The sequence below is a fragment of the Meriones unguiculatus genome, chromosome 4, assembly GCF_030254825.1.
Source record: "Meriones unguiculatus strain TT.TT164.6M chromosome 4, Bangor_MerUng_6.1, whole genome shotgun sequence".
Classification (NCBI taxonomy): Eukaryota; Metazoa; Chordata; class Mammalia; order Rodentia; family Muridae; genus Meriones; species Meriones unguiculatus.
In genome coordinates, this window is record NC_083352.1 from 106,774,423 (window position 1) to 107,059,729 (window position 285,307).

The window sequence follows — 285,307 nt, forward strand, 5'->3', positions numbered from 1 at the left end:
GCCAAGATTCCTGCTGTTCAGGGGAGTGTAATAGCCTGGTTGCTGCTGCTGCACGTCCCGTCAGCCCACCATCAGAAGAGGCATGCCAAACACAGAGGCTCACCTCCTGCGACAATTTCTACCTTGTGTTGTGCAGACACACACTTTAAGTGAATAATCCCACCTCATCCTTGCAATGGTCCTTTAGGGTCTTCGTTATTGCTGTCACAGCTTCATTATCTCATCACGGCTGTGAGATGGAAACCGGATTATAGTTTAAACATTCCTCACCACAGAGGCAGTGGGTTAGGGTAACCTCAAAGCCCGGATGACTCAAGAGGCCAGGCTGTATTGCCTCTTCCCCACACCTAAACACCACAGAGAACACAATCATCTACGTACTCTGTATGGGTAAAAAGTCACATAAAAATCGAAACACTTAAAGTTTGGCTGTGACTATCACCCACCTTGGTGAAGTCTCAGAGAAAACTTAGGATGCGTTCCTATTTATAGTCCTCTTTTGGGGGGCTGGATGTGCTTATGATTTTTGTTTCAGCTAATTTTTCAGCTTTAATTTTGACATTTTTATTGGAAAGTTCCCATAGGCTGCTTTAAGGTTTGAAAGCAGTTTGGTAGCCAAGCGTGGACTCTTGGCAGTGGGGGCGCCCAGAGAAGATTAGCTCATGAGGCCTCAGAAGTATGTACCAGAGGACGTGGCTCCCCTGTCTTCTTTTTGTGAGTTCCACACTTCCCCATCTAGTCCTTTGAGAAGAAATAATTTTAAGGAAATTCCCATTCAAGAGTGGAAGGTTTTGAGTGCCCAGCAAGCTTTGGCCAGCAGAGGGCAGCCCTGTCTTGTCTTAGGGAGCTGTGAATGCCGGGTGTGCCTCTCCAGACAGTCCACTTGGTGACACAAGGCAGGGTTACCCCACACTACCTTCTGGAGACACCCCAGTGTCAGTGTTGATGTACACATGTGCCACAGTTCTCAGAGCACCTGTTCTTCTAGCAGCACCTGACAGATGCCTGTCTCATGCTGACAGCCAGGAGGCCTAAACGAAGATGTGAGGGACAGCCAAGAGGACTTGCCCTATTTTTTGTAAAATCTGCACTGCTTGTCCCCCCTTACCCTCATGAAATCATGACTTCTGAAATCATTTAGCATCACCAATCATGACAGTTCAATTTCCCAGAAAATGGGATGTTGCATGAAGCTTATTTTTTTTTTTTTTTTTTTTTTTAATGAGGGTCATTATGAGCCCTTAAGGAAAAACAAAGAGTCTCTGAACATCTTTTGTGGTACTCATTCCTCCTCACCCTAACTATAAACAGATTCTAGTCCTCTGTTCTCCCGCATGGGTCCAGGGTACCTTGAGGGCATGTCTGTTGCCAGCTGCCATTTGAAAGAGCTGTTGTGCAGTAATCCTTTCAGAAAGCAAGTCTTGTGAGTTAAAGTCCTAGATGGTTCCCAAAACGTTCACACCAGTTTCTCATCTGCATCCAATAAAGGTGGGCAGCAAAGCCAATTTTAGTGTGGCTGATCTTCCATTTTCATTTTCCAAATAATGGGAAATTATTTTAAGAAAATTTCCAGTCACAAACTCTAGATAATTTAATTAGATGAACTGAACAAATCTGTAAGCCATTTTAAAGTTTATTGTCAAATTTTCATGACTACTGTAAACTTGTGTTTTTCTCCCATTTTTGACACTATAGCCTAACTCAGATGTTCTTTGGGTTAAATATATTTCCAACTTGATATTTTCTTTTGTACCTTGTCAAAATTCAATGACATTATTTCATGTTGGTACTGTGTATAAATTTAAAGAAAAAAATTTAATTTACAAAAAGTTTAAACTTTTTTATGTCTCACAAGGAAGTCAAATAAACAGCATATAAAAATGTTCTAAAAAAAAAACCCAAAAAAAACCAAAAAAAAACCCAAACCTGGTGGTGGTGCATGTTTTTAATCCCAGTACTTGAGGAGGCAGAGGCAGGTGGATGTCTGTGAGTTCAAGGCCAGCCTGGTCTACAAAGTGAGTCTAGGAAAGCCAAGGCAACCCAGAGAAACATTGTCTAAAAAAGTAAGTTCTCAAAGCAAAATTTTCAGTGTCCCATGCATGCAGGCGCCATCCTAACACATCAGGGGCCTTGATTTAGCACATGGCTGAGAGCTTCCCTTGGCAGTGTACATGCAGGCCACATGGGAAGCACATTCTATGTCCCCTGTGCAACAGTCTCCAGAGCCTCAGGGTGAGGTCTAGGCTCCAGTGCTTATTGGTTTGTGGACATGGGAAAGTTAGTTATTAAACCTCCCTGTACCTCCATTCCCTCATCCACAAAGTGGGGTGCTGAGGAAGGTACTTAACTTACAGGATGAGATGTGTTAGCATTTGTGAAGCCCCTAGAAAAATACCTACCACGTGATACGTATTGGGTCTCTTCTTTGATTGTCATGTTGCCTTATTTAATTTTTACTACATGCTCTTGGGCAGGACCAGTGTCATGGCTATGTGACCTGTGTGCAGTCACATAGGAGCCAGCTCGGTTGAATTCTCTGCTGCTGGTGTCTTGGAATCCTTAACTCTGAACAAGGGCTGCCTTCTCTTTTTCTCTGTGGCCCCTGCATATTCTGTCATTTGTCCACCAAAGTAGGTGGCATTATTGTCTCCTCTGCTATCATGGCTTTGGGCAAGCAACACCGTCAAAGCTCTCCCCTGTAAACTACAGAGTCTTTATGGGGAGGATGAGAAGAGATCATGTGTCCACAGTGGCCGCACACACAGGCTTGCAGAATTGGTCCTATGATACCAGCTGCTGCTGAGCCTTAAAGACTAAGCAACATTCCCATCCTTGCTGACAGTTGAAGCTTCTGCCCCCTTAGGGATGCACCAAGACCATAAAGGTTACCTCCAATAAAATCACGGTAGAGCTAGAGGAGGCGAGAGCACAGCCTGCTGTAGGAGAGGGCCTCATGCAGTAAATCTGAGCACTCAGAGAACAAAGAGGAATCCAGATGCCTACTGTGGTTCTGGCACAGTGTTTGGGTAAAGAAGCACACTGGAAATGCATAGAACAAGACATGGAACACATACCAACTCAAATACTTGTTCATAATAAACTTTACTAGTTTCACAGGTACATTAACAGGGCAAAGGCTCTATGCCATGAGGCAAAAGAAAGTACTAGAAAACACCTTGCAATTCCTTTGCAACCTCTCAAGTTTCGATTCCTGAGTTTGTTGCTAGTGAAATGTCTACACTAGCTGTGTTGCAGGAAGTAAATACTTTGATAGACTTTTATGATGTGCAACAGTTTTTCTAATAAAAATTTAAAATTTAACAAACTATTTTCTAATCACTCTAGAACATAGATTAAGAATCTGTCTTTACAGAAGATCAAACCTTCTAAAGAGCACTATGAAGTTTGCTTTGACAAAATATATTAATGTAAAATTATTTTTTACCATTGCAGAATTAAGACTAGGTACTTCTTTACCCAGTGTTTGCAGTTCAAACAAGCTGTTGGAATTCTCTTGGTGGTACATGTACTCAGCTGTGATTTTATATCCATCCTCCAAACCTCAGCTTGTTGGGTAGGTACACTCTGGAAAGATAGTCTGAGGACAGGCAGGCCAAGGCTTGGATCTCTGCCTTCATCTTAGAGTCTGCCATCATTTCCATCTGCCACAAGGAACCACAGTGTTACCAGCATGTCTCAGGAACTGCAGGCTAGGCATCTTCAGACCCACTAGAGCACCTAGAGTGGCTACTGGTCAAGATGGTAAGGTGTGGGCCTCATGACTACAGTGCTTTTGTTCTGTGACTTTTATGAGTTTTTTTTTTCTGTTCTTTCTTTCTTTCCGATAAAGTCAGCGACTTTATTGTGTGGCTTTTTATTTTATTTTAATTAATTTATTTAATATATATGAGTGCCCTATCTGCATGTACACCTGCATGCCAGAAGAGAGCATCAGATCACATTATAGATGGTTGTGAGCCAGCATATGGTTGATGGGAATTGGACTCAGGACCTCTGAAAGAGCACGCAGTGCTCTTAACCTCTGAACCATCTCTTCAGCCCTTTGTTTCTTTTCTTACCCATAAACTGTTACAACATTACTCCATCACTGATAAAGTGACATAACTGTGAAGGAGGAAAGACAGACATCTTATCTGCTGATCTCCTTCTTTAGAGCTATTCATGTAATGTAATTTCAACAAACTATTATTGTCAAACTACACTGGTACCAGTTTGTTGGTTACATAGAATTTCAAGAAAATGAGTCAGATTCAGAAGGGCAAATAGTGCACATTTCCTTTCATGTACAGAGTCTAGAGTTAAATATATGCATGTAGGACTTCAATACAGAAGAAGTGATATGTTGGGGAGGCTTTAACAGGGGAACAAAAGCAGGTGATGGAAGAGGGAAAGGTAAAGGCTGTAAGTGTCTTCTTACACATGGACTCTAGGCTTAACATGTAGGTATGTGTGAAAGCAGAAGGGGGACCATGTTGGGAGAAAAATAGGACCTGTCTTCAGGGATGACCTGCAGAGGTGTGGGGGGGGGAAGATGAGCTGAGTACCATGATGTATATGCATGAAATGTCATAATAAAACCAATAATCTTGTACACTAACTGAGAATATTAAGTAAAATTCAGTAACAGTGATAAAAAAATAAAACAAAGGTTCAAGGATGTGCTAAAAGTATCATGTGAACGGCTACCACTACAGTGAAAAGAGAAAAAGGACACGACATTTGCATTTTATAAAACACACCACCTACCTCTTTTCTCCAGAAGGGCTGGTGGGTAATGTAAGGCCTCCTCAGGACACTATCCAGTTTCACCTGGTCACACTTTGTCAGTGGGAGCAAACTCTTCTTAGGTATATTTAACCTAGAAAAATGGATTGGAGTGATCAGTGAAAAAAGGATGTTCCTGTAACACATCTGCTTTACCTGCATTTATGATGTTATATCAACAAACTAAGGAAAACAATCAATCCACTGCTCCCTCTTAAGCCCAGCATCTGGGGGCTTTGTGATGTAAACCAGGGAGTTTTCCAAGTTCAACCTAGAGTTTGTGTGTCAGAGAAACAGATTCATTCCTTTCTCCCTCTCTCACCTTTGTGAGATGACAACAGATAGGCAGACACCAGCTATTGAACAAAAGCACTGACGTCAGATACACTGAGCCAAGCCTGTCGGCTTGGATGAGCCAGACTTTTCTGTTCCTGTAGGCCTGAGCTCTGGCAGGAGTGGCTAGTGGCTGACACTCAGAAGTCAGGAAGTGGCAGCCCACTGAGCACTAGAATCTCGGCATGGAGGACACATGTCTATTTTCTTCTTATGCAGGAAGCCCACTTACCTGTTTTGGAGTCTGAAAACAGTAGAGCAATCAGGATTTACAGCATAATCTGCTTTTGAAGCTCTGAGCCTGAGGTTTCCAGGTAGGCTCTAATTTCAGCCTTCCTCAGTTTCCCCACAATTAGGAGCCCTTGCCAGTGGCAGTTCCTGTCTGGCTGATGGAAGGGAGCCTAATGCTGCTCCTTGCGGCCTCTTTCCTTTGATCACGTATCTAACTGGAGTGGTTCTAAGGGCATTGGAGGTTTATAAGCTGCCGCTGGACTTCCTCCAAGACCTCTGCCTTAAAAGTCACTGTGTCCCATGTCCCAAATCTGTGTTTGAAATGGCCTTCATGCAAATTGGTCACTCCAAGGGATGGTGACCATGATAAGTACACTGCACTGGTTGGAACTCTGTTTCTTCCTTTGATGGAAACATTCAGCACTCCAAGAGGAATGTTTCCTTCATGCTCTGTAGCTTTATGGTCTCCATGTTCAGGAAATAAGCACCTACAAAGACAGCCCACTCCCTCAAGAAATACCACATATACTCAGGGTCCTCTCACTGGGAAAGAAGAACAGCAAGAGGGTGCTTAAGGACTGGTGGGATGGGATGGCTCGGTGATTAAGAGTGTATGCTATTTCGCAAAGGACTCAAGTTTGACTATAGCATCTGTGTTGAGTAGCTCATAACTGCCTGTAACTCTAACTTTGGGGGTTCCAAGGCTTTAGGCCTCTATGAGTACCTGCATTCACATACACACCCCCAGTACCTGCACATAATTAAATACATATTTTTAAAGTATTTGGAAAGCAGTGTATGTCCATGGTGAGGGCCAGGTGGCCCACTCTCCAGTGAGAATAAATCAATGAACCTCTTGAAGGCAGAGGAAGCCTCAAAACTGCACACACACTTTGACCTGCCAAGTTTCTGGGAATCCTCAGAGACTACATGAAGATTCAGGTAAAGGTTTAATTTCCAGAGGACCAATAGTCTTGGCAGAGCAGCTGTGAGGGATAGCCTAAACAAATGCTAACCCGGGAAGAGCTGAAATTCAGAAGTAAGAGCTGTTTCCATGAGGAAATGTACTTACTGGTTAAAAAATAATAATAATTATAATTGATCACACTGTGTTGTACACAAAAACCAGGGGACAAAGAAACAGTTGAAGACCTGGTGGCAGAAAATCACCAGCCACCAGGACTGTCGTTCCTCGGATGACCCTCAACTCTAAGTGGCGGAAGTTCCCAAACTCTGACACTAAGACGTGATCACTGTACGCGAAGTTGGAATGCTCGAGATCAGGACTGTGATTTAATTCCATTCCAAGCCTCACACTTGATATCTGTGTTTGTGAGACAGGGTCTCACTCTGGAGCTCAGGCTGGCCCCCAACTCAGTCCCCTGAGCACAGGATTACAAGTATGTTATCATGCCTCTTTATACATTAGTCTTAAAAAAAAAAAAAGAGTGTACAAGGTTTTTACCATAGTTGTAAAAATAATTGTTAACTGGCTGAAAGTCAAATTAACTAAATTCATTAAGTTTTGTTTTGTTTTTTGAGACAGGGCCTTTTTTAGTAGCTCTGGCTGTTCTCGAATTCACTATGCAGACAAGGCTGGCCTTGAACTCATAGAGACTTGCCTGCCTTTGTCTCCCAAGTGCTGGGATTAAAGGCATGTACCACCATGCCTGGCCTTCATTAACTGTTTAAATAACAGAAACCCCAAGAAATTGAATTCATAACTGTAGACAGCCAGTGCTTTTTCTAGCGACATCAGGCATATCATACACACTGCAATGAATCATCTTACCTTTTAATATCAGAAGGAAGGAGACCAAGCCATCTGATTGTTGGGACAGTGAGATTGTGGGCTTCGAAAGACATGGACTGAAATAGAGCAGAGCTGTGTCAGGTGAGCTGACGAGGGCACTGGCTTTCTGTTCTGGCATAGGATGGGGTGCTCTGGACCATTTCTTTCTTAATTTCTCTGGCCTGCACTCACTTCCTCCCTCCCTGCTCTGCCACACCTCTGCTATGAAGTTGGCTGGGCTACAGGCTCATTTGAAGATGCAGGCTCAGCAGATTTGCAGGGAACCAGGATTTGTAGCTCTACATGTTTTCAAGAGGTGGTGAATTTGGTCACTGTGGGCTCCAGTGTGGGCTTGATGATATCTTCCCTTTTCTCACTGTAGCGTCCACAGTGGAGAAGTCAAAACTAGAACCTGCCCATGACATTTATGGTCCATCTGATGCTCTTTGGGAGCAGAATTGGCAGATGGTTATTCGTCTTGCACATAACTTGTCCCTCTGTTACCTGTTGGTAAGCTGTTTGATGCTGTGAGCTGGGCTCACACCACTGAAGCTCAGGTTGGCTCTTGAAGAGATCACCATTTCCCCTAGGATATCTGGAGAGCCTTGGCTTACTAGGAGGTAAACCACCCCAATGAATGTAAGTATGTTTGGTGTGCAGAAGGGCAGATGTGCTTTCTATACTCACCATGGATCCGTACTTATAGATGCACATTATCTCGATGCCTGTTGAGAGCGAGCTTTAAGATTAGACTCAGATCACAGCTATGGAATCTGCACTCTCAAAATGCTAAAAACATCTAAAATTTTTATTTCTGTGGACCTTACCAATGAAAAAATATGTGCTCAATTTCATACGGTAAACATTGCCTCAAATGATTACAGCCTTTAACCCAACTGTATTACTAGTCCCTTAAATTTATTTACTTACTGATTACCACACTGGAGATTGAACCTAGGATTGAACCTAGATTGAACTTGCATGCTAGGCAAGTATGCTACCATCGAACTATCCCCTTGGCCCGTACAATATAGTACGCAAATGTTCTAAGAGCAGCAATACAATCACAAGCATGACTTAGTCACCACTGTTGTCCCAAGTAACCCAGGAGAGATTACCATGTGGATCAGCATCTACCAGTGTGAAAATAGGAATATGAAATGTGTCCCATAGCTTCTTCACCAAGAGCCTTGTGTTCAGATCTGGAACACCCTTTCCCTGAAAGCAGACAGAATCGGGCATTGTGATCTCAGAAGAGGAACTGGGTACATTCTGTCCATATTTCATCAATACTGACAAGTAAGACCCCAGCTTGACTTCCAGGTGGGGTGTCTAGTGATGAGAGTGAGGAAAATGTGCAGTGTGCAACAGGGAGAAGGGGCCACATGCTCCCACTTTTGCTTTGGGTATGCCTGTTTAAGGACCCCATCCCAAGGAAACATTTCATTAGGAACAGAAATAATAAAGGCCCTACATACCTAAAGGTGCTCACTGTAGTGTTATTTAAAATGGCAAAGGGAGGGCCAGTGAGATGGCTCAGCAGGTAAAGCCTGATGACCTGAGTTCAAACACTGGAACCCAAATGATTCAAGGAAAGATCAACCAGATACTTGGCAATTGTCCACATTCTCTATTGCTTCTTGGCTCTTTCACCTAAGCAGATATCACTAGGATTTCTTTTTGTCACCCCAAGTGTCCATGCCAAAACCACACTTGGAACTTCTCCCATAAAGACTGAGTGCTTGTGTCTGTCCTGTGGCATGACAGCAAGGTGCCAAAGATCAGAGCCATGTAGACTCTCTCCTCACAAGCTGCAGTCACCCAGTCCTTCTGAAATGTCCTCCATTCAGTCCTCCCCCTCAGTCACCCTCTTGCATCCTCATACTGAGATAAGCCTGAACCTCCCAAGAAGCTGCCTGACTCTTCGTGGCTGCCATCTGACCCACAGGTGGCCACATAGCCCGGAGCGTGCAAAGCCTTCTGTGAGACTATCTTTTTGCTCCGAGTCAGGATGCTAGGGGACCGGCCAGGCCTTGCAAGGCTCCAGTAGCTGCCTGATACCTCCTCGTAGACTGTCCTTGCTCTGCTGAGGCTGCACTTCTGGTCAACCTAACAAACTAGAGCACTGTAAACAGCTCTCTTCTCCAAGGAGCAGGTTTTCTACAGCTATGTAAAGGCAGGCTGGGAAGAGATCTAACTGCCCACAATGGACTAATACTTCTGTCCCTCCTAAACTCATGTCAGACCCCTACCCTTCAATGTGATGACTCAGGAGATACGGGGGTGGGCTAGAGAACAGAAGGGTGGGATCCCCTGAATGGGTGGAAGCTCTTATGTAAGGGACCCCAGAAAGGCTTTCTCCCTGTCTGTGTCTCTTACATTGTCTAGCCATGTGAACACTCAATGAGAGGACAGCTTCTTAGAGACCAGGAAGTGGGCCCTTAGCAGACAGAATCTGCTAACACATTGACTATGGCCCCAGGCTGGAGAACCTTGAGAAGCAGACATGCTGTTTCAGTCATGCTGCCTGCTGCATGTCTGGGCTAGCTCTGTCACTGGCTGAGACACTGCCTTTTGCTGAGCCACCCTGTCTTTCTGCTGGAGTCTTCACTATTCTTGCACATGTATGTTTGGAAAGAGCAAGCTCCTTTAGACTGAACCAATGAATCACCTGGGATACAGGCGTGAGTGAAGGAGAGCAGGCAGAGATCCTGTCAGCTCCCCACAGCCCTGGAGAAAGCCACCGCAGCAGGAACCATGTGAGGGAGACACAGGAGCATGAAAACAGAGCCTGTTTTGGAAAACTGCCGGTGTTTAAGAATAAAGACTGTAGTCTGAACCTGAGTTGGGTTTGAGGACATTGAAATAAGTGCCTTGGACACCTCTGTTCTGTGATGCTAGGTGATGCATTGTGTTGGACAGGGACATGATGTTGGACCCTTTTTCCAGGCACCACGGTGGTGATATCCTACCGTGACCATGATGCACGGGGACATCCTGCTGCAGAAGTTGTCATCCAGGAGTCGTTGAAATGTTGCATCCTTCTCTACTATTAGCAGAAACTTCGCATCTGTGATCAGATCTGTGGCGCTAAGGCTGGGAAACCATCGGCACCGCACCCGAGCTTAGACCCCACTACATCACAACACTGCACACCCCGGCTCAAGGGCCACAGCAGGGAAAAGGTTTTCTTTTTGCCCTCTGGGATCTATATTCACCCAGGTGTGCAGACACCTGCCCTTATTCTACAGTGAGCTCTTGGGAGCGCTGGCAAGGGGTCTTCAGCTGTTTGTCTCCGTAGCCTAAATTGTTACCCAGCAGGAAGGCAGAGCTCACTGAAGAAACATGCCGGTTTAAACAGTTTTACCACTAAAGGATACTCTGCATTCCTTCGATGTTAGATGGCACAGCAGTAGCCTAGGTTAAAAAAAAAAAAAAAAAAAAAACAGTTTGTAAGTCAAAAAACAAAAAAGGTAGGAGTAGCTATACTTAAAATTCATGCCAACTGGCAGAGTACAGGGAATCATAAGAAAGAAGGGGAGTTAGTCTGATGGGGAAAGGATAGGAGCTCCACAAGGACCAAATATATCTGGGCACAGGGTCTTTTCTGAGACTGACATTCAACCAAGGACCATGTATGGATATAACCTAGAACCTCCACTCAGATGTAGCCTGTGGTAGCTCAGTAACCAATTGGTTTCCCAAAGTGAGGGGAACAGGGACTATTTCTAACAGGAACTCAATGACTGGCTCTTTGGTCTCCCCACCCCCGAAGGGAGGAGCAGTCCTGTTAGGCCACAGAGGAGGGCTTTGCAGCCAGTCCTGAAGATACCTGATAAAACAGGATCAGATGAATGGGGAGGAGGTCCCCCCTATCAGTGGACTTGGAAAGGGGCACGGTGGAGATGAGGGAGGGAGGGAGGGACTGGGAGGGAATGAGGGATCTGGACACGGCTGGGATACAGAGTTAATAAAATGTAACTGATAAAAAAAAAAAAAATTCATGCCAACAATCCCATGCTTTCGGTCTTCTTTGGTGGGTAGTCTAGAGACTGTTACTCGGGGAGAACCAGACCAGCCCTCATAAGAGCAGGCACTTGGTTCTGGCGTCTCAGTCTGGGATGGTTGCGGAAGCTTTGCATTTCTCCCTGGGCACCATCTTTCTCCATGTATCTCGAGTTGTCTGGTTTAAGCAGACAAGCCAGAGGAGAGGGTCATGATTCAGGCCTCGGCAGCATTGCTCTACCCTGTCCTGTTGGAGCGACCGAGATCCACACTGCTGCTTTAGTACAATGTATCGGCAAGGGCTCAGGGAGGAAATGTGCTCACTTCAGAATCACACAGATTCTGTAAATAGCCACGCCAAAAAGGCCGTGCCACAGGCTACTTGAAAATAGTGGCATATTTCAAAAGAGAAAGTGGGTCTATTTATTTCAATATGACAATCAGCATAAGAAAACTCTGTGCTTAATGCAGAACTCCCATAAAGCACACACCTGTTCATTGATCGGTTTTATTTTAATGTCTCTGGGGCAAGCAAGATGGCTCAGTGGTACTTGCCTGATGACCCGAGTTGAATCCCAGGAACCATAGTGGAAGGAGAGAACAATTTTTGAAAGGGGTCCTCTGACCTCCGCACTTGTGCTGTGGCACACATGCATCCATGAGCACACACATGCACATATCATGTTTATATTCACATGTTAATAATTTTTTTACCTTAGCTAGAAATTACACAATAAAATGAGGATGAGAGCCAGTTCAACATGGAAGGGTTGAGCAGCACTGAGCAGCTGAGATGAAAGAATGCTCACCGTGGTAGTGCAGGTGCACTGCACTGGGGTACCATCTTCCTCCGTGTATCTCAAGTTGCCAGCCATCAGTCCCTTGGATGTAGATAGCTGGAAAAAAAAAAAACATCTGAAACCATCCCCACTAATATATTTGTTGCAAGAAGCTTCTCCTCATGCTTACCCGTTACAATGTTTGTATTTATTTAGTTATCTATTTTTATTTATTGTTTTTTTTTTTCAGACAGAATTTCTCTAGGTAGCCTTGGCTGTCCTGGACTCACTTTGTAAACCAGGCTGGCCTTGAACTCACAGAGATGCACCTGCCTCTGCCCCATGAGTGCTGAAATTACAGGTGTTGCACCACCCACCACTCCTGGTTTCAAGATATTTGTATTTTAGCTTAGATGAGAATCTAGGTAGAAATGAAGGAGAAAACATTTATGTATTTAGAAAATAAAAATATTTAATAAGGCCCCAGTGTTGGTCTATTCGACTAAAGGAGCATACTGGAAACAGATTAAGGTTGTGGTGAGAAAATGTAGTATTAAGTGACATGTAAAAAGAGCAGAGACACTTCTTCCCCCAGACAAGATTTCACTGTGCGGCTCTGGCTGGCCTGCCTGCCTCTGCAAGACTCTGTCTGGGACAAAGGGTAGCTACCATTTTGTTTTGTGGCAGTGCTTTGTACTCAGAGTCCTCACCACATGCAGGCTCCTCCTGGGCACTTTCAGCATACAGGAAATGTCATCTATAATGTTGTCCACGGTAGCCTGGTTCCCAAAGAGCTGGCTGTCAGTGTAGTATATGTCTCTAGGAAAATGCAAGGTCGACATTGTGAAGAAGCCATATGTAGAGCACTATGTGGAGAGCTTTTACTGCAAGACACACAGCCTGCAAGGAGAGCTACTTACTCCCTGGGGTCCAGGCTTCGTGGCTTTTTACAGCATATTTGAAAAGTTAGTGGGGGCTGGCTGGATGGCTCAGTGGTTAAGAGCATTGGCTGCTTTCCCAGAGAACCTGGGTTCAATCCCCAGCTCCTGCATGGTGGCTCACAAGGGAACTAACACCATTTTCTGGCTTCTGCAGACACCAGGAATGCATGTGGTACACAGACAGACATGCAGGAAAAACACCCATACACAGTAAATTTAAAACTAGAAAAGTTAATTTCACTAAATCTCACGCTGCATTTTTTTGAAGATGAATTTGCCAGAACAATATATTTACCTCTTGGTTGCATAAGTGTTGCTCTGTATTAATTTATAAATCATGGACAATATTTTCAGAATTAGAGCTGGAAAATAAGACATAAAAAACAATTTACTCCTCTCTGTGTCTTTACTAACTTGAAAGGTACTGTTACCAAAAAATTTTTTTAACTGTCTCCATTGTGTTTAATGCTTTACAAATTATCTTTCTAAAAGAAAAGGGTTAGGTGAAGATTAATTGTCCAATGAATCAGGTAAAATCAAGCGCTTTCTGGGTAGCAGACCAGACTCATGTCCTCCTGAGCATGGGCCTAGAACGTCAGGCTTACTTTGAGTGGCAGCATGCCCACATGTTACTAACAATGACAGGCTCTAGAAATTTATTTTCAGGTCAGGTTGCTCAAAGCCGTTCAATTAGGAACAGCTAAATTTTAGAAATAACTCATTTATTCTTGATTACTCAATCCCATGAAAGATTAATCAAATATTTTTTATTTTATTTTATTTATTTATTTTGGTTTTTCAAGAGAGGATTTCTCTGTGGAACAAGCCCTGGCTGTCCTAGACTCACTTTGTAGACCAGGCTGGCCTTGAACTCACAGAGATCTGCCCACCTCTGCCTCCTGAGTGCTACGATTAAAGGCATGCGCCACCATGCCGGGCTACTTACCAAATTTTTTAACTGATTTTAGTGAATCACTTTTAACTTTTTTTGTGGTACACTGAGGGATCATCTGAAGGCCAACAGAATCTTCAAACCTGTAGTTTTATTCAAATCAAAGGAACAAAATGAGAAGGGCTTAATTCCTGCGTGTCGGAACACATACTCGGTGTGACCTGCATATCATGTGTATGTGTGCAGGGGCCAGAGGCCGACCCTGACGATTGCTCTGCAGGCACCACCCATCTTGTTTTATGAGACAATCTCTGTCTCCTTGTCCTGAAGCTCACCAGTTGCCACAGACTGCGTGGTCGCTGAGCCCCAGAAGCCACCTGTCTCCACCTCCCCAGCCCTGGGATTACAGGCATATGCCAGAGTTTGCTTTTATAGGGGCGCTCGGTAGCCTAACAAAGCTGCTCCCGCTTGTACAGACAGCAAGCACTTCAACCACCTGGCCATCTCCCACATCTCCTCCCTGTGTAGGCGTTGGAGCTCAGGAACACCCTCGGGTTTAAGTGGTTGCAGGTAGTTACTAGACTAGCTAAAGTTTAAGCACACTAAACATCTTTCAGTACGGAGTGTGTGTGTGTAGTTGTTTGTTGGGGAGACAGTGTGTTAAGTACTTACACATACTTTACCATTATGTATTTTACTCATTTTGCCGTTATTCATCCTCAGTTCATAATTTGGCTAAATTTAATAATGTTTTAGAAATATTTTATTTCAATTTACCCACAGTGACATCATGTGAACTGCTGACATCAATTTACTAAACTGAACCTCCCAGGCTCTCCTAAAGGTGGCAGAAGGCACCAGGCAAACATTCCCACGGCAGCTGCTTTGAAGCTACGTAAAATCCATCTTTCAATAAACATTGTCCAAGTGTATGGTTAATGCTAATTATACTGATCTTAAAAGAATATTTACCAAGGGTCTCCCTACCCCATTCCTCTATTTCTGTAACTTTTACAAAGCCTGAGAGGCATTTGTCATTTGGTAGAGAAGGCTATAGAGGCTAGAGAAGACAAACCTAGGCTGGAGAATTTGGATAAAACTCCCGGACCAAGCAGTGGTAGGCAGGGAGTCCAGAGTTCAGGATGCTCACACTGTCACGTGTCAGCACTGGCTGCAGCTGCCTGAGTAACGACTTGCTTTTGCAGAGCAGAAGACAAGCTCACCCCAGGTGGCTTCCCCAGTGTGGCTGTTTCCATCAAGGGCAAACAGACTTTGAACAGTGCAGTTCTAGTCACCAGCCTGCTTGTCCTTGCCTTATCTTTCACACTGACTTCTAGTTTATACAGCCCTCCTGTGGGGCATGGATTTTGTAAACTTGCTAATGTTTATGGAGGTAAGCAAAGAAGATAAAAAGAATGTAAAAAAAAAAAAAAAGAATAACATGCGACTGTAACACTAATTCAAACAAACTGAAATAACAACATAGGTACTTCATCTTAAAATAAAACTGCAGGGGCCAGGCATGGTGGCACACGCCTTTAATTCCAGAACTAGGGAAGCGGAGGCAAGCGGATTTTTGTGAATTTAAGGCCAACCTGGTCTATATTGTGAGTTCTAGGCAAGCTGGGTATTATAGTGAGCCCTCTCTCAAATAAAGCTTCAGGGGCTGGAGAGCTGGCTGGGCAATTAACAAGTGCTTGCCGTTCTTACAGAGGACTGAAGTTCAGTTCCTAGCACCTACACCACGTGGCTTCCCAAATGCCTGTAATTCCAGCTCCAGGGGATCTGACACCCTTTCTCTTTCCAGTGGCACCCACATGCCCATGCACTTTCAGGTACACACACGCATGCACGCACGTTCGCACGCACACACAAAACCTTTTTAAAATGTAGAAATAAAATTACAAAATGCCCACATTATATTTTCCCAGCTTGATCTGTTGTCTATGGTGAAGGCAGGCACTTCATTTCTTGCCAAGCTTTTGATTATGTCTTGGATAATATTTTCTATAGCTGTAAGGACCTTAGAACTGAAACAATAAACACACCATGATTCAATTTAATAGCATGTAATATTCCCAGATCAAAACAAAGACAACTCCCACCACCACCACCACCACCACCACCACCACCACCTACAATAACAGGGTTTCTCTGCGTAGCCCTGGCCATCCTAGAACTCACTCTGTAGACCAGGCTGGTCTTGAGCTCAGAGATCTGCCTGTCCCTGCCTCCTGAGTGCTAGGATTAAATTGCATGTGCCACCACCACCAGGCACAACTTCTTTATTTCATTAGACTTTTGTTGTTTTTGTTTCCTCTTGTTTTTGGAGGCAAGGTCTCACAAGGTAGCCGAGGCTAGCCTGGAACTCACCATAAAGTTCAGGATGGCCTCAAACCCACAATCCTGCTTTTGTCTCTGTGTTGGCACTACAACTCCCTTCTGTTTGTGTTTTTTAAGCCTTGGAAACACATGTCAGTAACCATCTCTCCTACTACATTCTGACCTCAGCATGCTCTCAAACAACGGCCCACAGTAAGTACTTACAAAGACATTAAATTTACCTGGAAAATTGTCTTTCAAATCAACCCTTTTCCATTAATGACAAGGTAATATAACTTACAAATGCATTTTTTATTTGCTCACATTAACTTACTTCGATGTCGCTGAACTTGAATACAGACTTGGCTTAAAATATTACTGTTAAATGTTTTAACTGAGGATGATGTAAGACTAGCTTTGAACTTCCTTCTCAAGAATGCACTGTATAAGCCTTAACATACATACACACACACACACACACACACACAGGCACACATCTTCTTGTAACATATTGCCCTAACTGATCTCATGCCTTAAAAATTAAACATTTTTAAATTTTAGTGATTAAAAAGGAAAAAATTTAATCCCTACCAGGAAATAGTTTTGTACTAAATGGTTGACTTGGCCACTTAAAATCATGCCACATTACCACAAAATATCAAGACTAAACCCAGTTTTCTGTCAGCTGGCTGTTAATATCACAAACCATCAGCTTCAAAAAAAATGTCATTTTAAGTGACATTAGCATACTGTCTAGGGAGGGAAACCAAGTTAAACGTGGGAGATCGGCAAAATGCTGAGTTTTAACATCCACACAATTTTCGATGTTTCCACTGGGGGAAAAATAGATTTTTAAACATTTAGTATTTTCTAATACAGTAAAGACTAATGACTAAATTTTTTTTTTCAATGCTTGAACAGTTTGGGAAAAATACTAAAAACATATAATCACATTAAACCACTTTTTGGTTGTCCTCACAGAATTCTTGCCATCTCCTTTCTCTCTTCTAAATTCTCCCACAAACTAAATCCTTTTGTAAAATTTGTTTGCCCAGCTGGGTACAGTGGTGGCACATTCCCAGCACTTGGGGAGGCAGAGGCAGGTGGATTTCCACGAGTTTGAGGCCAGCCTGGTCGACAAAGTGAGTTGAGGACAGCTAAGGCTGAACACAGAAAAACCCTGTCTCGAAAAAAAAAAAAAAATGCCTTCGGGGTTTTGGGTAGCTGGTGTGGGTTTAAAATAAAAGTAATGTGTTTAAGATGCAAATTAGTAATAAATGAGAAAGACAAGGAAGGAAAGCTGTGCATCACAGAAATGCTTGTTCTAGAATCATTGGTGGTAGGAGAGTGTCTGTAGTTGACTTTAAATAAGCCACTTAAAAATATGTTCATCTGCTCCTTACAGAAGAGTGTCTTATAAATCACTTAAAATGCGTTAATGTCCTTGTTATTTCTGAGAAACCAGCAGTAGTTCAGAGTGCAAACCCTTTTCACTTTCTCTCTTCTCATCCCTCACCCCAAATCCCCAAACATATATTATATATATAATATATATAATATATATATATTAATTTTTAACACTGGGTTTCTCTGTCTAACAGTCCTGGTGTCCTGGAACAACTTTAAAAACCAGGCTGACCTCAAAACTCACAGAGATCTCTGCCTCCTGAGTGCTGGGATTCAAGGCATGTGCCACCATGACCGGTTTTCATAAAAACTTTTTTTTTTTTTTGCCGAGTTCGGGACCAGCCTGGTCTATAAACCGAGTCCTGGGCAGCCTAGGCTACACAGAGAAACCCTGTATCGAAAACCAAAAGCAACAAAATTTTTAAAGATGAAACAAGGCTAAATCACGTCTCAAACTCCCTGACTACACAGGATGCTGAGAAACTGAGGAACTAGGCTAGAGGGATGTGCCTGGAACATTCTAGAAAACACCTGGTGGGTTCGGGAAGTGGTCACCAGGGTTTTTGAGTTCAGAACTCAGATTAAAGGCAGGGAGTCCTAGGGAGGGCCGATTTCGGGCCTCAGCGGTGGCCTCCAACATGCTCCTCACGGCCACCTCGGCGCCATGAGGAACCGTCCGGGGCTTCCCATGGCCCTGAGGAGCTGCTGTACCTAGAGGCCCCTTGGGTGGCCTCGGCAGGGGTCTCCCCTGCGCCACTCTTCACCATGGCCAACAGGGAAGCCCTGTGACGATCCAGGGCGTCGAAGAACGAGGTCTCAGGCCCCATAGGCGCAAACGCCATGATGGCCGACACCCGCAAGCCGTTCTCAAGCCTCCTGGCTCGGAGACCCTTCCGGTGTTCTGGCCATGCGCATGCGCGCTGCGCCACGGCCCTCTGGGCAGAGTGCGCAGGCGCAGGGCCTCTGAGGAGCCCGGCGCTGTCCAGGGACATCGTGGAGCTCTCAGATGCAGATCTAGCCAGTGCGGAGGACCAGTGGGGTCGAGGTTACCCTGGCCTGATAACTCGGTGGAAATAATATTTGCAAACCCCTTTTGTGAGGTCATTTGGGGGAAATAATGTTTACAACTTTTTGCTAGGACGGTCATGGTGAGTGGAAGCACTCATCTGGTTTCATGGAAGCTTTGCTTCCCACTACCGTACCACGTTCTTCCACCTGCCTCCGCCTCCTGAGTGCTGGGATTAAAGGCTTTTCTAATAATGTTTGGGACTTGCTTTTGTTTAGGAAGTTGTTGGGGCTGGAGAAAAAGCTCAGGGCTAAGAGCCTTAATGCACTTGCGGAGAGCCTAGCTTCAGTTGTTAGAACCCACATTGGGCGACTCAAAACTGCCTGTAACTCCGGTGCCATGGGACCTCATGCCCCAAGCCTTTGTGGGTTCCTGCACGCATGCGGTACACACACACACACACACACACACACACACACACACAAATATTTTTAAAAAAGAAATTAATTTTTTAATATAAAAAAGGGTTCATTTGAAAATGGGATTTCTTTTCCCTAAGCTTTAAGTGAATATCACTTCTTCTCGCAGACTTCTCTATTCTCTCTGAGGCTTCTAGAGCAGAAGGCAGGATTTCCTAAGTCCTGGGAAGGACCCTTGACTCTCAGGACCTTGACAAAGACTAGAGACTGGGCTGAAATGAAACACTGGAGCAAGGTGGCTTGAATTAAGGTGCATGAATGGAATGCTGGGATTGATCCCAGAAGAGCCACCTGACCATAGGCCCCACTGGATACTTTTTTTTTTTTTTAATACAAACTAGTTTCTGAGTGGAAATAACAGTTTGTTTTTGTCTACACTGACAGTTGCCTCTCTCTCTCTCTCTCTCTCTCTCTCTCTCTCTCTCTCTCTCTCTCTGTGTGTGTGTGTGTGTGTGTGTCTGTGTCTGTGTGCAAGACCTGTGTCTTCATTATCACAGTGCTTCCTGTTCCTCTCCTAGGCTAAGCATCCTGGTTACTGGGGGATGCGGAAGCCAGGGCGCTGTCCTCAGGAAGCTCACAGTCCACGGAGAGGCAGGGACTGGGCATACACATGTGAACCCTCAGTTAAGTTGACCAGGAGATGGGTACACTTAAAATGAGTCAACAACCCTAACAGGAAAACTCATTGTTTTCTGGATGGAGAGACTGGGGCTCAGAAAGGCTGAGTGGTGCAAGCAGAGAGGGGCTGCCAGTTTTTGAAACCAGGAGGGAGACTTTGAAGCCAGGTTTCATGTCAAATCTTTAGGAACTGAATTGCGTTCATGGGTCTGGCTCAGGGTGGATCATCATTTTTATAGGGTTCTTCCTGGCAGAATTAGCCCTTTGGCCTGGGTGGTGTTTTTGTTGTTTTGTTTTAGTTTTCCTTCCAGAGGAGAGCCCCACAGGCAGGCAAGTTTCCATCTATTGCCCCCAGAGAGGAGCCAGCTAGCAGCAGAAGGGCCTTGAAGAAAGAGGGCAAGGCAGCATCATGGAAATACCTCTCTTGCTCGGTTCCCTTTTTTGTCCATTGGAGACAGATCTGTATCACAGCTGGCTGCAGACTCCACAGGGAGCTGACAGCCAGCAGATGAACACCTAAACCCGCTGTTCCTGTGGGAGAGACTCAAGGTTCAGGTGCCTGGCAGGGGCTGCCACCTAGATGACAGAGGTGAGGGGGAGGGAGTGCTCCGCCAGCAGCTGCGCTCTGCTCTGCCTCTGCCCTGCAGGCATCCTGCCTGGCCCTGAGAGGGGTGGCCAAGCAGCACTTCGAGCCTGCTGCAGCTGCTTACAGCACCTGCACTTCAAAGGCAGCTTCCCAGCAAAACACATTCTGCTCCAAGCAAGCTGTGGCCAGCCTCTCTGGCAAAGGCTAGCTGTCTCTGCTTTTCATGGGCTGAGTCCTTTTCATCCCCGGTTCTCTGAGCATTTCCCCAGACTCCAGACTCCATTAGGAAGACGTCTTAGTTTCTCTCGCTCTGCTGCCACAATAAAATACCTCCACAAGAGCAGTTTAAGGGAGAAAGGGCTTATTTTACCTGGCAGTCCAAGATACAGTCAGTCACGGAGAGGAAGTTAAGGCAGCAGGAGCTTTAAGAAGCTGGTCCCATGGTACCCACAATCAGGAAGCAGGGACGAATGTGTGTGGGAGGGGGGACTCAGCTTGATTAACTTGTTTTATTCTACAGTCTAGGATCCCCCTGGCCAGAGAATAGTCCTACCCAATTAAAATGGACCTTCCCTCGTCAACTAACTTAATCAAAATTATTGTCCACTGGAGTTGGAGATGTGTGCTCTTCCGAGGAGTGGGTTTGATTCCCAGCATCCATGTGGCAGTTGACAACTATCTGTAACTTTAGTTCCAGGGGATTCAGTGCCCTCTTCTGGCCCCTGTGGGCACCAGGTACCCAACTAGTACACAGACATACATATAGTCACATCACTCATGTAGGCACTGGTTTTTCCAAACACTACTTCATTTGGGGCCTTCCTTAAAGCCCATACCTCCCTTCCAACTGGGTAGGTTCCATCCGATTATTTTTGGGGCAATACCAATCCCAGTGATTAGGCTATCCTGAAGTCCAGGTAACACAGCAAGCCGTCCTCAGTCTGCCTCCTCCAGGCCACTGTACCTTCCTTCTCCCACTGGGCTATCATATTTATACCGCTCAAAATCCTCAGAATTCAACTAACTCCAACTGGCAAAGACCATGCCCTGCATGAGGCAATTATCAGCTGTGCCCAAACTAAAATCTCACATGTAGGATTATAACAAAAACATGTTTACATAACATAACCAAGTTTTAAAAAACACCAAAACTTCCTTTATACACTCATGCATATGTAATAAAAAATAACTAAATAACTTTAAATAACTAAGTAGGCTTTGAAGATAATTTGCCACAGGTGTGGCCAGAGGTGTGCCTCCCAGATGATCCTAGATCTTGTCAAATTGATACAGGGGTACTTTTTACAACCTCATTCTAAACCGCAGGCTGTGAGCAGAGTATTGGGAATATATAGGAACCCCAAATTCCAGGCACTCAAACTGACTGTCACTTTCATAAAATCCAGGATCATGATGGCATCTGAAGGTCACTTTTGACCCAAAAGGACAGATTTATTGATCAAATTGATGGGAGTGGACATAGGAAAAAATGTAAACAGAGTCCACATCAGGCTCATTTAATGCTGTCCTGGAATGCTCAGTCTTGGCCCTGGCTTGACCCATATTGCCCATTCTTGGGGGCAACTTCTCTTGTGAGTCCCCCTTCTTCTTCCGCCCTCCCTGGCTCTCCCTGCCTCTCAGACCCGCAGCTCCTGATGCATTGGCTCTGCTGTGTGGCAACACATGGAACCTTCTGCATATGACTGATGTTCCTTCCCTTTCCTGGGAGCAAACTGTCAGGTCATAGGACCTCCAAGATCTTTCCACTCCAGTGTGCTCTAGGGAGACATCTAAGAAAATACTAACCGGAATTTCACACAGAGACTCCCAAGGCCTCATGGATGTTCAAGGACACCAAAAGAGGTGGAAATGGATGTCACACAAGGCACATGAGCCAGTGTTACCAACATGAGGACATGCCCAAGGTAAGTAACTGGCGTCTGATTGCTTAACAGTAAATAGTTTTAGATTTTGCTTTCGGGGCTTGGCTTTATTTTATCTTGAAGCAGAGTCTTACTGTGTGGTCCAGGCTAATCTGAAACTTGCTTTGAAGACCAGGGTAGCTCAAACTGAAAAATCAAGTGCCAGCCTCCCAGGTTGTGGGATTACAGGTGTGTGTTACCGCAGCAAGTAGAGATTGTGTTCCAGACGGAAGCTGGCAGATCAGTTCTACAAGTCTTTGGCAAGACAACTTACTAAGGACATCCTAGCTGGCATGGGAGAACATGTTGGGAAGCCTTCTGTCTAGATGGCAAGAGGGCATTCACCACCCACTAGTTACCAAGAGGGTAATGAGACACCATCACAGAGACATGGACAGATGAAAAGAGGAAATTTGCCCCTGGTGATCTTGAAGATGAGAGCAAAAGGGCCATCCAAAACACAGTGTGGGGATAACTATTTTGATAAAGATAACCGCACCGAGGGCTGTTAAGATGGCTCAGTAGGTGAAGGAGTTTGCTGCCAAATCTGACCACCTGAGTTTGATCCCTGGCATCCACTTGGCAGAAGGAGAGAACTGACTCCCGGAAGTTGCCCTGTGAGTTGCACACGTGCATGGTGGTATGTCTGTACCCATGCACACACACAAAAATAATATAAAATTTAAATTATATTTTATATTATGTACAGATTCTAGCACCCTTCCCCTCCTCCCCTTTGGTTTTTTGAGGCTCTGTTACAGAGCCCTGGCTGTCCTAGACTCAATTTGTAGACCAGGCTGGCCTCAAACTCACAGGGATCCTCTTGTCTCTCCCTCCCAAGTGTTGTGGTTAAAGGTGTGTGCCAACATGCCAGGTGTAATCCTAGTGCTCATAAGGCAGAGACAAGATGACCAGGAGTTCCAGGTCAGCCTGGGATAAATAAGACTTTGTCTAAAAAGTCAAAACAAACAAAACTTACATTCCTATTACGGATCAGACTCAAAACCTAATGCTAGCTGTACTAAAGAACTATGTAAAGCAAACTACAAGAAAAAAAATTCAACCAAACCAACGAACAAAACCACAAACATCAAGAGGAAAACAATGGGGCTACGACCTGTGGGTTCTTTTTCTTTTCTTTTTCCTAAGTTGGAGTCCACCCTGCCTGGCAAACACTGATTTTGATTTTTACTTTTTAAAGGACATGATTAAGTTCATTGAGCATCATGCCTTTTTAAACTTCATTTTTAAATGTTTATTATTTATTTACATGTATGTATAAGTGCCTGTGTATGTTGTCCAATTAGGGGTGTTGGTTTCCTGAATCCGGAGTTCCGGGCAATTGTGAGCTACCTGGTGTGGGTTCTGGGGATCAAACTCATGTCCTCTATAAGAACAATATGTGCTCTTAACCACTGAGCCATTTCTCCAGCTCCAATGGGTGATTTCTTAAGTGGTCCTTCTCCCTCCCTTCTCCTCCTTCTGTTAATGACTTTTTGTTTTTAATTTTTGTTTGAGACAGTATGTAGCCTTGGCTGGCTGGAACTCAATAAACCAGATTGCCCTCAACTCCCATGCCTGAGGAGTGCTGGGGTTAAAGAGGTGAGCCACCATGCTTGACCTCTTAGAATGTTTTCATTAGCATATGTTACATGTGTTCAATTATGACATTTTCATACACATGCATAATGTATTTAGAGCATAGCCATACTCCATGCCCACCAACAAACTACTCCCAACTTCCTCCCTTCCTTCCTTCTCCCAGCTAGACTCCATTCTACTTTTACGTCTTATCTTCGTGTGACTCACTGAGTTTCATAAGAATTGTTTAAAAGAGGATGACTGCCTTACCTACCACAGGCTGCACCGCAAAAGAAAACATCTTTCTCCCCTCTATGCAATCAAGCATTAGCTGCGCATAATCCTCAAGGATGGCTGGGGTTCCATGAGCCCTGACCAGGTGCCACCCACCATGGGGGAAGTCTTTCCTCCTCAGACCTTTCCGGAAGTGTCCTCATAGACACACCCAGAGATTGGTTTCCTAGGTGATTGTTGATTCTGTCAAGCTGACAATCAAGATTCCACGTGACCAAGGGCAGGTATATATCTCATAAGACTCAAGGAGGCACGGAAGGCCTAGAGAGGCATCTGTGCAACCCAACTGCAGGGACAACATCTCTCCATGACCAAGAGGATCGCTAGGCTACATGATGGTGCAGGAAAAGCCTGCGGACTGCACAGTCTAGCCTTAGCTGGACAGTCCACACCAAGGTCCCTTCCAGGAGAAGATGGCATGCGCGCATCCTTCAGTGTACCTGTTCCTGGCTGACCTATGAGCACCCTGCTGCTACCTGCATCCTGACGGAAGCAATGAGGAGAATCCTGTGTTGTGGGTTTGTTACGAGACTTCAAGGTCATAGTGTTTGCAGTCTTCTGTGGGTCCATGTGCCTATGGACATTGATGGATGCTAGCCAGGGACACAGATGCTCTACAGCATGGTGACTGCTGCTCCCAAATTGTGCTCACCTGGAGTCCCTCCCAAGACACTTTGTCAACCTTGTCAACCTTGAAAGGGTGTCTGAGATCAGTCTATCATTACCTTCATTTCATCCACTGGGAATCTGAGGCTTAGAGAATTTAAGGAGCATTTACAAGAGTCTGTAGCAGAAAAGGAGGGGAGCCAAGATTCCAACCTATCTTTAGAACTTCATCTCCAGAACTTTAATGCTTTTCTGTCATCCTCTAGGGATACACACACAGACACAGACACACACACAGAGACACAGAGACACAGACACACACACAGACACACACACACACACACGTAGGAGCCCCACCGGCAACTTTTACCTGGGAACAAGATTTTCTGTTGAAACTGCAGACCCCAGCCCAGGGTGGAGTGGCTTTTGGGCATTTACAGGTCCTTGATGTTGTGTTCAGAGCAGTGATGCTGCCAGGGAGGCAGGAAGAGCCACGCCCTGGCTCAGTGGCCTCACTAATAGAATTAGGATGTTCCTTCTGGTTGGGAAGGATTGCTTTTGAAGCAGGCCAAAAAAGCCACGTACCCAGCTGCTGGAGGCAAGAGAGAGTCAGGCTTAGCTTTGGTGACTGAGGTGTCTTGGGTTTCGGAACTTGGTAAATGGAGAGGGGTATGTGAGAGGCATGTAAGATCATTGTCATGGGAAGAGTTTACATCAACTCCTTGAACTTCTTATGTTGCTGACCTGTCCTTTCTGCTTTGGAGCCATGCTCAGTGGCAGCTGGCTCATAAAACCTCAGTTCTGAGATGGGCCCCCATCCTCTTTTAGGAGTCTTTTCATCTGATCAGCCATTGAAGGGGTGGGACCCAACTCTGAGGAGGACCCTGGTAGTCTTCTCTGGCCTCATCACATCACCTGCTTAGATATACCTCTAGCTCTGTTTGCTTTTTGGTTTCTCCTCCAGCTCTTACCAAATGTCCTTGGCTAGCTTCAACTTGGCCGACGCACAGTGGACTCCCTCTGGAGCAAAGAGCTAGATGCTAATGAAGTCACCACCAGGCTCCCTGGAGGCTTCTGGAGGCAGCAGTCAAGACTGGCAGTATGGTCCAGCTGCCTGCAGTCACAACCTCCGGAGGGCTCCTGAGTCTTGTGACTCAGGGTGAGAGATGACTCCACCCAGATTCATTTTCTTCCTCTTCTTATCTATGAATCTGCAACTCTACACCCTCCTGAATCATGTGCAATCAGTGTGCATGGTGCCTGTTGAGTTGAGCCTCCTGCTCGGTGTCCAGACAAGGGTCCCATCGGCACCTGCATCCTGATCCATGGAAAGTCCATCCCAGGCTACAGGTTCTCACACTCTGGTCACAGGCAAGTGGTGCCACGTCTTAGGCCATGCTGATCTTTTTGACTCTGGCTCAATGTTATACAAAATCCAAATGTGGTCCCTCCCCAGGCTGCTATGAGAGGCATGTTGCCATTGTCTGCTGGGTCCCTGTCCATAGCCTGGGCTGCCTTGAAAGGAGTCTCCTCCCAAGCTGGGGTCCCTAAAGCAGCCATCTCTTTCCAGTGCTGGTTCCAAATTCTTACCTTCACTGCAGTATAGCAGCAACAAAGTATGACAAGGTCACAAATGTATTATGTTTGAGGCTTTCTTCATTGCCTCTCCAACTCAAGAAAAGAATATATGCATACCCTAGAATGCATACCCTTTCAGCTCTTGACCTATATCTCTCCCTTCCCTTTGATTGCTCTGTCTATCATCCGTCTGTCTATTTATCTACCCACCTACCTGTCATCTATTGATTATCTATTTCTATCATCTATCTACCATCAATCTATCATCTATTTGTCATTTGTCTATCCCCAGTCAACCTGCCTATCTAGCACCTGCCTATCATTTATCTTTTGTTGATCATCTATTTCTGTCACCTCTCTGCCTATCTATGTGTATCAGTCATCTATTGATCATAATTTCTATGTATCATCTATCTATTTATCTCTCATTTATTGATGGTCTACTTCTAATATCTATCATCTATGTAACATCTACTATAATCTATCTAATATCTGTCTTCTATCATCTGTATCACCAGTTCACAATTTTCTATTTCATCTACTCTATCTACCTACCTACCTATCATCTATCTCTCACCTATCTACCTACCTATCATCTATCACCTGTCTACCTAGCTAGCCATGTATCTATGGTTAGGATCTTGCCATGCAGCTCAGGCTAGCTTAAATTTTGTAATCTTCCTTCCTTGGCTTCCTGAGTGTGACCACGAAGCCCATCTTGGTTCATGTTAGTTTTCTTCCACCCACATGTGGCATGGCTTGTATCAGGCATGGGTCTCAGCCACTGCAGTGGGAGCATTGGGAAGACAGAGCTGTGATTCTTTTGTGCTGCTTCATGGCCATCATCTAGAAGCAAGAGCGCCCCGTGTGCTGTGGGAGCGCAGACAGTGGTTGGTAGAAACGGTACAGTCTGTCTACTGAATGTTAATAGCTGGGCATGGTGTGATGGTTGTGTGCTATGGAGGACACCAACAATGGTCAAGTGATAGTGGCTTAAGGCAGCTGGGGCAGACATCTTGCTTTGTCTTCTTCTTTCTTTGTGACGGTTGAACCTGGCAGGAGTGGGTCTAGGAAGAGCCCCGCATCCCCACTGCCAGAGCCAGTCATTGCCGCCCCCCCTCCCACTCAAATTCCCCAGGCTCCTCTGTGTCAGTTCCCATGACTGTAAAATAAGACAAGCGAAAGCATCCAGCTATTGGGGATGTGGCTCAGACTCAGAGAGCGAATGCAGCAGAGCAATGAAGCACCCCATGGGGACACGGCTCCACAGCAGGCTGCAGTCTAACCATGCAGGAGTTACCAGGACCCCCCACAGGCAGATTAGGAGCCTCCAGGAGCTTACCAAGCACTCGGGGCCAGGGACATCCAGGATTTGAGCTGTACCTTCTCTCCTGGCACCTGCTCTCCCAGATTGTAGTTTAATGTGAGAGAGGAGTGCACCTCATGGGCAGCTAAGCTGTGAAGCACAAATGCCAGCTGCTGGTGATGCTGAACTGACTCCATGTCATAGCTGGGCATCCCAAGCAGGTGGGCTGGATTGGCACCTCAGTGTCTTGTGCTATGGAAAATTTTATACAAATAGTAGGATGTTTAGAGAGAGCCTATTAATAGGAAAGTTCTAGCAACTCGGATCCCAGTGCAGTATCAAGCCAGTGATGGGCTGGGTGCACATGCTCTTTTCATTCATAACTGAGTGCAGTGTGGGCCTTAGTAATGGCCTTTAGTCCCAAGTGTCTTAGATTCCAGGTCATGGCCTCATCTAGGGGATTCCTGTAACTAAACAGTGTGAGAAATTTGGTGCCAGTTAAAGATTTTGAATGCACAACAACAACAACAAAAACATGAATTAGGAGATGTGGTTGGTTAACTTTCATGTGTGTTTTTTTTTTTTATTTAAAAGTTTAAAAATGATTTTAGATTTATTTGTTTTATGTGTGTGAGTGTTTTGCCTGTGTGTGTGCATGTGCATGTGGTTGTCTTGTGTTCTTAGAGGTCAGAAGGTGGCATCAGATCCACTGGAACTGGGGTTACAGATGGCTGTGAGCCGCCATGTGGGTCCTGGAAATCAAACTGGGGTCCTCTGCATCACCAACAGGTACCCTTAACTGCTGAGCCATCTCTCCAGCGCCTCTTTGCAATTTTTTAAAACAATAAAGTTAAAAAAAAGTTGAAATTGCTCTTTAAGTTGCCAACTTGAGTTTAATTTCTTATAAAGACTTATTCATTTATGTATTTTGTACATGAGTGCTCTGTCTTTATGCATATCAGAAGATGAAATCAGATCCCATTACAGATAGTTGGGAGCCACCGTATGGTTTCTGGGAATTGAACTCAAGTCCTCTGAAGGAGTTTAATTTTAAAAAGAAACAAGACATGAGTTTGACTTGGGATTCCCATGGAATTTCCAACAATTTCTGAGTGGCCTGGAAAAGCCTCTGTTACTTTATACTACATGTGTATTTATTTTTATTAGAAATAAAAATTCTGGCCAGCTTTGAGAAATCTTGAAGATGCTCTGTATCCTTCACTGTTAAATATTCAGCTCAGGTAAAAATTTAATTCCTCAGGTAAAAATAAATAATGTCATCAATATGCAAATTGCTTTTGTCTTTAATGAATAGCAAAATTGTATAGAATTGTATAGCAATTTTGTATAGCAAAATTGTATAGAATTTGTTAAAAATATGAAGTAATTTTTTAAAAATTATATTTGTTATTTTTAATTATGTGTGTGTTCAAGAAGGCCAGAGGCATTGGATCCTTAGAGCTTGGTTGACAGGAGGTTGTTAACCACCTGACAGAGATGCTAGGGACTGAACACAGGTCCTGAGCCATCTCTGAAGTCCCCAAGTGAATTTATTTATCACAAACATTTGATTAGTGTACATATTTTATATACCTGAGGCGATGTAAAAAAAAAATTGTGGGTAAAAACGGGGTGGTGAGTGGAAAGTTTAAGAAGCCTTAAAAACCCATGCTGGGTGGTGGTTGCACATGCCTTTAATCCCAGCACTCGAGAGGCAGAGGCAGGCAGATCTCTGTGAGTTTGAGGGCAGCCTTGTCTACAAAGAGAGTCCAGGCCAGCCAGTGCTACACAGAGAAACCCTGTTTCAAAAAACTAAAAAAATAAGTAAATAAAATAAAATAAAAGCCTTGCCCCAGTCAAGTTCTTGCATAGGAGTAGGCATCATTTCTCTTTCAAGACTTTCTTGTCCCCAGTGCTGGGACTTGAACCTGGGACCTCCTGCATGCTAGGCAATCATCCTATCATCCTAGTGCCTTGTTTTGTTTAAAAGCAAGGAGTCCAGGGATCCAGAAGCCAACCAATACAGTCTCACATGCTACTTAGTCCCAAAGCCAAAATGGACTGTACCTTGTAGGCCAGGCTGTTTGCGACAGCTCATCCCACTCCCCACAGAGGCGCCCCCGTCTCTTCACAGCAAGCTGAAAACTTCTGGACACAGGGGAATCATTACTGGGCCTGCCTTTTAACCTCCCAGATAGTGCTGTTACAGTCCCAGAGGTGGGCCGAGCAGGCACTGGGGTGGGCCTCCTGGAGGAGCCACGCCATCATGTAAGAGATTGCAGGCAATTTCCCAGAGGGGATGGCCTGGGCTGGTGACACCGTTAGTCCTCCAAGTCACCATGAGAGTGTGGGCAGTGGACATGGGCTAAGTCTCGGAGCGAGAAGGCTCTGTTTAATACAAGGACTAAGTTTTCACGGGCAGGGTATGTGTGTGCAATAGTTAGTAGGGATCAAAATCCCTGTGTGATGAAAAGGACACATAGCTGCGATGCCAGTGCTTAGGGTCTCCATGGGCTGGGAGGCCTGACTCCAAATTCCACACTCTAAGCCTGAGCTAGCTAGTCCAGGATTCTCCCTTTCAGAAAACCAGGAGATAATATTCAACACAGAGAAAGAAAAGATGAACACAGAGAAGGATCCAGGGGCAAGAGCTGGATATATGTCAGGAAGTGGGCTGAGGTGGCCTCCACAGTTTGCTAAGGCCTTCCCTGGGACCCTGGGCTATCAGGAAGGATGCTTGGACAACTGTATTTCAATACCAATACCAAGAGTAGAGCGCGGGGGGGAGCATGGGCGAGCCGAGTCATATAGCATCATACAGGCGTGTTCCTCCGTGACAGGACGGTGATCTTCAGCAGCTTCGCTGTGTAAGAGGCTGTGCCAGGTGTGTTCAGTACCTCATTTGATACCCACACAAGGAAGTCACCTGAGGATGCGTTTCTCAGAATGTGCCTCTCACTAAGTCTGACAGTGACTATCATATGTTTTGCCTTTGGTTCCCAGGAAGTTATAAATGGCAGACAACCCAGGGAAACAGCTCAACAGGAAAAGCAAATATCGGTGCATGTAACCTAAGTCCCAGGTGTCAGCTGCAGGTAGGCCTGTCTCCGTTCAACCAGCCTTTCCTATCTCAGGGGCCACTCCACAAGAAAGATGGCCATTGGACATGCTTATGCCCAGCACTCAGCAACTCCACTGGGAAGAAGAGTCTCCAGAAGATGAGAAACCCCAGGACAGTGTGTTATGCTGACTCCCTAATCCAACTCTCCACTCCCCACCCCCACCTCAGGACAGTGCAGGTGTCTGTGTCTGATTCAATCACTTTGGCAGCGCAGAGGCTCAGAGGGTGAGACCTACTGCCTCCAACTGGGCCTCCCCTTCCCGCTTCCACCACTACCCAATGGAGCTCTCAAATCACAAATCTGCCAATAATGAATTCATTACTGAGCTCAGAGTCCTCCTGCCCCGAACGCTTCCCAACAAATAGCTCGTCAGCTGGCAACTGTGCTATGTTAGTCAATATAGACCCTGGATTTGGTAGGATCTTGACTGTGCTAGAAAAAAGCTTCTGGGCACGCTTCTAAAGGATTGTCTAGATTAGCTAAGTGAGGGGGTAAGACCCATCCTGAATGCACATGTCATCATTCCGTCATTCCGTCACCGGGGCCCTGCACTGCATAAAAAGGAGACAGTGAACTAAGTACCAGCGTTCATCTCTCTCTGCTTCCTGACTGTGGTTGCCAAATGACTAGCTGCTTCATGCTCCTGTTGCCATGGTTTCTCTACCACAATAGGCTGCATGCTCAAACTGCGAGCCAAACCAAACTCTTCCTCCAGTTGCTTTTCTCAAGTATTTGTTTATAGCAACAAGAAAAATAACATATCTACATAGCTTTATGCTGCCCAGCCCTGTCCTCTATTTCTCCCAGCCACAGAGAGACACCTTGACCCTAGCATTCTGGCTGGCTTGGGGTCAACTTGACAGGCTAGACTCATCGCGGAGGAAGAAGCTTCAGATGTGAAAACGCCTCCATGAGATCCAGTTATAAGGCACTTTCTCAGTTAGTGATCAACGGAGGAGCATCCAGCCCATGGTGGGTGGTGCCATCCCTGTGTTAGTAGTCTTGGGTCCTATAATAAAGCAGGCTGAGCAAGCTTTGAGGAGCAAGACAATAAACACTCCCACGTGGCCTCTGCATCAGCTCCTGCCTCCAGGATCCTGCTCTGTTTTAGTTCCTGCCCTGACTTCCTTCAATAATGAACAGCAATCTGGAAATGTAAGCCAAATAAACGCTTTTCTCCCTGCCTTACTTTGGGTTTTATTGTTGCGAGGAAACACGATGACTAAAGAGCAAGTTGGGGAGGAATGGTTTTATTCATCTATACTTCCAGATCATAGTCCATTATTGGAAGAAGTCAGGACAGGAACTGAAACAGAGCTAGAACCTGGAGGCAGGAGCTGAAGCATAGGCCATGGAGGGGTGCTGCTTACTGGCTTGGACTAGCTGGATATTATGGAGGCATTTCCTCAACTGAGGCTCCTTTCTCTCTGATGACTCTAACTTGTGTCAAGTTAACACACAAAATCAGCCAGTATGCTCCCAAACTTGCTTTTTGGTCATAGTGTTTTATCATAGCAATAGAAATTCTAAACAAGACACCTGGTCTCTGAGTCTTCTAGGCACATTTCCTGTTTCCCCTCCAACACTGTGCAGTAGAAGTTCTGGTTTCTTTAAAAGCTCAGTTATGCTTTGTAAATGTGTTTTTGTTTTAATCCCAAGTGTGGGATATGGGAATGCTTTTAGTTGATAGTAGCGGATTACAGTCTTGAGAGAGGGCATGTGAACTTTGTCAGCTGGAAAGTGCCTCATGTGGTGGGGGCGTGGTTTCTGCCAGCTGGGAAACATCATTGTGCAGACTCTGGGAGGGTATAAAAAGGATCCCAGAGAGAAACAGAGAGATAAAGAGACGGAGACAGAAAGAGACAAAGAGAGGACGCTTCAAGATGTTCCTAGAGAGAAATGCTCTGGAGAACGCTTTGAGGATGCTACTCCTGATTCTTTCGCCTGCTGCTGGTTGCTATTTGCTGTTTGGCTGGACTGCTGGAATCGTCCCAAGGAACTAAGTCCAAAGAGGTCTACATTCCCTGGCCCTATCAACCTTCTTTTTCTTCTGCCTAGGGTCAGGGGTTTGAAGGGAGATAGAGGCATTTAGGAACCCCAAATAAAGTAGGTTTAAAAAAGTAAGGCCTGCAACCCTGCTTTTCATGCTTTGGCTCCTAATGAACATTTATGGAGAGCATGGGGCTTGGTGCTAGGGACAGCAAGGACAGGTCTGCTCTGAAGGTTCCTGTCTCACTTGGTGGGCAGGTTACACAGAGCAACATGGCAGAGTTGCATCACTGCAATCCAAAGTGTGGTCCCTCCAGAGAGTTCCTCTAGGAAGTCAGGAAAGACTTTGAGAAGGAAGTGACATCAGAGCTGGTGTGTCTGATGAGAAGTCACCTGGAGATGGAGATAGGACTCCAGGCAAAACCTGCCAGTCAAAAGCAGGATTGTGGTCTCCATTTCCTACGCTCCTTAGCGTTTGAGCTAGTGAACAGATAGTTGTTGGCATGTGCTGGGGAGTGACCACACGTTGAGATTGGCTCCACAAGCAACCCCAGAATTTTTTTTTTTTGATCATGAGAAGTTTCCAAGATATAAGGAGATGTGTGCTGCAAACACCCCTATCCAATCCCATTACCGAGGCGTGCTATGACATTTTACTGCATTTACTTTATTTGATTGCTCCTGTGTAATCTGTCCCTCCCTCGTCACCTGTCACTCACTTTATTTTCAAGAGCTCCTTCAGCTTCTTTTCTTTCTTTCTTTCTTTCTTTCTTTTTTGTTTTGTTTGCTTGTTTGTTTTGTGAGACAGGGCTTCTCTGTGTAGCCTTGGCTGTCCTGGACTGGTTTTGTAAACCAGGCTGGCCTCGAATTCACAGCACTCTGCCTGCTTCTGCCTTCTTAGAGTGCTGGGATTATAAGCATGCACCACCATGCCCGGCTTCCCTCAGTTTCCAAAGTTTTCGAAAGTTTCAGATGACCCTGAAACCCAGCCAACTGGGGCTTTGCAGTCTTGGATGGAGGTAGATTATTCCAGTGTTAATAGTATATATATATATATATATATATATATATATATATTAAGTATTTTGTCGTCATCTCTAAGGACCCTTTTTCTTACCTCAGCAAAAGAACATACTTCCTAGGTTTCTACCTCAGAAGTGTAGGGTAGATTCCCAGCATTGAAAGCACGTGTGCAGGGCTAGGTAGATAGCTCAGTTGGCAAAGCGCTTGCCTTTCAAACACGAGGTCCCATTCCCAGGACTCAAGCAGAAATAAGCATGGTGGTGTACATTTGTTATCCCACGAAAGAAGGGACACGGTGAACCCCAGGGGCTCACTGCTCAGTGAGGCTAGCCTAGTCAGTGGCCTCCAGGCTAAAGAGGGATCGGATCTCAAAGGCAAGGTACGTGGCCCAAGGAACTGTTCTCAGGCTTCCCCATACATGAATGCACACTTACTCATACATGAACACTCACACATGCATACACATGTTCTCTCTCTCTCTCTCTCTCTCACACACACACACACACACACACAAAGTATATGTACAAGGCAGGATTAATGGTGCATCCTGGTAATTGCAGCACCTGGAGCACTGAGGCAGGACAGAGAATTAAGGGGAAGCCTGGGCTACATAGTGAGTTCCAGGCCAGCCTCAGCTACACCGTGAGATGTGGCCTCAAGGGGGCGGGCATATGTACAAAGTTCTCATTCTCATCCATCTGTTCATCCACCCACTCACTCTGAAAATATGGATCCAAATCTGAACTCCAGGATAGGTGTTGCCTGGAGGTCTCAAAGCCTCTTGAGACCTAGACAGTGGAGCAGGACGTGGTGTGTAGAAGCCACCCAGTAAAAATGTGTTGTGTGTGGTACAATAGAATGAATCTCTGCGTTAGTTCCCTTTCTGTTGCTGTGATAAAACATCATTATCAAAAGCAACTTTAAGAAGGGAGAGATATTTTGGTTTATGGTTTGGGAGGGTTATAGTCCATTAGTGGGAGGGAAGACAGGCCATGACAGCAGAAACACATGGAGCAAAGAGAGAGGTAGGGGAGAGGGAGGAGAGACAGAAACAGAGAGAGGGAGAGACAGAGACAGAAACAGAGAGAGATGGAGAGAGACAGAGATCAAGCAGGAAGTGAGGTGAAGCTATGGAAGCTTCAGGAGATTTCATTTTGAAATCACCACAGCCTGTGATCGGCTTCCTCGGCAAAGACATTCTTGTGTAGTGGTCACTTTATAGATTGCTTGGTTTTGTGATTATTTGAATCAAATGTGTAAATTCTACCATCTCTGACATGTGTGATTTGGATTAAATTGTTTAAATCTCTTTAATAGGTTTTCTCTACAGAAGAAATAAGCCAATTCAAGACAAATTAGAAACATTAAAGGCAGGTTTTTGGGGAACAGCTCTTTGGCAGGTTCACTGGTCCCAAGAAACTGGGCCAGGGAAATCGCTAACAAGCAGGGAGGAGGGTGATGGCAGAGAAAGGCAGAGAGATGGGGGAGAGAAGAAGAGAGAAAGAGAGAGAGAAAGAACTCACAAAATGTCTGTATTATATAGGGAAGAGTCTCTGCGGGAGGAGAAGCCATCCTCTGGGCTGGAAGGTTCAGGACAGAGGGCCGGGTAGGCCAGCTGCATCCCATAACAGGTAGGGACTGAGGGATGCTGGGAGAACCTGGAGGCCAGGTCCACTTTGATAGGTTAAATAGACATAACAGCCACTTGTCCCGAGTCTGAAAGCCAGCACTCTTTAAGTTCTTTATTTTATTTTATTTTTACACAGATAGTAACTAAGCTGAGGCAGGTTTCATTCATACTAGTGCCCCAGAAAATTTGGGCTCCTGTGCCCCAAGTTTTAGGAAATCTCTCTTCATTTATTTAGGTCAGCGGATTTTTTTTTTTAATTTTAATTTTTTTCGTCACAATTTATTCATTATATATCCCGATTGAAGCCCCCTCCCTCAACTCCCCCAGTCCCACCCTCCCTCCCAGAATTTTTTTTTTTTAATTAGTCAGTATGATGTGTATCCCTGGAGCTCTGTTATGGTTGTTAGGGGTGCTGGGGACAGAACCCAGAGCATGATTAGACAAGGGCTCTACCACTCAGCCATACTCCAGACCCAGGCATAGTTTTCCTTTTTTCCTCCCTCCTTCCCTCCCTCCCTCCATCCCTCCATTCATCTCTCTCTCTCCTCTTTTCTTTTGACACAAGATCTAAATATGGAGCCTGGCCTGGAAGTTCCGATTTTCCTGCCTTCACCTGTAGACTCTGAGATTGCAGCACCACACGGGCTGCTGGGCTGTTAGCTGCAGGAAGGGAGCAACGACGCATCCCAGGTTATGCCATCTCTCAGTGTGTGAATGAGCAAAGCAGCTCAGTTACCTCATAGACCCTGAAGCCTGGGGAGGAGACTCTGGGGGGGGGAAACTGGGCAGCTCTGGAGGACTGGGCCACCTTGGCCTCCCATCCTTCTTGTCTTTCACCTTCGATGCAGCCTCGTTTGAGTCTCTGGCCCCGGAAGTCTGTGGTCTCTGGTGGCTAAGGAGGGCTGACACAGCAGCCAAGGCCCCCCTTGCTTACTGCCTATACCTCTGACTCAGAAGGCATGCCCCAACCCCGCCCTCAGGTCACCCCCAGAAAGCCACATTAGATGCTCTGAGATTCCTTCTGGAAACTATGCAACAGCTCCTTCCAGGTCACTGCAGTGGAATGTGACCTCTGAGCCCCACAGTCAGAATCCCACAGTTCATCCCTACCCCCCCCTCAGAGCACAGTGCTGGCTTCTTTCCCACAGGCCAGTTCTGCTTATATTATTTCTAGATCGTGATGGTCATATAAATACTAAGACATAAATAAATAAATGTTGAAACATGAATGGAAGAAGTAAGCTCCTTTCTCAAAAACACGAGCAATTTCGGAATGTTCCTTAGCATTCCCTTGTCTTCCCTGATGGTGTGTGTGTGTGTGTGTGTGTGTGTGCACATGTGCACACATGTCCTCTGGAGGCCAGAGTCATTCTTAGGTGCTATTCCTCAGATACCAAACACAGAGACTCTCACTAGGACCTAAGCTCACCAATTCGACCAGGCAGGCTGGCCAGTGGAGCCCAGGGATCTTTTCTATACCTTCCCAGTGCTACATTACAGGCAGGCACCTCCGGGCCAAGATTTGTTTTTATTTGAGTTCTGGGGTTTGAACTCATGTCATCTCACCCGTGTAACAAGCATTTTACCAGCTGAGCCATCTCCCCAGCCCTCTCCTCCCCCAGAGACTCTTCCCTATATAATACAGACAATAGCTTTTAAAGAAGAACAAAACAGAACACACACACTGTTTAGTCACCTCCCTTCTGTGGGAAACTCCCAACTTCCCGGACATCATTGCAACCACCAGACATCACGCTAAAGATCTTCCTTGGTACCAGCTGCAGAAAGTCTGTGGTGAGGCCCCTCTCAGTAGTTGCACGCCAGACAAGCCCTGCAAGGACACCTGGTCCAACTTCCAAATGTGCTCCCTTCAGCAGAGCCTGCCTTCCTGGGTCAGTATGGCAGGCACAGTTAGCCAGAGCTCCTTAAATGCTCTAAGGCAACAAGATCCGGCCATTAAGAAAGGGCCATCATCACCCCACTTTAAGAGAGATTCACTCGAACACAGAAATTAGCATCTTAAGCTTATGCAGGGATTTGGACATAACAAAGTAATATGTGCTCGTCATGGGATTTCACTGTGTTTTCTACGATGACTTGATAAGATTATTTTTTTGGCTCCTGGTTTACTTGACCTGTTTTTATGACTGTTTGATCATCACCTGCTTCTGATTATTCTGGAGGTCCTGTATAATTTTATCCCACTGAATGACTCTATTCTAACATGTAAGTATTTTTAAAAGCATGATAATTTTAATTAAACACAAAACATGAAAAGTTCTAAAAATGACCCACAGCAAAGAGACAACTATCATTAATAGGAATCTCCTTGGAAACTGAGAATGTCTTAGATATGAATGATATTTGAATCAATATTTTTCTCACAAAAGTAGACTATCTTACATTTTTGTATTATACTGATTACTTAGAATGTGCTACGATTCCACGTGTTCTCAAAATGTAACTGTTGTATTATTTTTCCACTTCAACAGTGTTGATATTGAATCTTTGGAAGACCTATGGTACAGCTTTCATGAATGTCTAAATTAATTCATGACCTGATTGGTTAATTAGTTATAGGTTATTGTTAGAGTTTCCTGGTTATTAAAGCAAATCCTGACTGGCACATTTGTTGTTCTACCACGTGATACATTCTACTACTGAGCAATTCGGGAAAACAAGCCCTCACCATACTCATGTTTTGTGATTTAAACTTTCTTCCCTTATTTATTATAGGATATAATGTTCACGTATAAATTAGGTTATCTCATATAGTAAAAATAAAAATTTCAGAAATATTTATAGAATATACTGAGAAACATGTGTTACTATGATTACAAAAATTCTGAGATTAACCTATTCAGGAATAATGATGTATGTAAAAATATATATATTTATATTTAAAAATAAAAAGATTATGCAGACCTTGGGGAGTGTGGCTCCTGCCTAACTTCCAAACTGAATGTGATCTGTGTGCAAGTAATTTTAAGAAGTTCCTGGCCAGGTTGGGAGAGATGGCTCAGTGGTGATGTGCTCTTCCAAAGGGGATCTAGCATCCTCACACGGGCAGGCAAAACACCAATGCACACAGAAAATTAATAAAATAAAATTTTGTTAAGAAGCTCCTGACCAGCCAGGGATTTCCTGAGCCACACTGGTGGCCCCTCCCCCAGCCATTCCTGGTGTCACCAAGGATTTGCTGTCATCATGGTGGTAGTGGTGATGCTCGTGAGGTTTGTGAAGACAGTTGGGTGATGGGGTCATCGTATCTCCTGAGATAAAAGGCTCCCATGGAAGGCAAAGCTCTCCTGCCTCATGGCAGGGAGGCTGGACAAGAATCCTACTGGGTCCCTGAGTGGAGGAGTCTATCAGGGCCTCCGTGTCCAAGCCTCGCATACGGTCTGGCTGTGCCCATTTGCCTCTGTTTGTGGCCTGCAATCTCCACTTTCAGAAACAGCACCCGTCTGTCACCTCCCCTCTGCAACAGCTGTTTTGCCAGGCTAACAGGATCAGCTCAACAGTCCTGTCTCACAGCTCCTCACTCAGAGCCTGCAGGTCTTGTGGGGTCCACCCCAGGACTTAGCAGGATGGAGACAGACACATTACTCACAGGCAGGTGGGGGTAACCAGCTGATACTGTAGGGACAGAGCTCCCCCAAAAAGCCGATTGGGATCTGTAAGACCTCATGCCAAGGAGGAGATCCGATGGAGACAGCACATCACTGGAGTCCACCGGGGGGTGGACAGAAATTCGTGTTGGTTTTTGCTTCCTCTGACCACATGGAGGATGACTTCGCCTGGCACAGGGGTTGAAGAAGCTGTCACTGCTGTTTGGAGCCAAGGGACTGAGCCAGCAGAGACAGTTGTCCCTCTCACGTCCCATATATGGGAACATCATATGGGACAGCGTTGAAACCCACCTGGATCTGAGAAGCTGTAAATACTATCAAAGTCTTTCCATGCTATTTCTTTACACACACACACACACACACACACACATTCACACGTATGTATGTATGTATGTATGTGTGTGTGTGAATCTATCTATCTATCTATCTATCTATCTACAATAGAATTTCACCTTTTTAATGTGAGGAAGAGATTTGGTTTTGATTTTTGAGAAAAGGTCTCACTATGTAGCTTAGATTAGCCTTAATCTCAAGGAGTTCCTCTTGCCTCAGCCTCCCAAGCACTGGGATTGCAAGCATGTGACAGCACAGCCAGCTTAAGGGAAGCACTTCACAGATGCTTCCCAGCACAGCCAGAACGGCAGGTGTCACTGCTTGGAGCTTCTCAGCCCTTGGGAAGTAAAATGTAGAGTTCTTGATCATGCCTAAGCCTCCCTAGCAGCTGGGACAGGCCTGGTTCCCCCCAGCCTGTGTGTGTGTGTGCATGACCACGTGTGGGACTAGAGGTTGACATCCAGTGTTGTCAACTTCTCTGTCTTATTCTTTTATTTTTTGAGACAGGTTCTCTCACTGAAGCTGGCATAGGAGAACTCAGCTATCCTCACTGGTTTCTGCTCAGTGAACTCCAGGAATCTGCTTGCACCCACCTTCCCAGTACTCACACTATAGGTGTGAGCCACCGATGGTACGGGGCCTTTTCTTTTCTTAAGCCTTTGTGTCATAGGTACTGGGAATAGGACTCATGTCCTCATGCTTCCTCGGTCAGCACTTCGCCAACTGAGCTTAGTTCCTCGTACCCTTAATTTCTGTTTTCCTGTTTTTAAACACAGATGACATTTGAACACCCTACTACTCCGTTAATTCCCTTGGCAGCCCCACCATCAGCTGGGATTTTCCAGCCAGGAGGACAGAGTTTAAAGAGAGTTAAGAGTCTCCCTGAAGTTTACATGGCGGGCCAGTGGTGTGTGTCCAACAGGAACCCTAATCTGTCTGAATCTTGGCCTTCAGTGTTTACACATGTGTCTTGCCAGCTGGGAGAGGCAGGAAACCCACAGAAGGTTCTCAGGGAATCAAGACCAAAATCCTCCTGCCCTTTATCTTGCTGATCATCCCCTCAGAGAATCGGGACAGGGATTTTTTGTCTGGCCTTTTAGCTGCTTGCTCTTGGCATGTCAGTCCTTGAGGCCAGAGTGGATGTGCGGGTGGGGTTCGGAGGCAGGGCCCTCTGAGTTCTGTGCTGCTGTGAGGCAGTCTGTGCTTTAGCTTCTCTGGCATCACCTTCTTCCCGGGCAGGTTCTTGACCTTCTTGACACTTCAGTACAGTGCCTCGTGTTTTTATTGCGTTCCAATTATTTTTCATTGCTACTCCATAACTGCAATTTTGCTACTGTTGTAAATAGCCATGTTTTCTGACGGTCTTGAGGGCCTCTCACCTAGAAGGCTCCCCCCGAAGGAAACTGGCCACAACGTCTAACCCGTATCTTCATGTCTCTGTTTTATGTGAAGAGAGAGCTTAGATTTATCTTTTCTACGATAGATGTGGCTGTGAGGAAGAGGAGGAAAGGGATAGGGAGGAAGTAGAGGGAAGAGGAGAAGAGAAGGAAGAAAAGGAAGGGTGCTGAGAGCACTTGGTGTTCTTACAGAGTGCTGGGGTTTGTTTCCCAGCACCCACATGGAAGCTTAGAACTGTCTGTAACACCAGTTCCAGGGGGTCTGGCACCCTCTTTTGGCCTCTGTGGGCACTGCACATACATACAGGCAGACAAACACTCATACACATAAAACTGAATAATTTTTTTTTTAAAGAGGGAGGGAAATAGATAAATAAATAAAGTCTGCATACAACCCTCAAACCTTTGAAACTCTGGCCATTCAGAGCTGTGTCACTCTAGCTAGGCATGGTGATACACACCTTTGATCCCAGGGCTAGGGAGGCAGAGGCAGGAGGATCTCTGTGAGTTCAAGGCCAGCTTGCTCTACAGAGTGGGTTACAGGGCAGCCAGGGCTAAACAGAGAAACCCTGTCTCAAAAAACAAATAGAAAGAAAGAACAAAAGAAAGAAAGAGAGAGAGAAAGAGAAAGAGAGAGAGAGAAAGAGAGAGAGAAAGAAAGAAAGAAAGAAAGAAAGAAAGAAAGAAAGAAAGAAAGGAAGGAAGGAAGGAAGGAAGGAAGGAAGGAAGGAAGGAAGAGAAAGTGAGCCATGTCATTCAATGTCAACTATGAGGAGAACATACTATGAGAACTATGAGGTGACCCTGAACAAAAGCCCTTACCAGGAAGAGGGAAAATATGAAAAATATGAGAAATATTTGGCGGAAGCTTCATTTGCCTAAGAGCCACTTGAGTGGCTTAAACAGTCATGCCATGCGTGGCCATGGGAGGCAGGCAGGGCGCATCAATTCAGGTTTCCAGGAGACTGTACCCCATATGGCCACTGGAAAGGAATCCCATTCTTGTTTAATTAAAAATGAAGGGAAGAAAGGAGAAGGAAGACAAAGGGAGGCAGGCAGAAGGTTGGAAGGAAGCAGAGAGGGAGGAACTGGAAAGGAGGAGTGGAGGAAGAAAAGCCACCACTGAGGGCCAGCCTTAGGCTGCCTGGGGACATCTCTTCTCACTGCTGAAGACATTGCTGACCTGCTGGGTTGGGAAGTGTCCCTCCCTTCCTGAACCTTGGGACAGTGTCCTTTACCAGTCCTCTGTGCCCCAGAATGATGGGGACAACTCTATCTAAAGACTCCAAGTGATTTCAGGAGAGCTCAGAGCAGGAGCTGTCTGAGATGTGGCTGGCCTTAGCCTCTCACTTATGCAGCCTTCTGACTCATCTTGGGCACTTGACTTATTCATCTGCAAGACAAGAGAGTCACACTTGTGTCCAACTCCTGTGTAGACTGTGCCCTACACAGCCACACCTACAGTCAGAGGATAGAATGCCAGCAATGCCGTAGGTTCCCCTGGACAGGTCAGGATAAACTGCTCGTGTGCACATCCCACACATGGCTGCTGAGCTCTGGTACCTGGCTGAGCTGGCCCACATCAGGGCCGCCAATGAATCCTAGCTTAAGACACAAAGGGCCAGTTCCTGGATCAGGCAGCAGAGGCTATGTAGCTCAAGCTTTTGTTTCAGGGTATGCGACTAGGAGCATCCGGGATTTCATTATGGAAGGTGTTTCACAGCCTGGGCCCTTGACTGTTAGTGAAGAAGTCAGTCCTCAATTATTAAACCGGTATTTGCACTTGTTCGTCTGTTTCCTCTCTGCTTGAGCCCACAAGGTGCAGTAGCCTCCAGATAAAAAGCAGGGGTTCTCTGAACTCTGGCTTCCTTGGTGTCTTTGGAATGTTGAGCTTAGCCACTGCACCCGGCACCATTAGAAGAGTCACTACTGAGCTCCGGGAAACCCGTGTCTCCTCCTGGAAGACATCCTTCACGGAACGGCACACACACAGATGCTAGTGCTTGTGCCGTATGCCTGTGCCTGTGAGAGCGCTCCTGACACTTTGAAGGCACCAATTACGGGAATTGTGGGTCAGTCCCTCCTGCCTGACATCCTCCCCCTTTCCCATCTTAGACAGCAAACAAAAGAGCCAGCCTCCCTTGCGGCCAGACCACCAAGGCGGAGCAAAGGCCCCAGCCCTCCCCAGCGCCTTGGCTCTGCTGGACTGGGCACTTCCAGGGTGGTTCAATGGCTGCCTTGTTGAGACTTCCACAGGGCTGGCCTGGAAGGAACCATTAAAAAACAGTTTAGTCAGAACAAAAGCTCGTCTGTTCTTATTGTCTCCCTGGCTGCAGTTTGGTCTCTGTAGCTGAAAGTGGATCCGACAGGGCCCCAGTTGTGGGTCGCCCATCTCTGACTTCAATGTCTGATCCCAAGCAGAAAATTTATAGCCTAAACTGAACCAGGTAGAGACCTTGGTAGGGTGCTAATGGTCTCAGAATCCCCTGGAGCTCCTTGGAAGGTGGGGTGCTTGCTGCTCTCACGCTGGCTCCCCAGGGTCTTTTGGAGCACACAGGCCCTGGTGTGTATGCAGCCCCCGTGACTCTAGTCTAGCTGTTCAGAACCCAGGTTGGATATACAGCCTGGAGAACTCTTCTCTGGCTGTCTCCCCAACCCATATCCTAAAAGTGCCCAACAAGGAAGCATTTTAGAACCCCAAAATGGGGCTGTACTGTCTTGTGTTGTGGAGGAAGGGGGCCTCTGTTTTATGGTTTAATTTTTTGTTCTATTTTATGTATATTAATGTCTTGCCTATGTACGAGCACATGTAACACATGTGCAGTGTCCTTAGAGACCAGAAGAGGGTGCTGGATCCCCTGGAACTGGAGTTAAGGATGGTTGTGAGCTAGCGTGTGAGTGCTGGGACTAGAGCCCAGGGCCTCTGCTAGAGCAGTAAGTGATCTTAACTATTGAACTGTCATTCCAGCCCCTAGTTTTTCATTTTATTTATTTTTCAGTATTAGCGATAATGTTTGGGGATGGCTTGGGTCTGGGTTCACTTTGATGACCTTGGGATTTCTTGTTTATATTGCTTGAGTGTTTGTCCCCAGAGATGCTTGTCATGGTCACAGAAGAGGACCTCTGACAGCTCAGAGCTGCTTCCATGTTGCTTAATGGGAATAAGGAGGGTTGTCAAAAACCACTCTGCGCTGTCTGTGATGAACAGAGTGCCCATATAGGCTGAGGAGGCCTTTAGTGTACAACCCTGAAAACTGCAGAGAGCCCAAAAGAAGCAGCTGTCCCCACCACTTCTGGGTGGTGTGCATTCAGCCCCCAGAGAGAAAGGAAGGTCAGTGTGACTCCTAGAAGCAGAACCCCACAGGGAGGGAGTCAGGGTTAGGGTAGACCCCACAGACCTGGAGGAGGGGTAGTTGACTCCCAGTGGTGAGACCCCACAGGGAAATTTGTCCCCAGTGCTACTTCTAGTTTGTATTTTGAGACAGTCTTATTGAATTGTCTAGGCTAGCCTAGAACTCACTCAGCAGCCCAGGGTAGCCCTAGTCCTGTGGTTGTCCTGCCTCAGCCTGCTATGCAGCATGCATAATGAACCTGGCTCTTCCCACTGGAGGATTCAGAAGCCCCTTCCTTAGAACATGTAGCTTGTGAGGCTATAATGGAAGCCCACCCTAGCTATGATATGATGTTCCCATGTCACCGTCATCAGTCTCCATGAATTATCTTGGGGTAAACCTGCACATTCTACAGTGAGTGAGGCAAAACAGGATGGTCTGATAAAGCCACTTGGGTCACATGGCAAGTCTCTGTTGCTGGCACACACTCCAAGCAGCAGGAAATTGGCATGGGTGAGCAATGTCTCTCCAAAGGGTCAGGCTGTTCATGAGTTTAGATTCTATGGACCATAGGGTTCTTTATCCTCCACTGCTTCCATAGAAAATCAGCTAGCCACAGATAACATGTAAGCACTGACTATCACTGTATCTCAAACAACATGTCTTACTTAAACTAAAGTGGGCTCTCAGACCACAGCTTGTGGGGCCCAGGTCTAGTGACATACTCTCACTCTACCTCCTGAGGATGTTGGAGGATGTGTTGGTTTAAGCCTGGGATGTGTGGATGCTTTCCTTTCTACTAGACTCTCTTGCAGCTATGTGGATCCTGTGCTAGCTGAGGAAATTCAAGGATAAGATATGATGACATCAGGCAAAGCTATTACTCCTAAAAATTCAGGACAGACTCAGCTAGCAGGAGCTTTCTGCCCTTCCTTCTTCCATTAAATTCTCCCTGGAAAGGCAATGTGATGCCTGGAACTGGAGTAGCTATACTTCAAACCACAGGCCGGGGACAGCAGAGTAGGAAGCTTGGAAAGAGGAGGCATTTGCTATTATTGTTTGAGAACCTGCATTAATTAATTTCTTCCTATAGAGTTTCTGCATCCTGGGTGGGGGGTGAACTAAACCAAACCCAAATTCAAACTATTGTGTTCTTGTTTGGCCAGTTACTATGGGGAGGTCTCTGCTGTAGCCAAATGCAATCTTGATTCAAATGCTGAGCCCAGTGATGGAGTAAGAGTCAGCCAGAGCCTATCATTCAAGATTATTAATGTCAGTGGAGACATCTTTTACTCATTCTGGGTGATAAGGTGCTTTGTTTGGCATGAAATTTGTTTCATTTTATTACTTACCGTGTGTGTGTGTGTATGTGTGTTCATCTGTATGAATGCTGTTACTTCATTTGAGGCAGGGCTTCTCGTTCACTGCTTTATTGTGTTGGGGGACAGCTGGATTGTCCTGTCTCCAAGATATTGCTAGAACACTCCCGTCGCTGCAGGAGTTCTGGAATTTAGATTCTATGCTAGTGCATACACTATTGCATTTACTTTCACATGGGCTCTGGGATTCAAATGTAGGTCTTCCTGCTTGCTTGCATGGTAAGTGCTTTCCCCATCCAGCCATCTCTTAAGGCCTGGGATAGATTTTATCACCCAATTTTTTTCCTCCTTTGATCAGACAAGGAGCTGGAAATGGCCGTCTGAGTCTCTTTGTGTATTGGCTTTTTTTTTTTTTTGGGGGGGGGGGAGCTTGACACTAGCTAGAGTCATTTGGGAGGCGAGAGTCTCAATTGGTACAACGCATCTGTAGGATCGGCCTCTAGGCAAGTCCGCGCAGTGTCATTTTGGTTAGTGATCAATGGGGGATGGCCCAGTTCACTGTGGGTGGTGCCATGCCCTGGACAGATGATCCTGGCTGGTATGAGAAAGCAGGCTGTGAGGAGCAAGCCAGTAAGCAGCACCCTTCCATGGCCTCTGCTTCAGCTCCTGCCTCCAGGTTCCTGCCCTGTGTGAGTTTTTGATGAACAATATGGAAGTGTAAGCCGAATAAACTCTTTCCTCCTGGTCATGGTGGTTTTTGGTTTTTTGTTTGTTTGTGCTTATCACAAGCAATAGAAACCTTAACTAAAATGCAGTGTGCTTTTGCATTCTTTCCCGGGTGTCAGAACTGTGGCTGTTTCTTTCTCTCTGTGCACATGTTACCTGCCACTAGCTCGTGTGTGTGTGTGTGTGTGTGTGTGTGTGTGTGTGTGTGTGTGTGGTGGGGGTGGGAGGATTAGAACAGAACTTTCTGTGCTGGTTGAGTGGGCTTCTCAAGTCATCCACTGAACTACTCGTGAAGCTTCGCCCATCCCCACCCCCAACCCCTTGCAGCTAGAGATGGCCATGTGGGAAGGCAAAAGGAGGTCCCTAGCGCATCTGAGAGAGAATTCATTCCAAGCAAGAGAGATGCTCCAGTCCCTCTCCTTCTCCTCAGTTCTCAGGGTTGGTCACCTCCTCTTCCTATCCTAAGGTGATGAGTGTGACAAGGGAAGCTATGCCGAGGGTATGCTGCGCAGGTGGCATCAACGGATTCCTGTGGCTTCCAGGGAACTCCTAAGGCCTGGTGCTATAGCCTCTCTCCTCACGGCTCTCTGATGTCGCCTGGGGCTGGTGCTGAAGCCACTGCTACCTGGGGCCCGTCGCCAAACACCTCACCCAATGACACCCTCTGGACCTGGTGAATTAAGACACTTTTCTTGTTGTTTTGAGATTCGTTCTCACTCCAAATCCCAGGCTGCCTTGGAATGTAGCGTGTAGCTAACTAGAAGGCCACCCTCCCACCCAGGCCTCCCAAAGTGCTGGGGTTACAGACTTGAGCCACCACAGCCAGCTTGGGTGAGCTCGGCTCTTGATGATGTCCCTGCCCACTGCCAGGCCTTCCATCTCCCGAGGCCCCTACTTTAGTGAATGGTGCTGCCCTCCACCCACCCCACAGCTCAGGCTGCTAACTGTTTTACAAGTCCCTGTCTTCCTCCCTCGGCATGGGATTACTCTGAGAATCACTGAGCTGTACCTTCAAGAATACAGACCTTAGCCAGGGGCAGGGGTCATCGGCATAGCCATGAGGTGGGCTGACCTCTTCAGAGCAGAAGAAAGTTACAACACAGTGAAATCACAGAAATGCTACCAGGCCATTGGTGAGGGGTGAGTCACAACTCCCATCCATACTCAGGCTGGTCTCAGGAGGTCTCAGGCTGGAATGCTGGGAAGGGGGACTGGTCAGGACCTGCCTTAGAGTCTGGGAACTCCATAGCCTACATCTTCTCTATGGGGTACCCTTGAAGTCAGGCTCTTAGTTCCCCATCTTGGTGCCCAGTTCATGGGAACCTGATGATTGCTATTAAACACACACACCTGTCCTGCCCCAGGACCTTTGAACATGCCATCTCCTTGACTTAGTCCACAATTCTGCCCAATGGTGTGATTTTCCCCACCGCCTTCAGGGTCTCTGCTCAGCTCTCTCTCCTCAAGCAGCCTTTTCTGGCTGCTGCTGTTGAAGCTGCCCTGTCCCTCTGAACCTCTGCTCTGTGTCACTGGATAACAGTTCTCCATGTCAGGAAATTATTTTTCCCTGTTATACCCTCCTAGACTCTTGGAAAGGGCCTGTCACACAATGGTGCTCAATAAATGTTAGTCCTATGAGGATGGAACGGACTCTAGGAAAGTAAACTCAAGCCCACAGAGAGGACTGGAGAGATGGCTCAGTGGTTAAGAGCATGTGCTGATCTTTCAGAGGACCAGAGTTCCATTCCTAGCACCTGTGTCAGGCAGCGCACAACTGCCTTAACTCCAGCAGAGGGAGAAGAAACCAGTTCAAGACGTAAGGGAGGTAAAAAGACAACCAACCAAGCTGAACCGCTCAGGAATGTCACTGTCGCCCTCAGTGCTGCTGAGCCCTGCTGTGTGGGGCCTGCTGCAGGAGTGATTCGGGAGTTCTTCTGAGAGAAGAAGTGAGCAGGTCCTCATCAGAGAAGTGCAAATGTCTGCTGTGGGAAATGAATAGGGGCTTTGGCTTTCGACTATATATTGAGTACCAAGTGTATGCAGAAGGCCCAGATGGTGATGCCAGCATGGGCCTGGAGGCCTGCAGATCATGCATGACTCAGTATTCAGAGTTGCCAACCCACTGAAGGCCAGATAGCAGGCTCTCAGGGGTAGAGGGTCCTGGAACTGATCACCAGGTCTTGGCACTGCTCTCCAGGAATCTGCTGCCCATGGACTTCCCTGAGCCAATCTGGCTTCATTCTCACCACCTGTGTCCCTTCTCCCTTTTCAGTGACAGCAATGGAAAGGTGGATTAAGAGAGATGGAGGCAAACGGGGCTGAGGAGAGCATGACAGGAAGGCCTCCCTGTGAGGGACATCACCCTGCCCCCTGCCACTGAGAGCAGACGCATGGATCAGTGGTGGGTACCTGCCTAGAGAACCCCCCAGAGAGGGTGGGTGCTTAGTAGAAGTACACTTTTCCAGCCTGTTTGAAGCCGTGGTTCTGGTCCTGCACCTCAAAATTCCCGAAACCAGTTCAGCAACACAACCCCCCATCTTTCCATAATCAAAGACAGAGACTCTTCAAGCCCTCTGACCTTTCTGGACACCATCACTTTTTTAACCTTACTGGTAGAAAGTTCTTTCCTCGTGGTGATGGACAGACTCATCATGATGAAGGTGGAGCTATGTGGCATGAAACTCATCAAGAAGACTGAGACAGGAGGATTGTCATGAGTTCAGGATGAGTTAGGCTTCACAGTGAGACCATGCTTCAAGCAAACAAAGGAAGAACCAGAACCCAGAAGCTGCAGAGGCGTCCAGGTGGTGGCCCGGAAGGCAGAGAATTCTTCTGAATTCTTAGACCTTCCCTTGCTGTGTGCAGCTGTGCTGGGGAGCAGGGATTTGGTGCCCACACGGGGCCCCTTTCACAGCATGTCTTCCTAGTCCTGTCATGTTGTTTTTATCTATAAAAACCCTGCCTGGGAGCCAGGCCCGCTCCTCCACCACAGGCCAGTTTTATCTGCTTAGCTTGTTTACAGCCTCATTCCAAGACAAGGGTGTCTGAGGCCCAGATGCCTCAAATGTGCACTGAGCCTGGGGCGCGGGACGGCAGGCCTCTGTTGATCTCCTGCCTTCTTCAAAGATGAAAATAAAAGAACCAAATGTCTGGAAATTAAATTTTCTGGTTATAACGAGGCTTTTGAAGCCCCGAAAATCAGTCTTTTGTTTCTCTGCCCCCCCAGCCCCCACCCTGCTCTCCCCAGAAAATTCCCACATGGCATTTGGGAATCAAAGGATTTTACCCCATCAAAACAGAATCAAGGCCACAGTGCCAGAGACTTGGAGGGATACGGGGAGCCACCGGGTGGGGAGGCTGGTAACTCCTGTCCTTCCTTGCGGTGTGACAGCTCAGTGTTGATGTCCAGCACCATGCCAGCTGCTGGCTCAGGGTGCTTGTGGATGGACAGACAGACAACCCCCTCCCCCGAGCAGGCAAGGGAGGGGTCTTGCTTCCTCCGCCAGGAGTAGTAGGTAAGAATCCAATAGTGTACTATGTGGACTCTGTTCCCGGGGAGGGAGCAGGCAGGGGTCTGTCTGAGTTCTTTGGGCAGCAGGAATTTTGTCCTGACTGACTCTGGCCGCCCTAGTGAGCACAGCAGGAGAACGCAGACAGATGAAGGGGCTGACGCAGGCCTGGGGGTCCACTCGGTTAGAACATGAGTCTGGGTCAATTGGCCCATTTGCTCTGGATGCTCACTTTGCACCCGCTGTTCCCCGTGCCAACAACACCCTTCCCCCTTTTATCTGGATCCAAGCTTCTCAGTTGTCCTTTCTCTGAGAGTCCTCCTCCCCCTGCTTTGTTCTCAAGTCCTTGTTTGGCTCTTACCTATTACTCACCCTTCTTCACAGGGAAGGGTTGAGACAGGGTCTCTCTGCAAAGCCCTGGCTGTCCTGAACTCGATATGCAGACCGAGCTGGCCTTGAACCCACAGAGATCTGCCGGCCTCTACCTCCGAGTGCTGGGATTAAAGGAGTGTACAACCATGCTGGGTTTTGTTACTCACTCTCATTCCTCCTTCCTCTCCCCCACCTAACACAAAGGTCATTGAATGTCTCTCCATAGCTGCTAAGTGAATCGGTGAATGAATAAGAGTGCCAAGACTGTTGCGGAGAGTAAGTATGGAGGTTGTCATTCTCAGAGACAACTGAGATGTACAAGAGTGTGGTGTGTTGGGACCTCATCCCCTCACGTGTAGCCCTGAGTCCTTGTGTGTCACCAGCTGGCTCCTAACTGACCATGCTATCCCTGCTTTCTCTGTCTTCCCTGACCAGGATACCCTAGTCTCATCCCCCTGCCCCCCAACAGAAAGAGTAAATCTGAGAAGTGTGCATAATTTCAGGCTCAGAGCTGCATCATTTGCTACTCTGGCAAGCTTGGATGGTGGCTTGCATGTGACAAGCTCTGGCTGGAGAGGGCGTTGGTGGGGGTTATAGCCCACCTAGCCCCCCGAACACGAAGTCATTTCACACATGCACAGTAGGTGGCGCTATAACAAAAAACAGACGCTATGAACCACCTGGGGCTTCAGGTGGGCTGGCTGGGTTCACTAAGGCTCTCTGCTTTCTGTGTGACTGGCCCTGAGCCGACTGACTGCTTAGTTTCCTAGAGCCTCAGTTTCCTCATCTGTAGAGTTTACAAATGGTATCTGTTTGGAAAAACGAGGAGGAGAAGGAGTTCAGAGGTGATGAGGGCCATGCAGTCATCACCAACAGCTGCTGCTTCTGCTGTGTTCCCAGGGTCTGCTTGTGTGGCAAGACCTGTCTACAGAGATGCCCTGGGGCCAGGAAAGCCCAGGGCTGTGTCCCTGGGCTCATCTGTGGGACTTGAGCTGGCAGGAAGAATTGAGGGAGCCAAGGTTGTCAAGTGAGGGCTCCATCTAGAATCTCTTGTCACCTGGTAGTCCTTTGATAAGGACTTGTCTGCTGAGCACCGCTGAAGGAGGGGTACCAGAGGCATGCCTGTTATCACGTGGCAGGCGACGGAGTATATCATAGTTGGCTCCAGATTCTGAGTCAGGTGCCATTCCAGCCATTCCATAGTTCACTCTGAAAGCTTGCTCATTCATCCATCCATCCATTTATTCATCCCTGGGGACCACGGGCATTTTAGACACCATTCTGGCTCTCGGGGATGTGAACAGGTCAGGATAGAATTGATACCCACATTTTAACGTGTATTATATTTTATTCTTAAATGTGTGTGTGTGTGGATATGCCTATGTGCAGATCTGTACTCCAGTGCATTGCCCTTGGGTTAGGAGAGGGAGTCAGATTTCCTGGAGCTGGAATTAATGGCAGTTACGGTCCACTCCATATGGGTGCTGGGAGCCAAACCTGAGTCCTTCAAAAGAGCAACCCTCCTTCATGCCCACAGCTTAACAGGGGGAAGAAGACAATAAACAAGAAACTACATATTTTTCATGGTGGAAATTGTGAATTGAGAAAAAAAAAAAAATCCCATCTTCAGAAGCCTGCAGTGGAAGTTTTGGTTTCTTTCATGTGCTTTTTTGTTTTGGTCCCAAATATGGGATGTGGAAATGTTTTTAGTTCATCATCAGTTGAAAACAAACTCATGAGAGGGCACATGATCTTGATCAGCTGAAAAGGGACAGTGAGAGGGCGTATTATGTTTTGCTGGAAGCTGTCTCGTGCAAGGGGCATAATTTATTAAACAGCCTTATATGGACTCTGAGAAGGGATAAATGGAAGACCACAGACAGGGAGACAACACTTTTGGATCACTATGGTTTGAAACTGTCCACATCGCTTCACTGGTCTTCATTTTTCTACGCGTCACTTCTTGGAGAGAAACGGTCCGGAGAACTTCTCCTGGCACTCCGGCTGAGTCTTTCGGCTTTTGCGGACCTGTTCCGATTCACAGGAGCCTTGCTGTTTCTGCTGAATCATGCCACGGCTGTTGATTCATGTTGCTGTTTGGTGTTTGCTATTTGACTGGATTGCTTGTATCCAGACACCAAAGAATGGGCTCGCCCCAAGAAACTACGTCTAAAAAGGTCCACAATGCCCTTTAACCTTCTTTCTCCCCTAGCTCCGGTCAGTGGGTTGGAAGGGAGGAAGAGTGTTTAAGAACTCTAAATAAAGTAGGTTTTTGAAAAATTTAAGCCTGCAGAAGCCTATGTCTTGATTTTTAATTTGCCAAATCTGGCAGTTGTAAGCAACAGTTAGTGTCATGGGTGTAATGTTTCACCTTGTACCTACTGAAACCAAACTTTTAGTGTCAGGTACTCCTGGACGTGAACACTCACTGCTCACGCCTGACTTCAGTCTCATTTGTGGGACAGAAAAGCCAATGACCCCAGGAAAGGTTAAGAGTTCGCTGCTTTGACCCGGGAGCTGTGGCAGTAACCTAGTTCTTAGGAGGCTTTGCAACCCATTTAAGACACCAGCCCCAACTGTTAATCTCCCCATATTGGTTTTCTCCCATGAGTCAGGACTGAGCCAGTTAAAGGAGGCTTTAGGGAGGATAACAAAAACCGCAGAGAGAGAAGACAGCACACTATTTGTGTGTGTGTTCGTGTGTGCGTGCTTGTGTGTGTGTGTGTGTGTGTGTGTGTGTGTGTGCGCGCATGCTTGTGATGTGCTATGTGTGGGATGCTGGCTGTCCTCTATCATTTTTCATTGTTTACCTTTCAGACAGGGTCTCTCACTGGCCCTGGATCTAGGTCCCCCAGCCAGCCAGCACCAGCAACCCTCCTGTCTGCAGTCCTCCCCAGGGCTGGGCGCTGGGATTTGAACTATGCTTCTCTTGCTTGTGCGGACCCACTGAGGCATCTCCCCGAGAGGGTCCCGTGTCTGGCCATGGCTGCACAACCTGAGAGCAGATTCTAACATCAGCTTGGCACCAACCTCTGAATTAGAGCCAAACAGCATCTCTGTGTAAGAGGAAGCCGTTGGCGCCTGGATTTCCAGTGCTTTTTCTTCTGACCAAGAATGCAGCGCACAATGGCTTAAGCTGGGAAATTCTGGCCCAAGCCCAGGGATCACTTGCTGTCAGATCTCATGACCCGAGTGCGATCCTTGTAACCCTCCTGGTAGAAGAAGAGAATTTATTGACTCCTGCAGATTGTCCTCCGACCTCTTTATGCATGCAGGACACATGTGCACATACACACACAGAGAAACTAAAATAGATGTAATAAAAGCATTTAAGAAAACAATGTGATTATCAGCAAATAAACATGAGAATTGTCAAATGTGAATCGGTTTCCCTTAGAGATGAGAGCTGGGGGTCAAATTCTGGGATGGAACTGTGGTCCCCAATTCATGCCAGCCCCGCCCCTTCTTAACGTATAAAGGCATTTGCCTGGCACCTGCACTCACATGAGCTTTCTTCACGAGCATTCCTTAGGCTGGTGTGGGGCTTGTGCTGGTCCCTTGGTGCTTGCTGTGGCAGTGAGGCACATTACTTCTGCCTTGAAGGAGGCATAGAAGACAGGCTTCAAGATGCTGTGTCAATCTTGAGGGGCACTCCTATGGGCAAGGCTCCTGCCAGTCAGTCATGGGAGATACATGGGGTATGTCCCTGTTTGGGTTGTCCCAGTGTTCAAGGACTAGACAGACTGCATGAGAGCTCCGATTGGCAGCCTTCAGCTGGGTCCTAGCAGCTGAGCTCTTTTGGTGTGTAAACTGAGGGCAATAATGGTGAACACGGTACAGGTGACTGAAAGAGGTAGACGCTTAATTTAGAAAGTACTCTGGTGCAGCTCGGCAGTGGTAGTACACACCTTTATTTCCAGAGCTTGAGAGGCAGAGGCAGTCAGACATCTGTGAGTTCGAGGCCAGCCTGATCTACAGAGTGAATTCTAGGACAGTCAGGGATACACAGAGAAAACGTGTTTTGAAAAAAACAAAAACAGACAAAAGACCCAAAACAAAACACAAAAAGAAGGTATCTGGTCCTAACGGGCAGGCATTGGATTTTCAGTCTGAAGCCTTGACACCTGACTTGTAGCGAGGAGAGCGTTTGGTCTTCCGTGGGGAGTCCGCAGTCAGTAGCAGCAACCAACCCTGGGAGTGGCGTGGTCCAGCTGCCTCTGGCCTATATGTGAGATCCGCATTCAACCTGCGCACCAGCAAGCAGGGGCAACTCGGGCTGCCCACAGCGAGACTCCGCTCCCGTTCCACCGCTGACGGCGTGGACCTTGGGCCAGTCTTTCCCTGCCTGTCTGTCTTCTTGTTGCCTCATGTGGGGATGGCAGTGTGAGGCAGTGTGGTCCTAGCAGGCGCTACCCACACAGCAAATGTGTCCTGTGGGTCAGAAGCGCCCTGTCACATCCCGGAAGGAGAGGAAAGGGCTCCCTCCAATGTGGAACCAAGAACAGCTAATGGCCATCGCAAGCCAGTCTTTCTCCAGAGGAAGGAAGAACACCCATGGTGGTCAAAACAGAGCAACCCCCTACCCTGCTCCACTTCTCTGCTCTCCTCCTTTCGTTCTTTTTTCCTTCTTTCCTGTCCTTTCCTTTCGTGGTGTGTGTGTGTGTGTGTGTGTGTGTGTATAATTACATTTGAGTGTAAGGCTAAAGGTCAACCTCACGTGTGTCCCTTAGGAGCTGTCCGCTTTGCTTCTGAGTCAGGATTTCCAAGGGAAGCTGGGGCTAACGATTGGGCTAGGTTGTCAGGCCCACCAGTGAGCAACGAACATCTCCCTGGCTCTGCTCCAGCGCGTGGGTTATAGATAGCCAGTGCGAGGCACGGCTTTTCCAAGGGGGTGCTGGGGCTCGAGCTCAGCTCTTTGCACTCGAAAGGGGAAACACTTTACCAACTGAGTTATCTTCCTGACCCACAATAGCCTCTGTGTAGCCCAGCCTGGCTTCGATCTTACAAACCTCCTGCCTCATCATCCCTAAAACTTTGGGGTCTCTTGGCCATCAAGTGCAGCGCCACGCTAGCCTGATGAGTATAGTTTCTTGTTCCTGCTTAAGCCTCCCGGCATACAAGAGCTGCTGCTGCTGTGGCTGCTGCAGGGAAAAGTTTGACAGGAAGAAAGGCATGGCAGGTTTGCAGAAATAAGTTCCCTCCTGGGGTGGTGCTCTAGGCATACAGGAGTGTGTGTGTATGTGTGTGTGTGTGTGTGTGTGTGTGTGTGTGTGTGTAAGAGTTAGAGAGAGAGAGAGAGAGAGAGAGAGAGAGAGAGAAGCCAGTTGGCTCTTGGACCCCAGGTTTGATGGGGTGGAAGGGAGGGGACAGCTTGCTCTTGAAGCTGGGTCTGACATCTAGGTTGTCCGGCCTTGACTAAGTTGGGGAAGGGCAGAGGGAACTGCCTGTTACCCCCTGGCCTTGCAGGGCACCCCGGCTCAGCTCCCTCTCCCCAGCTAGATGGAGTCAGACTTTGCAGTTAAAGATGAAGTCCCACCTTGCTCTGAGATGTGTATGTCAGCAAAATTCTTTTCTTTTTTATTGCCTTGGAGACATATGCTGCTGGGGTCAAAATCGCCTCTGCAGGCTGTGAGGTGATGTACCAGATGAAAACTCCTTGCCCAGCCCTGAGAGGCCAGCGGGAGAGAGCAGCCTCCAGACACAATGACACCCCTCCATTCCAGGCCCAGGTGGCCCAGGTGTGGAGCAGCCTGGGGAGATCACATTACATTCTGGAGCCTGTGCTGGGTGCCCTGGTGGGGTGGGGGTGGGGAACCATGCGGAGGGTGGGGCTGGTGTGGGTCCGGGCCTAGCTGCTCAGGAGGCCCAGGCCGGCCTGGGGTGGGGGCTGGGGGACAATGAGAAGCTGGCCGGCAACTGAGGAATTCATGAGCCTTAACATTGGCTGGGCCCTCCCTTCCCCTCACTCCACTGCTGTCTCTTCAGGGCTTGCTTGCTCCTCTGTGCAGGCCACTGTGGAAAAGTTCTGGTCGTTTTAACTGCTAGAAGCTTCTTCTTGGTGGGTTTTCCATCTTAATCAGATGGCAACTAACATTTACCAAGGATGTCCTCTGTATCCCAGGCACCTGGCAGATAACCTTTCCAAGTGGGGGAGCACATAGATCCTCTCAAGCAACCTTGGGAGCCACAAGCTCCTAGTCCTCCCATTTTATAGAACAGGAAACTAAGGCAGGAGCCAGCCAATGTCACTCTCCCTGTGCACGGCTGAAAGTGTGGAGTGTGGAGCCCTGGGCTTAGGCTCTCACTTCCTCCCTACAACATCCTCAAAGCCTTCTCTGGGCGGCCTGGGTGCTCCAGTGGTGCATCTATCCTGCTCATTTGCTCCATCACCCAGGAAGCTAGCTGGGGTCTGGTGAGGTCTTGGGGACTCTGGGAGAGGAAGTGCAGAAAAGTCCTCCCTCTCCCTGGGTTTGAGTAAGAGATAACGCTAACTGGGGGTAGTGGGAGTTCAGAGAGACTCTTATCTCTGGAGTTTTAGGAATGAGGAAAGGTGGCTTCTGGGAGGTGGGGACCTGGGTGAGAGGCCTGGGAGGAAAGGGGCAGCCTTTCATGGTCCACTCCTTCTGGGTTAGGTTTGGTTGATTACCATTCACCCAACTGGTATTTGGTGAGTGGACATCTGCTGTGTGTGTGTGTGTGTGTGTGTGTGTGTGTGTGTTGGGGGTGGTGGTGCAGAGGGTCCCTAGAGAGAGACCAGTAGGAAACACTCAAGGATCCCGCTTCTAGGCCTTTTCTAGTAGAGGGGTTGAGAGGAATCCCCGACCAAGGGAGGGTTTTTCATATGCAAATTGGCATCGCCCAAACCTGCTCCGTAGTCTGCCAGTCCCTGCCTTGCTTGCTAAGGAAATGCCCCTAAAGACAGAGGGTGCATTTGAACGAGGAGGCTTCTATGAGCAGCACACCTTAACTTGATGTTATTCTTGACTTTGGAAGGAAGCTGGCACTGGGGTCAAAATAGTGCCTGTCGGTGCCTTGGCTGAGGCCACAGGCAGGGCTGGGGCATCTGCTGCCTGGGCTTCTTTTCTTAATACCTTTTCCAGGAAAATGTCTCCTTCCGAAGTCCTCTGTCTCACTTGTCACCTCACTGCGTGGCCCACTCTCTCTGTGGGGACTGGAGTGACCTCGGGTCTTGCTTTGCACGCTGTTCTATGGACAGTGGTGCACTGGCTCTCCCATGGCCCTTTGCAGCCCATGGGTCAGAGGTCCTCCTCTACCCAAAGCCTAGCCAGGTGTCTCCTCTTTACCCGCTCGGGTGCCTCCTCCACATGGCTCTGGTGCTTCCCAGGGAGGAGAAAACGGGAAGGACTGGCACCTTCCTGTCCCAGACCTTGCTGAGGGCCCCTGTTGTTTCCAAGGCCCCTGAGAAGCAGCTTGCCACGGGGTCACCATGCTGGCTCACTCTCTGTTTTGTCTTCCTGCCTGGTCCCTATGTGTGGCACCCAGGCTGCCCACAGGGCTCTGAAGTGAAAGTAGGGCCCCTTTGTTTATTCAATATGAAGAACTGTAACATGGTGACCGGAGGTCATGTCACCAGCTCACACCCTGAATGGCCTCAGTCCACAAGCTGTAGCAGGTCCAGGGAGAGGCTTCTCAGGGCTGCACTGGCCAGGGACTCAGCGTTATTGGCACCCACAGCCTGAGTTAAGACCTGCAGGTTTCTTTGGGGGCCACTCCAGTGGCCCCTCAGGTAGCCAGCATGGTCTAAGCTTCTCAGAGTCCCTGAGAGTCCCATGGTAGCCACCTCTGTTTCAGGGAGCCCAAAAGACCAGGCTGTCCCTTCTCCTCCTAGGAGTTCAAGAGGGGCCTCTGCCTGGCACCCTTCTCCAAGTTCTAACCGTCACTCTTTACTTCAGACTTCCTGAATCCTCTTGAAGCCCACCTTCTGCAGAGCAGAGAGGCCTGTTCTACCCCCCCTCACTCCCCCACACCTGCTGCCACTCTGGGTGAAGGCTGCTTTGCTCCCATTTTTCAGATCAGGAAATGGAGGCCCCAAAGAGCAGCAATCCACCGAGAGCCCCAGCATGGAGTGTCTTGGGCCTTTGTGTGAGGAGAGGGTGGCTGTTCTACTGGGAGAAGAAAGTGCATCTGAGAGGTCTCCTGAATTTGACAAGCTGCCAGAGAGCTGGAGGGCTGGAGGGGGGTGGTGTTAGACAGGGAGGGACCAAAGGGCTGTGTCAGGATAAGGGGTAGGTGGAGCCCCCCCAATAAAGAAGAGGAGAGGGGGGAGCCCTCTCTAGCCCCAGATTTCTTATGCACTCAACAGAGCTGCAACATCAGGGGTTTCCCAGGCTCTGCCTTCAAAACATGAGGCAGAAAAAACTTAGAAGCACCTGGATCCCCTGAGCGCTGGACTTGAGGGGAAGGGAGACAACAGGCTGTGTAAATCGAGATTCTCTCTGAGTGTGGGAGGGTGTGAAGTGTAGAAAAGAAAAAGGAACGTCTGTGGGGGGAAATAACCTTATCTCCAAATTATCTCTGCCCCTCCAGGAAGGTTCCCAGAGGAAGTGGCACCCGAGGTGGGAGGGGCCGGGAGAGAACTTCTGAGGAGGAATGGCCAGGGCAGCAGCAGCAGGCTGGTGGGAGTGTGGAGGGGGTCTGTGTGACTAGAGCAAATGGAATGCTCGAAAGGGACGAGAAAGAGCCATGTCCAAGGGTGGCCACCTCCAAGGAGTCTTCTCTGGTTCCTGCGCTCCCTCCCCGATGCTTTCTCACCGCAGGCCAACAGCGTCGCGGGTCTCACATTGGCCACCTCCAGTGCTAGTCCCGAGAGGGCAGAGCCACCGCGGATTCTTCTCTCCGAACCCCTGCGGCGTCCGTCCCTGTACCGGACACCCGGTGGGCACTCAGTAAATATTTGTAGAGCGCCCTGGGAGGAATGAATGAAGCCATTGGGCCAGGCTTGGGGAGGGCGGGGCCGGGCGCAGGTGGGAGGCCGCGGGCGCGGGAGGGGCGTGGAGGTCGGTCCTCCCGCTCCTCCTCCCCCTCCTCCTCCTACCGGGCCCCTGCGCGCACAACTCCGGGGCTCCCGAGGCGGCTGGCGGGAGGCCGGGGCGCGCAGGGCTGGAGCAGTGACCCGGGACCCCTGTTCTGGGCACTGGAGGTCAGAAGAGGGTTTGTCGCCGGTCCCTGCCCGCCCGAGCGCGACAAGAGCGGGAGGAGGGAGAGAGGGCTCGCCCGGCGCCCAGCCGCCTCCCCGGCACTAGCTCTCGGGACTTGTAGGTCTGCAAGCTGCTGCTCCTCCCACCCCGGCCCGCCTCCTGGCTCTCTCGCTTGCTCTCTGGAGCTGCCGTACTAGCCGTGCCGTGTGTCCCGGCGAGTGAGGGCCGAGGGGCCCCGGGCCAAAGCTGAGCAGAGGACAGGGGTGTCCTGGGCAGAGCGCAGCCGGCTGGGGAGTGGCCATGTGTGGCGAGGCCTCGGCGAAGCTTGTCTGCACCAAGTGACCTCGGATCGTGGACCGCTGCCCTGCCCCCTCCGCTGCCACCTGGGGCGGTGCGGGCCCGGTGCCCCGGATCGCGCGTAGAGCCGGCGCGATGCACGTGCGCTCGCTGCGCGCTGCGGCGCCACACAGCTTCGTGGCGCTCTGGGCGCCTCTGTTCTTGCTGCGCTCCGCCCTGGCCGACTTCAGCCTGGACAACGAGGTGCACTCCAGCTTCATCCACCGGCGCCTCCGCAGCCAGGAGCGGCGGGAGATGCAGCGGGAGATTCTGTCCATCTTGGGCTTGCCCCATCGCCCGCGCCCGCACCTCCAGGGGAAGCATAACTCGGCGCCCATGTTCATGTTGGACCTGTACAACGCCATGGCGGTGGAGGAGAGCGGGCCGGACGGCCAGGGCTTTTCCTACCCCTACAAGGCCGTCTTCAGTACTCAGGGTCCCCCTTTGGCCAGCCTGCAGGACAGCCACTTCCTCACCGACGCCGACATGGTCATGAGCTTCGTCAACCTAGGTAGGTGGTGGTGGGAGGGGTATATCTCAGACGGAAGCCACTTTGGGATAGGGAGAGGGTCGCTGCCACCTTGGTCCACCTGACCATTTGCAAAGTATCAGTGCCCGCCAGGGACTCTCGCACCCGGGTCTTAGCGAACCCTAAGCTCTGTGCGTCCCAGGTAAGTCTTGTCGTCTCGGGAGGATTTGTAGGGGCTAACAGGAGGGAAGGACCGGCCCCCGAGTCTCTTTGCCTGCTTCGCGGCGGGTTCATCTCACTCCGGGGCGGGAGGTGCCGGCCGGCCGCGGCTCATTTCAAAGCGCCGGCTGAGTCATGTGAGCTGAACCGGCCACAGCGGCCCGCGCTACCTGGATTTAAAGGGCCCTTGCGGGCAAACTGCTTTCCCGCCCTTCCTCCGCTCCTTTGAGCCCAGTTTGTCTCTGGCATCCCGCTCGTCCCCTTCCCTTCCCCGCTCTGAGCAGCCCTACCTGTCCCTTTGCGGTGCGCTCCGCGCGCGCTCGGAGTGCCGCGGGACTCCTCTCCCAGCCTCCTGTCGCCCACCTTTGGGCTCTCGGCTGGAGCCGGGGAAAGAGCGTTGCCATTGCGAGCTTTCTATTTTAAATATTTAATGATAGGTCCCGGGAGGGCAGAATCCATTTTCAGCGTTTATCACGTGTGGCGCGCAAACCACGGGTTTTGGCGATTGGGTAGCTGGGGACCTCGGAACAGAGGCCACCACGGAGTGGCTGGGGAACCCGCTTCCCTACTGGAGTCCCAGCCAACCCAGTGATGTGAAGCTGGGTTGCGGCTGGTCAAGGCGGCACCCACCGCATTTGTGCGCGCACAAGTATCTTAACTTGCTCAAACTAACCCCTGGCTGTGTGCGCTGTGGGGCTTGATCATCAAATATTTGGCTTTGGTGATAAACACGCCCTGATAGTGCCGTTTCCTGAGTCGCTTTTAATCTGCTTGTGGAAGCTGCTGAGAAAACTCCAAGTCAAGACACCACAATGAAGCTTGAGGGCCACCCCTCCCTCACTGGTCACCTGGGGTGCAGAAGGGGTCTCTGGGAAGACAGGGTCCACAGTTAATCCTTTCAGCTCCAGATAAAGGCCCTGCAGTCCCTGGGAAGCCTTCGTTGTCTGTCTTCATTAAAGGTCAAAAATATCAAATAATGAATTAAGGATCGGGTGTAAAGGTGGGTGATGGAGATCCCCAAACAATATAGATCACATTTAAATTCTCCTTGAACAATTGCTAAGAAGGGGCCCTGCTTTGGAACAGACTTCAGGCAGTGGAGAGAGGAAAAGCCAGGTGCTGATCAACCTGAGACACCAGGAATTGCAGATTTTCCTGGTGGGTAGGGCTTAGGGTACTGGTAGATGGAGGCCATCTTTCACCATGACAATTAAAAAAGAAATGTGGATTTATTACCAAAAACTAAAGAAGACTTCTCAACAGATGCTTAGCAGTATGTGGTCAGCATGGATGTGTGAAGCCAATGGGAAGCCAGGATTAACAGGGTCCTTTCCCTGGGGTGAGGGTGGGGGCTTATGGCATCTTCTGTTCTCTCCTGTGATCTCCAGGAAGCCAGTGGATCCTAGTCGATGGTTCAGAGCCTTGCTGGGCTCATCAAGCGGCGATATATAATCCCTGACTTTGCTGACAGTCTCTGGGCTTCAGGTCAGGCAGTGTGGCCCCAGCTGGCCTCCTGCATCCCAGAGAGCCAGGTGGCTCCCAGGGCGGCTCCCAGGCCCTTCTGGGAACTTGGCGGGGTGGTTGCGCCCCCCCTGGCCTTGGGTACAAGCTGGGACATGCTGGGGAGGCCACAGCTGGCTGGCTTCCTCTGGCTGCACACACACCTTTCAGTCCATTCTTTCATGTTGAAAGGACAAAGACTGGCTTGTCTGGGCCTCTTAATCAGTGGGGCTGGCTTTGGGCTTTTGTGGGACCGTCCTGACTTTCTCAGGCCTGGCTTTCTGGACCATCACCCTCAATTAGATAGCAGAGTGGCTTTTAACAGAACTCATGGTCCAGGGTCTTGTTTTCTTTCTCTTTTCTGTCCCTAAACTAGAGGTAATTAGGGGAAGCCCCAGACTGCAGCTGCTAAGAACTTGCGGTAGGTGCATCTTTAATCTCTGCTGGGCCACAGCACAGACAGGAACCTCCTGTCCCTGCCCATGTTGGTTTTGACTTGGGGGTGGCAGCTGGGTGAGTTGGAGAAGGGCGGTGTAACTGGAAACTTGTCCAGACCCTGAGTTTGCTGAGAAGACTTAGTCGGACTGTCAGTCACGTGGGTCAGAAATAGACAAAGTTTTGGAGAGCCAAGTTTACCTTTTCTCCTGAGTGAGAAAGTCACTGAGTCCTGTCAAACCACCCCTTGCCACCCTTACAGCAGTTGGTGTTGGTGGCAGAGAGTGACTCCCCAGGCCTGCCAGCTCAGGGACCCCTGCCTCAATCCTGAAGGCTTTTGCAGTCAACTGCCATTATCTTGTCTGCAGCCAAACTGGTTTTTATTCTTGTAAGTTGTTCTCCCTGGAATTTGAGCAGTTTGCCAGGCCGAGTGGGATCTCTACTGGAGGAAAATTTACAACAAAACCAGGTGCTGCATGTGAGGACTTGACCATCCCAGAAGATAAAGACCACCCCACACCATAAAGCCCCTAGAAAAGCCAGCAAGCTGCTTGCCTAGGACACCCATCTTCCCCGCTCCGGCCCTTGAGTTCAATGGCAGGATCTGTAAACTGGTTTGGATTAACAAGCCCCCTACTCCTCTGGGTAGACTTCATTTGGAATTCAAAACAGGCCACATCTCTCAAAACAGTCCCCAGGCGAAGTTGATCCTGCAGGGACTGAGTCTAGCCATTAACCCGGACCACTCTTTCTTTGGAAACCCCAGCAGCCGTGTTCAGAATCTTCTAGAAAGCCAACTGGCTTGGAGAGGGTGTATGGGACTCCTGTTTATCTCTGGGCCAGGTTAGGAAGGAATGAAATTTGTTTAATCTTCGAAGCTAAGTTAGAAAAAGGAGACGGTTAGAACCCTGTCATTATTGTAGCCAGCACATAAAAGTGGCTTTTGTTAACTTGTTCTGGGAAGCAGAGGCGAGGCCTAGCAGTTTGATTTTCACTTTACCCCATCTGGCTGTCCTTTCTGTAGACAAGTGTTTGGCGTTAAGATCTCTCCTTTACCCCTCGGAACAGGCCCTACCACTGGGGAGTAGTAGGGAAAGGTTCTGTTACAATTTAAACACGTCCTTTGGGGAGTACTCCACAGAGCATGGCTGCAGGCGCCTGCAGCTGTAAGCTGGCCCGCCTTAGAATTTGGAAGGGGCTCCTTCGCATTCCAGCCCTTTCTGGTTAGCAGGGGAAGGTTAATAGAGATGTCACATGGCTTCCCCCTTTGCCTTTCTCTCTCTCTCTCTCTCTCTCTCTCTCTCTCTCTCTCTCTCTCCCTCCCTCTCTCTCCTCTCTCTTCTCTCTCCAGATCGACTTCACCATAGGGGTGCACCAACAGCTGTGTTTTCAGTAACCCTTTCAAAATCACTTTAAACCTCATTTTCCTGGGTCTATAAATCAAAGATTTCCCCCCCTCCCCTTTTCCCAAGGATATTATGTGACCCAGATTTGAACTATTTTGGATCTTTTGTGTATTTCCCTTCTGCAATCAAGGCAGGCTCAGGCTGGGCCCTGGATGGCAGCTCAGACGGCTGGTTTGGGTTTTTATCCCAGCGCAGTCATTTGGGTCTGAGGTTCCCTCAGAAGGTGGGAGGCGGTGCGGAGAAAGAGTGGTTGATTGTTTTCCTGCGTGGAGAAAAGAAAGTGAGACCCTCTGAGACCCAGCTCTGGAGAACTTGGTTGGGGCCTTACCTCAGCAATGATGGTGGCAGCCTGGGAGCCTTTGCCTAGATAAACACAGAGGGTGGACGATCCCCTGACCACTGGCGTGCCTGTGATGTGAGCACATGTCAGATGCTGAACTGGGAGACAAGAGGTGATTTCATCGCAGGCAGAGTCCCTTGGATGTTGATTGGTCGCCCCGATCACTTTCATATCTCGCCCACCCCGTCTGCTAAGGTCATATTTGGCCCTCATTGAGCCTCACAGTGTCCTCCAGCTGCCTTCTCCACCCTTCCCGCCCTGCCCCTTCGTGTTGCTGTGGAATGGAGACGCCTTCCCACCCAGCAGCAATCTGGTGCTGTGCAGCCGTGGTGGGGCCCATGGACACGCAGGGGATGTGGCTGGCCGTTGAACAGCTTGCCTTCACGGGCCCTGCTGTGTCTCTGGGGTCAGGGCGCAGGCAGGGATGTATAGGATCTGTCTTGTTATTGTCAGGAGGAATGTACTCGGGGATTAGCGGGAGAGCGTGGTGGTGGGAGGGAGCCGCAGCTGTGTACACTTATTATAAAAGATTTAAGTCCCACTGGTAAAATCAATATATTGAATTGCACAGCTCTCTGCTTTTAATTAGTTTAAATCAAACGTGCCCATGCTGTTTTGCCTTCCCTTGCCTCTATGGGGTGAGGAAACACCAATATTTACATAGAAACTGATAACACGTTCAGCTTCGCGCACTCCAATGGCCCATGCTTGATGGATCCCAGATCAATGTGACCTTGGGAGGGATGATGTCAGCGGGATGAGGGACATCGGTGATGCCTGGGTCTCGGATCCCTGATGTTGGGACGGGCACAGTAGGTGTGTGTTCAGGGGCAGTGTTGGTGAGCTTGAACTTCCGACAAAGTAGCTTACTTTCTGTATAGGTAGTCAGAAAAGCTGAGATTCACCAATTGGCTCCCTAGAACATTCTTGCAAAACCGTTCGGGGGCTCCGCCAGCATGTGGGGTTCTTTGTGCCGGGGCAGCTCAGGGCACATGCTTTATTTATTCCAGAACTCAACTTCCTAGTCCCTGCAACTGTTCGTAGAGGCAGGAGGGCTTGCTTTGTAAGCAATAGCGTGCACCGCCATGGCTTTTGTGTGAGCCAGTGGGTATTAGCTGTGTGCTCAGCTGGGATTGAATTCCCGGGATTTTGCAGCAAATGGCATTTGACAAATACTATTTGACAAAAAATGTGACTTGGTATTTCTTAATGTGGAACAGATATTTCACGGTTAACCTCCCCCGGGTTAAAAAAAAAAAATCGCTCGACCCCCAAGTGCAATGGCAGTGCAGATGAATGCCAGGACTGGGCTGGGTACTTCCTCTCTCCAGGATGGACTGTTTATGATTTGGAGGATGTCAGGAGTGCACGGAGCCTGACACGCCCCGTTGTGAAGCTCAGAGTAGCATGTGCCAGGCTGTCCTTTCAACATTTGTGTCGGAAGGCATCTCGGGGAGCGGCGCAAAGCCTCCGCTGATCCCCGAGGAGTGGATCGAATTAATGAGGCCTCAGCGAGCACCAGGGTTTGGGTAACTGCTTTATTGTTTGGGAACCAGAGTGCTTATAATCTGGTTCCTGTACCAACATGTTTAACGTGTGTTAATGCATTTCCAAACTGGAGCCTCTCAGCACAGCCCTGCTTTTCATTAATTGATGTCAGTAGCATGGTACAGTATTTCAAAGGGCCGGCCAAGCATAAACTGTGTTTCCAATTTCCTTCCTTTCCTGTGTTTGGGATGCCATTGTTAATTTGTTCCCATGCAGGAGCTGGGGCTGCCAACCGGCTTTCTATAAAGGGCTTCACAGTGACGGCTTCCAGCCCTCGCTTATGCTCTGGCCGCCTGGCCAAGTTTCCTGACACTTTGCAGTTAATTCTGGATGATCTATGGGGTGGGGGGTTGGGGGCTTCCCTGCCGTGGAACGGAAGTTCTTGGTGACAGCGGTGGGTGTGGCTTGGCAAGGGATCCCTGAGGAACATCCACAGTAATTCTCTTTAGACACGGCTTAAACCCGTGTGCCTGTTTCCACCGTGGTAGAAGAGTGGCTGTGTGACCTTGGGCAAGCTACTCTAATGTCTCTGAGTCTGTCCCCTCATTGTCAAGAAAACACAAGTCCCGCCAACCCAGAAATAGTAGGTGTACTTCTTGTTGGGGTGGGCAAAGCCGTATTCCTTTTGTTATGTTAGTCTAAATTTCAGTTAAAATTTTTTATTATATTTATCAGGCAGGAGGAGCACCTGGCGCAGGGAGGTTAGAAGGCAACCTGTGGAAGCCAGTTCTCGGCTTCTGCCGTGATGGTTTTGGAGATCAAGCTCATTTGGTCAGGCTTGGCAGCAAGCGTCTCTACCTGCTGAGCCATCTTGCCCGCCTTTACGTTTAAGTTTTTTTTTTTTTTAAGAGATTATTTTGTTTTTCCTATGTGTGTGTGTCTGTGTGTGAGTAGATGAATGTATGCATGCATACTCACACATACTCACCCAGGCCAGAAGAGGATGCGTGATCTCTCAGAGTTGGAGTTACAGGCATTTGTGAACCTCCCTATGTGGGTGCTGGGGTCACAACTCTGAGATTCATGACTGAGCACTAAGCACCCTTCAGCCGAGGTGTCTCAGTAGTCTTGACTGTAGTGCTGCTCTGTCCCCTTGGTTGGCAGAGCTCTTGTCTAGCACACAGGAGGTCCTGGGTGTGATCCCCAGTGCCACAACAAGTCAGGCGTGTAATGCCAGCACTTGGGAGGTAGAGGGAAGAAGATCAGGAATGCAAGGATAGCCTTGGCTATGGGACATGTTCAAGGCCAGCTTGGGCTACACAAGGATCTTCTATCTTTCAAAAAAAAAAAAAAAAAGGTGTATAGTTACTGAGATCAAGTATTTGAAATGTAAGGAAATGGCCCCAGGTGAGTTTCCCTGTTTTTTTTGTTTGTTTGTTTGTTTTTTGTTTTGTTTTGTTTTTGTTTTTTCAGAGACTTAGAAACTGACTTTCTCCATCATTCCACTTGGATCAGCAAAGCCATGCCCCATGATGCCATCGGGCACAAATGGGAGCAGAGCACCAAACTCACCCATGGTAAACAGAGTAAATGCTGATTCTTTTTCTGGATTTTAACATCTGTGGTTATTTAAAAAACAAAACAAAACGAATCACTACCTGGGAGAGCAAAATGGAGTAAGGGGTCTGCATAGAAACTTCAAATAAAAACTTATTCCAACATGAAAAAGTTTAAGTAAAAAAGAAATCTCATTACTCAAGTATTTCTTCCCACCCCTTTCTGGAAGCTGGTCAAAGTACAAACAGTCTTTCCCTTCGGGGGAGTGACAAGGCCGGAGCATTCATTAACTGAGCCTGCAGCTTCCCACTTGTGATTGGAGCAGGTGCAAGGCACCCCTGCCTCCCGCAGCTGGGTCTGTGCAGACAACATCAATAAAGCCTGGTGTGGATTCCGCAGAGGCCAGAGGAGCAGAGATCACGTCCAAGGCCTGAGGCAGATGTGGGGCTCCTCCCGGGGCCCCACAGATTTCCTTCAGCTCTCTTGGAGAGTCCAACGCGGTGCATAGATTTCTCAGCATCCCTGAGACCACAGGTTCGGTCCTGTCTTTATCTCCCCAAAGCCCTTAGGCTTCCACCTCTGTAGTCATGCTTGATTAAATTTGTCTGTGAGTCGGAACTTGTGCTCTTTCTGAGGGCTTGCGTGTTCTGAGGCCTGAGCGTTCTTACTGTCTCCGCGCACTGTTGCTTTCATGTGGCTCTAAATGCTACACCCCGTGTCTGACGGACCAGGTGCTCACCTGCCAGTGACTTGACACGGTCATGCCCGTTCGAGCACACACGCACGAATGTACATGCAGATACAGGCGTAAACACATTCGTGCATGCACTCGCAAAAACACGTTCACATACGTGTGCATATCCACACATGTGCACAGGTATCTACAGACAGCCTAGGGTGGGTGTCTGGTTGCTTTGGCTGTTGATGAAGGACTCCCTCCTCGATTGTTTTCTCAGCCCTCCTCGCTGCCTTGCCCAGGTCCCAGGGTGCACCAGGTTGTTCACATGTTGGTCATCTGCGTCTGTGTACACGGGAGGGGTGATGACATTCCAGTCAGAGTCCTGCAACTGTGACTGATCTCGTGGCCCCTCCCTGGTACATTTTGAGGACACAGCCTATGTAGACACAAAGTGTGTAAGCAAAGTGTGTAATGAGCAGCACGTTGGGAGATGTTTGCTTTTGAAAGGCATAGATGACAATAGCGCTGCAAGCAGGAGCCCCGGAGAGGAAAACAACACCAAATCGGCGTGTTTATCGTCGGGAATTGAATGTGAACTGTCCCCCGCCAGCTCGTGTGTTTGAACACCTGGTGCCCAGCTGGTGGGGGAGTTTCAGGAGGTTGTGGAGCTGTTTGGGGACGACTTAGGGTTTATGGGTGAGAGCCAGGTGATGAGGACGCCGCTGGTGCTGTTTCCCCAGAAGGTACCAGCTGTCCCTGGTCCCCAGGTCTGGGTCTGAGTGGAGAACTCCCTCTTCACAGGCCTTACGGTTTCTCACACCCCACAGAACTTGTGTGGCTGAACCTAGACACCAACCCCCCTCTGAAAAGGGTCAGGATGAGCCTGCAAATTTAGAGCTAGCTCTCTGAGTAGCCCTTTAATTCGGCTTCCCCCTGCCTCAGCCCTGCCCCTTTTACCTTCTTTCGGTTTTCTGCAGGATTAATGCCATGGGGCAACCTTACCTGGTAAGTGTGGGTTGTGCCTGTGAGTGAGCACAAGCCACTTTGGGCTGGGAGGGGCCATGGAGTACCATGATACAGTCTATCTGGAAATAGATGGAAATAGACACTAGGCCTTGACTCTGACTTTGTGGTCTCAGGGTGAGAAAAAGAGAAGCAGGCACACCTCGCTCCCTGTGGCTCTCCATTCTGAGTGTAATAAGACCTCTCTGTGTCATTATGGCTAGAAAAGGATTGTCAGGGAGAAGGGCCTGTGTGCCCGTAAGTGGGGCCTACATGCGTCCTGCTACCTCTGAGGAAACCCTAGGGCAGCTACAGCAGTGTCTTTTAGTAGCCAGACCTGATAGTGTGGGAAAGTCTGTGGAAACAGCCTCACCATGTGCCCAGAGCTTCCAGGGACAGTTGTGTTGTGATCAGGATGCCCTCCAACACAGAGCTGAGTTCCTTTCTTTGTGTGTGTATGCACCCATGCATGTGGTATGCATGTATTTTGAGGAGTGCTCCAGATGTCTCTGGGAACAAATGCAGCTGTGCAGCTCAAATGCAAAGACTACTCTCTGTCTTACATCCAGGATGACTTAGAACATGTCAAGAGAGAAGGTGAGGAGCAGAGGGTGTTTAGAGTATGGTCATTTGTAGGCTCAGCACACAGGTTCGCTGCATACTGGGGGTGACTGCGGACTCTAGGCTTCCGTGTACTGTGGTGAGGCCCTTTCCTGAGCGTGGGAAAGGACTCATGACCTTCAGGGTGACAGCTGCTGGTCTAGGTGACAGCAAGGGGGAAAGACCAGGAACACACATTTTGGTTGAACTCCTTTCTTTGTGTGTGTGTGTGTGTGTGTGCATGTGACATATGCATTTGCACACTCGTGTTTGTGTGTGTGCCTATGTGGAGGTGTGTCTGTACTTGTGTGTGGAAGAACATGAGGTATCTTTCTCAATAACTCTCTACCTTCCTTCCCACCCTGAACTGGAACTGGACATTGGAAGGCTGACAGATCAGTGAGCTCCGGGGATCCATTTGTCTTCCCCTTCCCATTGCTGGGGTAATAGGTGTGTGCCTTGTATAGCTTTGTTTGTGTGGATGATCCTAAGTCTGGTCCTCAAGCTTGCATGGCAGCCCCTTTACTGACTGAGGCAACTCCTCAGCCTTCAAGTTTTCCTTCCTTTATCAGTAAGAAGGCAGAGGGAAACCAGCATGAGGTCCTTGGGTAGGATCTTGGCCAGGACAGCAGTGAAGCCAAAGCCAGCACTTGCAAAGCTCCTAGCATTCAGGTTGGGCAGCACACCAGCTCTGAGATCCCCTTGTAAGTCTCATTATTCCAAAATTATTTATTTTATATTTTAAAGAATGTCACCTCTTGTGGGCACATGGATTCCTGGCATGTGTGTCGCTACAGTTTGCTATGTGCTTTAGCGTGTCCCAACCCTGGGCACAGCAAACCAGATCCTACTGGAGATGCCCGTGAGGTAGAGTCGGCATCAAGTCTCAAGGTTCTCTGTGGCAAGGCGGCCCCTCCCGGCTGCTCAGGGTGGTACTGTGGTATCATGCCTCAAGGGTCAATAACCAATCAGTCCTCAGACCCATTAGCACAAAGAGGGGGAGCAAGCAACTGGAGCCTCAGTGGGGCAGTGCCCGGAGACATTTAAAGCTCCCCTGCCTGTTTTGAAAGTGCTTAGAATAAAGCAGACATTTGTTCACGGGGCAGGGGCTGTCTGCCGTCTTTCCATTTACTTCTCAGTCTTGAACTTTGTAAAACACAGCCCCACTCCTTCCCCGTCTCAAGTTCCACTTTCTGACTGACTTGACCTTAACATTTGTTGAGAGACAAGCCCTTAAAAATGGCAGTGGGCCTGGAACCTTCCAGGGCCAGTAAATGTTTATGGGATGGAGGCACTGGTTGGTCATTCCCCTCAGGAGGAAACAATAAATGAAGTGAACCCGCTCTGGGTTGTCTTAATGTATCGGTGGGGGCTGGGTCGGTGGAGAGGAGCGTGGGGAAGGGGGTCTGGGAGGAATATTGGGGCCAGTGTGGCTCAGCGTCCTGGAAACATGGAGGTACCCTTTGTAGGCAGTACAGGGTTGCTGTGCATGTCATCTGTGGGGTCGCCATGCTCAACCATTTCCTAGACCTCCACACAAGATGCAAGGAACGCCTCTGTCCCAAGTCTTGACACCCAGTTGTATCCCCAGTCCTGACTAAGTATCCTCTGGGTGAGGGGAAGACGCTCCTCCCAGTTCAAAACCACTGACTCTCAGGTGGTTTTTCACAAGTTTAGAGAGTTAGCTGCAGTTTTGCAGCAGCCAAGCAATGAGTGGGGATAGCATATTCTTGGGGGCAGGTTGCTTTCTATCTGTAAGGAAGGAAGGCTACACTGAGAATGGAGCCACTTCTGGATCCTGCTGCCTTCCTGAGAGACACCCCAGAGGCCAAGGTAGAGGGAGACACCCTGAGAACCCTCGACCAGCTATTCTCTCTCTGGAGCCCAAAGAGATGGATGGTCCTGTTCCTGGACCTGTAGGTTGCCTGGACCCATTCCGGGTCCACCCATGAGTTCTCTTCCAGCTTCTGCAGGAGGAGGCTGGGTGTCCTAGCCAGGTGATTTTTTGGGGGATGGACAAGATGGATAAGCCAGCTTCCTCCGGGCTTCAAAGACCGCCTTAGACCTCAGCTGGTGTCAGCTCCTAGCCCGAGGCTCAGCCTCGACACTCACTTGTTTCCCTACACCCTGTGACCTCAGAACAGTTTGTTCATCTAAAACACGAGGTAAATAATCAGAAGTAACGGTCACCCATAACCCAAGTGTCAGGGGTGCTGAATAAATGTTTTGCAGGCATACTGACTGGGTGTGTTCTCCGGGGCCATTTTCAGTCTACAGTGGTCTGCCAGTGTGGCTTTGTCAGAATTTGTGGTGACCGAATCCTGAGTGTCTCCTGCCTGGCCTGCCACAGGCATTTGTGGGTCCCTGTATCCTCTGTTGCTGTTCCTGTCTCGGCACATCATCTTTCTGCGGGGGCTTTCTCCCCCTTCTCAGAGCACCTCCTTTCTGGCTTCGTTGGACCTATATCTCATGTGAGTCCCCCAACTCCCACCCCAGGGCAGTACTGCACCCCACCTGGCCTTCCCCCGAAGTGCTCAGGTCTCTGTGTTCTATACCTGTAGACTTTTCGAATAATTTTTCATAAGCAGCCCAGTTCTGAGGCCTTCTCCTAAACCGTGGGAGATCCTCCTTTTTTTTTTCTTCTTCTTCTTCTTTCTTTTGAGCTTAAGGACTTGGTCCATCTAGAGTTGACCCTGCTGCCTGACCCTGGGGGCTGGGTTGATAGGAGGAGAGACTGGTGTGTGCCCACTGCAGCTGGGAGACCTCCATGTGTCACTAACTCATCTGGCTCTGAGTGCAAGCTATGAATGGGGCCAGGGTCCTCAGCATGGCGCCTCAGCCCTGCATCTGGGGCACTGGAGGGAGGTGGCATGCCTGCGCAGAGAGACACTGGCTCAGACAGAAGCTTGCCTGTGTTGACAGGGCACGAGGCAAAACAGGAAGTTGGTGTTATCACACTGGGCTGATCCTGTTACACTAGAAAGTTATCTCTTGGCTGATTAAGATCTGCCATTGGTCAGGGTTTTTAAAGAAACAGCGCTGGGGACCAGCTGGAGGAGTGCCCCAAATAGGGTTTCCCTAGAAGATGTAGCCTTCCTTGACTCTCAAGTCACACTGGGTCATAAGGAAACATCTTGCTGCAAGCAAGGGCAGAAAGGCGCATCTGGCCTCTAGCCAGCTATGCTCGTGGAAGACAGAGAGAGGTTAAGCTGGCTGTCGGGAGCCATGTTCAGTGGATTAAATGTCATCTCCCTCTTGGCTTTTCCTACATTGCATACTTATATTTAGGAAGGTACGCATGTGTGATTTTGCTGTATGTGTGGGTAAGTAGAGCCCAAGCTAGCTTCCAAAGGCTGTGACACAGCAGTGTGCCACTGTGAATGTACAAAGAAGACTGGCTGCATTTGATGGTTCTTTTGTGTTTATCAGTACTGGAGACAGAACCGGGGCCTTGAACCTGCTGGCTTAATGCTCCACCTCTGAGCGATGCCCTTAGCACATTGCTATTAACCAGACCCAACTCTCTGCACTCCCCAGACTGACAGCGCTTCCTCCTGAACCCCAGATCCAAAGGCCTTGAAGACCCAGCAGAAGTTCAGCATTTGCTGCTAACATGACCCGCAGTGTCCAGTGTCCTTCCACAGGGCAGAAGCTCTCCACAGTGACCAAAGGTGGCCAAAGCCCTGTCCCCCAGGCAGAAGTACAGCTGGATGGGTTTCTGTCTGAGTCCTGCTCAGGGACCATTGACAGCTGTCTCCCTGGTCAGAGTATTCACAAGGGCAAGTTGCCTTGAGTATCATCAAGAGTCACATTTGAGCCATGTGGAAAAGGCTTCTGCCTGAGAGCCTCTGGAGGGGTCCTGAACCCTTCATCGGCGGGTGGGGTCTAGCCCCAACTCCTCTGCTCCTTGTTCCCCTGGGGAATTCTGGGACAGGGCCCGTGTGTCTGTTTCTTCTGATGGATGGTGGGGAAGGAAGAGGAAGGGAGGGAGGAGCTATTCATAGGATGCTTTCTGGCCTGAGTGTGTCTGCTGGGAACAGAAGCTCATTTGTCAGAATTCTCTCGTTATGGACATCTCAGCTCAATAATGAGTGCTTATTTGGTGATGGTTGGGGGGCAGGGGGTATCAGCACATTTCCAAAAGTTAAGAAAGGACACACCAGGCCAACACCTATGGAGTTCCGGAGAGCATGCAGGATCTGTTGAACAGAGGCTTCCAACACTGTCACTGACTTATGGTAGACAGACCATAAGTCCTTTCTGCCTCTCTGCTACCTGGCCTACTGGAGCAAACAGCAACTCGTGACATCCCCTCCCCCACCCCTTTGCTTGCTCAGCTTCCCTTGCAGCTTGAAACGGCCTTGGGATGTTATTCTAATTAGCAGACACAACAGGAAACCCGCTGGTTGGACAACAGGCTAGGAGGTGGTTCAGAAAAAAAAATATTTTGCTTCCCACTGAGTGGCTGCCAAGCAAACAAAACTTTGTCTTCTTCTCCCTTTCCTTGCCACTTGTGTGGTTGGTCCCGGGACAGCTCTTTTGTGACTAAACAGTGGCAAAGTGAAAAAAAAAAAAAAAATAGAGAAAAGAAACAAGTTACTGTTGATGTGGCCCAGCTTCCGAATTTAACATGACTTTTTGGAATGAGACTTGAGGCTATCATGATCACATGCTCTCCCATGACTCAGTTGGTTTAGAAGGTAGATCTTACCACACAGATGGGTGGCAGGGAGTCGGCCTCTGGTCCCCTGTGGGCTCGCTGGGGATAAGGGAGTGTTGTGCCTCTTCTCCAACTGCAGCTGGCTTAGTCATGATAACAACGAGCAGTTTACTTGTACCCGGTCTCCTCTTGGTTACCGGCTTGGCTTATAATGTCTTATTTTTTGTAACGGACACGCATGAACACTTGGATCAAGGGATGAGATATGGGGGTGCCCTCCACCCTGGAACCCCGTGTTCTCATGCCCAGTGGGCACCACTCTCTGCCTCTAAGCATCATGTAAATCACGTGAAGGATTTGCCAATCCTTTTTTAATGGCAGATTCTCCAGGAGCCCTGCATGGGAAGGGGCCCTGCTTGTAGCAAAACGAGCCTGTCTGTGGCTTGGCATGCATCTGTAGTCGGAAGGGCCTCTTCCTTCGTTCCAGAGTGGGTCAGGGCCTCCATGCAGCCTGGCTGGCCTGAACTCAACAGAGATCCCTCTGCCCTGCCTGTCTCTGTCTTGAATGCTAGGATTAAAGGCATGTGTGAGCAGCTAGGCTTGACTCCACAGTTTTTTGTAGCTCAGACCAGGAGTTGGAGAGTCATTTTTAGAAATGTGAGCTTGAGGAAGCGAGGGCCTTGAAGATTTCCAGTTTCCACCAAATCATCTCCAGCCGCTCTGGTGTGGTCTCTACACACCTCTGCACCAGCCCTTTTCCAGGGATGACAGCAGTTCTCAGTTGTCCATGGTTGGTTTGGAGGCCTGAGGTCAGTGCTACAGAAGACTCTTATTTTGAAGGGGAGGTGGAGCCTGCCTCTCTGTGAGGCACCTGCATCTCTGGGGCTAATGAGTTTAGGTTGATGGAACCCAGACCCCAGGAAGGATTATAAATTCTCATGTGATCTGACTTGCTGCTGAGTACCTGAAAGCAGCTGTGCCTGCCCAGCTGACCTGCAGCCCCAGCTGCCTGGGGCGGTCCAGGTCTCCCCATGCCCAGTGGGGAAGGAGGAGGCAACAGCCCCACTCCCACCTGGCCCCTGCCGGGCTGGCCATGTAGCGGGGACCTTGTTCTGCTGCATTGCATGCTGGCTTCTGTTGTATCCAGTTTTACTACAGTCCATAAGTAAGAGCCTCTGTGTGGTGTTGTGTCGCAGGGAGAAGCTGGGCCCTCTAGAGATGGGCTAACTTGTCCTGGGTGAGTTCCTGTCAGTGGTCGGGCAGAGGCTGTGTCCCATTGGACCACCAGGCCCCCGGGAACACACGCAGCTTTTTTTCCTGAGTGGAATGGGGCCAGAAGTGGAATTCTGGGCACTGTGGCACCTCTGCCACCTTCCCAGGGAAGCTGCTGACCACCTGGCTGATGAGTGGCAGGCAGAGAGGAGGTGAACGGAGGCGTGGAGGCAGCCATCTTTGAATGGACTGGAGGTTCCCCCGATGTCATGTATCCCAGTGGTTGTCAAAGCACAGTCCCCAGGCAGCACTGTCACTCTTGAGAATAGGCCATGTCCAACCTCAGACCCTGTTTGGCCATGTTGCAAGTGAGGTTCAGCCAAAAGCATGGTAACAGCCTGCTTCTGGCGGGAGCAGTCTTGACCCTCCGATGGCCTAGGTCACCGGGTCCAGAGCCAGAGCCACATGCCCTGATTCGGAGCCAGCACGCACCCTACCTCTGACTCACAGTAGAAACTGGTGTTAGTTTCCTGCGGGGCAGCAGATGAGCAGCCGAGTGCTAGACGGGAAAGGATGGAGGCTACGAGAGGATAGTGATGAGCTGTGCATGCCAGGCTGATTTCTGCCCAGCTGGGAAGGGACCAGAGGCCAAGGGCCAGGTAGGCCTGGAGCAGCGCCCTGCATGTGTCACCTGAGCAGGGGTCTCCTTGCTTGCTGTGCAGGTAGAACCAGGAACATCAGTCTCCACCCCACACTCTCAAGTGGAGGTGTGTGTGTGTGTGTGTGTGTGTGTGTGTGTGTGTGCATGTGGAGGCCAGAGGTTAATATTGGGTGCAGATTCTATTTCCTTCTTTTTGTGGGGGAGGGCAGGGTCTCTCACGGAACTGAGAGCTCATCAGTTCAGCTAGACCAGCTGGTCAGTGAGCCTCAGGGATCCTGGTCTCTTCCCAGCGCTGGCCTTCAGATGCATGCTGCTGTGCCCGGCGCTTCCGTCAGAGGCACTTTATCCACTAAGCCATCCCCACAGCCCTTCGGTGGAATTGTGACATCCACAGACCTTCTCACCTTTAAAGCCTCCTCTCTCTGAAGACGGCCATCTTGTGTGTGCCACACACGTGTGCCCCCTTCCCCTTTGCATCAACTCTACAGAAGTTGGCTGATTTGGAGCACGGGGCATCCGATGCTGCAGAGCAGAGCTGAGCCGCAGAACTTTCCGCCGTGCTGTGGACTTTAGTCGGGCAGGGACTCCACAGGCCACACGTGGCTGCTTAAGTTTAAATTAGCTGCAACAACAAAAAGCAAAGCACCCAGCCACAGTGGCCACATGTGGTCCGTGGCTACTGCCATGGACAGCATGCACGGGTAGAGGGCTATCCTGAGCCACATGTGGGTCAGGTTGGTGGGGCTGGCAGGTTTGTCTGACATGACCCCACTGGAAGAGAAAGAGGACTTTGCGAGTGATGAAAGGCGTTGGGGTCCCACCCAGCTGGCTGATGGCCCAGATGGGAATCCAGGCCAGCATCCTTGACCTCTTGAGGTCTGGTTAGCTCAGTGCCTCTCAACACTGAACGATAACATCTGGGAGGCATTGTGGAACACGCCTGCAGCACCAGCGCTGCAGAGGTGGAGATGGGAGGACCAGAGGTTCAGGGCTTTCCTTGGCTGCATAGCAAGTTCAAAGCTAGCCTGAGCCACAAGAAATAGCATCTTAAAAAACAAACAAACAAACAAACAAAAACCCCAAAAAACAAAAAACAGAAACGGGCTTAGGGATGTAGCTGAGTGGTAGAGGGCTTGTGAGGGGTGTGTCTAAGGTTCTGGACTTAATCCTGTTTTTATAATTGATTGATAAACAAAGAGGAAAGTAAAGGAAGAAGAAATTAGAGTGGGTCTCACCGTTTTGCTGGGCTGTCCTTGGACTGGAAGGCTCAAGTGACTTCCTTTCCCCAACCCCTTTTATTTGTTCTTGTTTTAGAAGACAGGGTTTCTCTGTGTAGCCCTGGTTGTCCCCGTACTTACTCTGTAGACTAGGCTGCCCTCAAACTCACAGAGATCGCCTGCCTCTGACCCCCAAACACTGGGAGTGGAGTACAGGTAGCCAGGATCCCAGACATGAGCCACCATCAATCCGCCTATGCCATTCCGCATTCTGCATTTCGGGGCTACGTATTGCAGTGTGGGGTGTGGCAACATTATGACCTCAGCCTACGAGATTCTAGTAACCTCGTGCACCTGTGCGATACCCACAGACAGAGCGGCAGTGTGCAGAAGGGGTCGGGGGCAAAGCCTCCCCGACTGGCTTAGTGGAACGTCGCCGTGACTTCTGTTGTTTTCCTGTGTTGTTCTGTTAGTGGAGGATGGGACTGGAACCAGATAGCCCTGGGTATCTGGATCCTCCGTGGTGGGAACATGAATGGCAACCAAGTCAAAGCTGATCAATAACTTAGGAACCCACAGTCTCCACTGGTTTCCAGTGTGGACTTGCCTTGTGGAGGGAGGAAGGCCCTAGACCTACGGACCATCTTTGCTCTTGGCTCTTTTTCACTCTGGGTCTTTTTAGCAAACAACTGGCCCAACCCTGGAGAGATAATTAGACCCATCTTTCCCCCTCTCCACCCCAGCCCAAACCCTCAGCTTCACCCAGTTTACAATGATGACATTGTTCAAGCTGTGCCTCACACATGTGGACACGGAAGTGCTTAATCTTGCAGCGGAGGCCTTATTTCTCAGCCTTGCCTCTGTCCCGACATCTCTGTAGGCTCTGGCCTAGGACAGCCCCAGTGCCAAAGCAGAAAGACAGCCCTGATGCCATAGCAAAAAGACACTTCTATGCCAAGGTGGAAAGACAGCCCTGCCCCCCGCCCCATGTCAAAGTAGCCCTGTGCTTAGAAGGAGGCTGTGTCTCCTACGGCCCAGTCAGAGAGCTGGTGTGGGGACTCTGGAGAGCTGCCGGTCACTACAAATCCTCAGTGAAGTTCCAGAGCTGATGTGGCCGTGAGATGAATGTGAACCTGTGGGGAACCTGAGGGCTCTGTGCACAGGTAGCTCCCTGCTCCAGTACAAGGTTGTCTGTGGGTCAGGGTGGTGGGGGCTTGGTGCCGGCCTGTGGGCCCCCAGCTCTCTGTGGCCGTAGCCAGTGACTTAATACTGAGCCTCAGCTGTGAAACTCACAAAAGGCACCTACTTTGGAGCAGGAGTCTTCTGAGGATTGAGGATGGGATGTGTGGGATGGAGATGGGGCATCCAGGCCAGTGAGAGAGAGAGCGTGAGAGAGTGTCTCACACCTAAGCGTCAGCAGTTTAAGCAAGGTTGGCTGGCCAGTGAACCCTACAGACGACCTGTCTCCAACCACCCAGTGCTGTGGTCTCGGGCTCATGCCACTATGTCTTTTTTCGCATTGGTCCCGGACATCAAGCTCATACCTTTTGCATCACCATCTTTCCCAGCCGAGAGGGCTCTTCAGACGGCGGCTGCCACCTCACACCTGTCAGCTGCAGTGACCCTTTGCTAACAGAATGGAAGCAGCCGTCTCTTGATGACATGTGGGGAAATCGAGGCACAGGGCACTGTTGCTGGGATGGGCACCTGTCCTGGCTGATGGTGGTGTGGTTGCAATCCCCCTTGATAACAAACAGAATTGGAATGTGATTCAGCCATTCCCCTTGCTCTCTACCCAAAAGAATGCTCAGCCAGGTCTCCAAGGACTGTCTGTGCATCTGTCACAGCAGCTGCAGCAGAAGCTGTTCAAATTTTTCTGCAGGATGAAGGTAACAGGGTGTGGTCTAGCCACACAATGGAATACTATTCAGCCCTGAAAAGGGGTATTCTGACGCATGTTAAACCTTGGCCAAACTTGAGGACATTGCGGAGAGGAATGAGCCAGTCACAGGACAGATTCTGATAGGAGGTCCTTGGAGGGATGCAGATCACAAGGACAGGAAGTTCCACAATGGCCTCTAAGGCTGGGGAAGTAGAGAATTAATTGTGGACAGAGTTTCATTGGTTCCAGATGGTCTAGATACAGCAGAGCATGAGCGTGTCTCATGCAACTGAATGGCACGTGTACAGGTGGCAAGTGTTTTGTCACCACGTCTTCCCATGTGAACATTAAAGTTCAGCGTTGCTGAGGACTACAGAGATGGCTCAGCAGTTAAGTTACATAAACCACCTGTAACTCCAGCTCCAGAGGATCCCTCTTCTTGCCTCCACAGGCATGCATACATATGGCATACATACACACACAAACACACACACACCTAAAAATAGTAAACACATCTGAAAAACCATCAAGTATGGGGGCTTTTGTGTTACTTGCCTGGCTTAGAGGCCACACTGGAAAAGACACTGCAGATGCTATGGGCTCCAAGCACTTCTCTGTGATACTGACCAACCAGGGTCTCGAATCCAGGCCCAGGCCTCCGTGAGCGCTGTGTTGCCTGATGAGGTGGGTATGGAAGCTGTTTCTTTGCAAACATGTCCCTTGCCTCCCTCAGGATCGATGTGGGCATCCTGGCACTGCCCAGTTAGTGGGGACACATTTTCCTTTAGAGTCCCAGAGTTTCTCGATCACTCAGTTCACATGTACTCCAGCGGCCTCGTCAAACCCTTTTATCTTGCCATTCCTCTCTCTCTCTCTCTCTGCTTTTTGTTTGTAGCTTAAGAAGTGAGCTCCCAGCTTCCAGCTCCAGCCACCATGCCTTGCTGCTGCCATTCGTCCTCACCATCATGGTGATGGACTCCAGTCCCCTGGGACTAGAAGCTCAGCTAAACTTTTCCTTCTAATATGGCCTTGGTCCTGAGCGCTATACCACAGCAACAGAAGAGTTACTGACGTGGTCCCCTTTTGTTTATTATTTATTTATTTATTTTACCTCATGACTCCTTGTTTTTCTTTTGTGTGTGACCCTGTCCTGGCGTTGTGATGTAAACACCCACAGGTACATCCTGTTGTCTGCACTAATGGCTGTTCTCCTGCCTCATCATTTAGAGGCCCCATGACAGTGGCAGACACCCTTTGCCATTACTGTTTAAGAGCCACCCTCTGTGGCTGCCAGGGCCATGGCTGCTATCTGAGGACACAGGCATATATGGAGCACAGGTCACATGATCCAGGCCACACACTCAGTGGCACAACAGAGACCAAACTTGGACCCCAGGCCTCAGAGAGCAGAGGTCAGAGTGTAGGGCTACAAGTTCCACAGTCACCCATTTTTCACAGTGGGTAAGCTGACTGGCCTCCCTGAACCCCAGTTTCCCCATCTGCAAAGCAGGGATTCCCTCCAGCCTCACAGGTCCCCTCCCCCTCCCAGGCAATGGCCAGAGCTGTTCATTGTGGGGCATCTCTGAGCACTAGCGGCGAATGTGCCTTCTGCATCCCTGGGCTCTCCAGCCGTCCTTGACTATGAGAGAGGTCCCACTCCACTGTCCACGTTTCTGGCCGCTCTTTTTATTTGCCAGTGGAACTGTTCTGAGGCCTGGAGGCCCGGGACTAAAACTTGTGGGGACTGACCGCACTCCAGCTGGGAGCCCACGGTACTCCTAAGCAGACACACAGGGCAGCCCTCTCTCCAGAGCATGGAAGCATTACTGGCCCAGGGAAACATGGCCCACTCCAGGAGGGGAGGGGAGGGCTCTTCCTGGCCTCTTCTGTAGGAGGAGGGGATGAAGGCTATTTGGTCAAGGTAAGAGTGTTTGAATGCTTTTCGGACTTGTCATTGGTCTGTGAGGTCTACAACTGGCAGTATCAGGAGAGGACTGGATGCATGAGCAGGAGGCTCAGAGGAGACTGCCGGGTACCAGAGAAGGCCATATGATCATTTATATGCAGAGAGTTGTCTCCATGTTGGAGCCATTAGCATGTAGGTGGTGATCTGTAGGTGGGGTCATTCATTTGCTGGGAGCCATCTGCCTGTGGGCTGTAACCTCCTCTTGGGAGGATGGGCTCTCCCTGGGGAGGCTGCAGAGTGTGAGGAAGCCAAGCCTGCATCTAGGGAATACTTGCAAAGTGGGCGTAAGAGGGCCAAGAAGAGCTGGTTGGCCCCTAACAGTTCCCAGTGAAGGAGAAAGGGAAGGCAGGAGTCACATGTCAAATGCTACCTCCTGGAGGCCAGCAAGACTATGGATGGCCTTTTGTGTCCCAGCTGCTTACAGGATGGTCTTTTGTGACCTTGCTTGGGTAGAGGTAGTGGGGTGTGTCCTGGGGTGAGCAGATGGGGTGGTGTGGGTCTAGGAACTGGCCACTCACAGAAATGCTCTTGGTTCTTGTGTCTCCCTCCTGAGCCTCAGGCCCCCTGTGGCTTCATCCTTTCCTGTCCCCTTCATAGGACTGTCCTCCTGTATCTCGTGTCCCATGTACCTCCTCACAAACCTCCCTGGCCCTTTGGGAAAACAGTATTATCTTAGTTCAGGTTTCTATTGCTGTGCTGAAACACCATGACCATATTAACTTGGGGAGGAAAGGATTTATTCGGCTTACACTTCCACAGCACTGTCCATCGTTGAAGAAAATGAAGACAAGAGTTCAAACAGGGAAGGAATCTGGAGGCAGGAGCTGAGGTAGAGGCCATGGAGGGATGCTGCTTACCAGCTGACTTCCCAGGAGCCACTAGCCCAGGGATGGGCCCACCCACAATGGGCTGGGCTCTCCCACATCAATCACTAATTAAGAAAATGCCCCATAGGTCTGCCTACAGCCTGATCTTATAGAGACATTTACTTAATTGAAATTCCCTCCTCTCAAATGACTTTAGCGTGTGCCAAGTTGACATAAAACTATGCAGCACACCAAAACATCCTCACTGTCAAAGCAGTGCTGACCTGAGCCCTTCCCAGGAACTGTAGAATGGGAAGTTCTGGTGCAATCAAACCATGGAGTCTTAGGCACCCACGAACATTCACAGTAACAGGGATCCGTTATAAACATGGTAAGGAAGTCAGATCTGGCGGAACCTACACCATACTGTCACTCCTAGCAGAGTGTTAGAAACAGCAAAAACAGTCCCCAGCAGGAGGATCTGGGCTGGGAAGGACAGGCATGCTCTGGTGTGCTGCTCCAGACGGGTTCCCACCAGGAGCACTTGCGTGAGAGTCTGCTGTTACACATGTGGTTCATGAACACAGCACACACATGTAACAGTAGAATGTGAAGTCCGTTAAACAAACAGAGAACTCATGCCGACAAACTGCTCTCATGGTTGCTGAAGACATTTGTGGTGGCGAAGGCCTCGGGTTTGGTAGGTCTCAGTTTGAATTTCAGCGTGGTGACTCCAGGCAGGCTGTTAGACACTGTGGGGTCTCAGGTGCATGCGTGGCCACTGCTGTGTTAGGCTCCCCTCCTAAGGTATGCCGGTTAATTTTAACTGTCAGCTGACACCACCTAGAATCACCCGGGAAGTCAGGGATTGTCTAGATCAGGCTGGCCTGTGAGCTTCTCTCTGGAGGACTGCCTTGATTGCTAATTGTTGTAGAAAGACCAAGTCCTCTATGGGATAGAGTATTCCATAGGCAGGGATGCCCTGACTACATGAAAACGAAGAAATCTAGCAAGCCAGCGGGCACCGTGGGTACATTCGTTTCTCTCTGCTCTTGTGTGTGACCAAACTCTTGCCTCTGACTTCCCTGCCATGACAGATTGTAACCTGGGATGGTAAGCCAAATGAGCCCCTTCTTCTCAAGTTACTCTGTGTCAGAGTGTTCTATCAGCAACAGAAATGAGGCTAGAAGGGGCTAGCAGATGACAGGGACTGTCCTGGGCTTCCTGCCTTGCCTCCTTATCCTGGGGCCACCTCCCTAGGCTCTCAACATCCAGGAGACTGCTTTCTCAGCAGCTGCTGCAAAGGAGCTCTTCTTTCCCTGTACTGTCGATAAACCTGAGGGCCTGGTGGCTTTTCTGACCCCTCTTCCTCCCATAAGTCGGCTTTTCCCATGTGTTGCTGTCAAAGGAGTGAGCTCCTTCTGGGACAAAGAGTGGGGCAGGGGGAGAGCTGACACCAAGGGACACATGGGGAGGGGGGTTCTGGAGAGTTCTCTCTGGCCAGCTCTTGATCCCTTTTGGTTCAGGGTGGGGTATGAGCAATGTGGTGCGGCAGCTCATGGTATGCTTCTGAGGTCAGCGCATTTGTGTTGGCAGTTGAACTCTCTCATGGCGGTAGCATTTACACCATAGGAATTGGCAAGGCCACCATGACCAGACATCTTTAATTGTTATAAGCATCCACAGTCATTCTGTGCAGCCAGGGCTGAGGACCACTGTCCCAGGACAGGTCTAACAAGGCGCACATTCACCAGTGACGGTTACCTAGCCATAACATTATCAGCCACGTATGTGAATTTTGTCCCTCATCCATCACAGCCTCATTTTCCATGTGGTGAAACTGAGTTTCAGATGGGGTGCCATGAATCTTTCTACTGCCATAGAACTACGTAGTGGCCAAGCCTGGATTCAAACCTAACCCTGAGCTGCTAAGACTCCAGTCTAGTGTGGCTGTTGCTGTGGTCATTGCTTCACCTTCCCTAGCAGGCTAGACACAGCCATGGTCTTTTTGTTCAAGATGGCCTGGGTCTGAGCCTGTGACTGTCGAATCCACAGTGTGCCATAGGCAGTGTCCACCCAGCTCTGGTCAGTTGCATGGACGGAAAGGAACCAGACACTAAATGGTCTTGGTGCTGGTGTGTTTTCTTCCCCTCCAGTGGAACACGACAAAGAATTCTTCCACCCTCGCTACCACCATCGGGAGTTCCGATTTGATCTTTCCAAGATCCCTGAGGGGGAGGCGGTGACTGCAGCTGAATTCAGGATCTATAAGGACTACATCCGGGAGCGATTTGACAATGAGACCTTCCAGATCAGAGTCTACCAGGTGCTCCAGGAGCACTCAGGCAGGTAGGTTCTGCCTCTGTGTGGGAGTGGGGTGCTGAGTTTCCTGTAGCTACAGAAGAAGGGGTGGGTGACGGGCTGAGGGTGGGGCAGGGGAAGAATCCTGTAGCCCTCGATATCAGGCGCTAGTGATGACGGTCTTAAAGGTGTATGATGTGTAGAGGAATGTTAATTCAGAACATGGCTGCTCTGGCAAGAGGTCACATCCAAAGACCTTCTAGCTCTGTGTGATCCGGCTGGAATATAAACATGCCTTTAATCCCAGGAGACAGAGGTAAGCAGATCTCTGAGCTCAAGGCCAGCCTGGTATAGAGCAAATTTCAGGTAAAGGAAAGCTTAGACCCAGGCATCATGGTACAGGCTTTTAATCCAAACAATGAAGGTAAAGTTAACTTGTAGAAGGAAGCACCAATGTTTGAAAGTGATGTCTAACTGAGTAGCAGAAACAGTTGAATCAGAGAAAGATTTGACAGAATAGGATACACTCAACTCTCATGAGAAGAGAGAGGAAAGGGAAGCTACTTAAGGGGAAATGCAGAGAGGAGAGGAGACAGTTTTACCAGGACACTAATAGAGAGACAGGTTAAAGAAAGAGAAGGAGCCAGAGAACGAAAAGGATACAGAAGATTAGAGCAGGTTTCTGGAGTTATTTTGAGGCCAGGCAGAGCAATCCGGAGGCCGAGAGAAAAGCCCGGTTCAATAAATAAGCTGGGAGAGGAGTTTGAGCCAAAACACCTGAGATGGACCAGCCAGCCCAGAGCTCAGTAAGAACTAAAAAGAGTGATTTTATTCAGCAGTAAGTCTCAAACAAGCTGAAAACATTCTGGGCCTAGGTTAGATTGTATGGAGGCTAAAAGCTTTCAGGACTAGGCCCAGGTTAGCAGAAGGAGGCAGTAAGGCAGAGATGACAATTGAAATAGGCCAATCAAAGTTCCTTTTATAGTGATGTGTGAATGTTCCTTCAAACTATGACCTTAGGCAAACTTGAGCAGGGATATTGGGAGGCTGGGAAGCCTGGGGCTGGGCCTCCTTGAACAGGGATGGTTGGTGGTGTGTTCAGAGAGGGGGAGGGACAGGTGGTGTTGATGGTTCTTCCATTCCCTGCTCAAAGCCCTCGGTGATGTGAGACAGCCAATGACAGTGGACACTTATAGTCCAATGCCAACGGGAGAGAAAAACAAACAAACAAACCAAAAGCAAACAGCTGGAGAACTCTTGGAGTTTGTTCTGAAAGACTCATTTCAGGAGATGCTCTCATTTCGGAGCCTTGAGAAAGGTTAAGCGCTCAGAGCCGAAGGCAAGCAGCCCCTCAAATACGTTCCAGAGTCCAAGGCGGAGCAGCGAAGGTCACCATTCTTTGTGGCTTTTGTGTTCTGAAGCGGTGGGGCTTTTGCTGCCCCCCACAGATGCAGTGGCATGGGTCACACACATGTGTCCACATGCACACCCACAGCCCCAACACATGGCCTTTGCAGATGTCACCAGGCTTCCTTCACCAACCAGGGAGGAAAAGGCTGGTCCCCACGCACTCAGAAAGGCCTCTTACCAAGATGCTTTGATCTTTGTCACTCTGATGGGTGACAGATGGCATCCTGGTGTGGCTTAGTTTATATTTACAGCCCCCACCTCCCTGCACCTAGCTCTACCCTGCATGGCTTTCTATTGGAGAGGTGGGCAGTGCACACAAAAGAGTTGGGTGGCTGGGAGCAGGAAGGCAGCCATATGGACCAACTCTGAGTATGGGCACTCAGGTTTCCTGTGGATCTTAACTTGGTCCTCAGGCCCAAGCTCATGAAGAGGACATGGTCCATCTTCTGGAGTTCCAGCATTTGCCCTGCCCTTGGGAACATTCTCACCCTAGGACTCTTGTCTGTTTGCAATGCCTGGAATTCAGTCCAGGCCTCACATAAGCTGGGCAAGTAAACACTCCACCACTGAGCCAAGCATCCCAGGCCACCAAGCCTCCTAGCCAGACCATGTATTTGATCCTTCTTGAAGACCGATGGTGTAAGGTAAGGCGCATAGCCAGAGGTTGCTTGCTGTCAAGTGGAGCGTCCACCTGTGCCAGGGCTCTTGGCTGGCCTCCAAACCTGCCTCTCAGAATGCCTCATCGAGAGGTCCAGCTTCTGGAATATTGTGACATCCAGTGAGTCTTGCCCAGCCTACCTGGGACAGCTGACTGGCCACGTACACACGCTTCTCCCATCTCTCCCTGCAGGAACATGTACTCTCCTGGTGCCTGAGGGGCTTTGGGTCTGGAGGTCACCTCTCACCCCAAGCCCCTCTTACTCGGAACCCCAAGGCGGGCCAGGTAGTTTTCATGGAAGTCAAGGCCATGACATTCATGAGACAATGGGCTCTGTGGTTTATTTATTAGCCACTTTTATGTTTGCACATGCCGGTTGTTGTTCTCAGAGGTCAGGCAGTGGGAATGAACCAGGGAGGGCAGTGAGGGCACAAATACTAGGTAAAGTTTGGGTTGTGGTGCATCTGAGTTTCTCAGGATGCCGCCATGATGAAGTTCCACACACAAGCCAGCCGAGAGCATTAGGACTGGAGTCCCTGGAGGCTGTAACTTCAGAATTAGTCAGTGGGGCCTGTCCCCTCTGAAACCTGTGTGTGTATGTGTGTGATAGTGTGTATGACGTGTATGTGTGTGTATGTGTGTGTGAATATGCGTGTATCTGAGTGTGCTCATTTTGAAGGGTCTTGACATGGCTGTTAGCTGTGGGTGCTTTTAGGCTCAGGGTCCTCTCGTCATGACCCCAACTATTTTCGCCAGGGCTCCCTCTCCGTGTCTCCTATGGCATGAGGGATTCTACTCCGCTGTGCAGACATTTAACTCATGTCTGCGGAGACACTGTTTCTGAGTGAGGATGATTCCATTGATGGGTCTGGGGTTAGGACTGTAATCTCCTTTTGGGGGTACAGTTCTACTGATAACAGGGTAATGAGGGGATGTGAATTCAGGAGCAAGTGAAGAGGGAAGTGGATGGCTTGGAGCTGTAGGAGAAGATGGTGGCCTGACAGGTATCTGTTAGGTGGTCACCAGCGTCCTTGTTGAGCTGAGGGTGTTTGAGTTACAGAAACTCTTGCCAATAGAGAACAGAGGAAGTGTCTGTGGGGGAGCCTATGGTCCTGTGGTCCTGTGGTCACATGAGGCAGGATGGAGAGACCTGCCGCTGCTGTGATGGGGTAGACCACTTGGCCTTGTGCATCTTCCTTCCTCTGCTCCTGAGACCCAGTGATGGATCCTGCCATCTCTGGGAGGTGAGGAGGTATGAATTCTCTGACAAAGGGGCATGTGATATAGAAGTCTTCAGCTTCCTGTGTGCTGGTGTCACGGCTGGCTTACTAAGGGCCTGCCTCTCAGGGCTCCTTGCTGAGAAGAGGAGGGGGATACAGAGCAGCTGGAAATGTATAGCCTGGAGAGAGCAGAGCTGATTGACAGTAGGAAGGTGGGCAATAGTGGGCCACTGGGTATCTTTCCTGAGCTCCACAAGCAGAAGCGATGAGACCCTTTTCCAGGAGTTTAAGAGCTTTAGCTTTAGCTTTGTCTGGTTTGTTTTCTGTGTTCCTTTGGAACCTAGGTGCTTCTCCAGGGGGATGGGGTAGGATAAGGTGGGCCCACCCAGCTTTAAGAACATGGATTCAAATCCTGCTAGAGTGGTAACAGAAGTCATAGCCTTGGAGTCTCAGTTTCCCTCTCTGCGAAGGAAAGATTGTGCAGTCTCCCTCCCAGGGTTATGGGGAAGGTTTTAGAGAATGCTCCCCCGACCAGTAAGCACTCACTAAGTGCCAGTAATGATCTCTGTTTTTCTCCTCACTGAGAGAGAGAGTCCTTAGCAGAGTGGAGTCCTTAGCAGAGGGCCTCAGCACTGCCCTCTTCTCTAGGCATACGGCTGGGGACACAGTCCTGAGCTAGATAGAGATGTATGGCTTTTTGCACACCCCAGCTGTGTACCGTCCATTACAACTCTCCTGCTTGCCCGGTCCTCTAAGAAGCCCCGTGCCTGCTCCTCCCCCCCAATGCCTGCCACCATCCTGGACTCTGTGCTTAGAGAATGTAGTTCTGCTGCCCCCAGCCACCCAGCTGTTCAGTGCCTGGACATCTGGCTCCCTGGCAGGCTCCAGGGACACTCCAGGGGTGCTGGGATTAGCCAGCTGTGGGCTGGCCTCAGCATTTCTTCCCTGTGGGAGTCACTTTCCACAAAGTCCTCTTGATCTCTTGGAGTTGGAGGCCTTCCATGGTCTGTCTCTGCCTCAGGCCAAGCCCCAGATAGCTGGAAAGGCGGGAGAGGTATGCCAGAGCCACCCTTGGCCCCCTGTGGGCGAGCTCAGAGGTGGGCCTAGGGACAGTGACTTGATTCTGGAGGCTTTTCTAGGGTTGATGTGGGAGGATCAGGAGTTTAGCCTTACTTCCTGAACCCTGGGCCTCAGGCTGAATCAGCCAGCTTCTAGAACACAGGCTTTCTTCTGCCCTTGTTGGTTCCCTCTGCAGGCTTGGGGGAGGGGGTCACACTAGACACTCCGTCCCAACCTGTGCTCTTCCTGGGAGCTTCCATTCTTGCTCCTTCTGCACTGGAGGGCTGTGCTTGCACCAGGAGTCTCAGGAGGCCAGGCCCTGTCACCACCAAGGTTGAGATGTTGTCTGCAGCTGGATGAAAAATGTCCCCTGCTCCATCACAGGGTCTTTGGCTGCCAGGAGGGTGACTTCAGCTTTTCCAATCGGCTCAACCTCAGCCCGAGTCACCGTGAGGGAGAGGGGTCTGTTTCTGCTTGTCCTTCCAGAGAGAGATTCAGGGCACAGGAAGCCAAAAGGGTAGCTTACTGGCTCCCTCTTCCACCACTCCAGCTCTTCTTTTCTTGTTCCCCAGTACCCCTGGCTAGGGACAGCAGCACCCCCAGGACATCTGGCTCTTGCTCCCCACTTAGAGGAGATGTCCCATCCAGAGTGTCCCTACAGCAAGAACAGGTAACATACCTGCCCACAGCAATTCCCTACCGCTGCAGCCAACTTCTGAGGCATCTCAGCATGGATTCCTGTCCACACAGAACAGGCCGTGCCTCTATACCTCAGGGCACAAATGGAGGACCACAGAACACACACAGAGGACCGCAGGACACACACAGAGCACCTCAGGGCACACACGGAGGACCACAGGACACATATGGAGGACCACAGGGCATTGCTGCAGAGGTTTTCTGGGGCTGAGGGCAAGAGAAAGGGCACCCAGTCTTCATACCCCACAGTGGTCTCAAGGTGGCCCCTGGGATGGCACCTCGCTTCACCATGTCACTGAGAGGACTTTCAGGTGGCTACCACTTTGGTTGTAGGCTCAGGAAGGCTTTTATACAGCTGTGTTCAGGCTGAGGTCATAGGCACAGAGCAGAGACGTCACCAGCACAAGGATTTTGGTGTTTGCTATTTGCAGTAGTGAGGTGGCTGTTCCACCTCCACAATGGGCCTTTTCAGTGTTACTCCTCCTTCCACAGACTGGGTGGCTCAGCTGAGGTCACACAGTCAGGAAGTGGCAAAGTGGGGACTTGAACCCAGGTCTCTGAGACCACCCTCCTCCCCAGCTCCAACACTTTGCCTTCTGAGGTGCAGTGAGATTCTCAACCGTGGCTATGCTTTATTATAATTTCCGTTGATCAAGATTCATTAAAGCTGCCAGTGTGGGTGCACTGAGCTGGGTGTTGACATTTCTTGAGATAGCCCATGTGTTCCAGGTGCCAGGCTCTGAGCAGGTGGTTGCCATCCCTATGTCCGGTCTTGGTTGACTAGCCTGTCAGATAAGAACATTGGTCATTCTTGCTTCAGCCCTAACTGCCAGTAGCTTGTTCTTTTGTAGACTGTTCTTCTCACAGGACAGAGACCTTCTTGTGTCTCAGATTCTGACTATCCATCTCACTAGCATGGGGAAGGGACTAGCTGAGAGTCGGGATCCTGCCTGAAGCTTTCAGCTACTAAAGACCTATGTGCCGGTTTTTTGTGTCTCCTGGCATCTACTTCTTGCTGCTACCCCTCAGTCCCAGGGTATAAGCTTGGATTTGAGCTCCCTTCGCAGTGAGCACTAGATAGCTTTGGACCAGTGCTGTCATGGAAGATTGTAGGCAAGAGCCATGAAAAGCCTAGGTTAGGACCATCTGGGCCCTCTCCCTGAGGCCCCTTTCCCTGGGCGCCACTCCAGACCCCAGCTCTGAGCCTCGGGCAAGGTATGGTCCTTGGCGCTGCTTGGCCCCTCAGGGACCCCTCAGTAATTTGCAAGGATCACTCTGGCAAAGGCTTGCATTCAATGCCACCCAGCAGGCCGGGACAGCAAGCCACTGTGTCCAATCTAGTTAGTTCTGGAAAGGCAGTCAGCCGGTCCTGTCCTGTGTCCTGGAGCCAAATGCCCACTGGCTTCCTGTCCTGCGGTCTGAGGCTAGCTGGTGGGCTTTGGCGGCTGTTTTGATCTGTGTGCCTGTTCCTTCCCTCCATCATTCATCCACAGCCTGGCTTCTTGGGGACTGGGTGGTGGCAGCCGGGTGTCAGTGTTAACAGGGTGTATCTATGGGGCACTTGTGATAGGGAATTCTGGGGGCTCAGCAGTGGGCTTGGCAGGGACCTCTTATTTTCTCAGACCTTTCTCTGTACTGAATTACATGGAATCAGCCCCGGGGAGGGGTCCCTGGTGAGGCCCAGCATTATTGCAGACCTGTGCATGGGGAGGGCTGTTCCTTACTGCTGGATAGATCTAGGCAGGTTTGAGATACGACCCTCAGCCTCATTTTCCCAGTAATTTACATCTGTGCCAGAAGCCAGAAGGAGGAGAGGTTTCCTCCTCACCCATTTTGCAAAAAACCGAGGAATGTGACTCAATGTGAGAGCTTGTGGGAGCAACTTGTCCATTCTCTTCACACAACTCTGTGAACTAGGTAGTAAGTCAACTAGAACTCCACCTGGGAAACTGAGGCAGAGAGGACAAACTACCTTCCTAGTCTGTCTTAGCGATGTCGTGAGGAGTCCCAGGCTGCCACATGCAGCCACCTTCGCTTTCACAACTTTGTGGACTTGGCAGCCTGTTATCCTGGCAGAGCCTGGTTGCCTGAATTCCGAGTGGTGGCTGCAGAGGCTTCCTGTATACAGTAGGCACTCTAGGATGCCCACTGCAGGAATGGTCTGGCCTCCTGCTGCAGGGCAAGGGTCTCTTGCATGGAGGTGTTGTGCCACCAGGGGGACATGCCCACAGGTACCTGCCCCATGCCTCAGTGCAAGCTGCATCTGCTCGTGGCCCAGCCGGTCCACCCAGCACACTTCGCCTGCTCGCACTGCCTTGTTTTCAATTTTAACTCGGCATCTGAGCGCAATTTCCAAAAAGTGAAAATTGCCTGTAATTATACTGCGTTCGATTCTCCGCGAGCTCTGCTGTGATGATTGTAATTATATTATGCAGAGCTGGGGGCTGCCGGGGTGTCCAGGGGGTTGGTGGACTCTCATTGACAGTGATGGGGAAATGGCAGCCTGTGCCGGGGTCCTGGGTTCTTGATGCTTGCAGTACATCTGGGGACATTGGGCTTTAGGATCCGGTCTGTCTGGATAACTTGATCAGACACTTTAATTCCAAAAGCACTCCATTCTTGGACTGGGACCTCTGCTTGCCTATAGGAACTCATTTTTCCAAATGTATTAACATATGTGTTTCATATCAGGGCCTGTAATTGCTTTAGCCTTCTTGGCAGGAAACAAAGGGAATTAATATTTTTCAGTTTGGTTGTAAGCGGTCCTCCGTAGCCGGGATAACAGATGCCTTCTCAGATGCTAACTCTGTGAGGATGAGGGAAACAGGTGCCCCGGAAAAGCATTGTTTCTAAGTGGTCGACTAATTCCACAAAGGCCCCTGCTATCTCAAACACGGGTCAGAAGCAGCGAATGTCCAAGGCTTTTTCAAACTCTGGTTTCTTTCTCTTCCTACTGTCGTCCCCATTAGTGCCATCCTCTTTGCCCTTGGCTTGCATTTGCTGCTTCAAGGATGGAAGGAGAAAAGCTGACATTTGGCCTCTATTCTAGCATGCTCTGAACTAGTCTCCCTCTGGGATCCAAGGCAGGCATGACTAATGGATCACAGCACTCCTTCCTGCAATCCTCAGTGCAGCTGCGCGAAAGGGAAACAGCCATTGCTGACCTAGTGAAGCCGCCAGCCAGGGAAGACCCTGGTCTCAGGTAAAGGTTTCTCCAGGGCCAACTGTAAAGTGAGTGTGCGTGTGTGTACATGTGTGTGTGTGAGAGAGAGAGAGCATAAGCCAAAGAACAACGTTAGGTGTCGTCCTCAGTCACTGTCCACTTTCATTTTTGAGATAGGGTCTTTCACCGAGTCTGCAGTTTGGCTAAACTGGCCAGCCAGTAAGCCCCAGGGGCCCCTTGTCTCTGCGTCCTCAGCACTGGAATTATAGGTGCGTTGCTTTGCCTGGCTTGCTGTGAAAGCATAAGGATCTGGACTGGGTCCCCAGCACCCTCCTAAACTCCAGCTTGCCAGCCCCTGAAATGAGGGTTTGTGACAGGTTTCTAGGAGAGACCCATAGGAATGTAGGGAGTGGGGCCAGGAGGGGAGGATGCTGCCGGTACAGGGTTCCCAGGGGCTAGTTGTGGTCCACTTCCCTGCTGGGGATTCAGAGACAAAGTCACATACCCTTCCCGCAGTATTTACACTTCTGCTTCTGTAGGACATCATTTCAGGCAGGGCTCCTAGCTTTGGTGCCGTGGGCTCTTGGCCCTTTTGTGGGGAGGGTTGATTTCGGTAGCCTCTCCAGCCTCCATACACAAGATGCTGGCCACACCTCACAGCACCCAGGTGAAGAACCAGAATAGCCTGTGGATTTTGTTCTATAGGGTTAGAGTGGCCCAAGTGGGGTGTGGATTCCAGTTCACAAAGAGCCAACAGGGAGACTTCCGGGGCCTAGGTTCCCAGGTGGGAAGGTCCAGGGGTGCTAGCCCCTTTGGACACCTCCAGAGGTGGCCATACTTGAAGTGGGAAGTACCTCAACCCCCTGACTTCATGCTGACCTCCCCTTCAGCTTGCTCATACCTCCCTTCGCTTGCCTTGCCACCTGGCTCCCACTGCCCACGGATCCTGAATGAATCCACCTGTCCACAGAATCCTACCTAGATTAGAGGGAGGAATCCAGATTCTCGGTTCTAACCCTGCTGTTTGGAGACCCAGAGGCATTTACTCTTGTTAATACATGCTCTCAGGTCTAGTCTCACAGATCGAGAAAAATTCTGTAAATGTGTTAAGATGCCATCTGTAACCCCAGTCCTGAAAAGGCAGAGAGGCAGGAGGGTGATCACAAGTTCAAGGCCAGCCTTGTCTACACAGAGACTTCCAAGCCAGCCAGGATAACAGAGTGAGACCCTGTCTTTAAATAAAACAACAAGCAAAACAAGTATTAAAGTAGGAGTGGGGAATGTGGCTGGGAATTGTATTCTTGCTTGCTTCCACGGGGCTTTATCTCTAGCTCATAAAAACCTAGCTAAAGTGTATTGAGGATTTCACTGAACACGGGCTTATATGATGTGTGTGGGGCCCTACTCTCCTGAGCAGAAAGCCAGCGTATCAGGCCAGCCCTCTAAGCTCCTGGGTCTTAGTAGCTCTTGACATTTGCATTCAGTTGATGATGGGAAGGACCTGCAAGGCACATCTGTCACTCAGGTCTGGGACCAGGTGCTGTACCTTTTTCTGTACCTCCATGTGGGTCCTGACAGGGCATCTCAAAACCACTTGCACTGAAGCCCTTGACTGAAGGTCTGCCTCTGTGCAGTCTCTCACAAGTGACAGAAGCTGAAAGTGTGTCCCACAGGGCGAGCAGAGCCCTGCTTGCCTGGAGGTTCAGTGTCTTCCTGGCTCTCGACCCTTGGCAAGTATCTAAGTATGAACCCCTTTTCTGGGCTACCCCTTTTCCTTGCTCCCTCTGGTCCCTCGCCTTGCTTCCTGGAGCTCCCATTTGCCTTAGCTGTGGAGAATCTTAAGCTTGGGAATGGTCACAAGCACCCTGTCAGCAACACAGCAGTGCAGGTTCGTGTTTGCTGAAGGACATTCGCAAGCGGCATCCATTTCCTTGGTGTGCGGATGCGTAAGCCACTGGATAACTATATACTTATCCAGGGGTGGGGTGTCTGTCAGATCCCTTCCGCCTGGTGAGATCCACTTGGACACAAGGACTGAACCACACTTCATCCGGTGACACATTGAACATCACCACAGTGAGGCATTGAGACCTTAGGAGCCCTTCCCCTAGGAAACTGGCGAGCCCCATGGAGCTTCTGAGTCAGCTCGGTGTCCTCTTGATGGACCCTTGACTGCGGCTGGTGGCCCACAAGCAGATCTTTCCAGACTCTCCCTGGCTGCTGCATTTCTGAAATGCCACAAGCTAGTAAACAGTGTTCCTCGCGGCCTCTGGAGTAGTTAGTTCTTTCCTACTGTGGGTCCTGGGGATCAGACTCAGGTCATCACGCTTGGTGACCAGTGCCTTAAGCCGCCAAGGATTCCGTGGTCTTCGTACGCGGTTGTTAGGCTTGGAGGCAAATGCCTTTCTTTACCTGCCAAGCCATCTGGCTGGCCCAGTGCCCCGTACTTTGCATGATCCAGGTGAAGCAGGTGCATCATTTGTTGACCTTATTAATGTCTGAGAAACTAACGAGTCTGTTAACTGTGATGGGGTTTTGTGTCTACTCATGTATATGCATGTTTGTGTATAGGTGTGTGTGTGTGTACTTGTGTGTTGAAGCCAGGACAACCCACAGGTACCATCCATTTTTCTTTTTTGTTTTTTGGTGTAGTAGCCTATTGCTCACTACGTAGGCTAGCCTGGGCAGCCAGTGAGGCCCAGAGATCTGTCTCCTCAGTGGGCACTGGTGAATTGTGCTCAGGTCCCAGTGCTAACTGATCCATCTCTCTCTCTCTCTTTTTTTTTCTCTCTGAGGTGGTTTTTGATACACCCACATGTCCGTGTGTTCCAGACTTAATGTGATTGATAGCTGATAACATTCATTTGCATAAATCAGTTGTTTAATCTGTCAACGCCTCATGATTTACGTTGGACAGACCAAGAGGAGTGTTGACTTGCAAAAGTAAGGTTGCCACCCTCAGCAGCCTCAGTTCACACTCCGAATAGTGGGAATGTCTGTCTTTGAGGGTGAGATAAGCCTGGACTGTCTGTACACTGTGGAGAGGCTTAGTTCAGGGCACAGCCTGCCTTCCACAGGCTTGGCATTGCTTGCCTCCGTCTGCAGTTCCACGGACCGCCACTGTCAAGTTCATTTTCTTGTTACACTATCATCCCCCTTCCCTTTTGGTCTCTGGGTTTTGGAATCTGTGTGTGTGTGTGTGTTTTTTTTTTTTTTTTTTTTTTCCCTTAAGGTTGGAAAGATGATGTGGTGGGAAAGCTGTCAGTGTTGGCTTGTTGATGTCTTGAGTGTTCGTGAGGAGACGGAGGCTTCCTCGTCCTATTTCAGTCTAGAGCTGGGGGCTGGAGGAAATGCCGTGACCAGGGAAGTCTGGAAACAGCCACCTTTGCCCAGCCGCAGTCAGGGGTCCATCAAGGGAACTTAGCAAGATGACTCAGAAATTCCACAGGGCCCCTCACAGTTTCTGGGGGACCTCCTAAGGTCTCGCTGTCTCACTGTGACGATGTTCGGTGTGTCACCAGATGAACAGTGTGGCTCAGTTCTTGCACTGTGTCCAAGTGGATCTCACCAGGAGGGAATGAGTGGGCAGCCACCGCCCCCAGTTTCCAAGTCTATGACACCAGCCAGGGTCCCTGTGGGAAGTGGGAGGAGGTGCCCAGGGCCTCTCTTTAGTCAATATGGATGATCATCCTGGGATTTGGGAGTCAGCATCCAAGGGGCTCAGAGTAGCACCAATGGGCAAAGGCCCCAGGGAATTGGGAATCCAATCTAATCATTTCTGGTGACACTTGTGAAATCTGAAAAACTTTAACTTTTTGCTTTAATCTTTTAACCTGCATATTCATTATATATATATGTGTGTGTGTGTGTGTGTGTGTGTGTGTGTAGTATGTGTGTGTCTGTGTGTATGATCAGGGGACAATTTGCAGGAGTCAGTTCTCTCCTATTGTGGGTCCTGAAGATTGAACTCAGGTCTTCATGCTTGGTGGCATGAAGAGCCTTTAATGCACGAGCATACAGTTTGATGTCTCTGAAGGTCGGTGTGCATATTTTACTGCAGAGCCCTTTTGGCTGTTGGCCCTCCACTAACGAGCTGCACTTTGGATACCCTGATAAGTTTCAAACCCATCTTCTTGTGGGCGGGCTCTTGAAGCCCTGAACATGAATGGCTGCTTGTTCCCTGCCTGCAAAGGCACAACCCTTCTGGCTTCGGTGCAGGATGTCCCAGGCCGTCCACGGATGCCTGGTGGGCTTCCTCGGTGGGCAGCCTGCCAGTCCTGGAGTGGATGGGAAGGCCGTGGGTGGCCCCAACTCATTCTGTGGTAGGAGGTGTTGCGGCTTTTCATGTTTTTCCACCTTTCTCCCAAACGACTTAATTCTGGTCTTCCTGGATGTGTAAGGCCTCAAGAAAGTGGTTTATAAAAAGCATCGGCCTCTCTGACTTCATCGGCCAGTCTCAGGGACGCCAGGACCATTTAGGCCCTTGCTGGAAAAGCAGGGCATTTCCTAACACTGAGGTGGGCAGCTCCAGGCGCCTGCTGACCCGACCCTGCAGGGCCAACTCTGTCTCAGGACTTTGATCTGCCTCCTGGGCCTCCCTGCGGCCTGGAGCGTGCATGCTGGGCTGGCTCCAGGTGCAGGATCCAAGTGCCTTCTCTCCTGACTCATGAAGGCTCTACCCACATGACATCATGCTAGCCTGGGAAAGCTCTGTTCACTCTCTGGGTTTCTCTCTCCCTGCCGTGTTCGTTCTCTCGCTTTCTCTCCTCCCACACCCAGCAGGGTGAAGGTGTGGAGGGCAGGGAGGGGTGGAAGGGTAACTGGCAAAGATTCTGCCTCCCGATATGTTCTCCATTCTCCAGCTCTTAGCATCTGACTTATGGTAACCAGCAGTCTGCAGGCTGTGGTCCAGCCACCTCTGTCCGCACAGCCACCCGCATCTTCTCCTCACCGGTCTCTTACATTTTTCGCACTGTCTTTTCCCCTGTCAGAAACACTTGTCCCAGCCATCTTAGCTGTATTGTTGGTGTTCATTCTTCTCTTGCCCTTCTGGGGTGTCCCCTTGTGGGGTTCCCCCACAAGTCTTGTGCTTTTCTTTTGCTCTTCCATAGCCCTTTACTTCTGGATGCTTTGTCAGCCTTTCGGTGACCCAGTTTGTGCACTGCTGCCCTGGCCTCTGGTCCTCGGACCCCCATTCTGGCTACCATTGTCCCCAGCTCTGACATAAGTATTCCATAAGGCAAGGTGTCCCCTGATGATAACTGGATTGCTGCAATAAGGGACTATACATTTAATGGCTTAAGACACAAATTTTAGGACTGAAGTGATAGCTTTGTGGCAAAGCAGATAAGCATAAAGGCCTGGATGCTCGCCACACACATGAAAGCGGGGAACTGCGGGCACAGTGGCCACACCTGAATCTCTGCATTCAGGGGGTAGAGGCAGGTGGATCTCTGTGAACTCAAGGCCAGCCTGGTCTACACAGGGAGACTCTGCATTTTGTTTTAAGTAGGGCACAGTGATGTGAATCAGTGTAGAGGGCGGAAACAGGTATATCCAGGGGCTCTTGCTGACTAGCTGTCCTGGTCAAGCCTGAACATGAGGGCTCCAGGTTCACAGAGAGACCCTGTCTCAGAAACTAAGGTGGCAAACTGTAGAAGAAGACACCAGATGTCTGAGTTGGACTCCAGGGGAGAACTCAGTTCCTATTCTATTTCTTGGTTGGGGGGTACTCCACCCACAGTCACATCACGATGATGTCTGACTCTGCATTCTCGTTTTACTCACAGTGACTTTTTGGTGATTTTGAACCACCAGGACCATCCTGGAAAATTGCCTCAGTTCAGATGTCCCTCATTTCTTCTGTCTTTGGACCCCTTCTGCCATATAAGTTGGTCCACTCAGGTTTTGGCCCTGCACTCAGGACTTCTGAGGGCCTATTATTTTGTTTTCCTGTTATTTCAAGTTCATTCTGTTTTGTTTGGTGGTGGAGCCATTCAATCCTAAGCCTATTGCATCCTCTCCTGTCATCTCCCGTCACTTCCTGTCACCTCCTATGTGATACCTGGCTGGCATTGTCCTTGCCCAAAGTGCTTCTCTGTAACAGCCTGGGGCACTTACCCAGCAGGCAGCCAGTCACTTCCACTGCTGTGTAGGGGATGGCTCTTGTACCTGCCTCATAGGAGGCAGAGAGGTTGGGTGAGAGTGACAGGTGCCTGCTTGGGTGCTAAGGCTTCTTGGAGAGATCCTGGGAAATTCCAGGGGCCATCCTTTTCAATCTGCAGCATGAGTCTGCTCCCTGCAAGTGGCGGGCTATGCCTGGGGGTCCCTGCAGGTGGTACACTGTGCCTGAGGTTCCCTGAGGGAGCTCCAGCTGAGTCTCAGGCCTTGGTGTTGGGAACCCCTCTCTCTTTCTGTTCTGTTCCCACCACTATCTGTCTCTCTCTCATTTTTATTTTGAAGCAGAGTCTAGCCTAGTTGCCCAGGCTGGCCTTGAACTTGAAACTGTCCAGATAGTTGGGATCATAGGCCTCCACCACCGTGTGTGACTTTGAGAATACTTTTAGACATCACCTAAGGCTGTGGCTGTCACTTGGATCCTCCCTCCCATCCAGCCACCAGCAGCAGCATCGACACAGACACTCTCATCTTCAGCTGCAACTCAGATGTCCTGCAGGGACTCCAAGGTTCTCCTGGACTCTCAAGACACTGAGTGCTGGACCTTTTGGCAGGAGTCAAGTAAGGCACGTTCCTCAAGGCTGGGGACCCGGCTCTGAAATAGGCCTTCACTTGTGGCTAAGTGCCCTCAGATTTTCCAGAGGGCTCCCTGCCTCCCCCCTTTTTCAGGAAAAGACTACCCTTGGTGGTCTTGACATGAGGGCATGTGGCAATCTCCAGGGGAATGGTTGAAGGCCCCTGGGGATGGAAGACTAGAAATAGCCTCAGAGTAGCCAGAAGTCCCAGACAGGACTCTTCACCCTCCCACACTGGAGATCTAAAATACCCACTTTCCGTGGTGGCAGAACTTTCCAGGGGAGGGTGTATTGAGAGTCCTGATGTACGTGCAGAGGGCGCCTCCGCCCACTTCCCCTCCAGGCTTAGGTTTCTGCCGTTTGCAGGTTTCCTTGGGAGGAGGTGCACCAGATCCAGCAGCTTGCAGTTCACAGGCAGGTGGTTAATTATTAACACCACAGGGCCAGCATCAGGGTCAGCCTGGGTTCACGCCTCTCAGAGCAGGGCTCTGCGGAAACCTCGATTTCTGGGGAAGAAGGTGACCTGTGTCTTGATGCTGGGCGTGTATATGGGCATGTGCATGCATGTGTGTGTGCGTGCGTGCGTGCGTGCGTGCGTGCGTGTGTGTGTGTGTGTGTGTGTGTGTGTGTGTGTGTGTAGAGAGCACACAAGCAGGTCTCCTGTGTGAGGGCTGCAAACTTTAGGAAGTTATTCCTGCAGGAGACGCTGTGCCGAGGACTGTACACCCTCACCCTTGAGTTTTATTAATTTAAAAAGATAGCATCTCTCAGCGCTCATCAGAGAAGTTTATTTTTGCAGTAGATGGTGATTAACAGACCATGGGATGCTCAGCCTTAAATGGGACATCTCTATCACACACACATACACACCACACGGACACGTACTCGCCCCAGACTCAGGGGTCATCGATGAAAGAGTGTAAGAGCCAGAGGTGGTAGTGGATGACTACAAAGAGACATTGTCTTCTGGACCCGGCAGGGCAGCTAGCTGCCCATATAGCACGTAGTAGGTGTGACAGCGGGCACAAGGTCTGTTTAAGCTCACTCACTCCAGAAAAACAAAACAAAACAACAACAACAAAAAAACCGGCATGGAGAGGGAAGTGGGACACAAAGTCCCATGTCTAGCCAGTTTGTGTGTGTGAGAGAGTGTGTGTGTGTGCGCACATGTTCCCATGAGTTCATGTATGGGGCGAGGTGTGCATGTGCATGTGTTTGGACGGCAGGGTTTGAAACCAGCCGTCATGTCAGGAATGCGGTCCACCTTCAAACCTGGAGCTCACCCATTCAGCTAGGCTGGCTGCCAACCAAGCCCCAGGGATCCTCCTGTCTCTGCCTTCCAAGCATTGCCACACTCAGTTTTTGGTTTTGTTCCCCTCTCCCCCGCAAAGATGCTGGGGATTTGAACTCGTGTCCTCCTCATGCTTGCACTGCAAGCACTTTGCTGACTGAGCCATCTCCCTTGTTCTTTGTATCTTTTACATTTGTTTGTTCATTTGCAGAGGACAACCTGGGGCTCCTCTCTCTACCCTGTGGATTCTGGGAATTGAACTCCGGTCATCAGGCTTGGCAGCAAGCACCTTTACCCACTTTAGTTTTCGTTTGCTTTTCTCTGGCAGCTAATGCAACTGAATCTCCTTTTTTGTGTGTCCACTGGCTGTTTGGCCATCTTCAGAGAACAGCCTATCAAAATCAGCTGCGTTGGTCCTCTGAGGCCGTGTAGGCTTGGAACTTGTCTTCCGCTTTCTTGACCAGCTTGAATAAGAAGGAATTGCTGTTGATTTTGGTTGTGAGCCTAGCCTTTAAGGGCTGAGCCATCTCTCCAGCCCTACTGTTTGTTGATTTTGTAAAACAACACTAAATCGTGTGAAGATGGGGTGGATACTCTATTCTTTAATTTCTCCAGTGCATACTTGAGGTTTAATCTTACTTTATCTTTCTTTCTTCTTTTTAAAAATCAGAACGCATCCCCAGATATTTACATATCACACATTCTGTTCTGTATACCTTTTGGTCAGTGTCTATTTTCCTTTGCCACCAAGTAGGTTTATGTGGTTCCTTGAAGCGGCCATGGAGTGCTCTTTTGCCCTGGACATACTGTAGTGTTTTAAGAAGTCCCCTTGGAAGATAGTTTTCAGTTTTTCTGTGATGTGCATCATGAGTGCTGTCTGGGTTATCTTTCTCTGGAACTCACCATCCACAGAGAGTGGCTTAAGACCACAGCCATCCTGCTGCTTAGGAACAAAGTGCTTACCCGGGCGGTTCTGCTCCTGGGGCCGTCTGGGGCCACCAGACGCTGGGAGCTGAGATGTCCAGGCTGAGGCCTTACCTGGGATGGCTTGGTCTCTTCCTCCCTTGCAGTGGTGGTTTGAAGGAGAAATGTCTCCCATAGGCTCTCAGATAAGAAGACTTAGTCGCCAGCTGGTGATGCTGTTTGGGGAGGGTGTGGCACTTTTAGGAGGTACAGGCTTGCTGGAGGAAGTGCATCGCTGGGGGCGGGCTTTGAGGGTTTCTAGCCTCACTCTGCCTCCTGTTCTCTAGCTCTGCTTTCTGCGCGTGATTGAACCGTGATCCTGCCAGCCTCTCGCAGCCTTGCTTTTGATTGATACCGTGTCCTCCCTGTCATTATGGATGGACTCTGCTCTCTGGACACATGGCTAAAATGAATTCTCTTCTGTTTAAGTTGCCTCTGGTCAAGGCGTTTATCACAATAACAGAAAGTAGTTAATACACTCGCTTTGCCAGACCCTCCGGCTGATCGGTCCCTTTCTCCCTGTTCAGGAGGCGTCGGAGTCAGGGTCACTGTTGCTACCATGAAGCACTATGACCAAAGGCAAGTTGGGGAGAAGAGGGTTTATTTGGCTTACATTTCCATATCATTGTTCATTGTTGGAGGAAGTCAAGGCAGGAACTCAAACAGGACAGAAACCTGGGGGCAGGAGCTGATACAGAGGCCATGGAAGGGTTCTACTTACTGCCTTGCTCCTTATGGCTTGCTCAGCCTGCTTTCTTATAGAACCCAGGACCACCAGCCCAGGGATGATGGCCCCACCCATAATGGGCTGGGCTCCCACCACCACAGTAATCATTCCTTTAAAAAAATGCCTTACAGGCTTTTGTACAGCTTGATCTTATGGAGCCATTTTCTTAATTGAGGTTTCCTCCTCTCAGATGACTTTAGCTTGAGTCAAGTTGATGAGAGACTATCCAGCACAGGAAGGTCCTGTCTCTCTCACACACACACACACACACACACACACACACACACACACAGTTCCCTGCCCTCAGTGCAGTAAGGTTGGCTGACTTGGTGATTCAATTTCCAGGGCTCAAATCCAGAAGGTACTCAGATTCTCTAGGCCTGGCCCTGGCTGGACCTTGTTCCCACAGGGACCTGTTGCAGGTCACACAATCAGCCTAGACATCAAAGATGGAGACTAGCCTCCTCTGCTGTATGAGGGAGTGGGTCCTGGATGCAGACAGGAGGGGTGGTTGGTCATATTTGGAGATTCTTGCACAGCTGTGAGTGCCTTGCACACGTGTGAAGTCCTCAGTTGATAGTCTTTGCACAGATGGAGGCCTTTGTGGTGGAGATTCTCAAGCAAGCCCTGACCTCTGGGGCCTTAGAGTGGCCCCGCCCTAGGTCTCCTACAGCACAGCGGAGAGAATCCACCAATCCTGCCGTAACTGGCACGGTGTGTGTCTCCAGAACACAGTGTGTGTCTCTGGAACACGGCAAGTGTGTGCTTGGTCTTCCCAAATGTCATCCAAGATGACACTGTCCTCATTTTACCCAGGAAGACACCAAGGCTGAAAATGAGCTGTCCTGCCTTCTCCATTCACCTTCCTGGATCCTACCCTCCTCTCCCCGTCCCACACGGTTCAGGGAGGATAGCAGGCCTGTATCTCCCTCCCTCCCTGCTGCGATGTGACCTGGGGGGTCAGAGAATGGGGTTAGAGAGAGCAGCTCTTAAACTAGATTTCCTTTGCCACACCTAGTTCCACTGTGTATAAGGCTTGCCTTGGGGCAATGACACCGTGTCCCCATGCCCGTGTGTGTGAAAATGTGAACCGTACCTACTGCCTGGAACTCATTACATAGATCAGACTTGTAGCACTCGTGCGTCGGCCTTCCCAGTGCTGGGATTACAGAGTGTGCCACCACACCCAACGTGGGAGTGACATCTACCATGACTGAGGGCTGGGGGAAGTTCAGAGTGCCAGGCTTGGAAAGTACCCAGACTTCAGGAGTCGTGAAGGTGAATGAATGCGTGTCTGTTCCTTGGGGGCCCACCACCTGCTCCTTCCTCACCTCTGTACTCCCCTGGGCTGGGCAGGCAGCGTTGTGCTGCAGGTAAATAAGTGTCCCAGAGGCCCACTCACGGCCCTCTCAATTATGCAACCGGTGTTCCATTGCAATGCTATGAGGGGGACCAGGATTCCGCTTTCCCACTCAGCTGGGGCTGTGCTGTTGAGTGGGTACCTGCTATCTTCTTCCCTCGACCCTGCCTCTGTCCTGGTGAGGAGTCTCTGCACCTCCATCCTACTCCTGCCCCTTCAGATGAGGTGTGGCTCTTCCCATGCATGCCTGGGATGAGCTGCAAACTGAGATGGGTATGGGGCGTGGCCGCCTTCTTGGAGATCTGGGGATGAGTCACTCCTGGCCTGACACATCTGGCCTCAGTGTCCTGGCCTTTAATGAAAGAAGGCTTAGCATGCATGGGCAGGGCAGCCTGCGTGAAGGCTTGTTCTGTCCCCTGGTCACGGGCACTGTTTCCTGTGCCAGCATCTGCTCCCATCTTGCTACACATCTGACTTCCCAGCAGCGCCACCACCCAGGTTTCTCATCTCGTGTTTGGAGCAGATGTCTCACCCTCAACTCAGAGTGACATTTTTTTTTTTTTTTTTTTTTTGCCTCCGTCCGCTGACAGTAGTGAGCTGCTTCACTGACAGTCCTGGGAGCTCTCCAGAGCCAGGGAAGCCATCAGGCAAACGGGAGATGAAACTAGCCAGATTGCCCTGTGCACAGCTTGGGAAACTATATAAGATATTCCCCAAACAAGTTCTGCAGTCACCTTGAAAGGGGCATCTGGGTATGAGAAGGAAGTGAGCACCGGAGACTAGGTTGTTGTCATTGTCCAGCTTGGACATCAAAGTCAAACTTAGGGTCCTTCAAACCACGTGTGGCCCTAACGAAGTTTTCTCGCCTCCGTAATAAGTAACTGAGAGGACAAACTGCCGCAGATCTCTAGTGACTTTGCTCTGGCCCCCTAAGGGACAACACAGGCTCTTGTCCGGCTGCTGATTTACTGGTTTAAGAATTCGTAGCATCTTACTTTGTTTCTGCTGCTGTAACAAATTGTCCAAAAGAGACCGGGAAACTTACAAGAGCAGAAATTCATGTTCATAATTCCAGAGGCTGGAGGTCAAGGTGCTGGTGGGAACCTGCCTGGCAGACATTACTCTGTTTCAAGATGGCACCTTGTGGCTAGGTCCTCACCCAGTGGAAGGGAGAAAGCACAAAGGGGTTCCAATGCTCGCCGTAGCAACCTCCCAGGAGGACTCGTCCACGGCACCTGCGTTGCCTAACCACCTTGGAAAGCTCCCACCTCTTAATAGTATCACTTTGTGGATTAGCTTTCAACATGAGTTTGGGAAGAGGCATGGCGCTCTGGCTGGAGCAATGATGTAATTCAACATTTTATAAATCAGGCATTGGGGAGTGTGCACGGGGACCACCCATGCCTTCACCTATGGTCCTGGTGATGTTGTCCATGTCTGGAGTGCCCTGCCCACCACTTCCGAGCCTGGGCATGTGACTTGCCTAGGCCACCTAGGTTCTCTGTGTCTTGTCTTTTGTCTGGAGGAATGAGAAGGGAGAGAAACGGTTCAGAACATTCCTTTGGTGACTGATCCATGAGACCACCGGTCTCCTCATATCTGCCTGGGCGCTGGCTCTCTGAGTCTGGTTGTGCCCTTGTTTGGTTTCTGAGCTTCTCCTGAACTCCCAGAGCAGTGCTAATGGGTTCTAAGTGAAGAGAAGTTGAAAACGCTGGCTCTGGGTCTAAGTGCTAATGGTCCAGTTACAGCTTAGACCCTGGCTTGTGTGTGGCATTGATGGGCCTGGTAGCTGTATAATGCACTCAGTATATGGCTCCCAGCAGGGAGGGAGAACTTGGAAATGTCTGAGATAGGTGAGACTAATGACTGGTGGTGGCCAGCAGTAGCCTAGGAGGAGGAGGGGATTGGGAGCAACCAGAGACTCTTTGCAGAATGGCATCTGGTGTTGGCTCTGGCTGCTGGCTTAGTGGAACACACAGCAACGAGTCTGGTTTGTCAAAGGCTATGTCCCTCCAGGCCTGCCTTCTGCGGCTCAGTCCTGCCCACGGAGGTCTGCCCAGCAGTTGTTTCGAGGACCCGGTGACAGGAGCTAGCTGGGCTTCCTTCCCCAGAGCCTGGTGGGGGAACTGTGCTCAACCACCAGTAGCCATATCTGAGGTCTTTGTGTGTGAACAGTGAAAATGTACCCCGTTCCCGGGGAAGATGGTAACTCCAGGGCTGATGGCAGCTGTGAGGGGCCCAGGGAAGGGTCCAGGTTGGAGAGGTGTCACTGCACCCCAGTGCCCAGAACAGCGTAGGGGCTCTAGTATTTTAGTTGACCACCAAAGGGCTCAGAATGTTGAAGCTGAGTCTTGATGACTAAAGACCCACAAGAGCTGTTATGAATACCTTGCCTATTGTATGCAAGGATGGGGTGGTTGGTATTCATCTAACCACCCATCCCTCTTCCACATCCCTCCACATCCACCCCATCCATCCATCTCTTTATTTGCATCTATCCTTCTTCTATTCTTCCATCTACCTCTCTCATCATTCACCTGTCACCCGCCAATCTATTTGTCATCTGTCCATCATCTGTCTATCTTGTATCTCTGTCAATTCATCTATCATCCATTCATTCATCTATCCACTGATCCATCTACACATCCACTCATCTGTCCATGCATTCACTTAGCCATCCATCCATCAACTCAACCACTCATCCATCTCTCATCTCTCCACCCACTTACCTACCTACCTACCCACCCATCCATCTTTCATCTATCTATTAATCTACTCACTTAATCTATCCATCTGCATATCTACCCATCCATCTTCTATCCACAAATCCATCTATTGCTTCAACTCTCATCCAGAGAGCCAGCCACCTTCCACCTCTCACAGAGTGCACCGAGCTTTGGGTGGGATGCCACACACATGGCAAATGATCTTGTTGGCATCACCTTCTGCCCTAGCAACTTGTAGGCCGCATAATTCCTGCCTGTCCTGTGTCCTGCTGGGGTCCCCTGACATCTGGTAGAGTGGTTGTCAGGTGGCTGAGCTGTGACCTACCTAACCTGAAGCCTGTGTCTCTCTCTTCTCTCTCCAGGGAGTCTGACCTCTTCTTGCTGGACAGCCGCACCCTCTGGGCTTCTGAGGAGGGCTGGCTGGTGTTTGACATCACGGCCACCAGCAACCACTGGGTGGTCAATCCTCGGCACAACCTGGGCCTGCAGCTCTCCGTGGAGACCCTGGATGGTGAGTCCCAGACACCAACACCTCAGGCCCCTGAGCCTCAGAAGGGGCTCAGCAGCAACCCGCAAGCTTGTTTTGTCCTCTGCCTGCCCCCATCTCAACTAGGCCTCAGTACTCTAGTTTCTCACCTAAACCCAGTGCATCCTCCTACTGCTTACACAAGATTGTGAGTTGGGCAAGCTGAGCCAGAGATGGCCTCGCTGCTCACAGCTATTCTGCATCAGCAGGGTTGCAGTCGTTTAGACATGTATGTGTCTGTGTGTGGGTGTGTGCAGGGAATGAAGGTGACCTCAGAGGCAAGAAGAGAGGACATCGGATCCCTTGAAATTGGACTTAGAGGTGGTTGTGGGATGAATGATGTGGGTACTGAGAACTGAATTTGCAAGAGTTCAGTAAGTGCTGAAGAGTACTTGCAAGAATAGTTAAGTGCTATTTTTTACCTTCTCCCCCCCCCCCCCGTTTATTTTAATTTATTTTTATTTTTATTTTTTTAGTAAATGCTATTCATCTTGGGCCGTCTTTCCAGCTCCCTTTCCACAGAGCTCCAGCTCCCTTTCTTCCCCAGAGCCTGGTGGGGGAACTGTGCTCAATCACCAGTAGCCATATCTGAGGTCTTTGTGTGTGAACAGTGAAATGTACCCCGTTCCCAGGGAAGATGGTAACTCCAGGGCTGAGTTACCATTTTAAGGGGAAAAGAAAACACATTGTTTTCATTTGTTTTGGAATAGGAAATACTCATTCCTGCAGAGTCAACAAGATGGAAATGTGTCACAGTAAATTGCCCCCGCCCCCGTCCCCGCCCCCTCCCCGGAGTTTCCTTCCCCCAGATTCTGAGTTCCACTTCCCAGAGGCAACTCCTGCTTAGCACTCTTGGTTACCTTTACAGAGATGCTGTCTGGGTACTGAAGAGTTTACGTATAGATTCTGACCGTCTGCTGTGCTTCTTAGACAAAGGATGGTTATGTCTTCATTATTTGACCGAGGTGACTTATAGAAAGAAAAAAAGAGTTTATTTTGGCTTACAATTCCTGAGGGTTAGAGTCCTTGATGATGAGGACAGCATGACAGCAGGCAGCAGGTATGGTGACAGGGACAGAGAGCTCACATCATCAAACCAAAAGCATGAAACAGCAAGCTAGAAGTAGGAGAGGCTTTTTACTCTCACAGCCCACCTCCAGTGACTTACTTCCTCCAGCAAGGCTGTGCCAACTAACCCTCCAAACAGCACCACCAACAGGGGAACAAGTGTTAAAATGCTAGAGACTGTGGAGGACATTTCTTATTCCAGCTACCACCGTGGAGTGTGTTCAGGTGACAACGTATCTTGGAGATTGGTCCCATCTGCTATTAAAGAGCTTTCTAATTCATTGTAAGGTGCATTTTATGATCACACATTGTTAATATCTAGAGCCCTGCCCCCTCTCAGTCTGCGACTTTGGACTTGTCAAGATCTTGGCACATTCGTCTCTGACCTGCAAGGGGTGCTGGCCATGGGGTTGTTAGAAGATTTTGTGAATTCATATGGGGAGAGATTTAGAATTGTGTCTCAGTGGGAACACCGAGATGGGTAAGGACACTCACTGCTAAAACTGACTGAGTTTAATCCTTGAGCCCCGTGGGATAGAAGGAAAGGAATTCATACAAGGTGTCCTCTGACCCCCACACATGTTCCATGGCATTTGTGTGCCTCCCAGAGGGTTTCTCAGGGCACCTTTCAAAGTGCAGAATCAAATTGAACAGGTTTGGGTTTCAGGGAAGCCTGTCTTTCCAGACAGCCTCTCCTACTCCCCAGGATGCTGCGGACCACACTGTCCGTGGTTGGGACTTAGATGGTGACCTGAATAAGCTTTGACTGTCACCACCACCGTGATGGCTGGAGGCATGATGTTTTCCACTCTGTGGCTCCTGCAAATGGTATTGCAGAGAGGAACCTGGCTCCAGTCCTTTTCTGCTGAGTGAGTTAAGCTCATGTCTGAACTTGATCCTGCCTGTGGTATGTGTACTCCTTCAACCTCCCCAGTTTTACCTCCCAGCTGCCTCCAGCAGAGCAGTAGGTACCTGCTGCTCCTCCCTCATCAGTCTGAGCTCTTACACTCTTTCTTCCTTACTAATGACCCAATAGGACACCTTGTGTCTGGTAGAACAACTTCTGAGAGAGGCATGGCATTTCCCACAGATGCTCTCTGCATTCCTTGATTTCTTTTTCTTTGTGTTGTGGTGTGTGTGGGGGGGGTGTGGGTGTGTGTGTTTCTGTGTTTACGAGCATGTGTGTGTGAATGGAGACCAGTGGTCAGCCTCAGGTGTCATTCCTCAGTTGCCTTTCATCTTGGTTTTTGAGACAAGGCCTTTCACAGGGCAGAATTTACCCAAGTAGTCTGGGTTGTCTAACCAGGGATCCGGTGCTGGAATAATACAGCTTTTAAAAGAAAATTCACATTTGTGTGTGTGTGTGTGTGTGTGTGTGTGTGTGTGTGTACCTCAGCACACATGTAGAGGTCAGAGAACAACTTGGTGAAGTCCATTCTCTCCTACCATGTGGTTCCAGGGGTTGGTTTTAGTCAGTCAGACTTAGTGGCAAACGTCTTCAGCCCCTGAGCCACATTGCCTCCCTGTCCCCTGGCCTTTTTTCTTTGTGGGTTCTGGGAGATCAGAGTCAGGTCCTCATGTTTTGGAGGACAGCCCCTCATTGACTGAGCCACCGTTAGCCCTGCTGTCTCTTCCTGCCGACTGCCTGTGGCTCCGGTGGGCGTCTTTGTTCTAGCTTTTTGCAGTTACTTTGGTTTTCTTTGCACTGAGGTTCCGTACAGGAGTGGACATGACTACTTTCTCCTCTGTAGTGTCTGCCTTTGACTTATTTCCCTCTTGTGAGAGGCCATGGCTTTAGTCTGGAGTTGGGGACCTGAGCTGGAATCCTGAGGTGACTGAAGGGTGGTCTGGCTGTGGCATCCCTTTCCTTTTTCTTTTTCTGTGGTCCAGGGCCGAGGCAGGAAGATGCACAGAAGTGGGGCATTCCCCATCTTGTCCAATACCTTCTAGAACATTTCTTTTGTCTGAACTTCAGAAGCTCACCTAACTTCAGGGCTGTGTGGAGGCCGCAGTGTTGGGCTCACTGTTCCCTGTTTCCCCCTCCCAGTCTTTATTGGCTTTCCCTGAGAGCCAAAGAAGTCTCTAGAAAGTACTGGAGTTTCATCTTCTAAGCCTGTTTTTGTCACTTTTTGAGTTTTCCTTTTTTTTTTTTTTCCTGTGTGGGTTAATGTGTTTATATGTGTAGGTGTGGGTGTGCGTGGATAGGTATGGCTACAAATGCACAGGTGCCTTGGAGGTCAGAGGTCAAGTTAGCTGTCTTCTATCTCCATCACCTGCCTCTACCCCCCCCCACACACACACCCCTGAACCCAGATGCTGGGATTACCCATACATGCGGTCCTCCTCGCCCTTTTACATGCTTGCTGGGGACCAGTCACATCCTTTTGCTTGCTTGGTGAGAGCTTTACCCACCAAGCCATCTCCCCAGCCTGAGTTTTCATATTTTGAAACAGTTTCTGAGAAACCAGAAGAAAACTCTGCTTGGCACAGGAAGTGACGTGATATTCATTTGATCTTTCACAAATGCATCTGTTGGCACCAGCCACACCCTGCGGTCCACAGCAGCTTTTGAGTGCCAATCACAGAGCTGAATAGCTGATAGGCACCCAATAAAGTGCTAAGCTGAGCATGTTGGCTCTTTTGAGGAAGGAAGCTTCTGGAGAACGTTTATGGCATTGGGCCTGCACCAGCCCTCCTCAGCTGGTGCTCTCTGGAGAGCCACAGGTGCCTCTGGAAGGGAAGGGTTCATGGTCTGTTAAGTGTGAGGAATGCCAGCTGAATAAACTAAACAGGCTTCTCCTCAGGACTTATCGGAGACTATTTTGCCAGTGTCCCTCGTTAGACTCAAGGTGAAGGCTTCACATGCAAGGATTCAGAGTGCCTCTTGCAACAGAATAATTCATCTCTTAAAAGTCCAGTGGGACAAGCAGGAGACGGGATAAGAACGAGGATGGAGTGTGGAGGTGAAGGTGGCTGTTTTCTTTGGATTTGGGGACACATGTTGGGACCTCCAGCTTGACCCTGTGGATCCTGAGTGTCTGTGTCCTGTCAGTTTTGCTGGCTCCTGTGGTCAGCTTTGATTTTCCTCTTAAGTGGCTTGTCCTCAGTGGCCAGGCTTCTCCTTTTCTCTCTTCTCCCAGAACTGTGAAGGGACTCAGCAGGCTTTGAGGTAGGGCAGTTTGGTGTTTAGAGTTTGCTCTCAAGAGACAGGTGGCCCAGCCCTGCCGTTGCCTAGTTTGGTGGCCAGGACAAATTATCAGCCTTCTTCTAGAAAACAGGCCAATAGCGGTTCCTCTCCAGGGTGTCTGGCGCAGTTCAGGATGCTCACCCACTGGGTGAAGCGTCAGCCTGTTGGCATGAGGTCTTGCCTTGTTGCCTCTGGATATGCCATGGCTACCCAGTAAGATGTCTCCATCTTACTCCATCATGCTTCAGGAGAGAGGGCCAAGTATCCAGAGAGCCCACTGGGGCTCCAGATATCATCAGACCATCTGGAAACCCCCTTCATGCCCCCCCCCCAGGCTGGTAACTAAAGAAACTGTGCTGTCAGCATGAGGCTCAGGCTGTACCTTCCTCCTGGGTAAAGCACAGAAGGGAAGGCCTACCTGTCTAAGTGTGGAACTTTCCAGGAAGGCCCTCCATTGGTCACTTGGGCAGGGAAGGACTACCCTCAGAGTATCCAGACAGATATGCTGAGGTCATTGGCTGTGTGGGTGAGGACCTCTGGGGAAGGATTACAGAGTAAGGTGACCAGCACTTTCCAGCCTCAAGCTCAGAGTCTTCCCCATCCGGTGGTCTCCAGTGAGAGGCCCATGAAACAGGCCCCATCCACACTCACCAACGGCAGGTCCTGTTCTTGGGCACCTGGGGGTCTGGCTAGGGAAGAGCAGCACTACGACCCTCTTACAGCCCTTGTTGGGGACACCCTGCTTATATAGAGAGATGGATGACTGGCAGACTGCGCTCCTGCAGCTGCATGGGTGAAAGGCTCAGTGCGTCCACTGGGAAGCCAGTGTAATCAGCAGCTACTGTGTGCTGGGCCTCGAGCTGAGAGCAGAGTCCCCTGTGCCCACCCTGGGTATCTGAACTAACTCAGGTTGCTTTGATGGTTTGGGCATCTTCTGCAGAGGCCAAGCTTAGGGTGGGATCAGGGTGGAAGGAGGCAGGGTACTAATCCAATGCCTGATGGCGGCCAGCATTTAGAGCTGGTTGCCTGTCACGCCTTGGTTTACCTCCCTGCTCAAGGACAGCTGATTATCAAAACCACAGTGTGGTGTCAACATCACTGAGTTCTTTCTGGAAGCCTGATGTTTTTTGGCCTGACTTCAGACCCTACTTGGATGGCAAATGGCTGAGTCCCCAGCATGCTCACTGCTCACTTCCTCCATCTGGCCCTGAGGGAGGACCTGGGGTCAGAGGTGCCCTTCCCAGACCACCCAGGCAGTGTGCAAAGCCTGCCTCTTTTACCCCTCCTTCCAGCTGCAGCCCCCCTGCTAGTCACCGAAGCGTAGCAGCTGGGTTCCGGGGGCGAGTGTGTGGTGTGGAATGGAAGTCAGCACCCCCTGAACACCTTGGCTCCCAGAAGACAGACATGTAGCACTGGGGAGGACAGATGGATGGATGCTTTGGGGAGTGAGGGCTGTGTGACCTTTCACACAGGAAAGACCACAGGAAAGGTGTTGGCTCCTCCTGCCTACTTACCCCTTTCCTGGGCCAGCCATGTCCTACCGACCAGGCTGGTTCTGGACGTGGGCGTGGGGGCAGGGTACAAGAGGAAAGAGGAGGTAATACCTGTGCAGGCTCCTTGTGAGCACACATAGCTCTGGCTCGCCTGTAGCTACTGGAAGCAGGACAGTCCAGTGGTTCCTGGGGAGAGGGGGGACCACTGCTGCTCCTCTGGCCACTGTTGTGTGGTTTCAGTGCACCTCGCCTCTTGGAGCCTCCATTCCTTCATGTTCTCCATGGACATGATAACATCACCTCCTCCGTAGACAGCTGGGAGGAAGAAGAGGGAGAGTTCATGGAAAATGATGAGTCCCGGGGCAACCCTGCCTCTGCTCCCGAATGGTAGATGTCTGTATTACTGCCCATTTACCTAATTCTTACAGCCATCCTTCCCTGATGAGCACAGCAGTTGCTGACAACCTTTTATAAATGAAGGAAACTGAGGCAGAGGGGGCTGGGGGTTTAAGTCACATGGTTCTCAGTGCTAAACTTGGGACTCAGACTTGAGTCCCCAGTTCTACACTCGAAACACCTTTTAGGGATGCCGGTACCAACGACCTGGATAGAGGAGGGGCTTGCAGGGACAGCGTATGGTTACCGTGCTGTGCTGGGGTCAGCTGGGCCAAACAGACATTGGCCCAGGCGTCTGCACACCCCTTCATCCTCCTTATTCCTCTCCCCACGGGGTGAAGAGGCTTTATAAAGAGAGAAGGGATTCCCTGCGCGGCCTGCGAGATGAGCATGTCTCCACATGGCATGGCCTGCATTCCACCTTTTATGACTGTGTTGGCATGAGTAATCCTGGCTGGAGTGAAAATAAGACATTTTCTTAGCAGAGTGGTGGTGGTGGTGGTGGTTTACATGTACACTCACAGCAAATGGGAGGTAGAGGCAGGTGGATTGCCATGAATTTGAAGTTAAGACTGGGTTACAGAATTCCAGGCTGCTTAGAGCTATATAGATTGAGATTCAAATAGAAAGCCAAAACCAAACCAAAACAACAACAAAAAATGCTTCCTTCCATGCTAAAACCTCATGCCCAGGTTTATGTTTGAAGAGATGGTAGTACCCACTCACAGACCCCTCAGTGCCCTGGTGGTGCCATGTGATGGTTCATGGCACTGTGGGCCCACGCTGAGCCCTCCTCCACTTCCATGTCCATGTATACGAAGTAGATTTCTACAACCAATAGCTTATTGACCCACACCGGTTGGAAGCTTATGTAGTCATTCAACAAACAGCCTAAAAAAGTAGATTCGCTGTCATATGGCCCAAGCCTCTCCCAAGAAGGTGGACAGTAACAGGGGCCTCACACTGAAGGAGAGGGTCAAAGACTGGGTGGACAAGTTCTTGCGCTGTGGGTGGTGCTCAGAAGGGCGTCCTGTGACCCACAAATGGACATGCCTACTTTCCCAACCTGCCCTTCATCTCCCAAGTCTGCTGTAGGGAGATGAGCCACTCACAGATGGAAGCTGACTCCTGCCTGTGCAGAGGTACCTTGTTTCCACCATGAGGATCCCAGCTGTCCTGTCCTAGTCTCTGTGGTCCACCTCAGCCCCCACTCTTTGCTCACTTGCCTGCTCTAGATGGAAACACCTATCGGTTCCAGAGGACGATCTGGTGGTCTCATCCACCCCCTCACTTCCCTCACAACTGTTTCTTCAATGCCTTCCAGGACTTCTGTCCCATCTCCTGAGCCTCAAGGCCACACAGGGCTGCTGCTTCTTTCTTTCTTTCTTTCTTTCTTTCTTTCTTTCTTTCTTTCTTTCTTTCTTTCTTTCTTTCTCTCTCTCTCTTTCTTTTTCCTTACCTCTATCTTCCAAAGCATATGTGGCCCTCTCCTCTCTCCCTCCTTTCCTCCTCCTGTGTGTGTGTGTGTGTATGTGTGTGTGTGTGTGTGTGGTGCCCCAGGCTTTTCTACTCTGGCACATGGAAACACGTGTTCCTCTTCTTAACCATCCCAGGTGGATCAGATACAGTCACAGGGCATTTAAAGGACCAAAGGGCACATGTTGCCCAGTTGTGATGGTGAGGCAGCTGGGGATGAAAGCAGGAAACTGAGCCTCCGGCCTGTGGTTGGGGATGCTACGGCATAAAGCCAGTCTGGTAGGTAATCTCACAGCACAGCTGTTTAGAGACGCCTCTGCACCCCGGCATGACTTCACTTCCTTTTTACCCAGAATCCCAGAAGACAGAGAACAGAAGAGGCCCAATGGCCCACAACAGCTGAGACCTGTCATTCCAGGGTCCAGCAAACTGTTTAGGTCTGGGCAGAATTGAGTCATTGGGGCCAGAAAGAGGTCACAAGTGTTAACTACATTCTCACTTGTCACTGGGACTTTGGCCCTTCCAATACAGTGGATGGAATCAATTTTTTTTACAATTAGTGAAGAACGTTCTTGGGCTCTCAGGGTGGTTTCGGGGGGGTCCTGGGCCTAGAAAGCAAAGAAGCCACAGGAAAGCAGGGCACTACCCTCCATGTGGGAGGATGTACCCTTCTTTTCCATAGGCCCCATTGGTACTATGTGCCTGCTCTGGGATATATCCAAGAGCTCATCAGATGCTGACCTCCCTGATTCTGCTCATGCCCCCTGGGTGCCCTGCTGGCCCCTGCCCTTAACTCATTCCCCAGAGCTCCATGCCCACCTGATGGCTTCCTAGAGGGCTCCCTCAGGCCTTGACCAACATCCAGGCCTGGTCCTTTCTGGGCTTAAGGGGCCTCTCTCCTGACATCTGCCTGGACTCTTTGGCAAATGGTGCAAAGCGAAATATGCCACCTTGAGTCAGCTAGTCAGATAAGGGATTCTGTCTCCACCCTCTGCTTCGGCAACTCACATCTGTAAGAAGAAGGGTGTTCGTCACACTGGCACTTAGCAGAAACATGATGGTGTCTTATCTTTGGGGTGTACCAATGGTTTTCTTTTTATAGCTTTTAAAAATTATTTTTAAAGTTAGGGCCTCATGCAGCTCATGCTGGTGTCAAACTTGTTATGTAGTTACGGGTTACCTTAAACTTCTAATCTTTCTTCCTCTATCTTCCAAGTGCTGGCATTACAGGCATGCACTACCTGGGCCTGGTTTTATGCAGTGCCAGAGATCAAACCTAGGGCTTTGTGTATACTAGGCCAGAATTCTACCAACTGAGTGCTTCGCCCACAGTTTTCCTTACAATCCAGAGTCAGTGTGGGTCAGAGTGAATATCAGCAGATGCCTCTAGAACATTCCAGAGGATGGATGTTTCAGGTTTGGATGAGGAGTTGTTTGTTTTCACCAATGCTCGTTAGCTTGAGGGCAGCCAAAAGCTACATTTGTGACCGTGCCCTGACTGTGTCCTAATAAAACTTTATTTGATAAAGCAGGCAGTTGGCCAGATGTAATTTGCTGATTTCTGGGTTAGAGTATCTGTGGTATCAACTGTTCCTCTTTTGGCCCATCGCTTAAGTACCCTGGCATTTTGTCCTGGGCCTCATCACAGCACACTTGGCAAAATGGCTGCCTCCAGCTCAGGTCCTCAGGTGTGGAAGGAAGGACTCAGTCAGTGGGTGGGATAAGTAACTCACACTTCTCAACAACAGCCTTGTTAGGGAGGGAGGGAGACACCCAGGCCCAGAACAAGTGAGGCAGAATTCTGGTCTGCAGCCTCCAGGGAAGCAGGGAAGCAGGGGTGAGCGATGAGGTCAGGAGCTCCCTCTGCCCTCTGGACTCTCCTCTGATCACACCTTTGCTCCTCCAGGCCTCTGGGCAAGCCTAGCTGAGCTCTGCTGGTTCTTGCACTGGAGAAAGTGTGTTGACTTGGGTTGGAGGAACTGGGAATATGAAAGATCTAGAGTCTACTATGCACCAGGAAATGAGAAGGCAGGTTCCTAGGACAACCTGTGTGTGGCTGCTTCCCATGGTGCCCAAAATCACCAACCCTGGGCACTCCCCAAGGCCTCACCAGGTGACTCGATAGATGGACTCTGATGAGGCTTGGTAGAAGAATCCGGAAGACAAGTAAACTGAAGTAAGTCATCAGGCAGGACTGGCAAGTACATGTGATAGGTCAAGAAAACGTGGAGCCCCAGCCAGGCTGCAGATCGCACCTCGTGGATCAGGATAGTGACCTGAGGGAGTAGGTAACTCTGCCTGGGTTGGCTTCTGTGCAGTGTCAGGAGCATCGGGCTCCCTCTGACATACATGTCCCCAGACCATGCTGTGTAGCCTCTGAGAGCAGCTGCCCCCCACTGGGAACTGGAAGAGGCTGTGTGTGTGTGTGTGTGTGTGTGTTGCATGTATGATGTGTGTATGTGTGAGTGTTGTATGTGTGATGTGTGTGGTGTGTATGTGTGTGTGTGAGTGGTGGAAGCACTATGTAGTGACTCACATGTCAGCATACAGATTTACACACAAAACACCATTAAAAATACAAGCCCTAACCCCTAAAAAGTCATTTTTACTATTTCTTACTTTTAAAAGGAATAAAATCAACACCCTGGGCTGTGACTTGGTGGAGACTTCCTGTCCTGTTTGAAGCCCTGGCCTTAATTAAGCTCCTCATTGAGAAGTTGTGCGTGTGCAGTGCACACCTGGAGCTCCAGTCCCTAGAGGCAGAGGACAGGAGGTTCAAAGCCAGCCCCTGCTGTATAATGAATGTAAGGCTAGCCTGGGCTACGTGAGACCTTGTCTCAAAGCACAGAACAAGAGAGCAACAACAAAGAGAGCCCCAGGAAGGGCCAAGTCACCTGCCTGTGGCAGGCGGGCAGGTGTGCGTGCCCTTCCTGCCTGCTGTAGCCCTAAGGAGGTCCTTGGGACTCAGTGAGAAAGATAATTCCAGCGCAGGCTTAGACAGAAGATGCCAGTTAAATTTGTGTGACCAGTGATCACTTGTAATGGTTTCAGCGCAGTCCTGTAGGTAGCAAACAGTATTTGTTTTTCTGAAATTAAATACAGTTGGGACAGCCTGCTTCCTCATTTCCAAAACCTGCCTTTTCAAAGGCAGATCTGTGGGCTTGGACAGAAACTCTTGTCCAGCTAACCCTCAGCTAAAATAGAAGTATTTTCTAGTTTTGCCAAAGACACAGTCTTTATGGTTCAAAGTATTATGTGTCTATCGATTTTCTGCCTAGATTAATTAATTCACCCGCTTCTACCCCAGCCCCCACTTCAGTAACCTTGATGGATATTTAAATACAAATAGTCAAAACAAACAATTTTGAGCACTAACTGAAAATGTCACACAGAAGCATCTCAAAGGGAAAAGAATTCTTAAAATTCTTTTTTGAACTGCCTCCTAGTTCAGTATTAAAAAGAATAGTACAGTGTCATGACTCAGGCCTGTAATCCCAGCACTCCAGAGGAGAAACAGGATGATGGTTATGGGTTCAAGGCTGGCCCGGGATATGTAGTGGTGTGTGTGTGTGTGTGTGTGTGTGTGTGTGTGTGCCCCTGTGTATATGTGTATGAACGTATATAGACACACCTCTGTATATAACAGGTCATGGCATCATGATGTAACATCCACCAGCACTGGGCATGACCCAGGGCCCCCTGCATGCTGGGCAAGTGCTCTACCTGGGAGCCACATCTCAATGATTTGTTTTGATTACGTTGTGTATGAACATCTCATAAACCAACTAAGCAGCCAGCTGTAGCTTTCCGTCCAGAGCCTTTTGCTTCTGAGGGGACACGTGACGTTTCTGGGGTGCTGGGTACAGTCTTCTAGAGCACCCTCCATGGGTCCATACCCACAGTGCCCCCTTCCTGCCCTCTTTCCCAGTTCCCACATGCCATGCTGTGGTTTCTGCTGTTCAGCCATTAGGAATAAAGATGCTTTGGCCTCTAATGTGTGGTGTGCAGTGCCGGCTGTATCAGCTGTGTTGGGTGGCAAAATACTCAACAAGGCATCTTGAAGCAGCAGGGGTCTTTGCCTCATGGTTTGAGAGGACATTCTGTCACCGCAGAGAAATTCTGGCTGCTGGTCAGGGTGCACCAGCTGTCAGGAAGCAAGAGAGTTAGGTGCACGCCGGCGCTCCGCTCACTCTCTCACTCAGCCTGGGACACATTCATGATGGTCTCCTCTCTTCAGCTAAACTTCTCAGGAAAGTTCCTCACTGACACTCCCAGAGGTGTGTTTCTGATTCTAAATTTAGCCTTGCTGGCAACCAAGGTGAGCCATCAGTCTTCGTAGGGTGTGTGTACATCCTGCTAAAGGCGCCCCAGCCATTTTCCTGACCCTGCTTTCTGCTGAAGGTAAATGAATGTGGTCCGGTTGTCTTCCAGCCTTTACACAGAAAACCAGACTCTTTCTCCTACATGAGGACAGAATCAGCATTTGCTCCTGCGGGCCAGCTCTGCGTGGGGCCCAAAGATGGCTGGTGCCCACATTCTCTGTCAGCAGCCTCTGGGAGTAGGGGGTGGGAGGAGGTTGGGGGAAGAACCATAATTCCAAGCTCTAGACTTAGTCATTGAAGTGAGGCATTCATGGTGATGGTCAAGATGAGAACGCAAGACGTAGGCTGGCTTGACACAGCTGTGCCACAGAGACCCTGTGTGTGCTGTTCCTTCCATGGGTGGCCCCTGTTTGGAAACATGGTTTCTCTGGAGTCAGTAGCTGGGATAGTTTCTGTGGTGCCATCTTTCTAGCCCCACACTTCTGAGAGAACAGGTTCCTTCCAAACATTAGAACAGCAAGTATGTTTTCTAGAAATTTCCAGAACACCTCTTCCGTGTTTTTTGGCTGAACTGGGTAGTGTCTCTCCCCTGAGCAGTGACAGCGACTGTGCAGGAGGATTAGGTGCCTCTTGTCAAACCATCTTGCACCCAGCCCTGAGGCCAGGGCAGAGTCAGCTGGAGGAAAGCTGCCCAGGTGAAAATTGCTTCTTTAACTAGGAATGTGAGACTAATGGACTCATCCTATTTTACATGGGAGGAAATCAAGGCCGTGAGGGCCGCTGGTGGCGGGTGTGGGTTCTGGTTCCTTCTCAGCAGAGGCTGTGACGGCTGAAGGTGGCTTTGCTGGCAGGTCAAAAGGGCTGCTGGGACTGGGGCCACTCTTGGCGCCTGGATTTAAGGGGTCCAGAGAGGCATCAGGGTTTCAGTCAAGGCATTTTTATTCTGCCCTAAAAGCCTTCCAGGGGGGAAGCACAATTCCTCGGGGCCCCACTTTAATGGTTTCTTTTATAGACTCAACTCTTGTTATAGATGGATGAACTGGGGTGGACCCTGCTCAAGAATGCAGGAGAGCTGGATGCTGACAGGAGGGGAAGGTGTAAACCATGGGGGTTGGGGAAATGCGGTTTTTAAAACACAAACTCTCAAAAACCATTCTAACTGCCGGGACTGAGCCAGGCACTGGAAGCCCGGCTTCCCCATGTCTGACCTGCCTTGGGGTACACTAGCTGATGGGCCAAGGCTCTTCCATCCATCACTTTTGCTGGCCTTGACTCCATCACTGGACTTGGGGGTGTGGTAGCTGCAATGGTGAAGTGCCCCCTGTTTCCCCCCCACCCCCACCCCTACCCCCGCTCCTGCCCCTGCCCCAACAGCCTCCTCTGGGGTCACTCACCCTCTCTCATCTTGTTCTGCCCAGGGCAGCTGGCATTGTCTCCTCTGATGTCTCCCTGCTCTGATGTGACATTTCTTTCTTTTTCTGATCATTTAACCCTTGTCAGGACATAGGGAAATAGACATCGCATTCTTGTCACCAAGGCCTTGGGACAGCCCTGGACCTGCGTGTGAGTTAGCTTTCTCAGTGCTGTGACAAACTGCCCGACAGAAGCAGCTTAGGAAAGGGTATGTGCTGGCCGGTGACAGGAGTGTACAGACCACCGTGGCATCGGAGGTGTGAGGGGGCTGGGCAGGCTGCGTCCACAGCCTGGATCGCAGCCCATGGGCTCTACTGTCTAGCTCCAGCTCGAGGGTAGTCCTCTCAGCTCAGCTAGCCCTTTTGCTTCTGTTGACAATCCCGATTGACCATTGTAGCCTGGATGTTGTTTTCTATACTTAGAACTCTGGTTTCTGGGTTGCTAGGCCCTCCTGGAGTTTCTTTCTCCCGCCCATGCTTTCCAAGATCCCTCCCAATTAGGGGAGCCTGCCCACCCTGTTGCACGCCCTGGACTTTCTGTGGAAGAGAGAGGGCACCTGGGTTCCACTGCCAAGTGTGTCTAGCCCCATGGCTCTGAGCCCAGCTCACACAGCACACATCCCCATGGCTCTGAGCCCAGCTCACACAGCACCTGTTATGCTAAACTTAACGTCCCCTGCCTCAGTTTCCCATCTTTGTAAAGCCTTCATGGCTTTAGGCCACGGATGTACCAGTCTCACAGAACTGCCTTTTTCTCATCCCTTTTTTATAGTCTCTTACAGCAAATTCCTAAAGTTTTCTTCAAAACACACCAGAACCTGCCATGTCCTGGGTCTGAAACTCATTACCGCCACTGTGGCGTTCCCACTGCGGGAAACTGGCTGATGGGTAGATGGGACCTCTGGGGATGTAGTCTCTTGCTCTCTGTGTCTCTGTGCCTGCTTTGATTCTGTCTCTGCTCTCTTTCTCCCCGTGTATATGTGAGAGAGAAACAGACGGGGGGTCTGTACTGGGACAGAGCTCACAGCTTTGCCTGTGTTACATTCTATGCTGACCTAAATCCCATTCCAAGCCTCTTTGTGGCAACTCTCTCAGGCACTCACGTGAACTGGATTTTTGATCCTCCTGCCTCAGCCTCCAGAGTAGCTGGGGGTGACAGACATGCACCTCCAAGCTTAGCCCTTTTTTACACACCCCCCCCCAATTTCATGTGAATCTATTTCCAAACAGAAAATTGAAATCAGTGTCTTTCCAGTGTGAAGCAGGCAGCAGTGAGGGACCAGATGGAGGACGTCTGGGGAAGGGCCGCCGAGAATCTGACCGTGTCTCATGAGGCTCACTTCCACTGTCCCAGGCTGGTCCCCCAGCACCTTCTAGACTGTTCAATGGCATCTGCCCAGTCTCTGGCTGCTGTCCTTCAGCTCGCAGTCTGGTTTCAGGGCCAGCCCAAGGTCATCGTAGAGAACACTCAAAGTCCCCAACCCGGTAGCTCCACTCTCCACAGTCTCTCTTCCTGTCCCACTATGGGCATCTGTGTCCAAGTTCTACAGGCTGGTGGTTCCCACGTACCAGGGCTTTATTGTCGCCATGAAAGGCAAAACCTTGTACCCAGGGTCCCTGGCTATGTGCCTCCCCAACCCCATTGCGGGCTGCTCTAGCTCCTGGCATCTGTGGTGATGTGTGGCCTCTCCTTTCTTTTTCAACAAGCCACTGGCACCTGGAGTGAATCCTGTCCTGCATGGCCTGGCTGTTTTTCAAGGGCTTGCACCTGCAAAGACCTTGTTCAGGCAAAATGCTTGCCTCTGGCCCAGAGGTGATCTGTGCCTCTAGCCTATGCCTGGTTGTCAGCCTGTGTGCCCACTTCTCTCTCCCAGCAGGCTCTTACACTCCTGGGATCCAGCCCTGATCTTCCTGCCAGTCCTTTATTTCTGTAGGACCCTCCACCCATAGTGCCCTTTCCCACTCGGAGCGCATTCTTCACTGTCACCTGGTCTCTCTTCTGGTGGCCTCTCCGTTGTCTCCAGGCTGCTGTCACCCATGCACACAACAGTTTTATTTTCTGCCCCTGGAAGCCTGGCTGACCAAGTAACCGACTCTGGCCAGAGTACAGCATGGCTGTGCACTAGCATGAAAGCCCTGCAGGTCTTAGCCTGCCTCTTCCTGCTTACCTTTCCTTGCTTAGTGTTTGGGTCATCGCTGGGTAATTGTGTGCTGCCTGTCACCCTCCAGGGGTCAACAGAGAACGGGGCACTTCAAAATAGCTCCCAAATTACCCAGATAATCCTTGTCAGATGAATAAATAGCAAATACACGAATGAGGTATGAGGTGAGAATAGAATCATGTCCCCAGCCCTTTCTGTACCCATTCCTCTATGTAATGAATGCTCTTCTGCAGGGCAGAGCATCAACCCCAAGTTGGCAGGCCTGATTGGACGGCATGGACCCCAGAACAAGCAACCCTTCATGGTGGCCTTTTTCAAGGCCACAGAGGTCCATCTACGGAGCATCCGGTCCACCGGAGGCAAGCAGCGCAGCCAGAATCGCTCCAAGACGCCAAAGAACCAAGAGGCCCTCAGGATGGCCAGTGTGGCAGGTAGGCCAGTGCAGGTCCAGGCAGCCAGGGAGGATCAACCCCACAGCACATGCTTCCAGAACACATCAGCCTGTCGCCAGGACGCTCCTGACCAGCATGTAGCTTCTCCAGGGCTCCGGTGACCTCGAGGCAAGGCAAAGGCTAGACACGACCCAACCGAGTGTGTTTGTGAGGCCTCTGAGCTGACTGAACCTTCCCAGGGGATTTTGAGGAAACACCCTGGGGAGCTTGTGCTGTTTAGGATTAAGTGTGAGGCTACCAGGGCATTCCCCTGCCCCCGCCTCACCCTCCTACAGCTCCACTCCAGGTCACCTTGCATTGCACGTGGCTTCTTCCTCTTGTATAAAAATTGATAGTCATTTTATTTCTGAAGTGAGATGGTAGCCTGCTAGGTCTGCCGGACTTACTGATTCTGGGGTGTCCCCCAGGGCCCTGGGTAGATGTCAGTGAGTGGAGAGAGTCTTGTCAGAAATATAGATGGGCATAGTCTTATCTTTCCAGGGCACCCGAATTTAATATTGATTCAGAGGCTCTGCCAGTTTCATTGGCTTTAATTCTCTGTGTACCCCTTTCCCTTGGTAGACATGGCCACTTGCAATCACAGGTTTGTTTTGTTTTGTTTTGTTTTCCAATCTTAAGTAGTAAGTCAGTCTTAACTACTCAGCTATCAATAACTCTTAGCACATATTACACATGTGTAGCATGACATTGCATATCTAACACACACATAAGGAGTCTTAGGACCAGTTCAGGGCTATTTGGGGGCAGAGTTGCCAAATACATATCTAGATGAGTTTTGGTGTTAATTTGCAGAGGGCGGAGAGTGACAGGCAGGGGCCGAAGCTGGGGCCAGGCGGCAGGTGGAATCCTTCCCTGTGGCAGTTGTTCTGAACAAGGTTCATGACCCTGGCCTGGACCTGGGCTGCTGTGCCTGTCTGTCTGTGTTGCCTGCTCTTCCGTCCCTTGTCTGGGAGAGAGTGTTCCGTCTGGCCTGACAGATGGCTGTTGAGTCTGATGTTTCTGACACAGCTATATTCCTAGATGGCATTGTTTACAGACACAATTAAATTACCTGTTGGCTGCAGTTTCTGCTGTGGAGGCTGATGGTGCTGTTTTACTTGTATAAATAAGATGCCGGGTCCGCCTGCCTTGGCACGCAGACCCGGCATGGAGCAATTCAGGGCAGCACAGTAAAACAGGCTAACTGTGGGCGAGGCACAGCCTGCCAGCTGCTGTTTTAAACAGAGTCGCCCGCCTGTTCTCTGCCAGTGGCCTGTGTGGCTTGTGGATCGGGGCAGGCATTGCATGCATGCTCTTCTGCTGGGCGGAGCCTTTCATAGACACCTCTAAGGGTGTGTGAGCCCCCAAGTAAAACAGCGGAGGGCCCTTGTTTATGCTGGGATTGGAATGCCATGGTGGAAACCTAGATATAGAAGCAGTTTGGGACAGGTGGAAATGGTTGTCTCTCTCATCCATATGAGGTGACAGGCCCAGGACTGGGGATGGTGACTGGGGAACTCAGCTCATTTCAGCAGTGCAGAAATAATTCCCACAGGAATGGAGCTGAGAGCTGTGAGCGAGGCAAGGTTGGTCCCACCATGCACCCTGAGGGTACAGAGTCTCATGGCTTAGTCTCCGACTTTTCTCATCAGCCTTTAAGACTGGTGGCTGGGTCGGAAGAGGCCGCTGAAGCCACGGGTGGGTGGAGCATTCTCTTGAGTGTCCTATCTTGAGTTTGAAATCCATCCCAACCATGAGTGGGAGTTTTATGGTTTCAGGCTGCGTGCGGTGTAGGTGTGAGGTCATGCTGGCTGCTCTGAGAAGGGTGTGGGTAACAGCGCAGGGTGAAGGAAGGCTCCATGCAGAATCTGAAACCTCCCAGAGGCCTTTGCAAACCCAGTTGGCCAAAAAGTGCTGGTTAGTCCCATCCCAGCCATCTATGACATTTGCCTCCAGAGTGAGAGAAATGCTGACGGTTAGAAGCTGACCACCCCACCGTGTCCCACTGAGTAGCCATTTCCATAGCTCCAGGACAAGCCCTCACTTCCTCGCATGACAGCTAGTCCATCTAGCTCGGAATGTGCCCACTCCCATAGATTTCAACTCCCTATTCTCCTTTTAAGTTCTTCCAAACCCTGCCTGGAAGTTTAACATAAAAAAAAAAAAAATACCAGGACCAGGGCCTCACCCTGGTTTAGTGAGGCAGCCTGTGCGTGTGCGTAGGCGTGTGCCCAGTGCCTTTGAAGTGCTCACACCTCACAGGATGGGCCACACAAGTTGAATCCTCTCTTGCACGCACATCATCATTTATGGATCCGGCTGCAGACACATGTCCCAGCATGCCTCTGCAGGAAAGTTTCTTTCGTGGGTCACTCCTGCCCCAGGGATCTAAATGCTCCTGAGATGCTGGTAGAGAGCTGGGTCCCCTGTTCCTTCCAGCCCAGCACCCTAGTGATTGGCCACCTTCTCCAGCTGACCCTCAGGTGTGAAAGTCTGAGTACCTGTGCCGCATAGGGCCTTTCAGAGGTAGCTGCGCAGTGGCTGGTACTGCCTGCTGTACTGAGTGGAGTGGGTGGAGCAGGATCAGGGGCAGGGGAGCTGGGTGTCTCCTCTATCCCCTTCCCTTGCTTTTCTGTTAAGAAAGACCTGAGAAGGCTGGGGAGTTCCAACTGCCTCCCTCCCACCCCCGGGCAGCCACAACCCCAGATAGAACAAGCAAGAGCCCATGCTCCACAGCACACCCACAGCCAGCTTCCAATGTTAAACCAAAGATCTTCGCTGGATTCTACCCCTTCCCTGCACGTGACAGACATCATTAATGATCACAGCACTTTTTCTATAGCTAGCTTCAGGATCCTCCCTGACTCAGGACTGGGACGCTGTGGGCAGTGTGACCCCAGCAATCCTACTCAGAACTATATCTCACTCAGGCTGCTTCACCCTGGGCTGAGGAGGTGATCCACTTCCTTCTCTCCCCGAAGAGAGGACGGACCGGGGCTTGTTGGGTGGATAGCAGTAACTTCAGCTTCCGGCTGTGCCCCAGTGTTGAATGGTGCCTTAGAGATCCACGCCACAGCTATTCCAGAAGGTAGACCAGGTGTCCAGCTCTGTGGACTGTGCTCTGATAGTGCCCTGACCTTTGGGTGCTGGAGACAGCCCGGCCTGTGCTCTTTCTTCTTGACCTCAGCCCCGTGCAGGTGGAATTCCTGTGTATCCTGGGAAGCAGACTCTGAAGGATGTCACTTGTCACCAGACACCCGGTGGCCTGTCAGCCCTTGTCAGTGGGTTTAGAGGGAACAGTCATCATGTTTGGATAGTCACAGGGTGTGGGGGGATGAGAAGTCACCTGAACACTTGGGCACCCAGCCTCCGGGGCTCTGTAGTGTAGACCAGGGGCCCAGGCTTTATGGGCAAGGACAGGGGAAGGAAAATCCTGGGCCGTCTCAGGTTAGGGAAAGCCATTAAGTACCAACCATTTGTATAGCTGCAAGGTAGAGGAAGATCCCACAGCTGTGCATGAGGGATGTTTATAAAGTGCAGTCTCTGGCACAAATGCTCCAGACTAACATCCTGGAAGATGTTAAGCAAGATGTTAAGGAGCAAGCTCACTGTTCTTGCTCCTTAAAGAAACTCAGCAATCGATTCTGGGGGCTGTGGGATTTCCCCTGGTTTCTTCCTGGTGGTGTCCCCAACCTTGGTTCTTTACCTCCAGTACCTGCAGGTGCACGAGAATTTGGGGCTCCCTTGGTGGGCCTCTTCAGGCAGAGTGGTCTGGAAGCATGATGTTATGAGAAGGGCCGGGGGCCTCCACTAAAGGGCAGAGGTGACTGGAAGTCTCACAGGTCCTCAAACTAGCTTCTGAGCCATTGCTGCCTGTCAGCCCCTGAATCCAATGGCTGCTCCCCCACTGCAGAACCGAAGGGATGTGAACATGTGTGTGTTTCTCTCTCCTCCTTGGTTTTTTTTTCCCCCCTTCGACTCCTTGTCCATGCAGAAAACAGCAGCAGTGACCAGAGGCAGGCCTGCAAGAAACATGAGCTGTATGTCAGCTTCCGAGACCTTGGCTGGCAGGTAAGGACGGCTGAATCACCACACACTGGGGCCCACTCTGCCCCTGCCAACCACAGGGCTGTCTCCATGGGTACCGTGTGTTCATGTCTTTCCCCTCCCTCGGGACAGAGTCCCACATGTACCAGGCTGGTATCAAACTCACTGTGTAGCCTAAAATGACCTTGTACTTTGACTCCTGTCTCCACCTCCCTGGTTCTGGGATTACAGAAGTGTGCCACCATGCCTAGTTTGTGCTAGTTTGAACAGAACCCAGAGTTTCCTTTATGCAAGGCAAGCACTCTAGGAACTCAGTCTGAGTTTCAGCCCACAGTTCTTGTCTTTGCTGGTGAGCTGTCAGATGCCAGGACCTCAGACCAGAGAGGAAGACTTGGGCTGACCGTATGAGGACATTACTGATGTCCCGTGACACCCAAGGTGTGATTGACTCTTGAATCACCACCCTTCTAAAGTCTAAACTTCAATGTTCATGCACACCCTAGTCCCATCCCACGGCTGGTTGCTTCTTCCACATAAGGCCATGTGTTCAAATCCAGCCCTGGAGAGCCAGCTTCCTCTGCTCTTCCTCTGTCCTGTTCTGTGACTCAGATCAGGAGTTTTTTCCTAACCAAGCCGGCCATGTGGCGGGAGTGAGGGCTCTGCCGTGTCTCACACTCACCCAGCAGGAGCTGACTGCTTACAATCTTTAGAACGTAGCACTTCATGGAACAGCGTGACACAGGGGTGCCCTGCGTGGATTACCTGAGCTACTGTGGGCCACCTTTGCTCAAGAAGGTGTAACAGGCAGGGAAGTTTGGTTTTGATTCACAGACGTGTCCAGTCTTGACAATGGGACAAACGTTGTCATCTACAGAGTTCACTTTGAAATCATACATGCAAAGAAGATGCAAAAAACAAACTAAAACCACAAAACAAAAAAGCAAGAGCCAAAAAACTTAAAAGGTTTTGGCTAAGGTTGTAGCATCATATTAGGTTTCGTTTGCAGCTGTCCTTACCCAGCGAATAAAGGTCTAGGCTATAACACAGACACACCTGGGAACAAGCTGAGGCATGTCACCCCCAGCAGGGACAGGGTTGGTTCTAGGTGTGGTTCCCTGACCCATGTCTCACTTCCTGCTGCTGTCACCTCTGGTCCAGGAGATACAACACAAGGGAGTACCTTCCAGGCCTTGCGTCCTTTTTTATTTTTCCTGCTTTTTCCTTTTGCTGGGGTCACAAAATACCATGCTTACTTTCCTGCCCCTGCTGGGACCCCCACAGCTCAGGAGAGCACAGCCTGAGCCTGTGTCCCCTGGACATGAGGAAAGAGTCCACATAGGGGCAGGGTACTGCCTTTGGCTCTCTGTGGGGTCTAGCTAAGGCCTCACCTTCCTCTCTTCTCTCTGTAGGACTGGATCATCGCTCCTGAAGGCTATGCTGCCTACTACTGTGAGGGGGAGTGTGCCTTCCCTCTCAACTCCTACATGAATGCCACCAACCACGCCATCGTCCAGACACTGGTAGGTGCCTCCTGGGGGCATAGTGAGTGGCTGTTACTGTCTTTGACTCAGACCCTGAGCAGCTGTCCACCCACGTGTGCCATGACTCCTGTGGGTGCCTGATCTACATAAGACTAGGAATTATGTGCTTTAGGCATATAGTGGTATAAATACATATGATCCTTGGACCCTAAAATTCTTTTGTTTCTGTATTTGCTCTAATTTTGAAAGTTAACGAGTTTCATGGGCTCCTGTGCTGCTGTGACCATGAGTCATATGCCTCACTGAGGACTGGGTCCACTCCTGGTAGGGACCATCCTCTTGGGTATCAGCCTGCCATCCTGTGTTAGGGTAAGACTTGGCTGCTGGCTTCTGGTCCTTCTCTCTTACGAAAGGTAGACTTTAGTTTGTTAGGCCCCCCTGGCCCCTTTCAGAGATCATGGCTTTCTTTCCTAGCTTTGAACTTGAACCTTCGGTTCAGTAATTCAAGAAGCTTGATTCTGTTGTCTGCCTTGCGCCAGGAGCAGGAACACTGCAGGGAACAGCCTGATATTCTTGACCCTAGGGCTTTGCTGAGCAGGAGAGGAAATGGGCTGAGCAGATGAGAGAATTTCAGAGGGAGGGAGGGTGTGGAAGGGTGGACAGATTCAAGCCAACCCTCTCTGGGTCCCTGTGGGGAGCCCTGTGATGAGATGAGAGTGGTACTCTGAGCCTGGGGTGAGGCACTGAGTTGATGCTATGATTGCTGCACCATCCAGTCTCTGGGAGACCTTGCTGTCTGCAGTGGATGTTGTCTGGTCTTCTCTTGACGACTGGTCATCCGTGTTGGTTTGAATTATGGTGCCAAAGAGCTCACCCCCTGACTCCCCATTGTGCAGCTCTGTTTGTTATTTAAACTTCTGTTGATTCCACCCCAACTTGTAAGTCCTGGACAGGAAGCTCTTCCATGCCCTTCATTTAGTCCAAGCTTTACCCTTTGGCAGAGGATGGGTCCCCCCATCCATCACTGTCTTGCCTCCTTCTCTCTCTTTCTTCCTCCCACTCTTGTTTTCATGGTTAAAATGATGGCCCCCAGAGCCTCAGGAATGTTAGGCTGCCTCTCTACCACTGAGCTGTATCCTTGGCCCTTAGGAGTCACTGAACTATCCATCCTGGTCTTAATCTCATTGTGACCTTGTGATCCTCCTGCTTCAGATCCTGAGTTGCTAGAATTACAGGCCTGCACTCCAAGGGCAGCAGTAAGGGATATCTAAGTCCTGGTACTAAGTACTAAGGGATATTTAAGGTTTTCTAACATCTTCCCTCCCCCTGGACTATAAGCTTCCAAACTGCATTTGAGATGGAGTTTGGAGCTAGGGACAGAGTGAGTTCTGCCAATGTTGCCTGGGGGACCTGCCCTTCTCCTAGGGCTCTTCTCTAACATTCTTTGTCACTGCCTTCATGGCTCAGGGCAGGGTTGCTGCCATCTCCTGCTTCTGTTAGCCTCTTCCCTGGGGATCCACCGTTGAGGGAGGAGGCCTCCGAGGTCACCTGACCCAGGGGTGAATCCTGGCCTGGGATATCCTAGTGAACCCTTCACAGTAGGAATCAACCCACCCACCTGGGGCTGCATTAAAGTTATTCAAAGAGGAGCAAGTTGGTGAGGGTAAGGGTTTGATATACTGTCCATCAGAAGAGATGGAAGGAGCCACACCAGAGGTCACGGCCATCTGCTGAGATGCATTTGCTTGCCATGCCCATTTGGACTAATGCCCGGAAGTCCACTAACAACAAATCAGGAGCTGGGGGTGTGGCTCCGGAGCTCTGTTGATGGGCTGCTTGCCTAGCATGCACAGAGCCCTGGGATTCAGTCCCCAGTGCTGCATAAACTAGGTGGCTGGGTAGCTTGGGTCTGTAATTCCATCCTAGCGCTCAGAAAGTGGAGGCTAGATAATTTGAAATTCTGGATCCTCTTTGGCTACACAGCAAGTTTAAGTCCAGCCCTAGGAAATAAGAGTCCCTGTCTCAAACAAACCAATAACATGTGAGAAGAACTGAAGCTCTGGCCTGTCTTAGCATTGGGTCCACGTGACTGGTCAGCCAGGCTTCGATAGTCTTGGATGAGTGGTGGCCTCTCCCTTCAGTTTGCTTCACTCCCCACTATTCCCTGCTGCCTACTCCGGGTTCACCTTGCTTGTCGATGGAACTCCCATGGTACCTGCAAGGCATTTGAGTTTTCTCTTGTCTGAACCCCTGCTCTGTGGGGTACACAGGTGCCCATGAGCAAAATAGACCTTATTTATTACTGTGATACTGGGAATTGAACCCAGGACCTTGTTACTGCTAGGCAAGCACTTAACCACTAAGCTACAATCCCATCCCCTAAGACAGAGTGCATTTTTGAATGGGAAGGAGTCAGGGAGGACACTGAGACAGCTCCAGCTGTCTCTTCCAGATCAGATGAGTGTACAGAGACTATGCACTCTGGTTCCCTCTTCTGCAAAGTGGAGGCAAGGCCTGAGCCGAGCTGGTCATGAGATGTGCTCACATGTCTTCCATCTCAGCCAGATAGTAGATGTTCTTTAGAGAAATCTAGACGCATGCAGAAGGCCACAGCACCTCTCACCGTGATTCATGTTGGTGGCTTGCAGGTTCACTTCATCAACCCAGACACGGTGCCCAAGCCCTGCTGTGCACCCACCCAGCTCAACGCCATATCTGTCCTCTACTTTGACGACAGCTCCAACGTCATCCTGAAGAAGTACAGGAACATGGTGGTCCGGGCCTGTGGCTGCCACTAGTCCTCCTGAGAGCCTGGCCCTTTGGGGCCACATTTTTCCAGATCCGTGATGTGTCACCATCTCAGTCTCTCACTGCCCACCTTGGCGAGGAGCCAACAAACCAACCACCTTTCCCTCACCTCCCTGACTGGAAAAATGTAAGGCATTAGAAACCTGAGCGCCCAGTGGCTGGCGAGCACGCCTTCCCACTGGCCCATTATGGACAAGATCCTACAAGCTGCCACAGGAAACAGCTAGCAGGGAAAATGTCTTCCAAGAAAGAGTCCGTTGGCCACATGGTCCCTGCAGTGCCCTACGTCTTTGTGTGGTAATTACAAGCACCCTTCAGCTGCAGCAGGAGGAAGGGCATAGCCAGGGTGGGCGCATGCGTCTGTGCTGAAGGAAAAACAAAGCAGAAGTCCCTGTAATAAAATGTCACAATAAAACCCATGAATGAAAATGGTTAGGATGTTACAGATGTTTTCCTAACAATTTACCCCCGTTTCTTGGTTTATTCTGACTTCATAAACAGAAGCTGGGGCCCGTGGAAGCTGGAGAGGCCCCTCCTTTCTATCTGGTTTCCTTCTGAGGCTGCAGCGCCCTGTGTTTACCAGACCTGCCCAGATCTACCCTGTAGGGAGGGGAAGGAGGATGTCTGCTCAAAGAGGCCAGTGACTGACGGTCTCAAAGTAGGTGTGTTGGGGTGAAGATGGAGGGAGGCATGCACACATGCATGCACACGTGAACCATGCGCAGACTTTGAAATGGCTCTGCCAGCCCCTCAGCCCCAGTTCCTGCCCCGTGAGAGGAAGTCAGTGAGAAAATTCAAAGCAAACAAGCACAGAGGGCAGGACAGAGTGTGTAACCCAATCCTATGTGAGGAAGCCAGGGGATACAGGGTCAGGACACTGTCCTCTTCTCTGGCACCTCTCTGGCCGCACACCAGAGCCAGGTCCTGACCTCCACGGCTGCCTCTCCTCACTCTGAAGCCCGGTCAGAAGGCCCTGCGACAGGTTGGTTCCTCGATCTGAGGGAGACCGCATAAATTCATCTCACGGGTACAGGGCTGTGCTGGCTTAGAAAGTTCCAGAGTGTAACCTCCTCCCCACACTTCCTGCCCCAGAGGGGGGATGTCTGGTCTGTCATGGCTCAAACAAGCCCCAGTCTGCCTGGCTCTGTGGTACCCTAGCTATCCTGCACCAGCTTCCAGCCTCAAAAGCAAAGCTGTGGCGAGGGCTGCCCTGCCTGCCAGTGTTCCCTGGATCCACAGGAGTGAGGTTAGCCAGGCAGGATGCCGTTACCTACGGCCCTGCAGCGTCTGCTCTAGAGGAACCAGTTCTCCACATCGCGTTACTGGGCTTTCTCTTCTGTCCTGTTTTAAGTTTTCTTCTTCAGCAGCTTGGGCTGAAGCTTCCACTCTGCCTGATCGATGGGGGAAAGAGCGTTTCTTCTTGTAATTTGTTTTTTGTGTTGGCAGATCTGGGGCTTTTTGTGTGACTCCCTCTTGGTACACATTTTACCACTCAATAGCCCCAGTCTGCCTCCAGTCAGTGTCTCATGTACATTTAAATGTGTAAATAGTTGTGACAAGACAAAGAAATTATTTATTTCCATCTGAAGCTCTTTTCAAAGGCTCCTCCTGGAGAACAATGGGGCCGCTTTCCTTCAATCTGTTTGTTTTCTTATTTAAGACTATTTATTAACAGTTGGACCGATGTACCCATAGCTGTCGAATAAAGTGGTCCTTAGTGAAAATTCTGTATAAATAGAGTAAAAAGGGGTTTGACTTTGCAATAAAAGGAAACATTTGGTTCTGGTTGTCGGACCCATGTGTGTATTTGTGTCTGTCCCCCACCACCTCCCTCCCGCACTCCTGGACACTGGAGTTTCATCTGCCTCGACCTTGATCTCTACCATTAACGGGACGTTTATCATCCAGGCCCAGGGGGAAGTGGGCGCTCGTCAATATTTGGTGCAGCTGTGTGGGGCTCCAGGCAGGAGAGATGGAACCAAACAACAAATATGAGTTTGGTAGGCTGGATGGCAAAGATCCTTGATTGAATTACAGCCCAGCTGTCAGCAGCTGCTTCAAAGAGGCAGGGGGTAAATTAGCTGTGTTTACTGCTAACATAGTCGAAGGATTTAGTCATCCCAATAAAATAGAGGCACAAGAGAGAAAAGGAGGGTGTATACCCCAAACTTGAAAGCGGCACTGGCCTCACAGCTGGCGTCATTCAGTGCCCGTCACCCAGGCAGTTGGGGGCTGCCCTTGCAGGCCAGCTGTGGAGGTAGGCGGCCCACCGCAGGCCCAGAGAAGGGGTGGGCCCCATTAAGCTTGAAGCAGTGCTCATCTGGCTCCATCTGTCTTTGAAGTGTGCACTAAGGTCACCTGATGGATGTTTCTAGAATCCCAGCCGATACTTGGACAGGCTGCTCTCTCTTCCCCTGTTGACTCAGACGCAGCAGCCGCTCCTAACACGTTCCAGCCCCTTCAATTTCTAAACCCTCCTGTCACTGTCCTGACAATTTAGCTTTTGTTCTGTTTTCCAGGCTGAAGACCAGAGCCACAAACCGGAGGTCCAGATGTGGCCTCCCAGATGTGCCCTATCCTCTCAACCCCACCCCCAGTGGTGTTTACACATTTTTGAAAACAAATTCCCTGCCAATACGTTTGGGCTTCTCGTGCGCGGTCGGCAGAGTGGGCCACCTGGTTTCTCCCCGTCTGCCACTCCTAACTGGACAGAGATACCAGTGCCACTGTCCCCATCACACTCCATTGCCTCTTCCGGAAAGGGGTGAGGTTGGTTGACATCTTAAAAATGGCAGATGGATGTCTATCTGTGCCCAAGTCCCAGAAGGAATAGGAAAATAAAAGCTACGCTGGGAGGTGCGTGAGCTTCAGGACAGGGGAGTGGCTTTTAGTCTTGTTTTAAGTTGGCCTGTTCCCGAAGTAAGCTCTATGGCCGTGTGTGGTAGACCAGATAGACTTATCTCCATTCCCCTTTCTCCTCTCCTGGCTTCTACCTTTCTGCCAAGTGCTGTTTGACGTTGGGCACCAGCCGGTGACAGACTTTGCTTAAAGCCCTCCAGCTAACGATTTCTGAAACACAGGCTCCCAGAGTTGGCATTTCCTGGGTTTGTTTAGGAAGGAGAGATTGTTGATGCCCAGCTTTGATGACCCCCATCCTGGGGCATCCTTACCCAACCCGATATGTTAGTCTCTGAACTGCATGCTCAGCATGAAGTCTCCCTCCTGCCTCCAGATTTCCTGAGGGTCTGCATCTCCAGACATGGCCTTGAACTAGGTTTCCCGTGACGCCTGCCATGGGCAAGCAGCTTACTCCCTGTGGTCCCTCCCCTTTCCTCTCTGGGCCTGGTGACCACTGGGGAGCAGGGACAGTTGTCAGTGCTGTGGGGTATCCTGTGCAGGGTGGAACATTTTTGCTTCCTCTGCAGAGTTTTTGTGGAAGGTAAGTATCAGCGTCTGCTGGAGCCAACATAGTACATTTTTCTATACACTGCGTAGCAACTTTGACCCTACCTGCAGAAGGCCCTTTCTTTGGGAACACTGTATTCAAGGAAGGACGTGTTGGACCTTGCAAGCCTCATAAAGTGCTGCTTCATTGCACTCATCAGAAACCAACACAGAGGCTACACAGATGTTGTCAATAACAAGCGCAATGCCCAAATGCAGGGCTATGCTGAGCTCAGGTTTCTCACCAAGACCCCAGTTAGGTGTCTAGAATGGTTTACCTGTCAGTCATCACCCAGCTCCTCAGTATGCCTGGAAAGGGCTTGGAATGGCCTGTTCCTGACTGCTCTGTGTGGAGAAGACCTGCTCAGGACACATAGAGTACTCGGTACGCGAACAAACAGATCCAGGCTTCAGTAATGGAAGCAGCGCAGGTCCTAATTGTCACGGTGCTGCTGCTCTTCCCTGGACAGGGCCAGACACAACTGTTTGCACACAGCATCCATAGAATGATGTCTCTGGTGGCATGCTGTTCATGAAGTCAATGGACAGCACCTCCAGAGAGTGCGTGCTGCCAGCCCTAGCTGGCGTTAGTCTCTTCCAGGACTCAGCGTTGTTGGGTTGGCTGGTCCCAGCCCACACTCAAGGTGGCGAGAGTTTGCCCCTGCCAAAGACATGGCTGGTGACCTTTTTAGACACTTCCTATTGGCCTGTGGGCCCCATTCTCCTGGCTCAGACACTTTAGTATTCTGCCGCTGGCCTCTCTTGGTTCCAGATTTGAGGAAATAAAAATAGAAGAGGAAAACATTCAGCTCTCCAAGGCTGTTTCGACAGCTGCTTGGAAGGAGGCACGCTGCACCTGGCCAGGAGGGCCATGCTGCCCCCACCGCATCAGCTCTGCTGCTCTCTGTCTCCTGCAGTCCTTTGCATTACCAGAGCAAGGCCCTGACTCTGTGATCAGCTCAGATAAAACACAAGGGCTGACTCGCACCCACAAATCACCAGCTCTCCTTGCCTACCTCAAGTCCGTTTCTACCCACCATCCTGCCAGAGCCCAGGCCTGCTCCACCCTTCCAGGGGCCCTGAGTGTAGTTAGGCCTTTTGCTGTGGTGAGCTTGACTTGATTATTGTCTTTGGGCAAGAGCCCAAGATTTTTATTTTGCCTGGGGCCCCGCAGTTCCTATGCCCAGGGTATAGATTAGGGCACCTATCACCTGTCACCCACCAAGGACATTCTTAGAGTCTGTGAGCTGTTGATGGTGTCCTCGGCGTAACATGCTGTGAACAGCAGGAGGTGAGGTCCTTTTAGGTGAAAATCCAGAGACCAGAAGCTCTCACAGGGGTATTACCCAGGAGGTCCCAAAAGGAAGAAAGCTCTACTCAAGCTAGGGCCTTTGATGGTGGGTAGAAGGAAATGGACAGGGGTCATGTGGAAAGTAGGGGCAGGGCAGAGTAGAGGTGGGGGCTTTTGATGAGCTGAGCTCAGCCACCTAAATTCTTCCTCCCATTACCAAAGTCTCCTAGAAAAGTAGGTGGTATGGAGAAACGGACCTACAGCTAAGAGCATTGGCTGCTCTTGCAGGGGACAGGGTCCTAGCGCCTACATGGCCACTCAAAACAACTGTTTGCTACTCAAGTTCCATGGGATTTGTGCCCTCTCCTGGCCTTCTCAGGCACTGGATGCCTGTGGCACACAGACATACATGCACACAAACACCCAACACATAAACTAATAATTAGTAAGGCCACAAATAACAACAACAACGGCAATAATAATAACAGGATGAGGAGGAATGTTTGGCGCTTGTCCTGGCAGTTTGTGACACCCTTGGAGTTCCTTGGTAGGGATAGCCAGAATGTTTGTTGTCATTCACAGCAAGCCGTGTTCACCATACCTGAGTTTATGGTGCTTCTTAATGGCAAGTGAAAGTTCAGCCAAGAGAGCTGAACTTTCGGCCCCATGGACTGAAGGAGTGGGCCTGCTGGCCCAGGAGCTCACTGATGACCAGTGACATATCCAAGTCATGTCACCACGTGAAAGCTCTCAGCACATAGCACAGCTGACTGGATGTGTTTTGATAACTAGATACCATTATTGACAGGCTGGGAGTCAGGAGATGTGGGTGCTACTCCAAGCAGTCACATGACCTTGGATGGGGCCTTAGTGCTGGACTTCTGGGCCTCCCCCTTCCGATGTCAATGTTAGTCAAGTCACGGGGATGTTGTTCTGCAGCTCTAGTGGTACTGGGCTGTGTTTGGGGCTCATCGGCGAAGTTTCTGAGGTGTGTACAGTATGGGCTCTGAGGGAGCCCCGTCCTTCGCTCCACTCTGTAGCTGCTTCCTGTGCTCTTGTAGGAAAGGAAATAAGTGGGAGTGCTAAGAATGACACAGCCGCCCTTAGCCGCCTGTTTGCCCAAACTCACGTCATTGTTTAATGCCATAAGCAAGCCACGGAGCGCAGACTAAATAATCCGCCAGGACGATTTACGTGAGTGTGGTGGAGGCTGTGGGATGATGGTAAAGGATGGGGGCAAGGAACCCGGCCACCATGAGCTCAGAGGTCTGTACCTTCCTACCTGACCTTTGATGGCGGATGTTCAGTTAAACTAACAGTTTATGCTGCATTAAAAAAAAAAAAAAAATCATTTCAGTCCCCGAAGGAAGCGGAGAATTACACGTTTGAGCACTGACCCTTCCTGACAGAATCCAGAGACGTCCAGAGGTCTGTCTGAGCAGGCTTTGACACGTCCCCTCAACGCGCAGTTGCTTGGTAGCTGTGTGCCTCCACCCCGTGAGGTTGCCCTGGCTGTGGCGTGGGAGCTGTTCGCTCAGGAGTGATGTGAGAGGCGGAGGCATTCTCAACACATTCTTTTCCCGGCTGCCCTTTGGGAGGGGCTGTTTTCAGTTAGAATTCTCTCCAGTCTGTCCAGCCCCCACCCCCACCCCCACCGCCATGGACAAGTGCTGCTCTTTGTTTGACCTGCTCAGAGTGTTGGTGATGGAAAGAATGACAGGTGACCTGGGCCTCCGTTCCAGCATGTCCTTTGAGTGGTCCCTAAAATAATACCATTAGTGGGCCGAGTTAAGGCTGCTTATCTCTGGAGGGGCCTGGTGATAATGTGAATCGGGTTCTCATGGAATGCTGGGGCCCAGATGGAGAAAGCAGCTGTGAGCCCCTGAAGAATGGGCAGGTCTTAGCTTCCCTGTCCTGATGACATTCCGAGGGGTATGAATAGTCCAGCACTAAGGCCCCATCCAAGGTCATGTGACTTCGACCCCGGCATGTGCAGCGTGATGTTGGCAGCATGAGTGTGGACACACCTGGCATGCGACAGACACCTTGAACCATTTTGCAGTTCTGCCCACAAAGCTGGGGCTAGGAGGTCAAGGCACATCTGGGGACCGAGTTACACCGCAGCCTTTGTCCTGCTGTGCTGGTCAGTGATGCTTCCCCTCAGCAGCACGCCCACAGCGTCTCCTGGCTGTGGCTGGCTCACCTGCAGACTTTCCTCTTGGCCTCATTCAGATTTCCCCAGCTGTGACTTGGAAATACAGGGGGGCATACAGGAAGAGAAGAGAGACTTCCCAGAAAACTGCTCATCACAGAGTCTCAAACTGTAGCGCAGACTAGCCTCAAACTTACCAACGTCCTGCCTCAGCCTGCCTGGTACTGCAATCGACTTCATATTTGATGTCTGAGCACACACAAGCCACCTAGGTCTCCATTCCCTGTTTTGGTTCTCCTCATGAAAACTATTTTGAACCTCACAGAAAAAGATGGAAGGACCAAAGAAGTTAATATGTACAGTCCTCAGAGATGTGCCTGGTTCAGAGTGAGCACAGAATAAGCATGAAGTTGACAGTATTATCAGCATCATCATCAATATGCCTACCACTGCCAGTATTGCCATCACCATCATCACCACTATCACCATCATCACCACCACCACCACCACCACCGTCATCATCACCACCATCAGCAGCAATATCACCACCATCATCACTATCACCACCATCACCACTACCTGCGTCTCCATCACCTTCCCTTTGCTCTGTGTTCTCCATATATATAACACTCTTCAGTGGGTTTCGGGCAGGGAAGTAACCTCATGATGGCCATACTTTTTGCTGTAGGCATCGTGGCCACGCTTCGTGCTGTTTCAGTGTCTAGAGAGAGGCAGGAAACCCGGGCATCCTGCCAAGCCTCTCACAGTCCTGGAGGAACATACAGACGAGACAAGCCCTCTCTACTGAGCACGTTTGCTCATCGCCTCCACCGTAGGTGGAGAACAGGTTGATCGAGGGACAGGAAGCCTGCCGTTGGTCAAGCAGCAAGCATGAGGCATGAGGGTGAGGGCGGGGGCTCTTGTTTGTGGACACCGCGCTGGCAAAACTCCCTCTGAGCCTGTGTTCACACCTGTGAGATGGGAGGGGGAGGCTGATGTCATGAGCTTGCCTCTGCTTTTCACTTGTGAGCACTCTTGACTGAGCTGAACAAGCAGAAGCCTGTCGCTGTGCGGCTGCTGGGGCGGCGGCCCCGTGGAAGTTTGTGTATTTCATATTTCCTGCCCACACAGACACTGACCATATGTTTCTTCTCTCCACTGCTCATACCCACGAAGATGATCCTTTCAGGCTCTCCCTGAGCCCCTGTGACAGTCCCCTTTACCCTTTCCTGGGTACACTGTGTACATCCACTGAGAATCTGGAGCGATTTTGATTTAGCCTCTCTGAACTGCTCCCAGTTCCTCCAGAGATCTGAACCTGGGTCCCTTCAACTGCCCTGGACCCTAGAGGAGCCCCTTTTGACCCACACCCTGGCATCTTTGAGCTGGTTTTGCTGGCCTCGGCCAACACGGGGCTCACCTGCTCCCACCTGGCTGGGGCTCTTCACAGGTATGCTCCGAGGCCAGTCACACGTGGTTATGATGACTTTCAAGAGCCCCTTGGCTCACTCTGGTCTGCGGAGCTGCCCTCTGGCCACACAAGCATCCTCTTGAAAGCTTCCACTGGCCCACTAAATTCCGTAAGACAAAGCTTTCCCCCTCCAGTGTCTTTAAGACCAGCCCCAAGCATTCTTCACCCCAACTCCAACCCTGTCCAGTGAGCTTTGCCCCAGGATGTCCCAGCAGTCCCTCTCCAGCCTCACTGCCCAGGGTCCTCTACATGTACTCCCACCCAACCTCTTCCATGGCAGCCCTGGCCCTGCCATATACCTGAAGCCAGCCTGGCCCAACCAGCCTCCTGCTTAGACACATAATGGCCCAGCACTCTTCACACCCAGACTTTGCACCATAAATGATGATAGAATCAGACACAAGGCTGTAATCCCAGTCCTCAGGAGAAAAAAGCAGGAAGATCAGGAGTTCAAGGTCAGCCTAGTAAGTTCTAGGGCAGCCAGGGCCACAGGAGACCCTGTCCCTAAACAAAGCAAAATGAGTTAACACTAAACCAAAACAAATGGGAAAGTTGCTGAAAGATGATATGCAAAATAAGAATATCAATCATCTTAGGTGGATGGAATATTGGGCTCATTTATTGTCTATAGCATTAAGACCATTCCCAGTGAGCACCTATCTGTATAGTGAGAAAAAGATAATAGATATAGATACGTGAAAATACATACATAAAGTAAAATATACTCATCAAACAGTATAAATGTCTATGTCTTAAGCAAGGAGACGCTAGCGGCTTCCTGCAGCCTTCAAGTTTAGCCCTGGCCCCATGAGCCCTCTTTCCTGTCCTAGCCCTAGCCATCATCCACACACGGTCCTGGAGGTCCAGCCTCCATGCCTTTGAAGCTCCTGTTTGGGGTTCGCCTTAAGCCTGACCTTCATAGGACCATTGCTGCCCCTCCGGGTGGCTGTAATGGCTTGAAAGAGAAATATCCCCATCGTCTCTGGCATTTTGCTCACTTGGTCCCCAGTCAGGGGTGCTGCCTGAGGCTGTTTAGGTGGTGTGGCCTTGCTGGAGGATCTCACTGGAGGTAGGCTATGAGAGTAAAAAGCCTTGCCTCCCTCGCTGCCCTCTGCTTCGTGCTCACTGCTCCGGTTGTGAAGGCTCATGCAGGTGTTGTTGCTTGCTGCCGTGCTGTCCCTACCATGATGGGCTCTCTGGAACTATAAGCCAAAATAAACTTTTCGCAAGTAGTCTTGGGCACGCAGAAACACAATTAATGCAGATGAAATCCACCTCAACCTGAAAGTGAGTGGGAGAGAGGGGTCGGGGGTGTTGCTGGATGTGTGTCTAGTGGGACCATCTCATCTATTGCTTTCTTTTCCACAGGAAACCGTCCTGCCATTGTGAACTTTTATTTTAATGATAAATTGAAAACTTCAGGTATATCGTGAGATTTAGAATACAAAGTAGCCATGACATTTCCCACCACTGGCCCCTACTCTCAGGGAAACACAAGTCTGTTGTTCTGTCTTGACTGGTCACACTGAGAAATTACCAGGCCATTTTATCTGGTCCAAAGAGCTACTTCTCTTTTTGCTCCTAGCCTCTGCTGATGTGTTATTTGGGTTTGCTTTCACACACAGTCCATCATCAAAGGAAGCCAGATGTGGTAGTTTGAGTGAGAATGGCTCCTGGGAATGCTTTGTCAGAAGTTGGTGGGACTGCTTGGGAAGGACTCTTCTTGGGAAAGATTAGGAGGTGGCCATGTTGGAAAAGGTCACTGGGGGTAAGCTTTGATAGCTCACACCATTCCTAGCTACTACATGTTCACTCCATCCATCCATCCATCCATCCATCCATCCATCCATCTATCTATCTATCTATCTATCTATCTATCTATCTACCTCTTGCTTGTTTAGATGTAAGTTCTCAATACTGTTCCAGCACCATGTCTGCCTGCCTGCCTGATGCCATGCTTGTCACCATGTTGGTCATAGACTCACTTAAAACTGTAATCAAGCCCCCAATTACAGGCTTCCTCTAAGGAAGAAGCCTGGTGTCCCTTCACATCCATAACTAAGGTACCAGAACAGAAGAAGCTCAAGGCTGGAATCTGGAGGCAAGAACTGGAGTAGAAACCAAGGAGGAATGCTTCTTACTGGCTTACTTCCCCTCCCTTGCTCAGCCACTTCTCTTATGCCACACAGTCCTACCTGCCTGGGGATGGCGCCATCCACAGTGGGCTGAGCCCTCCTGCGTCAAGGAGTAACCAAGAAATGCCCCCAAAGACATGCCCACAGGCCAACCTGATGGAGATGACTCTTCAGTTGAGGTTTCCTCTTCTTTGGTGACCCTTGGTTTGTGTCAAGTTGACAGCTGAAGCTAACTGTGACATGATGGTACAAGAGATGGTCTTTGGAATTAGTGTCCTCATGCAGCAAGCGAGCATAGGGGACAGTTTAACATCCAGGGAACCCCCACTTGGTTTGGGTTATGCAAACACACACTCTTGTGTGGTGAATTCAGCCTCTTCACATGCATAGCCTGTGCATGCACACACCTCTTTCTAAATAATGCATGTAGCAATCTCAGAGGCCGTAAAACCCTCACCTCCACTGGGCTGTATGCAACCCCATCTCTGAACAATAGCATAGCTTTCTCCATACCCCTAGCAACAATCAAATTTAGACAGTTTCTATTCAAGCAAACTTGAGCTGTGTCAGGATGTAAAGAATGGCTGATCTAGCCTGAACTGGTTTTGAGTACATGCTCAGTAAGGCACAAATCTGTGTCCTCTAGTAACTGTTTAGGGCTAATCCCTTATTTACCATCTATGCCTATGCAAACAACTGGCAATTGAGGCAATCCCCACCCCCCACCACCATCCCTCAATTGGGACTCCCTTCTCCAGTAACTCAAAGCTGTTTCCAGTTGACAGTTAAAGACAACTGGAACAATATTCACTGTGAGAAGGGAGTGCTAGCGAGGTCCACCACGGGAGGCGTCAGACAGCATAGCAGGCCTGAAAGCTACTTGACAGAAACTAGGCTGGGGGTGGGGGAGATTTAGAAACCAAAACCCAAAGAAGTTGCCAATAAATGACCTGAGGTGTTCATGCTGGGAAAAGCTTTAGGGTCCTTGGGGAAAGTTGAGAACACAGTATGGTCATGTAAGGGCCTACTTCCTCCCTCTGCCCTGGCTGTACTGTTGACACCTTCTGCTGCTTTCTTCCTGTGCTTCGGTTTCTGGTTCCCCTGGGGCAGGAGGCCAAGGGCTTTACCTTTGTCCCCAGTGACCTAAGTGGCCTGCTCTCATAAGGAAGCTGGCCTGTCCCTGAGCTATCACCCTGGCTCTAGAGACACTGCAGGTTGGTACCCACTGGATTTCCAGAGAGGAGAGAGACTGCAGAGTCCCTGCTCCCTGGGCCTCCTGCTCTCTGGGCCTCATCAGTCCACATTCCACCTTCCCATATTCAGTGGTCCTGGGGGCTTTTCCTCTCAGTCTTTGTGTTTTATCTTTATCTTTCCTGAACAATTCACACAACTCCCTTTGAAGAAAGGAAAAGAAAATGTGTGCATATGATGGCTCTATGCCTTTCTTTGTCTAGGATTTGTGGGTTTTTGAAACAGGGACTCTTGCATCCCAGAAAATGCCATTGGGCAAAGCCTCCTTCCATGTGAACCACTGAGGTCACCCCATGGTGGGTTGGCTGGTGTGCCTTTACCGGGAGCTCCCTGCAGAGCCACCCTGGGGCCGTATCTCCACGGCTTCCCGGGACCACAGTGCCTGGGTCACTCATCTCAAGTACTCACAAGTGTCTGGAAAAGTCCCTGTATTTCTGGAAACCCCAAAGATAAACGGTGCACATGACTATCATTACCCAAATTGCTGGGGGCAGCAGAGTGGGCAAGCCTGGTGCGCTCCGCCCGCACATTCTCTGTAATTATAAGACAGCATTTTAAAAGCTTCCAGTCCAAACAAGAGCTGCATGCAGAGATCTGGATGAGTGCTGGGGCTAGAGAGGGGCAGCCTGCAGGAGGTGGGGGACTCAGTCAATGGCAGGACACTGGGCTGGTCCCACCAGTGGTCAGTGGGGTCTGTAGACGGGGTCACCAGCAGACCTTTCTTGCTATCCAAGTGGCCCTTTGGAGATGGATATATGGGAGATGCCATTGATTATGTTAGGGGCTCCCTTTCCTGAATGGGCCCACCTAGTGGAGACATTCTCTACTGTAGGTACGGATAGACCTAGGGGATGGGCCCTTCACTAGAGAGAGGGACACACGGTTGGAGATGGGGCAGCTGTCGAGGAGGGAGACACACCTTCAAGATCCTGAGGTGGTTGTATCCCAGCCTCACCCACTCACCGGGTGTGTTATTTGGCCTTGGAGCCTTGGTGTTCTCATTTGCAAAATGGGTATAATTACAGCATCTGCTTCATAGGGCTGTGGGGGAAGATGGAAAGGGGAGACAGAGGCTTCACACCTGGTGCAGCCACTGGCATACATGCGGCAGTGGTGATGTCATTACTGCTGCTTTTATTTTGTCGTTCCCTGGAGAAGAATAACCTTCTTACCATCGGCTGTGGCCACCAGACATGAAAGTGTGGCGGTCAGCCGACCTTCAGGGAACGTTTGATTGAATGAGACCACAGTTATCAGAGCTCAGCTCACCAGCCTGCTTATCCATCCAGGTCCTTTCACCACCCCTGCTTACCCCTCGAACCCCAAGACCAGTGGACTTTGAGCCCTAGCCCTGCTGTGCCTGCCTCTGGCCCACAAGCAATGGTCCTTCCCCATGGGGTGAGGATTCATGGCTTTGGCCGAGGCAGAGAGACAGGCAGAGTCTCAGCAAGCTGCCTCACACTGTGGGGTGATGGAGAGAGGTGGCCAGGAACCTGCTTTGGCCCCGTTTTCTCTAATGGGGTGCATTTTGAGCTTCTTGCTGATGGGGGCAGCATTGTCGCCCACTTGCCATGCGCCTGTGTCTTCCCCACTCTCATCTCACGGGGGAGTCAGATGGGTAGTCACACAGAGTCTGAAGAAGGCTGACGGAGCCCTGGTTCTCAGCAATGTCAGGGAGAATTAATAAGCCATAGTGTGGGTGGATGAATGAACTGGCTAAAAAGGAATTTTTTTTTAAGTGACTAAAACATGCGTGGTGGCACAAAAGTGTCACTTCAGCATTTAAGAGGTAGAGGCAAGAGAATTAGGAGTTCAAGTTCATCTTCAGCTACACAGTGAGTTTGAGTCCAGCCTGGGCTACACGAGACCATAACACAAAAAACCAAACAGAACAAATACTGTGGTGGGAGGAAGATTGGAGAGCCAGTGTGCTTGGTTGGCACCGACGCCCACGAGGCTAGCTTCTCCAGGTCTTCCATCACTGTCTATTAATTTTCCCAAGAGCCAGCTGGGCTTCCAGAAGAGCACGGGGGAAGGCAGAGCCTGGCACAAAATGGGAGCTCAGAGACTTTTACTTAGAAACCATTGAGGACTTCAAGACCTCACCAGGACTTTCAAACCAAGTGTTGTGCTGCATGCTCACACCCCAGCAGTTCGGAGACAGAGGCAGGAGGATAAGCAGTCCAAGGCATCTTTAGCTCTGGTACATGTTCAAAGCCATCCACGGTACATGAGATCCTGAATAGAAGAATTTTATGCAGAGCTCAGAGTTCCATGTGGGTGAAGCTTGTGCCCACAGGCTGCCCGTGCATCCAACCAGTTATATCCCAAAGAGCTGACATTTGTCATGTGGTGGCGATGTTTAGGGTTATACCAGACTCTAGACAACCCGTCCTGATGCTTACAGCGTAGGATGTCTGTCTCTTGTCTGCCTGCTGCAGGTAGACAGACTTGGGTGTGGCGTTTCTGGCCCTGTTTCTCAGGGCCAGTCTGAGTGTGGGGGTGGACTGGCAGCAGCAGCAGCAGCAGGGGGGCTGTGCTGTTTGTGGTGGGCGCGTCATTTGTGGGGCTCATCTGGCCGAAGAAGGTGCTGTAGGATTGTGGCATGTGTTTGGGAGGCAGGGGAGTAAAGGAGGGAGAGAAGGAGGGAAGGAAGACGCCACAGGCAAGTTCAGGGCCAGGTTGTGGCTGCGGGGAGTCCAAGGACAGTCCACAGAAGGACTCCAGTCGAGCGCAGAGGCTGGCAGCCCTGCATCCAGCATCCATATAGCCTGCCTGGGCTGTTGCCTCGTGCTGCCAAGCGCCCTACTTCATCTTGCCAGCAATCTCGTGTGAGTGTGTGTACGTGTGTATAGGTCAAAGGCTCACATCAGGGGTATTCCCTCTCTTTCTCTCTCTCTCTTCCTTCCTTCCTTCCTTCCTTCCTTCCTTCCTTCCTTCCTTCTTTCTTTCTTTCTTTCTTTCTTGCTTCCTTTCTTCTGCTAGGATTCTCATGTGAAGCCCAGGCTGGTTTCAAACTTTCTTCATAGCTAAGGATGATCTTGAACTTCTGATTCTCTACTCTCTCCCTCCCAAGCACTGGGATGACAGGAATCAATGCCATGTTTGCCACTCGTAACTTACATAGCACTGAGGATAAAACCCAGGGTTTCCTGCACACTAGGCAAACTTTGTACCAACCGAGCTGCGTCCCTGCCCTTCTCCTTATTCTTATTTCTTTTATGTGTTGGGAGTTTTTCCTCTATGCGTATGCATGCAGTTTCTGTAGAGGCCAGAAGAGGGTGCTAGATCCTCTAGAACTGGAATTAGGTTGTTTGTGCTCCTCTACTCGGGTGCTGGGAATTGAACCTAGACACTTTAGAAGGGCACCCAGTACTCTTGGCCTTTGAGCCGTCTCTCAAGGCTCCCTTCATCTTGTTTTATGAGACAGGTTGTCACTAAACCTGGAGCTCATCAAGTGGAGAGACTGACCAGCCACCAAGTTCCACAAATCTACCTATCTCTGCCTATCCAGCACAGGGTCTGCTGGTGACTACTCCATGGTAGACTTCTTATGTGGGTCCTGGGAATCAGGGCTCATATCTTCATGCTTGCATGGCAGGCACTTTACTGGCTGAGCCATCTGCCCAGGCCCCTAGCAATCCCATTGTATAAATGAGCAACCTGAGGCCCAGGGCCTGAATGCTTTAGTGACTAGTGGGGCTGCAGCTTCAGCCCAGGCTCTGGTCCAGGGCATGCTGGGATCTTCAGGGTGGCGTTTCATACTCCCTGGCTTATAGGATAGAGCCTGGCCCAGCCTCTGAACTTGGAGACACCATAGCCTGAAGTCCTCACATCCTCAGCCTCATGCTGGACCACTGTTGCTGGGCACAGCTTGCCTTGGCTGTGCAGGGTTTGGGGCCCTGCCCTTGTGCTGTGGGACCCCTAGGCTGCCCACTCCAGCCACTTTGATGTGGTTGGGGCTCCCTGGCTTGCATCTGGCCTGCACATGAAGGGACGTGCCTCCAGGCCTGTCCCTCCGATGCCCCTTCAGTGCTTCTCCACAGATGCCTGTGACCCCAACACCTTCCAGACCTGACCTCCTGTGCGGAGATCTGCCTGGAGCCATGGAGGTAGAGTGAGGGACACTAGCCTGAAAGCTTTGCCTAGGCAGCAGGACAGGGCTGGCCCCTGTCATATTTGCAGGGGAAAGCTGCAACTTTATTTAGTGTTATAGAGAAATGCTATCCATTTTGGGGACAGTTCTAAAGGTTCTAAGGAACATCTCTGCCAAAGACAGTGGTCAGGGAGGGGAATCGTTAGGCAGGAGATGTCACAGCAATCATGCATAGGCCACTGCCTATGGCCACAGTCCCTCCCTCCGTTTCACAGAGCTCACGGTTAAAGTACCCACACAGGAACTGTGACATCAGTCAGCGATCCTGCCCTCTGAAGGTTGAGGGTCTGAGTTTGAGTCTTGGCTCCCATCTGGTGGCTGTGTGGGCATCCTTTAGTGCCAGATCCCCCCTGAGCCTTCCATTGTGTATCTGAGTGTCTCTGTGACCTGTAGGATTAATCAAAGAGCAACTTCATACCGTTCAAGTCTGGCTTCTAAGAGCCAAACACTGCCCAGGTGTGCCCAGCCGAGGAGCCAACAATACTGACTCCGGCCTTCATGGCTCCAGGTGGGGAGAGAACAGAGGCTCCTCTGGGTGGCTGAGTGGCTTGGCTCCCGCCCTGGGAGTTGCTATGACACCTGGGGGTTCTTTGCGGAGTCCAGTATAGAAGGAAGGCAAGTGCAGTGTGAAGCCAGTGTGCCGCTCAGCTGCATGCGGTGTGCAAGAGCTAAGTTCAGCCTTGTGGCTGGCAACCCTCTGCCACAGCAGGGCACAGCAGAGTCCTCGCTGTGTGAGCTCCTCCCATCATGGTTTATGTGACACTCAGGGACTGAACGGAAATGAAAGGCAGAGGAAGGGAGTATAGTGAGGGAGTCCCACGCTAGGAAGTGAGGTGGGGGTGGGGAGAGGAGGCAAGTTCTTCCTCTGCGAACAGCAACTCAGGACATATAAAAATGTAGCATGGGCTCGCTTCCCCCTTTTAATAACAAAAGTCTTTTGAGTGAGTCCCAAGGAAAGTATATAATCTTCTAACATGGGCCGCACACTGCTCTGAACGGCAGCCCAGGCTTGTGAACCGAAGGGCTGGGGTCAAACATGGCCTTTGGTGTAGAGGCTGTGCAGCCTTGGGCAGGAGCTATGACCTATCTGGGCCTCAGTTTCCTCTTCTGCATGGAGCTGATTGAGCAGTGCTGAGAACATGTGCAAAAGTTTCTGGGCCAGCACCTGGTCCAACATAGGGCTCTATAAGGCCAGGTCTTACTACAGATATTAGTATATGAAAGCTTGATGTTAATTGACAGCTTTTGGTCAATAAAATGTTCATTTCTGGGAAACTTCAGATACATGGCTAAAACAATTTTTTGCATGCATCCATGCATGGCGTATGTGTTTTCTTCTGTGTGGGTGCAGGTGTATACATTTGTGTGTAGAGGTCACAAGGCAGTGTCTGCTCTTGGTCCTCACACACCTTCCATCTTTCTTTCCTTTGAGATGGGTTATCTCTGGTCTGGAACTAGCTGTGGATCCATCTTTGCCCACTGAGCCTGGACATGTAACTCAGGTCCTCATGCTTGTGCGGTGAGCCACCTTCCTGGCCTCCACCCTCTCCCAACCTGACAGTTGCTGTGGAGGAGGAAAAAGGACAAGAAGACATTGTCCTCCATAGGACTTTTCTCTTAAAAAAAAAAAAAAAAAAGGTTAACAGAATTGGGCTGAGCCTGGGGAAAATACCACAGCAAAGTCACAGATGGATTCTCAGCTTGGTGGCAGGTGAAAAGACTTCAAAACGAAAAATTTACAATACATGGATGGCAGGCGCTGGAGCTGGAGCTGAGAGTTTGTGCATGATCTGAAAGTTGCTGGCAAAGGGAATGAGACTGGAGCCGGCTTTGGCTTTTGAAAGTTCAAAGCCCACTCCCAGGGATATACCTTTCCCGGCAAGGCCACACCTCCTAATCCTTCCCAAACAGTTCCACCAACTGGGAACCAGTCATTCAATCACTATATGGGCCTATGGGACTATCTTTACTCAAAGCACCACAGAGGGGCAAGCCCACACACCCTGCTCCTGCTCCACCCTTGGCTTAGGGGTGTGGTCCCCCAGCTACTTCCTCCTCTCAGTGCTTGCTTGATCTGCCTCTACGTTTCCCAGCATGCACCCGGCCCCTGACACCACTCTCTCTACTGGCGCTCATAGTCTGTCTTCACCAAAGCCACAGAGGTTTGCAAAACACAAATCAAAACTCATCCCCATGGAGTCCTCAATTTTTGTTTGCTTTTGGAGGCAGGGTCTCACTGCAGCCCAGGCTGGCCTTGAACTTTCAGTCATCGGAACTCAACATCCCAAATACTGGTGTTACAGTCGTGGGCCAGGGAGCTCCCCTTTAATGGAAGCATCATGATCGGAGCAACAGCCCTGAGCCTTGCGCATTCCACTCTGCGGCCTTTCCCGCTGTGCTCCCTCCCGAGCCTTCCGTGGATGCCTGGCCTCACTGTGGCTGGAACACGTGAGCCTCTGCCTCCCTCAGCAGCCTGGACGTTTGCTCAGCTCACACCGTCCTTCCTCGGCGACTGATCTGAGATGGCTCCCTTCCCTGGTCCTTCCGGGCATATTCTGCTATTTCTGCTGCCTGCGTACTGGCCGCGCCTGCCTGGTCTTTACTAATATGCTGGAGACCGGGACTCTTGCCCACCGCACTTGTGCGCAGAGCGTATTGAACTGTGAGCCACTTCAACAAGCCTCAGGTCACAACTCGGAGCCTGCACTTGTCAATCTGTGGTCCCTACCAGTGGAAGTTTTTTTTTCCCCCACAATGTAAAATCCCCAAATTTGAAGACATTGATCCTTTGCTTGTCCCCTCTGGACTCCAGAGCCCAGCCAGGCTCTGCGAGCATTTTAAGAACAAATGAATGAACCAATGAAGTTCTATCTTCAGGCAAAGAAACAACCATCTCTCCCAAAGCTGTGACCACGTCTCAGCCCACCTTCACTCTAGGGCCCCCCTCTGCAGCGAGCCCTGGGTGTGCCCCCCCCATATTTTCAGCTCCCCACAACCCTCAGTCTGGCTTGGATTACTGCTTGCTGCCAGCCACCCGCAGACAGCAAACGTGGACCAGCTGTGCCGCAGCAAGCTGCCTGCGCCTCAACACAATGGCCCAGGATGTCTTCAGTTAGCGTAAAGCGTCTCTGGAAGTTCGGGTTTTCCCTTTGTGTAAAATGTCTATCATTAATTCTGACTCGGAGATCAAACAGTTAACAACGTGTTGACCCCCACTTACCTCCAAGTGAATTGTCTGACCATTCCGCAGAGTTACGGAGACCCTCTGACAAACACTCCAGTGTCTTCCAGAGGCCCAGTGGGGGCGCTGGGAGGAGGCCGCCCTGCCTATGGCTTCCAGCCTCCGGTTGCCAGGGCCTCACTCCTACACTTCTCCTCGAACACTGCAGTGTTTCTTTTGCCTTCTGCCTCTCCCCTCTTTCAACCAAGGGAAACGAGTGTCTCTAATTCATCACTTTGGGCAGCATCAGAGGCAGGCTGAGAAAGAAAAAGGCTTCATTGAGCGGCCCTGGGTTTGCCCATCCCGCTGCAGATGTGGTCCTGCGCGGCTGTTTTGTGAATGGACCTTTCTTCCTTTGCAGGCCTGCTGTCTTCTCAGCGTTCTGTACCCGAAATGCAAGAGCTCAAAGATGACACCACATCTACAGATGCCTCAGGACCAAATGAATATAGCTATGGCAGGAGCTTAAGCCTGGTGCTGGAATCCAGGGAGTGGTAGGACTGTGGAAATTGCAGTGCCCCTCCTAGCCAGCAGGGGGAGCCACTGTTCAAACTGTGGCCACCTGGGACCACTTTTTAAAGAGAATCTGAACATCTAGAGGAGTTCTCAACCTGGGGATCGCCACACCTTTGGGGTTCAACCGTGTCACAGTGGTTGCCTAAGACCATCAGAAAACACAGATATTTACATTATGATTCATAACGGTAACAAAATAACAGTTACGCAACAAAACATAAAAATTTATGGTTGGGGGGTCACCACAACGTGAGGAACTGTATTAAAGGGTCACAGCATTAGGAAGGGTGAGAACCACTGAGCTAGAGAAAGAGAAAGCAAGCCTGGCTAGTCTGGTACATAGTTTCTGGGATAAATCAGTGGGTGACAAAACCAGAAATGTCCCAGAACTGAGGCCCAATCTCTGAAAAGGATAATTATATTGTCATCTGGGGCTGGGAGGGTGGATTTGAGGAAACTCTTTGATGGCTAAAACGGTAAAAAGAACAGCCGTGACTATTAGTAGCCACTGTCAATGTGACAGATGTCGAATCACCCCAGAGATGGCCCTGTGGACATGCTTGGAAAGGTGATCTTGACTTGATCTTCCTAGCCTCCCACTGTGGCTTGGAGCCTCTGTGTGTGTGTGGGGGGCAGCCGTGTGTGTTCATCGCTCTGTGTTTCCTGATTGAGGAAGCAAGGGACCAGCTGCTTCAGGCTGTCTTCTCTGCTGTGATGGACTGAACCCTGACCTCTGCGATAACACAAACCCTTTCTCCTGAGTCACTTTTGTCAGGATATTTCATCACAGCGTTGGGAGAGTAACGAAGACATCACTCCAGCTCCACCATGGAGCCAAGAATGATAGACAAGTCAAACTTAAAGGGAAGCTGCTTCTGCTGCAGGAGGATTTGGTGAACTCTGCAGGTCTTGACAGCGGCTCCCATCCTACGACTCTAGATCACCTTCGTAGAGAAGCGGAGAAGCTGGGCAAGCCCAGCCATCTTTCCCCTTTTTATTTGGAGACAGTTGCCACCAAGACCTTGAACTTGTCATCCTCCTGCCTCAGCTTCCTGAGTAATGGGGATGGCTGAACCACCACCGTTTAGAGCCGACCTGAGCACAGCTTTTAGTCTTGGTATCCCTCTGTCCCTCATAGCTGTTACCTTCAGAGTCTCCCCTCACAGCTCTTTCCTCTGGGAGGGAGGACACAGCTCCCCTTGACCCTATCTGACGCTAGGAGTGTGCCGACATACAGCAGGAGTGAACAGAATTCGGCGAGATATAGATGTAGAAATTGGTTTCCCCTTCAGGCATCTGCCTCAGTGGAACTCTGGCTGGCAGGGTTGGAGGCCCCGGGCCATGTGTTGTGATTTATAGACCTGTTATCAATCTCAGACCCGGCAGAGAGAGAGCTATGTGCTTGAGAAAGAAAGACTTGGAGAGAGTCTTTCTTTCAGACTGGGGCCTGGTGTGGGACAGAAAACCACCCCTGCTGTAACAGGAACCCACCCAGCCAATTTGAGTAGATAGTTTTAATGTTTCCCGAATCTTGCAAAATGTGTATCCAATTAGCCACTACTGAAGGGCCTTATTTATAAAATAATACTTCTGTGGTCAGGTTGCACTTTCCCATTTATTTCTGGTGCATGGGGCTCAAGTTGCAGATTGGGCCTGTGATTAATCGAGGCAAACACCGGCTCTCTGTTGGCATCCGTGCAGGGTGGAGTCAGGCCAGAGCTGGAATCTGGAGGCTCCTCTGTTCTTTGGGGGGCCTCGCTGGAGTAACACACAGGGCGAGGGAGGGTGGGGAGGAGGCAGTGGCTGGAAAAAGAAAATCACTGACGGCGACAGAGCGGCAATGGTTGAAGTACCACACGACCCAGGCAGGCCTCACACAGCAGCGGCTGGTCGGAGGGCATCGTCTGGAGAGCTGTGGGCTGTGTGAGGAATGACTGGCAGGTCCCCTTGTGGGTCTAAGTTCCAGCCGGCCCGGTGGCTCTTTCCCAGGCATGCGCAGAGCGTGCACGCAGAGGAAGCAGCCCTCAGGGCAGGGTCCAGAGAGTGAGGCTGGGAAGAAAGAGGCAGTGGGGTTAAGAGGGGAGAGAATGGAGCCAGCCTGTTTTCATCCTACCAGGGTAACTGGACAAGACACAAGCGGAGGGGCAAGTTGTACCAGTAAAACCTTATTCGCAGAAACAGTCCAGTGGCCAGATCTTGCCCTTGGGCCTTTATTTGCAGCCCTGCTCGAGGGCAGAGGGAATGGGGAGACGGGGCTGACTGCTTGAGGTGGGGGTGGGGTGGAATTATTTGCCTTTGCCGTGGGCAGCACTTTGATCTGCTGCGCAAGGAGTCCAGCTCTCACAGAAGCCAGTGTTTACTTAAAAGCCCCCATTACAGGGAGCAGGGCTGTCCCCTTCGCTGAGTGCTGCTTCTCATCTGTGGGGTCCCAGAGCGTCTCCGGCCTACGAGGGACATCCAGCCTGGGCCACCCTGGCACTTGAGAAGTCACCCTTTACCCCACCCCCACCCCTGTCCTTTGTGCCTTTTCCTCAGTTCAGGCTCTCTCTCTCTCTCTCTCTCTCTCTCTCTCTCTCTCTCTCTCTCTGCCACAGCGCTGACAGTTCCGGGGCCCTGGGAAGCTTCTCTGGGTTCCGTGGGGTTCGCCCTGCCCCACCCCTGTGAGCACCTCAGATGGAAGTTCCCTCCACACCTGCTCCTTTGTGCATCCGTGGGAATGCTGAGAATTCCCCTGCAGTCTCTGTTAAGGGGGGGGGGGGTATGTTGGTGGTGGTGAAGGCTGGGGAGGCCTCCGGGTGGGAGGATGGAGACCTCTGCCCTGAGTTTCTGGGATCATGTCCCAGATGGAGACAGTCAAAGTAAGGGGCTGAGAGGAAATGGTATTACAGAGCAAACATGCCCAGCGGCTTCTTTGGGTCACCCCGCTCAGGGTCTTGGATAGTGTCTGATGAACACTAATGGAGGAGAGGAGAGAAGAGGGGAAGGAAGGGGAGGGGAGGAGAGAGAGAGTGTGTGTGTAATTCCAGGAACAGGTTGGGATTTTCCCAGGATAGAATTTACCCCACCACTACAACCCCCTTTTTTTGTCTGTGTATAGGGTTTCAAATGTGTCATGGTATCCAGCGTTTGCTGGGAGCAGTCAATTCGTGAGACTAATGATATGCAGATGTAATTACAATGAGCACAGGAGAGGGAGCCTGCTTTCTGTCCACCATGTTGGTTCCAGCTGGGTTTAGGTGGTGTTGGGTGGTCTTGTTTCTGTTTGAGCTGTGATACGATGGTGGCTCAGTGGCTACATGAGCCGCTGGCCACCACACGGTCTGTTCCTTTGTCCTCCGTGTCCACCTAGCCCACCTTGGCTGGCACAGGTGCTCTGCAAGCACCCCAAGTTTCCGTCTTCCTCCTTTCTAGAACTCTAGAGTCCTGGGGGCAGGGGAGGGTGCAAACCTCTTGTGTGACTATCATGTATCAGTCAGCTATGGACACCATGGTGCTCTGTAATGCCTTATCCCAAACTGAGATGCTTGGTGCCAAGCAAGGAGAGGCCAGTGGCAGCCGTGCCCAGGAGAGCTCTCTGTTCCACCCATAGCCCCACTAGGCTTACTTAAAAGGGCATGGTGGCTCACTCAGCTGGAGATGCCCATTCTGGGGCCCAGGTGGAGGGGCAATAGCTTACCCTGGGCACAGCCTCCTGGTGGTAGACAGGAGACACAAGCCAAACAACGGGTCCGGAGAGTCAGAAGCCTCTGCATAGCCACCAAGTGGACCTGTTAGGAACACTTCCCCCGACAAGGAACAGAGCAGCCATCTAACTGTAGTTTGAACTGGGAATTGGGTCAACTCACCCGCAGAAAGCCCAGAGGCTGAAGGCCAAGGCTGCTTTGATGCCTTATTCAGTCCCGTGCAGTCTTCCTGCAGGGCCCTCAGGGAACGCCTGAATTTTCTTGGAGACCTGTGGGAAGGGTGAAGGGGAGGGACCTGGTTGGGGCAACTCCCAGGAGGGTGTTGTCCCCTCCCCTCAGCTTCAGGGAGTAGGAAGTAGGAAGTCCGTGCCCTGAGCTGCAGACACTCATCTAGTCTCGGGATGGCTGAGGGCTTGCCTGTGGAGGCCCAGCAGCAGATGTTGGGCCCCTCTCTGCCCCAACCGCCTACTTCCCCTTGGCTATTAGATGCATCTCTACCGAGCAGCGAAGTCCAGACTGAGGCCCACTGTCAAGCCTGAGAAGAAGACTGTGGAGTAGACATCCCCGAGGCACCACCGTCCTCTAGCCAAACACTGACCAGTGTGTTAGCATCAGCTACCGCTGTCTACAAACTCCACCAATCTAAACAGCCCGGGCTTTCTTTCCAGGTGGGCGGGTGACAAACTTTTGTTCCTGAACGGGTGAGGCTGAGTGAGAGGCAGGCAGCAAGTGTTAGCTCATGCCACGGTCAAAGGCTGGACCAGAGCAAGGGGGAGGCCTGTGGAACACAGCCCCCGCAGAGATGATGCCATGTGCAGGTTTTATTTCTTGGTCAGGGTCACCGCAAGCCCGTAAAACTATCAGCCTGCCTTCAGGCCTAGGGAAACCCTGCCTGGGGGATGGTGGGAGGAGGGGGATCAAAAGAGGGTTGCAAGTAATACAAACACAGTTAGGGTCACAGGTGGCTGAGCCTTGCTCTCCCAGTGGGGCAGTGTGAGGGAGAGTCCTGTGAAGTGGGGGGGTGGGGGCAACTCCCACAAGACGATGGTCCTCCGCTCCTCCTGCCTTCCGAGGCCCAGCTTGCATCCTCCTATCCTCGTGGGCAGACCCATTCCCTCCCAGATCTACAAAAAGTCCAGTGTGTCCACCTCTGGTAGTGGTGAGTGCGTGTGTGTGGGTTTTCATCCTCCTAGCTACCAGCTCCCTCTTCTCACAGTGAAGTTCACATCAGAAAGTGACACGCAGACTCCCTTTATATCTTGCTGTGCCCGCAGCAGGCGTGACTAATCACAGCAACACCCCGAACAGCTCAGGCAAGTTTCAGCCTCACTCCTCTGCACAGCGCGCAGCCTAGGAGGGAGTGATGGGATTCTCACCTGGCCCCGCCGGGGGATCCGATGAAACCGTGCCGAGGGAGAAGTGTCTTCTGGGAAGCCCGAGGTTGTGGAATTTCAGAAGCTAGATCTCCAGACAGCTAGAGCCACTGGTCTCCCGGGCCTGCCGGTGATGGCCCAGACACAGCCCCATTTCTAAATTACCTGCTTCCGGTTTCTGCTCTGCTGCGTGGGGATGCCAGGGCCGGCAGCGGGAGCAAGAGGAGTGTTAACTTTTACAAGTACCTCTCCCGGAGAATGCTCTCAATCCCCAGGCCATTGCCCAGAGCTCAAAGGCCCTGCAGAGTGGAGCCTTCACTCTTGGACCCACAGAGCCCTGTGGGTAGGGGGGTTCATGCTCAGACTTCCACTACCGCCAGTCTGAAGTACGGCACTCACCTCTCTCCCTCCCTGCTCTCTCTCGTTTGATCAGCCCAATCGAAAGGTGCTTCCACAATGCAAGACGATGGTCCATGCAGAACTGGTCTCATGTTTCTGTGTGTGCAGTTCAGACTTTTCCTTCAGACCTTTTTCTTCATCTGCTGACATCACCAGCAAGCGTGCTTTGCAAAGCGCAGTTGGTGGGGGGTCTGATTTGAGTATTAGGCTGATTTGGTTTTTTCTGTTGGGTTTGCCAGCCACCACTGACATAACTGACGCTTATGAGCTGATTGAATAGAGAACAGTGGATGTGTGTGTATCTGTGTATGTTTATATGTATATGATGTGTGAGTCTGTGTGTATATGTGTGTGTTATGTACATATGAATGTGTGTATGTGTGTTTGTGTGTATGTGTGTGATTGTGTGTACATGTATGTATGTGTCTGTGTGGGGTGTGTGTATGTATATACACACTATATGTGTATGTCTGTGTGCTGTGTATATGTGTGCCTCTGTGTGTTGTGTGTATATGTGTATATATGTGTGTGTGCATATATATATATATATATATAGAGAGAGAGAGAGAGAGAGAAATGTGTATATATATATATGAGAGAGAGAGGGTCTCACTCTAGCTCTAGCTGGCTTGAACTCCCACTGGTCTTCCTGGCTGTGCTCCGGAGTGTGAGGATCACGAGTGTGAGGCACATGTGCAGAGGTCCTCCTTATAGGAACTGAATCTCTGCAGTTACTCAGGCAGCTGTCCTGTGTGCCCGAGGCCTCAAGGTCATCCACGAAGGCGGCAACGGCCGAGTTTGTGATGAGAGATGTGTCTCTTAGCCTGCATCTCCCTTCTCCCGTGGACTCTGAAGCCTTTTGAACATGTGACCAACTAGACCAAAAACTGAATTGTGCAGCTTTTCTTGTGCCAGCGACAAATGGCTGGGGGAGTTAGAATGCAGTGGGGACAGAGTTGAGTTTTGCGGGATGGGACGGGTCTGGAGATGCCTGGGGATAGCTGTACCAGAATGTGAATGTTCATGGCGACACCCAGGCTTGTCACTGAGACTCCCATGAGAAGCTATTAGTCCATGTTCTGTATATATGTGTGTGTGTGTATGTGTTTGTGTGTGCATACGTATGTGTTTATGTGTAGTATGTGTGTGTAGGTGCGCACGAGCACAAACATCCCGGCCCTGCTAAGGCTGAGGGAAGGGAAGGGAGGTGACTTGGCTGGAATTCCCAGTGTTAGACCCAGAGGGAGGAGCCACGGTGATTGGCAGATTGTCAGTCAGGGCTCGGGCTCGGGTTAGAGTTAGGGTATCTCCTCTGGGAATGGAAGCAGCCTGCTCAGGCAGTCTTGGGGAATGGTGGTGGGCTCTGCCTTCCTTCCAGAGCACTGCTTTGCCACCTGTGCTGAGGCTGCTGATTCTAAGGTCACTTTCTAGGTGCACAGCATGGGTGCTTTCCCTGCAAGGCCCGTGATTACTGCTCAGAGGTGGAGGGGAGGGGCAGGTCACGGGAGGGGCAGTTCGGTGGTTATTTCCTAATCCTCCCTGATGAAGGTGTGTGACTGCATCTTCCGTGGGTGCAGTTTGCACAGTGAGAGCTCCACCCTCAGGCTGTGAGGCCTGGCCACCACCCACACCCTCTCCTGCTGCCTCTGCTCTCTGGTGGAAGACATGAGTCCTACTTCCCAGGGCAAGTCTCCTGAGCCCCCAGGATCAGAACTCGGGGAGTTTGGGTCCTCTGTGTTGGCTTGAGCATTGTTCTTTTCCACTCTGCTGTTCAAATTAGTGAGGTATGCTCCATCTGCTTCGGCAACTAGAACCAGTGTTGGTGGCACACTCCTCTTCTTGCTTTCTGAGATGCTAAGCCACTTGCCCAGGTCACAAGCCAGAGCAAGGCAGGTCTGGGGTTGGCACCCTGATGTCACACCCAGCACAGGCAGAGTTGAGTCTTGAGGGACAGGTGCTCCGAGAACATCAGCCAGCACCCGGGGAGAGGTCTCCTCCCACAGCCCAGGCCTCGGCAATCAGGACCAATGCACAGGGCTGGCCTCGGTTGGAGGCCTCACCCCAAAGCCGCCTGGGGAGTGCTCCAACCTTCACGTACTCATTAAGTTGAGTTGAAACAAAGGTCAGCTTTTACTGCCAGTCTAGAAGGATCCTGGCTGCTCTGGCCAAGGCAGAGAGCAGCCCCACGCAAAGGCTGCCAGGGTTCTGCCGTGTGTGGAAGCGTTTACAGCTCGCTGGCTGAAAACAGCTGAATACAGAGGGCCTCTGCTTCCTCTGAGGTTGTAGGAACACTGTGGAGTTTGGGGTACACATACCTAGTTTGGCTGATGGCAAGGGGCTCTTTTCAGGTCCACGGCAGCAGTGTGCTGAGCAGGGGTGTCCTAGGCTGGGGTTAGAGTGTACAAGCGAGAAGCTGGGTCATGGATTGACAGCAGGAAGCAGTGCCCTCCTCCCTGGAGGTACAAGGAGAGGCTTACAAGGTAGCCAGTGTATGGTACCCAGGGCAGATCTGTTAATGAGCTGATTTCTCCCCAAACTCCTTTGAATGTCATTCTCTGCCATGGGACAATGCCGTGTCATTTAATGACAGATGACCACCTTTCCTTCCTCCTGGATCCTGTGCTGACCTCTGGCCTGCTTGGGCTAAAAGACAGTGTTGGGGTGTGTGTGTGTGTGTGTGTGTGTGTGTGTGTGTGGACATGCTGTCTCACTTTCTCTTATATTTATGGTTGTGAGCCTAGCCTTTAACGGCTGAGCCATCTCTCCAGCCCCTGTCTCACTTTCTCACCTGGCCTCAGTTTCCTCACCCACAATATTGGGGTAGCTTGTGGTTGTGGAGGACAAGCAGACTTAGGCATATGCAATTACTGTGACCAAGCCCAGCTGGCCTGTGGGACAGGAGGCCCAACTGTGGTTATTTCAGCACCCCAGCCCTCAACCAGCCACCATCACTGATTTAAGCGAGCCATTTAACTGAGCTGGTCCTCAGACTTTAAACTGACCATAGGTGTTTAAGCTCCCACAGGGGAGTCCAGCCTGGACCAGATGAACTTTCCAGGGGCCTGTATATCTGTGCAAAATGACCAGCGGTTGCCATGCTGGGCTTGAGTTTGGGGTGGCCTTTCACACAGCTATGGGAAACTCATGCTTACCTGACCCTTCTCTTCTGTGTCACAGTGCTCATGATGGTTCCCTGCCACCCTCACCCCCATCCTTCTCTGCTGTTGGCGTGGGTTCATCAAAACGTGACACCAGGGGTTCACTGACAAATCAAACGGATGTTGGAAGTATCAGTGTGATATGTGTTTGTTTTTGCCAAGGAGGTAAAGAAATATACTCCTCCTCACCGAGATTCACCTATGCCTGTGTCACCGTGCCGCCTTTCTTTCCAGCACTAATCTTCGTTCCCCTCAGAACAAAGGCCTCTCTGTTGGCAGCTGATCTCAAAGAGAGAGCTTTGTTCAGGCTCAGCCCCCCCCCCACTCCTGTGCCATCCCCCTCCCTCACCCCTGTGACAGGGAGGTGGCATCCCTGTGCCAACTCGCCAGTATTTACAGCTCCCACCGGGGGACCCTACTTGGGAGCTTAAGGCCTTTACCTATTCTGTAGGATGTATTGGCATGTTGTGTCTAAGAGAATGTCGGGCTTTTGGCATGGTGGGGCAGGAAAACAGGAGCCCCAAGAGTGGCCTGGGAGTGAGAGGAGACAGTGTTAGAAGTGGGGGGGGGGGGCCAGAACAGCGGAAAAGATCCTCAGCGGTCACCCAAGGATCCCTTTGTGTCATTAGCTTTCAGAACTGCAAAGAAGTGAGCACCCGACAGGGCCTGACGTGGCCTTTTCTCCTCACTGCCTGGAGGTTGGGCCGTGCACAGTGACGCTGCGGGCTCACACAGAAAGGTGTCCCCAGCCTGCCACCCCGTCATGCTGTGGAGGTTAGCCCAGGGGAAGGAACATGCATTGCTGCCGCTTCACAGGCCACACAGGGCAGGAGTCCCTTCAGCCCTAGCCACATTCTGTGTTGCCCGGCCCTTCCATTCCAAAGTGGATTCTCTCCTCAGTCAGGTCTTCTATGTGTTTGGTTTTTGTTTTTGTTTTTTGACATGGTCTCACATATCCCAGGCTGGCCTCAAACTCACTGTGCGGCTGAAGATGCCCTGAACTCCTGATCCTCCTCCTCCTCGGTCTTCCGAGTTTTGGGATGAGACACACTAACTTATGGGTGCGCATGCTCAGGAGCTGTGTGTGCTAAGCAAGCACTCTGCTAGCTGCCCTCAGATCAGCTCTCTTTGGCCCCTACTCAGTGCCACACAGCAGAGGCTGGGCATAGCCCTCCTGAGATAACCCCAGACACCCAGAAACCCCTAGTGCCACTAAGATGAACAAGTAAATTGTAGGGAGAAGAAAAAAAAAGATGGATGAAAAAGAGAAGCAGAATGATCTATGCACAATAGAAGCAGAACTGGAGACTCGAGGGCAGTGAGGGGATGTGAGGAGCGGGCGATGACACCTGAGGCCATGGTGAGGTCCTGGCTGGTGCTGCCACAAGGGTCATGTCGGGGTTCATGGCCCTTCAGCAGCAGGGCTCTGTTACCACCAAAGGTCCCTTGTCTGGACTGCTGCCTGGGGCCATGTTGATGTGGGGGGGTGTTGCAGTTGGGTGAAAGGGGGGCTGTGCTGAGCTGTTCCCCCTCACTGGCTGCAGCACCCGGGAAATCTGGCCCCACCTCTCCCCTGGGAAGTACCAGAAAGCTGGCCAAGGTGGTGTGGGTGCAGGAGAGCCCCCAATGGTGTGAGCCTGGGAGAGCAGTCAGGCGGACCAGCTCAGCTACTACCCAGGCCCAGATCCAGGGCTTTGGCCCACACCAGCGTTTACAACTTTGAGGAACTCTATGGAGTATGTGAAAGGGCCAGAGCCAAAGCTGCAGGATCTCCTCGACAGTGGGCAACAACAGGATATCCAAGAGGAGTCCCCGTGAGGGCCCAGGGTCGATGGAGCGGCAGAAGCCAGAGGCCTCCAAGCAAGCTCATTGCAATGAGCATTTCCAAGAGAAACTGTTCAGGCAAAAGGAAGATGCTGCGTGACACGCTGCAGCTTCCACAAGGAGATTTTTGTTTTGTTTTGTTTTGTTTTGTTTTGTTTTGGGGGACACTGCAAGGAAGGAGGGCAGATATGGAGGGACAGGGGGATGAGTAGGATCAGGGTGCGTGCTGTGAAATTTTCGAAGAATCAATAGAACGCTTTTAGAAATTGCATCTCCAAGCCAGGCCTGGTGGTGCACAGCCGTAGTCCCCAGATTACAGACTGAGAGGGTCTGCAGTGCTGCGGCCGCCCAGCTTCCAGAGTGGGCCTCTGCGGTAGGATTCACTGCACCTGGCCCGTGGGCCAAAAGAAGCCCTTCCCCCTTAGGTTGCTGTGGCTGAGTAATAGAGAAGTAACAAATACACCCATTTCCCATAATTTTCACCAAGCAGCGAATTACCTTTTAAAAAACAAGGGAGAGATCCACTTAACAAAATTACCAGTGACATTTTCCCCAACACTCCGCTTGTTCTCCGCTTGTTTCATTATTGCCTTTCGTGTGTGTGTGTGTGTGTGTGTGTGTGAGTATGTGTAAATATGTGTACAAGTATGTGTGTCTGTGTGTGTGTGCATGTATGTGTACATTTTCAAATGGTGTGTGTCTGTATGTGCATGTGTCTGTGTCTGTGTGTATGAGTGTGTGTATTTGAGCGTGTGTGTATGCATATATGTGAGTGTGTGAGTCTGTGTAACTTGCCTTTCCCTAACAGCTGATGGTGCCATCTCTTTTGGAAATGTATGCCTTCAAGTCCATTTCTAAATGGATGGTTTGTCTTTTTGTCATTTGCCTCTAAGAATTCTCTATATATTATGGACACTTTATAACCTTTTGAGGTGGTAAATCGGTGTTAACACTGGGCCCTGATCAGGGAACCCCAAAGCCTGTCCTTGTGCTGGGATAATCTTCCATGTCAGCTGTGAAAACGAAGATCCCAGTCAGAATGCCCCAGGCTGTGTCCACCTGCTGCTACCGCAGACGTGAGGATACTGTCAGACCCACTGTGTGAGTTTGCCTCTTTTTTCTAGGACCCTGTGTGTAGATACATACTGGACCCTGGACTTGTGACCTTCCTGTCTCTGTCTCCCAAGGGCATGTGTCTCCATAGTGGGACTGATCTTATTTTTGTGAGACGGAGCCTTGCTGTGTAGGCCAGGCTGCCCTCAAACTCATGACCCTTCTGCCCTAGCCTCTAGAATGCTGGGATTTCAGGTGCGCAGCACCATGCCTGGTGTGCAAGAGGAAGGAAAACTCTGTACAGTCTCTTTGGGTGCTAGTCAAAAAGGCTGACACACACTTAGGGGAAGAGACATCAATAAACGAGTGGGTAAATCACCCAGGCAGAGCTAGAGAGGTAATAGTTAACCAGTGAAGTCCACCGTGGGGAGCACGGGAGGGATACAAGGGAGGGTGGTCTTTGACCACAGCCGTGGGGAGGGCTCCTGGGTGAGGGGTGTTTTAGCAGGTTCTCAAGGTGGACAGCCATCATTCAGAAAGATGGGAACGGCTTCCCAGGTGGAGGAGTGGTAAGCACGGTGGCCTTGGGGCAGGAGCCAAGCTCAGTGATTGTAAGCAGTGCCCTCTCTCTTCTCACCAGGAAAAGCTTGCTGCCAGCCCTGCTCCTGACAACCTACCAGGTCCTAGCTTTGAAGCTGGGCTACACAAAGCCATTACTCAGGTGACTGGCCCACAACACTGAGTATGAGAGCCAGGGAGACTCTGACGGGGGCAGTGGGTTTTGCTTCCAGGTAATCTGTGACGCAGTCAAAGGGACGCATTGGCTCCGGAGTCAGGCTCAAGAAAGGTGGCTTTTTAAAAAGCAGGGCTGGCAAACAAGAGGCAAAGCTTGGGGAGTCTTGTGGAACAGTGCTGGCAAGGACTAAGGGGACCAGAGGGGGTCAAGGACACCACAAGAAGACCAACAGAGCAAACTAACCTGGGCCCATGGAGGCTCACAGAGACTGAACCACTAGCCAAAGAGCATGCATGGGCTGGACCTAGGCCCCCTACACATATGTAGCAGATGTGCAGCTTGGTCATACTGTGGATCCCCTAACAATGGGAGTAGGGGGCTGCCTCTGACTCTGTTGCCTGCCCTTGGATCCCTTTCCCCTAGCTGGACTGCCTTGTCAGGCCCCCGTGGGAGAGGATGAGCTTAGTCCTGCTGTGATTTGAGGTGCCAGGGTGAGCTGGTACCCAAGGGGGGTCTCCCATTCTCTGAGAAGAAGGAAAGGGGGAATAGGGAGTGGGGTATGAGGGTGGGAGTGGGAGAATCAGGCTGTAAAAAAGAAACAAACAAATAAACAGAAGAAAGTTAAAAATAAAAAGGTGGGCTGAGTGACACAGATCTGTAATCCTAGCTACTCAAGCTGAGGCGGAGGGATTGACGTTCTGAGGTATGCCTGAACAACATAGGAGACCCTGTTTCCAAGGGTCTTGGGATGCGACTGTAGGACAGAGCTGTTGTTGAGTGTTGTCGAGGCCCTGGGTTCCATCCACAGCACCTCAAAACAAAGAAAATAAAGGTTTTACAAGCCAATGACCTGTTTGAGTCCAGAATCAAGCCTGTTCTTCTAGATCCTGGCACCTGCCCTGGGAGGTGAAGAACTGGTGAGGAGCCCTGGAGTGGGAAGAACTTGCCTTGGGCAGAGCAGAGTGCTGGACTTAGCTTGATAGCACTGGTGGTCACACAGAGTTTGTGTCCCTCTTTTTCCTGTTTCAAGCCACTAAAAGGGCCCTCCCATAGGCAGTGATTGTAAGCAGTGCCCTCTCTCTTCTCACCAGGAAAAGCTTGCTGCCAGCCCTGCTCCTGACAACCTACCAGGTCCTAGCTTTGAAGCTGGGCTACACAAAGCCATTACTCAGGTGACTGGCCCACAACACTGAGTATGAGAGCCAGGGAGACTCTGACGGGGGCAGTGGGTTTTGCTTCCAGGTAATCTGTGACGCAGTCAAAGGGACGCATTGGCCATGTCCTGGGAGCGTGGGTCGGAGGCAGCCTTGCTTCCTCCGGGCTCAGTGTTCACGGAGGTGGGAGGGGCTGTGAGTCACACAGGTGTGGGGTTGAGGACCCTCGGGGATCCTCGGCTGTGCTGGACCCTCCCAGCTGGAGGGTCCTAGCCAGGAATCCCAGGCTGGGGATGTGACAGCCACCCTCGGGGCCTCTGGCCCCCTTTGCAGGTGGATGACTTAGTGGTACCAGTTGAGGCCAGGCCAGGGCTCCAGGTCTAGCTTCTGAGGGTCAGGTGCCCACCAATTTGAGTGGGCACAGCCAGCTGTCAGGATGACAGGCCTGCTCACAGGACATGCCAGCTCAGTGGGAAGGTGCGAGGGTGTGTGCATGCATATGAGTGTATGTGTCTATGTGTGTGCGTGACAGTGTGTGTCCATGTCTGGGCCCAGGACCTCACAATGAAGTCAGAGGTCAAAGGCGCCCCCTGCTGGTGATTGAGTTTCTCTGACCTACACAAGTTGATGACAGCCCGACAGGAGCTGAGGTGGACCACACAGTCCTGCACAGCAACCATTTATGGAGCAGCGCCTGGCTGCCAGGTTGTAACAGCCTTCCACGAGACAGCCTTCCACACACTGTGCTGCTGGGCCCCAGCATCCGTGACGCACACCTTCCTGACGCTCCGGTCTTCCTCTCGTGAGGGTGCACACAGGCCAGCGAGGAAAACCTCCGCACCCCAATGTTCTTTCCCAGACTCATAGGAAGAGGTCCCTGCAGCTGTGACAAACAGCACCACCCAGGGGATAAGATGGGTAGGTGACATTTGGGGACCACTGCTCTGAATCCCCTGGGTGAATTACTCGCTTCTGCTGGAAGTTCCTGGGCGCTGGAGGAGGGTGGCCACAATAAGGGTCTCCTCACCACCGCTCATGGCAGCCATTCTCTTCAAGAGGCCACAAGGATACTGCATGCTTCACCTACCCCCGAGGGTCCTGCAGGTCGCCACCAACCTCATCACGGGTCAAAGAGGGGACAGTGCCCAGCAACCCCTAAAGGAAACAGTCCAAGGTTCCTCCCTGAGGCAGCTGCTGCTCTCTACTGCCCTCTGCTGGCCTTCTGGAATCTGCAGCAGCACTCTTGACTGCTAGGCTGTCTTCTTCAGCGTGGTGGTCCTTGCGCTCCCCACACTGGGGTGGCCTCAGGCCATGTTGTCATTCCTGAGCTCTTTCTCTGGGTGGGGAGGATGGTAAACTGAGGCTGTGGAAGCCAGGGAGTCACTGATATTTAAAAAAAAAAATCTCAATCTGGAGCTGTGCTGGGGCCTGGCTGTGTGACCTCAGACAAATGACTTCACTTGAGTCTCACTCTTTATCCTGCCTTACTGGACAGGGCTTATGTGGCATAGCCACGACTCTCCCCACTGGCTACTTGCCAGTGTTTGTACATCAGATTTTACCTGCATAGAGCCTCCTGCCACAGCCAAAGTAGAGAACCAGGCTGTAGGCTCAGAGCCGTGTAAACCTGTGGCCCTTCCACAGCTCTCTGTTCCTTGGCCTCTGGCCTAGCATGTGTCCAGATTGGCCAATACATATGTTCTTGATGATTGCTTTCAATGGGGGAGATGTTTGAAATAAAGGACAGAATGAAAGCTCTTTGTTCGGTAGCCGCCCTGGGTCTGGGACAAGGCATGGAGGGTTTCTCAGGCTTCAGTGTGCAGCACTGTGGGTGTCTTCGCCTTCCTTCTTGTTCATCCCCCTGGTTGGCCTTGCAGCTCACAGCAAGGGCCTCCTGAGAATGAGACACAGCCAGATCCCAAGGTCCCAAGAAAGACACCTCGGGGCTTGCTTCCCATGTCTTTCCAGTTGCACAACCATGAGTGGTCTCTTTCTAATTCTACAAATGCTCGTAAGCTCAAGGCCAGCTTGGGTAATTGGGATTTTGTAAGCTGTTTTTGGTGCCCCTTGGCAAGCCGTAAATCCCTTTGACAGCCTCTCTTCTGGGGCGAGCCGAATACCCTGAAGTACACACTAGAAGATTCTGGAAGGGGGTGTAGCAGCAGGGAGTCACCTGATGGCTGAATGCTTGAGGTGCAAAGGGTCTTGAGTTTATAGACAAGGGCTGTGAACCCGTGGGAGCTGAGGGGCTCCCCAAAGCCACACAGCAATCCTGAGGAAAAGCCCCACCACCACCACTATGGCCACTGATCTTTGATAAACCATTCGTCAAGGCCAGCGGAGTTCTCTTTAAAAGACCTGTGATGCTCATGGTCTCCATTCGGCAGTGTGGTGGGAGGACTTGAACCGGGGCTGTGGTTTGCTGGTCCCTGGTCTCAGCAAATCAAACCCTCTCGCTGTTTCTGGGGTGGGGGGCATCCACCAAAGGAATTGTGGGGTAGAAGGATCCCAGGTACCTGGCTTGTCACTGCTTCCCTCTTCTGGACAGCTTCATATTCAAGGGGTCTGAATGACTCCAGAGGAGAATCAGCAGCAGCTGGCATGGCATCAGCCAGGTAGGTGACTCCAGAGGAGAATCAGCAGCAGCTGGCATGGCGTCAGCCGGGTAGGCATGAGCTCCCCTAGGTGCTTGGAGGTATGGCAATGGATACTTCCCACAGGAGGTCTGTGGCTTATGAAATCCGTCTTCCTGCTTCTGTCCTAAATACTCAACAGAAACCCTTATGGGGAAAGGAGCTTATTTGGCCCGCAGCGCCGGGTTATAGCCCATCATGGTGGACAGCGGCTGGAGGGGTCTGGTCACATCAGAAACAGAAAAAGAGAGCGATGCCCGTTTGGCGGTGCTCAGCTGCCCACCCAACTCAAGATGTATCTTTCCACGTCAACAAAGTTAGCCAAGACACTCTCCCCAAAGCACCGGAGGACCATCTAGATCCAAGCTGACAACACTTGCCACCATGCCACCGTAGATGCCCATGGTGACCGTCATTCGCCATTGATGGGGCTGAAGAGGAGCAGCTGGGACAAAGAACCACACCCTGGCTGTGATGTCCCCAGCTTCTAGGAGCCAGGACTTCCCCCACAAAGTGCCCCTCCCTATTCCCATACTCCACCCCACCCCCACCCCACCCCCTGTGCTTTTCACTTCTCTCGCAGTTCCTTGAAGCCCTTCGGGTCCCTTTGTTGCTTCAATTAGGAACCCAATTAAGTTAAAGGAGAGAGAGCCACAAGGGTTGTCCTTGGGCTTGTGCTTGGCCTGAAGCAGACTGAAGCCACCCAGAGCTGAGGCTGGACTTCCTGCAGATCCGGCTAGGTGCAAAGAGAACCCAGGGTTTGCAATGTGGGCAAGTGTGTCCAGAACACTGGACAAGGACACAAGTGTCTGGGATGCCCCCAGCTGAGCCTGGGGCACTTCCAGCTTTGCTGGCCAGTGTGGGTCTGCAGCAGCCCCGGGAACTCATTGAGCTGCTTCCTCTGAGGCAAAAGAGGAGCAGCTCTGAGGCTCAGAGTCCACACCGCACCCACGGCGGAGGAGGCCTCCTGGGACAGTAGCAGCTGGTCAACCCTAGTGCTCGGTCTTGAGGCCCAGACCAGCCTAGCATCTAGTCCATGTTCCCAGCAGAGAAGGGCCAGCTCTTCCTGCCCAAAGCCACCTAGTTCCAAGGGACTTCTTTCTCACTCTGCCTCCAGCTGAGCCTGAAATGCTGGGATGCATCGAAATGTTCTGACGTGAGCGGGGCTGTGTCCACCCTCTTGGGTAGGAAGGGGGCTCTGTCTCAGGGCTTTCCCAGCTCAGGCCACTGTTCCCCCAATCTTACAAAAGCCCTAGGCTGACAGCCAACTTGTGGGCTGCTGCAGGCTCCATGGCCACTTTGTGGAGAACTGGGGGACACCAGAGCTTGTCCAGTTGCCTGGGCCATGTGACCTGTGACCTCAGAGAGATGGTTGGGACAGCAGGTTTGACTCTCTTGTGGCTCTTGGGGTGAAAGGTGGAGTAGTGACACGCTTTGTTCTCCTAGGTCACTGAAAGAGGAGTTCCCTGGGTGCCCCAGATGCTGGGGGTACAGCTCCACTCAGCCTTTCTTGTGACAGACCTCTCTCTTCATGTGTCTGAAGACACAGCACTGGAGCTGGGGTCCCCGGTAACCCAGGGGCTTATGATGAACCCTCCTTCATGCTTTACTCCCTTGGATCTTTTGTTGGTTTGTGTTTGAGGCAGGGTCTCACTGTGTAGCTGGACCTATCTTGGAACTCATTAAGTAGAGCAGGCTGGCCTCAAACCCACAGAGGTCCCCCTCCTCTGACTCCTGAGTGCTGAGGATGAAAGCATGAGCCAGCACCCCGGCTTTGGTGACTCTTAAAAGCGTGCTTCCTGTGAGGCTAGGGGTGGCTGTACTGGGTTTGAAGCTTTTCTTTTCCGTTCTCAGTTCCCACTCTGGTGTGGGCACTCGTTTGGAAGCCCAGCAGCCACCAGCAGGGTGTCCAGCATGAGGCCACCCCCATGCCCAGAGTTTGACCTCCTGTCACTGCTTGTTTTAGTTACCTTTTTTTTTCATTGCTATGACAATCCACCTGACAGAAACAAGAAGCGGGAAGGGTTTGTCCTGGCTCATGCTTCAGGGTTTAGAGTCTGGCCTGGAGGGAAGGCCTGACGTGATGACTGGTGATTGGTGCTCTGTGTCAGGAACCCTTGGTGGGTTGTTTGTTCTTAGCACTAAGGAAGCCTACGTACTTCTCCAATGTGAAGGTTCTACAGCCTTCCAACACCACTGCCAACTGCCAACAAGTGTTCTAGCACAGGAGCCTAAGGTGGGGGACACATGTGACATTCAAGCCAAAACACTCAGCCACTGGGGCATGGCCCCTAAGCCCCCAGAGTCCATCTTAATGAAAGCAACCCTCCCACCTCCCCAACCCCACCCCTACCCCTGTCCTCCTCTCCCCCTGCATCTTCACCTGTGGGGCATTTCTGGGGGACCAGACCCCATGGGACTAAGAACTTATGTTGACTGAGTGGGAACTCCAGTTCCTATTCGCTTGGGGACAGAGGAGGATGGTCCTTTCAAGGCAGAGAACCTGAATTCCTGGGGGAACACTGACCCTTTGAGGCCACAGCCACATCCCTTTTGCTCTGACGGCAGAACAGGTTTTGGGGCACAGTTGGCTATGGAGAAACTCAGCCACAGTCAGGTTGGGGTCCCACCTGGGAGGCTACTGAGCTAATGGTGACCCTGGCTGTGTCTGAGGCATCTCCAAGGGAAATCAACCTTGCCTGCGGCCCACTGCCCACCCTCCCTTCTTTCCTCTCTCCCTCCTTTCTTTTCCTCTTTTTTGAGACAGGGTCTCACTCTCTAGTCCAAGCTGGCCTTAAGCTCACAGCAACCCTCCTGCCTCAGCTTCCTGAATGCTGGGACTTCAGACCTGTGCCACCATGTCCGGGAGACCAGCCTTGCACCCAGGTACCTGGCACAGCAGAAGAATCCCCCACCCCCATTCAAGGGGTCACTGCCCAGCCCTTGAAGGAGAGGAACAGACAGGGAAGAGGACTCAGCCCTTAGCCTCTCACCTGTCTGAGCTGGGGCCTCTTCCATCACCCAGGCCCTGGACTGGGGTCTGTATCCTCAGTTCCACAGCTCTTAGCCTCCTGACTTGACTAGTGTCACACCACTAGCTGCTGGGTCTGTCAGTCAACAGAGCTGCAGACCCTGAGGCGCTATGTTCACATCAGCCCTTCCCCCGTAACATGTTCTGTCACTTCTCCCTGAGAGCTGCCGAATACCCTGACTGTCCCGGCCCTCCAAGAAGAGAGACGGAGGCTCGGAGGCTTGAGGTCCTTTGTCCCAGGTCCCTGGGGAAGGACGCTGGAGTTGAATTCTTCTTGGCTCTGCTTCAGAGCACTGACCACCTCCCAAGCACACCCCATGCCAAATCTCGCCTGTCACAACGCACTATGCTGCCCCTAATGGCACAATTACAATCAAGTGAGACATGGAGCAGCTAGCCAGGAGGTCTGGTTGTGATTTAGGCCAATCAGCTAGGCCTCATCACCAATCAGAATGATGGTAAACAGGAAACAAAGAGGACGCATCCATAACAGGGACCTTGGGAACCCCATGGCACTTTGTGGGTTTTCTGCCAAGGTGAAAACCACTAGTGTTTCCTGCATTAATTGGTCCCTCCACTGTGCAGCATGGCCCTGGGGACTCTCATTGGCTGTCAGCAACCTGACCCTAAGGTGTGGGGTGGACAAGACATACAAGCTCAGAGACTCACAAACCCAGAAGAGGCCAAGGATCGATCCCTGACCCTGGGCTGTGCGACGGGATGGTGGAGGGGAAGGAGCCACCACTGGAGTTTTGGCTAACTCTCTCTTCACCACCTGGGGGCCTGTGTAGATTGTTGCTTGCAGAAAAACTGCCCGGGAAAGCTGGAAAGCTATATAGGAAAGTCAGGTCTGTAACGCCACCACCCAGCATCATTGCCTGTAGAGGCTCACAGGGAGTACGTTCACCAACAGGAAGCTGTGTCATGTGCCCAGCTCTGAACGGGACACCAGTTGCCACTGTGACTTCCATATTGGAGGTCTTTTTGGAGTTACTGGCTAGACCAACTTCAGTGCTCTATTTACAGCCATTGCCTGCTACCTGTCGAGATCCTGATCTGTCTGCCTTTCTTATGTTTCCCCTCCCTTTCTCCTTCCATTTTGCCTCCTTCCTCTTGCCTCTCTCCCATCTGAAGCCTCCGCACAGCTCTTGTCTATGGTTATGGGGATGTCACTTCCGGGACACAGTGAGCTGTGGGGAGACTCAGTGTGACAGGATCACAGCTCCAGCTGGAAAGCTCGTAAGAAAAAAAAAAAAGTCTCCGTTTCAGCAGCGCCACCCTTAAGCCCCGCTCCCGGGGGACAGGAAGAGTTTTCTAATGATAACTTTAAAGAAGTGTGCCCCTCGTCGTGCGTGATGTGTTGCATGGTGACCCAGCAGCAGGGGCCATCCTGGGGGTGCCAGGCGCCGGGCAGTGAATGTGGGCACTGCCGCCTCCCACTTCGGACACAGTGTTGCTCCTTCACTTGCATCACATCCTCCCGTGCTCTGGGACCCAGAGGCAAAGAAGAGTGGCCCAGTCTCAACCGAGTCGGTGCCACAGTCTTGGCTGAAGAGCTGAGCAAGGAAGCCACTCTTTATTTACAATGCTAGTGAGCCATCCCAAAGCAACATATGTCCCAGGGAGACTCAGTTTTGAAAGCAGATCTCCCCTCTGTGGGGGTTGGAGCAACTGTTCCTGTGTTGGAGGCATAGTTCCCAGTTGGAGATCTCCCAGACTCTCCTGTCCCTAGGAGGTCACCGGGGTGTGTCTCTCTGAAGGGCCTCTTTTGTCCCTGACTGCTCCCTGTCTCACTCTGCTTCCTGGCTCGTACCCGCTAGGTTTCTGCCGGGAGCTCTCCAGAACCAGGGGCCAAAGTAAAGCCTACCATCTTCCTCAGTCAAGCCCAGCCGCTGGCTCCTGCTGCATTCTGGCTGGCCAAGTTCTGAGTGTGACAGGATTTCACAGAAGAGCCACCCCAAGCTTAGGAAGTTTATCCCACCAAGAAGCCCTCAGGGGAGGGGCGCCTCCAGGACCAGCCGCTACAAAAAAGATGCATCTTTCTGCTCTGCTATTCTCATGTTCTCTTCACCCTCAGACATTACTCTTGGTTGCAAGGTGGCTGCCAGCACTCCATGCACAACCTGTTCATCCCAGTACAAACAGGAGGAAAGCCATGTTTCCTTCACACAATTTTCTTTCCCTCAGGCGCCATAAGATACAGATGTCTTCAACTCTCATTAGCCAGAATTATGTCACATGATCTTTTCTACGCCAGGCACTGGCTAGCTTGACTGTTGGGGATCATTAAGGGTTCATTCTTGGAAGCAAGGAGCCCACAAGTTCCGGATAACCGAACACAAACAAGGTGAAGGAGTGAGGTAGGTGCTAGGAGTCTGAGATCAGAGAAAATCATGACTTACGTAGACATAAGCAAAAAATTTAAATACCCAGCTAACTTTTAACGTTAAGTACGTCTTCTTGTGGTACTTGAGGCACACGGTAAGGCGAAACCCCGCACAACCCCTGCTCTCAGGAATTTCAAGGCTCATCGTACTTTCTCTGATTATCTAATAGCCACTCAATTATGTCTGACAGAGCAGTCCATCACTGCCAGTGACTGCCCAAGGGTGGTGGGCTGGTCTATTCTCCAGCTGGGGTCCTGCGTTTTTGTTGGAAGCCGTTCTGTTTGTGGGCGTGATGAGACGGTGGCTGGGATCACACATCCATGGCTGGAAACCTCCTGCTTGGCCACCTCCCTTTGAGGCTCCAGCAAGTCCCTTTCAGAAAGAAGAGAGTGACCTCTGCCAGCAGAGGGGGCCGCAGGAGCGCGCATCCGTCCCCAGCGGGGCCTTCCCAGCTGGGGTTTTCACCAACGAAGATTACAGAATTCTGTGGCATCTACCTGGCCAGGCTTCAGCTGTTTTGCATTTTGTCCAAGAATCGCTTCCCTCTTTAAAGGGGTCCATTTTAAAACGCCTGCTTGGGTTGAGGGTGTGAATAGATAGAGAGCATTAAAACCTTAAAACCTGCTTTCCCTGGCTGCACTGCCAGCTGGGTATCTGAGCTCTTCAGACCGCTGTCCTAATTCTATTAAGTAAAGGCACGTGCGGGGGGCGGGGGTGAGGCGGGTATGTGTGTCCTCACCTGGGTGTGATAGTGCATGCCTGTAATTCCAGCATTCAGAAGGCTGAGGAAATAGGATCTTGAGTTCAAGACCAGCCTGGGCTACAGAACTAGGCACTGACTCAAAAATAAATAAATAAATAAATAATCGGAGGGTTGGGGGTTGGCATCCGCGTTCTAAAACAGTTCACAGTAACTCGTAACTCAGGCTCTGCGCTGGCAGAGAGGACAGGGTTGCTGGGCTCCTGAGTCGGCTGATTCCGGGACAGTCCCAGCCCCGGGGTCTCTGCAGCCGGGTGCACGGGCAGGCGAGCCTTGGGGAGCAGCTGGGCAGCCGCCCTGTGCAGCAGAGCCTGCAGAGGGGAGCGGGAAGCAAGTACAGACTGCTCGAGGGCGTGTTTCTTAATAATAATCCTCTCAACACAAAGAATAATTCAAAGTTTATGCAAGGCGATAGAAACCCCAGTGACTCAAAAAGGTATTTTGGGGAGCGGAGCGGCTCCTCCCCGGGGTCAGGATGAGCAATCCCAAGCGATTACCAGCCGCTTAATAAAATTGTCTCCAGGGTGAAAATCCAAAACAAGGAGATCTTTAGGCAAAAGGCCTGTGCTAGAGCCTTGGAGCCTCCTTCCCAAGTGGAGGGGACCTCCTAAAATACCAACTGCTTTAAGCCACAGCCAGGCACAGGGGACTTCCCTGGTTAGGGCTCTGGAGAAACACCCAGGTGCTGAGAGGTGGTGTGGTGTGGTGTGGGTGGGGGAGTGGGGATGGGGAGGGGTGAGGGTGGGGTGGTGGAAGTGGGATGGTGTTGCGGGGGTGGTGCTGGTCCTCCATTTCCTGGAAATGACCTGCTTGGCAGCTGGCGGGGAGGGGGGTTCCAGATCACTCCTTGTGTTCCTAGCGAGTCTTTTGGCTCTCCACCAGGGATGAGGAAGGCAAGGCTGGACCCTCACAGTCTAGCTTTCCAGCCCCCCCCACACACACACTTCTTTTGACCCCTCTTCCCCAGTCATTTTCTTTTTAGCATTTTCTCCCAGCCAGTCTGTATCCCAGCATGGCCTTTTAATGCTTCAGGGAGCCGCGGACAACCCAAAGCAACAGTCACACCAGAACCCAGAAAACTCTGACCCCCATTTTTCCTATCAGGTACAAGTGGAGAAAGCTGGGCCAGAAGCTTTTGACAGGCGTCTGTGGCAGAGGGGCCTCCTTCTTCCAAAAGAAGAGCTGACAATAAAGCCTGCAGAGCTCCAGAAATGTCGGCTGCTATTAAGCAATAACTATGAAAACAGTATATTTCAATCAATCATCAACAAAGCCTGGTTTAGCCCGAGTCTCCATGTAGTAAAAATTGGCTCCAATATAATTTAGCCCACATCAGAAGTTGGATTTGGAAGGAGTATTGTAGAGAAACTACAAATTACGTTTTTAAAGATTGGTCTGTAATTACAGGCTTAATTAATTACACGAGGGAGCTGATCTTGAGAAGGTGTGGGCCATGCGGCCTGTTGCGACGGAGGAGTTGCCCAGGAGTCTTGTCTTTGCTGCGGGTCTGTGAGCATGGGCGTGTCCCTACTGGGCTTTGACCCAAACGGAGCCCACTTGCTCTGCCACTTGGAAATCCTACCTAAGTCGTTTTTAAATTGTGTGCCTACTAAAGTGCACAATTTGGGGAAGGGAGGAGAAGACGGGTTGAGAGAGAGTGGGACGCTAGCTTTCCCTGTCCCAGACTCTCCAGGTCTGTCTTGCCCTGTGCTCACGCAATGTTCTCATTCCTGAACCATGGCCGTTCTCACCGTTGCTGCATTCGCTTGAAACCAGAGACTCGTGTGTGCCAGGCAGGTGCTCTACCATGGAGCCAAGCTAGGGACAGAATCTCACCGCTGTCACCCAGGCCAGCCTTGAACCTTCCCTTTTCAGCCTCCATTTCTGAGTAGCTGGTATGTCAAGCCTGCAACACCACAACCAGCTGTAAACCTTGTTTTTGCTATTGTCACCCACTCACCCAGTCACACCCAGGGATCTCTTCTCTGGGATTAGAAGCGGGCACTGCAACGCCTCGCTTTACTTATTTTCAACATGGGTTCTTGGGATCGAACTCCGGTCCTTGTGCTTGCAAGGTGAGCACTTCACCAGCCTAACCAGATCCCCAGCCCCTGTGACGATGTTCTTAGGGGAGGCAATGGTGGCCAGAGGGCCAGCTCATTCCGGTGTGCAGAAAAAAGTTCTATGTCCCAGGAAGCCAACGCCTGGGCAATCAGGACCCTTGTCGGCAGACGTGGAAGGAGTGTACGGTCGTCTCTTGGGAGCTCCATCAGTGCCAAAATTAGGAGGTCCAATGGATGGTGTGTGCTCACAAGAGGACAGGTGTGGGTCAGTGGCCATTTGCTGAGGGCCCAGGCTGGGGCTCAGCCACCACCACCTGGTTTCCCTGGTGCTGGGCTCCTGACAGAAGGGTTTGCACACATGACTGGTGTTTAGCGGTTGACAACTGGCAGGCAGAATGCTCCTGCAATGCTGGCCTCGGCAGTGAACCCAGGCAGCCCTCACGAAGCCCAGAGGCCCTTCCTGGAGCTTGTTCTCTGAGGTCAGCCCGTGCCCTTCAGCTTCTGTGTGTAGATCGGGCCCTGAGATTCCAGACCAGGGCTTTGAGACCTGGCTCATCCCCACAGCGACACACCCAGAAGCTGTGAGAGAAGGCTGCGGTGGGGACAGGCTGGGACTCGACAGGTCCCACCCTTTCCAAGGCACCCACTGAGCCACGTGCTGTGTCCCCTACCCACACTCCTTTGGCAGAGTCTAGCTGAGTAACCGGGGAGCTTTGGTGCCTATGGCATGCCAGGAGGCTGAGCGGGGAGTCAGGAGCCCATGATGCCGTGTGGTTCTGGCACGGCTGCCCCCTCCCCCCGCTCACTGCAGAGCAGGCACCCAAGGTCTTGCAGCCTCATTGGTCATGCCTCTCTGCCCCCTTTTCAGAGTGGTTATGTTAAATCCATCAGCAGGTTCCAGGATGGGGTGGGGTTTCATAGCCACTTGTTTTTCATTCACAGATACCCCAGAGCCCCAGTCAAACTGCGCTGACATTCTCTCCGGCACCGTTCTTAAAACTTGACAAATTACGAGTGTGTGTGTCTATGTGTGGATACGAGCACATTAGTACAGGTCCCCACAGAGGCCAGAGACATCAGCCCCCTGAACTGGAGTTACAGGTGGCTGTAAGCTGTTGTCCTGGGTCCCGGGAATGGAACTCAGCCCTCTGTAAGAACAAAAAGTGTTCCTCCTAACTGCTGCGCTCTCTCTGGACCTGTTTTGAAAAAACTTTCAGAAACATAGTTGCAAATGTAGTGTTTAGAGCCTGGGTTAGAGGACTTGGATTGCTTGTGTGTGTAGGCGAGAGCGTGCACATCTGAGCAGGTATGCATGCAACTGTGCATATGGAGGCTGAAGGTAGACATCAGGTGTCCTCCTCTATTACTCTCAACTTTCCTTTTGAGATAGGATTATCTCACCAGCCCCAGGGACCTCCCTGCCTCAGCCCCCAGCCCTTCCACTGCTGGCTCTCACATAGGTGTTTGGGACACCACTATGTCTTAGGCTGTGTGGAGGCATCCCACCCACTGAGCCAGCTCCCCAGGTCCTGGGTTTTCCAGGCTTCTTGAGGCACTTAACAAAGACTAGAATGTATTCATAGGCTGGGTTCTAGCCCAGAACAGGCCTGGCTGCTCCCAGCTGCTTGCAGGCCCCACCACTTTCTCCCCAGACACTGGAGTTTGAGGCCCTGCCCTGAGTCACTGTGGCAGGTTGGATTTCCAAACCTCCTGTGAGCTTGGAGACAAGGGAACTGCAGAGTCTGTCATGGGTCCTGGGGTCGCTGGGCACCTAGTCAGTGTCTTTCCTCCTTCCTTCACTCCCTCCCTGTCTAGAGAGTCCTGCTTCCGTTGTAAGCAGTGATGTCCCAGCTGGTGATCGTATTTCTAATGTGGCCAGTGAGGTGTAAGAGAGAGCCTGAGCATGCTGCTTCTTAAAGGCAGGTGGCTCAGCTGATCCCTGTGCCTTTTTCCCTCTTAGCGGTCCCTCCTCATCTTTCTTCTGCCTGGGTTAAGTCATAATGGCTCCGGATCCAGGTTTCTCATGGCTTGGTGTCCTGGCTGGCCCACCTCATGAAAGTTGACTATTATAGGTGACTCAGTATACTTGCAACAATGGGCCCCTTCCTCATGGTTATTGGTACTGCCTCAGACTGTCATCAGGCTGACTCAGACAGGACTTGGGTAACCAAAACTTGACAGGAAGTAACCAGCACTACAGTTCTGTGGTCCCCCAAAACATTCTGACATGCTCACTTCATCAGACAGCTGAGCGAAGTTTAAAAAGCCTAAGGGGATGCGAGCTAGAGAGATGGATGGCTCAATGTTTAAGAACACTGGCTGCTCTTCCCGACGACCGGGTTTGTTTCCCAGCCCCTGCATGGTAGCTCACAACCACTTGCAACTCTAGTTTTTAGAGGATTTGATACCTACTTCTGGCCTCTGTGGGTACTGGGCATCTGTGTGGCACACAGCCATACATGGATGCAAGACATACATACACATAAAATAAAAAATAAAAGCTAAAAGAAAAAAAGGCTAGAGGTGAAATCCAGCCTATAGCGTTCTAGGTAGTTTGGAAGGTTCTAGAGCCGTCTGTGGGAGTGTGTTAGCTCTGAAACCATTCCTGAACCATTTCTTTAGCATTACACATGCTTCCTCTCAGATGGACACCACTAGCCTTGCCCTGGGCCCAAGCCATCTGGATGATGCCTGCCTCTGGCTGGCATCTTCTGTGTGGCTCTTGATGGGCGCTTAGAACCATGTGTCCTTGCTCAGTCCCTTTGTTAGAAGGACATAGCAAGGCCTAACTGTCTTGTGGGAGTGGCCTCAAGTCTGTTCTGTCCCAGGCAGAGCTTCTGCACATAGCCAAGTGTAGTGGAGGAGCTGACTTTGAACTCACTGGATCTTAAGGAACCCCTCATGCCTGGAGGCTGCCATGTTTACTATAGAGTGGCCCCATAATCTTCTGTCACTTGCTAGGGCTTCCCAAGTTGGTATCTGGGCCCCTCCTCTAAACACCTGCCTTTCTACCAAACCACACCCTACCTTGACATCTGCCTCAGGCTCAGGTTCTAGTCTCAGCCCCCACTTGCCACCACTGGTCACCCCCTTCTCCTTAAAGCTGGCTCCCATGCTTACTATGTCTAGGGCTGTCCTGAAAGGCCAGCTACACGCCTAGGGACCTTGACTGGGGATGTCCCCTGGGCAGCCTTTACTGTGGCCAAGCCCTCTCTCCTTCCTTGCTGTCAGCCTTTGGAGGGCAGAGTCCTCACTCTGTCTTGCCAGCTCGTACTCAGAGCTGTAGGAACTCCGAAGTCACACCCATCTGTGAGTTTCTTTCCAGGAGGGCTGAGAAGCTGCCAGATGTGGAGGGGGCCTTCATCTTTGGATGGAATCTGTGCTGAAACCAGTGACCTCACAGAGAGGACTCGGTACCCAAGCTTTCCAGAGGACTATGGTTAGTTCTTGATGCTGCTGAAGCTGTCACACCTTAGCTGACCTTTGACTTGGAGGCCGTAGGTTCTGACTTGGTGGGTCCTGCCATGGGCCTTGGTGTGGTGCAGGCTCCCAACCTGGGCACGCTGCTCTGTCCTTTTAACAGGAAAAGCTTTGGAGGACTGGGGATGGATGCAGAGAGGAAGTGTGATGGCTAACGTTAGTTTTAAGAGCTATAAAACAAAACAAACAAGCAAACCAAACCTCTAATCTGTAAGCCCCAATTGCCTAAGGACAAATAACTTCCTGGAATGCGGGGCTGTTGCTCATGTACAAGCTTGGTTGGCCCAACTGCGCAGGATGTGTGCTTGAGCACATGCAGGCAGGAAGTACATCAGGATGTATGCTTGCCTCTGATTGGATGAAGGTGGGAAGTATGTATCCTCGAAGGGTTTGCCTTTATTGTAATTCAGCACCATACTCTGAGCATGAGTCTCAGGTGTGGACCTGGGCAGTATTTAATAAAGCCTCTTATTTGTTAAAATTTATTCGTGGCCAGACTGGTGAATCTCTGAACAACCCTGCAACCCATAACATTAGGATGCTTTCACATAAAACGGTCCTGGTTCATAGATGCTAAGAGCTCCCTAGGAGCCAGCTACCAGGTATCCAGCAAGGCACCCTGTGATGTTTTCAAAATCAGGTTATGAGATAAATTTTGTCATGCCCACTGTTGTTGGGGAAACTCTGAGATGACAGAGCTTCAGAGAGTGATGGAAACCTTAAGATCTGAACCTAGGTCTAAAGCCCGCCTTCCTTACTCCTTCCTCCCTCCTTCCCTCCCTCTCCCCATCCCTTCTTCTCTTACTCCCTCCTTTCATTTTGCAGTCTTGGTACTGGAAGCCAGGACCTTGCATACAGGTGGTAAGCACTGTCTTACCACTGAGCTGTGACCTGGGCTCGGAAGCCTTATGGAGACATGGGCTGATTTCTATGATGCTGGCCATGAGACCCAGTATTTCTTGCATGTTCATGCAAGGGCTCTGTCAACTGAGCTCTGAGCCTGCATCCTGCATCCCTCCTCTTAGCCACCTCTGCACGTTTCCTACCACACAGCCTCAGTGTTGGCTCCCAAGACTGCCTTGTGCCCTGGAAGGCCTAGAGGAGAGAGCAGTGGCCCACCTCCCCAACAATGAAATGGGCTAGGAGTGCCCATTTCACCCGGGTGTTCACATAAGCAGCAAAGAGTTTTGAGGTATAAGCATGTCTTGAGCAGTCCTGTGGCAACCCCAGCCGGGGAGGCAAGATCTATGCCACAACTGCTAGGAAAGAGCAGGCTTCTGGAGTCTTGTGGGTAGGGAGACACATGTCAGGTATCGACCATTCTCACTGCAGACCTCCACAGAACCCTCCATCTCAGGTAAAACAACCAAAGCAGCCCAGGTTCCTGTGATGAGCACAGGAGCTGGGGTGTGGCTGGGCCTTGCAGCTCCAACTGTGCTCCACTGCCACAGTAATTCACAGGCTGCCCCAGGGGACAGCAGGGCGGGGGCCCATGCCTCTGATTTGCTGCCAAGCTGGGTCTACCTGTGTCTCTCATCAATCTTTTGCTTAATCATTTAGCAGTTGTAAAGGTCTCGTTAAAAACACTGAGGTCTGTTGGAAACACCTCCTAGCTCTCAAAGGCGGGCCAACTCCCCTCCCCCCCCCATGCACTCCTACAGGAGTCTTTAATTGCATTCAGTAAAGGGTGGGAATGGATGCTGGCACTGCAGAGGGGCAGCACAGAGCCCAGGCTCAGTCCCCTATACAGCTGGATGCAGGCGCTGGCCTTGGCTGGCCCAGATGCTGCCAACATCTGGGACAACCCTCTTCCTGCCTCACTTCTGGCTCCAGTGGGTGTGGTGGGCATGGCTTCCTTGGCCTGGCACCTGTGCTCTGCAATCTCTGCCACTTGAAACAACGATGAAAGCAAAGACAGAGTCTGGCAATTTTGAGCTGCAGCCTGTGGGTCGGGCCCTCTGGAGAGTGGAGCGGGGACTTCAGGAGCCCAGGGGTGCACAAGAGATGGCTGTGACGAGCCTTGACCAGAGCTGGAGAACTGGTGGAGAGCAATCCTCTCCGGCCCACCTACAGCCTCAACTCTCCTGGCCTCAGTGTTGGGGCCACCAGTAACTCTTACCAGTCTTTGCCCCTCTATGTCCCTGTCCATCAGAGTACCATCATTTTTGTCTGCACCTTCTGGGGCTCCCCTACCCTCTTCATCCATTTCCTCGAGCTGGTGTCCAGGTGTGGAATAGAAGGCTCTGAACAAGAGCTCACAGCCCAGAACTCTCCTTGGACACCTCTTCCTACCACCCTGGGCTCTGCAGCTTCCTTCCCGGTCCCTGACCTTCACCCTAAAGCACCTGTCCTCCTGGAGCTGAGGCCGCTGTGGTGACTTAGTGTTTTGGATATGGTGAACCCTCTGCCCAGTGAGCTGTGGTAACCACGGCCCCGTATGGACGCTTGTGACATTCCAGGAGGCAGCGTCCTTCTGTAAGGTAGGACTTTGCAGGATGTCAGTACCATTCCTGGCCTCCTCCCCACGGGTGTTAAATAGTCCCCCAACTCTAATGCTTAGTGCCATCACCTGAATGACTCTTCCCTGTGAGACCATGGAGAGCACACACAGACACACACCCAGGCCTGGAACCCCAGTTACCTGTGAGGCAGAGGCAGAGGAACGGTAAGGTCAAGGCCAGCCTGTGCTAATGAGGGACTCAGTGAGAAATGACATTCCAACTCACTGAGTCCCACCTCCCAGAAGCACCCAACACACAGAAAAGGATGTGGGACCCTGGGGGGCAGGGGTTCTGCCTGCTAGATACCCCCATAGACACTTGCTCAGAAACTGTGTGTGTCATCAGGGAGAGCCTAAAGTCAGACACATGCTACATTCACAGACTCAGGTTCAAGTTGTTTTCTAAAGAAGTAGTGTGTGTGTGTGTGTGTGTGTGTGTGTGTGTGTGTGTGTGTGTGTGTGTAAGTGGGTGCAGGTGCTCAAGGTTACCAGAAGGAGGTGCTAGATTCCCTGAATCTGTAGTTGATGGGCAGTTTCCAGCCAACATGTGAGTGCTGGGAACTAAACTCAGATCCTCTGGAAGAGCAGCAAACGTTCTTAACCACTAAGCCATCTCTCCTGCCTCCGGCCCCTGTTTTTTCTTTTAGTTGTTGTTTGTTTGCTTGCTTGCTTGCTTGCTTGCTTTTAGGTGACAAGATTTTATTTGGACATTTTAACAATGATCAGCATTAAGTGCACCCGTAATCCTTTGCACTATGTCCAACTTACCACAAGTAGAGTCTTTTAAACAGGATGACATCTCTCATTCCCACCCTTGGCTGCCCCCAAGGGCTCTGTATAGATGTTTCCACTTTCTGCCTAGTGCTAGGCAACTTCCTCCAGATGAGGGTGGAGCCAGGGCTTCTGCACTTACTGCTCTTACAGAGGGCCCAGGTTTGATTCCCAGCACCCATGACAGCCTGCAACTTCAGTGCCCTCTCCTGGCCTCCTCAGGCACTGCATGCACACCCTCTGGTGGGTGCAACACACACACACACCATACAAATACATAAGACCACTAGGCTTTCCCTTTATTTCTGTGGTACATGTGTGTGCACATTTGCATGTGTGTACAATGTGTAAGTATGAAGCCTAGAGGTCAACATCAAACGTCTTCTTCAGCCACCCTCCACCTCGATTTTTTAAGACAGGGTCTCTCGCTGACCCTGAGCTCACCAGTTTGGCTCTTCCGTCTGACCAGCGCACCCCAGAGATCTTCCTCCCCAGTCCTGAGATTATAGTTGTGTGCTACTGTGCCCATCGTCTGTGGAATTTTGCAAAGTACGTACATTATCACTGAGCCATCTCCCCAACCCCCAGGGTTTATTTTAGTACTTAACCCAAATCAACCAGTCTTACCCACTCTGTGACAGGGACAGGTTCAAGTCTCTAGTCCCAGGGTGCCCACCCTCCTGGATGCACAGCCCAGGAGTCATACCAGGTGCCAGGTGTGGGGTTCAGACAGTTAGGACCCTGATGAGCCACATCTGTGCATTCAGTAGGTGCTTCCTATGTGCTCATTTGGATGAGCAATATTCTAGGCACAACAGCAAGTGAGACAGAACCACCTCAGTGAGGGTGACAGAAAGGCTCTGCAGGCATGGTGTTACATGCCTATAATGACAGCACTCCACGGGGATGGATGGGAGACGCCGAGGCTGGAGGGTCTCTGCAGGTTTGAGGCCAGCTTGGGCTTACCAGCCAGTTCTAGGCCAGCCAAGGATCTATTAAAAAAAAAAAAACTTCTCTCAAAAAAGAAAACCTGTCTAACTAAATATCCAAGCCTCCAAGATTTAGCCCACGGAAAGTCAACACGACTGTCTTGATTTAGAGAAGAAAAAAAAATGTTCTCAAAGAGGTCGAGTGACTCGCCCAAGGTCACACAGCAGAGCCTGGGGGTCTGCACTTGCTCTGCTCTTCCATTCTCAGAGAGCAGTGTCTAGGGTAGAAGGCATTTGCAAGCAAAGCACAGGGATTCTGAGCTGGGGTCCGCATGGGAGGGCGGGGTCGTGGGCTGGGAACCCAAGGCCCAGGGCCTCTTGTCGGGGCAGGCCACACTGTGTGTGCGAACTCCAAAGGCAGCTGGCTTTCCCTGTCCTTCCCTTTCATCCCAGGAAACTCAGTGTTCTCATTCACCGGAGATAAACATCAGCCATTCAAGTCATTCCAAGTTGCAGACAGTTAAAGGCAGGCCGGCTGCCCAGCTCATGGGGCCATGCTGGCCTTAGCATGGGCTGCTGTCAGCGGGAGCAGAGCCCCGAGCTCATGAGGAAACTCCAGGCGGGCGTTTTGCAATAGGAACAAGGCACTTTTTCTGGGAACTGACTCCCACTCTCTGCTATCTCTACAGAGAACACACCACAGGTGTTGGGCACTAATGCTGCCCCTGTGTGCACCCCCATGTGTGTCCACAGCTGCAAAGAATGCAGTTATTTCAGAACACGCTGTGACGCCCCCCTTCCTCAGAGAGATAGAGCTTGCAATCTTTCCTCACATGCTTCAAATAACTGGGTTCAAGAGAGGAAACTGTGTCCTCACCTCCTTCATCCCCGCACACTGGGAACATCCGTTAGCTCTGAGTAGCCACATAAAATTAGCAGTTTCCCATTCAACTCGGTTTAACTTTAAAACCGTTGCCTTCTCTGAAGACTTTGACGGCTGAACGCGCTTCCCTGAGTTTGGGCTGGGAAATACGGGCTCAAGCGCGTGCACGCACACACACAAACACACAGGTGTGTCAAGCAAGGCAGAATCAAGAACAACCTCTGTGCCCAGTGCTGGGGGCTGGCCAGAAGCTGGCGCAACGTCACCGTCCGCGCAGCCGCAGTGTGGGACAAGCTATTGCACAACCCTGGAAGACGCTGCTTTCCAAGAGAAAGAAACAACATGGGAAAGTCTGCAGGGCTTAGACTCAGATGATTAAAACCTTCGTTCCAAACTGGTAATGAAAGAGGCTTATATAATTAGATCTCAAATTTGTACCGAGTGCGTTACAAGAGGAGGAGACGCCAGCACCATTAGGTCTGGGGAGCGGATTTGAAAAGTGCTTCATTTCCTACAGTTTCTGCTTATCTTTAACTTCAAAGAATCATCTGGCACCAAAACGGTTTTTAAAAGAGTAAAGCACGTCTTTAAGGGGTGAGAACTCCGGTGCTTTTTAAAGCAAGCTTCAGGGCCAACGAGATGGTCTTTGGGTGAATAAAGGCCCTTCCTTGCTGCTGAGCCTGAAAGATCCGGGCTCAAGCCCCAAAGAAAGAACGATGTCCCGATGTCCTGTAGGTTGTCCTCTGGCCCTCACACCTGTGCCTGACCTGTGCCCACCCCCTCAACTACTTTCTTAACCACCCCAGCTCCTGCCAAGCGTTTTCCCAACATGCTCCCTTCTACTTTCTTTCTTAAAGCTTGTTTACTTTTAGTCTTTTAAAAAGCATTTATTTATTTTAATTTGATGTGTATGAATATTCGCCCCTGTGCGTGTCAAGCACACTGCCTGTGAATTCGGCACCCGCAGTGGCAGAAGAAGGGCCTGGATCCCCTGGTGCTCTTAACCATTGAGCCATCTCTCCAGCCCCATTATTTGCGTGTTTGTGTGTGTGTGTGTGTGTGTGTGTGTGTGCTTGCATGCATGTGTCTGAGTATGTATACATGTGTGTGCATGCATGTATGTAAGTATGTGTGTGTGTGTGTAGGTCAGAGGACAACTTTTCAGAATTAGTTCCCTTCCACATTTCTATAATTTCCAGGAGTTGAGCTCAGGAAACCAGGTTTAGGCAGCAAGCCCTTCCCACACTGAGCCATCTCACTGGCCCCTTGTTCTTACTTTACTATCTTTGTGGGGGGTTAGGGTCTGTGGGTCTGTGTAAGTGTGTGCACACTCGTGTTCGTGTGTACTCGGAGGCCTGAGTCAACTTTGGGTGTCTTTCTTGATGGCTGTCCACACTGTTTTAGTTTCAGGGTCTCGTTGGGACCTCAGGTTCATCAGCTGGGCCGACATGTCTTTCTCCCTGCTGCTGGCATGACAGGGAGCACCACCTTGCCTGTCTGGTTTTTCTTTTGGGTGGGTGCTAGAAATTGATCCGGGTCCTCATGCTTTCCCAGGAGCATTTCACTGAGCCATCCTCCTGAGCCCCCAGGCCTTATAAAGGATGACCGTGTTATTAATTTTCTTCACAGTAGGAAGACTGGAGCACATCTTCCCTAAAACACGGGGCAGTAAATGCTGCCATATTTTAAACCACACAGTGTCAGAGAGGGGGAGTCAAACAGCGGTTCTGAAGCCTGCACCCTCTTCCCCGTTGCTTTGGCAGCCGTTGGCTCGATCCTAATCCCCAGCTCCTGAAAGAAATTAAAACACAGAACTCATAAAGTAAAATGCCAACCAGAAGAAAAGATTAATCTTCGTGGGGTTTCCAAAGCGCAGAAACGAGGCTGTGTCTTTCTGAAGACACTTCCCTTTCTTGCCGCTCCCTCCTATTGTCTGAAACCAGGACAAAGCTCTGCAATTCCCAGCGTGTCCTGTTTTCCCAAAGTCCACACCCCCATCTGGATTGTGTCACCTCTGCGCCCTTCTTCCTGGCCATCGTGGCTGACTTGCCAAGATCCATCTCCCACCTCCAGGCCCTGCAATGTCTCCCGACTCCAAAGATGCTCTCAGAGCCAGAACGTGCTGGGAGAATTCTCTAACACCAACCCTCCACATTCCAAAATGGGAAACTGAGGCTGAGAAGGAGAAAAGAATTGACACACACCCCTTCACCCCAATCAAGAAGTGAAGTAACAGATGTGACTCTCATAGATCTTGTCAGAACCCCAAGCCGGGTGCCAGGGAGATGACTTGGCAGGTAAGTGCTCGCTATGTGCGCACAACACCAGTGTAAAAGCCAAGTGCGACAGCGGTAATGCAGCACCGGGAAGGCAGAGACAAGCAGGTCTGTGGAGTTCAAGAGACCCTGTCTCAAAAACCACGGTGAAGAACAGTTGAGAATGTCTGATGTCAACCCCTGGCTTCAACTCTCTCTCTCTCTCTCTCTCTCTCTCTCTCTCTCTCTCTCTCTCTCTCTCTCTCTCTCTCTCTCTCTCTCAGTGTGTGTGTGGGGGGATCCTCCAACCCAGAATAGAACACTCAGCTAAATGAAGTCCAGGTGGGAGCCAGCCTGGAAAGTGGGTACACCCTGCACAATCATGGGTACTCCGCAAGTTCAGCTGGGCAGAGGGGTGGGAAACAAGCAGATTCCGGAGAAGGGGCACCACATGGGTGCCCCTGGAGTCCAGTGTTGAGCACCCCCTAACTCTGCAGCTGGAAGCCAACTTCCCCTTGAAGCCTCCAGCTGGCTGTCAGTAAGGACAGTGCCTGGTCTCCAGAGATGCCCCCAGCAGGTGAAAAGAGCCGACAGACAGACGAGGATGGAGCCTCCTCTCCCAGCGTGGGGCTGGCCCCGAAGAGCCTATAAATCAAGACCTTGCAACACAGTAGCTGTCTGAAGGGCAGCCCAGCAATAAACAACAGCCCAGTCGTTTTTATTATTACTAGTTTTTTTTTTTTTTTCTTTTCTTTTTGAAACTAATCGGTTCAGTATGAGTCACTTTGGCGAAGCTGAGACCTTCCCTGGGGAGGTGATGGAGCCGGGAGCAATTCTATCAACGGGAGCGTCTCAGAGATGAAGCCCTTGTTCCAGAAGATTCCAGGAAATGGTTCCCACCCAATCCCAGGGAAAGTAGGCGAGGGGGTGCGCCCGAATTTCTCGACTGTAGCCGGAATGCCAGATAAAATACAGTTCACGCTATGAGGCTTGAGCTGAAGCTAGTTCAAATGTGCCCGCGCTTCCTGTGTTTGCCTGTACTTATAAATCAGTCTCGTTCTTTGAGGCCAGGCATGACCAGCAGGAATGGCACAAGGCAGACAGATCCCTGCCTGACTCTCACACTCTCTTGCTTCAAACACTATTTCTTGTTGCTGCTGGCGATGGTTTTGCAAAAGGAGCCTCTGCAGTCACTGCACCGGCTGGTTCTGAAAATCCAAGTCTCCATTTTGCCATCCAGTGTTTGTTCTTAAGGCCTGGGCTTGGGCCTCAGACTAAACTGCAGGCTCTCTGAGACTCCTGGTCCTGAGTCTGTAGTCTGACTGTGTATTTAGGGTATGCACTGCACCCCACATTGGCCCTGCCTGGTCTAGCCTCTCTAGCCATTCTCCCATGTTCCCTTTGCTCACTAGAGAACTCCTTCCAAGTGCCCACAGGGCCTTTCCACATGCTGTCTCTTCCTAACATGCTGCCTGCTCTGTGGCTACTTCCTTAAGACAAGGGTGGTCTTTATCCCTGTTTTCAGATGTGGAAGCTAAGCTTTGGAGGACCTAAGTCCTTGACCAAGACCAAGCTGAGAGAGAGCTGGGACTCCGAACTAGATTCTCGCTGCCTGTCTTGTGACGCCCTGCCCTCCCCGCCAGGCCAGTAAAGGCCCCCTTTCCACATGGCAGCCCTTCTGCAGCATTGCCTTTTTGGCATTCCTCCTTAACAGATACTTATCTTCAGACCAATAATTGGCCCAACCTGAGACCCACCCCACGGTACAGAGCCAGCCCCTGACACTCTTAATGGTGCTCTGCTATGCCCGTAGACAGGACTGTAACATGCCTGTCTTCTGGGAAGCTCCGCCCAGCAACAGATAGAGACATATACAGGGATTTGCAGCCAAGCATGGGGCGAAACACCGGGGGTCCTGTGGAAGTGTTGGGGGGAAGATGGAAGGACCTGGAAGGGTCAGGAATCCCATAAGACCAACAAAGATAACTAACCCAGACCCAGGGGGGCTTACAGAGACTGAGACATCAATTAAGGAGAATTAAGGAGCATGCCTGGTGTGGACCCAGGTCCTATGCACATAAGTGGCAGATGGGCAGCTTGGTGTTCATGTGGGTCACCTGGCAAGCGGGGGTGGGGGGATGTTTCTAACTTGGACTCTATTTCCTGCTTTTGGATCAGTTCCCCCTGGCAGGGCTGGCCTCAGTGGATGAAGATGTGTTTAGTCCTGATGTGACTTGTTATGCTGCGGAGGGTTGGGTTGATACGGGCGTGGGGAGGGGGGCGGTGGTGAGAAGGGCTCCCTTTTCTGGCAGGAAGAGCAAAGGAGGGGAAGGGAGGACTGGGAGGAGAGGAGGGAGGGGGCACCCTTGGGATGTAAAGTAAATAAACTTAAATAAATTAAAAATTAAAAAATAAAAATAAAAAAAGAAAACAAGAATAAAAGAAAACAAAATACCAAACTCTGCCTGTGTCTGTCTCCCTGAGCACTGGGATTAAGGCCTGCAACACCATGCCCGGGGTTAGGGCAAGCTCTTCTAACTCAGCAAGGCTTCCCACCCTGGAACAAAGCCCCTGCTGCTTCCACAGCCAGAGGCATCCTTCCCCAGATCTCACCAGCACGCACGCTTGCTCCCGTTAAGGGCGGGGCACTTCCTCCTCCACTGTACGAGTTTAGGGTGAGCCCTTCCTGCAGTTGTTTCTGTGGCCCATTTTTACCTGGGCACCTGCTCTGTTCCAGGCCCCGGGGGACAGCAGTGAGCTGCATCTGCTCCGGCAGCAGGGCTCTGTCCTCTGCCTCAGCCTCCCCTCACCCCCTACTTCTTGCTGATGGCTTGCTCTCCTGTCTCTCTGCCCCAGTGCAGGCTCTTAGAGGGTAAAGGTCTTCCTGCCTTGTTCTCTGTGGCATCCTCAGGATGCTGGAATAATGAGGGGATGAATGAATGCATGAATCAATCAATGAATGAATCAGTGAACGAATGAATGAAGGTCTCCTTTCAATATTTATTTTTATTTTATGTACATTGGTGTTTTGTCTGCATGTGTGAGGCGTGAGGGGGTTGGGTCCCCTGGAACAGGAGTTAGACAGTTGTGAGCTGCCATGTGGGTGCTGGGAGTGAACCCGGAGTCCTTTGGAAGAGCAGACAGTGCTCTTAACCACAGAGCCATCTCTCCAGCCCCATGACTGAAGGTCTTTAATTTTGAAGAATGATAGCTCTCAACTGGGCATGAATTAGCCCCAGGAGCCATATGGAAGTATCTGAAGTCATTTTTGTTGTTGTTGTTGTTGTTGTCATAACTTGGGGTGCTGTTCCTAACCTCTAGTAGAACAGAGGCCAGGGTTGCTGGTGACACTCAACAGTGGCCACGAGGGTCCCCTATAAAACCTAATGTGACCCCTGCTCTGGAGCCTCCTGGGGCTCTGAGACTCCAGCCTGCCTCCTCCTTGCCCACAGAGGGTTAAGAGCGCCGTCTCTTCTGAGAGACTACGTGTTGTTTCTAGCTCTAGGGTGGGCAGAGTCCTGACTTGCAGGGAGCTTTGAGCGGGTGCCAAGGAAGTAATCTGTGGTCCTGGGAGCAGAGGCTGCCCGGGAGGGCTCACCTGGCTCATCTTGGGCTGCAGTTAATCCCTCAGGCTTCTGGAGCTGGCTCCTAATGGCAGAAGGCCTTTCTGCCCCCAGATCCGGTGGGCACTGGCCCAATACCCAGCAGGAACTGCACAGACTGTACGGTGGTTCAGTCTGACTTTACTTCTCATTGCCTGCTATTGACCCAGCCCGGTCTTTCTTCCGTTAGTGTGGGGATCGGCTCTGTCTCTCCCTCATGTGGGTCTCTGTCTGGGAGGGATGCGTGCTGAGTGGTTAGGCGTGTGAATGATGCTATAAATACACGTCTGTGTCCAGAGCAAGAAGGGGGTTCCATGACAAGAGGTGTGTGGGATTTGTTTGGGAGGTGAAGCTCTGTTGACTGCAGAGGAAGAGCCAGGTAGTGGGGAGGGGGTTTCCTCTTCGAGCCAGAGAAGAGCTGGGTCATAGGAAATCATCTGGTCATCCGTGGGCTCTTGTGGGAGGCGTGGGAGCTTCCCGTGAGGTGAGGTGCAGTTTTCAGGGGAGTTTATAGGATGTCTTGGGAAACCTGACCTTATCTCATGAGGCTGGCATCTGTGACTAGGGAAGCTGGCATGTGTATGTGGGTTTCACGTCCCATGTTTCTTAGGGAAAGAATGCTCTGCTGTTCTGGAGAGAGGCAATGAACAGAAGGTACCAAAGGAGACCCAGAGATCCCCCAGGTTTTAGCTGCCCATGTTCAATCTGGACACAGGCCTAGAAAGAACAAAGCTGCCAGGCAAGGTGATAATCGGGGCATGAGTTCAAGGATGCTTCCCCAAAGGAATACTGGAAAGACACGGGAATGAGAAGAGGGTGCCATGCCCCACCCCCCAGTGTCCTGGCTTCTGGCTGGAATGGATGATGGGTCTTTCAGGCAGCCAAGAGTGTGGGAGGACCAGGCAGCCTCCGTCAGAAAGAGTCAAGAGTCTGGCACACATCTGAAATCCCTATGCTCAGAGGCAGGAGGGTCTGGAGTTCAAGGAGCTACAGAGCAAGTTCAAGGCCAGCCTAGACTAAAGAGTGAATCCTGTCCCCTAAAAACATGTGGAAGAAGAAAAGTGGAGAAAAGCCTAAGGAATCAAATCAACTTAAACACAATCACCAGGACTGCACCTGGCATTTAGTTGATGGAGCACCTGCCTGGCATGCAGAAGGCCCTGGGTTCATCTCCAGGAGGCCATAAAATGGGCACAGTGGATGCATGCCTGTAACTCCAGCACTCAGGAAGATCCTGAGTTCAAGGTTGTCCCTGAGATAAGCTTGAGGCCAGTCTCGGATGGGTGGGATTTTTTTTTTTTCTTAAGTGTGGTTCAGCTAGCATTGGGCTGAGCAGTTCAGCCTGTGACAGGGTAAGGGGCTATCACTGCAGCATCTTTGGTGCTCACTTCCGAACACTCCTGTACCTGGAGCTGTCCCCTCAGAGCTGACACCCTCATGGGTCACTAATGACATCAGTACACACTCAGCATCATAAAGCAACAGGCAGGGCCCCACTGGGTCCTCTTTGCAGGTGTTTTACAAGGCTGTTACCAGAGTGTCACTCAGGCATGAGAGCTGTCTCAGGGAAGGCTGCTTCTTCCTTGGGAGTGGCCACAACTTCATCCTTCAAGGATAGACAGAGTCGCTATGTTTTTTGGCCCTTGGCTGGAAGCCACTCTCTCCGTTCTGCTCTGTGGGCCTCTCTGGCCATTTGTTTTCTCGAAGCAGGAAGGCTGAGAAGGCCACAGGGGCATCTGCTGGGAAGACAGGGGTCCCAATCTTTGGTAACCAACCATGAGAGCCAACAGTCTCCCACCATGGAGGAAGGGCTCTAGCAGGGCTGAAGTGCTAGAAGTCCCTTTCCAGCAGACCAGGACACACACATAAACCAGTGAGTGAGAGAACAGGCAGATTTCTGGGAGGTGTGGGGTGAAAGGAGCACAGTGACATCAAATGTCTGATGCAGGGGATTGCTTGCACATCTGGCCTGTGTCATGGGACTCCTGCCTCTGTTTGATCCCTGGACAGTATAGACAACTGCAGGGTTGTGGAATGGGGGGCTGGAAGGAAGCCTTGGTTTCTGGGACACTGCAGGCCGTGGGTTTATTTTCTGTTTGAGGCTCCCTACTTTATCATTACTATTATTGTAATCATCATTGTCGTCATCATCATTATTGTTATCATCATCATCATCCCGACTAAATGCTCCTAGCTTGGGGTTTGGGAGGGTTGGTCATGACATAGAGTTTTGTCTTTGTGGGAATTAATAAGAAAACTTTCATCCTACTTCTCCCTGGAATATAGTCTAGTGTTTTAGTCTGCTTTTTATTTTTTAAGACAGAGTTTCTCTGTAGCCCTGGCTGTCCTGAACCTTGCTCGGTAGACCATTCTTGAACTCACAGAGGTCTGCCCACCTCTGCCTGCCGAGTGCTGGGACTAAAGGTGTGCACCACCATCACCTGCAGCCTGCTTTTCTATTGCTGTGATGAAACACCATGACCAAAGCAACGTGAGGAGGAAAGGGCTTGTTTGACCTTACAGAGTCTGATCACAGCCCATCACTGAGGAGAGTTAGAGTAGGGACCTGGAGGTCAAGCTGAAAGTAGAGACTCTGGCTTATTGGACAGAGTCAATTATCTATCTATCTATCTGTCTGTCTGTCTGTCTGTCTGTCTATCTATCTTCTTCTCCTCCTCTTCTTCTGTTTTTTTTTTTTTTTTTCCAAGACAGGTTTTCTCTGTGCGGCCCTGGCTGTCAGGAACTCACAGAGATCCACCTGCCTCTGCCTCTTGAGTGCTGGGATTAAAGGAGTTCACCACCACCACCTGGTTTCAATTTGTTTTCTTAAACAACCCAGGAACACCGGTCCTGGTGGTGCACACCTTTGATCCCAGCATTCAGGGAGGCAGAGGCAGGTGGATCGCTGCGAATTCCAGGCCAGCCTGATCTACAAAGCCAAGACTACACAGAGAAACCCCGTCTCAAAAAACCAAAACAAACAGACAAACAAACAAACAAAGAAAATCAGCAATCCCAGGAGTAACAGCAGCACCTGCACTAGGCTGGGTTCTCCCACATCAGTCAAGAAAATGACCCACTGGCTTGCCTACAGCCTAATCTCATGGAGGCATTTTCTCAATAGAGGTCCCCTCCTCTCAGATGACTAGCTGTGTCAAGTTGACATAAAAGAGTAGCAGGCTATATAGAAAATATTTCACCCTTTCTTTTGGTGGAGAGGAGAGTGAGGTCCTTCAACAAGCCGGAAGTGGCGGTCCTCTAACGTCTGATCTTCAGCTGCAAATGCAAGAGCAGAACCCGGCTCTTCCCAAGTGTCACAGGTTCTCTTCATCTCCGCTGTGAACTGCCCAGTTGGGAGCAGGCTGTGCATTGTGACAGCAGGCCCCGGGGGCTTTGATCTTAAACATCCTACCTCTATCGGCTTCTTCTAACCCAGGCACAGGCCAAGGAAACAACGGAGAATGCTGTAGAGACTGCCTCATGAGGGAGAGCATTGATCTGTCCCATTCTCTCAATTCCCATGGCTAGTGCCTAAGCCCATGGCGTCTCTTCTCTTGATATGTGTGTGTGGAGTGATGGGAGGTGGGGGTCCTGTGTGGTGGGAGCCATTTAGATGACAGGTGTTGTTTTAGTGAGGGTTCCGTTGCTGTGAAGAGACACCATGATCAGGCAGCTCTTATAGAGGAAAACATTAAATTGGGGCTGGCTTACAGTCCAGAGGTTTAGTCCATTATTGTCATGGCAGGAAGCATGGTGTCAGGAAGACAGACATAAGTGCTGGTGAAGGAGCTGAGAGTTCCACATCTGGATCTGCAGGGAGAAGGAAGAGAGAGACACTGGGTCTGCCTTAGGCTTTTGAAACCTCAACACCCACCTCCCCACCCCCACCCCCAACACACTTCCTCCAACAAGGCCACACCTCCTCCAATGGGTCATACCTCCTAATTCTTCTCAGTTTGAAAGACTAAGCATTCAAATGAGGACTGTTCTGATTCAAACCACCACAGACAGTAGAGCCCCACTATGGCTGCTTCCCACTAGATCCTGTTAGCAGTGTCTTACCCCAGCTTCCACAGCCAGCGTTGTCCCCTGACAGTGCTGAATGTCTGTGAGCTGTGGGACAGAGGACAATGCTTCTGCTTGAGAAGCTGCAGGGTCTCATTTTGCAGTCCCCCACCCCTGCCTTCATCCTGTCACCTGCCCTCACTACTGCTGTGTCAGGGTCTTTTCTCCAGGCTGCCACCAAAGACCCAAGGAGCAACTGAAGAGTGGAAGGGTTTATTGTGGCTCACAGTCTGTGAGGACACAGTCCACTGGGCAGGGAAGGTGTGATGGCAGGAATGAGAAGCTTCTGGTCGCACTGCCTCTGTATCCAGGAAGCAGAGAGTGGATCAGAAGCGGTGCCATAAAACCTCAGTCACTCCAGCCACCTATGTTCCAAACGTTCCACAACCTCCCAAAATCAGTATTGCCATCTGCAGACAAAGCATTCAAGTATATGAGCCTGTATGAGACTTTACACTCAAGCACTCAGGGTTTTTCCTAGGGTAGCACTCAACATTTGTTCCTGGGTGATGGTACCTACACGCCAAGGAGGATGATGGGATGCAATACAGGCTCAGCAAATGCCTGCTTGGTGGAGCCTGGCCATTCTTCCCAGCAGCCTTTGCATCTTCCGCTCCGAGCCCAGCTTCTGGAGGCTTGCAGCCAGGTTTCTCCCTTCAGAGCCCCTCAGAGTACCTGCTGAGGGCAGAAGCATCTTCCCACATTACAGGCATGCACTGAGGTGCATGTGCAGATACACACAAAATAAATCAATAAAAATGTGAAAAGGAACTTCTCCAACACAAACCTGAATCCCACCTAAACAGCAAGAAGGAAGTCTGCAGGAAGCTAGCTGGTCACCGGGCCCTTTCCTCTGCCACTTTGAGTGACAGGTCTTGGTTTCTCTTCTGTGGTCCCAGAACGCTTACGGGGTTCCACAGGGCTTGGACTCACAGCTTGACCTCTGTGGTCCACAGGCAGATTCACCCCGGTTTTGCCAGCCCTGCCTGCTGGCTGACATATCTGGAGTCCCGTGTCTCTGCAGGGGCCTTGGTCTCTGCAGGCAGAGGCCTCGCTGCACATTTGGTTTCAATTCCCTGAACTCTGAAGTGCATTTTGCTGTCCCGATGTCCCGATGAGATAAAGCCACACACATGTGAACTGAAAGTTGAGCGAGCCTGGGAAAGCCAAAGCGAGCGAGAGGAATTGTTGGAACAGCTCCCCCCTCCTTTCCTCCCCATGTCCCCAGAGTGCAGAGTTCACCTTGGGTGAGGGTGAGGTAGCTGGGGGCGGTCTGCCTGGCAAAGTCCCTCTTCTGAGTCCTGAGGAGTGGGTGTGAATGATGGGGACCACCCAGATGGAAGAGCATGGGAAGGGGTCGTTCAACTGAACCCAAGATGTAGGAGAAAACTTCATACACAAACACACAGATACACACACACAGGCGCACACACACGCAGAGGCTCAGACACACAAACACACACAGGCACACATACAGACACACGCAAACACATACACAGACACACAGGCACAAATGCACAGAAGCACAGGCACAGGCAGACACACAGACACCACAGACAGAGTCTCCTACAAAACCCTTATACTAAATGCCCAGGGAATGCTGCTGGATACCCAGGCTCTACAAATAAAGTCAGTCTTCTGTGTTTTTTTTTAATGAGGTATGTTTTTTAAGTCTGGACATCACGAGGGACCAGCTCAGTACACAGGCTGGCCTGTAAGTGCTGTGAGCTACAGGTCCTCAGTTCCACACGGCAACTTTCAGTTTCTCGAATTTACCCTTCACTCAGGAACATGTTTCTGTGCTCTATCTGTGTGTGTGTGTGTGTGAGTGTGTGTGTGTATACGCACAGGTTGACACCACGTGTCTTGTCTTATTTTAGTCGCTCTTTGCTTTATATTTTGACACCGGGTTCTCGTTGAATCTGGAGCCCGCAGGTGCAGCTAGGCTGGCTGGCCAGCAAGGCCTGGATAGTATCCTGTCTCTGCCTCCTGCACTGGAACTCTAAGTGATTGGCACCGTGCCAGGTTCTCTTTGTTGGTGGTGGGAATCAAACCCAGGTCCTCACGTTGGCATGGAAAGCTCGTTACCAACTTAGCCATTTCCCCAGGCTCCATGTTTGTTATTTCATGAGCACCTACTATATGGTCCAGACACAGAGACAAATGCTAATACACCCAGTTCTCACAACCGCCCTACAAAGTGGGGGAAACTGAGACTTGTGGGTACAGGTTTTCCTTGCCCTTGGGTAATTGACATGATTTTCCAAGCCCTGGTTTACACAGCTGTAACAGTAGTAGATGGTTCAAGCTCCTAAAGGCTGAAGAGAGCAGACACACAGAGGCTGGCGTCTATGGCAGTGATAACTTGCTACAGGGTGGACTGTGTCCCTTGAGCGTGGCTCCCCGAGTTCCTTTCCTGAGGTTCTAGCCCTGGCTCCCCAGAGTGGCGTTACTGAGAAGCAGAGGATGCAGTTATGATCTGTCTAGAGTAAGCTGAGGTCATGCTGGACTAGAGTGGGCTTGATTTCAACGTTTCAAAGGGGTGATGGTGGGGCCAGGAAAAGGGCACGGCAGAGACCAGGAGTCTCCAGAAGCTTTGAAGAGGCTGTGTCCAGACCCTTTCCTGGAATCTTTGGAGGGAGCTCAGCTCGGCCGGGGAGGCCTGAACCAGGATGGGCTGCTCTCAGGAGCTACTGGGGGACAGAATTCCGGTCTGCCACGCTATACCACGCTGAGCGCGGTGAATCCCTGATTCTGGAAGCTAAGCAGGGTCAGGTCTGCGTGGTACAAGGCTGTGAGAGTGCGGTTTTGTTGCCTGAGTCTCTTATGGTGCCATCTCTTCAGTTAAGGGACCAGAAGGCAGATTGACTGTCTGTCAGACGTTTGGCCAGATACCTAGACCTTAAATTACGGCAGGGGACACTGGGTGGGGAGAAGGCCCATTGGCTGAGTGGGCTGGCAGAGGACACTGGTATCCCCATCCCTGACAACACTGATGGTGCCTAAAACAAGGTGCAGAAGGAATCTGAGGTGGGGGACGTCGGGTCCTGGGGTGTGAGGTCCATGCTGGCCTCTCTGGGCTCTGCAGGGATCCACAGAGCTGCTTGGTCCTATACCTTCTTTCTAAGACATTGATGATGTCTCCAGATACTCTGATTGCCACAGTTAGAGGGCAGAGCCAGAAATGGCTGACCATCCTAATAGACCCAGTACAGCCCAACCACGAAGAATGATCCATCCTTGGTAGCAGCCACATCTGGGGGGCATCCTGCCCCAGATGCCTTACGGGGAGGAACCTTCCATCCTACCTGGCAACCTGGCTTCTCCTCCCCAAGCCTCAGCCTCCCTGGTCATGTTGTGCCAAACCCCAGAAAGAGCAGGTGTCTTAAGCGAGGGCATGGCACTGGACAGAGGGCCCCACTCCTGTCTGTCACAGGTCCCAGGCTGGTCTCTCTGTGTCCCTAAGAAATATATGGTGGGACTCGTAAGAGAGTTCTGAAATGGTCCTCGGCCCCTCAGCCTGTCCTGTCTCCATCTTCTCCATGGTTGTGCTTTGATATTCATTCCCAGGATCATTCTATCAATCCCAGCTCTTGCATGCTCCCCTCCTAGCCCCTGGGCCTGCACATGCTGGGTGCTAAATAAACACTGGCTGAATACATGATTCGATTCCTCTGCTCCCTGTGAAGGAGTCAGAGATAATGCAGTGTCTGCTCAGAGGCAAGGGGAGGAGGAGGCAGAACCAGCAGGCACCTCCACACACCCCAACCCCGAGGTGCAATAAAAATACAGACGGGAAGTTACGTGGATTTGTGCATTCAGGCGTGCATGGACCCAAGGAATGATATGCAGAGAGAAACCAACCGGCAGACGTGAGAAAGCAGAGGCTGAGCATGGAGGCAAACAGATACGGCCACACAGGGAAGGATTCCTGGTTGGGCATGCATAATCCATTACGGCAAAGAGAATGCAGCTAGCAGCCCAGCCACGTGAGCTTGTTCCCAGAGAAGGTCAGTGGAGGAGCTCCTTTTGCAGGGAGCTGCTAATCCCATCGTGGGTTCCTGTGTGAGGAAAGGTTAGACAAACACGCTCGGAAATGGGCCCTTTCACTGAGGGGCGGCTAAGAGACGTTCTTTTCTTCCGTCCTTGCTCTGGCGACTCCAGAAAATTCCACCTTAGTTTAATTTGAAAACAAAGTCTCCTCCCCCACTTCTGGTTGACCTCCGTGTGCACTATCAAGGCAGCTCTATAGCAGGTGTGGCCTGCAGGATGAGAAGGGGATGGAGAGGCCCAAGGTGCCTTTTCCAGCCTTGACGTTGGTAGCCATCTTGGACTATACTCACAGGCTACCTGTGGTCCATTCGCCTTGGCTTCTAGCAAGGTGTGTACTGTATGTCTTGGAACACTGCTTAGTCATGGATTGCTATTTTAGGGGCCACCACAGGCTTCCATTGTGGCTCAGGGTCACTGAGTGACTTAGTGGAGGAAGTGCAGTACCGAAAGTCAAAGTCACAGTTTGACTCCCCTCTCAGTTCATGCTGACAAGGATGTGCCATTGGGTAAACCAAGACTCCAGTTCTGGTGGCACTAGTGGGTCTGCAACCAGCATTATTGGATTTGGGAGGATTTCCATCTATACCAATGGGCAAATTCACTTTGTCTTCAAATATATCTATGCTTCTTTGAGTCAACAGGATTAGCTGTCCAGGCACCTTCATGACCTCCTCCCTAGCCAGGAACCCACATTCACTTTAGGGTGACCTTGAACTTGAGACTTCCCTGTCTTCGATTCTCAAGCATCTGGGAAGACAGGGTAGTGCCACCAGGCCCAGTTTTTCTTTTTATTTTATTTTTTAAATAAACAATGTATATATTTTTTTTACAAAGCAAAGCTGTAATGGGGTCATCCTTGGATGGTGGGGTCACAAGGAGCCTGGATTCCAGGAGAGGGGCTGGAGGGAAGCCAGGCCCACTGGCTTCTGAGTTTTGTCCTCTCTTCAATAGAGTTCGGCCCCGCGTGCTTTTCCTCAGCTTTCCCCTGCGTCAGTTTCTGCTTGCTGTGCCGATAGGACACAGAAGCCCTGATATCAGGGCTGGAAAGCTTCTGCTCATGGTCTTCAAGTTGTTGTAGCAGTGAGGTTCACTCCCCGGTAAGAAAAGGCAAGCAGAATTCAAGAGCTCCCTCTGGAGCATTCCCCACACTTTGTTTGCTTTTTCCTATGCAGCCCAGACTGGCCTCCAGACTTGGGATCCTCTGGCTCAGCTCCTGGGTGTAGAGGTGACAGGTTGTGAGCCCCCCCCCCACACACACACATAGCTTCTTGGAGTTTTCTAACCTCTGACAAGAACTGGATTTTTAAGTGTGACTCTTAGAGATCATATAAACCACACACCTTCTCTCTCTCTCTCTCCCCCTCTCCATTTGATTTAGTGGCATGAACTGAATTTATGGTGCCATGCTGTTATCATCCCTGTCTGTTTTCCAAGACCATCTTGTCACCCCGAATGGAAACTGTGCTGAGGGCTCCGTTCCCCACCCCTCCCTGCTGACTCCTCCCTCGCCTGTGGTCTGTGAATCTGAGCGGAACATGAAGGATGTGTCCTGTGGAACTGATTGACGTTATTCAGTTTGTTCAGTACAAAGAGGCCTTGGGTTTCAAGGTTCAGCCATGCTGCAGCCTCACGAACCAGGACTTCCTTTACAACTGAATAATATTCCATTGTGAAACTAGACCAGACCTCGTTTATTCATTCAGCTGTTGATGGACACGGGGATTTCCTCTTGTCATTTGTGACCAACACGACTTTGAGCCTTGGCCCAAGAAGTCTGTTTGAGTCCCTGTTTTCTGTTTTTGGGACTCTATCTGGGATGGATAGATGGATGGATCATCTGTGAGCTCTAGCCTTAACCCTGGTAGGATCTGCCAGTCATTTTTCACAGGGGCTGCCTGGCTCTGTGTTCCTAACAACCTCACACAGGATTCTGAGTCTCTTAGGCTCTCCTGACATTGTTCTTTTTGTGCTCAGCCCTGTAGCTGCCCTGCGGAAGTGCCTCACTGTGGTTTTGATTGGCATGTCCTTAATGACTACGAACACCACATGTCTCTCGTGTTTGTCTCTTTCCTCTGTGAGTCGCGTCTGCAGAAATGTCTGTCAAAGTCCTTTGTCCATTTGTAAAACATCATTGTCCTTTGCTGTTGGCTGCAGGCCTTCGTGTTCTGTGTATGGACCCACGATCATCAGATACGGTTGGAAAATATTCCCCCCTCTCTGTAGAGTACAGATTAGAGGATGCATAGATAAAAAATAGGTCAAAGGGTAAATAGATAGTAGATGATAGATGATATGTAAGATGGGTAATAACAGCTGGGTGATGGAGCTTCCAGCTCGGTTTCTCCAGACTGTCAAGCGTTGTTACCAGGCATCAAGTTTACACCATAAGACAAGGGCAGAAAGGCCATGGCCCAGCCACAGAGCCTCCCAGCAGCCTCCAGCAATCACATAAACTAACATCTGTGTCGGAATTCTAGGAAGGTCTGGTTGGCTTGACCTTGGGTTCACTCCTAAATAAATCACTGTCCCAAAGAAATGGGACACTCTTATTGCCAGATAGTTCTGTTCCCTGTGCTATGAAGGAAAAGGCTGGCCTGGAGCAACAAAGCAGCTGGGAGAAGCTACAGCACAGAGTCCACACAGAATAGTGACAGGGAAGATAGCCTTCTCACTGGATTGAGGATCCTCCAATCAGCCTTCCTCCCCCTGTCAGTTCTGCCTCCTGACTGTGGCCACAGCATGACTGGTTTGCCTCGTGCTGCTTCTCCATACCCTCCCTCCAGAGTGCACGGTACCCTTCAGACTGTAAACCAAAAGAAAGCTCTCCTTCCTCCCATCATTCTTTCGGGTCCTTGGTCACAGCACCAAGGTAAGTAACCAGTGCAGCTAGTCTCTGTGCCCAGTATCATCCTGAAGTACACAGCAAGGTCCTGCAGTAGGCTGCCCACACCTCACTCCTGCCTCAGACCCAGCAGGAAGATAGATCTTCTTACATAAATACAGTTTCACATCCCGGGGTGGGAAATGTGGCCATTGTTGTGCCTGTTTTGCTCTCCTGTGCCCTCTGTTCATTGTTACCTGCACTGGTCACCTCTGTGTCACACTGCAATGGACAAGCTAATTCCCCCATTCTGAGGAGTGCTAGTGTGGAGATCATATCCTGAGGGCTGTGGAGGTGAGAGCAAAGGTTCTGAGTTCAAGTTTCTCCCTAAGCTACCGTGATACCTTGCTTCCCCCTTTTTCTGGCTGGGGCAATAGGAAACAAAAGACACACACCTGCAGGAAAGCTGAGATCTGGTGGGCTGCGCCCACTGTGATGGAGGAAACCTGCGCATGTCCTGTGCTTGTTACATACAGCACAGGGAGGTTAGCTGTCTTGGTGGGAGAGCCGTCTCAGGCCGGAGGAGGGTGCTACTCAGCCTTTGGTAGACACTACTGGGGCCTGAGGAGAGTCTGCCATGCTTCTGAGTATCACCTGGGTAAGACATTGGGGTCCTTGGCATGGATGTGCCCGTGTCAACCACACACATTCCTCGAGACTTTACCGGCTCCCACACCTGTAAGCACGCATGCTGTAGCATTTGCAGATGCTCTGTGACTCTTACCGCTCCCAAGAGGAGCCACAGGGATGCGCAACCTAAGAGGTGCTTGCAGCGTTCTGAGAATGATGACTGAAGGGACAATTTTTGCCAGTCCCTTTGGCTTCCTCTCTCTCCATCCTGAGGCCACAATTTACCATGGAGTCCAGGACGTCACAGAGGGAGAAGGAGAGAGAGAAGAGAAATGAGAGAGGAGAGAGCAGAGCAGTGAGAGGAGAGAGAGGCCACTTTGTCCTTCTAAATGACCATTCTGTAAGAAATGGCTTGGGCCTCAAGAAAGCCCTAAAGAGTCTTCATAGGCATCTCAACAGGTAAATCAAGTTAAAAAAAATATATATATATATATATGTATGTATATATATATGTATATATATGTGTGTGTATATATATATATCAGTAGGAAGAGAACTTTCATGTGAAGCTTGAGTTTGACTTGAAACATTTAATTTATTTAAAAATAGAAACAGAATGTAATGTGTATGTTTTCCTCCACTGTCAGAGCTTGCTTCTGCTCTGACTGACTCATTAGCAAATTAACATGTTGTGATTCTGCCGTGAAAAGTTGCAAGTTAATTGTTACAGCCACAGTCCCGAGGCTCTGGAGATGTACCTCCCAAACTCTTTTATAGAGTACAAATTAGATGCTTTTCATATATGCTATCTAATTTTAATTAAAATTTGCCCCAAGCTATCCTTAACAGCTTTGAAGTTCCCAGAGTTTTGTCATCTCCGGGTGGCGAGTGCTAGCAGTTGATCATGTCAAAATCCGTACCCATGGAAACCGCCTCCTGACTGCAGCTGCCTAGGATGGCTCAGGCCCTGGAGTTTGACTCCAACTTGGCGCGAGAAAGATTTGTGTTTGGAGAAGGTTCTATCTTCCCCTGAGGACAAGGGTGGGATTTGAAAGTTGCAGCCTGGAGGTGCAGAGTCCCCCTAAAGACCTCTCAAGAGGAGGTGGGCCACAGGTCTTTGGTTCTCCTCTTTCATCTGTCTCTTTTCTTTCTTTTATTATTTCTTTTGGAGACAGGTGTCATGTAGTCCAGGCTAGCCTCAACCTTATTGTGTAGTGGAAATGACCTACCACTTTCTACCTTTGTCCCTGAATGTTTAACTTCTCCTGCCCATAAAATAAGTACCTATCCCATGTTCACCCAAATGACAACCGCTGGAAACATGAAATTCTCCAAGATGAGGAAAACATCTCTAAAAGCTGGCACAAAATACCAGAGCTCTCTCACATTGAGTGGAGTGCTATAGAGCGCGTTCTCTCTCCCTCTCCCCTCCCTTCACTTTCCTTCTTCCTCTCTTCTCTATCTCTTTTACCTCCTCCTTCCCTCCCTTCCTTCCCTTTCTCCCTTTCTTCCTCTTTTCCTTTTATCTCCCTTCTCTCTTCTTTCCCTCTCCTCTTTCTCTCTCCCGTCATTCTTCCTCTCTTTAGATCACATCTTTTTTTATCGTATCTACAAAGAACCCCAAACATTGAGCAGTATTCCTATTTTCCCACAGCACCAAGTTTAAGGCACACCTGGGGAGATGGGAAAGGCCTTCCTCAATTGTGAAGCGTGAGCACCTGAAAACTCCAGCTCCAGGACCAGCAGCCTGTGCTGTGAATAAAGTTTTCTTGAGATGCAAGCCTGTCTGTTCATCCTGTCCGCTGTAGCTGCTTGTATTCAAGAAAGTAGCACAAACTGCACATTTGAATAGAGGCTCTGGCTCAGAAGCTGAAACTCTACTGTCTGGGCCATTACAGAGGAAAAGGTTCTGTTTTTATTTATTTATTTTATGTGTTTTGGTGTTTTGCCTGCATGTGTTTGTGAACCACCTAGGTGAGTTACAGACAGTTGTGAGCCTCCGAGTGGGTGCTGGGAATTGAACTTGGGTCCTCTGGAAGAGCAGTCAGTACTCTCAACAAGTGAGCCATCTCTCTAACATCCGTGAAAAGGTTCTTATTGCTGATGTCAAAGAGTTAAAAACCGGAGCTGGAAAGAGGAATGAATCAGCAGTTACAAATACTTGCTGCTCTTTCAGAGGGCCTGAATTCTGTTTCTAGCACCCATACAGCCCACATCTTTCCGTAACTCCAGCTTCAGGAGGTCTGATGCCCTCTTCTGGCTTTTGTGGGCACTGTGTGGGGTTACGGATGGTAATTCAGAGCTGCTTTGGGGGTGCTTGGAATCGAACCCAGGCCCTCTGCAATAGTCAGTGCTCTTAACTGCTGAGCCAATTCTCCAGCTCTGTTTGTTTGTTCTTCAACAGGACATTGAGGAAAAGGCCTGGGGCTCCATAGCTGGGTGATTCCGGCCCAGGACAGAGAGTGTAAACAGTGAGATAAGTACCAAGACAGAAGAGCCTGGGGAGCCAGAAGCTCTCGTGCCCTGGCCAGGTGATGTTAGCCTCCAGCTTTCCACGACCAAATGGCTGTGGACAAGAACAGTCTCCCCAAAGCCTCCACGAGGGCTGAGCATGTTCAGCAACCCCATAAAGGTGCCTCCCCCTTTCTTTTATGCATATCCCCGTGCAGACTTTCCTCATACCTCACCTTCTCCATCTTGCGGTGTCCCCAACATTTTCTGCAGCTGCTTAGCCGGCTGGATCCAGCTCCCAGCTGACTTCCCGGCACAGCTTCCAAAACTGCCCACCCTGTGGCCGTTTGGTTTTTTGAGACAGGATCTTGCTATGTAGCCTTGGCTGACCTGGAATTCATCATGTAAACTAGCCCAGCCTCAAACTTGCAAGCAATCCTCCTGCCTCCTACCTACTGAGGGCTGGGATGACAGTGTGTGCTAGCATGCCTGGCAGGCTTCTTTATTTGAAATACTACCTCCCCTCGCACCCCAACCCCCAATCTTCAGTCTGTTTCAATTTTACACCAAGGAGCCTTGAATTGTACAAGCGTCACCCTCCCCAAGAAGTAACTGCTGCCTGAGGTCAGCCTGCGGCACCCTGAGGACCCTCTGCCGTGTTGCCTCCGCAGCAGGACTCAGAGGGGCTTGTGACAGTTTCCTCCTCTACCTCATCATCTGCCTGTGTCCCAGCCTGGCCACAGGCACGATGAAGATGGATCACACTTGTACCTCCCTGTATCTAGACCCCGGGTCTGACTGGTATTCGGCACACAGTGGGATAGAGCAAATACCTGTCCAACAATTAGATGAAAGGCAGAACCACCTGGGAGAGGGCTGCCTAGCTCCAAAGATGGCCCAGTGCCTCGGCTGCACAGGCTGAGACAGACACTTGTATTGTTTGCCCTTCATAGAACGTTTCTGAGGTTTTTGCTTGAAGAAAATCTAATCCGTATGCTTCTGACTCATTTATACTCTTCCCCATAAAACCGTGGTTCTAGGGAGCCATTTCGTGCCTGAAATTAAAACCCAATCTCTTCCATGTTCCCGTTTTCCTCTTGTGGGCATCAGGAAGTTTGTTCTACACCCAAAGTGACTGAGGGCAAGTCCCTTAAACCTCCAGGTGACTGGGGGGTGGTGGGGTGGATGGCAGTGTCCCAGAAAGAGTTCCCCTAGCTCCATCCCTCCCTCCTGCTCAATGCTATAGAGGGCAGGGAGCCAGGAGCAGCCCCTGACTGGGAGGCCCTGGCAGGGTGGAGGGGCACAGAGCCATGCAACATGAAAGGGGCTTGGGGTGGGGCTGCCAGGCCTGTCAATCAGATAAATATTTCATAATGAGCACTTAAAAGGAAGGGGGCGGGCAGCCGCTGACCACCCCACCGCTCCCCTCCACTTTCATGTTCTCTACCCCGTCATTAGCGGTGTGGATGTTGAATGACAGTCGTCTTAAAAGGCCGTTGCCAGCGTGGGCACGTTGGCTCTTGGAAGTGTGAGTTGGTAATTATGCCTCTCCCTAGATTTGCAAGTTGGGGGGGGGAGCTTGGCTTGAGGCGCTCCCACTGCTCAGACCCTGAGCACGGTGTTGGGACAGCTTCGTGAGCTTCCTCCAACTCAATATGCAGGGAAGATGGCTTTGAACTTCTGATCCTCCCTCCTCCACCTCCTGAGTGCTGGGATTACAGGGGTGCACCGCTGTGTCTTGTTTGCAGGGTGCTGGGGATTGAACTTGGGGCTTCCTGCATCCTAGTGAGCACTCCGGCACCCCTGTCGATTTTGCAGGGAATGCTCATGAGACTGTGAGAATGCCGGAAACGCAGCTCCGCGTGACATAAGCACGTCATTCTTTCCCCCAGAGGAGCTGGAAGGGAATCATATTCATAATCCCAAACACAGATCCGGGCTTACCGGGATACCCAGGAACAGCCGCCGCTAAGCCTGGTGAGCTTCCAGACATAAACTAAGCCCAGACTGTGAGTGGGGCGTCATATTTGTGTTCCCAGGCAAGCCCTGATTCCAGCTCATTTCACAGAGGTGATGGCTGCAAAGGACTGGGGTCTGGGAAAGATGGAGAGCATGAGTCCGTTCCAACAGCTGTGGTCATTTTCCTAGACTGGAGCATTCCAGCAAAGTCTCAATTAAAAAAAAAAAAAGATGGAGGGGCTGGAAAGATGGTTCATTGATTAAGAGCATTGGCTCATCCTCCAAAGGACCTAGGTACATAGGGTTTGCCTTAGAGCTGAGACAATTCCTCCTCCTCCTCCTCCTCCTCCTCCTCCTCCTCCTCCTCCTCCTCCTCCTCCTCCTCCGCTTTTTCCTCCTCTGTAACTCCAGTTCCAACACACCAGCACACAGACATACATGCAGGAAGTACATCAATGCATGTGAAATAAAAATAAATTCATCATTGAAAAAAGAAAAAGAGATGGGCTGGGAGAGTGGTTGTGGCCCAGCAGCATTTGTTAGACCTGGCAAGGAGAATATGAAACATGCTTTCTGGAGTCTAGTTTCCACGACAGTTCTCTCCCTCTGGCGGGGCTTCTGCCCTCTGCCCGGTCCCACAGTCCCTACCTACAGTCCCCAAGATCCCTACTCTCAGACTGCACGGCGGAATCGTGGATCGTGTGTTCGCTAACCCGACTGAGGCCATCAGCGAGCTCTGCTAACCCAGGTTGTGACGGGAGGTAATTTGCATGTCCTAACATTGGGAAGGGTGGAAACAGTAGTGACACTTGAGCAAATAAAGCCTCATTTGCAAATTTTATATTTTCCTGAGCTAATGGCTCTGACTTCTACCTCCCCTGCTGAGATGTATTCTTTCAGCCACTGTTCGCTCTGTTCTGAGCCTGGCTGGAAACCCACTGGTTATAAGGGACAGACAAGCTATGTCTGGTGGCCTGTCCATCATCCCAGCTACTGCTGAAGTTGAGGCAGGAGGAGAAGTTCAAGGCCAGCTCGGCTACAGAGGGAGCTGAAGGGCAGTCTGGGTAACATAGTGTCTCAAAAACCAAAGGGCATCTGGGGGATGCAGCCTCAGTGGTGTGGTGCTCCATTGGCGTGAGAGTCTCTGGGTTCCAGCTCCAGCACCCCAAAACAATGTTCATAACAATGGGAGTTCTGGCTGCAGCGGGAGTGTCCTCACTGAGCGGGAGCCTGAGACCAGGGATCTCACAGCTGAGGTCCCTCGTCCAGCTCAGCCCACCACCTGCCATCAGGCCATCCTGTTAAAAGGCCTTTGTATGGGCTGGCAGGACTGCTCACTTCGGACACCCTCCTGATGACTGGGGTTGGACTCCTGGGACCCAGAAGGTAAAAGGAGAGAAACAGCTCTCACAAACTGTCCTCTGCCCTCCACGAGTACTCCAGGGCGCGTGCATAGCCCCAACCATCACACAAAATAAACAAAGGCAGTAATAATATTAGAAAAGGGAAAGGGAAAGGTCCATGTGAATTTTGGTTTTTTTTAATGGCTGAAGGGGAAAAAAATCAAAAGCATGGCATTTTGTGACAGTAGAAAAATCAAATTCCAGGCTGCAGAAATAAGCTTTAGTGGTGTGAAGGTGAGCCTGGGTGAGACTGGTCTTTGGCCGCTTTGTGACAGCAGAGTTGGCTGGTGGCAACAGAAACGCACAGGTGGCAAAGCCCCAAAAATTGACCATCCACTCTTCCTCAAAAAAAGGAGGAGGAGGAAGAGAATGAGGAAAGGAGGCAAAGAGAAGAAGAAGAAGAAGAAGAAGAAGAAGAAGAAGAAGAAGAAGAAGAAGAAGAAGAAGAAGAAGAAGAAGTTTACAGATGCCTGACAGGGAAAACTCTCTGGGGAACTGGGGAGCTACAGCTCTTAAGACAACTGCTAAATTAGAAGTGGCCACAAGTGGGGGAAGTCACGTGGTCAGGATGAAGGGCTTCCTGGAGAAGGCAGCAGGGAAGCTGAATCAAGACCGGAGGACTGGGAAGGCCCATAATGACTGTGCCCCACAGCACAGGGCTCTTCCCTGGGTGGGGAGGGAGTCGCTGTTTATTTCTTAAGTGTGTGGCTTCTCCTGGGGAGTGATCCCTTCCCTTGGAAGCTGCTGGACAGGTAGCCCTAGCTGTAACCAGATCTTGTTTACACACACTTGACTTGTATCTGTTTTGAATTTGCTGTGACTTCTGAGAAGTAGAAGGCAGAGGAGAGAGAGAGAGAGAGAGAGAGAGAGAGAGAGAGAGAGAGAGATTGAAAGTTCCTGTGAAGGTCAGAAGTCCATGCTGAGCACCTTCCTCAGTCCCTTGCTACCTTATTTTTTTGAAGCAGAGTCTCTCATTGAACCTGAATCTTACCAATTTGGTTAGCCTGGCTGGCCAGTGAGCCCACTGATCCTTCTGTCTCTTGCCTCCCCTGTGCTGGGATTACAAGTGCAAGCCAATATACCCAGTTTTTATGTGGGTTCTTCGGTCTCTCCAGACTCAGGTCCTCCTGCTTACAAGAAAGTAAGCTCTGAGTTAGCTGCTCCAGAGCTTCTAGATCATGTCCACAATATCTAACACTTAGAGGTTTTTACTAGAGAGAGGCCAAAGGGCTGTGGCTGCCTCTTCTGTAGAAACAGATAATTTGAACCCTAAGTGGCTGGTTAGGCTCACCTGGGGCAAATAATTCTTGATGAATTACATCCCCAGGGTCACCTCTGGATCTGGGGACTAACCCCTCCACGTGCCTTGGGGCTATCTCCGTCACTGCTGCAAATCGGATCCACTGCATGAGGGAGTGCCTTGTGTACTGTTACCACAAACAAGAATCTGAGGAGAGCACACTGAGTAGGCAGGCACAGCCCTGTGTGACACTTGGAGCATTAGTGTTGACCGGTGTTTTAAGGGACAAGCGAAAGCCCCAGAAAAGGCCTAGAGTTTTCTAAACGACACTGATCAACACTGTAGCCACTTGTAGCTACTGAGTACAGAGGCTTGGCTGGGAGTTCAAAGAGAAATTAGTACAAAACAAACAAACAAACAAACACACATACACACACAAAGTATCTCATTGAATTTTGTATTGACTTTGTATTTAAATAGTATTGAGATATGCTGTGTTAAATAAAATTTACTATATATTTTTAAATTGTGCAACACAGAAGAATCGCTTATGAAATGAGATAGGCTTAATCTCACCCATTTCTTCTAAGTTTGTTTAGCGGGGCACCTAACAAATGTCAGACTGAGACTTGGCCGAGTCAGGTTTCTGGAACATTCTCTTCTTTCTCCTAAGGAGTCACTTGGCCTGATCTCTGTTATGCTTTTCTGTGCCAGTCTCCAGTTTAAATGCCACCCTCCTTCCGTCTTCCCCAATCCTGTCCAAGGGCCCTATTTCTGGTCCCTCACAGTAGTTCACACCTTGACGTGTGTCTTTAGTATTTGTATTAATTTGTCATGGCTCTGCAGTAAGTGACACAGCTTCAGAGGCTTACAGTGACAGGGATGTACCCTCACAGAGTCTGGGTCAGATGTGTCCCTAGGGTGGTGCTCCTGCTAGTGCTCAGGGTAAGGCTTGGCCTCTACCTGGCCCGGTAGCCCCTGGCAGCCATTGGCTTCTGGCTGCACTGTTCCATCCTCTCTGCAGTCTCCCAGCTGTGTCTCCCGGCTGTTGCCTCCTCTGCCTATAAGGACACTTGTCATTGTCACCTGCCCTCTTCCAGAATGCCTGCTGTAAGGTCTGGGTGGACTGACAGTGGAGGGTGCTCTTTCCCCAGCGGCACTGGCTTGTTGTGGCCCCTGAGCTCCACAAGGGCGGTTCTGTCTCCCTTGATCTCTGTTGTGTCTCCAGGCCCAGTGGCAGGGTCCAGGCCCCCTCAGTAAAGGCAAGCAACTTAATATAGCAAAGCACCATATGAAAGTGACTTTGAACTCTGCACAAAGAACAAAGTTCAGGCATCCACCTTCAGCATCAGGCAGATCTGGGCTTGAAGTCCATCTCCATCACTTCTTGTCCGTGAGGTCTGCCTCACAGACACACTGACACTCCTCCAGTGGCCTCTCGGAGACAGAGATAACAATCTGTGTGTCTTGTTAACTTAGACCAGTAGGAAGTGAGGCCATGCCTGGGAGGAGTTAACCAGTGTGAGGCTCGGAAAACCCTAGGAAAGGTTAGCTGCTGGGCTTAGCATCCTCTGAGCCCTGCAGAAGGTCCCCGCCTAGAGCTAACGGTGCCCCTGAAACCACAACCAGTGTCCTCCGGGCTGTGGGCATAGCACATGTCACATGAGTGAAACAGTGAGGGGAAAGAACACGTACATCCATGTGCCGGGAAAACCACCAAGCAGCTCCATAGATGGCTTCTGCATTGCTGTGACCAGACTATCTGGTGCAGACAGCCTGAGGGAAAACCTGGCTCAGACCCCATCTCAGAGGACCACAAACAGAGATGAGAGCGGGGGCAGGCTGTAACATTCCAGTGATCCACTGCCCTCCATCAGAGCCTACCTGCTGAGGGTTCCACAGGCTCTCAGAGAGTGCCACCAGCTGGGGAACAGGCACTCAAAACAGCAGCCTGTGGGGGATGTCCCAGGTTCAAGCCTCAGGGCACTGACCGTCCTGAGGACCTGCCATGAGGGCAGCCACTTGTCTGTGATGGAGGAGGTGGGGGGAAGGTGGGCTGGTTTCAAGACCTTTTGAAAACTGAATAATATGAGAGGGATTCGTTCAGAGAGAACCATGTGCTGACCTTCCACTCTGAGGGGCCATCTGTGAGTGGAGCAAGGACATGTCCAGTCCAGTGTTTAGCCTGGGGAAGGGCCGGGACCTGAACCACTCAAACAGGTGGAAGGACCATGCCTGCAGTAAAGTCTGCAGGTGCGCTGGGACATGAGCGTGAACTTCATGAGTGAGGTAATGAAGGAAGCTCAGCTCAGAGATGCTCCCCAGGTCTCTGTGTCACAGCAGAGGCCCGCCAAGGATGGGTAGGGGCAAAGAATCAGAGGAAACACCTGTAGGGACCTCCCTCAGCCCCCCAAGGAAAAACACCTGGGGTGTGCTGGGAGCCGAACATCGCTGAGGTCAGCAGCGGCTTGTCAAGGCAGAGATGCTCGGAAAATCGCTTTTGACACATACTCACCCTCTGAAGTCTTGGCCACCCACCCCCACCTCAATGTGTTCAGTGACCTTTGACACAAACTTGCTGACAAAGGTCACTCGAAATCAAAATGGCATTCCAGAAGATTCTTCTCAGGTACTCGCTGACCTGGATTAAGTTTTCTCAAATGTCAAACACTGGAAAAGAGATACTAAAATCAAACAGAGTGACTCGGGCAAAAAATAGACATGTGTTTTCGTGAGTGACTAAAAAAATCAAATCAGAAACAAAGAGCAAAGGAAAGTGTAGTAGCGGAGGCGAAAGTGCACGTTTGCAGAAAACATTAATTTATTTTTGCTATAAAGGAGCTGAAGATGCATCCCGGTAGGGGAGTGTCAGTCTAGTACATACAAAGCCAAGGGTTTCATGCCCGGTACATGTTTTTACATGTATACACACATTTGCATATACACAGGCACACATACATATGTACACAGGCACATTCACTCGCATACATACTCATGCATGCATACACACATACATACACAAACATACATACACACAGTCACACAGTCACACACATATACACACACATATATATATATACACACATTATACACACATGTGCACACGTATAGACACATGCACACACATGACAGGCATGCATGTTTGTATATATAAATACATGCATGCATATACACAAACATACACACACACACACACACAAGTTCTGGAATAAAACCAAGCTGGGTATAAGACAGCTTAGCTGTACTCTAGAGAGATACAGGCCAAGGTTAGTTTTAAGCACGAGGCCATGACGGCAACCCCACTTCGTGAGCTAGCTCTCACTGTCTGCAGAGCAGAGCAGAGCAGAGCAGGGCAGAAGAGAGGCTCTTGGGAACACGCCCAGATTCTTCATAGGCAAAGCTTCTTTTGAAAGAACACATAGGGAGAGAACACCCAAGTCCTGGCACCCCCCCCTTGGCCCTTGCCTCCATTTCTCACATGTTATTTGGGCACCAAAGATTTGTTATATTTTTAAGGTGATGATAAATCTTTCTGTTATCCTGAAAGATAATAAAGAAAAAAACACACAATAGGAAAATGGTGTCCATGGTGTGCTCTTGAGCTCCAGAGGACAGCGGACACTCGGAAGGAGACCTGTGGTGTTGGAAGCCAGGGCTTACACAAACCTGGGCATAAACAGTGGCCCTGCCTTTCTGAGCTGTGTGGCTCTGGGCAGGGGACTTGCCCTCTCTGAGCCTCAGCTCTCCTCATCTGCTAAGTGGGTGTGGCCACAGTCACTACCTCTCAGAAGTATCATTGCCATCACTTCTCTTCTTCCATTTGCTTTTTGGCCTTCTTCCATTTGCATTTGGCTTCCTCTTGATGTATCTTTGTCTAGGAGGGTTGAGTGACACCCAGAGAAACAGAAAAGGGCTGACAAGAATTCCTGGCTCTCATTTTTCTGAAGAAAGAAGAGGCTTCAGTGTCCCAGGGCAGCTAAAAGAGAGGGAGAGAAGAGAATTTGTAGCAGAGAAGAACCACCTTTAAAACGAGCCAGAAGGAGAAGATTCTGTCTGAGGTCCCAGAGGGACCAGTGGCTCTGAAACACACAGAGGACAACATGGCCAGCTGAGCTCATCATCAGGGTGAGCCTGCATTTCTGAGAACCTAGTGCCAGCCACAGGTGACAGTAGTCATTGCTGAGTCACCAGCAGCTGAGAGACAGACACTTGTCACCGTCTCTACTTGGAGAGAGAGATCAGAAGTGACTTGCCAAGGGCTGAGCCTCTGGCTTCTGCTCACTGAATGCCAAGGGCACTGGGCATATAAGAAAATGAAGACAATGGGAGCTCAGACGTGAGCATGGGTGGGTAATTGAGGGGGGAGGGAGGCAGAGGAAGGGCCTGTCTGAGGGGGAGTGGAAGAGAAGGGTGAGGGGCAGCGAAGGGTAAAGTCTGGACTGTGGGGCTAGAAAGGTTCAGTCAGAGCCTGGAGTGAACCTGAGGGAGGCTGGAGCAGTGAGGGCTTGAGAGCAAAGACTGGCCCAGATCCGCCATTTTTAAAAAAGACTTACTTAATTTTACTTTATGTGAATTATGCTTTTTCTGCGTATGCATGCAGTGTATATGTGCCAGCTGCAAGAGAAAGTTAGAAGGCCTTGGATCACCTGGGACTGGAATTCCAGTTTTGAGCTACCATGTGGGCACTGGATAGTGAACCTAACTTCCCTCCAGGAAGTGCTGGCAGCCATTCAACCATCTCTTCTCCCAGGACCCATTGTTTTAAGACCATCCCAACCCCTCCTGGGGCTGGCCCTAGTCCTACTGAGTGAGAAATCACAGAGGTAGTGAGGATCTTGGTGACTTTCAGAAAAACAGGCCAAGCCATGAATCCCCAAAAAGCTACCTGCTGCTAGGGTTCAGGACACAGCCTTGCAGGAGGGACTTCTGGAGCCCAGATCCCCAGCTTAGGGTGGGAGAGCTACTGACTCCTCAGAGCTTGTCAGTCCTGAGAGTTGTGCCCTGCCCCCACAGCCGTTGTTGCTAGACACCTACCAAGAGCAAGAAGCAGCCCTTCTCTTGTTCCTCCTAAGGACAAGAAAGAGGAGCTCACAGATCACCAGAGACAAAGAGCTTCCCCAGGGACCCAGGCAACAGCCTCGTGCTTGGGCCTCCCTCCCACTGCCTAGAAGAGGCTTCTCCCTTCAGGCACTTCTGTCAGATTTCAAGGCTCACCTCCCACTGAATGCCTAGAAACTGGGGTTTGCTTGGATTTTGCCAAATAGAACCACGGACATCTGGGGTTCTGGGGGCAGATTTCTGCACCTCAAGGATGGGGTTCTGTTAAGTGGGTAGAGGACCCCCTCCATCCTCAGTCCTCTCATTCTCCACCAACCCGTGACCTCATGGTTAAAATCCTTTCAGGGCAGTGAAAGTGGTGGGCTTTGCCCAAGCAAGAAAAAAATTTTTTTCAGTAAGAATGAAGATGCCATATTAGAGGCTAAAGAGGTCATCTGAAGTCATAGAAGGTGGGAGGGAGGGAGGGAGGGAGGGAGGGAGGGAGGGAGGGAGGGAGGGAGGGAGGGAGGGAGGGGAGGAGGGAGAGAGGGAGAAAGGGAGGAAGGAGAGATGGCTCCAGAACTCAGGACCAGGCAGCCAGCTTTTGGGCCCTCTGCCTGTCAATCATCTTTCCTCCTAGGGGCTGGTGAGCTGCTCACTGGAGGAATCCGGACTACATGCAATTCTCCCTCACTTATACAAAGACCATGTCCTAGGGAGTGTTTCCTGTCAGGGCTGAAGAAGGAATCTGCACTCCCCTCCCCCGGCCGCCTCTGCCATTGACTGTAATGGCTTCTGACAGGTATTTGTATAATTTGAGTTTTGCGGCTTCACAAGGATCTTTCTCCCTGGGAAGATGACATGAAGCTGTTTTGACAGGTATCCGCAAAGGGGAACATTTAATGTTGAACAGTTCACAAGCCAGAGCCGAGAGCTGAGAATCCTTTTTGTTGCTAGTCACCACAATCACATTTGAGGTCTAAGGAAGCACGAAGATGAAGGGAGGAAAGACAGCGGGTTTTTTCTCTGCTGTGACATCTTGCAGAATTGAAGGAACTCAATGAGTGTCATGTAGCCCTCTCTGTTCTGCACAGTTATTTAGAAACTTCTAGAAAGGATGCTGGAGGCCTGAGTCAGGGGGAAGAACAGTTACCTGGCAAGCAATAAGGCTTTGGGTTGGATCTCCAGCATTAGATGGAATAAAGGGAAGGATGGAGGGAGGAAGAGAATAAGGGAAACAGGGAGGGAGGAAGGAGGGAGGGAGGGAGGAAGGGAGGGAGAGAGGGAGGGAGGGAGGGAGGGAGGGAGGGAGGGAGGGAGGGAGGGAGGGAGGGAGAAGGAAGGAAGCTAGCTTCTGAAAACCACTGTCCACCATTTCCAAGATAAATCTAAGGAGTTTTGAGCAGACGCCAAGGCCTCAGCAGTTTCTTGATTCTGTCTTCTGGAGTTGGGGAGGAAGTAAGAAGTCCTGCAGTCAGCTGGCTCTCTCCTCCACACACCCTCCAACCTCCCACCTCCCAGCCCCTTTCAGTGTCTCCTTCCTCACAGCTGTCTGGCTTGCTCTGCTTCTGTGGCCTGTGACATCTCTGAGAAACAGGAGTATACTGTATTGGCCTCAGGGTCAGAATGTACCGGGGCTCTACATTTAGTGAGCCGCTGTGGCTGGGTCACCAGTTCAGGGATAGAAAATAGTGGGGACACTGGCTACATCAGTTCCCTTCCCATCTGGCAATTAGTCAGGGTCCAGGCAAATTGTATATGTACTTGTTTGCCTGTGCACCACACATGAGCAATGCCCACAAGGGCCAGAAGAGGGTGCCAGAGGCCCTAAAACTGGAATGGTCGTGAGGCACCCCGCTCCCATAAGGAGGTATTCAGAATTAAGCCCTTTTGGCCAATGAACCATTTCTCCAGCTCAGCAGCCATATTTAAAAGTCCTTAACCAGTGGAGATGGGGGACGCAGGAGTCAAGCTGTCACCCCATCCTCTGGGACAGAAACCCCAGAAGATGCTGAGGAGGAGGGCAGTTTGCGTTCACAAGCCCCAAGGCCTCCAGCCTCTGCATTCTAACGAGCTTCTGGGAACACTGCAGCTGCTCATTTGGGGTGTAGGACGCTTGGAAAGCGGGAGCCTGGAGGTGCTGTCACCCTGGACGGTACAGACAGAGCAGGGATCAAACCCTAGCCCACCCACCGCGTGAACTGAGCGACCCCACCCAGGGTGTTACATAACCTCTCTGCGCCCTCATCCGTGGGGGCTGCAGCTTGGGTAACCACAGGAGTGATGTCTAGGAAACAGGGTGGAGAGAGAAGATGCCGTCACTGTAGCCACGTCACTCAACACAGTGATGGTGGCTGCGGGTTGGAGAAGACAGCTCTGAGAGCTGCGGGGTGAGAAACTCTTGGACTCCATGGTGAGCGACACAGATTCAGATCCCAGGGAAGCCAGGCTGGCCCTCAACACACCACACCCAGGGCCTGCGAGCAATCACACGCTGCTGGCTTCAGAGGATTCGCTCCGACGTGCCCCCTGTGCACTGTGTGTGTGTGTGTGTGTGTGTGTGTGTGTGTGTGTGTGTGTGCAGGGGAACCTACTGAAACTGTGAGCCAGCTCTGGTTCACAGGCATGTTTGTTTACTCTTACTGTCATGGGTCGTTTCCTTTCACAGATCTCAACACACACAGTGGCGAAGGCACCTGAGGCGACAAGCCTTCACAGGAACCGCAAAGCCAGCACCCTCTCGGGCCCAGGAGGCAGTGCTGAGCCCGCTCTGCCTTCTCCTGTGAGCAAGCGCCTGCTGATACTGTGTGAGTCACTGTATGTGTTCACGGCTGGGTGTGTGGTGCTGGGAGGCTGGCAGCTCCCTGGGTTCCTCGTCTGCCCTGCTGCGTGTGGCCTTCCTTTCTGTACAAACCCCCCTCCCTGAAGAGGCCAGCGGCTTCCGGGCAGACAGAGATGCGATGGGGCTACTGCTCTGCCTCCTTCTCTTCTCCCTGGCTGTGGTTTCTCAGGCAGGGCTGGTTTTGTCTGCTGAGGGATTTGGGGGATTTGTATGGCCAGGTTTAGTAACTGTGTCTGAGGATGAGGGTGCTTCTGCTAGCTGTCCTGTGGAGGCCAGGGGTGTCGTGCTGTTCAGCACCCCAGTACACACAGAATTACACCAGTGTAATGAATGGATTGGGCTAAAATCGGTCATAATGCCTCCAATGCCCACTGAGGAACTGGCCCAAGTGGAGTCTTGCTCTCCAAAGCATGGAGCTTGGACAAGCTTGTCGTGAACTTGCTAGAATTATAGATCCTTGAGGGTCCACCAAAACCTGGTGCTCAGAAACATACAGCAAGATGCCACTGTGGCCTGTGGGCCTGTTTCTCTGAGAAACATGCAGCTAGCATGCAGGACCTCTGTTTCCAGAGGATCCCCGTTTGCCTAGGGCCCTAAGGGACAGCCCTCTGCTGTCACCAACATGCCCCTAACCAACCCAGCAGCCACTGTTTTAGAGACAGCAGGCTACTGCTGGTAAGTAGCGAGAGCCAGCTTCCTGACCCATGGGGTCCAGCAGCAAGGCCTCAGTGACCTGACTGCCCGTTGGGGTCACTCACATCCCAGCCATGTCCTTAGGGAGTGAGTTAAAGACTCCTGGAGCTTCTCTGGGTACCTGAGTCACCTGAGCCCCTTGACACAGTGCAGATGCCTAAGCTGTGCTCTTCGTAGTCTCAAAGCAGCAGGTCTAGACCATGGCCAAGATCTGGTGCTTCCGGAAGGTTCTCAGGAGGTTGGACTCGGAAGGTTGATGTGATAGTCTGCCCTGTGCTTTCTCACAAGGAGAACTAGTCGGGCTCTGACGTTTCTGTGTAAAGCACAGGCACACATACAATGCACAACAATTAAAATTTCGTTAAGGGGAGCAATTAGGGAAAAGAAATCTAGAAAGCACCTGTGGGGAAACACACACACGCAAATGTGTGCCAAGATCTTCCCTAGACACCTGGGCCCATCCCAAGCCCAAACCTGACACCCACCCAATCTCTCCTAAGTGGGGTGACAAAGAACCCCGGTGGTTCCACTTGGAGGAAGAAAACCTGGGAAAGAGAGAGACAGTGCCCCTCAGCATGCATTGGTTTGCCTTCCACTCTTCCACGTGGTGGAAGGGGCGCCCGAGTCCTGTGGACGCTCCTGTGCACACACATGTCTTGTGGAAGCTGAACACTTCCCATGGCATTCGGGTGTTTCTCTGGACTGGTGCTGGACAGTCTACACCCAATTGGTGGGCTACACCCAGTGCTCATCATGTGGCCTGTAGATGGTTATTCAATGCATGTTTGGTTTCAAGATAGGTTTTGTAGGCTGGAAACAGTGGCCCATGCCCGCAGTCCTTACACCTGGGAGGCAGAGGCAGGGGCCTCTCAAGTTCCAGACCAGTCTGGGCATGTGGAGAGACCATGCCTCAAAACACTACTGCTAATAGATGAAAGAGGCTCTGTGTGGATGGTGTTGCCCTGCTGGAGGTTCTTGGGAGCTGATTTTGCCATGTCTGGCCAAATCTGGTTAGGAGTGCTATAGGTACTGTCACCTCATGTGGGCTGTATCACCACATCACCCCATCCAAAGCCAAGCAGTGCTGGCACATGGACCATGTGGTATCTGACCTTGACTGAGCTCAGGCTAATAACCCCAGTGAAGCTGGTCCTCTGCCATGCCCCTCCAAACACAGCTCATGTCTGGGGCATCCTTGTAAGCAGAGAGCTCTCTTCCTACAGAGCACTTACATTCCTAGACTCCCTTGCAGCTAGGACAGAACCCACCACCCACCACCGACCCCCACACTCCAGAATGCTAGCTACAAAAGGTATGACACACTGGCTGCCAAAGGGAGACATTGAGGGCCACAGCAGGCTCTAAGGGAAGAGCAGAGAGAGCTCTAGAGGTAAGTAGCAAGGACAGACTGGGCCTAGAGCAGTCTCCAAGCTCTGCAGGCTATGGCTCCCAGCCACGGTGGCACCCAAATGTCTGTTTAAACTCCCAAAAACCATTTAAACTAGATAGACATGTGTTCTGGTCTCACTTTTGAACTTTAAGCCATATGAGCTTAGGCAGATCACCTCACTTCGCCCCTCTGGGCCTCCGTTTCCTCATCAGCTGGTGGGAGACAAATGGAGTCAGCTTTGTGGGAGGTGAGGGTGGAGAGGATGGAGGAGAGGGCTCCGTGCAGCACCCAGTGCACAGCACCCACCAGTGTATCTCCACTCATTTGTTCCCGTGAGCTTCCTTCCAGAGTGTGAGGGAAGCTGCTTCTAAGCCCCGGTCAGACACCTCATGGAGTAAGGCCTCCTTACTTCTTGTATCTGTGTAGATGGAGAACATTTTTGTTCTTTTTATGGTAAATGAAGAGGCTCAGAGTGGTGCAGCTACTTTCCCAGGCCACACAGGGATGAGGTAGAAAGACAAGTCCATCCGATTTCTCTCTGGACACAGGTTCCTGGTTATAACAACATCTCCTTTGGTGATGGCGTTATCCCTAGTAGCCCAGACCCCTCCTCACTGAAGCTGAGTCTGAAGGAACCCAGAGGGCATGTTTTCCAAGACTGAGGACAGACGGAAACGTGCAGGGTGAGTGAGTACCTGTCCTGTGCCAGGGAGCCAAGCACAGCTTATCTTCCTGAGGCCTGTCCCTGGGCCGCCCAGAGCCCTGCTGATCTGGGGCAAGAGCTCTGGGCCTCCACTGCAACCACTTAGGTCAAGGTTATCAACCACCCAGGGTCAAGTGTCACCTCTGAAGACACTCAGAGCTGTCCACTGGACAAGCTGGAAGAGCCATTCTCCCTCAGAGCAAGCAGGTCAATGGTCTGTCTGGGGCCAGGGACTCTCCTGACTACTGTAATAACAAGTCCTGCCACCAGGTGACGCACTGAGGAGCTCAGGAGGTACCCATGACCTCAGACTGCTGGCCACATGTTTCCTGACTCCAAAAATGACATTTTCCCGTATCCTGCCAAGTCGTGGCTACACAGCCAGTGCCTGGCACAGAGCAGGTGCCTGGAAATCATGCATTCGCTGTGGAAATGAACCAACCACATCCCGAGTGAACCTAGAGATGCCTTCCTCTGCTTCCTAGAACCATCGCCCTTGGGGGGCCTGCCCACTGCTGTTGGCAAGCTGAGGCTCAGAAGTGGACACTAAGGGTGGGGGACTCCATCAGCCAGCCTCCCAGGATGGGACGGAGGGCCTGGCACACAGCAGCTCCCTAAAGAAGAAACTGGTGGAAAGGATGGAGCCAAAGCAGCCTCTGGGCAGCTTCTCCTGTGTAGAAAGCCACAGCTAGGGCCGAGTTCCTCCTGAGCTGCTGCTTTCTCAGAGATACAGGGAGCTGCCTCCTTATACACGAGTGTGTGCACACACATACACACACGCACACACACACACAAACCTCAGAGATTAGGCATCTCCTTAGAGCTAGAATGTCAGAGCCTTTCCATGTCCCTAGCTGCCACCAAGTTGTTCATGGACCCTGGACACTTCCCTTTGTCTCATGTGGTTCTGAGCTCCAGTGAGCCCTCTGCCTCCTTCTGCCACAATCTATCCACAAGCCGGGGGAGGGATCCCCGAGATCCACCTCTCCTTGCAGCCGATGGCAACTGAGGGTCGATTGTTTGCCTGGGACATTTTGAGGACTCTGGCTGGTTTCTGTCACTCCTGTGGCCTGTGTATCCATCACCATGCCTGAGCGCACGCATGCTCACCTACCTGGTAGACACGGCTTGAGAAGAGGAGGCGTTTCCATTCTGATGGGCTGCTTGAACCCTCGGCCTCCCTGTAAGGCAGGCACAGGTGTGAGCGCCACTCCGCAGACATGGAAACCAAGGCTGGAATGACCTTGCAGGAGGTGAAGCTGCAGACGGAACTCCCCCAGACTCTGCAGGCTCCTGACTGTGCAGCCTTGCCCTGCTCCGAGCAGCTCCTGGCTTTCTGGGGAGCCATAGATGAAGAGCTTGAGGTGAAGGAAGGGCTTTCTCCGTGGTGGCCCAGCAGTTGGAAATAGCGAACACCGCTCTGCCCTACCCTCTTTTGGACAGGAAAGCTGCTTCTGGCCCTAAAGACTTTTCAGGAGACTCACCAGGTGTCAGAGAGGGGGCTCTGTGGGCAAGAAGAGGCCTGGCCTGGTTTGTGGGGAGTCTTTGCTAACATTTGCCTAGCATCCTGACATGGCTCCTCCTGGCTTGGCTACTGGCTGGGTGGCAGGACCCTGAGCGCTTGTCTTCACAGCAAGTAGAGAGGGTAGGAAACAGCCCTTCCAAGGGGAAATGACGGGAGGCCAGATAAGCTGTGTGACAGCAGGGCAGCTCTGAAAGCCATACTAACCGAGATCCCAAATAACCTGTTCATCACCCAGCTTTTATATGTTGGTTGTTTCTCCTAAGTCCAACTGCTGGCCAGTGAGGAGAGAGTTACATACATACACACACACACACACACACACACACACACATACACACACACACCTACTCAAGCACTTTTAGGAACTAAGGCGTCACCTGGGCAAGGGCTTTGTCATTTGTTTGTGACTGGCTTGCCAGGCATTTTTTGTTAGCAAATGCTCTTTGTGCCTTAGGATATGAGTCTATTGTGGTATGAACTGGAGATGTTTTCTGATTAGTCTTCATTGTTAGACTATACAGACATTGATATTATTGTGAAAAATATAATTCACATCAGTTTATTTTTTTTAAGAGGGGCACCAGAGCCAAGGAGATGTCTCAATAGGTAAACAGGATTGCCAACAAGCCTGAGTTTGATCCCCAGTATTTGCATGGTGGAAAGAGAGAACTGACTCCCAAAAGGTGTCCTCTGACCTCCACACACATACCATGGTATGTATGCACACACACTGAGGCATGTGTAGAGAGCACACACACACATGCACAAATGCATGTACACACACACTGTAGAGAAGCTTCTCCCCTTTGCTATCAGGTCACTGATTCAACCCTTAAGAAGTATGTTGCAAGACAAAGAAAGCCTCCTCTAGGCAGCCTTGGCTTTGGTGCTGGCAGCTGGGAACCTCTGCTCCACTTGGTGAGAGAGGTTGGACATTTGGTTCCGTAACCACACAGCGTGTTCTTGGTAAACTGGCAGAGAGACAGATCCCAGGCCTCAGCTGAGCAGACGGCCTGAGCAAGTGCCAGCAACTTGGTGGTACGCCAACTCTTAGCTCCCAAGAAGCCCCTGCAACCTTTAGAGGATCCCGTGACCACGTCTCCAATGCACAGAGAGCAGAGGTTGGCCACCCAAACCATGTTGTCCCTAGGAGACATTGGCAGTGCCTGGGGTTGCATTGGGTTGTCACACCAGGGTGGGGACCGCTGGCATCTGGTGGTGGGTGGAAGCCATAGGTGCCGGCTGTGGCCCCACCGCAAGGCAGATGAGCCGCCTCAGATATCAGCAGTGGGATTCGGGGAAGCCCTGGGCAGGGAGGTGGGAGGTCTTCCCAGTGTGGTGGGGCCTTGAACGTCCTCTGCCAGCTTTCACGGATCAGTCCCCATGAGGCTGAGTCTACCACTTGTCCAGTATCTGCCTGAAGATGTAATGGTCAATCCTGGTGGTAGTCCTTCATGCAAAGCAATGGGAAACCGTGTGTTTAAGGGCCCAGTGTCTGCTTCCTGGCCCAGGGTGCTCCCCTGTTGGGAGAGGAGCCAGATTCTGAAGCAGCCCTCAAAAGGGACTTTTCCTTTTCCTCAGCATGCTCCTTGGTGCCCCTGTCTTACTTTATCACTGTTTCGCCCCTTAAAAATCAAGTATCACGTTTCTAGCCCTCAAGTCAGAGAAGAAAACAACAGTAAAAAGAACAAAAACACAAATCAAATGCTGAATAAAATGGGCATCTCTTCTTCCTCCTCTGTCCCTGAACCCTGTTCTGATTGAGCTCATAATTATTTAATTATTTAATGGACAAAGTGGAGCTTGATTCTGGGCTCCCGAATATGTGTCAGGGATAGAGAGGGGTTTGACAAGAGCCGCCTTCCTTGGGACAAACAGTCTGACTCTGGTGGGCCAGTCCTGCCCAGGTGATCAGTTGAGACACGGATGGCCGCTGGGAGGCTGCAGCTGCTTCACCCAAAGAGGTGGGTGGAGCTGGCAATGGGAGAGATGAGAAATATTAATAGCTGGTGTCGCAACTTTCTAGGAGGGGACCTGGCTGTCCAAGGTTTTGGTCCAGGCTGGTCCAATGTGAAGGAGGAGGTTTCCCAATTACAGGAGTGACACCCCTCCCACCTCGTGCCGCCTCTTCAGCATTGGCATTGAACCTGGACCCAGAGGGATCCCAAGGTCCAAGGAAGTGTATTAGAGGTGAGCCAAGGCTGGCAGAGTATTGGCAGGAATAACTCAGAGTGTCCTTATTCTAGGAGGGTCTTCGCCCAGCCCATGCCAGGGTCCACGAAGGGCTGCTGACCCACTATGCAAAAGAAAAGATGGCAGTGGGTGCCTGTAACTCAGTCTCTTTGGGGTAGAAGGGACAGGAAGCCGTTTGTCTTATGGTGGCTCCTGTGAGTGGCATTCCTTGAGAAGAAAGGGCTGGAGGCAAAGGATGTTTTCTCTCCAGAAGTCACAGGCCTGGGACCTGTTTCACGGCTAATGCCAGACCGTCAGGCACAGCCTAGAGTTAGGAGCTGGCCAAAGTCAGGCAGCCTGGGTGGTTCACTGGTGGGTGGGTGACTGCAGAAGGCTGGGACATGGTGCCCAGGGCAGAGAAGTGAGAGTTTTACCGGGGCACCAGGGGCAGAGAGAGGCCACCGGGCAGGAACCTGGGGAGAAAGGTAGGAGCTGGACCAGGTCTCCTTGAGCACACCGCCTGGGTTCGTAAAGACAAGGCTGAAAGCCCATGGTGTCAGGCAGCTCACTGGTGGCTCACAGCGTGCTGAGACCTTCCAGGTGCCACGTGAATGGCTCGCTTAGCCGTCCAACAATGAGAATGCAGTGGCTGTTTCTTTGTACAGATGAGGTGTGTATCCTGAGTTCCAAGCAGATTCTACTCCAATCTAAGCTTTATCCAAGACTCATCTTGGTTGGTACGGTTAAACTTCAGGAGTCATGGTCCTGCCTCTGTTCTAAGCGTAAATTTGAACCGATCCTATTTAACAACAAAAACTTTCTTTAAAAAAGAAACAGGTGTAGAAGCCCAATACGGGAAACAGAACAAAATCAGAGCAACTTCTCATTAAAGTAATTCTCTTTAAAAAGTTTGGAAGAATAAAATGTGTGTGTTGTCGTTTGTTTCGTTTTGTGTTTTTATCAGATGGGCAAACATGGCGGCCACCATCCAGAGCTGACAAGGGCGGGGGAGAGAGCGCTCCTCCCCGAGCTGGCGGTGCTGACTGCGGGCCCAGGGTTGCAGCGTGACTTTGAAGAGCAGTTGGGTAATAACCCAGACACACCGGCAGACACATGCCTGGGCCCCAGTAGAGCCACTTCTAGGAATTTACCTGACAGATACACAAACAAAAGGGTTGCAGGAGCTCGCTGTACTGGATGGTGGTTGCCCATAACAGCCAAGAAACTGAGAACAGCCAGTAAATCCACACGGGGAGCAAAGACTTAAAAAACAAGTCGGTTCCACACGCTAGATCTCTCCAGGTTTCCGGCAGAATGAGTCACACCCCAATGCGCCAGTATGGAAAGATCGCCTTTTAATTAGGAAATCGAGCCACTTTCCCACATGCACATACCTGTGTGACCGAGGCAGACACGGGAGGTCTCTGGACCGAATAGTCGCTCCCGTGCAAGGCTTTGCCCACCCCTACCCCCCACTACCAGGAGGCCACCAAGAGATCTGTATCCTCACCTTCGGGGGCCGTGGAGTATTCCCCTCTGTGTTTGATACTCTCTGCTTTTAAGTCTGTATTTGGCACCTTTCACTTAGCGAGGTGTTTTCTCGCTTGTGGCGCTCGTAGACTCTTGTTGCTCTTGTTTATTGCCACGCAGTATTCCCTCGCAGGCACGTGTTCCACAGTCTGTTGTCTTGTCCACCTTCCCTGGGGGCCTCTTCAGATTCTGTTCAGTGTGGGCTGAACAGCACTCTACAGTCTCTGCCTCCCCAAAGAAGAAATCCTTTGGCTCCGACATAGCTCATTTGAGGTCTGAGGGAGTGGGCTTCCGGTCTTTTCCTTCTCGGCTAATGGAATCAAAGTCATCTATGCTTCCACATACAATTTTTCTTGTGTGTGTGTACAAAATTCTGCGTAGGTATGTAGGTGTTTCCGAAGCGGCTCAATCCATTGAGGTCTTCAAGCCAGTAGCAGCAGGAGAGTCCCCAGTCCTTGTCCTGGTCCCTGGTCCTTGTCCTGGTCACAGTTCTTACCATTAGAACAATGAATCTACCTAGAAAACTCCAGGCTAGCTGGGACTACATAGTGAAACCCGGCTTCAAAAATAAAAATAAACTTAAAATTAAGGGAGACAGGGTTTATGTTGGCTTACGATCCGTCTGGGGGAAAGCATGATGGCTGAAGTTCGAGGTGGCTGGCCACAGGCATCTGTAGTCAAGAAGTGCAGCCAAGTACTTCCTACCCTTAGCATTGAACTTCCTCCAGTGAAGTGCCGCCTCCTAAATGTTCTGCAGCCTTCCAAGTCAGTGTCACCAGCTGGGGACCGGTTATCTAAACACACAAGCCGGCGGAGACACCTGACATCCAAACTGCAACCCCTGGAAAGGTTGAGAATTCTCAGACCCTGTGAGGCCTGCAAGTCCAGCCTGCTTTAAATTTTATTTTATAGTTACATTCCACAATAGCCAGCTTTTCACGTGGGTCCTGAGGCTCAGAATTCGGGTCCCCACTCATAGATACCAAGCGTTTTACCTGCTGAGCCATCTCCCCAGCCCCTTATTTGATTTTCTGACGATCAAACCCAGAACTTCAAACACCTACCAGGCAAGGTCTCTAAAACTGAGCCATGTCTCCAGCCTTCTGTTTCTTTGACGTGGGCTTTCAGGCTGGACTTGAACTCGCTCTGTACCCAGAGAGGCCTGGAGATTTTCATCCTCCTGCCTCAGCCTCCCAAGTGGCCAGGGTGACAGTCCTGTGTCACCAGGCAGGATCCCCCCGGAACACTGTGTGCCCAGTGAAGTTCCCTCCATTTCCTCTGAACCACTAAGACCACCCCACCCTCGAAGCCTCACCCTACCTTTGCAGTCTGTCCTTTCATGAGGCCCATCCAGGAGTTCACGGTCTCTGCTCTACCTGCTCTCTTGTCCCCAAAGCACCCCACACTTCCTGGAAACAAATCAGTTAAATATCATTGCAGGACAGATGGACTACTGCCCCAAGCTTAAGAGCATCCAAGAGCAATACCTGTCCTTTGTGCCTAGGGCGTCTTGAGTTCCTGGGCTTGCAAAAATGCTGTGGCCGGGAGCACTCCTGGGTGTTGGTCAAGCTCCAGCTGGCTGCAGTCATCAAGACCCACTTCCACATGGCCACTGCCTTGGTGTTCTGTGGCATGGGCACTGGCTTTGCCATGGCCAGTGACCCGAGAGGTAGAAATGATAGCTCCTTTCTGGTCCTGGCTCGGAAAGTATCACAGCACAGTCCCATGTGACAGCTGTGCTCTAGTGTGGCAGAGATCATCAAGGGCCTGGGGATGGAATGGCCCCTGGGGGCCACAGGAAAACCAGGGAAGGAAAGTGACATCAGAAATAGAAATAGGGACAGAAGCAAGCAGCTTATGGAGAAGAGCCTCATTTCACCAGTCTGTCCCTCCTTCTTGCAGAGAATCCTTCTGTTCTGTTAGAGTGAGAACAGACAGCTTAAGTGTGCAGAGGCTTCATCCGTGCCTCTGGCTGCAGCGGCTTTGCCGCTCTGCCCATAGCTACCTCTCTGGCCTCAGCTTCTGTCTGTAGAGCAGAGCTGTGCTGGCTCTCAGCCCTCGGCCCAGAGACACTGGGAGACAGCACTGTGGTACAGAGGCACTTCCTGTGCCTCGTTGCCATCGCACAGTGCTGACGAGGGTGGGGAGGGAGGCTCTGTCCCCTGGCTATCCCTTGTTGTTCTCCCAACCACAGCAGTCAAGTGAGAAACTGGCTCTTTGGTCTCCTCCAGATAATATTTGTGCTTTGGTAATTCTGAAGAATCACTTGATTCAGTTCCGGCTTAAGCTAGTTCCTGGGTGTTTTTAAAAACCTACTGGAGAGGTTTTCAGATTCTAGTGTTGTTGGCTATCCCTTAGAGACATTCTTGCAAGAATAGTCATGACTGTTTCTTTGCCTTGACTCCATTTGGGTTAAAAAAAAAAATCAAAGGCACAGAGCCTTTGCGTGATAAGGAGCTAGCTGGAGCCTGGTGCCTGAATCCACAGCTTGGGCTGGGAGCTCTGAGAGAAGGGAGAAGAGGGGAGGCTTGCTCCTGGGAGCTGCATCATGCAGCTAAAGCTGCTCTGCACTGTAGAGCCACAGCCAGTGTCCAGGACACCATCCTGAAGCCCATCAGCACAGTAGAGAGAGCCTCCTCTGTAGTCCAGCAGGCAGCAGGGAGCCATAGGACCTGTGACACAGCTCTGTGGGAAAGTCCTGACTCTCTCTCCAGGACCTGAGCACACTGCTTTGGCTACAGCAATGTCCATATGTGGCCTTGGGTAGACTCAAGAGCCTCCCCAAGCCTCAGCCTTCTTATCTGTAAAATGGGGTCTTGAAGACCCAGCCATGTCACAAAGTTCCAAATAAAACCGTATGGGGAGGGGGGAGAGAAAAACTTTAAAACTCAAAGTGTTTCTATAATGCATGTTAAAAGTAAAGCTTTTACCAACATGAGACAGTATCACTAGGGCCCAAATTAACATGCATGTGTGTGCACACACACACACATGTACTTGCACACACACACACACTCATGCATCATGCACGCATGCACAGCCGTGTACGTACATATACAGGCACACACAAAAGCATCCAAAAATGCCAACATGAATTTACAAATAAATGCAAAGCTGGACAATGGTCACAAAGCTGTTATATAATGGTTGGTGTCCAAGGACAAAGCTCATTTGCATTTCTATGAACAACCATTTGCATGCCGTCAATCAAGACAGACAATGAAACCTTGGGCCCAAGAATCAGATCCCAGAGGTGCCTCACATCTCTTTATCCTTCTTCCAAGTCATCCCCAGAGTGTAACCATCTCAGCATCTTCCAGGGCTTGGTCCACACCTCTCCTGGGTTTTTCTTGGCCAGTGGTCAGCATCCTTCCCCAACCGCCTGTATTTTAGGGAAGGAAGGGAGGTGGTGGGAGGGAGAAACCCACATGCCATCTTCCTAGCCTTGTTCTGGTGACATCATATGGTTTGAGGTCCTACTGGCTTAGGGTTCTGGTTTGGGGACCTCTGGTTTATGCTGGCCTTGTTGTTGGCCTGAGAGACCCAAGCCCAGACTCTGGCTGGTCCTGGTAGAGCCACACACACACACACACAAACCCAGCCTGTGGTCACTGAGCCTGGCCACAGAGCCTCATCGCCTTTGGTCCAGGCTTGCGGAAGCAGAAGACAGGACTGTGTTGTCGAATGCGTGAACAAACGAATCGTGAATGCCCACAGCTCAGATTTATTCTTCTCAGGAACTGGTCTGCCTCCATCTTGGAATTGGAAGCCATCTTATAGTAAGGATAAACTAGGTTCGTTCCTGTTTATGATTAAATCTTGTTTCTCAAGGCTCGGGCTATGCCACACCTGTCACCTGAACTACAAATGGTTCTCTACCGCCTTTTCCAGGAAACAGCAACCATGGCTTTGTTTCTGGGGGGCCGTTATGACCGACCTGTTACGCTTATGTTCTGTTTCTGTAATTCCACCAGTTTGCCACCAAGTCTGTGTTTGGAAACCCCAAACTCCTGAACTACAAAAACCCTTATCTTACTCATGTCCAGTGCTGATCTCTTAACCCCGCCTTTAGAGGGAGACAGTCCATGTACATTAATAATAATAATAATAATAATAAAGCTTGCCTTAATTAACTTGGCCATGATGATTTGGGTTGGTGGTCTCTCTCCTCCCCTCCATGGGATAACTCTTCCTTTCTATCTGGGCTGTGGGTGCTGCCTGCCCATGCTTCTGTGGAGACTTTGGCTCTCATCACCCCTTGCTTCCACACCCTCTGTGGAACTGAGCTTCAGCCTTCTGCCTGGAAGTTTCTGCTTCTCACTCATTTGCATGTAGCTCAAGGACCTTGCAGCTCTCTTGTGTTCGTTCCTTCCTTCTGAGTCTCCCCGCTCATCTCCCTCCTCCCATGCCCCCACCAGAGCGTGAGCAACACAGGGGTTGCTCACAGCTTTCTTTTCTGCGCTGTCACCCCTTCTCGGCACAGTCAATGAAAGCCATCAACTGGATGAGCGAGTGAGTTAATTACGGTTTGTCATCTTTGTCATACACTTTGCTTGCCTGTATGCCTGGGTGTCTGAATGTCCTTGCTGCCTCGCTGCCACAACAGAGCTGCACGGTGCTCGTTGGATATCCCACAGCCTAGCATGCCTGCTGCCTGCCCTTTAGGGGAAATATTTGCAGACTTAAACAGTCTTTGTGTCTGTTTAGGGAATAAGATGGAGGCTCCGGTCACAAGGCCCCAAGCTCATCAAAGACCTGAGGGAGGGACAGTTTTAAAGAGGAAAGAATGTGTTTGGCACAGGGTTATGAAGGATTTGGTCCTCGGTCACTTGGCCACATTAGTTTTCTGGGCCAGTGTGTGGAGGATGGAGCGAGCTGCTTGTGTCGCGGAGGACAGAAGCCGGTACATAAGGTGAGGTACTCCACCTTAGGGAGCTCCTGACTACAGCCATACCCGCCCCCTCTAGTCCAGCACCAAAGCATCAACAGATTATCACTGATGAAGGTAGTGCCCCTTTTATCCAGGTACCTCAATAGTGCCACCAGCTGGAGGTCATGCCTTAGACACATAGGCCTGTGGGGAACAATTCACACCCAGGGTGTAGCACTATTGTCTTAGGATCCAAGAGCAATATTTCACTGCAGCCTTGAGGTCCTCTACATCCACCCTGACCCAAGGCACAGTGCTCTGGGCTTTCCAACACACCCATTCTCTCCTGCCCCAGGGCCTTTGCACAGCTATATGCCAACCTAAACCACTCATCTCTTCTTCCCCACTGAGAGAGAGAGAGAGAGAGAGAGAGAGAGAGACAGTACCTTCTTGTATCTCCACAAGTCCCTTTCCTGGTAGGTCAGGAGTCCCAGGAAGATGGGGATGAGGGTGCCTTCACAGCCTGTCCTCAGGTCTGGCCTAGAGCCTTCCCCAGAAGAGGCTCCTTCAGGGTTGCTTGGAGCTGAGATGAGACATCACACCAAAGAGGCTTACTTTGGGGTGAAAAGAGGCTCAGTGGCTGAGAGCTTTTGTGTTCTTGCAAGAGGACTCACAAATGCCCAAAACTCCAGCTTCAAGTGTCCTGACCTCCTGGCCTCCGTGGGAGCCTGCACACACATGTTCATACGGGTACACACATACACATAGATCATCAATAACGAATCTTTTCTTAGACACTCTGTTTCACACTTAGTGCCAGCATTCAGTAAGACGGTGCGATCCTCGTAATAATACCTATTAAAAATTGTTAATATGAATGTGAGGGAAGTGTTTGCACCACTGTACAGCACAGAGGTGAGGCAGGCCTCTCCATTTCCCTCCTCTGTAATTTGTTTTGCTTTGTTTTGTTTTTTTTTCAGGCAGAGTCTCACTAGGTAGCCCTGGCTGACCTGGAACTCAGTTTGTAGACCAGGCTGGCCTAGAACTTACAGAGATCCACCTGCCTCTGCCTCCTGGATACTGGGATTAGAGGTTTGCCCCCCTCCCCTGCTCTCTTCTGTAATTTCAGTTCTTTCTTAAGAAATAATAAACTCATGGTTTGTAATCCTGGGGTTAGCAGGGACCCCACCCCCAAAATTTGTGGTCCTACCCCTGAGCATGCTCCCAGTCTCCTGCGTGAGGCTTTCATAGGGTCCTGGATAGACCATCTAAGCAGGTGGATATGTGTATGTGGTGTGGGGGGTGGGGAGTGGATCCGTCCCAGAGAGGGCAGGTGGTACCTAGTGTGCAGCTGTCTACTGCTTCTCCTATGGCATGCCCAGATCCAGTCATGTTCCAGCGTATCCCCGCTGTATATGCTACCTGCTCATTAGTTACTGCATCTGTCTGTTACCAGACCAACTGTCCTGGTATGCCCTGTTCTTCAACTGTGGGCTAGCCTCCTGAGGCTATGCTGAAGGCGCCCACCCCAGACTCGTGTGTTAGTCAAGGTTCTTCAGAAGACTGAATGAATGCGTGTTACAGATGGGGAGTTATTAGACTGGCTTACACAACATCACCCTGGATGTCTGGTGGTCTGCATGCTGGATAATCTGAGAACCTGGAAGCTGTCTGATCCATGAGGCTAGGTGCCTCAGAGTCCAGGCCTGCGGCATCAGGACCAGCTTCGAAATGGCCCCTGGGGCTCTAATTAGCTCTTGGTAAGCAAGGACTATTCCCAGGCTGGGCCAGCAGTTGCCTGCCGAAGTTTCTGCAAAGCCTGGTGGCCTACCAGCATCTCCCTAGACCTAACTACCAGATGTCTGTGTGCAATTCACATTCACAGCCTCGTGCCTTATCCCCTGCGATTTTAGCCTGCATGTCCCAGGAACATAGTAGGTGGGGCCTGGAAGTAAGCTTCCCCAACAGCTACCAGGTTCTGGTGTATCCTGGGCCCCTTGGTCAGTTGGTAATACATCACAGAAGTAGCATTATTGCCAGGAATCCAGTGTCCCCAGTTGTGAGCACCAGCTCTGGTCCAGTCCCACTCTCCACCTTGTTTCTGTGGACTTGAGGACATGTCACTCATCTTCAAAAGGCTCAGTTTCCTCTCCTGCCAAGCTGGGTCATTGGTGGGTGAGGACCGAGGTACTGAGAGAGGCAGCACCAGTTCAGGACACTGTGAGCATCAGGAGGGGCAGCCTCACCAGAACCTTCACTCTCCACCATCAATGGCGCAGCAGTGCCAGGGATCTGGGAGCTGAAGGTCCAGGACCCCTGTTCTGCCACTGACATGGCGAGTGTGGCCCCAGTTCCCTGGCAAGTGTTCCTTCCGCATTTCAACATTTCCAAAGGGGCCATAGGACTGTGATCTGGGGTGCAGACCAGGGCACTGAGGAGAAAGAGAAGATGGTGAAGCCAAGCCCCAGCTCCATCCCTGCCCCAAAGTGACAAGAGCAAATGGCATTTCCCTGTTTTGGGGTGTGTTCGAGATAGGATCCAGCTACATAGCTCAGGCAGACCTCAAACTCACCATCCTCCTGCCTCAGCCTCCCAAGTGCTGGGCTTATAGGCACATACCCCACCCCAGGCTCTGCATTGTGTCCATATGGTCTCAATGCAAAGCAGCTTACCCATGTCTAGCTGGGAGTCTGGGCACCTGCCCATCCAAGGACACTGCGAGGTGATGGGTGCCAGGGCTTGGTGGGGTGAGGATGGGGGGCTGACTCCCTACAGGTTCCCGCCAGCGCTGGAGTTAGGGATGCAATATGGGCAGCTGTAACCTCAGGCCAGGTCCTTGACCTGCTTTTGCCTCAGTTTCCACGTTGGTTGCCGAGTAAAGGAGTGCTGCTTCAGTGCATAATTACCACTTATTAACCTCAGGCCTGGAGCCACTGTGCTGAAAGTCTCCACCCCGGACTGTGTGTTTTATTGTCATAATCGCTATGGGCTTAGAGGAAATTCAAAGAGGTATTTTATTACCCCAATTATAGAAGTTTCTCTGCTCGGGAGGGACTGTCCCAGGGTAATTAGGGAAGACTGGACCTGCTAAGGGACTCTCTACCTGGGAGTCAGGAGACCACCCCCTAGGAGCTGTATTTCTGACGAGTCACTGGGACACAAGCAAGCGGCCCCCCAAGGCTGAACACTGAGCCACTCGGCAGATGTGGCGGCCTACGTAAAGCCAAAGAGAACTTTGGCCTTGGAAGCTACCTGGGCATAACCCTGCTTGGGTTTCTCTGACGGATGGGGGGGAAGGGGTCCCAGTGTAGGGATGGTGTTGGTCTAGAGCTGCTCCCTCCCGGTATTACTCTAACTAGGGTAAATGGGGCACAGCTTTCTATTTGTGCCATGGGGCTCTCAGCTGCGCTTGAGCCTGCAGAGAGGGACAGACAGGGTCCTGACAGCATCCCCTGTCAGCTGACATCAGCCTGTTCACACTGGTTCAGATACATTACCTTTGTAGTGGTTTTGTTACATTGTCCCATTGTAATGTATTTGTTACATTGCCAGATAAAAGCCTACTTTCCCATAGGTCAGGAGGGGGCCTGGAAGGAGCTCACTGAAGGGACCACTTTGGCAGTTCAGTAGAACTAGTGCCTGGAGTTCTCTGGAGAACTCCAGAAGATGCCATCTCAGCATCATCTTGGAAGGAAGGACCGTTGCTGCCAGCTGCACCTGTTGGGAAAGTAAATATTTCCCTGGAATTAGCCTCAGGGCCTTTGCACATACATCCCCTGAGACTGCGCATCCCTTCCCCCATTCCTGGCTTTGGAGCCTCATCTCAGTTTCCACAACCAAAGCTTGGTTGTGTCATGATCATGTGGCGGTAATCCGGAGTTTCCCTGGGATGATCATATGTGAAATGTTTTGATGCCAAACAAGGGACCCTGAAGTCCCTAGGCCCCTCACCTCTGGGAGCCAGGATGTCACTCTGGCTCCCCAGGGAAGGAAATGACAGGGGTTGTCATTGGGGACAATATCCTTAGGCTAGACCTACAAGCCTCTTATTTCTCCTGCTCTTGAAGCTGGCCATCAGGCCCAGCTGGAGGAAGGGCCTAAACTGAGCAGACCACGCCTCTCCTGGCTGCCTGCCATGTTCCCACGATCATCCACAAAGATGTGCTGGGCTGAGCTGGGCTGGGCCTGGCTGGGCACTAGGATGGCCTCTGCAGTGGGGTGAGGGGAAGAAGGCTGGGGCCGTGATGCCCTCCTCTCACACAGTTTCTCAATTCAGAGACCTAGACCCACAGCTGGGTACGTGTTGTGGTATCAGACAGGTGCCTGTTCTTTCTGCTGAGTCCCTGGGCACAGGTGAGAGCATCTAAAATGGAGTTGGAAGCACCAAGGAAGTGCCCTGCCTCACCTTCCAGCCTAAGCGTCCTGCTGGGGAGGGGATGGGGTCCTTCTGCCTCCATTGTACCTCCATCCTGCCTCCCAGACATCTCCGGCCACCCTGGAGGCTGGCTCAGATTAGTCTCCTCTGAATCTAAACAGCACTTAGGACCTCTCTGCTGGAGACAGCTTGTACCCTGCAGCACCCTGGTTGTGCAACTGGCAGGTGAACGTGCTGCCCGGAAGGGCCATGTGCATCCGTTTGGGGGGAAGAAGTCATCGCACAGTCTTTCTTTCCAGCCAGCGGCACAGTCTCAGCCGGTCTTCCTAAACCTACTGCAGGCATTTAATGACGTGCTGGGGGCCGGCCTTGGTCGCGCCTGTCCACTTGGACCAGAAGAGGGCAGCGTTCCCCTGCCCAGGGAGAGACACTGAAAGGCTGTGAGTGGGAGTGGTGGCGGTGGGGAGCCTTCCGAAGGTCCACTCGCTTCTTGGAATGGAATGGCTTTGCTGGGTCTTCCACAAGTGGGAGAGGACAGGGGTCTCCCATTGGAGGCTGAAGGGCCTCAGAGAATAGAGGTGAAATAAGAGTTTTCATGTGTCCCTTCAGGTCATCCAACAAACGTGCAAATAAGAACAAGAAAAGCCTTGCCCACAAGCAAGAGGGCTGTGTTTGGATCCACAGAACCCAGGTGGAAGCCAGAACACCAAGGCCTATGCCTCTAATCTCAGCTCAGGGGGTATGGGGTAGAGACAAGAATATTTCAGGGGCGTGCTGGGTGGCCGATCTGACCTTCTGGAAATTCCGAATTCAGTGGGAGACCCTGTCTCAAAAACAGCAACAGCAGAGCAGCAGAGCACACCTGCGGGAAGGCCAGGCAGCCTCCACATCAGGACTTCAAATGGGATCTCACTCCTCCAGGCAGAAGTCCTGGGTGTGTGGGGATGGCTGGGGACAGCTGGCTCTCAGAGACAACTGACTTTGAAAGGGAACTGAGGCCAAGAGTGCGGCTGAGCAAGGCAGCTTCTCAGAGCCTTGCTTCCTCAGCCACAAAATGGGGGACAGGGAAAGCAGTAATTCCGGCACTCACCTCAGACACTGACACAAGGCACAAGGCACTGGTCAACCTGCTGGGTTAAGTCCCTGTCACAGAACATCTCCCTCCCCACCCACCCCCCGTGTGTCATTAAACCCAGCGCCCCAGAACACTGCGGCAACATCGCAACCAAACACCATCCATTCAGCTTTTCCTACAAATGAGAAGCGTGGAGCTTGTTTTCCAAAAAGCACACCCCTTGGTCCACTGCTCGCCGTGCCCTCAGGTTGAGGAAGTGCCAATAGTGGTTTGTGCACAATGACCAAGTCACCACAGAAGAAAGCAGTTTCCCGGGACTCTGCCCTTTTCTGTCACCAGTAGGCTAATCAATACACAGCCACCCATACAGTTTATAGACAGGTCCTGGGTTCCATATAGTCTGTGAGCTGCCTGCCTTCTGGTTAAAGAAGCGGGACCCAGGAAGTCAATGCCAAACTCCAAGGAAGAGAGAAGAAACACGTCGCTGGAGAGACATTTTCTCAACCACCCCTAGGAATCCAGTTCTGATCACAATTGTAGACTACTGAGCGACTCTCCCAGGTGAGAGAGGGAACAAGGGAACCTAGGGACTGTCCATTGGGACTGCAGATTCTAAAGTGGCCCACCCCCTCCTCTGCACACACTCTAAGGGGTCTCTGGAGACTCTGGTCCCAGCCCTGTGCCTGGGCAGTGGTCACCCTGTAGGTGGGGTTTACCTTTTCAAACAGACTCCTCTTCTTTGGCACAGAACATTCTGAATCCTGACAGTCAACATCCCAGAAAAGCTGCACCACCACTCCTACCTTCATGCCTACTTCTCTGGTTCTAGTTTCCAAAGACGCATACTCTTCCAAGGATCCCACAAGGAAGATTCCATTACAGAAGCTGCCCACAGTTACACACATGGAAGAGACAGAGGTGACAGGTAGGTGTCTCCTGGCACATTCTCTCCCTCCACATGGACGTCCTGGGTCACTCCAGCTCCCTAGCATTGGAGTCCCAGTGAGGGGTCTACAGTCCCTGCCCAGAGTCTGAGGAGGAGAAAACCTCTGCTGAGAGCGCCAGCTTAGGTCTTCCTGTTCCTGACAGGCCTGGTCAGGGTGACCACAATTATAAGTACCCGTGAGTGATTTCCTAAAGCCTGAGCTGCGACGTGAAGCTGGCATTTCTGCAAACGCTGAAAATCAGAGGAGCTACCTTAGAGTTCACGTTGGAAGCTCTTGTTTCTGGGTTCTCTCTTCTGAGCATCGTCCCCACCCCCAAATGCAGCCAGCCCTCAGCCTTGCCCTGAACATAGGCACAGAGCCCTTGGCACACTCAAAGCCTCATTTCCAGCCTTGAAAGAGTTGGCGTTCTCGGCCCGCTGAGCCCATGGGAGTGTTCTGAAAAGAAAGCCAACGTCTCAAGTATTTGCCATCATTAGTAGCATTATTCCTGTTTTATCCTCAGCCGACGGGAGTAGGGGAGGCCTAGGCTGGCTCCAGCGGGGGGGGGGGGGGAGGATGCTGTCTGTGTGGCCCACAGAGGCTGGGCATGGGGACAGTTGCAGTCTTCCAGAGACCATGTTCCCATGGCTTTATTTCTTCCATAGTGGTGGGACTCGTTTCTGTTCAAACCAGGACTGCCTTCTCCATCTTTTAAATCTGGCCAAATACTTGGAAGGAGGGGGATGGTAATGGTGATAAGGGGTCAGTCATTTCAATTTGCCTGTGTGTGTCCCAGGAGAGGACTAGTCTCTGGGCAGCAGCGTGAGGGGTAGTGGAGGGTTAAGGGTTTCAGAATGAGAAGCCCCTACTCATGCTTTAGACACAGCAGTGAACTCTGTGCCTCCAGAATGTACAGCTGGGAACTCAGGGTGCCAGCCAGTTTAATCGAGTGAAGAACTGCACGCCCAGAAGGTGAGAGGCCTCAGGGATTGGGGGGAGGGGAGGGTCTCATTCAAATTCCAGCAGGATGGTGGTGACAGGTGACCAGCCCTCCAGGAAACACACACCCATAAGTCCCCTTAGGACCGGACTGATGCACTGGCACCTCAGTCTGCTGAAAACAGGAAACCCCTCTCCCCTTGTTTACCGTCCTCTTCTATCACCGGAAGCCTGGAGCTGAGCCCAGCCTGCAGGAGGCTCTCTTGATCACTCGGGAGTTGTCTGCAGACTCCAGGCTTCCCTCTATTCTGCATGGTGCCCGTGAACCCCTAAGATGAACTACACCCAAGGTCTGGGTGGGGGACTCATCGCCCTTCTCTCACATGCCCCTCCCCTCCCCCCTCATCCTGTATAGTATGGCAGTGTCAGGTGAGAGCCTTGCTAAACGTTCCCGATGAACATCTACGAACTACCTCGCTGGTCTCTTTCCAACCTGCCAAGTGTCGAGCAGAAAAGTCCGTGTTTTCATGTGCGTTCCTTCACCTAAGCGTCAGCCTCCAGAGGGTGGGTGGTGGATGGTGGAGCTTCAGAAATTCAAAACCACTTCCCATAAGGCACATTTCTGGAGAGATCAGGAGGGTCTCATCTCCCCTCTCCCTGACCTCCTGGGGCTCTCTGAGGAGGGTGGCCCCGCAGGGAGAGCAGCACGCCATGGGTGTGGCTGTAGACTCACGCGGCACTGTGTTGCCCTGACTTGTATTGCGTGTGTCCTGTCTTATTGCAGGAGGGAGTTTGTAACCAGCACTGCTTTATTTTATTTGTGGAGCTGGGTTTGAACCCTGGGCTGTGGGAGTGCTAGGCAAGGGCCATGCCAGCCCCAACAGTGCCTTTTTGAGTAAACAAGAGATCAAGGTGAAGAGGTATAGGAAGAATAATCAAGTTGACTGGAGAGAAAATACAGAACATGGATGCTCTAGGGGCCAGTGAGATGGCTTAATTGGTGAAGGGGCTTGCTGCTAGGCCTGAGAATCTAAGTTCAACCCCCACGAGGCACATGATGGGAGGAGAAGCAACTCCCACAGACTGAGTTCTGACCGCCACACAGATGCTGTGGTATAGGTCAGCATCCCCCAATAAAAAGAAATAAAACATAAAAACAACAATGAAAAAACAAACAAACAAACAAAAACTCAAGGTTGCAAGGAAGGGTGCAAAGAGAGCCCTCGGGTCCCCCTGGACAAGCTGTTGGGGGTTATAGCCGTGCTGGGACCCCAGGCTTTCTACGAATGTCATTGCCCTAACAAAGTGATGTTGGGAGCTGAGTGGAGGTGGCACATGCCTTGAACGACAGCACTTGGGAGGCAGAGGCAGATCTCTGTGAGCTGGAGGCCAGTCTGGACCGTGGAGGGAGTTCCAAGACAGTCAGGGATACACAGAGAAACCATATCTCAAAAAAAAAAAATGTAATTTGGGGGATGAACAAAGATACGTGCTTAAGGATATTCACCAGATAGTATAGTATCAGGAAACGGAATACAACTAAATGTCCAGACATGGACCCCTGGACACCTGCAAGCCATTAAAAATCATATATTAAATATAATTCCCTGGAAAACGCAGAGACCAAGACAGACTGACTGACTGGAAATGTGGGTGACTTTTATTTCCTCTCTGTATGAGCCATCTCTAATTTCCTATAATGAAAGAATTTACTTAGTAATCAGAAAATAAAAACACCAGTTGTTTTATTTTTAAAGTAATGCCGCAGGGTGTGTGGTTTTATCGTTGGGGTTTATTTATGTAGCATTTATTTAAGAAAGCATGGACCAACCCTGGTGGCTGGTGGCCATAGGTCTTTGGCAAATTGTTCACTATTCTGGACTCTTGATTTCATCATCAACAGACTATAAAGCTTCCATAAGAGTTTTGGGTGCGTCTGTGGGTGTATATCTGTGTGTCTGTGTACATGTGTCTGTCTGTGTAACATGACCCGGTCCCCCTATGAGCCTGAGCTTGGTGCTGGCACAGATGCTACTGCTCCATGGTCACTGCAGCTGCTTCTAGGCACTAAGTCCAGGCTTAAGCTTGCACATCCTAATGGGGGAGGCTGGGGGGGGGGAGCCAGATTGGCCCATGGTGCAATAACTGCAAAGAGAGTTTATAGAGGACTGAAGGAAAGGCTCCACGAAACAGTCTTTGGGAAGAAAAAAAAAGAGGGAATAAAGCTTTGGAAGTAGGAATGGGAGGGTGCGAGGGGAAATAATCCAGGACACGCCTCTGCCTTGAGCTGCTCACACGGCCCCATTAAGCCCTGCCATGGAGCAGAACAGTCTTCATTCCTGGTGAATGCCATGCTGCCTCTGCTCCTGGCTACCCCGCTGCTGTGCTCATGGCACCAGGGGGAAGTGCAAGGAAGGATGCTGGGTAGCCCTGAGCCTGAGAGCAGGGGCTTGAGGTGTGTGTGTGGGGGGGGGGTGACACATAGGACTGGACAGTAGTTGGAGGGGGGGTCCAACTGGGATGAGCTGGTGCTGTCTGAAGCATAAAGCAGAGAGCAGTCTGTAGGCCCAGGATAGCTACTAAGAGGGGCCCAGGAAAGCTACTGATGATCCTCGGACTCCGTAATTTGTAGGAATTGTAGAAATTGTAATTGGTAAGTATAGCCTGAAGATGTCAGTGGAGGGAGACAGGGAGAGAGGTGAGGTTGTCTGCAGGGATGTGGGCTTGATAACCTGACACTGTTTCTGCTCTATGTGCAGCAGGGTGCTATAGCATCCTCCAGGCTCACATACCCGTTTATCACCTGTCTCTCACCAAACCTGGAGATAATCCATCTGGCTAGCCAGGAAGCTCCAGGGATCCTCCTTCTCAATCCCCCCAGAGCTAAGATTACAGGCAGGGTTTAGTGTAAGAGACACTGAGGGACAGGGTCTCACACAACCCAGACTGGCCTTGAACTTTGGATCCTCCCGCCAGCACTCCCCTCGTTTCTGTGGTGCTGGGCTTTTGTGAATGCTGGGCAAAGGACTCCACCCACTGAGCCACACTTCCAGCACCAAAGGGAAGGTTCTTACATATGTGTACACTCTCTAGTTTACTATGTATAAGGAGACTGAGTGGCCATGGCATCGTGGTGCCACAAGCTCCAGACTGCTTTGGTTCAAAGATTATTAACGGTTTGGGCTTTGCACAGAGTTGTCCTTTCACATCACAAGTGAGCCCAGAGGCCGCAGTCCAGTGAGTAGATAGATCCTGGAATATGAACCACAGAAGCACCGCAATGAAGGGAGAAGCCTCATACAGGGCACTTCGATGCCTCCCTTCATTCATTTTCTATTATCATTAGCTTTTTGTTTTTCTTCTGACAAAGCAGCTTCTATAATTAAAAAAAGAAAAAGAAAGAAAGAGAAAGAAAGAAAGAAAGAAAGAAAGAAAGAAAAGAAAAGAAAAGAAAAGAAAAGAAAAGAAAAGAAAAGAAAAGAAAAGAAAGAAAAGAAAAGGAAAAAGCATAGGAGGGGAGGGGAGGGAGATCTCTAAACACTTCTCAGCCTCGAAAAGGGCAGAATAGCAGATGGACCCACTGGCCGTCAGCAAACACTCGTCTGAGGGGCTGAGAATGCCGTTTTTACTTGCATACAGAATATTTCTGCAAGCACTTCTTGGCTGGGAGACCAGGTTGGACAGAGGCCTCAGGTGGCCCCTGGGCTGTTTCTGGAATTGAGTCAGGCAGGTGGCTGCAAGAAACTAAGGGGGGGGGAAGGGAGGAGTGGAGAGTGAGGGGGTGGGGAGTGGGGGTGGGGAGTGGGGAGCAGTTGTGTACCCTAGCAGGTGAATGATCCTGAGGCTGCCTCCTTTCCCAAGCCCTGAGACCCAAGCCCCAGAGAGGCTTCCTCTTCCTTCTCTGCCTTGTGGCCATCTGCCCCCTCGGGCTTACATGGGGTTAATGGAGCATGAATGTTTTTGTGAGTGAGCAGAGAGCCCATGGCTCTTTCCTAGCCACAGCCTGGCCCAGATCCCAGACATAGGGGGACCTGAACCCTAAATCTAGCTCCCTGCTCCTCCCCTGAGAGCCCAAGTTTCCACCTGATCCAGGAACTCCAGGGGCACCAAAAGACAGTCTTCTTCCAAGCCAAGTTGTCCTGGGAGATTGCAAACTTGCTAATCAATGCAAGAGAAAGACAGAAGCCTGGGCTGGCTGAGGAGCGGGCTCCCTATCCACCCCCTGCGCGGTACCCCATTTAGCAGACATCCCTAAGCCAGCATTTGTAAAAAGCCGCTTGTTCGGGCCTGACCTTCCCCCTCTATGTAAAGTGATATTGCACGCTTGGCCGACCTCAGCAAGCGGCTGACATATGTCGTCAGCTGGGCGCTGCCGCCCCTCTGTTAAGATGGTTCTGGAAGCATATGTGGGAATGGTCCTGCCCTGGAGACTGGAGGGAAGAGGCAGGAACGCAGGCAATTAGGGCAGCCTGCCCAGCCCCGGTGCCAGGGCTGCGCGAGGGAATTCAGGCCGTATCTGAGCCGCATGGAAACAATTAGGGTCAGCAAATAAGCGTGGAAAAAGAAACTCTAAAACATGGGAGCCCCGCCCCCACTCCTGCTGGGGGTGGGAGCCGCATCTGCCCCACCCCCACCCCCGCTGCCGGGTAATGACTTCCCTCCGCAATTTCCTGGAGGAAGTGGTCCCAGTGATCCGCTGTGATAAAGTGATCCAGGTGAGCCTTCGCTTCCAGTCTGAAGTCTTTTGCCTTCCCAGGCCAATCTCATGATTAACTGGGGTCAGCTACTTCAGGCAGAGTCTCCCCTGGGTGTGCCCTTCCGGGATGGAAATCCACCCTGAGAGCTCCTCCTTTGTCCCGGATGTGCTGGCCTGGCTCATAGGGCTCCCGGGATGGAGATGCCCCAAACGGGTGGTCCCCATCAGGGGTGAGAGGGCTGTAGCTTTCCAGCTCCTGTCCCCCTGCTAGTCACGGTAGAACGAGGATACTCTTCTCTTGCCAAGCCCCTTCTAAAAGCTCATGGGCTGCCCGACCGACCCGAACAGTAGCCGCCAGCTGCTGGGGCTCCTGAGCCCTGAGCCGGGCTGCCAATACGTTCGACAGTGATTGGTTTAAATTTAAGGAAAGGCGGGTCTGTGAGACAGGAGCTGGTTAACAACACTTGGAACCACCTGAGGGTGGGAACCTGAGAGTTTCGACGATGAATTTTATGGAACTGCAAAGATCGAATCGCTCTGTGGGAAACTGGCCGCCTGTTCTGAGATGTGCTGAGAGTAAACGTGTCTAGTTGCAAACGTTTAGTTAGAACATCAGACGCCGCATGGATGATTTCTCTCTCGACGAGCTTGTCAAAACAGTAACACTCAGGACCGGCCGCTGGGAACTAGAGCGAGCACGCTGTTAAAGCCTGCGACACCTTTGTCACACACAGCAAGCATGGAGTCACAACACCATAGAGTCGCATGCTTACAAATGGCATGTGATTCTAGTTCCAGGGGATCCCATGCTCTTCGTATGCACATATGCACACACACACACACAAACTTAAATCCTAGTAAGCGTCCATGATGGCAAAGGCGACGTGACATATTTTAATTTTATTCTCTTTGTGTGTGTATGTGTGTGTGTGTGTGTGTGTGTGTGTGTGTGTGCACCACACAGTTTGAAAGTATGGGTCAGAGGACAACTTTCCACAGTCAGGTCTTTCTGCCTTGCCAGGGAAGGGTCTCTCTTTCCTTAAGCTCTGTACCCCAGGCTAGCTGCCTGACAGCGTCGGGCTCTCCCATGTCACCATAAGGGTGCTGAGGTCACAAATGAATGCCACCATATCCGGCTTTTTCAGGGGTTTCAGGGGTTGAACATGAGTCCTGTTTGTATGGCAAGCCTTATTTTGAGCCATGTCTCCATCCCCATTATGGATCTTATTATTTATTGATGGGTCGCCTGTCTGACTGATTGTGTCAGGGAAGGAGTTGGTTTTCTCCCTCCTCCATGTGGATCCAGAGATCAAACTCAGGTGGTCAGACTTGGCAGCCAGCATCTTCAGAAGCTACTGAGCCCGGAGCCCAGTTCCTTTCACTTTTGATGGCATAGTGATTAGGAGATAAAATCTTACACCTGTTACCCAAATTTTACTTCTCTAGGACAGCACCAAGCTAGACTCCACTCAAAAGTCCATGGTTTCTTTTAGTCCGTGGCGCAGGGGTGTCCAACCTTTTGTCACTGTGGTATGACATTGTCATCTACAAACACCTGTGTCTCATCTACAGGCACCCAAGAACACATGCTGCCATCGGGCCTTGGGCTGGACACATCTGATAGAGAAAAATCATTGACGTTGGCTCCTCTTATCCTGGGGTCTTCCACTGTAAGATAGGCTCTTTTCTCTCTCTCTTTAATATGTGTATGTGTGCTTGTCTGTGTGAGTACCACTGAGCCTGCAGGTGCCCATGGTGGCCAGAAGAAGGGACTGGATCCCTTGGAACTGGAGGTACAGATAGTTGTGAGCAGCCTGATGTGGGCCATGGGAATCAAACTCAGGTCCTCCCAAGAGAGCAGCCAGTGTTCTTAACCACTGAGCCATCTCTCCAGTCCCCGAAAGCCAAGCTTCAAGGAAATCCTGTGGGCCAGAACCTGAGGACTGAGAGAGCAAGGCTTTGGGAGAATGGAGTTCTGGTCCTGGGAAGAAGCTGTTGAGCAGGGTCACCTGGCTTGGCTGGGACATAGCAGCAGCCACGATCCTCAGAGACCAAACAGACTCTTCTTAGGAGTCTGGCCTGTGGAGTTCTTCTCTCTGCCCTCCTGCTCTCTCATTCCCTCTTTACCTCTGAGGCGTGAGCTGTTCTCAGTATAGATCTCAGGTGAGGTGTTAGAGTGCTGCCTTAAGGACTTGCCAGGGCTCTAGGAAGGCAGAGCTGCAGGAGGCAGAGCAGCTACCTAGAGCTGTCTGAACCTTGAGCCCACCCGCTCCCACCCTGGCCCCTTCTGTCTGAGGTCTTGCCAAGCCCATGGAGGGCAGGAGTGTGGTAGCTGGAGATGGCCTCTACCAGACCCTCTCTTCCTATCTCCTGTAAACTCCAGCCACTCAGACACCCACAGCCTTTGTGGTTGGAGGGGGCCCCAGGCGGAACTCATGTGTGTAGGGCTGGCATGGCTGGATTTTGCATGGCCTGAGGTGAAACCTGGCCCATGGTGACCATAACACTGTATGACATCTGTCAGCCCTTCTCCAGTCAGTACACTGTGATGGCTCAGAGAGGAAGATCGGGGCTGGGAAAGGAAGATGCCGTGGGCACATGGCACACTTGATTTCATTATCAGTCCATGTTGTTCCCAGATTCTGCATGGAGCTCCCAGTGTGTGCCAGGTTTGGGACCAGTCTGGTGGCAAACAACTGTCCCTGACTTCCCCCCACCTCAGGGGTTTATACCAGCCCCTTCCTGGAGGACAGTGAGCAGAGCAACATGATGGAGACCATTTCAGAGTGTCACAAATAAGGAAATGAAACACCACACAGAGTCACACAGCCAGTCCTGGGCCAGGCCACCTTTAAGTAGAATGGCTTCCCACAGTCAGAGAAGTGGTAGGTTAGAATTGGACCTGAAGGTTGGGGTCAGCAGCAGCTGGGGAAGAGGCATGATGCTACCAGGCTCCGGGAGATAGTATCAGGGTTGGTAAAGGTGTGAAGCCAAGTCCTCACCCTGCCCTGTTCTTAAGTGGCTTTTCCCCCCCCAATATCTTATCACTTTTTAAATGTATTTGCTTTGCCTTTTTTCGTTTTTCATGTATGTGCATGCATGGAATTTTTTTCTGCATGTGTGGGGGGCATGCATACGCCGGCATGTGTGTGTGCACAGGTGGATCTCAAGAATCCTCCTCAGTGGCTCTTATACCTTACTTACAGAAGCAGGGTCACTCAATCAAACCAGAGCTCACTGCTGAGCTGTCCTTCTGTGCCTGCCTGCCTTTCATGGCTGGCATTACAGGCTGGCTGCCATGCAGCATTTAGGTGGGTTTCTTGGATTCCAAACTCTGATCCTCACATGTGCAGGGCAAGCCCTGAGCCACTGGGCCATCTCCCCAGCCCTGACTCTCCCCACTTTAATACACATATTCAAAGTCTCTGGCTTGCAGCTGCCTTGGCCTCTCTAATGGAGTGCAGGGGACAGGACCCAATAGTAGATGATGTGGTGTGAGGGACCCCAAGAGTGCTAACCACCTGGACAGATGGACCGTGGGGTGTGATTTACACTGGGAGGCACTATAGCTTAAGCCACAGCAGAGACACGGTGACCCAGGCCTGCAATGTCATCAGTGGAGGAGCAGATTTCCACCCACGTGGAGAATGACGCTTCCCTGGCCACCCCTTGCAAGGAATGGAGCAGGGAGTGGCCTTGACTGACAATCGATATGCAGGGCAGCGGCCCCTGCGCCAGCTTGTTCACAACACCTGTCATCACGTGCTGTCAGCACAGTGTTCTGGTGCGGCTTAATTTATGCCTGGAGTGTCACACGAACACACAGACTGTATTTAAAACATCACAAGACTATTGGTGATGAGCACCGTCTCTTTGACAGGTATTCTGTTGGGGAGGCTCCCTGGTTTCCCTCAGTCCCAGGACACTGGCAACCCAACATCAGGGCCCAGGAGAGGTAGGGAACGAGGCCAGGGACCACCTGGTTGCAATGCTTGGCCTGTAGGGCCCCTGGACACTGAAAATTTCAGGAAGTCAATGGCAGCTATGGGGTCTCAAAAGAGCTTCCAGAAGTGTCTGCCTTCCTCCTCCCCGGTGCAAATATGAACTTCTGTCCTGGGCTCAGGGCTAGATTCTCATCTTGGCCTCATGTATGCCTGTAAATCAGCACGTGCATAATGGGTCAGAGCATAATATTTGAAAAATGCCAGCTGACAGACATGCACATTACTTCTGCCAGGCTGTCTGGGCTCACATCTGAGATGAACCCAGGAAGACTGTCCAGTCATCCTGCAGAAGAGAATGGAACAGGAGTATTAGAATACCACGGGATACCAAACAAAGCCTGAGCCATGTTCAGAGTGCTTCCTTTTTTTGCATGAACCAATTTCCTGTTTAGAATAAGATGTTTGTTCAACATTGAAATCAAAGGACACATGAACTGACACATGAGCAGGAAGGACCTAAAGGGTGCCTGGGACCCTTAAACAACAGTTTGCCCAGTGTGTCTGAGTCCACACCGGTCACTTTCCAGGGATGATTTAACAAATTGATAGAAATTTTGGACTTTGGTTTTTGTTTTTCAAAACAAGACTTCTTTGTGTAGCTCTGGCTGTTCTGGAACTCTCTCTCTCTCTCTCTCTCTCTCTCTCTCTCTCTCTCTCTCTCTCTCTCTCGACCAGGCTGACCTCATGTTCAGAGATCCACCTGCTTCTGCTTCCCAAGTACTGGGTTCAAAGATGTGTGCCACCACTGCCCATCAATTTTAGAGTTCTTAACACAGGACCAGCAGGGTATGGCAGTGCACACCTTTAAGCCCAGCAGTCTAGAGGCAGGTGGGTCTCTATGTACCTGAGGCCAGCCTAATCTACACAGTGGGTTTCAGGTTCAGCCAGGGCTGAACAGTGAGACCCTATCTCAAAATAAAATCAACAAGAATTCCAAGTTACTGCTGTGCAGCTCTGGAAGCTCCAAGTCTGAAGTGTCTCTCCTTCCCTGGGCAGGAAGCAAGGAGCCTGGGGCTGTGGGCCTTTCTGGAGGCTCTTGCATTTTTTTGTCTGACCATGACTTTAGAATGGTAGTCCTCCCTCCACGCTGAAGCTGGGTCCTAAGGTGTGTTGAACAAGTCCATGTTTAGAAACGTTGTCACCACTCTCTCAGAAGCTTTTCCACGTTTTAATCACATATGGCAAGACAGTGGCTGTATGGATACTCCCTCTTAAGCAAGGCCCTTCCCTGTGCCAGGGAAATGTGACTTTGACCCTCTTCAATGCCATCTGCTACCCAGGACGCCTTGCTTGCTTATGCATCATGGTCCTAAATGACTAGGTCTCTGCCTCAGCCACCTCCTGTACAGACAGCCCCTATGTTGTCTCTGTGAGATCTGAAGTCACTTTTTGCACTGACCCTTCTCACTCACTTCTCCCCTGTGAGGGCCCCATGGGGGGAGGGCAGGGACCTTCACTGATGTGCCTGCCCCTTGTCCTGAGTACCCTGGAACATTTGTCGCCCAAGACAGGTCAACGTAGTTGGCTGGAGAAGGAATCCCATGCTCCATCGAGCACATTCGAGAAGGCTGTTTCTCATCCAGCCCTGTGGTTGCAGTGGGCTGCAGATCTGAGAAGCCTGACAGGCCCTGGGGCCTAGGTCTGACCAGCCTTGACCTTCTGTGATCCCTATGCACAGGGCCAAGGCCAAGCTGGCTCAGCAAAGGGAACAACTGGACAGAGTAGTTCTCCCTGGCCCTGTCTGGCCCTGTCTTTGGAGGCAATGACTTTGTATGGAGTATCAAGGTACTCAAAGGTCGTCTAAGGACCTAGAAGTAACATGGTGCCCGTGGAGGAAACTTGACAGGAGACAAGTGCTTGGCAGGAGACAAGTGCTCACAGAGAAACCAGCATCAACATCTGGGTCCAGCTGAGCCTGCAGCCCTCTGTCCCACTTTCTTCAGTCAATATCTCTTTGTCTCCAGGAGCCAGCTTGCAATCAGCAGAACACCGTAGCCTTTCCCCGTTTCACAGAGTTATTTTCCTAATGACTACAATATACTAGGAAGAACAGAATTCACTCCCCAATCCCTGTGACCCTTTGCCCTGATGTTACTTTAGAGGCCAAAGAACTTCACCATGGGGGTGGGGGGTGGGAATGGAGGGGGTGGTGGTGCCGGGGATGGAACACAGGGCTCCCAGTATGCTAGTTGGGAAAATACTATACCAAGTAAGCCGGAGCCCCAGGCAGGAAGGCAACGTTTATACCAGAAATGCCAAGTTTTCTCAGCTAGAGCCCTCATCTGCAACAGACCATGTCCCGAAGCTTAGATTTGCAGACAGATACATGAACAACAGGCACAGAAACTCCATGCTCGCTCCCAGAGCCAACAGACCAGTGCTGGTCCTTATGGTGATCCTTCTCCCTAGCCAGACTGGTGAGTCCCAGCCAGGAGGGGAAACTCCCATAATGACTCTGAAATACTCTCCAATGCCATTTCTAATCCACCTGAAATAGAATTCACCACAGGTTTTTTTTTTTTTTTAATAGATTCCAAAACAGCAGAGGATTTTTTTTTTTAAATTGCACATAAATATTTGTAATTGGGGGGCCGCTTGGGCTGAAGATAAACAGTCACAAACAATATTGTGACCACAGTCCCCTCCCGCTAACAACTTCCTCAGAGAAGAACGGCTGGGTTAATCAAAAGGAAATTGACTGCAGCTGTGGCCATCCTGGGGCTTGGGGGCAGTATGCCTGTTAGAGTCCTCGTGTCCTTTGCAGTGGAGACCTACTTAGGTGCTCGGCTCAGCTCTCCCGCTCTCCAGGGATTCAGGGCTCTGAGCACTGCTGACCATTGTCTTTTGACACCTTGAGCTGGACGCTAATCCAAACACCCGCCTGTTTGGAAATATCATTTGAAAAGACATTTATTGTTTCAATTGACACATCAACAAGCTCCCACAGACCAGTTAGATCCCAGATCAGTTCCCGCTGTCAGCTCACCCGAGCAAGGCTTGTGCTTGGTAACCGGGAGGGAGGCGGAGCAGGCTGCACCCACAGGCTGGTCCTCCTCACTCCCACTGTCCAGAGCATCATCCAGGGGCTTTGTCTCCAACCTCAGTCCCAGGTTATAGGACTCCTTCGCCCTGCCCCCTGTGGTCTGGGCAGGGTTGTAACTGCAGACATCCAGGGTCAGGGTTAAATGGGGGTCATTGGTTCACCCATTCAACAAGTACTTATGCAGAGTCCAACTGCTCCCGCTTAAGAGGGACATCAAAGGCCTTCTTGGAGGAAGCAGGCATTCTAGCAGGAGGGAGGGTGGGAGCATTCCCTAAGTGTGGGGGCGGAGCAAGGGCTGGGAAGAAAATGAAGGGGCAGTCAGTTAGTGAGATGGGTGGCTCCATTTCACTTTGCATTTAACATTTCTTTGCACTTGGACTCATTTTTCAGGGATAAGAGGCCCTAGTTGGTCCCAAGTTGAAAAGATCAGACTCTGGAGCCAAGGTGGCAGGTTTAAATCCAGGCCTTGTTTTTTCAGTTATGCAGTCAGGGTAGCTGCCAGGTCTATATGTGGGTTGTAAGGCAGGAGAAAGGCAGCAAGGAGGGAGTTCTCACTGCAAGATGAAAGCGAGAGCAAGGTTGGTTGGAGAGTAGTGATCATCCTTAACACTGCAGCTCAATATCTGTAGAATATTCTAGAAGGTCAGTGCCTCACAATTCACATAAAATGCTAAAATGCTCAGGAGATTTCCAGGACATCCAGCAGTGTGTGTGCCTCTGTGTGTGTGCAAGAGTACATGTGTGAGCATGTGTGCCTGTATGACTTTTCCTGAGGACTCACTTTGAAGATAGTGGCAGGGACTCTGGAGAGTTGACAGTGCTGTTGGCTTTTTTTCCCTGGGGCTGAACCAGAACACACTAAGTGCCTCCTTGTGCCTTCTAAGTCTTTGATGTCACAGCTAGCTAAATGTCATCCATGCTAAAAGCTAGTGTCCTGCAGAAGTGACAAGGCCTGTCACAGACCTCTGGTGTGGCTGCGCAGATTTCAGCAGAGGGTTTTGGCTCTCAAGTTTTCCTCTTGTGAACCATCAGTTCCTATTGCTAACCCATCCTGGTCACCACTTCCCCTTTAAAGCCAAGACTCTATCTTCATGGTGAAAACGCCCAAAGCTCTCCACCATGTGGTCACACATAAGAGATGAATCAGCCAACAGAAAACAGGTCACTTGAGGTCTGCAACATGGTCTTCACACTGAGTGTGAAGATATAAGGAAGATATAAAGAGAGACGTTTGGTTTCCTCAGTCTGTACATTTTCTGCTGCTGCTGCTGCTGCTGGATAAATGCCTCCTTCTGCAGTTTAAAACATAAGAAACAACTGCCTTGTGGATATGGTTGCTGAAGCGTGGGGCTCCTGGGGCAGGCCTCTCAGTGATGGCCCAGTAAGGAACCCTGCTCAGAGCCTTCCTGCAAGGGTTTTGCTTTTTTTTGTCTTGTCATTAAACCACTGTTCTGAACGTATTCTGCCAAGCACACCTGTAACCCAGCTCTGGCCCTGCTTTGTAGGTAAAGAGAGCTTCAATCAGGGCAGATACTGGTTCACAGCAGCAACAACTGGCTTTAAGATGCTGGAGTTAAGCTGGGCGGTGGTGGTACATGCCTTTAATCCCAGCACTTGGGAGGCAGAGACAGGTGGATCTATGAGTTCAAGGCTAGCCTGGTCTACAGAGCCAGTTGCAGGACAGCCAGGGCTACATGGTAAGACCCTCTCTCAAAAAGGAGGGGAGAGAGAGAGAATTTGTTGGAGTAACACCACCTCTTGTTGATTTGATGACAGCTAAAGGTAAGTTTGAGCCTTCATATTGGAAGGAGCCTGAGCAAAAAAGGATATGACAGACAGCCCCTACCCATGCTGATTGGGACACTCTCTAAAAACAAGATAGAAGGTCCAGAAAACACTCCTAAAAGAATTCCAGACACCTAGGTTGAATGTTTTGTCTTAGACACACTTTGGAAACGATGCCAGAAGGCATCTGCCCTTCTCTCTGGCACCCTTGGAGTTAGGTTCATCCTGCCAGCCAGAACACGTCCATGAAACATTCATTGGATGAAAGAGCAAATTCCGCCCACTTTCAGGGGCACTGGCCAGCTGTTGGGCCCCAGGATGGGAAGAAAAACGGTTTGAATAATCCTCAATTGGAAACTGACTCTGATTATGAGCAAATGTCAGTTTCATCTTTCACTTTGATCCTGTCTGTTTTGGCAAGGGTTTTGGGGGATCCGGCTTCTCCAACATGTCTGGACTTTTCTAGAGAACTCTTTAAAAGAAGCCAAGAAATAAGCTACATGCTAGGAGGTGAAGGCACTTCCTTCCTGCCCAGTCTCCCTAGCTATAGATGGGAAAGTTTAGGACAGCTACCCCATCCTTTTCCCTCTTTTATATCTGTGACGGCTTGTTCCCATTGCCATCCAGACCAGATGTAGAATCAGCCAGGAGTCACACCCCTGGACCTGTCTGTGAAGGACTTCTGGGCCTGGGTTTACTAAGGTTAAAGACCCACCCTGAAAGTGGGTGGCACTGCCCATGGGCTGAGGTTCCTGACCACACACAGAGGAGGGAGGGAGTTGCGCATCCTCTCTCTGCTTCCTCACTCTGGGTGCCACGTGACACCCTAAGCTCCCCTGCCATGAACAGACTGTACCCTCCACCTCTAAGCAAAATGGACCCTTCCTTAGGTTGCTCTTGTCAGGTGTCTGGTCACAGAGATGAGATCAATAGATGCTCGAAGAATGAAGGAGGTTTCGGGAAAGGGAAAAGCCAAGCTTCGAATAATATACATTATTTGGCCTCAGCCTCACAGGGAACTGCCCAGGCTGGTAATGGGGCTAACCTGGGGTGTCAGAGGCTCCTGGGGGGCAGCTCACTCATTACTCATTTGAGTTCAGAGAGTAGTAACCCTGATGCCTGGTATATCTCACGGGGATTAGTGGTTTACCATCTTGAACATAGGCAGAAAATGGGTGAAAAGTCAAGTGCTCAGGAGGGAGAAGCCAGGCTGTTCAGAAATCTCTGTCCCCTTTCCTAAAGGAACATCAGCACACAGGCTGGCCTTCCGTGGCAGGGGTGTGCAAACACCAGTCTGTGGCCAGGTCTTGTCTCCCCATGGCTGTGGTGCAGCCTACAGCCAATCATGCTTCCAACTAGATGATAGATAGATAGATAGATAGATAGATAGATAGATAGATAGATAGATAGATAGTGTAAAATAATATAAAGGTTTTTCTACATTTGTTGTAGCTCCCAAATAATGACAAGGAGACCTATAATATTTATTAGCAGGCTTTAAAGCACTAAGCTGGGCGATTCTCGTTTATTCTGACCTGTCTATGTTGGTCTGGATTATTTCCCCCCTTTCCCTGCCATCCAGTCTTTCTATGGCCACTCCTGCTTCATCTTTGTCCTCATCCTGTGACTCCCTCCTGGTGACCTTCTCCTGATCCTCCTCAACCTTCCCTCTCCCTCCTGGCACCCCCTTTCTGGGATCCAAAGTCCAGCCTTAACTCCCTTGCCCTGCCATTGGCTGTTCAGCTCTTTATTAACCAATCAGAGATGATGGAGAACATTTTCACACAACATAGGAGACAGGAGATGGAAAATTCTTCATAGAAATGACAATGTCCACTTCCGACAGCGGCCAGGTCTCTGGGCACAGAAATCAGCATCCGAATGCACAGTGCACAAGACCATCCCTCCAGCAACACAGGAGAAAACTGGGAAGCTCAGAGGTAGGTTCCCTCGTAGTGATCTTCAGCGTTCGTTGCCTCCTCTGTTAGGGCTTCCTTCTAGCCTCCAGGAGCTTGCAACATCTCTCAGACTTGAGAGATTGAGGGAAGCACAGTGGCCTGACCGATGTGTCCCTGACAGGTGGGGACACACAAGGTGATGCTGTGCTTCTTGCCTCACTCTGCAAAGAAGTGACTTTTCTTCTGGGCTGTCACTCAGCTGCTTGAGAGGCTGAGGCAGGAAGATCACAAGTTTGAGTAGCTGGGCTACACATGGGATTCAAAGCCAGCCTAGGCAACTTAGTGAGATCCTATCTCAAAATAAGAAGAGGGCTGGGGACGCAGCTCAGTGGTAAAGCCCTTGTCACGCTGGGTCCCACCCATCCCCAGTACTGTAGAAAGAAGTGTCCCTTTGAGATCTGATAATGCTGGGTGTAATGATGCACACCTTTAACCCCACAAATTGGGAGGCAGAAGCCAGTGTAATCTACATAGCGAGTTCCAGGACAGTTAGGGCTACTTACTGAGACCTTGTTTCAAAAAAAGGGGTGGTAGGAGCAGCAGAGTTGGCCCAGCGGCTAAGAGCACTTGCTATTTTTTCAGAGTCCCCAACCAAGTTCTGTGTCCAGCACCTATGTCTAGGGTCTCACAACCACCCGCACCTCTTGCTCCAGATCAGATGCCTCTAGTCTCCTCCTCAGCCTCTGTACTCGCATGCACATACCCACATGCAGACACACACGCCTACAGAAATTTAAATAATAAAAATAAAATTTAAAAACAGAGGCCTTTAAGCCATGAAATGAAGCTAGGTGGGGTGGCACACTTCTTTCATCAGAGCACTCAGGAGGTAGAGGCAAGAGGATCAGGTGTTCAAGGCTAGCCTGGGCTGCACAATCCCTTCTCTGAAAATAATCTTTGAAGGGGGCTAGAGAGATAGTTCAGTTAAGAGCACTGGCTCCTCTTCCAGAGGCCTGGGTTCGATTCCCAGCACCTGCATGGCAGCTCACAACTGTCTGCAACTCCAGTTCCAGGGAATCTGACACCCTCACACAGATATACAGACAAAATACTAGTGCACATAAAATAAAAATGAATTCTAATAAAAATAACTCAATTAAAAAAAAAAAAAAGACAAGGAGACCGGAAAGATGACTCAGTGGTTAAGACTTTTAAGAGGACCCAAGGTGGGTCCCCAGAACCCACATAGCGCCTCTCAGCCACCTGTAACTCCAGATCCAAAGCATCCAGCACACGCTTCTGGCCTCTGTGGGCAGCTGCACTCAGGTGTGCACACACATGACACATACACCCATAAATAGGTGCAACTGTGCACATACAACACACACACACATACACACATAAATAATAAACAATGACAGAAAGGTGAGTGCTGAGATATAGCTCGTGGCAGGGTGCTCGCCCAGCACGTGTGAGGCTCCAGGCTTCTGTCTTTGAAGACCTTTATTGTGGTTTCCTCACAAGCTGCCAGCTTTAGTGGAGGCTTCTGTCTCTGAAGCCTGGGCCTTTAGATGGGTCCCCCTCCTCAGGCTCACCTTCAGTTCATTGTAGAGGGCTTGTGGTCCATCCTGAGCTCTGGGCTCTACCGCCTGGCTGAGGATAACTTCAGGAGACAGACAGATACTGGAACATTACACAGAGAGATGAATTGGCTTCCGTGGGCCACACCACGGTGGGCCATACCAGCAGTCTGCGGGGAGACAGCAATCAACAGCAGAGTCCCCAAGCTCAGCCTGTGTGGTCAAGGTCCTCAGCCTTGGTATCCTCCGGGCTCCGGCTTCCTGAGGTCATGAGGTTCCATCATCATGACAGGAACATATGCTCTGGGGGATGACAATGGCCCACCCCATCTTGTTGGCCTTCTGACCACTACAGGTCCATTTCCTGTGGAGTCTCTTTGTAGACAGCGGCATGCTCCCTGAGATCACAAGCAGCCAGGCTTCGCGTTCCTACTTCAGCAGTGCCACCAGAGTGATGGAGTGCCTACTTAAATCTGAATTTCAAATAAGCAACGCTCTATTTATTTGTTTGTTTTGATGTACAAGTATCTCAAGTGCCATATGGGGTATAATTATGCTCAGGAAAAATACTTACGTGGTACCCACGCTGAAGGTCCTGCCTGTTATTTTTCTAAAGTGAATGGGCCCCAAATCTGAATAAACTGGTCTCAAAAAGAAATTCTAAAGAACTAAATATCAACAGCTTTTGTCCTCTTAGAAACTGAAGTGGCTTTAGTGGTTGGAGGTAAATGAAACTGTCATAGTCTCTCATTAGCCTGGCCTTGAACTCATGGTAATGCCGCCGTCTCTTTCTCCCCTCTTTTTTTTTTTTTTTTTTTTTTTTTTTTGAAATAGGGTTTCTCTGTGAAGCCCTGGCTGTTCCAGAACTTGTTCTGTAGATTAAGCTGGCCTCGAACTCACAGATCTGCCTGCCTCTGCCTTCCCTAACTGCTGCTATTAAAGGCGTGTGACAGTGCACGAGGCTCTTTCTTCTTGATACAGAATTTTGCCAAGTAGCCCAAGCTGGCCCCAGTACTGGAATCATAGGCATGTGCCACTGTGCTCAGCCTAAATGGCCTTCAACTTGGTTTCTGAGAAGCTGGGAACTTCTTTACCAGGCCCTCAGCTGCCCTTTTTGTCCCCTCTCTTCTTTAACCTGAGAAAATATGGCCTTGGCAAACTCCCCAAAAGGCTGGGCCTAAATCTCTCAGGGAATAACGGCCCCGTGGACACAAACACACCCCTCCCCCAAGGGATTTTCCCCCCAGTGTTGTCGGCATCTTACTACTTAAATAAAGAGTGTATACATACATTCGCTAGCTATTCTTGTCATTTTTGTTCTGTTTGATGCTTAATCAATGTCGCTCGTAAGTGACATTAAAACACATTTCCCTGTCAGGCAGGAGCGCCTGCAGGCAGGAGCAACCTCCCTCAGCCCTCAAAAGTAATTAAAGACAATCAACCAAAAATGCGAGGAGGCTGTGGGGACGGGATTCCAAACTCCACCCACATCTGCGGCTGGAGTGTCATCCAGGGGAGCTGTTTACCATTAACCCTTAGATGGCCACAGCTCTAGGCTATCAAGTGCTGCGGAGCTGCTGGCCGTCAACGCCTCAAGTTCTCTGTCAAAGAAATAACGGATGGTTTCAGAGAGAGAGAGAGAGAGACAGAGAGACAGAGAGACAGAGACAGAGAGAGACAGAGAGAGAGATAGAGACACAGAGAGAGACAGACACAGAAACAGAGCACTCCAATCGTGAACACCAGAACACCAGCCCCTTTGGCTGTTAGCGAATCATTTCTTCCTTCCTTGCTTGCTTTATTTCTTTCTTCCCATTTTGTTGTTGATGCTCTTGAATTGTAGCCAAGGCTGGTCTAGAACTTCCTCGGTGGCTGAGGCTAGCTTGAAATTCCTGATCCTTCTGCCCCAGGCTCTGAAGTGCAGGTGGTACCAGCATGCGCTAGCAAGCCCAGCAGCCACCAAACCCCTTAGTTCATTTCTGCTTTCTTTAAAAGATTTATGGATGATGTGAGAACAGCGAGCTCACTTTTCCTGAAACCAGCGCAAACTGTATTTCTGGGTAGATGTTCAACACTTTAAAACACCCTTTAAAAACATTAAAGTCTACAACATCTTGAACACAAGTTCACGTTTCAGTTTTGTGTCCATACCCAAAACCACAGCGGGGACCATTATCTTTTAGGGTGGGGATAAGCCCTGCTCCTGAGGAGGACCCAGAGCTAGCTGCTAAGTTCACAGAACCTTCCCTGGCTGAGCCCAGTGGAAGAAATGTGTAGCTGGAGCACCTGGGAAAATACAGGGTTCAGAGCCCTCCTCCCTTTCCCTCTTCTCCCCTCACCCCAAAGATAAACCGTTTAAAGAAAGCAAAATGCATCGAGCTGCTGGGAATACAAGCTGGAAAGCTGGAAGGCTTAAAAGCCTTCGGTCCTGCCCAGAGCTACAGCTACAAGAGTTTCCATACCTGATGTTTGCCTGGAGTTTCCAAGCCTCTGTGTAGGAAGGCAAGGAACCAAGAGGCCATCTCCCCTGTAACCTGCATGGGTCCCTGCTTTCCTCTCTTTGCTTATTTGAAGAGCTCTGAGGTTTTGTTCATTTGCAATGCAATCAGTGTCGTTACTCAGACACGGTGGAGGTGGCTAAGGGGCTTTGGGTGAAATCTGGAAAAGGAAATCCAGCCAATTTCCTGAGTTAAGTTCCCTAGTTAAGTAAGGGCCCCCAACAGGTCCTGGTTCCTAGTTGAAGGCAAGTGACTGCTGGAGGGAGGTTGATACCCCAAGAAGGGCTCTCCTTATTCCTATAGAGCAAACACATCTAGGGGCACCCCACTCAGGGCAAAGAAATCCAGGGCCCCCACAGTACTAGGAATTTCTAAATTCTGGCTGTGGGGAGGGGGGCTCTCTGGCCTTAGGGACAGATCCCATTCTGTATTCACCAGAGCTGTTTAGCACTGGGAGGCACCGGTAAACATTTTCAATACCGTTCTAACTGACAACGAACTTGAGGGAGCCTGGCGCCTGCCAGGTTGTGAGGGAGGGGCAAAATGTGCAAAAGGGAAGGCTACTGGCTGCAGCTGAGGAGGACTCCACCTACCCCTGCCCCCTACCCCACCTCCGTTCCACCCCACCCCCACCCCATCCACTGTAAGGAACTACCAGATTACAGGTCCCATCTTCCACTTAAAAAGAAAGGTAGTTTTTAATATTACATTTTATTTATCATCTTTTGTGTGTGGATAGGTACAGGCGTGCTATGGGCGTGTGGAGGTGAGAAGCATGAATCAGTTTTCTCTTTCCACCTGTGGGTCCTGTGGATCCCACTCAGGTTCTCAGGCTTGGTGGCAAGCACCTGTGCATACTGACCCGTCTCACTGGCTCCAAGAATGTCACTTACAACGATGAGACTGAACCGAACAGAAAGGTTCATTGCCTAGTTCAACCACATCATGCTCATAGCAGGGAATGTTGACTCAGCTACTTTGATGGGAAAAGGGAAAAGGCTAAGCAAAGTACAAAGCATGGAAATTGTGCAGAGGGAGAGGTGAGAACTGATACTTTTTTTTTTTTTTTTTTTGGTGCTTGCAGAAACTGTTTATAGGAGAGGTAAGGAAGCAAAGGGGGCCTTGGGATCTGCCTTTGGGAGCAGGAGGTGGATCAGTGGGTGCAGGGAGGGTTCGTTATTTTTGTTTGGGGGAAAGAAAAGACTTGCATACCATGTTGTATTAAAATCAAACAGAACCCTAACCGTTGAAACACCGCAGGAACCCGCTTTCTGTTTCTTCGTGAAGATCAGAGTAACCCACAGGCTAGATAGAGCCCAGCCCTCTTCCAGGAGGGAGCAGAGGCACCCAGAGCAGGGCTGCATCTTATTACGCTTGACAACTTCATTTTGTCAGTTACAGGATGCCATGTGCTCTGCCGAGTATTGTTCCCAAATGTGGTTCAGGGACCTCAGGGTCATCTGGTCCTCGGCTCAGCTGTGAACGGGCTGTGACTTTGGGGAATCAACACTGAGAAGGTTACTCTCAAACTGGGGGCTATAAAAACAGGACTTCTTCACTGAATGAAGAAGAGAGTGAATAAAATACCAGGGACCCCATCTTCTCCCTGGAAGGACCACACACAAATGCAGCGTGCGTGCGTACACACACAGTAGATTCCTGCCAATTCCTGCCCAGAAGCAGGAGCTTTCTGAGCTGCAAAAGATAACTGCTTAAGTGTGCACTATAGGAAGAAGACCATGAACACCGAGGTGTGTATGTCTCTGGGAGGAGCCTCTTGCCTCTGATTGATTCAGAGTCCGTATGTAAAATAGATGAGAGCGCTAATCTTACTCTTGAAATATTATTTCATCTCAAAGAGATCATTGGGATAGTGTGCAGCATCACATTCATTCACAGCAAGAACGTCGGCAGGAAGAAAGCTGGGAACAATCAAACTCTCCACCGCTGTGCGTTGCTTGCATAAGAAAGGCTCAGTTTTGGTCTTAGTGCCAGGCAGCATTCCTAGGGGGAATTCTCAGATTCACTGATGCAAAATGGTGTCAGCAGAGGGGCAGAGCAGATCTGAAAGGGTCATGTGCCCTGGGCTTCTGAAGTATCATGGGTGATCCTACAGAGGGAACCCGTGTGCGTGGGTCTGGCATGATGAAAGAGGAGGCATTGCATTCTTCGTTAGTGGGATTAAAGTTTCTCAGTGGGGACTTAGCGTGATGTTTGTAACTGCAAAAAGAAAGAGATGGCCGACATTCCCCAGCCAAGGAGACAGTGGTTTTCTGCACTGTCCTCTCATCTATTCATCCCACCAATAGCTACTGGACACCCAGTCCCCGCTGGAACGACCCGGGCTCAGTGTCTGACAGCTGGGGGCTAAATCGTCAAGAGCTGTCGCTTTAAAAGAACAAAACAAAACCTCAGCTATTTGTTTTGGGTGTGCCTGAGTCAGAAGACAGTTTGCCAGAACTGGTCCTCTTCTTTTACCCTGTGAGTCCTGGAGATCGAACCCAGGTCATCAGTCTTTGCAGCAAGCTCCTTTGCCGGATGAGCCACCTTGCTAGCCCACTGCTCTTATTCTTACAGAGTAATTTACCATGAGCCCTTTACGAAAGCTTGGCTGAAAGCCCATTAGCCTGAACAGCAGACAATGGGCCCAAAGGGACTGGATCTCTGCAGATTGATGAGGTTCAGTTTAACTCATTTCTTGTCCTTTTGACACATTTCCCCCCCCCCTTCCCCTCCAAGAGATCTGGGCTGGGGTCTGGTGCCCAAGTCAGCTCATAGGAAGCCTCAGTGGGACTCCACTTATAAAGAGGAAAGATTGTTTCTTGGGGGAGGGGGGACAAGGGGAGTACAGCACTTGCTGTAAAAACTACTTGCTGCCAAGCCTGACTGTAGGAGTTCGGTTCCTGGGTTCCCGTAGGCTGGAAGGAGAGACGCGATTCCCACGAGTTGTCCTCCGACCCTCAACCAAACGCTCCTGCCGCTTTTGAGTATGTGCACACAGTAACTAATGGATAAATAGATAAGTACATAAATAAATGCCATTAAAGAAAAAAAAAAGAGGCTGGTTTGGGGCTGTGGAGAAGCCCCCTCCTCCCTGCTGTCGCTCGTGCAACCGGGGGCGGGTCCATCTGCCAGCCGCTGACCTCCAATCTGTCACTCGCGGCTCAAAGGCGGCGGCCCATTCAAAGGCTGAATGCGCAGGGGTCGGAGCTGACCCGCCGCCAGCCTCCCCGGCTCCGAGTCGGCGAGGCACCCCACAGTTTACACCGGCCTGCCTCAATGCAGCCTCCAGGCGCCCCATTCAGCGAGGCTGCATGCAAAAGAGCCCGGCCGTTAGATCATCGTAATTATCCCATCGACACGGCCCGGGGCCCCCGTGGGGCACCGAGCCCATCAAACGCGCCCCTAACGAGGCGCTCGGGGGCCCTTTGTGCGCGCGCCGCCCCCCGCGCCCGCCGCTCGCTTTCAGAGCGCTCACCCCCCTGACCCCCGACCCCGGGATCTGACATCAACAGCCCAGGGCTGTGATCACTTTTATTGCACACACTCAGCGCTTGTTTCCTGTGTTTAACTCCGCTCCCCGCCCCGCCCTCCTCCCTCCCGGGCGACACTTATTGGAATGTAATAGACGTCGGCCCCTCGGCAGGGCTGGCCCGCCGCGTTCTCACACAGGGCCCAGCGAGGGATGCCAATAACCGCCGCTCGCTTCATTATCCCGGTGCAGGCATCCGCTAATCACCGCCCCGCCGAACAATCCCCAGCAGATGGCCACAACTTTATGAGTTTTAATTAAAATGTTCTACTTATTTTTTTTTCATCAATGCGCTTTATAAAAAAAAAAAAAAAAAAAAAGAACCCACCCCCTCCCCCAAACGAGGAAGATGTTACTGTCTTACAGTGTTTTGCAAATTACGCCTTCATCAGGGTGATTAAGGGCCGCTTATTTAGATCTAATCGGAAATCCCCCCTCCTCTTTCCCTTCTAACATACTGCTGCTAAATCATTTTTTTTAAAGAATTAATTAAATTCCAGGTTTAAAGAGATTCTGTTTTCTTATGTCATAACAACTTCAGAGAGCAGGAAAGCGAGGCTTGGTTCTTTCTGCAAAAGACCGCAATTTACACGAATCCCTTCATGTCCAAGTCCTGACAGAAAAGCTCTTTGCTCTGCGTTCTTTCTGTGTGTGCGCCTGTGCCTGTTGAGTGTGTGCGTGCTTCTCTCCAAGTGTTTGATTCCAGGAAAGAGGTTATTTTATCCGGTGACTCCGGAGTTTATGAAAAAAAAAAAATCCACTTTAAACAGAGAATCTGGGGGCTTTTTAAGGTACAAATTCAATACCCTTTGCAAAACTCCCCTGGCACATATGGCTCTTAATGCAATTTTGTTTAACCACAAGCATAATTTAATTTGCCATAAAACCGAAATGAAAGGATGCGACAAACAAGCCTCTGACCCGAGTGTCAGTTAAAATAAGCATTTGCTAAGGGGCCAGGTCTTACAGAAAACGGCTCCATCTCATCCGCAGCAGAACACCGGAACAAAAAAGAATTTTATTTTGAAAGTTTTCTGTGGTTGGGAAACATCAGCGAGGATACGAAGTAGTTCTTCTCCACCAGTGTTCGCCCAGTGTCAAACCGCTCGGGCTGGAAAACAATCATTGGTATGCAAACAGGTGAGTGGGGCAAAAGCCTGGAGAGCCTTCCAAAAGGAAGTAAAGACTGCTCAGAAACCTCCCCTGGCAGAAGCTAGAAGAAAAAGACAAAGAAGAGACTTTTCCTCCAATACAACCAAAACCAACTTCAGGAAAACATAAAGGTGCCGGTCAGTGAGACCCTCGACCCACAAGAGCCCAGCCAACGGATTGGCTGAAGTCCTGTGGATTTCCTCAGAGACTTCCCTTCAGTTCTTCAGCACTGAGAATGGCTTCAAACACCAGCTGCTTCTCCGTCCTTCTCGGAGTGTTCTGAAACGTTCCTCAGTTTCCCGCCCTGTGACGGAGTCTCAGTTTCCCCTCGCTTCACGTGAATGTGCTTGAAGTCACCTGTTGAGACGGGCTCTCTCAGGCTTGGTGACTTGGAAGGCAGCGGCTAGCGCTGAAGTTGATGAACTTAGCTTTAATGTAGCGGTTCTCAACCTCCTAATGCTGCAACCCTTCAATACAGCTTCTCCTCGTGTTGTGGGGAGCCCCGACCATAAATGATTCTGTTGCTACCTCGTGACTGTAATTTTACCACTGTGATGAATCATAATGTAATATGTGACGTGTAAGATATCTGTTACGTGACCCCCAAAGGAATCAGCCCTTCAGGCTGAGAACTGCTGTCTCAGCTGGGTGGTGGTATTAAGGAAGGGAGGGTTAGGAGGGTCAGCAGTGGCAGAGAAGCACATGCCTTTAGTCCCAGCACTTGGGAGGCAGAGGCAGGCAGATTTCTGTGGGTTCAAAGCCAGCCTGGACTAAATATCAAGGTCAGGACAGCCAGGGCTACACATAAAAACCCTGTCTCAAAAAACCACCCCCCCTCCAAAAAAAAAAAAAAAGGAAAGAAAAAACTTAGAAGAGGACTGCTGCTTTAAGACATACAGACCCCACCCCCCCCACCCCAGTGAGAGAGACTCATGCACATAGAAATATTCACACACGACATACACACACAAACACGCATGCAGAGACACTTACACACAGTTTGGCCCTCCCAATAACAGCCTTCACTAACTGTGGGGTCTCCTGGTCCCCCAACACTCCATGACCTATCAAATGAGGCCTCAGACCCTTCGAATGCCCAATTTCTCACCCCCCAGCCAGGTGAGGAGAGCAGTTGAGGGTGACCACCAAGGGCATGCTTATTTGGCTGTCCTGATGGCACACGCCTGTAATCCCAGGACTTGGGAGGCTAGGGAGAATAGTCAGGCTGGCTACAGAGTGAGACCCTGTCTCAGAAAGCAAATAAGAACCCCAAAATAACACAATAACACACGCACTCACACAACTCAAAAATTTTAGTATTAGTACCAAAAAAAGACAGCTGCAGTCCAGCCACTATTGTCAGACCCAATGACCACTTCCCAGAGGGTCTCAGCTTGACACGCGGAGATGGCCCACGTCTGTGATGAGGGCTGGAAGCTTAGAGGCCAGGGAAATAAACCCCCCTGCTCTGGACCCATTGGGTTCAGACTGTCATGCATGTTGGAGGGCTAGGGAATATAGCCTCCTCAGGACCAAGGCCTGAAGGACTCCTGAGGCAGAGTACAGCCCCAAGCTCACCTCACCCCGAAGTGAAAGATGTTCCGGCTCAGGGTTAACATGCTGTAGAACCACAAATTCGAGCCACGTACGGGATTTTAAAGTTTTTATTAGCCATACTTGGAAAGCAAGACCCATACGAAAATAATTTGAATAGTTGATTTTATGTAACCCAGTATGTCCCCAAAACATCCTTTCCACAAAGTTACCAATATAAAAGCTTAATAAAGAGGCGTTTTCACTCTTTTGGGGGACCGAGCATTTGCAGTGTGATGCCTGTTCCATAGGACTACTGCAGTTTAAGTGAGAGCGATGTGGCTAATGGCTGCCACTGTGGACTCTCGTGCCCCTGCGAGACTAGAGATGGGTGAGAAGACCCGGGAAGGAGGCTTGTGCAAGAGTCCTGGAGCAGAGGATGGCATCTGAAAAGGGCGAGCCAAGAAGGACCCCACGCTCATGGAGGGGTTGCCAGGCAGAGTAGGAATAAGGAGTGTGGCAAAGGCAAGGCTGCATGATTGGGTCAGAGATGCTGGCAGGCTGAGGCGTGAAGTTTTACCACAGCTTCATCATGGATGAACCACATGGTCTCTGTATATTCTCCCTGGGTTCGGATCCTCACAGACACGGTCTGCTATGTGCAGGGCCAACACTTCTCCTCTGCTCGAACACACACACACACACACACACACACACACACACACACTCACACACACACAATGCCCTCTTGGCCTCTTAGCATGAGCCTTCCAGCAGGGATCAGGGAAGGATGTTGTTCCTTGATTCTCTCTGTTAAGTGCTTATGAGCTGATGGTGTCTCAGAGCCTTTAAACCACCCAGGTGCACCAGCTGGCCTGGTGCCCATGTCCTTGGTCCTCATGGACACAGGCCACACTGAGGATCCAGCCTGAGGGAGACACATCTTTTGAGGGTCATCACTGTAGACGCCCTCAGGTCCAGATCGCTAAAGCTTATCTGTGTGATTGTCCTGGTTGGCCAGCTTGACACAGCCTAGAGTTACCTGCGTAGAGGAAACTTCAGCTGAAGAATTGCTACTATCAGACTGGCCTGTGGCCATGTGTGTGAGAAACTGGTGATGGATGTGGCAAGGCCCAGCCCACTGTGGGTAGCACCATCCACAGGCAGGTACGTCTGGGCTGTGTAACAGTGCTAGCCTGGTGTGCTGATGCATGCCTTTAATCCCAGTACAGGCAGAAGCAGGCAGATCTCTGTGAGTTCAAAGCCAATCTGGTCTACAGACTGAGTTCCAGGACAGCCAGGGCTGCACAGAGAAACCCTGTCTCACAAAAAAAGAAAAGAGAAAAGAAAAAGAAGGGAGGGAGAAAGAGAGGAGAGAGTTGGGAGTTGGGCATGAGACATCAGCTACTGTTCATCCACAGTTTTCGCCTTGGTTCCTACTTGCGATCCTGCTCGCACTTCCTTCAATGATGAACTGTGACCTGGAAGTGTAAGCTGAAACCAACCCTCTCCTCTCCTCAGTTGATTTTGGTCATGGTGTTTACCACAGCAACAGAAAACGCACGGGAACCAGGACCTTGAACTGGGGGCAGGATTCTGGCTTGTCCCTCTGAGAACCTCTGTCACAGGCTTTACTAGAAGCCGCAGATGGAGACGGAAGTCACTGGATACCAGAGCAAGACACTTGGCTGTGGCTTTGCAGACAGGTGAGGGAGGGAGGCACGTCTCTGTCCCAGAAGCAGGAATTTATGATTATTGTTGGGAACCAGGTGTCAGCATTTTCTGTGAAACTGTGTAAACAAACATACCTTGTCCTTCACTGGTGGCTCCTAAATATTCCCTATTCATGTCCTTGTAGTTTAGTGTCCTTAGCTTTACCCATATTTTCCTCTGTCCTGACAGGTTTCAATTTCCTGTTCTCTGTTCAGATGGTGCATAATTTCTCAGTCCTATCTGCTTCCTAGGGTAATTCTTTCCCATGTGGAGGCCTCCCTGTACACACGAAAGTGATGCTGTCTTCCCTCTTCACTGCAGTCAAGTTCCTGACAACAGCAAGTTAAGGAAGACTGTGGGCTGTTTTCAGTTCACAGTCTGAGCCACAGTCCAACACAGTGGCAGAGCCATGGTGGGGAGCTTGGCTCAGCTGATCCCATTAGGTCGGAACCAGCAAGTTGAGAGAGATGAATGCTGGTGTTCAGGTTACCTGTTCCTTTATGTTGTCTGGATCCCACCCCACAGAACTATGGTGCCCACAGTTGAGACGGCTTTTCCCACTTTGGTTTCCTAATCAAGACAACCCCTCAGAGACGTGGCTGTGGCTCTTCTCCTAGGTCATTCTAGACCTTGTCACGCTGACAAGGGCTGTGTGTTCTTTCCCTGCCAGTCTCTTTCGACAGGTAACTCCAAGGCCTGTCCACAACCAGGGACAGGAAGAAAGTCTTTTTCCCTCCTACACATTTAACAAAGCAATTCCAGCACTCAGTTATGAGGCTACATAATTATGCTATTCCTGAATGTATTGTGGGATCTATAAAAACCGTACTTTATGGTGTCTGCTCTATGGTGCCCTGGGGCAGGGTAGAGAATGATCTTGGGACACCACAGAAGAGACACATGGTTTGAAAGTTCCTGTTCTTGCCAGTCTGGTCAGGATTCTCAGACTGTGTGTACCACACCACCAGAAGCAATATCCAATACTGATGTCCACAGCTTTCTAAGAGAGAATAGGTCTGTGCTGAGGGTTCCTACTGCGTCAGCCTCTGCTGCCACAAGACCACGGCCACCCTGGGTCCAGAGCTCTGGCAAGAATTGTGCACTGGTGGTGACATTGGTGGCAGCCAGTCCTTGGAGAGCAGTGCACCCTGGGGATTAATGCTACAAGATTGCTGTGTCCTGCAGACTGGGAACTGGGAGCAGAGCAAACACAAACAAGGGGAAATTCTGCCGGTTTGGCATACACTACAAATTTCAAACTGTGCGCCTGCATCCTCCACTTAAAAGATATGATCACTGAGCAGTAAGGTCCCAGGAGAAAAATTAGTAGCAAAATAAAATAGGGCAATCTGGCAAAATAAAATAGAAATCAGTGTGAACCCTGCTGAATTGCTGGGGTTTGGTTGGTTGGTTGGTTGGTTTTGAGATGAGTGTCTCACTATGTAGCCCCTTGGCTTTCCTGGAATGACATAGACCAGGCTGACCTCAGACTCAGAAAGATCTTCCTGCCTCTGCCTTCCAAGTGCTGGAACTAAAGGTAGGGCTCACCACCACTGGCCTGAAGGTGTAGCACAGGCTAGCTCAAACTGGAAATCACTCTGTTGCCCTTTCTTCAGCATTTCCTTCAGGTGTGGGCTACCACAGCCAGTTTTCTGGGTTTAAGAAAGGAAGAGGGGGAAAAGAGGAAGAGGAGAAAAAAAATCTTGGGGGAAAAAAGAGGTACTAAGAAGAGGAGGATGCGGGTGGGGAGCAGGAAGAGTCTCAAGAAGAGGAGAATCATGGGAAGAGGAAACCAAAGGAGGGACGACTTGATTTATGGGAGAACTTTTAGAACTATCTTCAGGGCACCAGGATATTCAGGCCTTCCTTGGAAGCCAATTCCTCCTTCCAGTAAGAATCAGGAAGCACACCATCCCACCCACCCTGAATGTCCCTCTGCAGCCACAGCCCCACCCAGAAGCAGGGGATAGCTTTCCATAGAAAGGGGAGACCCAACTCACTCAGTTTTGGGAAAAGAGAACTCCAAGGCTGGGAGGGCAGAGCAAAGGTTACTCAGAATAAGAATGGGGAAGGGTGGGAGGCTGGCCTGTGTGGTCTCAGTGTTGACAGACCCCACCTTGTCCATTCTAACAAGAGGGCAGTGGGGAGTCTGTACACACTGACACTATTTACTTTAAGATGCTGGAGAGATGGCTCACTGGTTAAGAGCACTTTCTGCTCTTCCAAAGGACCCAGGTTCAACTCTCAGCACCTACATGGCAGCTCACAACTGTCTGTAATGCCCATTCCAAAGGATCTGACACCTTCACACTAATGCAAATAAAATAAAGATAAATAAATATATATTTTTTTAAAAAGATGCTATCAGATCTGGCACTGGCTAGACTCCCCCCCCCCATTATCTATTGAAAGGGGCCTGGAGGGTTTAGGGGTAAACATTCCAGGTTTGAGACTTATGAATCACACACACACACACACACACAAAAGTGATCATTATTTTTCTGAAATTCAAATGTAGTCTGTGACCTGTGTTTTATGCAGCAACTTCATACTGAGTCATCACAGCACCCTAAGAGCTAAAATCATCACCCACTTCTAGATCAAAGCCCTGAGCTTCAGAGATGTTAAGTCACTCATCTAAGACCATCAGCAAGCAGCGAAACTGGGTCTTGAGTCCAGCCCTGACTTTCCATGAAGGACGGAACCCAGTTCTTTCTTTGCACGTGCACTTCCTCTCGGCCGCCATCTCTCAGCCCTGCCCTTTCATGAACCACAGCAGGGTCAGAGCACAGTAGCGTATTCCCAGCCCACCACAAGCACTCTGGCCACACCTCACTCTCCTGAAAGCCAACTCTGTAGAGAGAAGAGAGCCCAGGCCTGGGCCCGTGAGCACCCCGATCGTCCTCTCTGAAACTTGCTACAACACAGAATCCCAGAGCTGTTTCTGCTCCACCTCACCAACCCTCCAGGAGAATGGCCAAAGCCAGGGTGGAGGGGACACGAACTGGGTCGACGGGACGGGACAATGACAGAAGGGCATTCGTTGACTACTTGTTAATCTTCATGCAACTTGACTGGATTTAGACTTCTATACTTAGCTAGGAGGCATGCCTGTGGGAGTGTCTGTGCTGACGTGAGCCGTGTAGCTGAAGTAGGAAGCTGGAATATTTGTAGCACTAAGAACAGCAGTCATCCCTCTCTGGTTGTGACACAGAGCCAGCTGAAAACTGTTAGCCAGAACAAACCTTTCTTCCTATTCCCCCCAACCCCACTACAGCGTTTCTCTGAGTAGTCTTGGCTGTATTGGAGCTCACTCTGTAGACCAGGCTGGCCTCAAACTCAGCGTCTGCCTCCAGAGTGCTGGGATTAAAGGCGGCCCACTAACAAACCTTTCTTAAGTAGTCTTTACCAAGTATTTATTGTCACAGGAGGAGAAGGTTAGCTAAGACACCCAGAGGCTTTGTGTCAGTACCAGGTTGATGTCTGAACGGGGGACGGTGTCAAAGCCTCACCACGAGGAGACACAGAACTGTCAGTACTGTCTGTGATACATAGGAAGGAGAGAGGAGAGGGCCGTTGCAGCAACTTTATGCCTGGAACCTTCTGGAATGATGCACACATCATCTCAGTTGATACAGATGAGGGCAGAGACGTATAGTTTTGTCCCCTAAGAGTGATTATCAGACAGCTGAGGGTCCCCCTGTACAGGGGCTAAATGTGATGCAAAAAGACATTTTGTCTCAAGCAGGGGTGTGCAAAGTTCAACTCAAATTTGCAGGTCAAATCTGGTCGTGAAGGAAGCTTTATGTAGACACAACAGCCAGTCTCCTGCAGAGGCACCCGAGGCTCAGCCCAGCTCCTCAACAGCAGTTTCTTCTGTGTGAATGTTTCCTGTTCTGGCCCACAGTGCAAGGCTATGGCCTTTTATGGCAGGGAAATCAAGGTGACAAGAGCTTGAAGCATCTTGTCGCCAAGGTCAGGAGAGAAGTAAATACTCACACTGCTCAGTCCCATTCATACCGTCCCTGATTCTAGGCCGGAAGCGGTTCACCAAGGCAACCACAGGCATGCCTGGAGGCCCGTCTCCCTGATCAACCCCAGCCATACCACTTGTCATTGGGCCTTTCCTTGGCGTGGGAGTGGGCAGCCAGGTGAAGATGTGCCCGGCCGATATCCGGCAGGTGGAGCTGAGAGGAGGGTTGGCCAGTCCAGCTGGACGCCCTCCGTGGCTGAGCAGGATGGTGAGTGTAGACGGCCCGGACCTCCCCAGATGCCCCAGGAAATAAACCACCACCGAGCCCGGAGATCTGTCGAAGCAGGAACTCGGTTTATTGAATAAAGCCGTCCTTTTTATAAGTTTGGATCAGGAGGCAGGATTAAGGAAGTGAGGTAAGATGACGTAGAGAGCAAGGTTAGGTAGTGCAAGGAGAGTTGGGCCAGCGACAAAACTCCACGTAACAGTTACCAGGCAGGGTTGATTTTAAGGTTGATATGCTGAATCACTTTTTGCCCGGAAGTGGAGCCTCTTAACTCAGAAACTAAAGACAGGTCTCCAAACTGAAGCCAGGCTCAGGTAGATGCAGCAGGCCTTATCAGGCCCAAAGATGGCTGTGGATACCCTGCCTGGGCTCTTCCTCTGCTGTCAACTCCATACACTGTGGAAAAAGACATGGCTGCCATTAGGCCCCTCCCCAAGCTTGGCTCTGAGACTTGGACTGAGAGATGGGAGCGGACTTGGGGATCACAGCCCTGGGGGGAGGGGAGGACTTTCCTTTGATCCAGTGACTACTTAAAACAAAATTTCCTCAGGGCCGGTCTCCAGTATGTCTGGTTCTATTCGACAGTATGAGATGCCTGTTGTTGCCGTTAACAGGTGACCGTACTTCATGGCTTACAAGGACAGAATTTTTATTTAAGCACTGGAATTTATTATCTCCTACTTGTGGAGATCAGAAATAGAACATCGGCCTCCAGGCATAGTAAGAGGAGTAGAGCAGGCTGTGGCTCCCCTGGAGGCTCTAGAGGTTCCTGCCCTGCCCTCTCCTGGCTTTTGGGTGCTGTGTGCAGTCTTTGGCTTGTGACCTGTTCCTCCATGTTCCATGTCAACTGTGCCAACCATGGCGTATCTTCCTTTCATTCTCTCCTCTCCCCTCTTGTCTCTTCCCTTTGTCTCCTCCTGCCTCTTTCCCCCTCTTCTCTCTCCCTTGTCTCCTGAACTCAGCTCCTAAAACTGATTCTGCTGTTTTCTTTTATAAGGAAGCCCATGACATCAATGAACGTACCAAGATAACCCAGGACAACTGCTGCATCTCTAGAGCCCTGTTTCTTGAGACAGTGGGCCAGAGACATCGGGCAGTCTTGCAGGGAAAAGTGTGAAAACGCGACTGGCAAAGGCCTCATAGGGACTGTATGGACAGACACATGGGACAGACATGTGAAAGTTGTGGCCAGAGAGCTGGTGGTTTGCCCATGTCTTAGCCCTGAGGACCGAGCAGCCCCCAGGATTTCCCATCTGCGCAGACCCAGAACAAGCCTGTCAGACCCTCCGAGCCTCATGCCTCTGCATGTAAAGTGGGGTGATCCTTGCAACCACACACTCAGCAGCACCCCGTGTTTAGCAGAAAGGCAGGCAGGCAGACAGACAGACTGCTCTGGCCTAGAGTGGACAGACAATAGATTAGGGAGTGAGTAGGCACCAAGAGCATTCTGAACCTCACGCAGGAAAATGGGTGGGTGGGGAGGGGCAGAACTGAGATGCCGGGGAAAGCAGAACCTGAGGGGATGTGGGACACTGAAGGCGGAGGAGGGAGGGGAAAGGAGGTAGGTAGGTCACAGGCCAGGATATCAGCCCATCGGATCCCTTAGGGGCTCTCAGGAAAATGTCACCCCAGAGCCAGGCAATCCTGGGAAGTTGGGGTGGGAGCTCTGGAGCAGTAATGCAGCCTGTGTGTGTGTATGTATGTGTGTGTGTGATTGCCTGTGTCTGTAGTTCTGTATGTCTCTCTGTGTGTATGTGTGTTTGTGTCTGTGTGCCTGTGTGTCTGTGTGCCTGAGTACATCTATGTGTCTGTGTGTGTATGAATGTCTCTGTGTATGTGTATATCTGTGTGTGTCTATGTCTGAGTGTATTTGTGTGTATCTGTGTACATATGTGTCTGTGTGTGTGTGTGAGTGCCTCTGTGTCTGTGTATGTATATGTCTGTGTGTGTCTCTGTGTGTGTATGTCTATGTGTTTGTGTGTGTGTGTGTGTATGTGTACATGCTCTAACTGTACAGAGGCGATGTTACTCTTCAGTAAACACGATTCCCTATAGACAAAACTCAGTAGGAAAAAACTCTGCTCTAGAACCTGATCATCAGCAATGCTGATGGAGATGAGGGCTGGAAGCCAGATCTGTCTGGGCATTTGCTTTATAAATAAAGTTTCAACCAGGCAGTGGTGGCACACACCCTTAATCCTAGCACTCAGGAGGCAGAGGCAGACAGGTCTTTGAGTCTGAGGCCAGCCTGGTCTACAGAGCGGGTTCCAGGGCTGCCAGGCTTATACTGAGAAACCCTGTCTCAAAACAAAAACAAAAACAAAACAAAATAAAAACATCCTCAGGGACCCAACCATCCCCACTCCTTTACACAGGTTCTGCTGTGACAGCACTGCTAGGGCAGCGTGGTAGTTGCCGTGGAGACAGATGATGTAGGAGGACGTCTCAGTTTGACTACTATACAGAGTTTTCTGGGACATGTCCTGTGAGGAAGGTCCCAGCAAATCAGAACACCTAAAACTTTATAATCTGGCCCTTTGCATAAAAAGTTGGGGGACCCTGCTTGGAAGCCACCAAAGGTGGGCAAGGGGGCAGGAGGTGAGCGGGAAAGACAAAGGCACTGTGGGACAGAGAGTCACACAGGTGAGCCAGTAGGGATAGGTGAGCGGCCTGAGTCTTTCCAGTATTGGTGGGACTCAACAGCCACCTGGTCCTCCTATCCACCAGCACAGGCTAGATCCGGGAAGGACAGTTGTCTCTGCATCCTCTGTGGCTCGGCTCTACAGCCACCCACCGCTCAAGCTGCTGTGACCTTGCACCTGAGCTGTAGCCACCGGGCACCCACCAAGAACTGACTTTGGGAACTTTGAAACTTTGAAACTTTGAAACTTCTAAACAGGAGGTGGACCTTGTCAAAAGCATCCCATGGAGGAGGGTGGGTATCAGCAAGGGGATGTGCAACTGAGAGGCGGGCATGGCCATTACCAGGAGCCTGGGCTGCAAGGCAGAGGAGGATGGGGGGGGGGGCGTCTGGAGCACCAGTGGTGCGAAAAATAAATACTGAGGTTAATTCTAAGGGAAAGGGTTTGTTTTATTTACTTTTATCTGAGGCAGACTGTTTCCAACGTAAACCCATCGCCCGACCACCACAGAGAGACTGGCATGTTCCCACACAGGGCCTTGCTCTTAGCTCTGAAGACGGATGGAGGGGGGGTGAGTATGTGAAGCTCCCTGGAGGAAATTCTGGAAGGGCTGGCTTCAGATGAGGGTGGGGGCAGAGCTGGCAGCTGTGTGGGGCCAGTTTTTAAATGCGTGTGCGTGTGTGTGTGTGTGTGTGTGTGAAGTTGCAGAGCAGACCGGCAAAGTTCCATCAAGCTGAACTCTCCCCAACCCTTTGCTGTGTTACTTTTGACTTTGAGGCAGACCTTACTAAGTTGCCCAGGCTGGCCCTCAACTCACTCCACAGCCCAGGTAAGTCTTGAAGTTTTGGTACTCCTGCCTCAGCCTCCCACATGGCTGGGACAGTCCTCGGCCAGCAAGCCTGAGGAGTTTAGAACTCTTAAATGCCCAGAAGGAAAGAAGGGGGCAGAAGCCTTGAGTGGATCTGGAACAAAGTAGGAGAAAAAGACAGAGTGCTTGCCTAGCAAGCCCAGTGTTCTGGGTTCAGTTTCCTGCAATGTGTAAGACGGTGGTGTACCCCTCTAATCCCAGCCAGTCTGGGCTACACAAGGCCCTGTCTCAAAGATCAAAACCAAGAGACAGCTTCCGTTCCTGTTAAAGGTAGCCGCCCCCTTCCAGCTGTGCCGATGCAGTCTGAAGCCTTCCCGGCCAGTCCCAGCTGCCCAGGCTCACCTATGTCCCAGCACCTGTGGCTTTGCGCTCTCACTGCGGATGGGACTCTCTGTCCCTCTAGAAGCTTCTGAGTGACAATGCCAGGCAGGGCAGGCGGAGGACTTAGGTGGGACACAATGGGGTCAAGACTCTGCCTCAACCAACTGCACACTTGGCTTTTCCGGTCACTGCGACCCAGCAGTGAGCTGGGATGGGTTGGTGCCTGGTTCCTGGGCAATGACACAATAGCTGGCGGCAGGACCTGTTGTGGCAGGAACAGCAAAGACGGGTGCTGCCTCGGAATGTGAGTAAAATGCCCACGGTACTAGATTTTGGCCTTCGGGCAGCGGTCGGCAACTTCAGCCAGCAGCCAGCTCTAGCTGGACACTGGTTACCAAGCACAATCTGTCAGCAACTGACACACCCACTCATGTCCCACCCTTCCCTAGAGAAAGGGGCTGCTCCAGGCCAGTGGTTCTCAGCCTTCCTAATGCTGCTACCCTTAACACAGCTCCCCCTGTGGTGGTGACCCCCCACCACTACCACAGAAATATCTTCATGGCTACTTCGCTACTGTTGTGAATCGTCATGTAAATGGTTGCTTTTTTTTCCACGGTCTTAGGTGACCCCTGAGAAAGGGCTGTTTGGGGGTCGTGACCCACAGGTTGAGAACCACTCTTCTAGGCAGCCTCAGAAAGCAGCAGCCGTCCCTAGGATTCCCGGGTTCTCTTGTTCCCTGAAACACGTGAAGAGTGGTAGAACAGGAGGCTCGTTAAAAAAAGAAAATATCTAAGAATTGGCAGTGGGTGAGCGCTGAATATAGGTTGACTCTCAATGGCCCCAATGCCGACCCGGCAAGCTGGCCATTTGCACAGGAGGCTTTCCCCACACAAGCTCTGCACGCTCTATCCACAGTGCCTTGGTTGGGAGGGGTTGGCCGTTTTCCCGCCCACTGACATATGCTAATCTTAATGTTCCCCTTTCCCCCTCGCACCTGCCACACTGACAGCTTAAAACAAATGCAGCCTGTCTCAGATGAGGCTCACAGACCTGAATCCTCAGGCTGGCAGGGAGGGTCCGGTGCTGCTTCTGAAGGAGCCAAAATTTTATATTCATTTCTAGAGGAAAGTGTTCGATGTTAAAGACTGACCGCTGTCTCGTGGGTTGTATTAGGACTGTATGAAGCCACTCAGGTCATAGGTCTGTCTGCCTGGCTGGCTGGGAGCCTCTGCTGGAATGTCTGTTCTCTTGGGGGCTCCAGCCCCAGCTGGTAGTGCCTGAGGTGGGAGAAGCTGGGAGCCGACAGGACTTTAAGTCAAATGATAGAGATGCTGAGGGGAGCCAGCTGCATTTCCTGAGTGTTTAGAGAAGATGGATCTGGGAACAGTGATGGCTACCAGCCGGAGTTCCAAGAAGACCTGACCAGCTCAGCTCATGATTTCCCAAAGGAGGAGTGCCTCCCCTTCCATGGCGTAGGTGATGCCATGGGGACTATGCCTCCCAGTGAGTTCTTTCCCAGGTGCTCCTGAAGCTTGGGATGGCCTGGTTTTTCCCAGAGTTGTTAGGGTCAGACCCTAACAAGCCAGGCTTGACAACCCTTCCTCCATAAGCCAACTAGAGAGACAAGCCATAATGAAAAGAGCAGAGATGCATTCGGTGCTGCCCCCCCGGGAAGAACAAAGAGGCCCAGTAACACCCCAAAGTTGATCTTTAACGTTCTGACATGAGGTTTAGGTTTAAATGCGGGACGAGAGGTCTGCACAGCTTAGCCGTCCTGGTCAAGGTGTGTCCCACCGTTCACTGGCTGGTCCGTCAGCTGTTGTCTGGGCTCCAGTCACTCCTGCTAGAATCTCTCCAACAGACAAGTTCTCTCCTCTGCTGGCACCAGGCCTTAGCCATTCCTTTCCAGCTTGGAATTCCCAACTCTAATTGCCTGAAGTCTGTGTTTCCATCCTAAGTGCGGCCTAAGCAGGCGGCACTTGCGTCCTTTTAGGACGTCACTGCTACAGGACAGTGGCAGGGTTCTGGTCCCAGCTCGTTGGAAACGACAGAACCAGCGGGACAGCAGTCCTCGGAAACTCAGCTCTTGCCTTGAGTGTAGGTGTCTGGGGTCGTTGAACCTCCACCCTCTCAGTCCTGAGGATCAAGACGGCAAGCTTTGGAAGAGGCTTTTGGGATTGTGCCTGGCACACAGGGCCACAAGCTGTGGAGAAGAGGCTTCCCAGGGTCCTGGGTAGATCCTTGGAGCTCCAACCACTGGGCCTCCATTGCCTCCAGCTTGGCTCCACCCTGAAAGCTCACCACATCTCAGGATGCATTCAGATCACGGCTCCATCATCAGGTGAATCCATTTATGAGGACAAGCCATCAGAAGCCCTATCTCCAAACACTGCTCACACTGGGGACCAGGGCTTCAAAACCAATATGTGAGTATGGTGGGGGAGGGGCAACTCACCCTCAAAGCACAGCGTGGCCCAGGTGTATCTTCCCAGGATGCACCGAATGCCGAATCCTTGTAATGCTATGCCAGTTTCCATCTTCGCAAAAATATTTTTTTTTGCTGAAAGTTTTCATATCTCAACATTCCAAAAGTCAGTATTGCTGTCAACTCAAGTAAACTTCTCATGAAATGCAGCCACATGAATCTGTCACAGAAAAGGCATCCTTGCAGACACCTTGACCACCTTTTCATCACAGTCTGCAGTCATCTGTCAAAATTCACCGTGCCTTATAAATATGGATAACGCTGCTTCTCATATTTTGTGCTAGGAGAGGGTATCAATGCTACAATTAATTAGTCTCATTTGCATCCAAGACTATACATAATTAATTTCTTCGTTAAAAGCTTTCAACATTTCTTTGCAGAAAGTGCAAAAGATCATTGATGAGGTTTGAAGACGCAATTAGTGATAAAATATGTCAATGTTGGGCTTGGAGACAAGAACGGGATGGCTCTGTGCCCCTCAAATATCCAGGGTGAGCGTGCCGCTCTGAGATGTTTGTGTCTCGTCATATGTGTTCTAGCTTGTCATTTCCAGGAAAGAGGCCACTCTTTAGTCTTCCTCCCCGGGCTGTTTGTCCCCGTAACGTGGCAGCTACAAGGTGGCTAATCAGAAACACCTGACAGAAACACCTGTCCCAGCCAATCCTCGTAGTGTTCTGATGAGCAGAATGCTGAAAAATCTAGTCTATTTCCCCTGTTGTCACCATGATGATATTGATTATAAGTAATAATCACGGCTGTTTGCTAGGCACTGGCTAATTCTCAGACCCTGTCAAGACCTTTGTGTGTATCATTTCTCAGAACGATTACTAAATGATATTCTGAAGACGCTATGACTGCAAATTCCAGTTGAGTAGGTTAGACCAGAAATTGCCAGTGGCCTGTGTGCCAAGGCCAGCACAGCGGAGGGCCTGGGGATGCGGTTCAGTTGGTAGCAGACTTTGCCTGGCGTGCACGAAGCCCTAGGCTGGTCCCCAGCACTGCACAAACCAGCACCTAGCACCTAGGAAGTGAAGAAGGGATGATCAGAAAGAAGGTCAGGGTCATCCTCAGTTATAAAGTGAGTGGCTACATCCTCTTTTTGTTGAAAGAGACATCTCTCAAGCAGGAGAGGTGCCTTCAACAATGTCTCAAGCCTGGGGTGGGGTTGAAGAACAGGCCAGAGAGAAAGAGATGGTCTCGTATAAATCAGGACCCCTCTACCGTTTCCCCAATTTGAGGGAGATGTCTCCCATGTTCATAAATAACTATTTAATGGTTAAGCACAGCATGTCATTCATAACAAATGTCAAAATAGAAGTTATTACTTGTGTGTGTATGTGCTTTAAGACAAGGTCCCGCTTTGTAACCTAGACTGGCCTTGAATTCCTGACACTCCTCCTGCCTCATCACCCTGAATGCTGGAACTGCAAGTACTGGCCACACTGCAGCCGGGGCATAGCATCTATTTGTGCAGATGCTGCTGCCCTGGACACCACCTCAGGGAGGGCATCTTGGAACTGTCACACACTCCAGCACCACCTCCATCAGAAGAGGCCACCATGACCCGCTTTTCCTGCACAGCACGTGGTGTGCATGGTGTTATGTATTTTCAGTAGGTGAATGTTCATCTCTTCTCAAACTCCCGGTGCAGCTTTGTGCCCTTGTGACAGGAGTCACAGGCTAAAAGGCCGTCCTCTCTGGGGTAAGAGCCTTAGCAAAGGTGGCTTAGGTCCCTGTTTCTTTACCCCCAGCTTGCCCTTCTGCCTTTCACTGAGGACTAGGATGTCACAGCAGGAAGGCTGTTACCAGATGTCACCACACCCCTCCCGAATGACAAAAGACACATTTCTGTTTCTCACAGATTATCCAGCCTTGGGTGTGCTGTGTCACAGCAGCACAAAGCCTTTGTGGGCTGAGGCTGATCTTCAAACCATGGGCAGCACACGGATGTGAGAGAGTTCTGAGGCTGCCTTCCACAAAAGTTGTCGCTGTCTCTGCTGCATTTAGGCTTTATCCTAGCATGTGTAATGCCCACTGTGTGCAACTACCTGCCAAGTCCATGTGCCCTTGCCCTGGACACAAGGACTCTGTTCTGGACTTTTCTTCAGTGTGTCCACCAATAGAACTGGTGGCAGGGGAACCTTGACAAATATTTGTATTGGAAAAGACCCTCTTCCCTGGTAGAGGGGGCTCAGGTGAGCCAGCCTTCTCCCTGACACCCTCCTTCCTTCTGAGGGCAAGATTGTGGGAGAATTGACCTTGCTGTTCTGTCTGCTGTGAGGTGCCATGAGTACTGGGTGATGCCTTCTCCCGCCCCCGTACAGTAATCAGGAGAGCTGGCCCTCAGGGCATGAGAACAGGAGAGCTGACCCTGCCTCCTGATGACAGCAGCAATGGGTGGTCTAGCCAGAGCAGTGCTGGAAAGCTTGCCCTGGTGGTGCTGATGAGGGAGAGCCAGCAAACTGACCAGCTCAGCTACCACCTAGAATCAGGGCTCCGAGTTGGCCCACCCCAAAGTCTGCAAATGGTTGGGATTCGTGAAAGGGCCAGTCCTGCTGATCCAAAGCTGCAGGATCTCCATGACACAGGGCAACAGCAGGATAACCCAGAAGAGGTCCAGTGAGGATCCAATAATGATGGTGTCGCAAAAGCCAGAGACCTTGAACCAGACCAATGACTCATTGCAATGAACATTTGCAAGTGAAGATGTGAGGACAGAGAGATATACTGAGGGACACATTGTGACATACTACGGCTTCCACAATGAGATGTTTTCTAGGCTTTGGGTGTGTGTGTGTGTGTGTGTGTGTGTGTGTGTGTGTGTGTGTGTGTCTTCTTTATGGAGGTTGCAAGGGTGAAGGAAAAATATAAGGGGAAGGGTGATAAGGGAGACTGGGGTACGTGATGTGAAACTCATAAAGAATCAATAAAAAGTTAAAAAAAGAAAAAGATTTTCCTATTTGCGTTTGGGGGTGCATTTTTTTTGTAGAGTAGACTCTTAAGAGGAGGAACCTGGCTTCTGGCAGACCTCACCTGTCACAGTCAGGTCCTTAGAGCTAGCACAGTGCCCTACACATACTGGGTATGCCATAAGGATATGCTGACTAAGTGAAAGAATGGATGGATGGGTGGGTGGATGTGTGAACAAATAGATGGATGAGCGACTAGGTGGGTGGATGATGGCTGGATGGCTGGATGGATGGATGGATGGCTGGATGGCTGGATGGATGATGGCTGGATGGATGATGGATGGATGATGGGTGGATGGTTGGATGGATGGATGGATGGATGAAAGCATGAATGGTGGTTGGGTGGCTGAGTAGATGAGTTTCTTCAAAGCAGGGTCAGATCTGAGCTTGAGAACAAATGAAATGGAGACAGCTACCCAGTGTAAGACTTCCTGCGTCAGAAGGTTGGGGTATATGTCTGGGGACAATCTGGGGTTAATCCGTGCTGAATCAAAGGACAAGCACAAATAGGGAGAGGGAGGTGTGCGGCTCCACTCTGCGGTTCCACTTTTCTAAAAGCCACCGTGATCTAATAGAGGGACTCTAGGGGATCCTCCATTCCTCCAGGCCCAGGAGACAGACAGCTCTGCCACCCTCTGGCTCCCTGCTGTGTGGGGATCTGGTATGGAGAGCCAGGGTTCAAGGAAGCAGCAAAGATCAGGAGTTCATCTTGAACACTCAAGCAAGAGTTTGCTGTCTTCATCAACTTTCCTAATGTTACTTCCCTTTAATGCAGTCCCTTATGTTGTGGTGACCCCCCAAACCAGAAAATTATTTCTGTTGCTACTTCACAAACTGTAATTTTTCTACTGTTATGAATCGTAAAGTAAATATCTGTGGTTTCTGATGGTCTTAGGTGACCCTATAAAATGCTCACTACCCACAAGTTGAGAAGCACTGTTCTAGGGTTTGGAGCAGGCAGCAAGGTGACACAGAGTGAATGAGGCTCTGGAGCCCGGCTGAGTGAGCAGCATCCTGGGCTTGCCTGACACCTGTCTGCATTTCAAGAGGACAGCCCTATCTGCAGTCTAGCCTAGGCATGTCAAACCTAGGACTTGGGAACTAAGTAAATAAGGACACTAAAGAACTGTGTCCTCCCTGAGAAAGCCAACTCACCTTAAAAAAAAAAAAAAAATTGGTCAGGCATGTTTTTAATCCCAGAACTGGGGAAGCAGAGGCAAGTGGATTTCTGTGAGTTCAAGGCCAGCCTGGTCTACAAATAAAGGGCTACACAAAGAAATCCTGCCTTGAAAAACAAACAAACAAATAAATAATAAAAGTAAAAGTTTGTCTACACAAATGGCATTTTATGTATGAAGTTTTGCCTGGTCAAAAGATTCGAAGTGCCAATGGCAGTGCCACAAGGACAATGAGTGAGACATGAAGATTTGCTCCCCTGGTGAAGTCTGAGGCAGATGGAAAATCCCAGACCACAACTGTGCTCCACCCTGCCACCCCCAAATAAAACAATAGCCACAAACCAAGGAGAACAGAAGAGCCAAGAATTCAAGCACTGCTCCACATGGCTGGCCCAGCCACTACTCTCCAGGGGAAGCCTGCCTCGTTGGAAGGGAACGAAACACACCCTAGATCTCAGAGGTCCCCGCAGCCCAGATGCACAGAAACAGCAGGACATTTGTCCAAGGCACAGACTGCTTAAGCGTCGCCTCTGATTCACTTACACCCAAATATCCCGGAGAATGAGAGTTCAGGGTGTAGAGGCTATGTGGGGAAGTCAAGGCAGGATCTTCAGTCATAGCACATTACAGTCAAGAGCAGAGAGAAATGTACACATACTCACTTGCTCGACTACTGGTGCTTTGCTCAAGTTCTCTTCTCATACAGCCCTCCTGTCTAGGGAATGCTGCCGCCCACAGTGGGCTGGGCCTTCCCATATTAGTGAACTTAATTAAGACAGTCCCCACAGACACATCCACAGGACAGCCCAATGTAGACAACCTGTCACTGAGAATCTCTTCCCAGGTGATTCTAGGCTGTATCAAGTTGGCAACACAAGGTAAGCATCACGTTAGCCGAAGCCCACACAGGAGTAAGTATTGATTTCTTTAACTTCTACTCATTGATCTCCTGCCGGATAGCCCAGCCGTGACACTTAGCTGCAGGCTTCATTTGTTAGCAAGAATTAATAAGACTTACTTTGTCTCTGATGGCCTGTGCAGTCTGGAGGAGGCCTGGTCTGGCCTTTTACTACTGATACTGACCTCACTCGACTGCAGGTGTATACAGCCCAGGCCCTGTAGAGCAAATCCCCTTTGCACGCTGTGCTCATTTTTTTCTGTGTGAAGTATCTATGCTCCTATATACTGCAAGGCTCTCTAAAAGAGCAGAATTAATGGAATGTGTATGTGTCTGTCTGTCTGTCTGTGCCTGTCTGTGTGTTAAAGGGGTGGGGGTGCTTATCTGTTGGCTCACAAATAGTCTGAATAATCCAGCAGCGGGTCTTTGCACTCTACTAAGGCTCAGAACGCAATAGCTGCTCTGTCCACGAGGCTGGGTGCCTCGGAGGTACAAATCTAGGCACACTGAGGGCCTAGAAGTTTCCTGGAGAGCATCTTGTCTTCAGTTCACCTGTGAGGCTGACGAACACGGGGCCTGATATCAGTGAAGGATGGTGGCAGAGACAGAGACACACTAGCTCTGAGCCCATCTGGGGACAAGTGTTGGGACCCACAGTAGGGGAGAAGAGGAGAAGTGCGGTCTCCTCAAGAATGCCCAAGGCACTGGAGGACACACAATGGTCTACCTGCTGTCACTAAGGAGAATCTGTGCAGTGACCAGAACCACGCACTGACTGAATCTTCCTGACAGCCCCTCTCTCAAGAAAGTACTGGGTCATAAATGACTCAGGACAATGACAAATTTCCATCGCCCTGTGGCCGTTAATGAAAATATTTTTTTTAATCTTGTCCTTCAAAGCAGCTGGCTTGTCTCCTAATAGCTTCCAATTAAATTACATCGTTGTTAAAGGACTTTGCCATCTTCTCACGTCTCCCCCCACAGCTCTCAGCCCAACCCTCTCCAAATTGCCTCGCCATCCCCCTTCCTATTAAAAAAAAAAGAAGAAGAAGAAAAGGAAGACATACAATTCACCTAATTAGTTACATTTGAATCATATGTGGCCATCACAGCCCACTGGTTGAATTTCACACACCATTAGAGAAGATATGGTGGAAATGTCACTGTTGACGTCCCCCCACGCTCCGAAGATACTATTCAATTACAAAAGGAATTATTTGGCTTTCTGTCATTGTGATATTCCAGCAATATGCTATTAACCTTTATTGATTTTTGCTTAAATATATTCAAGACGGGTACATTTTCGCAGATCTAATGTGATAGTATTTAAACAGAAATATTTCGCTAAATGGATTTTCTTTTTAAATGAAATTTGCCAAATGATTATAAATGAGGGGAGAGAGGTTTTTGAACTTCAGCAGGATGTGGTTGGTTGTAGGAACGAAAATGTCTGTGCTGCCAAATGAACTAGACAGTCTGGGAAAGATTCTAAAGGGAAGATTCTAAAGGCAGCAAGTAGGTGGGATTGAAGTTCTCAGAGCAGCCAAGCAGGAGGATGCAAAAGCTGATTTTGTGGGGCTTGGAGGCAACCCGTGAGGGGGGGTGTTGCAGGGAAAGCTGACCAGCGGCAGCTGTGAAAGACCGCAATCGAAGCATCCTTTAAATGCTAGATCAATTACGTGTTCTTCTTGGGACCAAAGTACTAACAGGAGCAATTCGAAGGAAGATTTATTAGGGCTCATGGTTTCATAGAGTCCCAGCTCACCATGGTGGGGGGAGGTGTGGTGATGTATCTCAGCAGGAAGAGATGATTGCTTCCTGATGGGGCAGGAAGCAGAGGGGAAGCCAGACCCGGAAAATTGGTGCAATATTCAAAGGTCTATCCTTACACCTACTTCTGTTGGCCAGGCCCTACCTCTACTAAGGGCACCAAATCTTTCAAAATGCCACCACCAGCTGGGGAACAAGGATTCGAAACATGATCTGGGGTGTGTGTGGGGGTGTTCAGGTTCAAACTGTAGCATGTACATGGACACTTCAGGCCCTGGAGAATCTTGTACCCAGCGTCCTTCAGCCCTTCCTCCCTTGTCCCACAGCAGATGCTAAGAACTCCGTAATCAGGTCAAGGCATCTCAGGAGTGGAGCTGATGTGCTTCAAGGTCCCTCTGTATTGTCAATCTGTTTGAGCCCCAACAGCAGCCTCAGAGAGGCTGGGTGACTTATCCAGAGTGACACAACAGAAACGGAAGCAGTAGGAAAGAAAGTCAAGCTATCTGGAGATGGAGTCAGGGCTTGAGCACATAGGGCAGTCACTCCACCACAGATCCATTTTGCCTCTCTATTTTTTAAAGTTCCTCAGGCTAGCCTTGAAATCTCTCAGTATCCCAAACAGACCTTGACCTTGAGATCTTCCTGCCTCAGCCTCCTGTGTAACTGGGTGACAGGTCATGCTTTTAGACCTAACTTCCCCAACCCTTCATGCAGTTGTTTTTGTCTTGGTCTGTCTCATCTTCTCTGGCTCTCACTGTCTTTTTTTTTTTTTTTTTTTAAATGTTCGTTGCCCAGTTGATGATTCAGGAGATAAAACATCCTTTGACAGGTGACAAGACCAAGTAAACATCATGGCAGGTTTGGGGGTGGTAATCCAGGAGGCAAAAAGGAAGAGCCATGAGGCTTAGAAAACTCAGGGAAGCAAAATCTGCTGCAAAGGGTCTGTCCCAGGCCTTGCTCTCACAGGACCCTTCCTTCCTTCCTTCCTTCCCTCCCTCCCTCCCTCCTTTCTTCCTTCCTTCCTTCCTTCCTTCCTTCCTTCCTTCCTTCCTTCCTTCCTTCCTTCCTTTCCTTCCTTCTTTCATGTGTATGAATGTTTTTTTTTCTGCATTTACATATATCTGCACACCAAAAGAGGTCATCTGAACCCATGAGGCTACAGTTAACGGATGGTTGTGAGCCACCATGTGGGTGCTAGGAATTTAACTCAGTACCTCTGGAAATGCAGCCAGTGCTCTTAACTGCTGAGACATCTCTTCGGCCCCACCCCCCTTGCCTTTTTTGTCTGAGACAAGGTTTCTTTCTGTAGCCCTCTGGCTGTCCTGGAACTCTATCTGTAGAACAGGTTGGCCTCAAACTCACAGATACCTGCCTGCCTCTGTCACCTGAGTGTTGGGATTAAAGGCAAGTGCCACCATTGTCAAGATCTCCTAAGAGTTTTAAGATGACTATTCTGAGCGTCAGTCACAGCTATGCAGTTGAGTGACTCCAAGCCTGCACATACACACAGATTATACATACATCATATATATATATATACATATATAATGTTTTTTGAGATAGCCAAAATCTATCCTTGACTGTCCTGGACTCACTTTGTAGATCATGCTGGCCTTGAACTCATATAAATATCATAACTCTGCCTCCCAGAGTGCTGGGATCACAGGCATGCGCCACTGTGCCAGGCTCATGTACTTTATATTTTTGCAAGATTCCCTAAAAGTTTGTTCAGACTGCAAAAGGCATCCTGCAAAAGGGGTTATGGAGGAGAAGCATGCCAGTTCCAGGGTGAGCAAGGAGGAGCCTCAAGGGAAGGAGGTGAAGCAGCCTGTGCTCTGGTCCTGCCTCTCCCTGGGCTCAGACCACACTGGCCTCTTCCTTGTTCTGAGTCAAGCCGGGCCTGACCCTCCTTGGAGTCTCTGTTCTTGCTGTTCTGAGAACTTTTTCCTACAGACTCCCAGGTTTACTTCCTCACTATATCCCTGGCTTTTCTGGAAGGTCATCTGCCTGACCAGGGCAGCCCCAGCAGCCCATCCTATCTCCTCACAACCCATTTTGCTTCCTTTGTGCACTTAATGCCCTCTGACCTTAAGCTACAAGGCTCCAGGGTGTAAGCAGTCAGCCTGCTGGCTGCACTCCTTGCTCACCTGAGTTTGCTCAGAAAGTAAGCACCCAGAGGGCGGGGGCTGTATCCAAGTTGCTCCCTGTTGTCACCAGACCTGACACAGAGCCTGGTAGGAAGGACTTGCCAGCATAGAGACAAGATGTCAGGAAGGACACAGTGACACACAAAAAAACGTCTTGCAGGCAGGAAGTGCTGGAAGCTTGGCTTCCCTCTCCGAGTACTGGAGGGTGGGGATGGAAATGACACCATGTGGGTGCCTGGCTTCCGGGGACAGCTGCAGGTGCTGGAGGAAACCTATGTGACAGTTATCTGAGAGCACTGGACAGTGACCAGAGGCAAGGGAAAAGGAGAGAATGGTGACAGAAACAAGGACAATCGGTGCTCGGAACGTCACGAAATGACCTTCCCATTTTGTACTGTTTCTGGTCTGTAGTCCGAGGCTGGGAAAGAACACTTAGTTTCACTGTGTTGAAGGGTCAGGGGTCAAAGTTTGGGACAATCACAGTTCCCTGAGTTCCAAAGGAGAGGGCCTGAGACAGGGAACTCTGGATTGTATTCATAAATGTTGTCACGTCTCTAGCTGACCCCTGAAACCAGGCCCAGCACAGATCCCAAGAAGCCTGGAGAAAAAGTGTCATGCAGGGCACCATGGCAGGACTTTTTTCCCCCTAGAATTTCAAAAGTCATATTATTTCTTTTTTTTTTTAACTTTTTATTGATTCCTTGTGAGTTTAATATCATGTGCCCTTGTCCCCCTTCATCTCCCTGTCCCCTCGTATCCACGTATCCACCCTTTGTTCTTGAGACTCACCCCCTCTCACCTTCCCCCAAAATAAAAAATACACAAACAAAAAAGAAAAAAAAAAGCCTAGAGAACATCTCACTGTGGAAACTGTGGTGTGTCACAACGTGTCCCTCAGTATATCCCTTTGTCCACACATCTTCACTTGCAAATGTTCGTTACAGTGAGTCATTGGTCTGGCTCAAGGTCTCTGGCTTCTGTGACACCATCAATATTGGATCCTCACAGGGACTCCTCCTGGTTATCTTGTTGCCCTGTGTCCTGGAGATCCTACAGCTTTGGATCAGCAGGACTGGATCCCAACTGTTTGTAGATGATATAGATTTTGGGGGTGGGCCAACTTAGAGCCCTGGATCTGGGCCTGGGTGATAGCTGATGTGGTCATCTTGCTGGTCCCCCCTTATCTGCATCACCAGGGCAAGCTCTCCAGCACTACTTTGGCTAGGCCACCAGATACCGTCACCAGCAGGAGGCAGGGTCAGCTCTTCTGTTCTCATGTCCTGTGATGACCTTGGGGCTGGCTCATCAGCAGCCAGAGCCAGTTCCACTGTGCTACCCAGTCAAAGTATCTGGCCCCTTTTCTCAAAGGCTGCAGCCTGCAAGGGATTGGGCCAATTCTCCCACTCTCACACACCCTCCCAGCTGGCTCACCCATGCTTCGCCATCAGGACCAGCTCCACTGTGTTGCCCAAGTGAGGGGCAGGGCCTGCTCTCTCTAATGATGGGGCAGGGCTAGCTCTCCTGCTCTCCTGCTTCAGGACCAGCTCTCTAGACTACTACAAGTGATGAGGGGCAAGGGAGGAGGGCATCACCCCACACCCATGCCACCTCATGGCAGATGAGTGGCTAGATGGGACTTTTTAAGTACAAATCTAAGTATGTGCAAGAGTGTGTGTAGGAGAGCAGATTTTGGAAACATTTGAGATTTTTTTGTTTTGTTTTTATAGTTCTGGGTGTCCTGGAACTCACTATGTAGACCATACTAGCACAGAACTCATAGGGATTCTCCTACCTCTGCCTCCCAAGTGCTGCGATTAAAGGAGTAAACCACCATGTCTGGCCTATATATTGAAAAAAAATTTTTCAAAACAGGGTTTCTCCGTGTAGCCTTGGCTGTCCTGGACTTGCTTTGTAGACTAGGCTGGCCTCGAACTCACAGCCTGCCTGCCTCTTCCTCCCTGAGTGCTGGGATTAAAGGTGTATACCACCATGCTAGGTTATACATTGAAAAAAATTTTAAATATTTATTTATTTGTTATGTATACAGTTGTTCTGCCTACATGTAAGCCTGCATGTCAGAAGAGGGCACTAGATCTCACTAGAGATGTTTATGAGCCACCATGTGGTTTGCTGGGAATTGAACTCAGGACCTTTGGAAAAACAGCCAGTGCTCTTAACCTCTGAGCTGTAATCTGTGTCCACTTTGGGAGAAAAGATATCCCAACTTACTGTATTGTGTTGGTGTATTACAGAAATTAACATTTTGAATTAGACATGTTAATTTTTTTCCCAGTTGTTGAAGGGTAACATACTGTGTTAAATATGTAAGGTCTTATCTATATGAGTTTGATTAAATAAACTATTAAAGTAGTCTCTGAATACTAAATTATAAAAGTAAAGAACATAATGGGCACTTGAAATAGAAACAGCATTCTTCAGAGAAACACCCCAGAACCCAGAATTCTACTTAGATCATCCACTTTTTGCTGAGTACAGCAAAAAGTGACCCAGTCTTCAAAGAAAAAGGAAACTATGACCCGTATTTAAAAAGCAACTGATGAAACTCCAAGATGGTTGATGGGTAGAGCACTTGCCTAGCAAATGCAAGACCCAGTACCACGTAGGCCTAGTCTGGTGTCACCTACTTGTCATCCGGCAAGAAGATCATAAATTGAAGGTTGTCCTAACTATGTGAGGCCCTGCCTCATAGAGAAGGACAGGGGTCAGGGGTCACAAGATGACCCAGGGGAAA

General features: G+C 50.5%; 2 protein-coding genes across 5 annotated transcripts; one reads left to right on the top strand and one right to left on the bottom strand.

The window, feature by feature from the left end:
• Positions 1 to 3,086: 3,086 nt before the first annotated feature.
• Positions 3,087 to 18,390, bottom strand: Spo11 (SPO11 initiator of meiotic double strand breaks). Of its 4 annotated transcripts, XM_060381301.1 has the most exons (13): positions 18,199 to 18,390; positions 15,675 to 15,788; positions 13,813 to 13,901; positions 13,162 to 13,228; positions 12,636 to 12,744; positions 11,956 to 12,042; positions 10,522 to 10,558; positions 10,114 to 10,223; positions 8,260 to 8,359; positions 7,829 to 7,866; positions 7,142 to 7,218; positions 4,768 to 4,879; positions 3,087 to 3,662 (listed from the first exon to the last, which is right to left on the bottom strand). In XM_060381301.1, the coding sequence occupies exons 1-13, from the start codon at positions 18,327 to 18,329 to the stop codon at positions 3,543 to 3,545; spliced, it is 1,191 nt and encodes a 396-aa protein (XP_060237284.1). In that variant the 5' UTR covers positions 18,330 to 18,390; the 3' UTR covers positions 3,087 to 3,542. The 4 variants fall into 4 exon arrangements, with proteins under 4 accessions (XP_060237284.1, XP_060237287.1, XP_060237286.1 ...); XM_060381304.1 differs by lacking the exon at positions 15,675 to 15,788 and having other exon boundaries at positions 10,114 to 10,211; XM_060381303.1 differs by lacking the exon at positions 15,675 to 15,788.
• Positions 18,391 to 58,902: 40,512 nt separating this feature from the next.
• Positions 58,903 to 132,369, top strand: Bmp7 (bone morphogenetic protein 7). Its single transcript, XM_021650101.2, has 7 exons — positions 58,903 to 59,849; positions 83,594 to 83,786; positions 106,129 to 106,277; positions 122,042 to 122,239; positions 126,234 to 126,310; positions 127,696 to 127,806; positions 130,416 to 132,369. Exons 1-7 carry the CDS (start codon positions 59,435 to 59,437, stop codon positions 130,563 to 130,565), a joined length of 1,293 nt encoding a protein of 430 aa, XP_021505776.1. The 5' UTR covers positions 58,903 to 59,434; the 3' UTR covers positions 130,566 to 132,369.
• The last annotated feature ends 152,938 nt before the right edge of the window (positions 132,370 to 285,307 follow it).

What these genes read in the sequence shown, in the direction of transcription:
- Spo11 (XM_060381301.1), bottom strand. Translation starts at nt 18,329, where the DNA reads ATGGCGTTTGCGCCTATGGGGCCTGAGACCTCGTTCTTCGACGCCCTG. An exon ending in GGTAGATGCTGATCCACATG is followed by an intron (nt 7,867 to 8,259) that starts GTAATCTCTCCT and finishes CGCTCTCAACAG; the next exon opens with GCATCGAGATAATGTGCATC. An exon ending in AGCCCTTCTGGAGAAAAGAG is followed by an intron (nt 3,663 to 4,767) that starts GTAGGTGGTGTG and finishes TCCTTGTGGCAG; the next exon opens with ATGGAAATGATGGCAGACTC.
- Bmp7 (XM_021650101.2), top strand. Translation starts at nt 59,435, where the DNA reads ATGCACGTGCGCTCGCTGCGCGCTGCGGCGCCACACAGCTTCGTGGCG. An exon ending in CATGAGCTTCGTCAACCTAG is followed by an intron (nt 59,850 to 83,593) that starts GTAGGTGGTGGT and finishes CTTCCCCTCCAG; the next exon opens with TGGAACACGACAAAGAATTC. An exon ending in CTCCGTGGAGACCCTGGATG is followed by an intron (nt 106,278 to 122,041) that starts GTGAGTCCCAGA and finishes GCTCTTCTGCAG; the next exon opens with GGCAGAGCATCAACCCCAAG.